The sequence below is a fragment of the Rhea pennata genome, chromosome 3 (genome assembly GCF_028389875.1).
Source record: "Rhea pennata isolate bPtePen1 chromosome 3, bPtePen1.pri, whole genome shotgun sequence".
Taxonomy (NCBI): domain Eukaryota; kingdom Metazoa; phylum Chordata; class Aves; order Rheiformes; family Rheidae; genus Rhea; species Rhea pennata.
Window position 1 is genome coordinate 73,903,360 of NC_084665.1, and position 240,503 is coordinate 74,143,862.

A 240,503-nucleotide genomic window follows, 5' to 3' on the forward strand; every position below is an offset into this window, starting at 1 on the left:
ACTTGGTTCAATCTTACAGATTCTGGGCTTTCTAGCAAATGTCATCAAGGGCTTTGAGGCAAGATCTCTACAGAAAGAGTTGTATTCTGCTTTCAAGTTACAAAATAAAAATAAGTTGTACTTGTCTTTTTGTTTATGGAGATCTGTTGCTGTTTTTGGATGCTGATTTACTCAGTATGTCTTTTGTAATGGATTTAAAGAGCTCCAGCTGTTATCTTAGTAGGAAGATGTCAGGATGAGAGAAGAAATGGTTCCTCTTGAATAATAAGGTACAATGTGCCTTCTCTTTAGTATTTTATTTCTTTAGTTCAGTCTTCATTGACGGCAAGCAATTTCTCTACTGTTTTGGAGACAGAAATTGATACCAGGGAAAGTTAGTCTTTCTGGTTCCTCTGTGGTGCTTATTCACTTCATGACCTGTTTCTTCATCATTTGAAATATGAGCTGAGCATTTACATTCTTTTTACCAACTTTTTTGACTCTCATTTAAATTTATTACCTACATCAATAAGAGATGAATGAGAAAGAAAATAATAAGAAAGTAGGACGGTCTCTCTGTAATGGTTTGCAAATTAATTCTTAACTATCTTAGACACATTTCATGGGTTTGATGGTTTGGCAGACAGTCCAGTTTATTGGGACTACTGATGTGCAGGCTTAGCTGGATGGAAGAACTTTAACATAAACATTTTCCACTTAGAAAGTGTTCTTTTTGTATTTAGAGAAGATGGAATTTGAAACACTTCTCAAACTTAGTTTTGTCTTTTCTTTTTTTAAGTGACTTTCAAAAGACTTTATTATAGCTACAAATAAGGCAAAAAACAAAATGCTAAATGCAAACTTTGTCAGAACTTTTGTAAAGAAATTCAAGACTAGAAGAAAAACAGTAATAGAAATCTTTCATTACATGGAGTTTCCATCTTCAGTGTAGCTCCATATAGAGTTTGGCAAATTCTTCTTATGCTTATTGTGGTGGAAGGCTGCTAACTGATGCATTTTCACCTATTTGTCATGCCTTCCCTCCCTCCTCATCAAGTTTATGCATAATTTTTACTTACTGATTTCTCTTTTTCTTTTTTTTTTCCCCAGAGGACCTAATGGACTCACACAGGATTCTATGTGCAAAGGGTATGAATTAACTATTAATCTATCATCTGTCACATCAGTTCCTGTATTTCTTTTCTTTTTATTTTGATTATATTTTGTGCCTCCTAATTCTCCATCTCTTTATAGTGATTTTAATTCACTGTTTGGTGAGCATCAGTTTTGGTTTGCATCTTTCTTTACAGTGAAGAAGTCGGATGGGGAGCATTTCTATATAGGAAGCTATTATAGTTGGATTATTTGCTTGCTTGCTTGTGCAAGACATTGATAATAATATCTTGTGAATTGTTATTTTAGTTGGTTTTGTAGTATTTTGACCACTGATATTTCTTCCACTGACTTAGCAGCAGGAGTAAGCTCAAAGGATCTGATTCTCCAGTATTTATATTAGTCCAAATGGCACTGGAGGGTGGGTATTATTTTCTTGCTTGGAACTCTGAGAAGTTATACTAGGGTATGTTTGCAGTAGATTATGTGATGACTTCTTGAGAGTGCCCAATTACAAGAAAAGTTGCAACACTGTTACGCGTGCTAGAGGATGGTTACTGTCACGTTTTGGCAGTTGAGTAGAGGTAAGTATCTCAGGGCAGTAAAGCATACTGGTAGTACGGTAATTCTTAACCGTCACTGCATGATGTGCAGTGGATATGCTACTGTATATGACAATACTTCTCCACCTCAAACTTTCGTAATAGAAATGTGAGCCTATTTTCACAATAATAATAATAAAAAAAGTGTTTTGTACCTAAAGACCATTTCCCAAAATGTGTTGTAGAATGAACAGGTAATTCTGGTAGATGAAAAGTAGTTTGGATAATACTGCCTCTGCTGCTGTTTACTTTAGCGGTGTCCTGGTACCACACATTTATCAATACAGTGATGTTGCCTATCATACGATATTCCTAAACTTTTCAAGCCCTTTCATTTCCATTTTTTTTTTTTTTATTGTTGCTGTGTTCCATACACCCATTTCATAGCATTTCTGCTGCCCTGGTTAGACTTCACTTTGGTATCATTCTACACATCTGGAAGAAAAACATTTCTTTTTTAATATAAATTCTTTTATGCTACTCTTAAAGTTACAAACTTGTGCCTGAGGAACAACCATTTCATTTCCTCATCTCCCACACAGCTGGCCTTAGCATGAAGGGGAGAAAAGCTCCCTGTAAATTTTGATTCATTGAAAGAAATCTTTTCCCTTTCTCCATCTTTTTCCCTATGTTTTGCTGCACAAACCCTTGCAGTAGAATGACCTCATTTCTTAAATTGAGAGAAGAAAAAGCATAGAAAAGTATCAATATATTTAGGCTTTAAATAGTTGTTTTGTTAAATTATTGTTTTAAGAATGTCATCTGTTGTTTCAGACATTGTCCTTTGCTGGGAAAATGGAGTGTTTATCACTTAGTAGGATGAGTCATATCAATGAGATGTGTTAAAGGTTGCAGGATAAATACCATCTATGCAGCTGGTTCAGCCAATAGCTACTTGCTAAAAGTGGGGTTCAACCAGTTCTGACAAAAGCAAGGAACCAGAGAACCAGAGGGAGAATTCATGTTAGATAACACTTAAAAAAAACCCAAAACAAACAAAAAAAAAAAAAATAGCCATAACTAATGCAAGCTAGAGCCTGTTGCTAATGCTTTCTTTTGAAGCCAGTCAGAATGGATTTGCAACTGTGTTGTTGGAACTTGTTCAGCCTGGAGAAGGAAAGACTTAGAGGGGATCTAACAGCAGCTTTCTGATACCAGGAGGAGGTTATCAAGAAAATGGAGTCAGGCTCTTTGTAGTGGAGCGTGGCAGAAGGATGAAAGACAATGCCATGAACTGGAAAAGAGAGGTTCATACTGGATATAAGAAAGAACTTTTTCCCCATGAGGACAGTGAGGCAGTGGAGCAAGCTGCCCAGAGACGTTGTGCAGCCTCTACCCTTAAGGCTTTACAGAGCAAGGTCTGGAAAAGCTCTGAGCAGGCTGGTCTGACCTCAGAGCTGACCCTGCTTCAGGCAGGAGATTGGGCTAGAAAACTTCTGAGGTCCCTTCTAACCTGAGTTATTCTATAAATACCTAAAGTTTTAGACCTGTCTAGATATGATTACTTGGTATGATAACTACTTAGCAGAAACACGCTTGAAGTAAATAGTATTTTGGTTTAATAAAGAAATTTTTAGCTGACTTGCTGATATGATGTGATGTATTGATTTAATGTCTAATATTAAGATTTCACAAGACATTGTAACAGCTATTAGAAGAGCAGAATTCCCTTCAGGCGAAAAGGAGTTTGCTCTAATACTTTACCTTTCAGGTGAAATCCTGACTTCATTTTCTTTTCCAGTGGTATGAGGAAGTAAAATCCATGAAACAAGTCTTGCATATAATAATATGTGAAATTGCTTTGTTACTTAGACAGGTTTACTGCCTCAAAAAAAATTATAGAAGAGTATCTTAACCTATTTTAGCATTACTTAGACATATATCATTTTTTATGAATGATAAATAATCTTGCCTTTTAGAGTCATTTTACTGAAAAAGCATAATTTCTTAGTGATTCAGAATACAGCTTTGAACGTCTATTTGCTCTATTAATTTCAAGTTTGAACTTGTAGTATTTGTGTGAAATATTTCAGTTGTCAAGTGGAGACAGTGACACTAAAGAAACATTGCAGAGGAGAAAAATAGCTTACAAAAATAGTATTTATAGAAACATATATAAAAGGAAATGATGGAAAAGTCTTTGGTTACCACTGTGAAAAAAATATTTTATATACAGGTGTATTCCCTAGAAGAGCATACCTGAAGTGTTCAGAAAATACACAAAATGGAGAGATTGAAAGGACACAAGAAAAGAGAGAAATACAGTTTCATTATGTAATAGTGAAGGCAATACTTAGTGAATAAATATTGTAAAATTATTATAGTGATTTCTCACTTGTTAAGATGTCAAATCTTGATTAAATTAGTATTATGTAATCAGTCTCCCAGATGTTTTTCTTCTAGACACTTGTAATGTGAAACTGATAGCAGAAGGAACTTCTAACAGTGTTGTAAAAATAGTTTCAGATCTTCAGTTCAACAATCTTTATCATCTAGAGAAAACTATCTTTTAAGGACAAGGATGTTCAGACCTATCAGCTACTCTGGTTTTCTACAAAGTAAAAAAAGAACAAAAAACAAACAAACAAACAAACAAACAAAACCTTGCCACTCATACTCTGAATTAGCTCTAGATTATAAGAACTACTTATTCTTTGTTTATGGGTAAGGTGGAAGGGATTTCCCAGTGCTATTGTACCTCAGCTCTGCATCTAGAATAATGCTGATAGATTATTTGTTCTTTCTCTAGTAAGAAATAATGTTTTGGCTAGGTTTGGATCTTCAGATTTTTGGACTAATATCTGGTGAATCCAGCTTCACCACTGTGCTCACAGAGGATGAACAAAATGCAGAAGCTGCAGGAATTCAGACAGACGTTGGTAGGGTTATTTTCACTCACATTAAACATATTCCATTTTTATACTTCATTTTTCTCAAGTATGGAAATAATTGGAGCTGCAGAAATAATCATCTCTCCTGAGTAAACATACATCATTTCTGCATATGGCTTTCTCCTCTCTTTTATCAAAATAGCTTGACATAGGAACATGTTTTCAACAGTACATTACATAAAATATTTAAAGTAATTTTTTATAAATGGAATTTTAAAATCACTTAGTGTTTGGCGTAACATTCATTTCTTTGGCATGGATGTTTTGTTTGATACTGAGAAAGATGTAAGTGTGCTAGATAGTACACTTTAGGAATTCTGAAGTAAATACAAATTTATTTTTATGAATATATGTACAAATAAAAATATCTGATTATCTGTAAATCTTATTATTAAAATAAATTAATTTCAGCTCCTAATTTAAGTTATTGATAGCCTGTCAATGGCGTAATAAAAATTTGGCTAAGTTTTTCTGGTCATCATACTTTCATAATACAAGCAGGTGAAAATAAGTACTGTAATATTCTCTGTTGCAGTGTAAGTTCATTGATCCATTTCCTGAATGCTTGATCTGACATGGCTAAGCAAATTCTCTCAGTTGCAATTTGAAATTAGAATTTTCTATGGGAAGTTTGACATGGGAGAAAATTCCATGATTTAATCTCATTGAAAGGGAATTTTTTGTTCCCATAACTAAGGGAGTGCAGCTGAACACTGTTTAATTTTGACTTTCTTAGCTATTGTTTCGCTCTTTGAATTCCACCAAAATATTCACAAACAGCAACCAAAACGATAACAAGAAATACCCCATTTAACTACTTTATGAACTAATTGAAGTAACTGAGGACTCGGATTAAAATAGGTAGTGGTACAGTTTGCCTCGTTCATCACTGAAAAGCAAAATGAATGGAAGGTAATTTACAAAGCAAAGAATGAAAAATGTGATAATCTTGTAAGGTGGACTGACAATTCTGAAAGAACTGTTCTGTGGTGAAAATTGAGTTTGAATGCTAGGTACCATTTCTGAATAATAAAGGTGTATACCTTTACCCCGAGTGATATTAGATGAGAGCTGAGTAACTGAATTATGTATTATTTGCAAATAAATACTAATTTCTTGCATGAAGAATTAAAATACTCATAATTAAAAACATCTGTGTCTTCCAGTAGTTTTAATACTCTGCATCTATTGAATGATGATGAACTCTGTATTTTCTCTCCAAATGTGAATTACATCCTTTGCTAGACTTAGATGTTCCAAGAATCTTCCAATTTCTCAAAGACAGAATAAAGGTTATGCCACAGACTTTTTAGTGCAGGAATTTGATTTGAGAATATAAGTATCTGATTCCAATGCATTTCAAGTAGATTATAATAAAAACTAGAAATCTGCATTTACTTATGTATTTACACTGTGTATTTATGTGCAATAATATAAACTACTGTTTTTATTGAAGTGGGCCTATACAAAAAAATTGTTGTGAGCCTGAGCAATCAAGAGTTAGTATTATTCCCCCAGAGACTGCCTGTGGCCCTTAAGGTCTTTTGTAACACTAGGATAGAACTGACATTGATCTTTTAGAAGCACAGGGTTTTTGTTCTTTTTTCTTCTTCTTCTTCTTCTTCTTTTCCCCCTCACTATTTTTGCAGGAGTTGATCTGAGCCTATTTTTTCATTACAGTTCCTGCTCTGGCAAATTTGACATCTCTCCAGAGTACACATTGTATGACAGCTACATGGAGTAGAATCAGTCCCTTACTTTTCAACATCTACTTGGCCTTGCTCTCTGTTTTGGATGGATGACAAACTGAGAGCTACTTGCTTCCATGATGGACCCATTTGTGCTGTAGCCAGAAGCCCTGGCTGAGAAAAAAAAAAAGCTTCTGAAAAGCAAATGTTTTTGCCTTGGATCAACTCAAATGTTGGAGATTTAAGAGCCTTTTCTAAGGGTTGGTATGATTTATAATATAAATATGTGAGCTACCACACATGTTTTTCCCATATAATCTCCCAGGATCCTATCTAGCCAGTCATTAAGTAAGTATACTCTGGCAACAGAAAACTTTTGTGGCAAATACACCATACAGCTGGCTTATTTAATATGTGAAGATGGAGCTTTCCACAGACATGGAGTTTATTTGTCATAGGACATCTTTAAAATAATTAGATGGCTCTATTTCAGTTAATGAATGAAAGGTCATCCTCAATTACTATTGCAAAGGCCTCATATTTTCAGCTTTAAAACCTAAAGGATCCTTATTATAAGCAGATATCTGGCACTTGAAATTACACAGACTTAATTCATAAGATACCATAAAAGAATTGAAGGAGTTTTAGATACAAACTGGGCTATCATAAACTTTAGAATTACTGGATTTTATTCAAGCTTTGGATTGAATATTAAGTTTGAAGGCAATATTTTTATTTTTTTCCAAGTCTGCAGATTTTAAACTTGGAAGGAATAATGGATAATTATTCACAATAGTTTTATATTTTATATTCTGCTTTTTGGATTTTCAGTCTCAAATAATTCAATTGGAGTAAACATTCATACAAAAAAACTTGACACCCTTTTAGTCATCTTCTGTAAAAGGTTGGTGAACTGGGTCTCTTCTGTTTAATAAAAGAAGCTGGGAAGAGGGCTTTTGTGAGTAAGATAATGAATTGCTTTTGCTTTCCCTGACTAATTTTCTTTCTAAAATTCTCTGAATGTCATAGGAGGCTTTAAAAAGTATAGATATTAAAATACATAGTAGAGGTGAATTTTTACGGCTGTCTGGTGGTATCAGTGGCAAGATTTTTACTGGGCTAAAGATGAACTCAGAGATTACTTGAATACTGAAAGTTAAATGCATAATTGCTGGACTGGTGCACCAACTCACTCAAACTGGATGAAGACTTGGAGTAAATCCTTTGTCTTGCCTTTTAGGTTTCTTATTTTGGAGACTCCACATCCCTTCATCAGAATTTTCGACAGATTCATGTGAAAATTGATAAGTCTATTGAGAGCAACTAGCTCAGTATATAAAATATGGTAATAATCATTTCAGAATTATTCTCTTAAAATCCAGTTTATTGGCTTGTTTACATATTACTGTAGTAATTACAGGGAGTTACAGTTAAGGAGTAAAGTAAAATGAACACAGATGTAAAGATCACTATCAGTGAGATTTAGTCTTTACAATCTTGCCTCGGTCTTCATACATTTCAAAAGATACTTAGAAGTTTTATATGCTATGTGTAGAAGAAGAGCTGTTTTTCAATTTCTTTGTCTAAAACACCCATTATTGAATTTTATAAGCAATAATTTGTAAATCTAAACACTGTTCTGGTCATAGTAATCATCTGTACCATTTCTTGGTCTCAAGACCACTTTTCAATAGGTTTGTCTGAACGACAAACTTTTTCTATAGAACTTAGTTAAAAGTACTTACATTTCTGTATTTATCAACTAGTTTATGTACCAAACAGTACAGATTATGTACCAACAGACACAAGCTGATACTGATTTTGGGAAGAATGTATTTTGGTTTTCAAGGGTTGGCCTCTCTCAATCTGTTACCTCTGTCTAGAACCAGACCTGTATAACATGAATTCTGATCCCTTCCAGATCTGTAGGTATTGTCGCCATGGGCTGGGTTCCTGTCAAGTCTCTGGCAGAAGTGTGTCTGGTTCAGTATGGGAAGGACTAGAGCGCTGGAAACCCACCATTGCAACATCCTGCTGTGTGCAAGTTGAGTTGAGCACAATGAGACCTTTTCAGACCTGATGCACTTTCATTCAGCTGACTACTCTGCAGCCTTGAATATTCAAGTCAAAACTGTATGCCTGGTAAACATGTCTCAAAGACATAATCTCTATTAATAATTATATCATAAGCACAGTCAGCAGAACTTAAAATTATAGCAAGTTACCTTGTTCAGGGCAAATAAAACTTTGGTCCCTGTGTCACCTTTCCTCCTCTTTTTAGTTACTATGTGAGTTGTGAAAAGTGCAAGAAACACACGGGATGTCCGTCAATTCTGACAGGATAACTGAAGATCAGTAATAAGCTCATAGTGCTCCCTCTTTACCATAGTTTTAATGAAACATTTGTACAAAATTGAACTTTCAGTCAACAACCTGCATATGCATATTTCATCTTAAATATTGTTGTTTCCAGTACATTTGACTTCAGAAGAATCTTAATCTATTTGAGGGTAATAATTTTCAAAACCAAACAAAAACTCCACAAAGGCCATTTTTATTTGAATACTGACGCTTGTGCAAAGCTTTTGGGGCCCTGGCATAATTTCAGCAAAATCAGAAATCTACCACTGTTAAATTTTCTATAAAGACACTAGTCTATCTTTCTTCCTTCTTCAAATGCCCCTATAATACATGGGTAAGATACAGTGAGCTGAACTAGTAAGTGCCAGGGAGGAGACCTATGATAGGTGGTTTGGACCACCTATCAGGTGTGGACCAGAAAATCCTGAACCAATGTTAAGAGATTATCCACATACAAAATAAAACCCTTCCAGCAACTCATCTCTTCATTTCCAATACCATCATAGTGAGGAATGTAGCTTGCAAATGCTGTCTGTGTTGTTTTGTAGAACAGCCCTGAGGGCATGACCAAAGCTACACCAGCCATCTGTTTAAACTACTTTCCTATTGGAGCATTTTTGTCGTTGATTCTAAGTGATCACCCTAGTTCTGAGGGAAAAGGAAACCGTGAGCAGTCCTGGTGCTTATGGAGCCTTTACCTGCATTGTAGATGAAATGTGCCACTTCATGCAGCTTTCAGCTATCCCATCTGACTTTATGCTGATGACCTCAAGGACAAAAAACCCTACACTTCATCCATTGTGCCTGTTGCAAGAGTGAATAGATTTTAAAGGCATCTTGAAGTCAGACTGAGCATGTACATGGTCTATATGAATACCAGCACAGAAAACAATGAATTCAATGATGTCCCAGCTTAATTCTATTCCTATGCTCCTACAATGAAATATGATGTTAGATGCTGGAGCAGCAATAATTAAAGTGGATGCTGCTGCTTGCAGCCACTTTTCTCTTCTGATGATTTTTTTTTCCTGAAGACTCATAATATATGTGATAAATACTAGCTGGCAATAACTATACCGAAACTAATCAAACATCATCATCCAGATAGATTTTTTCCAGGAAGGTCAGTGCTGTAAGTCTTTTATTCAATCACTAGTGTTTAGTATAGTCTATCATGAATTAATGTTCTGAATAGTATCTTCATCATTCACAATTATTTTTGTATTTTAGCCTATAAAGCTGCACTTCTTCCAAAACAGAAAATAATCAAGTGCCTTACAGTTACATAGAAACAAATTCAACATTTTAAAATAACGTCAGGATTCAGCTAAGCAAGTTGCATTAGATTACATAGTAATAAAATGTACAAAATAGTCTTTATCAGTTGCTACTAAAACGACATGGCGATTTCCTTTGTCTCCTGTATCAGTATATTTTAACATTTGCATTAAAATCAACTCCCTACTCCACCCACACCCCTTAGCACTCCCTTACATACAATTCTGTCCTTAGAGGAAGATTAAGAAAACATATTGCAGAAGTTAGTAAGGTTATTCAATGCATCCTTGGAAAAAGCTAAGATAATATGCCAAGGCTCACTGTTCCTTTCACTAGGAATGCTTTCATCCTAATGAAGATAAACACGAATGTATTAATTAACTGAAATGTATTCTCTTTTTGGCTCTGAATAGTTACTTAATGAGATATTGTAGGAAGAGGAAGCATAAAAATGGAAAAGATCAAAAGTCTTTAAAAAAAGGTCTTAAATAAAGTCTTAAAAAAGAAGTCTTAAAAATAAAGGTCTTAAATTCAAGTGTTACTTAATACATCATTTTTTCGTCCTACCTGCCATTTTCCCCATGACTAAAACAAAAACACTTTCTAGCACCCCTGGATAAAAGTGTCCTAGGCAGCTGATTAAGTTTACATTCCACTGTGGAAAACAAGTCTAGATCTCCCCTCTGCGGTAGGAAAGTCAACATTATTAGAGTAGTAGCATATATTTATAAAATTCTGTTTTCCTGTGTAGAAACATATCTTGAGTTTGCACAGAGAAATAAAACGAGTTTTCTTTGCATCTCTAAATTCACCTGCAGCACAAATCTAGAAAGACTGATCTGAAACATTAAGATGAGTATTTAATCTGCTGTTTTTCAGAGTGGAAATCATCCTTCGTGATTATATTTGCAACAGTAACAAGGCAGTTTTGGCTCCTGGTTTGTCCTTTATAGATCTGAAAGTAAATACATTCCTCTTTATATCGTTACCTACAGCTAACAGAAGAACCCCATGTTACTTATACACTTTCAGAAATAAATTACTTTGTATGATTTCTTATACAGAAAGAAATCTATAATCTCAGCACCATAGATTAACCTCAGCCTCAGCAATGAGGTCTTTATGTTAAAGTAGGACATCATGGGCTTATTTAGATATTCTATCAGGTTTGTTTAGACCAGAAAAATAAAGTAGGAATGAAAGAAACAGTTGAGCTTTGATGTAATTTCAAGTATTTTATGTTATTCTTTTAAGTGTTGAAGTATCATTTTATGAAAATAACTGAACTTGTACATAAACTTAAGTTATGTTTGTAATAAATAGTTAACTTAGCATTCAGGTGCTTATTTATTTATTTATTTACTACTATATACTTACATAATTCAAACATACAATGATAATGAAAATGAAAATTGTAATATAAACACTTTTGTTCATACACATTTGCAACAATTTGAAAACTCACTGTTCTGAGTTGTGCTGCTGGCTAACAAATTAAACAGCAGAAACCTGCAAATACCACTAGGTCAAATTTCTTGTTAACTGTCCTTTCAGTAAAAGCTGCTGACTTTCTGATGTCTTCAGAGTTGTCAAAAGACATTAACACAAAGCAAGCTTAGTCTTTGTTACACTTTTTGTCTATAAAGAATCACAGAGGGAGTTTTATGCCTACTGCTTGAAAATAAAGCATGCAGCGATCGCAAACATTTATCTTATTCAAAGCTGTAATGGGATAAATAAAGGTTTTGTACACATGGAAGAAAGATGTAATCCACAGTATTCCCAGCAGATTGAATATAAATGAAATTCTTTCCTAGCCTTGCACACCTCAATATTAATATTCCATTATTTTGGAAAACATACACACATATATACAAACATCAAGTACGCAGATGCAGTTAAATAGATACATGGTAGAACACTGAAGCACAAGTAAATTTCCACGGAGCCAGAGTTGTTGATTTTACCCTAGAAAAAGCAAAATGATAAAGTCATAGCACACATACCAATATGCATGCATAGCATGTACATGAAAATGCAATCTTAAGGCATATTTTTTACTAACAATATTTCAGTTTTATAAAAATATTCTAACTATATACACTAAGGGCATTCTTACACACTGTCTGTACTCACTTATGGACACTGGATAGATCCAAATTATATGTCACTTACACAAGCCAATGGTAATGGATATGCTCAAGATTTCATTGTTGAGCTTTTACAGCAATAATATACATTAAAAGAGCCCTATCTCATTCCACTGCTCTCTGCACCCTCCAGCAAACCGAGAGCACTGTGTCTGAATTTGCCTTGCACGGTCTCAGCCTAAACCCTGGGAGACCTCTGGATCTACAGCCCCTATTACATACATGTTCTCATGAATCCCATCAAGGAAACAAGCATTAGGGCCCTGACTATTTTGCTGCATAAAGCCTCTTTTCAGCAGTAACCTGAAGAAAACAGCCTCTATGCTACGAGTGTGGACCTGACTGGAGAAGAGGGTCTTAGCAATCAACATTTGAGTTCTAAGGGCGTAGCATGTATAAAGACATGTTTGAAAACAATCCAAGTATGAAAACTGCTACTAAAAGACATAAAATATAAATGAGGAATGTTTAATAATCTTTTTCAGTTTAAAAGGGCCTAGACAGAATTTAGTATTCAACAACTCAAATATTTGAAGAAGACAAAAAGTAAATATATTTGACTGTTTTGTCCTAGTAGAATAAGCAGTTTCAAAATGGGTCAAAACAATGTTTTGGAGGCCAAATATGAATCACAACAAATGTATACACTTCTCAGAGGAAACTGAAAAATGAAACACAGTAAGGCTTAAGGCTTACTGTTTCAGAAAAGATTTTGATCAATCCAAACTACTCTAAATTTGAAAAATAAGTCTATTCAAAATATTTCAAATGTGTAGATAAAATTAAATTGATAATAATTTCTGTAATTTTTGAGACTTCAAGGAGTTTCATAAGCTATAATAAATTAAGACAGCCATTCCATAATACCACAGGTATTATTAGGTACACTAAAAAAGTGTCCTTTTACACAGGAATTAAAGAGTATGCCTACAGTCACACAGTAAGTCAGATGCAACTGTTAATTGAAACCAAGTCTTCACAATCACAGTGTAGTGCTTTAATCAGTAGTCTGATCTTCTTAGATATAACAAATCACAGACACCACTGCCACTGACTTACTTTTTAATTTAATAAAACTAAATTAATTAGTATGTGCTACTCATGGATGTCAGCTATGGACACAGATTTGATATAGATGCTCCTAATATTCTTTCTTCCCTTTATATTTCATCTGTATGAATCACTGCCTGGGTAGATACCATCTGTCCTATGTTCTCTGTTGCCAGAATGGGCCACTTCAGAATGAAAAGATGGAAATCAGTGGCAGAATTTCCTGAACACCACAAATTCTGAGCCTATGGCAACACAGCTACTTAAACATTGGAATTAAATCACTTTTTAGACTTTCCACTATTCAAAACAGTTTGGGTTTAAGTCTTTCAATGTAAGATTCCTTTTCCAGAACTCCCATGTTTTTCTGGCTCTTTTTGAGCACCTTTTCAGCATGTTGACACAGGGGAATCACAGACCCTAGAATGTGAGGCAAGTATTTTAACTGTTCTCTCACAAGCACTGTACACAAAACTAACATCTAACTGTATCTTCCAGTTAGGGTCCTGTTTATACATCAGAAAAAAACATTTTCCTCATGAGTTCAGGTTTGCACTGGGAGTTCATGAGTTGGTTATTTATCGTAATATTTTCAGAAACATGTATTTCCAGAAAGCCAATATATAAGCATGGATTTCTATTAGCAAGTGAGACATTGCTTTGCAAAGTGTAAATTCTTACCATTTACTATTGCAATTTCTGTCATTTTCAAATTCTAAGTATTTTTTTTCCATACCCTTCTTGTGAACAAAAGATTTAGCTATGCATTTTTGTAGTTTACCCCTTTGATATTTCTGTCTGCCCACAAAGAATCCAGACAAAAAAGTTTTTAGAGCAAGAAAAAATAAAGCAGTAGCAGGTATCAAAGACTTAGAAGATCAGTGAAGGTGCTCTTAGTCAGGAAATCATGTATGTGTCCAACTGCATTAATATGCATATTTTCAAGGCCAGAGCCTAGGAGAGAGATGTTAAATTGTTAGAGGATGGCTGCTCTCCACAGTTGCAGAGGATAACAACAGAAAAAGAGAGCAATCTAATCCAAGCTAGACAATGTACTAAATCAGGCTGTGAATTCCTTCTGGCAGGGACTTTTGCTCTGTACTCATCCAGTCAGATCATGAGTCCTCAACTACGGTTTGCAGAGGCTATGTCTGCAGTTACAGAAATGACTGACCGGCTCAAGTGGATGCCTCCCCCTTTCACCCAGCTGGGTCACTGGCCTGTGACAACTATCTTGCTCTTTCCTCCAAAACCCAAGTAAGAAATTGTGCAGTCGAGGGATCATCTATTTTAGTACCTGTTTCAATCTCAAGATACTTCTCCCCAGCACTTCTCAGCAGCCCTTACTCCATCGCAGACCACAGGGGCCACCAGGCCAGGTCTGCTTACGCACCCGGGGCTGTAGCATCGCTGGAGCCCTTCCAGTGAGGAGGGGCGCGAACCGAGCGCCCAGCTGACACCCACGGCGCTGTCAGGGCTCTCCCTGAGGAAAGGTTTCGGCAGCTAGCCCTGCCCCGGCCCAAGCCCTGCCCCGGCGGGGCGCCACTGCCTGAGGCCCGCCCCGCCTCGCCTCGCCTCGCCCTCCTGCGCGGACCCGCCCGCAGAAGGGGCTGCCTCAGCCGTGCCCGAAGGATGCGCGGGGCGGGTGAAAAGTGAGCGGCCGTTAGGCGCGCGAGAGCGCTCGGCAACCGCCGCCGCCGCGGCCGGGCGGCGGGCGGGGGGAGGGACAGCTAAGGCAGCGCGCGCACCTGCCGCGCGGGGGAAGCGGCAGCGCGCGCCGCCCTCTCTCCCCCCCCCGCTCGCTATAGAGCGGGGCGGGAGGGGAAAGCAGCGCCCGCACCCGCCGCCGAGGGCAAGGGGAAGCGAGGTCCCTCGAGCCGCCAGGCGCGCGCGCCGGCTGCTCCGCACGCCGGGGGGCTCCGGGCGGGGCCGGCGAGTGACGTCGGGCGCCCGGCGTAAACAGTCCGGCGAGAGCCTGGTAACCGCGCCGCGCGCCACCAACGGCCGCCGGCAACGGCCGCCGGCCCCGCCCGCGCCCCCTCGGCCGCCCCGCGGGCAGGCTGCGCAGGGCGGCGACGGGCTCGGCGGCCGGCCGGCCTCGCTGCTCGGTGTGGGGCGGCGAGAGGCCGGTGCCGCTTCGCTCGGCGGCCGCGGCGCGGTTACCTCCCCGCGCGGCTGCTGGGGAGGGCGGCTGTAGAAAGAGCCCGCGGAGGCGGGAGGCGCCGCCTCGGGCAGCGGTTCGCGGCCGGGGCGCCCCCTGCTCGGTTTTCCCGTGGGGCCGCTGCTGGCAGAGCTAGAGCGGCGGCGGCAGGGGCCGGGCGGTGAAGATGGCGACCCCAGGGATGAGCTGGCAGCAGCAGCAGCAGCACAGCTACGGCGGCAGCTCCGCGCCCGGCGCGGGAAAATTCGCCTCGGCCTCCGCGCAGGCAGGACTGGGCGCCGAGCACAGCCCGGACCTGCATTTCAAAATGAGCAAGAAAATTGCCCAGCTCACGAAGGTAAGAGAGCACCCTGCCCTGGCGGCCTCCGAGGAGGCTGGAGGCTAGCCGGATCCCCGCTTCACTCCCTGCTCCTTTGGTTCTCCCACACGTGAAAGGGAGGCACGATGCTTTTTGTTTCCTTTTTTTTCACACGACAAAATGAATCTTGCTTAAGAAGAGTTGTCTCGGGGGGATTGATTTTATTTATTTGTTTATTTTAAGTCCAAGAGGACGTCTGCTCTTCAGCGGGTGAGGTGTGGCGGGTTTGTGCCCTAAAGGCCCTCTCTGCAATGGCTTCTTTGCCCGGTTTCGCAGAGCTACCTCAGTCACCCAGGGGGAATCACAGCACATCCTTTACCGGTCTCGTAGTAAAAAGCTCAGGCAAGCGTGAAAACCTGGAAAAGAGAGTGTCAGAAGGGAGAGATGAAATGTTCACAGAAAGTGCTGTAGTATCACTTGCTAGTTAGGGAAGTTATGCCTGGATTCAGTTCTTCATAGAGAAGAATCTGAATGTATGGGATATGATCCCTTATTGATAGGCTGATAGTTGCTATTTATTTTATGAAAATTATAGTTTTTCTTCTAGTTCTTTAATAAGCCATTTTGGAGTTTTTTTTTTTAATAGAAAAATTCAAGTGATGCTTCCTGTTATTGAAGAGAGATTTTGTTTTGTTTTTCCTTAAGATGTTTGGTAATGTCTTAAATGCCTTAGATGGTGAGGGTGTAGTGTGAGAATACCTTTGGCCTTGTCATGCTGATTTAACAGTTCTCATGATGTCATTTCTTTCTGATATAGAAAACATTATTGACTCCTTGTCAAAAGCTGTGTCAGATTACCATGCATTTAAAGAACATATTGTCAAGGCTAGTAGGCCGTGTGTTTCAGACATGATGGTAGCTATCACTTGCTTAATCAGAATAACTAAAAAAGAAAAAATGTTTTGCTGCTGTAATGTCTCTTGTTTGATGCTCAAACCATATACGACTAGTTTTGTTTAGGAATCTTTAATTCCTAGTGAGGTTAATGTTTGTTAAAGGGAAAACAGAAAAAAAAATAATTTTTATCAAGAATTAATATAGCTAAAACATTTTAAAGGCAATTTAAAAGCCCTCAGAGATGAACTGCTGGCCTTCTTCAAATGTTTGCTAAAATGGATGAAGGTGACATTTCATTGGAAGTAAGAATGAAGAGAATGAAAGCTGGTAGCAGTTTCATATTGCAGACATAGTCTGTATTTATGCACAACTGAAGCAGAGCTGATTGATTAAATAACAGTATTTATCATAGAACACAGTGTGTAACCTCTGTTCGAAAACTGATGACTTCAGCAAACTGAGAGGTTTTTGTCTTGTTTTTGGATTCAGAATTTGATTTCTTCATAGTTAACTTCGTCTGATTTAATCTTGTTTTTTCCTTATGAAATTTCAGTTCAGCTGAAGAATCGCTTTGGTTTAACTTCCTATCCATGCACGTTCTAGATTAAAGTTTTAAAGATATTTATGCAGATTTGTGCTCCCTAAAAGGTGCAAAAAGCACATATATTTTAGATTTACCTTAGGGACTAGTAGATGTGCAAGATAATACTTTCAGAGGCTAATTACAGCTTGTTTGTCCTTTGGTCTATTTCCCTCTCTCCAGAATCTTACCCGGTAGTTACTAAGTTTACTTAGTAATACTAAGTAATAGTTGAGCTCAGAAAGGGTGCTGCATTTGTGCGGTGAAATTGTATGTATTTACCGATGAGTTCCACATCACTGGACGTTTGTCCTGTGTTTTTTTGCATTGCTCCGTATCAGATATCTTCAGATGGATATGGGTTAAATTTCGCACATAATGTTGGAATATTTTGAACTTCTGTATTGAAAGATATGAGAAGAATAAAAGTAAATTCTGTATTTTTTCATGAACTAGTTTATGCTTCATGGTAGTGAAAATTCTGAAAAGCTGTGTGCGTGTCTGTTCTTCAAAGGATTTCAAAACATTTTGCAGAGAAAAGCTAAGAATAGTTTTCAGATTGTATATTTTAAATAACTGTAAGATAGTTGAGGTTTTACTAGGATTTTACAATTGTATTAGATTTTGAAGGATTGGAATCTTGCATTTGTTTCCCAATGACTTGCAGGTTCTGGTGATATCTTACCTTGTGTGTGTGTTCTGATTTCTTTTCTCAAGCATTGAGTTTTAGGCAGAAAGCTTGAAAACTTAACTGAGCTTTGTGGTGATCTGAAGTTTTAGACTGAAAAGCAGTTTTTTACAATTGAAACAGCTTGTATAATAAAAATACTTATCTTGCATCTGTTGCAACAATAAAGTTATTTTTATCTTAATGCAATAGAATAAGATATTAAAGATTGATTTCATTGAGACAGAGGTGCAAATCTTGATGTTTTTGTAGTTGGAGGGTGTGGGCCTGTTCATTTTGACCTTTCAGAAAAGGATTTGTTGTTATTAAGTATAGAAACTTCTTTGGGATAGTCTAATCTGAACTTTCTAACCTGCTCTAGAATCTGAAGTCTTATTTTATAGATGGCTGAATAAATTATTTTTGAGATGACTCAAGATACAGAGAAAAAAGGAAATATGATACTCTAGCTTTTTAGTAACAGTTAACTTTAAAAGAACTAACTTAACTTATTTCCCAAAAGCTTGTAAAGGTATTTAACTTGAACAACTGATGCAAAGTAGATAATAGAGTATTCCTGTGAAAATATTTGACCCAAATCCTGCTGATCTGTGTGTAGATCTCCTCTTGAACATTCTAAGAACTTCTTACCTGGGTGTACTTCTCAAATTGTGTCTTTTCATATAAAACACTTCTCTCAAACCCTTTTGTCTTCCAACTTTTCTTTAAGGTTGTTGTATTAAGTTGAAGTTAGATACTTTATCAGATCAAAACAAACCCTCCAATGTAGTGTACTAAAAAGAAAACTAAATATACATGGGGCACCGCTAAAGGGTTGCGCATAGGTAAGTTATCCAAAAAGCTTATGCCTTCTGACAAAAGCGATGTGACTGAGTAGCTTTTTTTTTTTCCTATCTTTGTACAGTTTGTATCATGAACCATGAATAGCAGCAGCAGAAAATGTTTTCCTCTGGAAAACATCCAGGAGATACAGGTAACTTATGAAGTAACTGTAAAATTCTGAAATTAGGATTCCTTTATCATGTTTTCAAGTTACTACAAGAGAATCTGATTCAGTCAAAACAATATAGGAACACAAGAAAAGAGGAGACATTACTACTGGCTTAATCAATAGTTCAGAACAAGTCAAAAAAGAAGTCCATTTCACTAAACACAGTATTTCAGAAGTGCTTAATTACAGTTCATTTTTCTGTTATATTGAAAAAAAATGACTGACTTGAATCAACTTTAATATGCTTAATTTTCAAGGGGAAGTATGGCAAGTCAACAGTTAGAAATACAGCATTTAGAACTGAAGTGATGCTCCATGTAATGTTGAAAGATTGCGGTAAATTGTAGCTGAAGCAATTTCAGGTCTTCCGCTTTAGTATAAGCTCCTTATTTTCAGGCATTTCAAAAGATCTGTGTGCCAGTTTGGGGATGAAGTAGCATCTGACATCAAGATTAAAGCCAACAAAAAAAATAAGCTGTGGTTATGAGATTGCATGTATGTGTTTGTATTACTGTATGCTGGAGTGCTAATGTAGTGTTGAATTATGCCTACTGCAGATGAAAATGTGCATATATATTTAATTAAGACAACTGGAATAGAAATCAAAAGCAGATTGCTACTATGTGTATATCCATGGAGAGGAATGGGATTTGCTCTTAGAGTTACCAGAAGAGTACAAGTATAAATTATTTTTTGACATATCCTCTTTATGTTATTGTCTGCAGCTTGAGCATGTGATTGAGAAGTTCATACTCTAAATGTATCTCAAGTTTGTTGTGCAGACTTTGTGACATCAACATAGACTTTTGTGGAAGAACTACATGATCCACACCAGGATTGTACTCTGAGAACTTTCAACATTGATTGGCTGCAAGATACTAATTGCAGACATGATACATTACCTTGAAGCGAAGTCTGTAAGGGCCGTAGGGTAGATACATGCATTAAAGTGATCGAATCTATTAGAATGATCTATTACATAAAAAGAGGAAAAATTCTCTCTAAAACACTGGTGATGTTTTCCCTTAATACTGCACTTAGTGGTTTCCTTTCTGTCTTCCTGGCTTTGAGAGAAGTTCATGGAGAACAAACTTCAGTGCAGTAATTAGCACAGTGAGCTGCCTTTGGGCTGTAGCAAGTAAATTTATTTTAAAGAATAAATAGCAAGTTTGATCATCTTTGTGCTTACTCTTCTTATTATATGGACTTTTTTGCTGGGCTAGTTAAAGCTGTCACAGAATGCAATTGTTATTCTTAACAAAATGTTGTATTTCCGTTCAACCTCATCAGTTTTTGTTTGGAAGTATTCTGCCTCAGAATGGCTCAACTACCTGCAGAAGGTTCATTGTATATAAGGTTATTAGAGAATTTAAAAGAAGAGCCCTTAAAAAGAGGGAAGAAAATAGAATCTAAAGAACCATTAGAAGTGTTTTCACATTAGATATCATCCTGTGGTATTTGATGCCATTAACAGTTCTGGAAAAAGTTCTGGTTTTTTAATTTTATTTATTTTAAATTACGTGATTACTCGAATGTGTGTTAACATTGGCAGTAGGCTGGTAGTTGCTTAAACTTCTAAGATGCCATGAAAAGGACTGAAATTTCACAGACGTTGTGATTTGAGTTCATATTGGAATGTCAAAATTTTTGCATGTGTCTGTGAGTGGTAAGATAGGAATAAATGCTATGTTTTGTAACCACTTCAGAAATAGTGGTTTTCCAGAATTTGACTGAAAATGTAGTATTATATATTGAATTTATTATAAATTCATAATGAAATTCATAATGAAAAAAACATTTCTTTAGAAACATTTAATTGTGGTTTGATGTTGGTTATTCTGAAGATGGCTGAAGTAAGTTCTCTAACAAGAGAGACACTGAAGGGAGGAGCTGAAAATTTTAGAGATGGTGTTTCTGAAGCAGACTTCTTAAGTTACTTCTTTTTAATCATGCTAGTATATTCTTTTTAGCTCCCCTTATGACTATTTGTCTCCATTTAGTTTTAAGTTGTTGGCTGTGTGCGCTTTTACAGATTTCTCTTACAGAGATCATTGTTTGATGCCACTGAATATGCCACCACTTTCTCAAAGAGCTGTAGGTAATAGAGCTTGAACCTTGCATATGTTTAAGATTTCATCGAGTTCATACTGTATGTCACAGAAGCAGTTTCAAAATACTTTTGTGTACCAATGAATTCAGCAATAATGAATAAAAACTTAAGTACTTTTTAAAAAGTACTAGTTTATGGACTTTAATTGCTGTAGAGATAGTTAATTAGGATGTTCTCAGAGATCTTAAAGAGTTTGTGTTTGAGATTTATTTGGTACCAGAAGAGCCTCAATACCTACTTTGATGTGTGATAATAGAAACTTGGATTCCATCATTTCGTGTATTGAAAGGTCATGAAAGATGTTAGAAAACATGCTTAAAGAACACATTTGCAACCTACTGAAAGTAAATGTCTACCATTAGGATAGTAGGTTTAAAAATAAGCACTAAGAGCAAATGATAGACAGGCAAACTTACCTCTATTTTTTTTTCCCCAGAAGATAGTTTTTCTGTATTCTTTTCTTGTATATAAAAATATAAGCTTTTATAGTTAACTAATATAAGAGTTTTGATGCAAAAGATAGTTTGAATACGTTGTTTAATGTTTTTAATGTTGCTTATACCCTCTCAAAATGAGTCTTAAAAATTGCTCTTTGATTGCAACCTAGAGATACTGTGAATTCACAAAATGTATTTGAGTGTGAGTTTTTGATCAGAAAAGTTTTGGAGAGAGTTTGGGTTAGATTAGGTCTTTATTTGGCAGCAGTTAGGCTTAGCAAGGGATACTCACTAAAAAAGGAGCTTTCTGTAGAAATGATGGTATAATGACAAAGATAGAACTGAGAAAAGGTGTAATTTCTTTAATACCATTTGGTATCGTTGAAAAAATAAGTTGAGCTTTTGGATTCACAAACCCTTCTTCAGGCTTCAAATAAAAGCAGCAATTGCTAGCTTTATCTAAGTAGCTGCTGGCTGAAGTACTTAGAATTGATGTAGAGCAGCTGTTTCTTCTAACTTAGACCTGAAGAAGGGTTTTCTTGCCTCCTGTATTTTGTAGGACAAAAACTATAGGATTCTAAGTTCTAGACTGATGGTACTTGTGCTTCTCTCACTTTTTTAGCATGAATGATGGAGTTCATATCATCTGCTAGCAGAATGGAGACAATGAAATGCAAAAGTTTGTGTGTTTTTTTTTTCTTTTTTTCTGGTTGTTTTACTGTTAACAGGATTTATGTACAGAGTAGAGAAGAACTGGTCACCTTCCAAAAAGCATAAGTACTCTCCCGCTCTGAAACGGGAGTGGAAGAATGAAAATATATTTGACAATCCTGATGTAAAGTCTGATGGCTCTTACTTAATGCCAGTCAGGAAGCTGAAAATAAATTAGTTATTCTGATACTTTGAAGACCTCAGGACTATGTATCCCTGAAATGCTTCTTCCATCCTTTATCATTGCGTACCTATCAAGTGAGACTGCAGGTGTGTAGACCTGATACAGGTATGTTTCAAAGCTCAGTGTTGAATTAGGTCAGTGACTTTACAGCCTTTTGTCACCAGGTGTCAAGAAGGAAGAAGTAGGACAAGAATCAGTGGTAGAAGGGGTGGGGGTGGAAAAGACTGCAGATGAAATTCCTTTCCTCTCTGCCTGCATAGTCTTAATAGCGGACCACTGAGTCTGAGTTCTTCTGAGATGGCTGACACCATAATATTCTAAGGATTTTTTTTTTTATGTGTGTAATTGAATGTATGTTGTTGAAACACTGTCTGATCACACATTCACATAACCTAATGGTCTAAAATACTTCCTTAGTATGCCCATAGTGTCACTAGGATAGTAAAATGTGAAAACAAAGCTACAGAAAAGAATCAAAATGAAGAGACAAGTTTAGAAACAGGGTGAATAATAACACTTCATGTTGCTGTATCCTTATTCTTGTTTATTGGTAAAGTTAGATAATGTAGAATTATGAGGAGTTGAAAAACTGTTAATGTTAAGGCTCATAGATACTTCAGCTGTTACATCTGATAAATGGGTATCTTAAAGAAAACTAATAGACTAGTTATTTTTGGATTTATAGTAAAAAAAATAAATGTTGTGAAGTTTAAAATCTGTTAATTTTTCACAGGATTTCTATCATCATATGGAAAAAAGCAGCTAAAGCTTAAGAAATGCTGGAAGTTTAGTTTGATCTTTTTAGAGCTTCTAGATAAGTACTGCATTATAAAAGAAGGCTTTTGCTATTATTGTCTGGTTTAGATAAAATCAAGAAACTTCCAGTTGACAGTTTAAAAATATAATGTTGAAGCACTTTGCTCCAAATGCAAATATTCTAAGTAGGAGATTCTTTTACATAATTTTTGTCAGAAAAATTAATGAGAAAACCCTACATAATTGTGTAAGGTATTCATATAGTCATTTGTTCAAACACTTATAAATTGTCATGTTCAAAGAACTTTGCAAAGTTCTTAATAAATCAGAAGTTCTTGTAGGATTCAGTCTTAAAAATGTGTAGGCAGAAGTTGATCTTTTTGTGTTTGTTTCCCACTATGAAAGTAGAAGGAAGTTGCTTTAAAGTGGTGAATCTTTCAATCTCACCTTATACCACTTCTTCAGGAAAAAGTCAAATTGCAATTTAATCTTAAGGTGGTTTTGTACATTCTTCAAATATTGTAAAACTATATTAAATAACCATGGCTGTAAGGCACTGTTCATATTCAAGTATTTCTGTATTGTCCTACAACTTTAGTGGTGTCATACTTTAATTTTGTAAATGTCATAAAATACAAACACGAGATGCAGGCCACATAAACATTATTTACTATAAGCCATTGTATTGGGAACGTTGGCTGCTTCTAGTCATAGCAATTCCTTTAGTATCTCATTCTCCAAACTCAGGCTTTGGCTTTAGTTAGAATAGCAGTTTTGTCAGTGATACTGCTGTTCCCCTCCTCCCCTTGAATTGTCTTTTGTGCAGCTACATTGAAAACTTTACTTCCTGTTAGCTGTGGAGGCAGGATTACCTTAAATAATTCATGAAGCATTTTTTTAATGTTTACTGTCATGCTACTGAATAAATCCAGCAATTTTCTACATAATGGTATGAAATCACAAGCAGATGTGTGTGTCCCTTGGCTGATTCAAGTATGGTAGTAGTAAGCCAAGTTTCTATGTATTTTTTTCTAATGACATCATAACAATAACCAGAGGCATTAGATTCCAAAAATAACTAAAGGAAAAAAAAATAGCCCAATACAAATCTATTCACCATCTTGTCCTACTTAATGCATGTTACCCTGGTTTTGTTGCCTTGGTCAAACTGTTTTAACTGAACATGGAATACTCTGAGGAAGAACAACCTTTTACTGAGGTTGTCACTTAGCTAGCTCAAAACGATAGCCTTTAAAACTAGATATAGTTAAAAAGTTCATGCAGCCCTACTTGCTAAAAATGCTCGAGTGAAAGTTTTCCTTTCAGCTAAAATAAGGAACATGACGTGGCTATGAAAAATATTTAATGTCTTTTCTTTTTTTTCCCCTAAAAATGACTGGAAAAATAACTTGAAAGAGGGCTAACCCATAATGTTTTTGGAAAACAGGTGTGCTGTAAGCCGGAGATTGTAATTGAGCAATGTTTTTGTTCACAATGTGATTGAAAGCTACAGCTTTTATCAAAGAGTATGTCTTACTGCCTTCTCAGATATAGTATTTTGCAGTATGAATGCTGATATGTTTGGATAGCTTGTACTAAAATATATTTCAGTTAACTCCCATGAGCATCTCTGGCATTTTAAAATGTGACAAATTAAAATGCTGATAAATTATTTCTGTAATGAAGACTAATGAAAAAGAATTCAGATAGTTTTTTTCTTTATATTTGTTCACTTTGTGTACATCACTAATATGAAATACAGGTTTCACATTTTTAAACATAGAATTTATTTATACTGGGTAGTAAGCTTTCTAGAATATATCTACAAATTAAAATTATACATATAAAATAATATATACTCACCTTGCAATTCTACTTCTGTCTTTCTCTCTAGCATAACCTATATTTTCAACCAGTTAATGTAAATCACTTTATTTTCAAAAAAAAAAATATATATATATTATAATATATATATATTTATGTAAATGTGGCACCACTGAGTTCAAATAAAACTTCAGTTAAGTTTTTGAATCATCTTTTTGGTTGAATTGCTCTCTAGCTCTCCCATATTGTGTCTAACATTATAGCACAGGAGTGTAATGAAACTGTAAGTTTAATATTATAAATATCAATCAACTCTTCAAAGCATATGGCTGTTTGCTTTATGCTGAGCTAAAAGTTGTTTATTTTTAAGTGCAAAAATATTGTAATTCTAAGAGAGACTGGAATGACATGATCTGTTTACTTGTTCTTCAAACTAGTCTTAGAAATTTGCATTTTGGGCTTTTCACTCTAATCCCAGTATTCTTGCCTTTATTAATTTATTTTCATGATCTGTGTCATACCTTGTAATGTGTACCCTTGCAATCTACAGTGTAGACAACCATTCATAGTATTGTGTATGAGTATGTTCTGCCTTACCTGCAAATACATAATGCATAGGATTGTGCTTTCTCCACTTGTTTCAGCAGGCATTGGTATTCTCTGTATCTTTGTACCGTCTGTACAAGCAAAAAGCTTGAAGCAAATTTTTCATCTGTTGATTTGCTTTACTTTCAATAGCTGCGAGTTGATACTCCAGGAAAAACTACATTCCAAATCCTAGACTGTTTGGGGTGGGGAGAAAGGAGGAGATGGAATGTGTGTGTGTAATAGACTTTTTTTCTCTAATGGAAACTCTAGATTTTTTTTTCTTATGTGATGACTGACAGTTTCAAAAGACTATCAGTATAGCAGAGTTGCAGATGGAGGGAAAAGATGCATTAGAAAAGGTAGCATGAAGCCTTCCACGATAGAATATTGGAAAGGTTAAAGAATGTTCAAAAGCTATAGCAATTTTTTTATGTGCTTACATCACGTTTTGGTGAACATGATCCCTTAAATTGGGTAAGTGTGATCCCATGTTACTAATTCTTGAGCTTCTTTTGTTTTCACTGCAGATTCTTACAGCAAAAGGAAGCATTTGTTTAAGGGTGCAGAAAGAAGTGGAGAGAACTTCTAGAAGACTTAAGAACTGGAATCGTATTTGACACTGCCTACTGATAGTGTTGGAACTACGTTTATTCTTCCCTTTTGGGTGTGTGTGTGTGTGTTTCCCTTCCTCCCCCCACGAAGCTTGAAAAATGAGTGAGGAACAGCATGTTGCTATCCATGGTGCTGAACATAGTGCAGCGCTGAGGTTTTAGCTTCATTGACACTGAGGTCAAAGGCAAACCTCTTTTCTTTCTTTCTCACCCCCTCCCCCACCTTTACATCCTATTATGCAAAGCAAGTTCTCTTTAGGGGCCTAACTTCTTGCTACTTTTATAAACTCAATTGCTCAAACCTTTTGTGCAGTCATTGTGGAAAACTTTTATGTCAATTGCATTGTGCTCTATGAAGATACATGCAGAGAATTACTTATCTGAAAATAAGTACCATCACACTGACTTCCTGAAAGACTGGCAAAGTGACAAAAGAAATGAAAGAACTTCCTGAAAAAAAAAAGTCGTTTTTAATTTTCAGTTAGCAAATTAAGCAATGTTAGCAGATATTTTAATGAGCAGTAGCATTGGCAGAACTTTAAAGGACATGTTCAAATTATATTTCCTAAAGCTGGCTCAGGGAATATACAATGCTCGCCAGTTTCCTTGAGGATTGATGCTTGGTTTAAGTCGGTCCTGAAAGAGTTGTATTCTTGCTTTTTAAGAATTTTGAAGACTTGGAAACACAATTATCTTGTTATCAGATTTATCAGAGGTATATATGCTGTTTGTATGTATGCTGAATGTTGCTATAAGTATCTTAGAATTCAGAAGCCCTTAAAATTCTCAAGAAAAAAGGAAACATTGTCTCTACTACTAAAAAGCAGTTATTCTGATGGTTAATCAAAAACAGTGATACAGGTCTGTAAGATGACTATCTTTTTCGACCCCTTTTCTCTCCAGTTAGATGTTGCAGCTTTTATTTTGGGAAGCTTTGAACTTTATAATATTACTCTGCTGAGAGTAAATACATTAGTTTGTATATGGAACAGTTCTTGTGAAGATCATTGCTATAGTCTGTGTATGTGTGTGTGTTCTTTTTTGCTAGGTGCAGTCTAATGTTACCAGTTCAAACCAAAATCGGTTGCTCTAATCTGAGAACTTTCCTGGGCATCCTTATTTTATAGGGTCTGAATACCCACAAGCAGATGCAATACAGGCATACTAGCATAGATTTCTCTGGAACCTGAAAGACTCCAATCAAATATGCAAATACTGAAGAAATCTGTAAGAAAACACAGCTCTATGACCAAAACACAATTTGAATAATCCTTTGTCCTGTACTGTTTTCCTTGCAGTGATTTTAAGATCTAAACGTAGAATACATGTTAAATGTACTCTAGATAGATGAGGAGCAGATAAATGAGGGGGTTTTTTCTTTGGGGGGGGGCAGGGAGGGGATTTGTTGTTGTTGTTGTTTCCTCTTACCAAGAGGCAGAATTGGGGAATTTGTCTATCTGTCACTAAATCTTTTGTTGTTGCAGTATACTTCCCAAGATTTAACTGTCCTAATAAATTGCATAAAGCTTATTGTGCCACGGGTTCGTAATGGTTGCTTCTGACATAGCCTGATTGGTAGGTCTTAACGTCCTAGAACCGAAAGGGGTTTTGATCTGGCATTGGTGGGAATACTGCAATGCCTCTCTCAGTGTGAGGACACAGAGTTGCAAATGCCAGTATATGTTAGCCTAGTCTGTAACAGGAGGATGTAGTTGATTTAAGTTGTGTGCAAAATAAGTACTTAAGCTAATCCTGTCCATTAGAGGGTTATAGAAAAGCAATTTCTACAGGCCTGTTTTTATCATAATGGAATTTAAGAGAGCTATCCTTTTTGATAGACTCCTCTGCTGTGAAAATAAGCATGCTTGATGTCATTTAATTAGACTTTTTAATTCAAGTCACTAATTTATTGCATGACAGCTCAGAAAGGTTAACTCATAGTCAATCTTTTTTTGTACTGTTGTGTTTACCTTTTGTAAATGGTGGCTTACCTGCTATCTGGAAGCCCCAGTAGGCTGTAGCAGATTTTGAAATAGATTAATTTCCTGGTGGATACACCTTCACCTCAGTTTATACCTTCCTAATGATTCTTTTCTAAATAAAACTGTATTTTCTTTGGACAGTAACACTTTGAACAGTAGCTTGTGTAGCTTATTCTTAGATAATTTTTGTCTAGTCATAGGTAACTAGGAATGGGAGGAGGCTGTAGATGCTATGCAGATTCCACCTCTCAACACTTCATCCATAGGATACAGAGTGGGTATGGCTTAGAGGGCTGTAATGTTGGCAGCTCATTTTGCATCCTGCATTCTGAAGTATAGTTTAGTAATACTAGATGTGAATTTTTGGTGTAGGGAAGGTTAAAATTTCATAAGTAGCTTATATGACTTCTTTTTTGCACTGATGTTCACAAAGCACTGGTACTTTAGTTTTCCATTTTCACATAGCCTGAGAAACACAGAAGATCAAGTTTCTTTAGCTTGTTTTGGTTCTTGGCATATTTTTTGTTGTTATTTGATTCTTTTTTGTTTTTGTTTTTGTTTTTTTTTTTTTTTTTTTTTGAAATGGAGTAGAATAACTTATTTTCTGCAAAGGGATTTGTGTTTACTTAGTATACTGGTAATCAGTCTATTAGTTTTTGCTTATTTTTTAAATATCTCTCTTGAATTGGTCTTTTTTTAATGATACACTGGTATCACTAATGATCCAGTTTAAAGACATTTTAAGGAATTCTTCCATTCATTGTGTTCTAGTGTGTTTTGTGCCCTGGTTCTGTGATTGAAGAGTGTACAAAATATAGGATGTGTATTAGAAACTTCATAAAATGTTTGCACTTGTTAGCTCACCATAAGATTTTCATTAAGCTTCTATCTGTAAAAGATATTTCTAAAATGTAAGCAGCTTGGTTAGTAAACATTGGGCTTGATCATGTTTAATGTTTCTTATCATAAGCACTTTCATGGAAGAGAAACTATTGTTTTGGAAGCTGTATTGTACATAGTCTCTCTGAGCCTTAAACTCTAAGCAGAAAATAGTTGAAGTCCTCTTTAAGAGCAGACTAGAACGAGGGTGAGTGGCTGCCAAAAATATAAGGTAGGTATCAAAATTTTTTGTCCTTCTCAGAACCTTATCTGACTGTGCTAGGGGATGAGTAGTGTACTAATTGCTGGAGATTCTTATGTTACAGATATTAAAAATAAAGCTAAACAAAAATGCATAAAAGCATTTTGCTAGCTGTATTTGAAATGGAGCTTAGCTTCTGGGAAACTTAAAATTAGACATTTGTCTTTGCACTTTGTCATATGCCAGTGTGTGTTCTGTATGTATATGCTAGATAGACAGTAAGGTACATAAGCCAGAAAACTGGCTTAACTGTTTGACTTGGCGGGTTATGATCAGCAGCACAAATCCCATCTGGAGACCAGTCACTAGTGGTGTAGCACGGGGCTCAATACTGGGCCGATATTGTTTAACTGTGTCATTGATGACCTGGATGGTGGGACAGAGTGCACCCTTAGCACTTTGTCTGCAGACAATACAGAACTAGGAGGAGTGGCTGATATACTAGCATGTTGTGCTACTGTTTAGAGGGACCTTGACAAGCTGGAGAAATGGGCAGAGAGGAACCTCATCAAGTTCAACAAAGGAAAGTGCAGAGTTCTGCACGTGGGGAGGAATAACCACAGGCACCAGTAGAGGCTGGGGGCTGAGCTGCTGGAGAGCAGCTCTGCATCGAAGGACCTGGATATCTTGGTGGACATGAGCCAGTAATATGCTATCGCAGCAAAGAGAACCAACAGTACCCTGGGCTGCATTAGGAGGGGGCACTGTGAGCAGGTTGAGGAAGTGATCCTTCAGTTCTGCTCAGCACTGGTGAGACACACGGAGCTCTGTATCTAGTTCTGGGCTGCCCAGTACAAGAGAGACATGGACTTATAGGAGCAAGGGGCCATAAAGATGACTGAGAAATGCTCCAGTCTCTTATAGGAAGAGAGACTGAAAGAGCTAGGACTCTTCAGCCTGGAGAAGAGAAGACTCGGTGGAAAGAATCATAACAATGTCTATTAATACCAAAAGGGAGAGCATTTCTTTGTCCCTTTTTCACGTGGGCCCCTCAACATACAAACATAATATGGCTTTTTAGAGGGAGGTCTTCAGATTTAGCAATTGATTTTCCAACTGAAGGTTTTTCAGAGTTGTCTCTTGATTACATTTTTTTAAAAAGTTCACCTCAAAAATGCAACTTCAAAGAGTATTTGAGGTAAATGTCTTGTGGTATTCAGTGTCTTACTAATAACAATGCATGTAGAGGAATGAAATGTTACAGTGTAATCAGCAGTCCACTCTTAGAAATCAGCATTTGAAAGAATGTAGTCAGTAGTTGTGGACTGCTTCTCTGAAATACTGTTAAATTCTCCAAAGTTATTTTCCCATACTGTGTTTGTAAGGTATTAAGCAACAGAAAACTGTGTAGTAAAAACAGGCTTTTTCTGGATTTGAAAGTAGTTGATTTTATTTGTTAGGTCTTAATAATTGACCACTAATAATTGACTGCTAATAGGTCAATAAATTATAAATGAGTAAATATAACTGGCTTCTCCTTATTTAGTTAACAGATTTCCATCCACACCAAGGGGAAAAAATGAATCCAATATCCATTGTAACGAAGAGTGTGACTCTTCATCTCTCTGGTATATGATACATTTGTCTTTTAGTACTATATAAAATCAATTCATAACTTTGGAAGATTTTTGATGGTCTTTTGTTAATGTAGATTTAAATTTTTTGCTTGCTTCCCACTGTATAGGTGGGATAAGTCTCCTTGATGAGGGGGAGGGATGGGAGGAGGAGTAAACGAATTATCCAGATTAACAACTGGCTGCACTGCTGGTGTTTTCAACAGGGTTTAGGGTTTCTATGATCATGGAATATTGTTTGAAGATCAATGACTGGTGGGGAGAGATGGGATCCAGCTCACTAAGTGAGGCATGTTTGTCTTTGCCAACAGGTTGGCCAGCCTGGTAAAGAGGGCTTTGTAGCTGTACTACGTGATACTTGATGGGAATGGTCCGTGTTGTAACTTTTGTATCTGTACCACCTGCTACTTGGTGAGAATAGTCTAGTGCGGTAACCTTTTAGTGCCTGGAACAATACCGCTGTGTTATGCGGGATACAAATAAGTAACTAACAAGGTTGTGGAAATCTGTGAGAAAGAACAGCAGTTGGTCACATATAGATTCTGTGGCTTCCAGCCACAGAATCACCATGAGAAGCAGTCAACATGAAGGTCAGAAGCTGAAGAGTAGTGAAATAGCGACCCCCAAAGTCAAATGTGGTCCCCAAAATAAGTCTGCACGCGTGCACGGTATCATAGCCTGGTTATGCAACTGGGGCGGAGTTGGGCTAGACTCCCTGCACTTGTTGGCCCCAGGTGCTGGGACTCCCGCCTACCGCAAGTAATCATAAATGCCGGAGTTTTCCGAAGGAGGGAGAGGCTGCTACACAACAGAAGACCACGTTGCCTCCTCGAGGACGCCCGAAAAGATTGTGCCTGCCGACTCTCTTTCTCTCACCATGCAGACGATCGGGACAAGCATCGAGGTGGTCCTTCTCGAGATTAGCATCGGGTCAGTCTGTTTCTAAGTATCTACTAATAAACTGCTTGCTACTGAAGAGTGTTTGTGTGGTGTGAGTTTGTGCTGGCTTGCCAAACCGGATGTTTGGCCCCCGGGATCTAACTAGAACAGGCTTTAAACTAGGTAGGATGGGGAAGGGGAAAGTTATAGAGAGAGGGTAGTCAATAAAACACGACTCAAGGTGGGAAGCCTCCAGTGGGTGCATGCAGCTGAGGATGTGCATATGAGACATGGATGTGGGGGACCCCCTTGCACTCTTCCTGGGAAACCTGCATGGATGACCACCTCTCTGAAATGGCTGTACACCAACGCATGCAGCATGGGGAACAAACAGGAGGAGCTGGAGATCTGTGTGCGGTCGCAGGGCCATGATCTCATTGCAATCACAGAGACATAGCTCACATGACTGGAATGCTGCCATGGATGGATATGTGCTTTTTAGGAAAGACAGGCCAGGAAGGTGAGGTGATGGACTTGCTCTTTATGTGAGAAAGCAACTGGAATGTGTCGAGCTCTGCCTAGGGGTGGAGGAGGAGCAAGTCAAGAGCTTATGGGTAAGGGTTAAGGGCAGGCTAATATGAGTAATACTTGTGGATATTTACCACAGACCACTTGATCAGGAAGGCCTTCTACAGACAGCTGGAGGTAGCCTCATGGTCACAGGCCCCGGTTCCCATGGGGGACTTCAACCACCCTGACACCTGCTGGAAGGATTACACAGCTAGGCACAAACAGTCCAGGAGGCTCCTGCAGTGCATTGGTGATCACTTCTTGACACAGGTGGTGGAGGAGCCTACGAGGAAGAGTGTCCTGCTGGACCTTGTCGTTAGCAACAGAGAGGGACTGGTTAGAGATGTGAAGGTTGGGGGCTGCCTTGGATGCAGTGGTCATGAGATGGTGGAGTTCAGGATTCTGCGGAGAGGAAGGAAGGCAATAAGCAGGATTGCAACCCTGGACTTCAGGAGAGTGGACTTTGGGCTCTTCAGAGACCTACTTGGAGGAGTCCCATGGGTTAAGGCCCTAGAAGGAAGGTGGGTCCAGGAGAGGTGGCTAGTGCTCAAGCATCACTTCCTCCAAGCTCAAGAGCGGTGCATCCCTATGAGTGAGGAGTGCAGCAAAAGGGGCAGGAGACCTGCATGGATCAGCAAGGAGCTCCTGGCAAAACTCCCAACAGAAGAGGGAAGTACACAGAATGTGGAAAAGGGCACAGACCACTTGGAAGGAATGTAGGAACACTGTAAGAGTATGTGGGGATGCGATGAGGAAGGCTAAGGCCCATCTGGAATTAAGTGTGATAAGAGATGTCAAGGACAACAAGAAGGGCTTCTTCAAATACATCAGCAGCAAGAGGAAGAATGGGGAAAATGTGGGCCTGCTACTGAATGGGGAAGGGGCACTGGTGATGAAGGCTACAGCGAAGGCAGAATAATTGAATGCGTTCTTTGCTTCAGTCTTCACTGCAAAGGGCAGCCCTCAGGAATCACAGAGCCTGGAGACAAGGGAGAAAGTCTGGAGACAGGAAGACTTTTCTTTGGTCTGGATTGGGTTAGAGATCTTCTGGGAAAACTTGACATCCATAAATCCGACTAGTACTGAGAGAGCTGGTGGAAGTCATTGCTAGGCCACTCTCCATCATCTTTAGAAGGTCCTGGAGAACTGGAGAGCAGCCTGAGGACTGGAAGAAAGCCAGTGTCACTCCAGTCTTCAAAAAGGGCAAGAAGGAGGACCCAGGGAACTATAGGCCAGTCAGCCTCACCTCCATCCCTGGAAAGGTGATGGAGCAGCTCATCCTGGAGCTCCGTATCTTTCATCTATATCTCCAGGCATATGGATGAAAGGAAGGTGGTCAGGAGTAGTCAGCATTGATTCAGCAAGGGGAAATCCTGCTTAACCAACCTGATAGCCTTCTCTGATGGAATGACTGGCTGGGTAGGTGAGGAGAGAGCAGTGGACGTTGTGTACCTTGACTTCAGCAAGGCTTTTGACACTGTCTCCCAGAACATCCTCCTGGATAAGCTCAGGAAGTGTGGGTTAGACGAGTGGACAGTGAGGTGGATTGAGAACTGGCTGAAAGGCAGAGCTCAGAGGGTCGTCATCAGTGGCATGGAGTCTAGTTGGAGGCCTGAGGCTAGTGCCCCCAGGGCTCAGTGCTGGGTCCCATCCTGTTCAACTTTTTCATCAATGACCTGGATGAGGGGACAGAGTGCCTCCTCAGCAAGTTTGCTGATGATACCTAGCAGGGAGGAGCGGCTGACACACCAGGGGGCTGTGGTGCCATTCAGAGAGACCTGGACAGGCTGAAGATATGGCTGGGGAGGAACCTCCTGAGGTTCAACAAGGGCAAGTGCAGGGTCCTGCAGCTATGAAAAAATAACCCTAGGCACCAGTACAAGCTGGGGGCTGACCTGCTGGAGAGTAGCTCTGCAGAGAAGGACCTGGGAGTGGTGGTGGATGACAGATTGACCATGAGCCAGCAATGTGCCCTTGTGGCCAAGAAGGCCAGTGGTATCCTGTGGTGCGTTAGGAAGAGTGTTGCCAGCAGGTGGAGGGAGGTGATCCTGCCCATCTACTCAGGCCTGGTGAGGCCCTGGGGAGCCCATCTGGAGTGCCATGTCTAGTTCTGGGCTCCCCAGGACAAGAGAGACATGGAGCTACTGAGGAAGATTCCAGCGTAGGGCTACGAAGATGATCAGAGGGCTGGAGCATCTACCCTATGAGGAACATCTGTGAGAGCTGGGCCTGTTTAGCCTGGGGGAGAGAAGACTGAGGGGGGATCTTATCAATGTGTACAAGTACCTGAAGGGAGGGTGTCAAGGGGACGGGGACAAACTCTTTTAAACGGTGCCAAGCGACAGGATAAGAGGCAATGGGCAGAAATTGAAGCACAGGAAGTTCCGCCTGAGCGTGAGGGGGAATTTCTTCCCTGAGAGAGTGACAGAGCACTGGGACAGGTTGCCCAGAGAGGTTGTGTAGTCTCCTTCTGTGGAGATCTTCAAGGCCTGCCTGGATGCAAGCCTGTGCCATGTGCTCTAGGTGACCCTGCTTGAGCAGGGAGGTTGAACTAGATGATCTCCAGAGGTCCCTTCCAACTTTACTGATTCTGTTATTCTGTGACTCTGAGGTGTGACTTGTCTCTGGAAAAGCCATGTCATTTGTTTTTCTGTAAATCTATTTTCTTCTTGTGTCTAGTAACTCAATATTTATTTGCTAGACCCATCAATAGGAAGTACAAGTTAGGCTTGTTGGTTTGTCTGTTCCCAGTCATTAATAGGTGATGCATCAGCAGTTCCTTGCTTGCCCTGTAGATTTGTTGTAGTTCATGTTATAGGTGTGCAGCACTAACTAATAAAGTCTGGTGGATATAGCACCAGTACTCAGCAGTTAAACTGGGAATTTTGTGCTCTGGTATGGGTGTCTACATATTAAGTCTAAAAACTAAGGTTTACTGGAGACATAAGATTGATGTTTGTGTATGAAATGTAATAACTGTTTTTTTCAAAGGTGTCAGTCCTGTTTTCATATAAATTTAAAGAGAATAAACCGCATACATTTTTGTATTTGTGTTTGTATTTCTGTGCTAAAAAATATATTTGGCACCTAATAACGTGAATTATGCATTTTTAATCAGAAAGACATTCTGTCATCACAAAATTGGTAGCAGGAGCAGATGACCCAGCTACAGCCAATCATGCAAGAGTATAACATCTGGTTTGGAGTCAAAATTTTTTCTCGGCCAAATAGCTGAAAGACTTTTGTTTGACTAAAAACAGTGTTGAACACTGATTGTTGTTTGTATTCCATATGTCGCAAGACATCAAAGCTAATACCACAACAAACTTTTATTGTCACATACAATATCACTAAACATTCCAGTACTCAGTTATTGGCATTAAGAAAGTCATTGTTACTTTTTATTCTGTTGTAGTTCTTTGGAGCTAGACACTGTATTGCAATAGGGTCTCATTAATAAAGTTTTTTATTGTTATTACTGTTATCTTTTTGGGGGGCTGTTATTTTATTGATTTTTACTATTTTGTATAATGAGTGTTAAGACCTTTAGCTGGCAATCTCATGATGATATTCTTGGAAAAACTATTAGTCCAGAGGTAGACACAGAATAACATGCTAAAAGAAAAATCTAATAAAGTACAATTTACTATCTTTTCTGTCATTTTCTATACATTTGTCTGTATAATGGATTTAGAGTGAGTAGGAGAAAATTAATTGCTCAGATGAACAGTTTGTGCTTGTTCATAATATGTATTTGTACTGAAAAAGCTACTACTATTTTAAAAATTAAATATGCTTGGGAAATGGCTCATGTGTTTCAAAAAATTGAGAGCACAAGATATGTTTTATTTGTGCATTTCCAACTTTTGCGAGCTTACTGCCTTTGAATTTTTAGAAACTTATTTTAGCAAGTATGGAACTTTTAAATGTATTAGTTTGCTCAAAAGTGTTTCAGTCTCTGCTCTCATTTGGTGGAAATGCTGTTAGGTTGTGTATGCTTCAGTTAGTACAGATTTTTCCTATGTTTCTATGTTAATATAGAGCATCAAATTCTCACAGAAAAAATCTGATGTTGCTCTTCCATCATTTAAGAAAATTTAGATTTATAATATAGATAGTGCTGAAATTAAGGCTACTTAGGACCTCTAATTCAGACTTTTTTCTTTTTGTACGTTATGATACAGTCTTCAGTTGCATGCATTTTATTTTATTGTTCTTACATTTTCCAAAAGACACCACTGTTCTCCCTTCAGGGAGTGGATGGTGCATTTTGAATATGTAGATGTTCAGTGTGTTTAGTGTGGAGTACATGGATGATAAAGTTAGGACAATATCTTCTGAATCTGATGTTGAATATAGGCTTAGTTTTCACTTGGATTTTTCTGTGGTGGTCCCACTGCCAATTTGTAATACCCTTGAAAATACTGTTTGTTTGTGTATTTATTTTCTCTAGATTATAATGCTGCATAACTTGAAACTGGAACACTGCATGAAGCGAGGAAGAACATTATGATACTTCTGTGCATAATGGCAGGAGGCAAAAATTATAAATGTAAGATAGCTTTAATTTGCAAGGGCCTTCAGCAGGCACCTCAGCATTTTTAGTGTTTTGTTTTCAGATCAGAGCTCTTACTAATATTAGCTGCAATTCTTTATATATTCTATGTTGCCTGGATTCTGGCTGTATCGAATATAGTACTGAGGAAATGAGGAATATAATAGCTAATGGGAAAGTGATCTTGGTTCTGTGTCAGGTCATGAAGAAAAGCCAGCGTTCTGTGGTAGCTTTGAATTGTGAAGTCACCTCTTTCACCTAAAGCCTTCTAACTTGAGTGACTAATGAGGGAGAAATCAAACAAGTGTCATAGACTCGCTAAGGACAAAAAGCCCAAATAAGGTTTCTGCTTTATGCTGCAGGAATCTGCGGTCCTGTGGAGTAGTAGTGTATGATAGCATCCAAGAAGATTGTTCTGTTTTGTGCAGGAAGGGGTGAAGCATTGTGCAGAGAAATGAGGCATTTCCCAAGTTTTGAGCACTCTGTGGTGTAACAAATGTAACTCATATTTTCAGTTCTAACAGACTAATCAAGAAACCAGATAGTTATTTTCTTCCATTTACAATGCTGCACTTAAAGCCCTAATTAGATTATTAATACAAACTTCCTCATAGTACTGTTTAAATTGTTATACATGATTTTCCTTACATCTACCCCTTTTCTATTGTTGCGTTCGTGCTTTCAGCATACCTCTGGGTCCGAAGGCCAGCAGTTCTACTAAAGAAGGGGGAGGGGCCATGACACATAAGGGTCCTGAAGTTTTCACTGGGAGGAATATGATGTTGATAGCTGGGGTTTCTTCCTTCTCAGTGTTTGATCTATTTTGAATTATTTTTATACGTTTTCTTCTAAAGCCTGCTTGTTATTTCTTCCAGTGATTCCCGGCTAAAGTTGACCTGCTGTACCAGTTTGAAAAGTTACTCAATAGCCTCCTGTGGCCCAAATTAATGTAAAAGGCTAATCTTTATCACTAAGTGGCTACATGGAGACTTTTGCTGTGTATACTACTCAAAGCTATACTAAAACAAATTAGATAACAGCCACCTGACCACTGGACAGTTGTTATCTGAACTAGCAGAAGCTAATATATGTGCAGGTCAACAACACAAGTTGTGAGACTCTGTATTGTCAGGTCAATGCAAGGCCTGTGGCTTTTTTCCAGTCATGGCAAAATCACTTACTGAGCTACCTAGTTGCTATCACATTCAAATATTGACAAATAACTGTGACTGTGGGTCACTGGATAGTAGGAAGTCTCCTTCCCTGTGTCAAGATTAAGTGCCACCTTCAGGAGCTGAAGAGTTTGAGATCAGATTCAGCTCTTGATTCTCTAGTAACTGAACATACTGCTGGGTGACTTGAGGTTTTTTGGTATAGGTGAACTGTGAGTAGAAAATGAAAGCTGCCTTCTAAAACTGAGATTGTCCTGCAGCTGATCTCCTTTGCCTTATTGCTTTTGTGGGAGCCTAGTCCTTTTCCTGTAGGGCAGATCTGGTGCCTGAATCTCTATTTGTAATTCTGTTCTTGAGATCTCTCACATACACAGTTTCTGAAAAGCTCTAGAGAAAAATGAGATGAGTGAAAGCAGATATTTTCTTGGCCTTTCTGAGGAAACTTCTTTGTTTCTGCCTCAGACTCCAGACCTGCTCTTAAAAGATTTGGATCAGCATTTGAATGTGAACCTTAGCAGCCTGTGCTTTGTAGGTTAGATTCTAGTTGGTTTTCAAATTAAAATGTACCCGCTTCTCTCTAGTAAGAGCTCTTACAATTGGTGACAGAAAGAAATGAGTTAGTAGAACCTAGAGACAAATAAGACAAGTTTTTCTAGTGTTGTATGGTCAAGTTCCTTCTGTCCTGTATTATTTCCTTAGTTTCAAGTATAGAGACATCTCTGCTGCTTGTTGAATGCTGGCTGTTAGTTTTCTTTCCCAATATCCACTATTAAAAGACAATTGTCTTCTCAACCAGCTACTTTGAGATTGCTTGGGGACATAGGTAAGGCTTTTTCTGTGTTACAGGTCCTGTTCTCTTTTGGGGTATTTAGAGTCTAAGCTATATGACTGCCATTTCATCTTAAGAAATACGGTGTTACTGATGTCTGTCATCTCTCCTGTGACAGTGAAAAAGATGCAAGCCCTTGTAAGACTGATCCACATCAAACAGTTATCCTCCAGGTCCTCCAAGTTCGCTCTTAGCACGATTGTATTTAACCCTGAATTTAAAAACTTCGGTATTCTATGCATCAAGCATGCTCTGTGTTTTCTTTAGACTAAGCTACTAGGAGAAAATGATGACTGGAAATACAGGAGAGAATTCTAGAGGGCAGTTTGTTGTATCATAGAGTAGATTGTATCAGGGGCTGCTCTCAGTGTGTAAGATGTAGCAAAGAAGTACCCTATGGGTTCTTGGGCAAGTGATGGTGGCAGTCTTGAAGACTGACTCCAGCTTTCAGTAAAGCAGTGATCTAGGGCTGTAGGTACAGCTTTTGCAAATAGTACACCATTGCAGAGACTATCTGCTCTGTCAAGTGTTGCAAACACAGATGTCCAATCATTATGCACCTTACAGCTAAGACACTGTTCCAGGTGATGTGTAGTAATTAAGGATTTACTTGTATAATGTCACTGGTAGAAGTAAAATACAGTAAAGACAATAATTAAGAAATACTTCAAAGTGTGTGTGCTTAGGAACAACTTCATAAACCCATTTCTCCCTACCTGTCTAGGATTTTACGAAGCGGCAGATTTTTTTCCCGTTAAAAAGAACTAATGTAGTCAGGTTCATTCTGCCCTATATACCTCAAGTCTGTGGTGATGGCATAGGTCCAAGGTTAAGCCAGGAGCGTGAGTCAGCAAGTCAGGGTGAGGATGGTAGCCAGAGGCAGGCACAGACCACAGTGATGAGACTCGTCTGAGGTCAAGCCAGAGGGTCAGAGGTCCATACCCGCCACTAGAGGGCAGCGTATAGTCCACTGCCTATACAGCGGCTTAGGCATGGCTGCGATGCCACTGTAGTTGAAGTGGGGCCGAGTGCTGGAGTCTCTGCTTAAAAGAAGCTCTGAAGGGAAGGGAGAGGGGGAGGGCAACCATGGCTGAGGCCTTCCTACAGCGCTGCCTGGCAGCCTCTCTCTGCTCTCTCCCATCAGAAGGGGAGCAGCTTGCAGCTGCACTGCCTCTAAGTTGGTCTTGAGCCCGAGCAGCCAAACCTCCAGGAGGGGGGATGCTCCTGGGCCTCTTGCACGTTTCTGGTTTTGAGTGTGTGCACATATAGTACCATTTTCTGTGACTATTTACACAACATTATCCAGTTATGGATAAATTCTGTTTCATTTTTTTCTCTCTCTTTTTTTTTATTTCCTTTCTTCTTGTCTCTTACAGAACTTAGTTTAGAAAGAAAAAAAGGTGATATCTGATCAGTGTTACTTAATCTGTTAGCTGTAGCATACTTGGTCATGGAATGGGTATAACAAAGATCAAATACAAAGTATTTTTCCTATAGTGTTTCTAAAACATGGGGCTGGAGAGTTCCACTGTATGTTACAAGTTTGCTGGGGTATTTGATGGTCTTAAAAACCAGAAAAGAAAGTTGGAAGAAATTTTATTCCTATTTTTCTTTCTGTAATGTTTTTTGAAAAAATGTATGACTATTGTGTGTTTTTCCTTCTTCTGAGGAGTCTTTAATTCATTATTCTTTTTCTTGATTTTTTCAGTAAAATGCTGTCATTTAATAACTGTGCTAATCAGTAAGTGCTGATTCTTTCTCAGATCTGTGCAATATTTTGAGCATGGCATTTGACCTTATGTTCTGCAAATACTCATTATAACCACCTAATCCTAAGTGTGGTATTTCTTGATAATCCTTTCTTTAAACTACATCCTCTATTCATATGTAAAATACTGCATGTACATTCTTAACAAAAAACACCACCAAGAAAAACCCCTCAGTTCTCCAAGGTCTTGTGCTATGAACGGAGTAGGCAGACATTTAACAGAGGAACTAACCTTTGGGATACAATGTTTGAGACTTTCTTCTTTCATTTAAATAATGTGTACACATGTTAGAGAAAAATTAATTAGAATGATATTAAAATAACAAATTTCTTGAATTTCTTGAAATTTCATCCTCCTACTATATGAAGAGGAATAAGACTTTTTTCCCTTTAAATCTGATACTATTTCAGAACTCTGATTTTCTATATTTAAAAAAAGTTTGTTTTTTTTTTTTTCCACTGGTGATGGAGTGGTGGGTATTTGATTTCAAACAATAATGTTCAGAATATAATGTCTAGACTCATAAAACCCAGAACATAATGCTTGTTATATTACAAAGACAAAATCTTAAATGTACTTTTTCACTTCTGAAGACTGTGTTTTGAGCCTTGAGTTGACTGAACTCTTGAACTGTAGGCATCTTTTCCAGTCCAGAAGGTTCCTGTGCTTGGTGCTCAGAGAGCTGCATTGAGCCCAGTATTTTCTGGCCTTCTGACCAAATCAAGACAATCCTTCCTGTTACCTAGTTGAATGTTAGTTGAGACTGATGCAGGTTCTGTCCTCACAGAAAACACAGGTAGTTTTTTTCCCCTGAATTCCTTGAACTCTTTCTTGCTTTGTCTTTTTGATGGTTTTAGTTCTTTTTTAGGATATACGAAATATATTATCAGAAGACTTTTTCTTTTTTCTTTCTTTCTTTCTTTCTCATCCCCACCCCATGTGTTTTATAGCTCTGCTGGCTGTAGTATATCTGAGAAGTGTGTGGATTTACTGGAGTTCTTAGAGCACAAAATACTGTATTAAACATTTAACCACTTTATTAAACCACCTAGTTTATTCACCGAGATAGGTATATGCATACATTTGTATCTATACATCAGTGAGAATACTTACTACTTAAAACAAAGTGCAACCTACCTACCATGTTCTGGTGCAATGGTGCAATTGAAACATCCTGAAGGGTATATCTGGCTTATTTAAAACTTTTATTGAATTCTGGGCAGGTTTGCTGGTTTCACAGCCTTCCTGAGCTGTTTAGCTGTCTGTGCTCTCCAGATAGCTTGCTAGCCTGCCAGCTGCCTTCCTGTTTGACTGGCTGACTAGCTGGAAAATTGGCAGATTTGTTTAACTAGGGACCTCAAATCTTAAAGAGATCCACATACACAGGCTGCCTACCAGATAAACTATTGAAAAACTAGATTGTATTTGGGCAAGCAGCAGGCTATAGACCAGGGCAACCAGTGTTGATGTTTAAGTGTTTCTAAGATGAAATATTTAAGAATAATTAGCCTTTAGAAAGGAGGAATTCAAGATTTGGACTTTGTTCCAACTAGATTTCATGTTCACTTGTAATATGTACTCTGTATGTTATGCTCTGACAGAAAAAAAATGTTACTTTTAGGTTTCTTAAGTCTTTTGAGCAGATACCTGTTTTTTTTTTTCAGAATTATTGAATGTGCTTTCCCCCCCCACCCCCCCCGGTGGTATTAACAACACCAGCAACTTTTATTTGCAGCAGTTTGTTGCATATAAATGCAAAACTTTCATTAGCGAAATAATAGATTTAAAAAGCATAAAAATCCCATTCCTCAAAATATTTAAAAGCTATTGTAATTATTAATACAGAGTTTGTGCAGTCACATTCATAAGACTATTTAGTGCCTTATATCATAAAAACATGCTAAATTGTCAAAATGACATTCTTAATGCCTTTTTTTTGGTTTAGTAGAAAAACAATGCCTTTACTTAATATAACATTGTTTCATATTTGTAGGTAATATATGCTTTGAACACTAAAAATGATGAGCATGAAGCTGCTATCCAAGCCCTCAAGGATGCTCATGAAGAAGAAATTCAGCAAATTCTTGCAGAAACCAGAGAGAAGATCTTGCAGTATAAAAGTAAAGTTGCAGAAGAAATGGATCTTAAGAGAAAGATCCAGGTTTTAGAAGAGTCACTGGAAGATCATAAAAAGATGAAACATCAGGCCTTGACGGAATTTGAAGCCTATAAGGATAGAGTTGAAGACATGCAGCTTTGTGCAGAAGCTCAGCATGTCCAACGTGTAGTGACTATGTCAAGAGAAGTAGAAGAGATTAGAAAGAAATTTGAGGAAAGATTACGGAGTTTCATACAGTTGCAAGTGCAGTATGAGAAGGATAAGCGCTCAGCTCTGGAAGACTTGAGGGCTGCACATAGACTTGAGATTCAAGAGCTTCTGAAGACTCAGCAGAGTCAGAATGCTACGTTAAGTAAGGGGCAAGAAAAGCTAGAGGAACTGCATAGACTGGAGCTGGAAGACTTAAACAGTAAAGTTGAAGAGTTAAGACTAGAAAGAAAAAAACTCATTGAGGACTATGAAGGCAAACTCAGCAAAGCTCAGTCCTTTTATGAACATGAACTTGATTCTCTGAAAAGATCTCAGCTTTTTACAGCTGAAAGCCTGCATGCTTGTAAAGAAAAAGAAGTGGAGCTAAGAAAAGAGTTTCAGAACCAAGAAAGTATTCTACGGAAGAACCTGGGAAAACTTAAAACTGAATTGCAAATGGTCCAAGATGAAGCTGCCAGTCTACGGGAAAAATGTCAGAAACTTCAGGTAGCTCTTGGTACAGCAGAAAACAATGTACAGGTGAGATTGATATGTTATTTCCAAGACTCACTGTGGGTTTTTTTTTCCCTGTACCTTTAAAGGCTGGCTTTCTGAAAGGCTGATAGCGCCAACTGATTTTAGCGTGTGAACTTTAATCTTCTGTCACTTCTACTTGGTTATCATCCACTTTTTAGTTACTTAGTTGGGCAATTCTTTGGTATGCTCAGACTGAATTAACACTTCTTTGTATTCCATTGGAATCTAGAAGCTCCTACCTCCTTGCTTAGCGAAAGTCTCCTTCTGTTGAGCTAAATACGAATGGAACTTAGTTGTTCCAGTCTTACTGTCCAATCTGCAGTCAGTAGAATACTCCATGTTGCTAACTGGGTAACAGCCAAAAAATGCTGAGAAACACCTTTGCATCAAGTCTCCACATTAATTCATCTCAAAAAAGGAGAGAAAAAGAAAAAAAAAGATTTGAGGGGAATGAGGTTGTTGGTGACAGGTACCATTTGAGATGTTGTACTGGTTAAATCAAACACTTGATAGAGAAGCTGAGAAACTGCTTATCTAAACTGGACAGTTTATTGCAGAAATGTTCACACAAGTGGAACTGAGTACAGTGAATATTCTGATTTTAATGTTTGCCTGGCCTACCAGATCGGTTATTTCATCTTGTTGCTGCAGTTTTATTTGTGGAGGTCATTAGTGGCTGCTTTGCTAAAACAGGATTGGTTTTGTTAAGAAAAGTAAATCTGTGGAAGGCCAAAAAAAAAAAAAAAAAAAAACCCACTTTGTGAATGTTATAACCTATAACCTTATTTTTAATACAAACCTTAATTTAAGGTTTCACAAGCAATAATTGAGACCCTGTGCACATTTTTGATATTATGTTCACATTGGTTTTGATATTAAAGTTTCAAGGTAAGTCCTGTCCCAGAAATGCAAAGACTGGACTTATTTTTCTGGCCATTAAAAAAAAAGTACTGTGTATACTGGGCCTGAGGAAAAAGATTCTGTGAAATACTGTTTGCTTTTTGGTAGCTTTTTTGAGGACTCAAGAGCAATAATCTCTGTAGAGGAGCTTAAGTATCTGATAATCTTACAAACCAGAGAGGACAAGAGTCTTTTGTACTTGTAATAGCTCTCAAATGACAAAGCTAGAAGTGCAATAATTATGATGGCTATAGAAATTTTGGAAATATCTGGTGCTTTATTGCATAGTGCTGAGATGGACCATCAGCTTTTCTCATTTACAGTCTGATTCCAGCTCACCTTCTGGACTATTCTGTCATCTTCTTGTGCATAGATTAGAGGCTATAGGGAAAGAAGACAGCTGCCTTTGATATATCAGATGTTGAATTTAGATGCTCTTTTTCCAACTTTCGAAGGACAAGTCCTTTTCCAACTCTAAATAATTAAGTAAGCAGAACTCTTGCCTTTCAGTTGACTGCATTGAGGAGGTGAGTTTCTAGGATGCTGCAGGGAAGAAGAGGAATCCTACTGTATCTCAAACGTTCCTGCAGTGAAGGCTGCTCTTGGCTCTAAAAAGGAAGAGTCTAGTCTAATAGTATTCACAGCAGAATATAAAGTGAGGTCCTACTCTAACCTAGATGAGTTGGTAAAAGAAGTACTATCACCATTTTTGGTGCCCATGTTATATTATACTTCCTTTGCAGTGTTCCCCCAAGCCCCCTTTTTTTGCTTTAGTTTCTGGAATGACCATTTGCTATTCCTGTAGCTTGAATGATGAGCGGTCTAGTTTTCCTTTTCAAAGAACGCATTCTTTTTTCCCTTCCTGGATGGCTGGAAATACATTATCATTATGCCACCACAGAGTAGTGGTACAGGTGACTTAAATTATGAATATGTTCTTATGTAATTGCATAGCCTCATATAATGCATCTTCATGTGAAGCTTGATTCGTGCTAGTAGTAAAAACAGCTGCAATTAAGGACAACAAATACTGCTGTCCTTTTTCAGGACAGCAATGTGCTTTTCAATGTAAGGCATTCTGAGAAATCAGATACTACATTTCTCAAATTATTCCGCAAAATCTATGGACCTGTGTTACCTTTTTTATATTGTCACACTTTTTTCACACTCTTCATGAATGCATCTTTATCTTGCCATATATCCAGTATGTTATAATGTTTCAGCAGTATTTTTGGAAAAATACAAAATATAAAATGAATACTATGGTAATTTTATGAAGTTTCAGTTTGTGTATAAATAAAATTGGTTTGCTCAAAGGTCTGTTTTGTACATTTTAACTTAATGTTCATTGAACTTAAAACATGATTCTGTATAATGTTAACAAGCGTTATATTATGCTTCTTTAGGTTCTTCAAAAACAACTAGATGATGTGAAGGAGGAGGAGATATCATTGTTAAGCAAACACAAAGAAGTGGAAAGTGAGCTAGCAGCTGCTAGGGAACGCTTACAGCAGCAGGCCACTGATCTTGTTCTCAAAGCCAGTATGTATGTCAGTAACTTAATCTGGAAATGAGCTTTCGTGTATTAATTCACAAAATTACTAGTGTCTCCTTCTGTTGTTAACCTTGTGCAGATTTGGAGTGCCTAAGAAGTGTTTAAGACTGTGCATAGAAGTTTTGAACAAGTTCTTTAACTGTCTTGATACTGCATGCACTGTATTTAAGATTCTTTTTTGTGTGCTTATTTGTACAAGTGTTCTACTTTAGATGCCCTGTGCATATCACATTCTCAGTCCTGGGAATTTCAATACTTTAACTCTACTTAAGGGTACAGGATGCTTCTGCCCTACTTCTGTTTGTTCTCTACATTCCCATTATTTAGATTGAAACATGTGCTTCCTCTTTCTCTGTCCTCTTTCAGCTGCCTTTTTGCTTGAAGGAAGAGCTTTATTTCTCTGCTTAGAATGCATTTTTTTCCTTTACACAAAAATGTAAATATACACTTTATATAAAAAGTATAAAATACTTTACAGAGTATTTTGAAATACTTTCAGCTCACCAGTTAATAAGTTGTTGGGGTTTTCTTTATAGCTAGTTTCTTGACTTCTGTATGCTTGCTGGCATGTGGGAAAGCATAAGAAATGATATAAAACTTGGTTGAAGACTTCTTTTTATTTAATTTTTTCTTCTATCTCATTGGCATTGTCTGTCTAGCAAACTAAACAGTGGTAGGACTTGGGCTATATGGTAGGACTTGGGCTATATGTGAGAACTAAGTAAACTATATTGTAGCAGGTCTGTAGACTTAAAATAGTCCTTCCACCCTGTTCAGCTAGACTTCTCACAGAAATAACTGATTATTTTTTCAGAAGCTAACACAAGCCAGGGACTCTTCCCAAAAGTCAGTTTGGATGAGGTCACCTTTCTTTGAAGGCTGGAATGTTTCCAGACTGTTCCGGTTGGCCTCAGGGCCAGAAAATACTCCCTGGCATTAACTTGCTAATATTAATGTAGTTTACTGTCATAGATGGCAGCCCTTAAACTGTGTATGTGAAGGTAGCATGTCTCAAGGCTTTATTTCTGTCACTCAAATAATAAAGCAGTCCCTACAGATGAACTGAGCATGTCTGCTGCCTGGAAGAGCTTCATGCTTAGAAACAGTGGAATATATGAGCTAGCTAAGGTAAGGACTAGGAATAGTCTATGCTGTGTGTTTAGGTAATACAGAGGGTAAGTCGGGATCGAAGACTTCAAGTCCTACTGGATGCAAATAGCTAAAAGTAAGGTCTTTCCTGTGAAGAGAACTCATCGGGGATCTCTGGTGTTAGTCTGATCTTCCTATAAACTAACATCTGAGTCACTCATTGTACACTTTCCAGCTGAGATCCTCTGAAAAAACTGTTTTCATCCACTCCTTCACCCCTCCTGTTTCTTTTCCTAGGCAGGAACATAGGAATTACTCGGCACTTTGCCCCATATTTAGGGGAAATGAACTTAAGTATCCAGTCCATTCTCCAGTATTACTAGTGGCATAGAGTTAGCCAAACTATCAGACCAGTACTGGTCTCCTCTTGCATTGATCTCGCTAGCTATACCAGAAATTCGATGTGGTCATGCTGTTGCTGACCTGTCAGTGACTGTCAGTGGTCCATCTTTGCTTTACAGCACCTCATTGCGCAGCAGGAGCCCTGCTTTTAGTAGTGTCACCAAGCCATTATTTGTCGAGGGAGGTGATCCTGCCCCTCTACTCAGCCCTGGTGAGGCCTCATCTTGAGTCCTGTGTCCAGTTATGGGCCCTCCAGGACAAGAGAGGCCTGGAACTACTGGAGAGAGTCCAGCGTAGGGCTACGAAGATGATCAGAGGGCTGGAGCATCTGCCCTATGAGGAACGGCTGTGAGAGCTGGGCCTGTTGAGCGTGGGGAAGAGAAGACTGAGGGGGGATCTTATCAATGTGTACAAGTACCTGAAGGGAGGGTGTCAAGGGGACGGGGCCAAACTCTTTTCAGTTGTCCCCTGTGACAGGACAAGAGGCAATGGGCAGAAATTGAAGCACAGGAAGTTTCGCCTGACCGTGAGGGGGAATTTCTTCCCTGTGAGAGTGACGGAGCCCTGGACCAGGTTGCCCAGAGAGGTTGTGGAGTCTCCTTCTGTGGAGATCTTCAAGGCCCGCCTGGATGCAAGCTTGTGCCATGTGCTCTAGGTGACTGTGCTTGAGCAGGGAGGTTGGACTAGATGATCTCCAGAGGTCCCTTCCAGCCTTACTGATTCTGTGATTCAATGGAGATAATCAGTTACTTGCTTGTTTAGAAACTGCTTCTGACATCAGCTCACACCTAGGAGTCAAAAAGCCTATCCCAAAGAACTGTAGGAATCAAACTTATTAGTGAAAGAAAAAGATTACTGAAAGGTTAAAACATTGTCCTTTACTGCATTGCATGGCATGCACTATGCCTGTTATAAGAAGCTAATGTATTTTTTTGTATTCATCTTGATTTCAAACTTGAAAGGGAATTGCTGTGTTTCCTGACCTCTGTGCACCGTATGAGCAATGAGAGGCCTATGTAGTATGTTCGTATTGCTAAGACAAAAGCTCTAGATTAGTGTGTATATGTGCTTACAATAAAACACACGCATGCATAATACTTCACGAGAAACTTCAGATTCTTATATGGCTATTCTCCTTATTCTGTACTTAAAATCGGGATTGTGGGAAAATGTGTGTATGTATATATATGTGTGTGTGTGTGTATATATATATAAACTCTCCTGAAGTGGTCATTTTTGAAATGTTAAGGAAGTTAGATCTATTACTTATCAAAAGCTTTTTTTTTCCTCTTCAATTTTTAATTTTCCCAAAGACAACAATAAAACGATTCTTGGAGTTCTTCAGGGCTAAATAGAATTGGAGAGATGCATTGTTTATGAAAATATAAGTAATTTTGAAGTATTTTTAGTGGCAAAATTCAAAACCTGTTCTGACAATTGCATCTAGCCATGTTTTTAATAGACTTTGTAGTAAGAATTAAGTGATATTTAGTCAAAATGCACTTTTCTATTAAGTTGACTTGAGATGAAAATCTTTTCTAGAAATCATTTCCTCTGTGAAACTATTTAACAAAACAGTGTGAATGGATAGTAGATGGACTCCATGCTTTCAACCTGAGTGTCAGAATGGTGTCTTCTATCTCACTTCTAAAGTACTGACTGTGTTTATTACCTATTAAAGTTTTCGAGTGTTAATGTCTGTCTTGCTCCCATGTTTCCAGAGCTACTTTAATTGCTCTTTTCAGGACTATTGCACTGGATGCATCAGTTATACACCTCTGTTTGAACTTTCCTCATAGCAGCTCTTGTAGAAATATTTTTGAATATTCTACTATTCTTCACATCAAAATATCTACAGATAATGGAGGCTAAAAAGGTTTCCTCTTTGGCACTTTCCTTGTTTTAACTCTAGATGGAAATGAATCAGGAGCCAGAGTGGTTCTGTCTTGTGAGAAACACTGACACAAAGTTCATTTCCTTAGTTTTTTCTAACTTTTTTTTTTTTTTTAAAAAAAGTCCTTTTATTTAAACTCATGTCTTCTGTTGCTTTGAAGTTGCAGGCTGTAATAAAATGGAGAGGGAGGGAAAGTAACTCCTAGGAGCTGTGACTACAACAGTAAACTTGCTCTGAATAAATAATACTGATTCAGATAGATCTTCTCTAATTCTTATGACTGCTTTCTTTATGTGAAACATTTAAGGATCTCCTCTGTACGATCCTTAAAAGTCTGTTTAACCACCACATTAATTTATAACATGTTAGTTTGTAAAAGGCATGTTTCAAAGATGCATCTAATCAAAGATCTGCTGTTTCTGAAAGGGCTAATGTCTGTTTCAATGTGGAACACCAGTTGAGCTAAGGCCCGTATTTTGTCTTTCAGTTAAGCCAACCTAACAACAATTGTATACTCTTTTCCAAAGAAGGCCTCTATGCCTTCTTAAATATTCACAAAACTTCAGTAGTTTCGCTGTGCTAGTTACCTTAGTAGGATTCTTTTCCAGAATTCATATATAAATTAAGCAAAGTGAGGCAAAAATTTCAGAAGTCATGAACTTTTTTTTTTTTTTTTTTTTTTTTTTTTTTTAACACCAGAGATAATAACAATGAAGGATGTATTATTACATTGTCTGGTTTGGTAGGTTTTTATATGATGATACTACAAGTAAGCTTCTATCCTACAGGGATTTATATCATACTTTCATGCAGGGATGAGTTCTTCAAAATAGGTTATGCTGCTCATATTCTTGCCTACCTCTACTTTCTCTTGGAGACCAATTTGCAGCTTTGAACAGGAAAAAATAAATAAATAAATAAAAAACACTAAAGGAGTCTCAGCACCAAGCCCTCTACTATTTCTGGATATTTTAGAGTAAAACTAAAAAAGAAAGAAGAAGAGAGGAAGGTAAGCATCTCACTGAAGATGATGGAGATCCATATGAAAGCTTCTACTAAGGCTATATTTCCAGAAATGCCTGAAGTATTAGTGTGTACTTTGTTTCACATAACTTCAATTACATGAGACAAATGCTGTGAGGTTTAAAGAGTTGTTTTGTTTTTAGGTCACATTGGGATGCTTCAGGCTACTCAAATGACTCAAGAAGTTACAATCAGAGATTTGGAATCAGAAAAGTCTAGACTGAAAGAAAAACTATCCCAACTGGAAGAGGAAAGAAACTTACTACAAAGCAAAACACAGAGCCTGGATGAGCGACAAAGGCAGCAGATTTTGGCACTGGAGAAGGTTAAACAACTTACTGACTTTAAATGAGTAAAAATAGAAGACTTAGAATTCTAAGTGGAAATTTGAATGTGTTTTAAGTCTGAAGTAACTAGAGTAGGAACAGTAGTAATATGTTCCAAGTGTACCTCATGTAGCATCACAGAATGACTAATATAAATTGAGTATGGTAGGTCTGGTGTTAACTGTTTCAATTGAAGGGAAGGCTGAGGGAAGACAAGGTAGATGTTACTGAAACTATTTGCAGCATCTTTTAAACGATTTCACTCAAATTATGATGTGCTTAGATATCTAGTCTCTGAAGTGTCTCAGTAGGAAGAAAGATGAAATGGTCAAAGAAAAACGAAAAAGCAATATTTTGAAAATGCACTGAATATGTTTGAACTGAAATTTTCAGCAGGTTTAGTACCTGTTGGCTATTACCACAGAGTAAATAGAGCAAGATATATTTTAATAATAGATCTAATATCTAATGCACAGATATACTGAAGCTACTTTTCTGGTTGTTGAATGATTTAGATAAATCGGGCAAACACTCCTCACTATATTTTACATCTACAAATATTAACTCTTGTATATATTATCAGTAAACTTTCTCTGTTTTTTTCCTCTTATAGGAATGGAGTTTGGATCTTTTACCTTTTATTAGAAATAATTTAGATCTGAGATAAAAGGTTAAAAATTATTTTGCCTGTTTTTTATAGAAAGTAAATGAAGCAAGGGAGACGCAACGGGAATATTATGAGAAGGAACTGGTGAAATTGCAGGCAAGGTTAGAAGGAGAGGCTACTCAGTTAAAGGAGGCTCATTCTAAGACCTTAGAAGAACTGGCATGGAAACACCATACTGCAATTGAGGCTGCTCACACTAATGCTAACAAGGATAAGAAGAAACTACAGATGGTAGGTCTTTTTTCTTGAATAGTAAAATATGTTCTGGAAAGAAAATGGTAAAATTTGAACCTTGTGCTGGATCGTTTTTGTTGTATGGCAAGTTTCAGTTGGACCTATATGCAACTTTGAGCCTTTCTGAAGACGCTGTAAGACTTACTCTATTTAAATTCAGTAATGGTTGAGGGGAAAAAAAGAACATTTGTACTCTTATTTGCTGGCATAGAGAGAAGAGATTATTAAACTCAGTACAGCTTCCTTTGCAGTGAAGACTACTACTTTTGAGCTTAGTAGGTATTTTTTTTTTCAGTCTTTGTAACCCATATTCAGGATGGTGGTTTTGTAGCTCAAGGTCAATTCTGCTGAAGGAGCTGAAAGATTATGTTACTCTAATATTTATTTAAAATTTTCATAAACAATTCAGAAGTTCAGAAAGGTAGTATCTTAGTACTTTCTGCATATTCAGGAGGAAGCAACAGCTGTACATAGTTGCATAGTTTTACAATACAAGTTATGTATCAATGATAAATCTACCTTTAAAGGGAATCCTGAAAATGGTAGGCCAGCTTTGTGAAGCAAGAAAGCCTTTTCTTTGTTGTGATACATGAGAGGACTAATTTTGGAATATTGTTTCTTATTCTGATTGTGTATACATTATACACAAAATCTGCTGCATACAGTAGATACAGGATAAGTACTAATTGTTTAATTCATGCTTTTGCTATGCTCCTCTGGTGGGTAGCCTCTTGGAATATACCAAGAAATGTAGTAATAGCCAGTGATGAGCCAGTAATAGCCATCTTAGACTTTTTTTTAATTTTTATTTATTATAGTGTTGCTTTTTAAAAAATTTATTTGGAATAAATCATGAGAGTTTTTAATGTCTTTCAAGAATAAAAATAGCTCTCAGAGAAAATAATAGAAAAATCAGATGCATGCATTTTGTGTGTGTGAGACTTTTAGTGTACTTGGTACAATAAGCCTCCCTTTAAGGGTTTCTGGGAATATTTTTCTTTCAGCTCTCAGCCAATACATTCTTAGGATAAAATGGGCAGTTAATGTCACAAGTAGTGCCCTATTCTCTCTCTCTCTTTCAACTTCTATTTTGTGCAATTAAGCTACTTTGTTAGCTTTAGTATCCTTTCTTTCTGAAGGACCGCAAGCTTCCACCTACTCCCAGTTTGATCTGCAGTTAGCCGTTTCAGAGGGTTTTTTCGTGACTCTTTCTGTTGCAGTAAATTGTAAAGATCCGTTGACTTGCTCAGGCGTTGCAAAAAGTCTTGCTTCTGGAACTGAGCATGTACTACTTTATTCCACTTTTTACAGGAAGTGTTACGTATTTGGATTTAGATGAAGTATGTATCATACAAGTTTCAACTTCCTACCTGGAAGTTCCAAACCATTTCAGAACAATAATATGAAATATTTTGTTTGCAAAATATAACATGGGAACTTTGATATTGCGTACTGTGGTTTTTTTCTCCTCAAAAATATTAAACTAAACTTCAGTGAAAGTTTAAATGTTTTGCAAACTTCTGTTGATATCTGTGGAAGTACTTTTTCTTACAGAAATAGTTTGTTGAGGTTTCAACCTCAATTTATTTAGCTCTTCCAATAAAATCCCTTATGGTATCCCATAGGTGAAGAATGGTGCTCTGTGCACACTTTTCAGTGACAATGTTCTGTTGATTCATTTAAGCTTCTTGATCCTATCTTTTCTTTCAACCGAGCGGTGTGCATTACCTGTTCAATAGTACAGTGCTAGTGAGGAAGTGACTTTCCTCTTGCCTAGAAAAATAAGCATACATTTAACATAAGGTCTTAGTTCCTAGGAAGGAGATAAAGTTCAGTTTTGTTTTAACAAGAAGAACTCTTGTTTATTTTGTACAATATTTATTGTATATTGTATTTATTACAAACTCTTGGTGCATATTTCTTCCCAGACTTTGTAATTCTAGAGCTCCTTTTTCTTGAGTTATTCCTACCACAGTCAATTTGTGATTGGCTGCAATGTCTGAAAAAATGCAGTTTACAGAAGAAGAAGGGAGAAAAAAAAAAAAAAAAAAAACAGCCCTCTCCACCTTCAAATACACACACATGCGCAGACAAAGCCAAACCCCTCATGTTACCCTCATGTACTGTCTACAGAGACCTTGGAATCTTGAAAGATGCTTCTTCAAAGTCACTGGAGCCTAAGTCAGGACTGTATTTTATTAAATGAATTGTGTAAATCCTGTGTAACCAGAGCTTTTTATGGTTGCCAATAAGAAACATTTCATCTATGGTATTTATGGTAGTCATTTCACAGTCATTATTAAAGACCAGAAAAAATATATAGTACTAAGAAAATCTAGAAGTTTCTCTGTCTAAAAAAACATTATGCTCAGGCAGCTTCCGCCTTTGAGCTTTTTACTTTGATGCATGACATCTGTATTTTTTCTTCTTGAGCTTTCATAAAAGCAATATAAAGTTACTTTAACAACTTGATTAGAGTTTTAAAAATTAAATGCATGAACAGAAAAGGAAAGAAAAGCATGATAGTTGTTCAGAACTTTACTTTGTCTTCATGTTGGTCCAAAGTTCTCAGTCTTTACTCTTTTACAAAAGAAAACTTATATGTAGAAACATATGTTGTAGGTTCAGTAAACAAATACTTATCTATAGAAAAAATATTTTTAACTGTAATAATTTAGTTTTCCATCCTTCCTTAAGAAAGGTGAAATGAATTATTCATAGTAAAATGTGCAAGTAATTCTCTGTGCTACTCCAAGCAGTACTGATTAGTGTAAATTGGTCCTGAAGTATGGGGAACTCAAATGAATAGAAAATTCCTATTTGTGTGGTCTTGAGCACTAGCTTTAACTTTTGAAATCTTATTAGTGAGTTCTACACATCAGGGAGCATTGAGGAAAAATCTAGAATGGGTCAGAGAGCAAGAGAATAACCTCATTAAGTACTGAAACTGCTCTCACTCTGAGGGTTTTCCATTTGAAGAAAGTCAAATGCAGAAGAAGCAGTGTCCCTTGTACTTAACAAAATATTCACCACTGAACCATTTCTTTGTCATCAAGTTTTGAAGTAAAAACTTACCCCTTCTTTTTAGTCCAATAAAAATCTTTTGCTTATTTGTAATATCTTTTTACTGCCTGAAAAGCAGATTGTCTTCCAGTTGAGGTAGTTCATATTTCAAATTGGTTGAACATGGTGTTTATAAATACGTGTTTAATTTGGTCTTGTACAGCAACAGGAAGAAATCTGCTAGTGTAAATTATTGATATGAAATGTAAGGCATGAACATTAAGTGGATACAAAAGTAAAAAGTGTGATAAACGCATTATGAAAAAAGGATGGTCCAGGTTAAAGTTTTACTTTCTTGTTCTGGTGTGGAGTAATTATCTGTATAGAACCTTCCAATGTACTTTTAATTCAAGTATTTGAACATTATGGGAATAATATCATTGGAATATGAACAGATACAGTACCACTTTGAGGTTACAGGAAACTTTCATTTTTACAAGTGTTATTTAACTAATGGCAGCTCTTATTAGAATCATGATCAGTGTAGAAATAATTCACAGTATTTTACAGTATTCTATTTGTTACATGTCTCAAGTAGACTTGCTCTGTGTTACATATATTTGAGATATGCAGCAGAGGAAACTGCAGTTCTGTTGACTCCCATTCTATAGATCTGTGCAGCTTATAATTTGTAAGCAAGAGCTGAGCAAGCTGAAGGTGTTAGAACGGTCATAACCAAGAAGGCTGTGGAATCATAGAACCATAGAATGGTAAGGTTGGAAGGGACCTCTGGAGATCATCTAGTCCAACCCTCAGCATAGCCCATACAGGGATTGAACCCATGACCTTAGCATTAGCAGCACCATGCTCTAACCAACTGAGCTAAACCTGCCCTGACAAGAACATCATATTTATGACACAAGAGAATTATGCATGCTGCTTTGGATTTTATGTGGGTTTGATTTCAGTCCTACTTGCTATTACATAAGTACTGAAAAGAAGAATTTTAAGCTTATACTCTAGATCAGCTTCCCAAACTGTGATTGCATACCAGTAGTGATAGACTTATTGAAGTGAAGTAAGTGGAAGTTCCTTGAATAGCTGAATGTGTCAGACATCCAGCATGGACCTGTTAAAGCTGATGATGATCCTCCTGTTACTCAGACTAAGGTTGGCAACCCTTGTTGAAGTTCACTGAAATTAGGAGAATCTTTCCAGGGTCCAGTGAGCCTTGGATCAAGCACTTGATATTGACCACTAGGGACCCGATGGAAGGAAATGTCCATGACAAGCTTAGTCATAGATAGCTGAACTCCAGGCTAAAGATATTTTTCTTGTTATATTGTTGTTCTGTTAAAATATTTTTGCTCTAGACACTGATGGCTTAGAGAAAGTAATTTACTCCCTGCCACTGTTGTCCTCTGTAATTAATTCCAATGGTTTTCAGTACATAGGCAAAAAGAAAGACTATACTTGATGGAAATATTTTATGTTTTTCAGGTGGATTATTGCAACAGTGATGTTTTTATCAATTTACTTAGTTAATTGTGTTCTGACTACCTTACAATTTTTGTTTATTTGAGATGTTGAAAGCAATTTAGAGAATAAAAGAAAGGAGATCATAAAATATTTGTTCTTAAGTCATAAAGTCAGTTGAAATAGGAGACCTCTCTATAAATGTGACAAAAGTGAAGTATGATCCCAGTAAGGGAAAAGATAATGTTACTGAGTTCTGGATTTTTCCATTTTCTGATGATCAGTGTAGTCTATCTCTTCTGTCATCCCTAGGACTTGTTGTGTTGTTTGGGTAATTCGAGAAACAGGCTGTGTCAAATGCTGAGAAGAGTTGAACATAATATGAGGAAGAATCATGGTGTAAGGACCTGTGGGACAGAGGACATGAGAATTTATTGAGAATGGAAGACTAGGAAGGGCATCTGGGGTTTGGGAACCTTTGGAAAGACTGGGACGTGAAGAGAATTCTAAAAGATGAGGAGAACCAGTCTCACTGTGAAGAAATGGCTTTAATATCTCTTAGCTTCATTTTTTCCGTCTATAAAATGAGCTGTAAAAATGACATCTGTTCATAGGTGGATTATGAAAATAGTGGCTAATAATTTTTCATTACTGCACAGCTGTACTGACAAGTGTCATAAAAGAACCAATTATTCAGCAGTCAGAATAGGGTTTGAATAACACCAGTGAAATTTTCTGTTCTGTAGATTTCACAGTGAGAGCAAGTAGAAATTGAGCAAGTGTCACTTAATCAGCATCATTTGTCCTGTGCAGTGAATGATCTGGGTCATCTTTGGTCCCTTCACGGGAGCAACTTCTACTACACACAAAAAGATTGTGCAGGGAAGACATATGCAACGCGGAAGTATTTATTACCTATTGCACACAACAATAGCTAGAACTAATGAGCTACTAGGCTTAATGTGCCCACCACTCCCAGTGAAACAGCTGATGAATCTTTACTGGCCAGGCAATTGTTAATCAGCTGAGGCAGGGTTGGTCTCGGTTGCTCCTTGGAAAGGGCTGGTCTTCAATGACACTTGAATTGCTGTCTTCCAGTTCTGTTTTTCCTCATGAATTCTTGAGCTGTTAACTCTTTCTGTCTCAGCAGTCTTACAACAGATACAGCTGCAGACACTGGTATTTTGCATGGCTCTAGTCTGCGTACTGTCTCATAGCCATTTCTCAGACATTATTGATTTCTCAGAAGTCTGAGCCAAGGACTAGAAAGATGCACTGAATCAAAGCTAGGCCTTGCATTGCACTTGGATTTCTAGGAAGAAGTTAATAAAGCTGCATAGAAACGTAGAAATCTTTCATTACCTAGCTCGGGAGTACCTTACTTGCAACCTTCTTTAAAGGTAACTTTGTGGTGTAATACATTTTAGAATATATTCCACTAAAATATGTAATAATGCTCTTAAATATTTAACATGAAACACACGGAAAGGTTATGTGAAATAAAGCATTTTTGCATGAGCAATTTCTATTCTGAGTATTAATAAATTGAAGCTGAGACAAAAATTTATGATTTTCTTAAGGGGAAAAAAACAACAAAGATGTATACAACACAGGCTTATGTAAACGAAGTGTAATTTACTCAATAAAATTCTTTTCAGAATCTTGATTAATTTTACTCCACAGAAATTGAGAAAAACAGAGATGTTATCTGATTCTTTCATCATAGCTGAACTTACAGATAGAATCCAAAAAAAGCAACGGTCTATATAAACTGTGTAAGCTTTACAATATTCTTTTTTTCTTTTAGTTTATAGTAACAGCATAGAAAACTTCCCAAAGCTCAATATGGATTTTAAGTTCTACTGTTTTATTTGGGAATTATATTAAAATGTAGGTGTATAAAGGCTGGAAGAGAAGCATATAATCAGTCTAATTTTTTAAGAAATGAAGGCTTTTCAGTTTGAGTTGACAGAATGCACAAATGTAAAAAGATATATTTTTAATGTTTTTTGCTAATTCAGTGCAAAGTGAAGCTAGTGATAGAGAAAGAAGTCCTATATGTCTTTATTTCATGATTAATCAAGGATGTTAAATTAGAAAATAAACTAAGACCTCTAATGTAATATGAAATAATTGTTTGTATTATAACACTTTAAGAAAAGGACATTTTTTTCTTAAAGTCAGACATGTTATTTATGTCAAAAAGAAAAATTTTTGTGTGGTACACCTGTAGTATATGATGACCTTATGGGCAGGTATTTGATGTTTCTTCCGTTTTTCTTATTTCTGAAGGAGTTGGAGCAGCAGTTTGAGAAGGAAAAACTCCACATGGAGGAGGATAAGAGTCAACTTCGACAGCAGTTGGAAAACCTGCGGGAAGAGCTGACAACCAAGCTGACTTCAGCTAATCAGGAGGCAAGAATTAACTTGATCAGCTAACAGTCATGTGCATTAGACCACATTTAGTCACTGGTGTTCTCATACTCTATTCATGTTTAGAGTCCAATGCTAAGCTAGGCTTATGCTGTTCAGCCTGTTTAGGGGCGTTATGTCTGTGTTTAAAGTGAAATATCCTTCAGATACGGTAAGCTAGTGGACTACTACTGAGCAGTGATTTTTGTCTCTTACAATGAAGCAAAAGAGATTCAAGTAGAAAGGAAGCTGTGTCAGTCTTGCTTATTTTAACTACTTATTTTCATATTAAGTACTCAGATCTCTACACACAAAATATTTCAAGAGACAGAAAAATTAATCTGTATGATAAACACATACTTGTTCATTATTAACATATTGTAAATTCTAGCTAGCTTCCTATCTTGCAGATGGTCTTCAAATATTTACAACAAAAGTTTTCTGTGTATCAATATATTGATGTATGCAGCCTAATTTAATTTTACTCTCAGTATAGTTTTATTTTTGAATACATAATTAGACAAATTGAGTTCAGTCTTTCACTTGGCTGTAATGTACTTGTTTTTAAACTAGTCTCGGCAAAATGATTAATGAATGAATACCCTAAAAACATAAGCTGTTGATATCAAAGGCACCAGATAGAATAATGCAGCTTGAGGATATCACTCAGTTTTCAGGGCAGTTTGAGTTTTTCATTTTTCATGTAGGAATTCTCATTCAGATAATAGTATATTTCATAGGAAATTACAGATTATTGTTGCATATACTCCGTTACGTTATGGACGAGTGCTTAGGATTTAATCTTATCCTGAGATTGATTAATGTACAAAGGCAAAGACCTAGACTTCCACAGGAACTTGATATCCTACTAGCTGCTATTTTTTGATGCCTTACCCCTGCCATCTACCCTTCTCCTGTTTTGTTTCTCCAGCCCATATATTTAAATAGTTTTTACTTTCCTGATGTTCACTCTAATATTTTTTGAGAAATGGAGAGCTATTTGGTATTTGATCTTTAAATGGGCTAATTCACAGGCAGCTAGCAATCTGAAGACAACAAAGAATGTATCCTAGCACCAGCTTTTTATCCAAACACTGGTGTCTGAGCTGTGTGAATATTTTTGGCAGATTAGAGTTTATGCCTTTCAAAATGGTGGTTCTTATAATTTTAATTGCATACAACATGTTTTCTTCCAATAAAACTAAAGGTAACTTCAAAACTTTTACATAACCTAGTTGTTGCAAAGTACTTCAAATATAGGTTGGACTTTTATGTAAAATACTTTAATCTGAATCTTTGTTTGAATTTATAATATTAGAGTTTCATTTTCTAATTCGTGATCATTAAGTGATACAAAAAGAGAAGGAGCTATGCAACGAAAATAAGTAGTTTAGGATGGAATTAGAAATCTCTAGAAGAAAATGAAACTACAGTGATTTTTGGCTGCCATTAGAAATAATTATATAAATGATACTTTCTGTGTGTGTATGTGTGTTGTAGGTGTGTCGTCTACAAGATCTAGTGAGAAAAAGTGAACAAGGCCTTGGTACTGCAGAAGGACATATTTCCAGTCTTCAAGAAGCTCAGGAGATACTCCAAAAAGAACTAGAGTTAACTAGAGCAAGACTGCGCGAAACTACAGATTCATTGTATAGTGTTGAGGTAACCATAATATTAGAGAATAAATTACGCAAACTACTATCATAGTGATTTTGCTCTTGTTTTCAGAATGGCAAGAAGTGTTACAATGTACCTTTCATAAAGGGAGTTTCATGTGGCTTCACTAAAAAGAGACATTTACCTTTTCATTTTCCAGTAGAGGTCAAAAACCTGAAAAAATATTTTTTTCTGTTTTTTTAAAAAACATATTTGTTATTAAATAGTTATAGCTACAAATACATCTCTGATTAATAAAAACTTTAACTGCCAAAATGCAGTGTGTCTCTACAAAATATATCCAGAATCAGATTTTTCAGAAGCATGACAGATTTTCGTGAGAATGCAGAAATGATGTATTACACCAGTGCTATTCCAGGCAGTTTCATGTCTTTGTGCGGAACGGAAGTTCTTATTAACTCTAGAATCCGCTGAAAACTTTTTTATGTAGACTTAACACAGACTTTCATCCAGAAAGTTAGAACACTTCATACAAATGAAAAAAAATCATTTGTCTAAGCATAGATACATATTGCCATTTTAGATGCATTTAGATGCAATTGCCGTATTGAATGGCCTCCAGCTTTTGTTCCAGGAAGGTGCAAGTCCTGTTATTTGCCAGCCCTGTGTGTTGTCTTGGATATCTGAGATATATTTAGGCATAAATATGAATTTTTCCCATGCTTAATGGGAAAAATTAATTATGCTGCTTAATAATCAAAAATTAGTTCCCATTTCCAGTAAGGAAATAGGGAAAAATGTAGTTTATCTAGCAGAATTTAAACTGTAGTGCATTGTGTATATTTTCCCATGCTTAGGCTCAAAGAATGGAAGGTGTAAAGCTTCTGCACACATAGGACAAATCCCAGAACTGATTATTTAAAATTCATAAATAAACCTGTAAAAGCAGAGTTTTGGGGGGGAATGGGGAAATTTGACATTCTGAACTCTAGAATACTGTGGCTGCCATTGCCTACACTATACCTCACCAAAATCCTGTGAGAATGGGGTATAGTATTTCATTGTAAGTCTTTGTTTTTATTAAATTTTTAAAAAGAAAAACAATGACAGGAATGTAAAGTTCTAGAGCTGCTAGTTAATCTGCCAGTGGCTGATCAACTTTAAGACTAAGTATAACCTTTTTTTTTTTCTTTTCTCAAAACAAAATGCACGCTTATAAGATCACATCAAATATTTGAAATACAGCATCAAAAATTCAAGAAGAATATCCTTAAATCTGTTACTGTGCTGGTGTTGTTTTATTAATAAAAATAGCTTAGAGCAGGATGTTGCAGTATATGTACTTTTTTTTTTCCCCCAAAAAAGTGATAGTCAGGTAGGCACACTGTTACAGTTTATAGCTTCCCCTGTATTTTTTATAATTTCAGTGAACTTTCACAGGAATTGCTAGATTGTTCTCTTTTCAACTATTATAACACCTAAATATTCATATAGAGCAGATTAGTGACAATGGCAGTTATTTTAGCAGATTTTAAAATATATATGGGAAAAAAAGCCTACAAAGACTCTCTCACTTGAAAAGCTCTAATTAAATATAGATGCTGGTCATGTTTGCATTTCATGAATAAAGCAAGCACCACTGACATTACATATTCTTGTAATTCTGAATTTTGGGTAGTACCTAGTTTCATTTTAATACTGTAAAATTTAAACAGAAATTGATATATGAATTCTACAGCTTTTTCTTTTTCAGACTAAAATTGTATTTCTTTCAGGCTTGTACAATCAATAAATTGACAGAAAATATATGAATTTTTGTATATAATCAAATAGCTCAAGATTTGAATTTTACATACTCGGTATTCACAGGTCAAAACAAATAAATTCAAAAAAAAAAAAAAAAACCCAACTCTTGACTGGACAAGCAACCTGCAACCAAGCAACCTGCTCTAAATCTGAAGTTAATTCTGTGTTAAACACGTCTTCAAGATCTCTAGAGGTTCTTTCCAACCTAAATTATTGTGTGATTCAGTGTAATGGTATTTGCAATGATTACTTCCAAAATAACTGCTGGAAACTTCCTTTTTATAGGAATGCAGAATTATATTCTCAGAATTGTATCAAGTAAGAAATATCAGCAGAATTAAAGGTATTAGCAGATATAATTATGAATTACACAGTGAAATTTACAGTTCAAGGTTTTGTAAGTCAACTGTAACTGACATTTTGTTATAAATGCATTCATTTAAAGTTTGAAATACTTTTTTGCTGCTGATCAGTCTCTATTGTGAAGTTTGTGTTTGCAGGGAGAACTAGATCAGGAGAGACAACAACATGAGGTAATGATTGCTGCCATGAGAGAAGAGGAGAAGTTCAAAGTTGACAGAATGGCCCGTGACTTGGAAATCAAATGGACAGAAAATCTTCGGCAAGTGTTAAATTTTGTCTCTTATTCTTTCAAAAAGAAAGCAAATATACAAATATTATAGCAAGTGAAATGTAAATCAAAGATTTTGTAGCTGTCTGAGCTTTTCAAACTACTACTCAGTTTCTTATTTATATTTTTCATTTCTTATACATGGTCAAGATATTACGTATACAAGCTTATTTTAAATATATATATATATAAGGTATTTTAATTATTTGACCTTTACTTTTAGACAGGAATGTAATAAGCTTCGTGAAGAGCTGAGGCTTCAACACGAAGAGGATAAAAAGGCAGCTATGACTCAATTATTACAGCTGAAAGAACGTGAAAAAAATGCAGCCAGGGATGGATGGCAAAAAAAAGTTGAGGACCTTTTAGACCAGGTAACTATGATGCCTCTTTGAAGATTGGAAGGCCATTACAATTTAGTTGCCGTGTTTTGTTGCCTATTAATTACATTAAATTCAGTGTGACACTTGTCTTCAGAATGAAATGGGTCAACATGATACTTTTAAAGCCTAATCACTACTGAAAGCTTTGATTAGTGATGTGGATTCTTTTGGTTGCATGGTTTATTTGAAGGATTGGGGATTGGAGGTGGTGGGAGGAGTTGACAGTCTTACCTTTTCACTGTAAGATTTTTTTTTTTTATTCTCTGTTTGTTTACATACTTCATTGCAAATGTTTTCTAATGCTATTTTTTTTGGTGATGACCCTTATCTTTACAAAAATGATACTGTACAAAGCACTGAAAAGTCAGAACATCCCTTGACTTCTACAACACCTTTAATACACCTATGTCCTCTCTTGAAATATACCTATGTCCTCTCTTGAGTAACTTCAAACATTTATTTTTGGATAGTTTTTGATAAATGTTGACTTTTTATTTGCAACTGACATTTATTATAATACCAGCTAGATAATTCACAGAAATTATTGGGTTTGTACTTTTTCTGAAGTGCTGTAGCACTGATTTTGTTGACTACAGCTTGAAAGAATAGCTGAATATGAACATTTTAAAATAATAGAAACAGGTTTTGGAAATCATTGAAATCACATGCATGTAATGTGTTATTGTGGGATGGCTTAAAACTTGCTATCTACTTTGAGAATTAAAATAACTGAACATGCACTTGATTAATGGTTCCTATAGGAACATATTTCCTGTATTTTGCCAGTAGGGAGGTTTAAGCTTGTAAAATTCTGTAACTTAGGCTCATAAAATCTGCAGGCTTTCAAAGTTTTTGATTTGGTACTATTTATGATGTGAACATAATAGAAGACTTGGACTCATTTAATTTTTTAAGTTTAATTTGTTGCCTTTAAGCTTAATTTATTCTCTTTATTTCAATCTATAGATAGCATTTTCTCAAGTAAAGTACAATTTGAAAGTGATATGACAACAAAAAATGTTAATCTTTATGTAGTTTTAATGTACTTCTAAAATACTTAGCTTATTTCTTCCTTTTAAAACTTCCACAGTAAAACTGATCTATGGTTTCAGAATGGAAAATTAGTGTGGAGCAAATGAACAAGTGTTTCCAGCCTATGAACAAAATCTTGAAATCAAAGCACTTGGGGGAACTAACAGTCATGGAGAGAGTTGTACTGGAGATTTTGTGGACATAGAAAATAGCTTGCATATGCAAAATGACTGGTTTCTTTCCTTTGTTCCTTCTACTATACCAAACAGTTGACTTTTTTTTCTTTGCTCTTCCTGTGATACCAAACAATTGTACCATTTCATAACAGCATATGGATTTAGAGGAGTAAAACTAAAGCAAAAGTTTTTTTTTTTTTCATTTTTGTCTACCTAGTGCTTTTCCATTACTGGTGTTTGTGTTGGATCATTGTTTCCTAATAATTGAAAAGTTGGGGAATTGTTAAGATTTCGCTCCTAGGAATCTACATTTTATCAATTTCTACTTCTTAGATTAAGCTTGGAGGAGAAATAATTCCAGATTTTAAGATGAAAGGTGGATAACTTAACTTTGGGAAAATTTGTAATAGGTTTCTTCTGATGGCAATACATAAAGGATAACCTCCAAGAATTGTGCTGAAGTGATTCATATGTTTATGTAGGTTGGAAGAGACCTCGGGAAATCATTTAGTTCAACCTCCTGCTCAAAACAGAGTGGACACTGAATTCGGACTAGATTGCTTAGGGCTTTGTCCAGTTAGGTCTTGATAGCATTAAGGGACAGAGATCCCACAGCATCTCTAAACAATCTCTTCTAGTGCTTGATTATCCTCATGGTGATTCCTACCTGCCAGCCCTCCCTCCCCCCTGCAATATCCAGTCAGAACCTCGTCTGCTTTGGTTTGTGATTGTTGTCTTTCATTGTCCCATTGTGCACTGCTGTAAAAAAACTGAGTCTGTCTTCATGGTAGTCTCCTAATAGGTATTGCAAAGCTATTAAGTCCCCCCAAAACCTTCTTCTCTTCAGACTGAGTGAACCCAGTTCTCTCAGCCTCTCCTCACAGAACATGTGCTTCAGCCTCCAACCTTCTTGGTGGTGGCTCTCCGCTGAACTTGTTCAAATTTATCAACGTGCATCTTATGCTGGGGCAGCCAAAGCTGGATGAAGTGTTCCAGATCCACAGTCTTACAAGTGCCAAGTCAAGGGGACTAACTGTTTCCCTCGATCTGCTGGCTACGTATACTTCTATTGATACAGCCCAATACGCTGCTAGCATTCATTGCTGCTAGGGCAAACTATTTACTCATGTTTAGTCCTACTGTTAACCAGGAACTCCAGGCTGTTCTTTGCTAAGCTGCTATGCAGCTGGTCAGACCCAGTCTGCACTAGTGCTGGGGATTAGTCCATCCCATGTGCAGGTCTTTGCATTTGTCATGGTTGAATTTTATAGGTTCCTGTTGGCCCATTCTTCTAACCTATGTAGGTCCCTGTGTATGGCAGCCTTGTTCTTAAATGTATTATCTGCTTCACCTTTAACCTACCACAGTTTAATCTCATCCACAAACTCAGTGAGGGTACATTTGGTTTCCTCCTTCAGATCACGCATAATGATATTGAAAAAGATAGGTCCTGGTATAGACTCCTTAGGAACTCTACTTGTAATAAAGCCTCAGTGTGAACCATTAGCAACTACTGTTTGAGTCTTATAATCCAGCCGGGTTTCACCCATCTGGTAGTCCTCCCATCTAAATCATAATGTCACAACTTGGATACAAGGATATTAAAAGCCTTACTGAAGTCAAGGTGGACAACATCCATTTCTCTTCCCCTTCTCTACAAATCTTGTCATTTCAATAGAAAATAAAATTAGAAGTAGTATTTTGGTTACAGAGAGGAGAGAGAGATTTTTGATATGAATGTTTCATAAAACAGATGACTTGACTTACAGATTTCTGATGCATTGGTCTGGAATGATGGTATTCTGGGAGAAAACTGCGCTGGGCCTGCTTTGACACTTCAGCAAAAAAATTTAATAAGGCTAGCTGTGCTTGGAAATCTGTAAACATGTAATAAGGGTCCGTAACCCAAATGGTTCACACTTTATTTTAAAGAGACTGCAGATGGAGATAAAAATAAGGTTTTTCTGCTGTATCATATAATAATAATAAAAAAAAAGACAGTCCTAGGAAGAATCCACATCTTCAATCTCTGTCTATTGCAAGGATGTCTGTTTCTCTCTATCTCCATCTAAGTACATTTAAGTAGAATAGCCCAAGATACTGTAGTAGAATTAAAAAGATGTGAATTTGTTACCCGCAGCCCCAGTCTTCATTAGTGGGAAGATGCATTTAAAACCCATCTGAGAGGCAGAAAGTCTATGTAAGAATTAGGAATGAAACAGAGATCTGGCACATCCTATTGCAATTCCAATGTTTACAATGATTTTTCAGAATTGTATAGGAGCATTTGCATTTCTGCACATTCATCTACAAACTCTTAACTTGACAGAAAATGTTGTCTATGTGCTGCTTTATATGGAGAAAGTATCTGGAGCTAGACCCTTTTGTCATATAAGTTCTGTTCAGAAATGAATTGATCATCAGAATATTGCAGTATAAATACTAGATCCAGAAGGATCTAATTAATGTAAATTGTTTGAATTAAGCAGTGTCATAAGAAATTTCTTTCTAGACTAAAGGAAGATGAAACATGTTGGAATGATGCAACTTAAATTTAAAGGATGTAAGCATAATTTTTGGCAGATTATAAAAATACCATGCCCACTGCAAAACAGTGAAAATAATATGATTGACTTCATTATCATAACCTAGCTTCTTTTTAATATGGAAAATATTGTGTTGCTTTAGTTGATCATATTGTTATATTCCAGTAGGTATTAATGCATCTCATACCTGATTGCCAAAAAAATCAGTTTACAGAGAAGTATAACAACTGATCTGAAGTATAGGAATGGTTATGTAAGCAGAGAGTTTAAAAAGTTGGCTTAGATAAATGAAGAGCAGTAAAGTGAGACAGTATAGTTTATATAAACTGAAGAAAAGTATAGGGTATGCCCATTTGGTATCCTGCTGACTTAAGGGGAAAAAGAAAGAGAGAGAGAGAGAGAGAGAGAGAGAGAGAGAGAGAGAGAGAGACTGTTGATTCCAACTAGTTTATGGTCATGAAGTATTTTAAGGGTGGGATGGGTTTTTTTGTGTTATGCTAATTGACAAATTTTTGCCTTCTACAGCTTGCTGCACTTTTGGTAAATGACGTTTAACTCTGATGTAAAGCAAGTATTTTTCTTTTATACCATTAATATTAAGTAGTCCCTAATATAATACATGCAGGATTATTATTGTTATTATTATAACAGTATGTTATGAGTAAAGTAATTACTGTGAGTTAAAAATGCTATTTGGCTGATCAAGTGCTTAAACACATTTTTGCCAGTTGTAAAGCATCACTTATCATTTACAGTTAATGTGGTTGGTAGATTAAGTGGATTGGTATCTGGAGACCAAGTCTTAAAAAGAAAGTGCTTTTCCTTTTTTTTGCTTGTAAATTTTACAAAATATCAATCCATATGAGAGTTTCCTCATGAAATATGCAGAGAATTCAGATGTGTTAGCTTCTTGCTCTTTTAGCTATGGAATGGGCTTTTAACATTTTTCTCAAAGATACTTTACTGCTGAGAAGGCTTTAGCCATGAACAAAATAGAATGAATTTTCTTTTTAAAATATGATGTGTTCTCTATTCTCCTTATTTGTGTAGCGCAAGCTACAGGTCTTAGAGGTAACACAGTTCAGATCTAAGAAGTTTGGACTGGGAGGGTGTTTTTGGAGATGGCAGGGATTAACAAAAGGACCTCTAGAGTCACTAGCCTCCCTCGAGTCTCACAGAACTTCATTTGTTTCAAAAGAGTAATAATATTCATAAAACAAGCTAAAGGATGCTAATTTTAAGGAAATGCTATATTATAGCAAGTTCATTAAAGACAGTTTAAATTTAAGAACTACCTAGCAATACAGATCAAAACTCAGAGTTTCAAAGTATTCTCAGTGGGATGCAGTAGGTATGCTATGCTAGCAAATGCTAGTTTGAGTCTTCTGTGTAAGAATGAATGTTTTATTGGAGGAAAAATAGTTTATATGAAGAAGAGACCAAAACAGATGAAAACGAAGCCCAACGTATTTCTTTTACCTTACAGATACATCTAGTCTGCTAGCTGAAATTCTGATACCGTCATATCCAAAAGATCTTGTCCATCTGATCATAAACTTTTGCTTGGAATATTACCAGTTTTTTATTTGGCAATGTTTTTGGATGAAAAGAATTAAATTCTTAGTATAGTATGGAGTTAATGATGCATGCATCATGCAATCAGAAGAGAATTTAGTTTGATGTTTAGAGTTCAGTTTACACTTTCAAAAGTGATAAGTGGAAGCCTAAACCAAACCCTGCAGTATTGCTATTGTTTGTTAACAATAAACATAACATAAATGATGAACAAAACTCCATTGTAATTTCTTTTAAAACTAAACTCCATTGCAATTTCTTTTAAAACTAAACTCCATTGTAATTTCTTTTAAAACTAAACTCCATTGTAATTTCTTTTAGAATTGGAACTAAACTTTGAATATGTGGTGACAAATGAGATAATTCAATGGGGAAGTTTTATATTAGTTTCTGTTCTGATAAGAAATAAAGTTAGAAACTTGGGATTTGGCATCAGATCAGACTTCTATTTCATTTAATTAAGTGTCTTGTCCAAAATAGGCTTTAGCACTCAGTATATCAACTACTGCTGCAATAAACAAAAATTGGTTAGATTTCCATTCATAGAAGTTTTTCTTGAATTCTTAATATTTTGGGGATTACCATATGTTCTCAGGTAATTATTTTTTACATTACTTCCAAAATCTGGTTTTCCTCTATCATCAGCTATTATAACCTAAGATAAGTAATATTTGGGAGACCATCCTAACTCTCTGTAGTAAAATTCACTTTAAATTTTTTTTTAAGTTGTTTGACTTAATCACCAAATTATGAAACTCATTGTAGGCTTTCTGGCTTGAATTTGATTCTGTAGTATCACTGATAATCTGCTTTTTAATTTATGATTCAGGAAGAAAAATTTTCTAACTGCTTTCTTCTAAGCTGTTGTTTTTATACTTTTCTCATGTGCTTTGTAATTGTTGCCTAAAATAATGTGTTTTATTTCTTGTGAGTTAATATATTCCTCTTCTTCTGTTATCTTTCTCTAAGTCTCCTCAGAGCTTCAGTAATTTTGTAAAGAGACACCAAGCATTTACTATACACAATGCTCCCTATGAAAGAAATTCATTTATGCTGTCCGTGTTATTATCTGCTGTGTTAAGTATGTTTCTTAGCGTGTTTGCCTACTTTTTTAACCACAACTTCATATTAAAATTGTTTGAGCTTCCTACAGTGATGTCCAAATTTAAAGCTTATGGAAATGAACATGATTTCCACTCCTCCTTCCTTGCCATGGTTGATGTGTTTCTAAACTTGAACCTCAATTTTCTCCTCAGCTCTTCCACGCAAAGTCATCCTGTATTTCATCCATCATGTTCTAGGATGTATTATCAAAGATCCATGTATAATACTTAAAATACTGAAAGCTTTATAACAGATGAAGATTAAAAGATATGAAACCCTAGTACCATTCCAAATACTTAAAATTTTCAATAAATTCTAATGATCATCACTATTGAAAACTTATCCCCTGACTAATGAACTTGCAGTTTGTTGGATTAATAGCAAGTAATCCAAAGTGTTACAGGTAAGAATAGGGCAGAATACCTCAGCCATTTTGCTTAGGAGTAGGATAAGAATCTTGTAATTGGAAATGAGAAGAGCTAGATCTTTTTAATGCACCAGGATAATACTACCTTGAGATAGCCTGGACCCAGCACCTTCACTCACACTGTTGCTGCAAAAACAGAATTGGTTGGGACCAATTAAATCTCAGAGATATTTATAAATTTTAGCATGTCTCAAATATACTCCAATTTTCCTCAGCAGAAACCAACTGGGCTTTGACAGAGAAGAAGGGGAAATGGAAGGGGCTCTGAATGCTGCTTTTTCTTATCAGTTGGTCAGGGCAACCTTTGGTGCAACTTCTCCATTCCTAGTATGTCACAAGCCTCAAGCAAATATAAAACATTGTAGTAGGAAACAGCTGGTTTTCAAATTTCTGCATAGTCATCAACTGCGGAAGCACTAGGCAGAGACAGTGAATCTGCTGACAAATCAGTCTTTCTCTTCAAACCAAAGAAATATCTTGAGGGTGATTTATTTTATTTCTTATTTTCAGCTGGGTAAAATGGACTTGTGCCAAAGGTCTCTTCAATTTCTTCATTAAGCATTTTAAACTGACTTGTTTTACTAATATCTGATGAATACACTAAGTTTTCCCTTTCAGAAAGATTTTCAACATTTTTTGGAGTTCACTTTTAAAATAATACAAAGGCTGTGCAGTATTCTAGATCTGCCCCACCCCACTTGCCCTTCCCCACCTAGGATCTTGGGGCTTAGCAGAAGAATCTCTCCTGCTGACAGTGTTTTGAAAATTCGGTAAACAGTGTAGCAAAGTAAGATATTGAAACAGTATGACATTAAGATATCTGTGGGAAGCACAGTGAGAAAGAGAATTATGTAATTGATCTGAGTGACATGGAGATTTATGCTGAACTTTAGTGTAAAGCCTCTTTAATGTGATTGAAGGTAACTTTTAGCCAAGGGAAAAAATGAAATGATGGAACTACCTATGTGTTAAATAACCTAACATCTTGCAGGAAACAATTCCTTTTTAAGGAAAATACCATAATATGATCATAAGTAAGTATGATCCTTGTGACAGTTGTTATGATGGGTCACCCAGCGAATGTAGTAAAGCAACTCCGAGGCATGGATAAGTTTCAAATGTCCGAATCTGTTTTATTATGATGCAAAGTAGCCTATTTTCATTTTTTTAAGTAGAAAAACTCAGCTGTTTTAGTAGAGACTTTAAAATATGAAGGAGGAATACAAGACTTCCTCCATATTTTAATAATGATTTCAAGTAGAGTAGCTTATTTTGGAGTTTCCAATTCTGAATGTGTCCCACGTTCTCTTTAATAAGGAGCTGCATCTGATTATGTTGCTACGTATTTTGTTGAAATCAGCCCCCCATACCAATTTGACTGCACTACATATTTATAGTATAGTAATTATCGTGCACATATTCTATCAAAATCTTTTAGTTACTTTCTAATAGTGGATGAAAATACCAATTCTTGTCAGGTTTAGTACTGATCCAAAAGAGTCCCTATGATTTACCACCAGCAATTTTTGAGATTTGTAAACAGGTTGGCTTTAATCTTTTAAAGTATACTTTACTAAAATTGGATGAGTAAAAATATTTAAATCAAAATCTCATGCAATAATAAATTCCATAAAAAGTTTTGTTATTTCTGTACAGTAGCGCTTACTGCTCAAGACTGTAGTCTTTTCAAAGCAAGAAATCAAGCTTTTTTAGCTTGGCTCTTTTCTGTTGTCATGTTTACTGAAAAATCATCTTATTCTTGCACTTGAAGTCTTTCTTGATTGAATCCTGTATCATCTTTTCCATTCTTTTTCAAGTACTACTAATGTTTGGCTAACTGTCCTATAATGCCTTTGAATAGCAGTATGATGTTGGGACTTGTAGATTTAGAAACTACATGTGTATTTTGTTTTTTGTTAAAAATCAATAAGCTTTGTTTACTGTATGCTCATTATTCATGCATGAATACCTAGGAATGTTAAATATATAAACTCAACTTTATTAAAAAATGATTTTGGGGGGAGGGAGGTGGTCCATATCAGCCATCTTTTCACCACCGTAATGTATGAGCAACTTGGATCTGGTTTTTTGTTTATTTGTTTTTTTCCCCCTAAAAAAGGTGATAATTATTTCATAATCGGGAAGTTTGGACATCAGAAAAATTGCTTTGCATCAGATAACATAAGAAATACATGACAAAAAAAGAACTTTATTGTAGAGTTGTAGTCCAGAACCTTAATCAAAAGTTCATATATGTTCCTGCTGTTTTTGGTGTCTCTGGAAAACTTTTAAACTTGGAGTCGCACACATTAAAATGGTTAGCCTGTTTTAGTTCTGTCAGTCACAAGACTGGTTTGACAGCAGCTATTGTTCTTTCCTTATTTCTATAGAGTGCCTTGGGGAAAGAAACCTGCATTGTTCTGCAAGGAGCAGGGGGCAACTCTCAGAACTCAGAGTACAGCTTCCAAAAAGTATTTTTATTTAGAATTTCTTTTCATTATAGGACATTACTAATCTTTCTACTTGAGATTGTAAATCTAAATACGTTTGATAAATATTTGTTGTATTGCAGTAGTGCCTGAGTGTGTCAGTCAAAATTAAGTCCCAGCCATTCTAGAGGCAGAGCATGTACTTAGTAAGAGATCATTCATGCTCTCAGAGTAGCTTCCAACCTAAATAAACTAAGATAGATGGGAAAGGAATCATAGGAAAGTAGATGGGTTTGCTGACGTTGGCATTGGCAAAATTAAGAATTTGTAGGAATTGGAACTGTTATGTGCTAGTCTATTCCCGTCTGCTGCAATATGGTGCCTCCTAGTGTTACTCTAATGACTAGAAAATTGTTGCTTGTTAACGCTTTTACGATTTTAATAAGATAATTTGGGATTTTCCGCTGTAGTTTATTTTTATGTTAATTGTTTTGCAAATTCAGGAGGAAGAATACTATTTTCTTCTTTTTCTACTTCGATAAAGTATCTTCTTAAAAATTCCCAGGTAAAATCTTCCAAGCTGGTGTAAAAATATCTACTGTCTCCCTGAGAAAGCCATCTTCTTGACTAATGTGTGCCAAATGTAGAAATTGGTCATGCTGGATTTTAAATTACTCTCACTTCATTTCTGATGACTGTTATGCATGCATGTGTGTGTGTCTGTATCTATCTGTCTAGCTATATGAATTTTATATATGGTTAGTAATACCTGATATAGAGCCTATACTTGGCAATTTGTTCTTATTTTTGCTTTTCATTAGCAATCAACACTGCTGTAAGGTGGTACAGTACCTAACATTCTGGTAGGAAATTGCAAAAAGTCTTTTATGTTCCCATCTCATTCTGAAATCTTAGAAAAATATTTTAATATAAAATTTACTTCATTTGAGACTAAACTTGATCTCTTTTTAGCAGTGAAATCTGATCTTTAATAGTTTGCATTTAATATATCTGTGATATTTCAGGGACACAGCTGATCATTGATTCTTTTATTTATGGCTTTTCTAATAGTAATGCAAATTGATGTACTTAATGACTTTTCCACAAAATTATTTGCCATAAAGGTGAAGAGAAAAGAGTTGGATAATTTAAAAAATATTCAATTGAGTAATGTGGAAGAATATTATAATATTATATTGAAGAGACTGCAACCCTGTACATTCAAAACATAACGCAAGAAAATGCTCCATTCTGTTCTGTGTTCAAAGCTAATACACTAACTCAAAGCAAAGTATTCAACTAATATTTTATCCAGATAGTCTTCAACTTATTTTTCCCTGGTCAAATTATAATTAATGTTCTATGTTTTACTCTCCCTTCTTTATCCCTTTTTCTTTTACTTAGTTGATTTCTGAATGTTTCCCTTTATTCCTGTGATCTTTTCTTCATAGCGGCACTGTCTCGGTGAAGCTTTACATAAATCTATCAGCAATGTAAGTGATTTGCACTTACAGCTTGTAAAGGGCATGTTTGCGTTACTAAATATGCATATCCTGTAATACTGCTTTAAAGCTTTAGCCTATAAAATCAAATATGTGATAGTATTCAAGAGAACATGTTTGCCGCTATTTCTCAAAAGCTTCTATACTGCATCCATTCGTCTGTGTAAGCATATGTATCACTGGTCATCAAGGAATACATACATGGTCATAACATAAAACAGCATTTTTATGTCATTGTTAAAGCAAGCTTGTGGGCAGTGCAAATGTGTATTGCAGAGCTTTCTACAAAGCATGAGATTGCTGTATTATAATTTGCAGTTTGCTGTGCAAGTCATAATTGGAGCTAAAATACTTTTTTTTTCTTTTTTCAAAACTAATATTTTTAATCTGCTGAAAACTGTAGATAAGTGTACTGGAGATTCAGAGGAAAGTCCTCAATATAGGAATATTGAGAAGGGAAGCTCCAAAGACATGCAAAGAGAGGCACTAATATTTTCAAAAATGTCATCTTAAGAGTATGAATATACATATTGAATAGACAAATTAATGCTTAAAATTTTGTTCTCCCTTTAAAAATAACTATCAATTTTTTTAATATGTGATATACTTTCAACAACAAAAAAATCCTCGTTAGCATAGAAGATTAGATGTCTTGACTTGGTTGTTGAAGTCATTTAAGCCTCATCATACCATGCTTGCTGCATAGTCTATTGATGCAAACAGACCTCTCCAGAGATTGACTTATTTCAGGCTATGAGTTTTTTCAGTCACTTTAATCTGGTGGAAGTCTGAGCTGCCCTTGAGAAGGGTATTCCTGATCTTTGCCATCTTCTAAGATGACTGCCTGGCTAGGTGTCAGGCTTCTAAAAAGCACCTCAGTTAAAATGTTTTCTATGCTTCCAAGAGTTGTATTAAAAGAGAATTTTTTTTTTACCCATACTAAAAATGTTTATATATGATACAATGAGAATTACTAGAATTTGGAACAGGAACTTAAGTGAGAGAGAATTAACTTCAAGCAAAAAAAATACTCTTTTTGTCATCTTCATAAATCCAAGCAAATTTGGTTAAGATGCCAAACTCTGATCAACTCAGTTTGAATATTGTCATGAAAGGCTTTTCAGAGTATGATGATTACATTTCCTGAGGTTCTGCAGGAACTGAGCAGAATTTTCTGTGGAGCTGTTACTGCTGAGGGTGATGGTGATGGTGAACAATGGTGAGAAACGTGAGGGACAAGTGAGAGTGGACAGAACATCTGTCCACTATCTTGGTGTTTCTGTCACAAGCACTTAGTAGAGAGGAGGAAGAGGATCTGAGTGGAAATTGTGGAATTTCCTTTATGAATTTTTTTAGGCAGTAATTTGTAATTGGTCCAACCTATTGCAAAGAGCTGGACTGAATCTCATAACCTTATCTTAGCTGTACTTTCCTTTGATACCACAAATGGTGTTAGGAAGAAGAAAAAGAGCAAAGGAAGGGAGGAAAAGGAGGAGAGATACTGGATTATTGGATGGGCCTAAGAGAAGGAATAGAACAGCTAGAGCCAAGCTACAATAGTGACCTTAGTGAAACAAAAGATATATTGGGAGTTTATGTTTATGGATGGTGGTTAAATAGGAGCAGAGGTAATCTAAAGAAGCGTAAGAATTACATAAAGGCACGGGAGGGGGAGGGAAGGAAGGGAGAAAAAAAAAAGACCTCCAGGCAGTCTTGAGTTTTTTGGTAGGTGCAGTGTGGCAGAGAAACAAAAAATCAGGGTAAGGCAAGGCAGTGCAAATGAATGTACTAAGTGATAATATTCGAGAGAACATGTTTGCCGCTGTTTCTCAAAAGTAAGTATGTATAAGTAAAAGTAAGTATATGAGGTTATGAAAATATGGGGACAGAGACAAGGGCCCAACAGTGAATGCAGGCTGCATAAGAGTAGATAGGAATGAAGGGATCATAGGTGAGTTTAGAGAAGACAGATTTCTTCTGGAGAAGAACAATCAATAGTACATTGTAATACCAGATTACAAAATATACATAGAAGTACAGGGTTGGTCATACTGGCAGTGGTATGCTGCAAACTGACCTCTTCAACCCTGGAATTTTGATCCGTTGATAAGGAAGAGAAGAACACAATATGTGGTTGTGTTATTGGCTTGTCTGATCAGGATGGCAGCTATAGCCGTGGTATACTGAAAGGATTAAAGAGGCACTATGGATAGGTAATACAGTAGTAATAGAGAAATTCAGGTTACCTCCACTAGAGCAAACAAATACTAACTACATCAAGATATCTGCACACTGGAGACCAGTTTTTTGAGACTATGAATTGTTTTTTGGGGAGCACCTGCCTTGGGAGCTCACAAGGCATTCTGAAACCTTTGAACTGGTTCTGAAGGATCTAGTTTCTTACCCTGATGAACCTTAAGCAACCTCAGGAAACTTGCCCTTGCTTTTTTTTTGTTTGTTTGTTTGAAAAAACACATATCCACCAAAATTGTGTTTGGCTTCTGAAAGAGAAGCGAGGAGTTATGTAAAAAGAGAAATCTTGGCTGCATATGGGGGGGGTTATTTTATTTTTTTAGGTAAAAGGAGCTGGTCTTTTAGATAAACTGGTGGCGTAGAGGCTGCTTAAAGATACCAGATCAGAAGCATCATGCTAAAAATAGGCTTGAGAAATGACATCAGGGAGTTGACATTGCTAAACAGCAAGGTAAGGGTTAGAAAAAAGAGATACAAATTAAAAAAAATCAATCAGTATGAACTTAAAGAACCTAGAAAGAATCAGAAGCTGTATTAGATTAAGTGTAAGAACAAAAAGAGACCAAAAATATTTGAGAAATAACTAGCAAGAAGTGTCAAAATTATTTAATACTTCATTCAAACACATCCAGATCAAGGAGGCCTGACAGAGGGTCTGAAAGGCAATAAATGAACAAGGTATAAAAGGAGCACTAATAGATTTTAGTACCACTATAGAGAGGCTAAATGAATACCTTTGCATTGGTGTTCAGAGTAGAAAAAATAGGAGCATTTATCACACTGGGGCCCTCCATTGTACCCATTTTAGGACTCATGTGAAACCGAGAATGTAAAAGATAGTATGGAGCAAATGAACAAAATGAACCACAACAGATAGTCAGTACTTGTATATTCACCCAAGAATTTTGTTGTGAAGATCCTTTTGAACACAAACACCAGTATGCAGTTTTTCACATATCTGTGTTGATTTATAAGGATTGATGTGCAAGCAAATAGGATGACAATTTTTCTAAAGGCTCCAAAGGAGATCTGAGGAATGACAGACCTGTAAGCCAAATGTCTTTGCAAGATGAACTCACAGATGAACTGTAATGAAGGTAGAATTTGTGGACACAGTGATCTGTTTAGGAAGACTTAAAATAGATTTTGAGAAGGGAAACCCTGCCGTAGAATTTACTGTAATTCTTTTAAAGGAATCAGTTACAGTCTGGGTAAAGGTGGTGTGGCTGATATAATCTGCTTGGTTTTCCAAAAGTCATTCCTCTGAAGCTTTGGAGGAAATTAAAACTTTGTGATGTGGGAGATTGATTTTTTTTTGCATAACTAAGTGATTAGTTGAAAGATAGGAATTAAGTACAATGTTACCACAGTTGAAGGCAGATCATTAGTGGAAATCTACTGATGTGCAACATACTTTTTGCAAGTTGTTTGTGAGTAAGAAAGATGGGAAAGCTTGCAATTTATACAAAGATATTCAGGGTAGGAAGGACAAATGCTGGTTGAAGAATTGTAAAAAGTTGTAAAAAAACCCGAGGGACTTGGTAATAAAATGGCAGATGAAATTCAGTGTAGATAAATACTAAATGATACACATGGAAAAAAAAATCTAACTTTCTAACTTCCTGTATAAATGTCAGGCCTTGACTTGGCCATTATAACCAAAAAGATTAGATTTGGGAATTATGTGTATAATTCCATGAAAATGTAACTCAGTGCTCAGCAGCAGTCGCAAAAGCAAATAACACATTAGGAATAAGGAAGACGGATAGAGAATGTAATACCTGAAACCATTCTGCTGTACAAAACTATAGTTTACCCTCATCTTGAATACAGTATGCTGTTCTAATCCTCTGTTCTAATTCGATCTTTAAAAGGAAAAAGCAGAAAAGGGGGGAAAAGTAGGAGAAGGCTGATGAAAGATAGAAAATGACTTCCATGCATGGAGTGACTCAGTAGGCCAAAACTGAAAGGTCAGTCTGAAGGAATAAGGAGAGAGATGATGGAGATGTACGGATATATGAGTAGAATGGGGTAAATGAAAAAGAAACTTCTGGCTCTTCCATTAGAAGTAGTGGAGGGCATTCTATGAGAATGACAAGTGTATTGAAGCTGTGGGACTTCCTGTGGGAAGTTTCTGATGCTAAAAGTTTATATGGATTCAAACAGTGATAGTATTTAATGGATTTTTCTTCCATGATTTTTTTCGCCCCCATAAATACCTCTTCTAATTTAAGAAAGGTTGCTGGGTGCTAGTAGACTTTAGAGTCAACATCCATATTGGGAAATGTTGGCTATTTCTAGAGGCAGAATACTACATTAACAAACCTTTGGTCTGACATTGTACAATTTGTATGTGACATTAATATTACATGTATTCAGTAAAAGGTTTTCCATGTATAGTTTGGATTGTAGAATATAGTTTAAGTCTTCACGATAATCCTTCAGTTATAGTTGAATCTCCTTCAAAGATCCTTGAAGCAAGGTGCTGTTGTTATAGTATGCTTAGAAGGTAGTGTATATTTCTACAAACACAAACTTGGCAAATTCTAAATGCAATTGCCGTGGTCATTTCATTCAACTTAATTTGCTTGATTTGTTTTAATGCTAATTTTACTTTAAATGTAGCTTCTTTCCTTTCAAAACTGCTTAAGCTGTGTCCTTCTGAAAAAGATACGTTCAGCAATAATGTTTATGCTGCAAGTTGTCCTTGATATGCTGCTATTGATTTTTTTGTTAAGTGATGAGATGTAATGTTTTATAATTCAGTATACTAATGCACAATGTCTTCATTAATTTCTCGTAATTAATTGTAAGATGTACTAAATCAAATGACACTATCAAACTTCCTTTTATGATTCAATTGCATGTATTGCTCTGAGGCTTGAAAAATACTCATTCTGATTCAAATCCTTTGTCCCATGGCAGTTTCCTTTTCTCTTCCTGCGAGTCACTGTAGCAAAGTGGTTTTTTTGTTGTTGTTGGGTGTTTTTTTTTGGGGGGGGGGGGGGGGGGGGGGGAGGGGGTAAAATCTTGTTTCCAGAGTTGTAAGGTTCCTCTTTTTTATTTGACTCCAAAGGGAATACATGCTTAGTATCTTCTGTCTGAAAAGATGCTATCTGATGTGAAGAACAGAGTATAACATTATAATAAAAAGAAAACAGATCTCTTTAAAGGAGTAGTATACTCTAATATATTAAAAATGTTTGTTGGACTTAAACTGTCATTGGTAATATCAAGCATTTCTGAGAAAATAAGTATTTGTGAATGGAATTGCTTTGGTGTTAGTGGAAAGTCAACAGAAAAATCACTCCTATGAGCTAACAAAAGAGGTTTCATAAAGTGTTGTATCTTATTCGTGATGTAGTATGTTTTCCTATTCTTAAAACAAAAAGATAACAGTAAGAAAGGCCCATAACAAATCAACAGATAGTCTGCAACATCTAGACTGAAGAATTTTTCTGTGTCCCCCAACAAGTGCAGGATTTTCTGTACGGAATTGACATGATCTTCGCCTGAGTAATAGTTTAACAGATGAAATGCTTGACCTTAGCCCATGATAGTGTCATTTTTATTATTCAAGACCTAGAAATAAATTTTGATAACTTAATTTGGCCGTGAAATATCAACAATAATAAAGGTAGTACTATACTATAGACTTATAAATACGAAAACTCTTACAAAATTATTCCAATGTAATGATTGTATCCCTGAGATACAATATTAAAAACCAATTCAATAGATGGACAACATTGCTTGTCCCTCTTTTAGTTAAAATGATGGATTGAAAATTTCAAATATTTCCTTCTTTTGAATGTTTTTTTCAGAGTTGATGTTAGTATTAGTGACTAATTGATGTTTACTGTTCTGTGGGTTAGATCTCATTGCTGAAGCAGAATCTGGAGATGCAACTTTCCCAGTCTCAGAGCTCTTTGCAACAGCTGCAAGCCCAATTCAGTCAGGAGAGACAGAGACTGACTCAGGAGATCCAGGAATTAGAAGAAGAGCATCAGCAAAGGCATAAGTCTCTCCAGGAAGCCCACATCCTTGCATTTCAAAATATGGAAGAAACAAAAGAACAGGAGCAAAAGGCATGTTCTTATGAATATTCCAAATTATGTAGAGAATGTCACAGTTTAGTCATTGTGCACACAGTGAAAATTAATAAAGTATTTGGGTAACTACCACATTTCCTTTTCAGATTGTGTTTTTAATGATGTTATTCAGTTAAATCTGTTTAAGATATATTGAAAGTCATCTCTAATACTGGCATTAATTAGCATCTTGCTTTATATTCTATTATTGTGTTGATATATCTAATTATTATCAACACATGCACATTTCTTTAGAATAGCTTGAGATTATCTATAGCATCAATTTTAAGATTGATGATATTTCCCTAATTTCTCATGTTTTCTGATGCTTCCTATCAACTGACTACTTTTGTAATGTATTTTACATTTTCATTATGTTAAAAATCCTATACAGTATGTTTTGCAACTTGCAAGGTAATTTTTATATCCAGAAGATATTTTGTTCAAACCTTCACTAAATCTTCTTTGAAATTGAAATTCTGGCAGTGCATGATACTTCATAGTGTGTGTCATTAGATTTTTAGTTCAGATTGAGAGTTTACTTTTGCACGGAATTTCCCAGCTGTTTCCACTTACTGTGCTTTGGTTGTGCTTTGGTTCACATCAGAGGGTTGTCTTTGGGTATGCAGTTTGGGTTTGCTTTGTGTGAAATGGAATCAGAAGATGTGCTCCAGCAGCTTTAAGCTTAGTGCACCCTCACCAAATATGTATAGCATACACTAGGCCCCTCTATGGATCTGCTATTGTTCAGATACATTGTTTGCTACTGTAAACATAGCTGTAGATTTTTTTCTGTTTTTCAACTGTGAGCAGAACAGTCCTATTTTTTTGTACTCAAGTTATCTTGATAACCACTAGCCATAGAAAAGAAAAAATACTGTAGTATGATGATCTAGTTAAGAAAAAATGTGAGCAATATAAATGCATTTTAATGGTTTCTAGAGTATGTTAGTGCCTAATTTTTGTTGCCAGATGAATTATTGTTTAATATTTTATAAATTCCCTTAGCTGGTATATAATTAATCTTCTCAATTTGGATTTCATAGGAGTTAGAAGAGCGTTTACAACAAAAGCATTCAGAAGAACTTCAAGCGCTGAAAGAAACGCATAAACAAGCCATGGAAGGATTCAAATTGGAGATGGAACAGGAACTTCAGACTCTTCGATTTGAGCTGGAGGATGAAGGAAAAGCTATGTTAGGTATGTCATTTTCAAATTTACAAATAGGTTTGAAAGCATTATTTCTACTCATAAAAATATACATGCACAAATACACACATAAATGTGTATGTATGTGCATATATATGTATGTGTATGTGCCTGTGCACATGTGTATACACACACACTTGCTGCATTTTCCCCAAACATTTCAAGAAATGAAAAATAAATTGAAACTAAATATTGCAATAGAAATGTAGACAATAACTGAAATATCTAAAACACAACAATGCATCTCAAAAGCATTCAAAATTGACCTAATTGTTCCTGTTAAAATCAATAGAAGCTTTAACAAATAAGTCAAAAATGATTGCTTTTGAAAATCTTACCCTTTAATTTTTCAGAATGACTAAGTAACTGAATTTAATGATGGAGAATACTTCACGAAGTGACAGGAATAGAAGAACTGGACAGTTGTTTAGCTTTTTATATTATAGTGACTTTAGAAGTGTGAGCCCTAGCATTCCATCTCTACAGCAAAGAGTCAGGAAGCACAACAATTTTGTTGATGTATTGATTGCGAATTAGTTTGAACTTTGTAGTACAGACAGGATTTGAACTGTACTTAGAAAGGTACAGTCCTTCTGCCAGTTCAGACAGTATGGAATAGTAAATAAGACAAAAACAGGAAAATAGTGTTTGTTACTTGGCTATTTTTTTAATAATATAGTTGAGAATTTAATTAGTGTTTTGTGTTACAAGAAATGAACCAGATTTCTCACAAATAAGTTGTGATCTTGCCTCTGTAAACATAATCCTTGCTTATGGATTATAAATTTATAAATTGATGAAATAATGAAATCAAATACAGCAGAAGGTCAAGGTTACAACAATGTCATGGTGTTTATTCCACAACATTTCTTGATAGTCTTGGATTTTTGTTGGATCTAAAATTGAAGTAGTCTTTCCCTTTCTTACCTGTTCTATGGACAAAACAGCAAAAGTCAGTTTTGAAACAGAATTGGATAGGGCAACTGAGATGTGTTGGAAGACAAACTTGTGAGAACTCAACATGTTAAAAAAATTATAGAGGGAAACAGTAACATTTGTCAGAGGTAAAGATTAAAGGGAGCTGATGCCGTTATAACTGATAAAACAATAAGAGTAGGGTGCACAAAGAAACATACTTCAAGCAAGTAGAAAGGTTGGCCTGATATTGAGTGTCAATGGCGAAAGCAAGAAGACTTCAGTGCAAAAGCTAATAAAAAGGGAAATGCAGAGGAAAAGACAAGGCAGGCATCTACTGTAGCTTTATGGCAGGAAATGCAGAAGAAAAGACCAAGGGACTATCTGCTACAGCTTTTTGGCAGTCTAGAATGTAGAAATGACAATGATGGTATAAAAAGAACATGAAGAGATTGCATCACTCCAAGCAAGAGAAATAAGTGCATGGAAGTGATTTATCTTTTTGGGACAGAAGGGAAAAATCAACTTAGAAACACCATACAGACAAAAGTAACAGCATAAACAACATGAATGGCCTTTTTTATTTGTTGAAGTCAGCCAAAAACATGCAAGCCTGAAAACAGACTTAAATATATACAAAAAGATAAAATTTTGCAAGTACGTTTAATTGACACTTTCTGTCTAACCACTGCTTTCTTTGTGTATGTTATATATAATCAAGAGGTTATTACTAAAAATGCTGTGGTTTTTTTGTGGGTTAGGGTTAAACATTTCTCCTCTGAGAAATGCATGTACATCTTGTAAAGTGCACATCAGAATAAAAATTTCAGTCCTGTCAAGAGAGGTTGTCTCTGTTCTCTTAACTCTTCTCTCAGCTCAGCATCTTTTCCACTTCGATTAGCTCAGTCTTTCCACTATAAATATCAAATGAAAGATCCTATAGTTGTACAAGTTTCAGCTAAACGTTGCAACTCATCAGACGTGGATTCCCTCATCTATTTTTGCTTATATACAATGGTTAGTTTTGATCGTTCAACATTATATTGCCAGCAGGAGAAGAATTCTGAAGAACTTGCGTTCAAGTGATCTCCCACCAAAATAGGAACCATTGTTTTATCTAGGAGTTTTAGCTCATTACTGGGTGGCTACACACCACATATTCGTTTTGTTGAACTGCACACAATTTTCATTGAGTAATGCAAATGAGCGATCATTCTCTGTCTTAATTTTTTGATTCTCTCAACTGAGGGCTAGAGCTACTAAATAAACTTAGCAAGTGTAAGACTGAAAACAAAAGAATTTTATTTTTCACACAATGTGGAGTTGAACTGTAGAATTCCATACAGGAGGATGGTGTAGATGCTAAAATTTTAAGTGATTGCAGAAAGAAACTAGACAGGTTTGGGGAGGTGGGTGGAGGGTAAGAGAACTTGGGTGGTAAGACAAACATTTTGATTCAGGAATTTCCTGGGCTGCAGATTGTTGATGTCCTATGATGTCCGGTGGATCAGGCCCATGCAGGAGTTTAGATGGAGTTTGAGTGCCTCCTGCATGTCTTTCAACTATGTGCTTCTGACTTGACAGTCTGTTTAGATGCATAGAAAAAAAATTAACGGTTCAAAAATTCAAAATGGAAATGCAAGCTAAATAAAGGCAGCTTTAACCTAAATTCTGTCTAATTCCAGTTCCAATGCTATACTTGTAACTGTTTATTGTTTTGGGGCTTTTTATCAGAGCCAACTGAAACCAGTGCCATTTATTTCAATGAGGTCAGTGTGGTTAACAAAAGAGCAAATCTGGTAAGTCCTGACAGAGTGTAGTTAATATGGAATAAGCTGACACCAACAAAGATACCTTTATAGAAATTAAATTGGGGAAGGAACCAAAGTAAACACTAGAGAATTTGTTGGGTCATCTGTTAAGTAAGCACAAAGTCTCAAAATGTTTTAAAAACACAGCTGATATGCATCTTAGTGGTAAAATCAATATACAAATTGAATGAGAAGATTGAGTTGAGAGTTATGTCCAAATTCTATATAGTACAGAGAAAGATAACACAAAATAACTTTTCAGAACAGAACAATTCATAATTCTAGAGGCAAGTGCTTCATCTGAAAAGTAACATTCCATCCTTGCTTGCGATATCAGTAACAGTTTAGCATGCATCTAGGCCAAGATATCATTATAGTAAAGGATCCAGGAAAAAAAAAAAGTCTTTCTGCTTAACCTGTGACAATGAAAATCCAGATCATGAGATCTACTGAACAAGACCACTGAAGGTATAAAAAGAAGTAGAGAATAATTCTCATAAATGTGTAAGAAAGGGGACGGGGACAAACTCTTTTCAATTGTCCCATGTGACAGGACAAGAGGCAATGGGCAGAAACTGAAGCACAGGAAGTTCCGCCTGAGCGTGAGGGGGAATTTCTTCCCTGTGAGAGTGACGGAGCCCTGGCACAGGTTGCCCAGAGAGGTTGTGGAGTCTCCTTCTCTGGAGATCTTCAAGGCCCGTCCGGATGCAACCCTGTCTACTGTGCTCTAGGTGACCGTGCTTGAGCAGGGAGGTTGGAGTAGATGATCTCCAGAGGTCCCTTCCAACCTTACTGATTCTATGATTCTATAATTCCAGGATCCTGAAATATCTGAAAAATATTAATCAATCACAATTAGTAGGTAGCATGACAGTGAATGAGATAAAGTGCATGAAATTTTTAATGCAGAAGTATTTAATAGTCTGGCATATTGAATGTCAGTGTTAAAGCTAATATGATCAAAACTGAGAAAAACTTTCATCTTTATGATGTTGAATTTGTTATAAAACTCAACCAACATGTTGTTATTTAGTCATTAATTTTCACACAAATTTGAAATGTTAAATATGAGAAAAACATAAGTGAAATGCAATTCAAATAAGAAGAATAGTCTGAGTAAAGTGCTTCATTTAACCTCAAGAGATGCAGGGGGGAACCCTTCTGCTGCAACAGACTGCTTCATCTCTATTTTCTTTCCTTCCCTCTTTGAAAAATGGGAATACACATAAGGCAACTTCTACCTTAACTATTTTCAGGAGAAATTGTGAGATTCCCTATGTAGTGTAGTTGTGGAGTTTTTATTAAAAGACAGAGAAAGCAAATGTGACACATGCAATTAAGAATTCAGTACAGATTACATTGAGACCTGTTCTTTAAAGGGCCCTCATCAGTTTCCTTTTGCAGATGCAAAAGATTTCAAGTTCTAATATCATATCTGTGGAGGTTGAATATGCACATAAATAACCCATTTGCAGAATTGAGATTGTATGTTTGCTCTGTTACCTTTGCCTAAGTAATAGAACTTGAATGATGCACTCAGGTATATGCATTTGGAAAATTAGGTCCTTTTTTCAAATCTGGCTGTGAGTACTTTTACATTACAGAACATGTTTTTGGAGCAGGAATGCAGAAGTCATCATTTTGTCTTTTATTTTAATTTCTATTTTAACACTGAGCAAGTATGACTCTTTCTAAATAGTGGGCTGCTGGCACCCAACTTACTAAATTGAAATTTAAAACATAGCTGCCATAAACAGTGTGAGTGTGTGTGTGTGTCAGGTGAGCAGCAATACTTGAAGGAGATGGTCTGTTACAGTTAATTAGCAGTAAACATTTGCAAAATAAACTTCTCCTTTTATTCATGATAACTAGCTTCCCTGCGCTCAGAGCTGAACCATCAACATGCAGCAGCAATTGACCAGCTAAGGCACAATCACCAGCAAGAGTTAGTAGCTGCCAAACTGGAACTTGAAAGAAGCATAGAACTCGGCAGACGACAGGTATGAGGTTTTACTGGTAACTTAATGTAAAATTGCATAATCAGTATCAGTTTTCTGTTAGCTGGAGGCAATAAATGTTCTGCACATACAGAGAGGAATTTAATCCGTCAGAGTCAGGCAGCACTAGCAGAGTCTGCGTGCTTATGACAGGTAAACTTCCTTACTTGGCTTGTTCTTCTTTCAGCAAACTTCTTTAGGAGCCTTATAAAATATCCCAGATCAAGGCAGTTTGGTTTTAGGATTATCAAGCCATCTCGGAACATGCTGGCTTTCCTTGGGAGGAAATTCTGTTTCTCACAGAATTCTGCTGGTTCTCAGCTGCTAATAGGACTTAAAAGGAAAAAAAAATGTTTCTCTCTGAAGACAGGTGATAGGGTTAAGAAGGGATTGCTTTAAACCAAGTGATTACTTCAAATTTAAAATCTCTTATTTTCAGGAGCTAAATTGGGAAAAATAAAATTAACTTCTAAAGAAAGCCAAGAAGACAAACAGCTTTCAAATGTATATTTTTAATAATATTTCAAAAATCCAAGGGCAACATAGATTACCTTTGCTTTCAGAGGCAAACTGATTCTTTCATTTTATGCAGTGAACTTGCAGGATGCAAGTTACTACTTGCAGTTTTGCAAGTGGAGAGAAGACTCATGGATATAAGAGGACCAGAAAATTATTTCTTTATTTGTAAGAGGAGGCTTTTAAGGATTGCTTTACAAATAATCTGATGGCAAAGAGATTTAATCCTTTTAGAAGTATACTGGTAAGAGGAAACAGGTGTAATTGAATATAGTCCTTATACTTGCACAAACAACATAGTAAAATGTGACCCCCTTAGTTTTCCCCTTCCCTGCCAGTTTACAAGCATAAATATTAGAGGCAAAGATGTGGTGCTGTAAGCAGTGAAAGAAAACACGCAGGACTTAGGAAGGTGTAGCTTCAGTTGTGTTTTGTTTAAACCTAGAGTGAGCCACTCAAATGTGTCAAGAACAAAGACTGAGGTACAACACCAAGGGTTTGATCCAGCAAAATGGCAAGTACTTTGGAGTCAGTACAGTGAGCTGCTAAGCGTGTGTTTTAGTTATATGTAAAGTGCTTTAGCTTCGTAGTAAAGCAATTAGTTGTATTTTTCTTTGTTAGTATGCTTCATCAGTTTACAGGATCAAAGCTGAAGTACATGCAGAAATATCAGAAAAGGAGGGTTATATTTGCTAATTTTTAAAATACTTAAATATGTGGATATAACCTTTCCACTGCTTTTTCTTATAACCTTGATGTAGTCTTTGTGTAGGGAAGCAGAGAGTTATTTTTAAAGTTCTATTTTTAAGGTTGTACTAAAGAAATGTACATTAGGATATATTTGTATTTCTTGAATGCATGAAGGCTCAAAACCGCACAATTTTATATAAAGCTACTTTGAAATGTCTGTCACTGTGCAAACGATATGATGATTTATTGTTGTGAAACTGTAAAAGTCGAGTAGATGGGAATGGAGAACTCTGGGGAAAAAATATTTAGTTAATTTTATTTTTCTAAACCCAGCAGAATCATCAAAATCATTAGTATGGGATCCAGGTGGGTTCCAGAAAAGCTTCCCATGTGTGCTTAAATTAATCAAGATGAATAGTCTCCCAGATATTAACCACATTGGAATTTCTAATATAAAACAAATGACTTTATTGATTTGTTGGATACATTATAAGTACTATACAAATTAAAAGCATACATAAAATACGGACATTTGAAGTGCTGTTTTGTACCAACACAATTTAAAAAAAGAATGCAACCGCACATAAGTGCAAGTAGCTTACTTAGATGACCATGTATCCTGCATATATATATATATATATATATACACATATATATATATATATATATATAAGATATAAGACTTTTGAATCACTGTGTGTTGGAGCAGTGCATAGCTCTTGTGCTTTTTCATCAAGCTATGACTGTCCTTTTGTTTCCACATATCATAAGTTGCAGAGATAGAAATTGCAAATGCCCATCCTCCTACTTCTTAGCAGTATCTATTTTTTTAGGGAGGGATGTGCTTTGTTTTTTACTTTTTAGTGTTCATTCACTAAGATATTGTATCATATGGACATGTCTAGATTGAAAGCTTTTGTAGACCCCCCTGTGTAGACTCCTCCATCTCTGCACACCCATATACAGCTTTTCACTATGGCTGAATCAAATGCCCTGCTTTTCATTTTACTAGACAAAGTCCATTGACTGCAGGTGTTTGTTCTGTTTAGCAGAATTCTATAGTAGATGTCTGGATTGAATAGATAAGAGCAAGATTCAAAGGCAAGAACTTGTATTCAAATGCAATCAAGATGTATGTGGAGAGACAAAGGGCAATTACTGGGGTATCTTCCTATGGTACAAATCACCAATCAATGCTCTAAATCAGTCGTCAGTTGATCTTGTATATCTGATGCTTAGTTGCTAATAAACTGGTTTCCAGAGATGCTAGTTTTCCAGGTAGCTAAAATCCTTGCGTGTTTTTTGCAACAACTTACCAATCACAAGATATGCACTTGAATGTTCATTTTCTGGAGGAATGCATGAATATTACTTTTTCTAACACAAGAGGACCAAAAAATGAAAGATGGACATAAATATTGCTACTGAGGCTCCAAAGCAAAATCCACTAATACTGAATTAGACATATATTTTGCAATAAAGACACTACAGAGTCAATACCACTATTATCAAAGCTTTTAATGTTAAGAGAAGCTGCTTCAAATACAGGAAATGGAAACTGCAGAAGGAGCTCATATCATTTTTTTGCAGGCCAAACCAACTAGTCACCATCATTACCTAGTGGCACTGATACAAAATCAAACTCAGAGTATAATATAGCTTAGACAGAGTCCCAGATGGAGATTTCTTCCTCTCCAACAGCAGGGCAGATAGAAAACCTTCTTCTTTGAAACTCACATTTAAGCCCGTAGAAAACCCCCTCATTTCAGACAACCTAGCATTTTGGTAAGAACAACATTGAAGTGACAAATACTGAACGTCTTAGATGTGATACTTTGGACTGATTACGATTATTTGGTCTGCATTTGAAGAGAGGGATCACATTCCTAACCTGCTGTTTTTGACCAGGTCATTCTTACCTGGAAGTATTAATCCTTTGTATTGATACTGGTTGATTTAGAAGTTATTTCAAGATATATTTAAAAATGTTGCGTAGGTATATCAAGAGCAAGTCGAGAGCTTACGGGTAAGGATTAAGGGCAGGCAAATATGGGTGATACTTGTGGATATTTACCACAGACCACTTGATCAGGAAGAAGAAGTCAGTGAGGCCTTCTGCAGACAGCTGGAGGTAGCCTCATGGTCACAGGCCCTGGTTCTCATGGGACACTTCACTGCCCTGATATCTGCTGGAAGGACTACACAGCTAGGCACAAACAGTCCAGGAGGCTCCTGCAGTGCATTGGTGATCACTTCTTGACACAGGTGGTGGAGGAGCCTACAAGGAAGAGTGTCCTGCTGGACCTTGTCCTTAGCAACAGAGAGGGACTGGTTAGAGATGTGAAGGTTGGGGGCAGCCTTGGCTGCAGTGATCATGAGATGATGGAGTTCAGGATTCTGCGGAGAGGAAGGAAGGCAATAAGCAGGATTGCAACCCTGGACTTCAGGAGAGTGGACTTTGGGCTCTTCAGAGACCTGCTTGGAGGAGTCCCATGGGTTAAGGCCCTAGAAGGAAGGTGGGTCCAGGAGAGGTGGCTAGTATTCAAGCATCACTTCCTCCAAGCTCAAGAGCGGTGCATCCCTATGAGTGAGGAGTGCAGCAAAAGGGGCAGGAGACCTGCATGGATGAGCAAGGAGCTCCTGGCAAAACTCCAACAGAAGAGGAAGGTACACAGAATACGGAAAAGGGCACAGACCACTTGGAAGGAATGTAGGAACACTGTAAGAGTATGTGGGGATGCGATGAGGAAGGCTAAGGCCCATCTGGAATTAAGTGTGATAAGAGATGTCAAGGACAACAAGAAGGGCTTCTTCAAATACATCAGCAGCAAGAGGAAGAATGGGGAAAACATTGACTGGGGTAGGTGCTGTAGTGACAAAGGCTACAGCGAAGGCAGAATAATTGAATGTGTTCTTTGCTTCAGTCTTCACTGCAAAGGGCAGCCCTCAGGAATCACAGAGCCTGGAGACAAGGGAGAAAGTCTGGAGAAAGGAAGACTTTCCCTTGGTCATGGAGGATCAGGTTACAGATAACTGAGGCAAACTTGACACACACAAATCCATGGGCCGTGGTGGAGTGCTGAGGGAGCTGGTGGAAGTCATTGCTAGGCCACTCTCCATCATCTTTAGAGGGTCCTGGAGAACTGAGGACTGGAAGAAAGCCAGTGTCACTCCAGTCTTCAAAAAGGGCAAGAAGGAGGACCTAGGAAATTACAAGCCAGTCAGCCTCACCTGCATCTCTGGAAAGGTGACGGAGCAGCTCATCCTGGATGTCATCTCCAGACATATGGAGGAAAAGAAGATGGTCAGGAGAAGTTAGCATGGATTCAGCAAGGGGAAATCCTGCTTAACTAATCTGAGAGCCTTCTCTGATGGAATGACTGGCTGGGTAGATGAGGGGAGAGCGGTGATGTTGTGTACCTTGACTTCAGCAAGGCTTTTGACACTGTCTCCCAGAACATTCTCCTAGAAAAGCTCGGAAGTGTGGGTTAGACGAGTGGACAGTGAGGTGAATTGAGAGCTGGCTGAAAGGCAGAGCTCTGAGGGTCGTCATCAGTGGTGTGGAGTCTGGTTGAAGGCCTGTGGCTAGTGGCATCTCCCAGGGCTCAGGACTGGGTCCCATCCTGTTCAACTTCTTCATCAATGACCTGGATGAGGGGACAGAGTGCCTCCTCAGCAAGTTTGCTGATGATACCTAGCAGGGAGGAGGGGCTGAAACACCTGAGGGCTGTGGTGCCATTCAGAGAGACCTGGACAGGCTGAAGATATGGCTGGGGAGGAACCTCCTGAGGTTCAACAAGGGCAAGTGCAGGGTCCTGCAGCTATGAAAAAATAACCCTAGGCACCAGTACAAGGTGGGGGCTGACCTGCTGGAGAGCAGCTCTGCAGAGAAGGACCTGGGAGTGGTGGTGGATGACAGATTGACCATGAGCCAGCAATGTGCCCTTGTGGCCAAGAAGGCCAGTGGTATCCTGTGGTGCGTTAGGAAGAGTGTTGCCAGCAGGTGGAGGGAGGTGATCCTGCTCCTCTACTCAGCCCTGGGGAGGCCACACTTCAAGTCCTGTGTCCAGTTCTGGGCTCCCCAGGACAAGAGAGACATGGAGCTAGTGAGGAAGAGTCCAGCGTAGGGCTACGAGGATGATCAGAGGGCTGGAGCACCTGCCCTATGAGGAACGGCTGCGAGAGCTGGGCCTCTTCAGCCTGGGGAAGAGAAGACTGAGGGGGGATCTTATCAATGTGTACAAGTACCTGAAGGGAGGGTGTCAAGGGGACGGGGCCAAACTCTTTTCAGTTGTCCCCTGTGACAGGACAAGAGGCAATGGGCAGAAACTGAGCCTCAGGCAGTTCCGCCTGAGCGTGAGGGGGAATTTCTTCCCTGTGAGAGTGACGGAGCACTGGCAGAGGTTGCCCAGAGAGGTTGTGGATTCTCCTTCTCCGGAGATATTTAAAACACACCTGGATGCAAGCCTGTGCCATGTGCTCTAGGTGACCCTGCTTGAGCAAGAGGGTTGGACTAGATGATCTCCAGATCGCTCAACCTGCAATTCTCTGATTGATGACATTGTTTACATCGAAGTAATTTCATGACTATTTGCTATTCTGAAATTTCATAACCAGTTAGAATCACCCTTCCAGAATCCTAGAATCACTTCATGAAACTGCTGACCCAGTGACAGGTACTAGCCATAGCAAAACCATCTGGAAAGCAGATCCATCCATGAGTCCGTGTGACCGGGGTCCATCACACAGTATTCTAAATACTTTCATAGTATTCCAACTTGGATTCATGACTTGTCTCTGCAGTGCAGGAGGAGTATAAATAAAAAATGATTAAATGACAAAGACTTCAGAAGTTCAACACACTTTAAAAAAAAATACTCCTGCTTCTGTGTGATCTTGAATTATGCAATACTTGACACTCGTCACCTGTGACACTGACATTACCTGAAGAATAGACCTTTCTGTCAAAATTCCCTTACAAAATGGAGCGGTTTTGAAGAAAATGGCTAATACAGGCTTTCTGAATGACAATAAATATCTGTGAAGCAATAGCCAGGTGGATGTGACAGACAGGCTGTAGATGTGATGACAGCTATGGATGTGAAAGACAGGGATGCTCAAGGCATTAGGAATCATCAGGACTCTCAAAATCTGTGCCTTTTGAAGGAGTTATTTTATGAACAATTAAAGGGAGAACATAATGAACTCTTCAAGGCTTAACGGCTTCTTTGCAGACTCTGAGAGTTATATAACAAACCAAGCCTTCAATTCCAGTTGATAAAATTGATGTAGTCCTTAGAGCGTCATGCCAAGGAAAAAGAATTGTTTTCTAGCTTTTTTTTTCTTCAGCGCTATCTCTTGAAGGTTAACTCCGTTCCACTAGTCTGCCATTCCATGACACTGAGATGAAAGTGCTGAAGATCTTTAGATTTGTCTGTTTATGTATATTCTATATACAGTATATTTGAAGGATACTTTAGGAAGTGCAATATGAACTTATTAACATCAACAATTAAGTTGCTGCTTCTAACATTTCAACACCAGTTCCCCAGTCAATGCTTATTTTTATTCAAACTTTTCTAGTAGGTGTCAACATCAGCTCCATGAGGACAATAGTGGAGCTGGGTGTTGTCTCTCGTTTTAATAAACAGTTGGAATTACTGCAAAAATTACAAAATTATCCATCTGTAAAATGGAGAACATTCAGATTGATATAGTACTATCCAGATCAAAGAAAAATTGGTCTTTTTCTTTTTAAGATACATTTATGGTTTACTGTACAGAATGAAGTATATCTAGTGAATGATATATCCTGTTAGTTTGTGTAGTTCATTATATATTTCTTTCTGCCTCGCATACGATGATACCTTTTACATTCTCTCACAAATTGAATGACTTTGATTTCTTCATTATTTGTATTTCACACAACAGAAGACAGTCTCTCAGTTTTAATTAAAATTTGTGTTTACGTCCAAACACTGAAAAAAAAATTGTCCAATGAATCGAAAATTCTGTTCAGTTACTATTTTCCAAAAGCAATTATTGTCTTTCTGAGAGAAAATATTTTTTGCTGCTGCTGCTTGTATCATAGGAAAAAGAATTTTTATGCCGAATATCAGATCTGCAAGATGAACTGAGACACCGAGACCATCATATAGCTGAACTGGATAAAGAGATTCTGCATCTTCATGAGAATATAAGTGCACTGACTAAGGAACTAGAGTTTAAAGGGAAAGAAGTTCTTAGAATACGCAGTGAATCCAACCAGCAGATCAGGTATTTTTTTTTTTTTTCACTCTAAGCTTACATGTTCTCTTATGTATTGCTTTGCTTAAGATACTTCAGCATTTGTGACTTTCAGTTTAAGCTCTTAATCAAGTGGTGTTACATGTTGCTTAATCTTCTTTAGGAAAAAACGATGTCCATTGCTAGTAAAGTTAGTGAATATTACCATACAATTAAGCTGCATTTCAATATTTTGGCTTATTTTAGTTACAGTCCTTTCAAGTGTTTTTTTTATTATTATTATTCATTATGTTTGTTTATTTTAAAAAGCATTAAAGGAGATGTGTTTTCCATGAAATAAGCTAGAAGATTAGAGGGGACAGTAAGTAGCAGGTTTTGATGATTCAGTAATTTCTTTCTGTGTTGTCTGGTATTATGTAAAAGTCGTTAAAAGCCTGGCAGAAAATCATGATGAACAAACAGTCTGATTTTAGAATAACTCTTTTCTCAACAAAAATAAATTAAACAGGATGCATGAGCAAGATTTAAGCAAGAAACATGAGAAAGAGCTGGATGTCTTGACAGCAGATCACATCAGAGAGAAACAAAGCATGCTGGCAGATTTTAATAAGACCCAAGAGCTGCTCAAGGAAATTAATTCAGCTTTACAAATTTCGTAAGTTTTATTGCATAAAAAAGTTCATATGTAGCTGCATTTCAGTGAACAATAGTTTATTCTGATGTCCATAAGTTACCAAAGATAATTACAGAGATACAGATATGCAGAAACCTCACTCAGATATGTGTCCTAGTCTTGCATTCTTTGCACAACACAGCTCCTAGGAGCTTCAGGAAAATTTACCAAGATAAATTATAATGGATTTGAGACCAAAAAAAATCAAGTAGAAAAACTAGTAAGTCTGTGCAGTTCTTAGAAAATTAGAAACATGATTTCAAATGTTTTCTCTCAAACAATTTATCCTTTTTGAGAACACAAAAGTTTTTTTAATAAGTTTATAAATAGTATAGTATCTACTCTAAAAGTAGCTGATTATACTAAGTGGATTGAGTGGTACTAACATTTTCAGATTTGCTGACATAAGAAAAATGAAAAATTTCTATTGGTATTCTCAGTAAGTGTCTGAAATGAATTACACAAGCATACAAATAACAGAATGCCTCTGAGTCAAAGTGCCACCTGGGGTTAGACCACCCCGAGCAGAAGTGCAGTAGCAGCATGTTGTTCAGCCAGTGTTTTCCTGTCCTCCGCTTTCTTCTTTCTTATCCCTGTTTATGATGTAACTCGGAGTTTCCTGACAGAGTCTCCATGAAGGACTTTGTATTGGCAACATAAAATATCTGTGGCAGAGGAAAGAATTGGTTTCAAGTGTATGATGCACAACTTTTCTGAGTAAATATCAATTCTTAATGGACAACAAACCACACATAAGATTTAGGATTCTGGACAATATCTAATTTTGTCTAAAAAATACGAGTACCCCAAAATTCTATTTAGCTAAAATGAGTCTAAAATTCTAATTCTTACTGTTTTGTACTCATCCACATACACACTCTTGTGCCATGGTGGTAACTTGCCATTCAGTAAGTTAGGTGTAAACTACCTCGTGTTACTGCATTTGTCTTATATGAATAATGGGTATATGTGCAGCCACCGCAAATAGTTGCTGGAACTGTATACCCTAACTTTTACCCTAGCTGCTTGTTTTGCCATGTTCTGAAATGCTCCGAGTTTGCTTCCTATACTTGGTTCTTGCTCAACTTGGAGCTGCAGGGAAGTAGCTCTGAAACCTATGGTGTAAAGGTAGCAAGGAGATCAGTGCCCTGTGCCTTGACCTTGCTTCCAGTTTGTTATCTCATTACATTGTAGCAATTAGATGTCAAAGGAAGAAACTTTGTTGAAAAAAAAAGAATGTTCTGTGGAAAGATTTCTTAACTAATGATTTCCAGTGTCTGCATTACCTAAAACAAGACCTTGTGAACTTTTATGAAATGAAGAATCTAGGTCATAGTAGTTTAGAGTGGTATCATTAAATAGGTTCTCCAGCTAGATTCTTTAAATTACATATTACCTATTTGAAAGAGAGAAAACAGTTCTGTGAAATATCTGAAAATAAAATGACAGATGTGCATAACTGTGTATTGTACTCTGGGGATTTGTATACAATAGCTTAATCCAGCATAAAATGTATACACAAAATTAAGCTAGTTGAGCATATTTTACGTTCTGCTGAGTCAAATACTTTTCTGCAAATAAAAACAGTTGTGTTGTTCACATTCATAATGTTTTATATAAATACATTATATAATCTTCTCAAGTTATACATAGGTTATTTGAAGGTTATAAATAATTTAATATGCACTGTTTTCTCAAATGCAACACAAAGTCAAAATTATACAGCTGCTTCTGAAGGGAAAATACTTTAAAATCAGAAGTGATGTCTGCTTCAGATGTCTTATGGAACTAAGTTTGAGCTGACTAGACACTTTAGATTTATAGGGTTTTTCTTTCTTTTTTTTTTTAACCTAAGCTTTTTAAATTTCCTATTCTGGAATTTAGTGTGCTAATCTATGTGAAGGCTGAATACAGTAGACAGGTATTTTGGTAGTTTCTTTTCAAACAATGTTTAGTATTATGAGTGTTACGTTTTAGAGACAAACAGTTATTTGGAAATGTCTTTCATCTTCAATACTTCTTCCGTTATGAAGAAACAACAAGGAGAGGTGTGCTGTTACTTCTACATTTCCTCTCAGTTGGCTTATTTCAATTCTCTCCTTTAATGCTTTCCCACCAAGCATTTCAAATATCCTCATATTATTTCAAGTGTTTCTCAATTGTTACTTTCCTCTTAATCCCAATATTCTGATATCTGGATGTTTATTGCTTTTCTTTTACAGCTTATTCCTTTATTTCCATCTCTAATGGTACTAAGTTGATTTGCGGAGAGGAATTAGCTACATATTAGTCTTCACTATTCTTGGATATCTGTGTCTCACTATGCTCCTCATGAGCTGAGGAAGATGGTGCCAGCCTTGTCTGTCTGTCCTGTTTCTCCACTATCACAAGCATGCATCTTCATTCAGTGTAGATATCTATTAAAATAAAATGATACTGCTTTGCTCATCCAGCAATTCAGTTGCCAGCTTTTCAAAATTTACATTAATATTAAATACAATACAATATAGGCCCTACATTATACATAAGAACCCATGTTACCTATATGTTTTGTAATTCTGTTGTCCATATTCTTTAACTTTGAGTGCCTCATTTTCAGTCTGGCTTCCGAGAGGCCTCTTTTCCAAATACCTAGACAGAAAGGATATATTTTATTCTATATTTTAGAATTTTATTCAGATTATTATTTTCTGTAGTAAAGATATTTTTTTTTTACTGAATTTTTAACTAAAGCTGAATGATAACAACACTGAAGTTTTACTTTGAGGTGAAATGCAAGTTGTTTTTTACTCCTTGAACTGTCTTTTGTACTAACCAAAGATATGACTTTATTCACTCATCATTTAACACTGGATCAGGCTAAAAGGACTGTTTTTCTTTCCTATAAAGTTTAGAAGAAATGGAAGAAAAATACAAAAACAGAGAATCAAGACCAGAAGATTTGCAGCTTATCTCAGAGCTGAAAGACCTAATTGCAGAGAGGGACCAGCTCATAAAGAAATTGATTGTAAGGCTTTTTATGCTCTTTTGGTTTAGTGTCTTGACAGATATAAATGTTGATCTAATTCGGAGCACTTAAAATGTATTCAGAGTACCAGTTCTGCTAGCATATTTTCCTATGCTTTAACATTTTATCCTGTGGTTTCAGTGATTCATAATAGTAATATTAAGTAGATGCAGAGGTTTTCTTGCAAAATCAAGCATAATACATTATTACAAATATAAGTTAAAATATTAGTTTAAAAAAAAATTGCAGTATGACCTTCATCAGACGTATCCTATCTGCAGTCCTGGAATAAGAAGCAAGCCATGCAAGCCACATAAGAAATAGCCTCTTCTGTGAGGTTTTCAAGAAGGTCTCGAATTTCCTGGTACACTGAACTTCCCAAACTTAGATCCCAAGCAGCCTGACAGATAGTTATTTATTCAGAACCAAGTAGGAATGAGGAAATTCAAATTAATTAAAGATCAGAAGTTAACTATACTGAATCTTTCCCAGTGTGTAATCCTTTAATCCATGCTCATTCTCAAGGGTAAAACATACAATGGAACTGCATAAATAGAAATGATTTAGTATTTACACATAATAGAATATAAAACATTAAGTATGAAACAACTGATAGAAATGTAGGTTCCTTTAAAATGTAAAACATCAAATTTATTTCAAGTCATTTATAGACAGATTTGGCCACTAAATAATTGAAAATGCATAAAAAGAAGTTTCTATTTGTTCTTCTTTTAGGAGGACAAAAAGTTCTATCAACTGGAACTAGTTAACAGGGAGACTAACTACAACAAAGTGTTTAATGCAAGCCCTAATGTTGGTGTTATTAATCCATTGGTGAAGGTATGTTCCATGGACTTCATTGCTAAAGTGAAGAAAAAGAAATCTAACTTAGAATATAATAAAAAGAAGAAATATATGTATGTGTGTGTGTACGTGTGTGTACGTGTATCACTCACTTTTTATTGAAAGAAATGTTCAAAACAAGGAGCATAGTTTATTATTTGTCTCTTTCTTTTTGTGTAGATGTATTTGTTTCTATTATGTTGTTTAGGGATCCACTGATATTGTTGCCCTAGTTTGCTAGGCACGGATGACACAAAACTATAAAATCTAGGTAGAAAAGTGAAAGGCTACAGAAGGCAGCACTGTAACATATAAATAGAGAACGCTAAAGTCTGTAAACACTATTTTGTTTTCATCATCATTTTTTTTGGTTATTTTGGAAAGTGGAAGGGCAGTTTTATTTTTCAGGTGGTACTTAGGATGAAAGACCATTAGAAAAACTGAAGGAGAGGGGACACTAAACAAAAGGAATAAGGGTAAAAGAGGGAGGAAGAGACTATGAGAAGGGCATGGAATGAGACTGAATAGAGAAAGATGGAGTGATAATGGAGAATTGGAGTGACAACCAGACATGGACTGTGGAGGTCGCTGGAAATAAAAGCAGGCTTCCACCCTTCTTAGTAAATGTTGAGTCCAATGTGAGTGAAAACACTTCATAGCAGCCTTTTCCAATTTGCTGCACGCTGGTGAACAGCAGCCAATCAAGGCTACTGTACAAAAATGCATAGTACCCGCTCTGTCACTTCAAAAGCCAGCAGCATTCCTACAGGAGGAATCCAGAGAGACATGCTGTAGGCTACCTTTATTCCATTTCTTTTCACCACTTCAGCAGTAAGAATGAGTCCTCTAACATGTAATGCGTGAGTTTAGTAACTCCTAAGCTGTTACATCTGCCTGGAAAGGGAAGAGATTTTTCCCAGCAGGAGAGGTAGAATAGTATGGAAAAGTGCTAAAGCAGGGGATAACCCAAAGGGCACAGTGTAAGCAGCTGAAATGACAGTTTCAGCAGATAAATGATAGTTTCAGCTGATAACTTTTAACATCAGTTATCAAGGTTAAAATGAGTTGTGAGGCCCCCACTGGCTTGGAGATAAACAGTTCACACAGATCTCAGCAAACATCTCAAAACATCTTTTATGCATTTGAGAAGTTGGTAACACTGAAAATCCAGTCAAGATTCAGTTCAGTATCAATGCCTGTTCAGACATCTACATGAGAGTGTGTATGTAAGCATCCATTACAGTTAAGGATATTTAATTTATTGTCAATGAAGCTTAGAGCCCAGTTGACTTGAGCAGCCACTAGGTACCTAGTTTAGGGCGAGCTGAATCACTCCTGTTTTATCGATTGTATCTCCACCAGTTACGTAGATTATATGTAGATGCTCAAATTGCCACAGGTAGAGGCAAGTTTGGGGTGAGTTTAAAAGAAAATCAAGGCATATGAAAGAAAGCAGTGTACTCTTGCATAATTTAGGGTTTTCACATCGCAGTAATTTTACCTAGGATCCAGCTGTTTAGTTAGCAAGTAAGCAATTGGGTCTCAACAAGTAACAATTCTCTGTATAAGAGAAGTATATAAGAGAGTATTCTCTGTCTGTTTAAGTCATTTAATAAATCAGGCCGTGTTATTTATTTATCTAAGCCTTATTATGGTTTCATGTCAGGTCAGGCATGAATACACAAATTCTGCTGCAAATTGTCAGCATTCTTCTACATTTTCCAGGAGCCCAGCAGCTCTGACAAGCTCATCTGCTGATGCCTCATACATAACTGCATAAAAAGCTTAGCTTGGGCCCAGCAGAGACAATATCAGGACTGCCAGATACAATTTGGATGCTTTGTCTTTATGTGATACAGATTGTTTCAAAATTTTGGAAGTTTGTCTGGACCACTCATTTTTAAAACTATGAAATTTAACTGTCAAATGCATCAGCTTGTGTTTTGTGTGAAATCTGAAGCATTTGTAAGAATCCTTTAGCATCAGATTTCCATAGTGATAATTCATTGATTTTTATCATATGCTTCTATCACTTAAATTTTAAGATTTAAATACTAAATACAAGACAGTAGTCTTGTATGCCAAAACATTTTGCTCTCATTTCATGAATTGTGGACTATGTTATTTTGTCAAAGCACGTACTGTGTTATTGGAGAATGAATTACAAAGAAAGTGAAAATCTCACTCTTTTTGCTTTTTTGTAATGAAAAAAAGAAGTTGAGTTACTGCAGGCTTTGCATATTAGCGCATAATTAGAACCATTGCAGTATATATTAAAGCTTCTCAAATTTGTGCAATGGATCTGTTTAGTGTTATATTGTTAGATCTCAAGTTTCGTGATGCTTTGCATGAATTTCATGGAAACTACACATATAATTTTGTCTCTCCAGATTTGACTTCTTCAGAAACATAGATTGTTTTATATAGAATAAGATATAAACTGTAATAGTTTTCTAAATGTTTATATGGATAATATATTCAGGAAAACTTAGAACGCTTGAGAATAATTTTCCAGAATACCATTTTCATAGAAATGTGTACTATGAAGTACACATTTTTAATTACAGTGTATGTTACCTGGTATGTTTTACGTACTTAGTTACTTCTACTAAACTAATTTTCCACTCTCTTGTTGTTTCTTGCTTCTTCATCCTGTGAAGAAGTATAGTGTATGGGACGATCCTAGTTTAATCCTTTGCAGCTAATGACTTTTTTCTATTATAGCTTTTTGTTAAATTGTTGATTTTATGTTGCCAAAAACAAATGCATGTACCACTGTGGCTATATCAGCAGCATTTACATCTGCCAGCCCTGGAGAGGGTAGACACTGAAATCAAAGCTAGCAAATAGCTCAGTGCAGAGAGTACAAACAGTAGGACTCTGTGTCCATCTTTGATTGAACTGTTGCCCTCCCTCAAACAGAGCAGCTCTTCTCTTTCAAATGCAGTTCTGCTTGGAAATTACAATATAAAAACAACATGACATTCCACTTGTTCTTCATTTTCTTCAATTCAAATTCAAATGATTTATAAGTTCTTAGGGTTTTTTTTCCTAGTGCTTTGTTAGGATTTGATATGTATAATTGAAGGAAAGCATTTATTATATACTTAGTTAATATATAATTCATGAGAACAAAAGAATCTAGTTTTATTTTTGGAAATGGAGGTTTGTTAAAATAATAATTATACATGGAATATTCAGTAGAAGTCACAAAATACACATGGCATTCCATAATAAAGCTATTGAAGAACTAGAGAATTATTTGAATCATCTTTCCACACTAAAATATCTAGCCAGTGGGGAGGATAAGTACTCATTCCTTTGTATGTGTTATGAATAGTAAAATGGTAATATCAGAATAATTCTTCAGTATTTTTTGGTCCCATGGTATACTGCCAGTAGGAGTATGGAGAGTATTAAAAAAAGAAAAAAGTTCAGTTGTGCCATCTTGTGTCTAGAAGTGTTAGCTGTAGTCAAGTTAGTCGAGTTAGAAGTCTGGCCTTTTTTCTTCTGTGTGCAGGAAACTGGGAAACTGATCTATGATATAAGTTTTTTTTTTTTTTTTTAATCTTTACCAGTATTGCTATAATATTCACTAACTAGGAGTGCATCATTGCTTTAAGAAGAGAAATGAGGTTGGTGTTCTAGGTTCTGTGTTTCACTTATCAAAATGTGCTTAAGTAATGAGGTGAAACGTATTGGAGAGAGAGACTTTTTTCTTCACTGAAATTTGCTGTAATTACATTTGACAGCAGAGCTGTGTCATTAATACTAAGAAAGAATTTAAGTAAAAATGAAAGGTTTAACAGACTGAATGATAATTTTGTGGAAAACTTGCTATCTGCAGTGTCTTAGAATATTGGAAAATCATTAAAAATTACACACTCATTGATTATTAAACTGGTTCTTAATAACGTAATCACCTTCTCAGACATTTGATTTTTCTGTGAAAATTTATGCTGTTCAGTTCTGGTCAAAGTAAATAGTAAAAGTACAAATAGAAAAATATCCCACTCTCTCTCAGTTGCTCCCCTTTCAAAAGATGAAAACGACCATCAACAAAGCTTTAAATCTGAAAATCTCCTCATCTGTCATGGTGCAAGGAGCCTTCCTTACATTTGTTATTTTTAATGCAGCAAAAGAAGAAGAATGATAAATCGACAAACAGGTTTGTGAGTGTCCCCAATCTAAGTGCTCTGGAATCTAGCGGAGTGGGCAATGGACATCCTAACCGCCTGGACCCCATTCCTAACTCACCCATCCACGATATTGAGTTCAACAGCAGCAAACCACTACCACAGCCAATACCACCCAAAGAGCCCAAGGCGTTTTTGAGGTGAGCACTGCCTCACCAATCTTTTTTTTTTCTTAACTCAGAAAAATTTTGCATTCTTACTTAGCTGAATCCCACTTGTTTGTGAAACTTTCTGAAATACAAATACTATTACGAAATTTTTAATTTTTACACTATACTTGTAACCTCTTTACAGTATTCCTTTTTATTGTAGACCTTGTTGAAATGTGCAGTATTCTCTCACTTTTCGTAAGTCTTGAATACTCAACTTTGAAAACCTCTGTAGGTACCTTAATTCATGTGCTTCCAATTGTTTACATATATGAACAATTGTTTTAAATGTTTGTGTTATTTACTGATTGTCATTTAAGAACTGACACTAGCACAGGATTTCTTTTATTCAGTATTGTGTGATAATGGTTTTTATGTAAGAAAACTATTTTCTGTGCTACACGAATGTTGTCTGTTTCCCTTTTTCTCACCTATATCAAATTGTTTCATAAGCATAACTTTACTACAGAAACAGGAAATATGCATGCTTGGATGTTTAATGCTGAGCTTCCAATAATTAAAATCAGCATTAAAGTCTCAGATCTCTGAGGGATTGGTATAGTGAATTGAATTACTAACTTTAAAAAAGGTATTTACGAGAGAGGATTTAAATATTTTGGCTTTATGTGCCTATATACTGAATGAACAGAAAAGATGCTATACTCTGTATTTAGTAGGTACTGGTATCTTACCTCTAAGTTGGCAATTAAAAGTAATTTGTGATTACCACTTCCGCAGTTGGTTGCTTACCCTCTCATCTGGTTTAGATGTGAAAGGCCACATGCCTGTGAACTGCTAATTTTAAAGTAAAACAAGTAGTAGAATATAAAATAGATAAAAATAGTCTATTTTCACAAAACAATCTTTCATTAAATATATTGTGTTGCTTATTTTTTTCCTTTGCATGTGACGTGCATGAATGTGTTCAGATACCTGCAATGTGCATGTGCATGAACTCATGAACTGTGATGCTGGAGTTTCCATTCCAAATTGTTTTGTGCCTTGTATTATCCAGTAATACAACAGGGATTATTATATTACTGGGTTTTATTGATAAAGGAACTTAATTATGTCATTAATTTAAATTTCAGTATTTTCTCCTGGTATTTTGTGAGAACTGAGGGGTGCTCAAGGGTGAACAAATCTTGTTGCAGTGCACCAGTTTCTTTTTTCCTGGTATATTAACGTATTTTAAATGTGTGCATGAAACAATGCAAGTGATATTTCAGTGTGATACAGTGCAAAGTATTAAAATAGTGTGTATTTTTGTTCAGTTGCCAACCAGTCCTTGTGAGCACATGTCTAAGAATATGATGCTTGCATCATATTTCTGAAAATTAACTTTACCACAGGAAAAGGATGCTAAAAAGAGGACCTTCTTCAGTCACGCTTTTCCAAGAAAACTTTTTATTCTCCCTGAAAACTTGTAGCTGTTAGTGACATTTTTAAATAACGTGTTCCAAAATATTATTTGCCCATCCGGTAATGTGGCTCCCGAACTGACCTGTAGGTGCTGCTGATGCTCTCCAATGGAGTGGATGATCACAGATTCTATAGGGGGACATTAAACTGTATCCTAAGGCACATTGACAATTAATCCATGGGAAAATAGACTGTTCTTTACTGTATTCTCTGTGATTTCTTCTCCTTAACTTTGCCTCTTTATTTAGTTGTGGGTTAATTTTTTTTTCTCTCTATGAATTTAGCCCTCCTCAGACTGAAGCTTCACCAGTGGCTTCCCCAGATCCACAGCGCCAGGAGTGGCTTGCCCGATACTTCACATTCTGAGGGATGATTTGTTCTTGTGGCACAGCGTGGTGTGGACTTTCTATAAGAGCATGACCTTAAGTAAACCCTGATGTGAACAAGCTTACCTGTAATTTGTCAAACACTGTGAATGAGAAAGTATTCGTCTTTCTGATTTGAAAATGCACTGTATTTCACGTGATATTTGTTGGAATCACTTGACATGGTACTATATAATGTGCGTAATTATAACTATTATTTTTATTTAAAATGGAAGAATCTTTAAACTTTGTAATTAATACATAATAAATTTTGGTAGAACAAACATAATACTTTCCCCCTTTTTCCTATATGTGTTTTCTTTGATTTCAGGTAAGGCTTTTCCCCCAAAAGATAATGTAATTGCATGGTTGTTATAAATATGATTTAAATTGTAAAAGGAAAAGAAGCATATAATATATTTCTCTCTCCAATTAGGACAGGATATGTTTAATCCATCCCAATTCTACTGTTACTTTGTAGCACTTTAAAAACTGACCTCTTTCTAACAATTTAAAGGAAGATTGTGAAGTAAATCAAGACTAGTATAGCTGCTAGCCTTCAGAGCTGAGTGATTTTGACAAGAGCTAACAAAAAGGAAAATGTTCATTGGGAGGTTTTGACTTCTTACCTACTGCTCATCAGCCTTTGCCCTCTAGTTATAACTTAACATTTTAACATTGAGTTTAACCAGAAGCTGTTCTCAAAAACTGTGTGTTTATTTTATGAATAGCAACAAAGAAATGCTTGGAAAATCTGAAATCCTGTGCTAGTATCTGCATAAATCAAGACTCTGGATTTTGATCTTACTGTCCTGCTTTGGATAAAATTCATTCCTGAAATGCAAAAACAAACAAAAAAACTTTATCCATTCATACACACTGTAAGACACAGATCTTTCATTAAAACTTATTTACAGTCTGCTGTCTATATTAAAGAAGTTTTTTTTCTTCTTCTGAAACTAATCTACGAACTACATGCTTTTTTCAGCTAGTGAGCATGATTCTCCAGTCTACACCTTTTATGATGCCAGTGTTACTCCAGAAATTCAAGGCAGCATATAGAAAAACAAAGCCTACTGTCTTTAATATTTTTATTTTTTCATTCAAAGATTACCACAAAGTAACACACTGGTAGTCTCAGGGAGAAAATTATCTCTTTGTTTTATGAATGTATTTTTAAGCTGAATCTCTTCGCTTTTAAAAGCAGCAAAAATTGTTTGAGCTATTATTTGAATAAGGTTTTAGTTGGCATATACAAAGGTATTGAACTTTATTATTTCTTCTGAAGCCCTAACTATATCCATTTTCCCCATATGCACAGAGGTAAATACCCACATGAAAATACTTGCTAATTACAATGAGTTTTATATGTAGTATATGTATAAATGAAAAATTTGTATGTTTTCATATAAACAATATAAAATATTCTAAATGAACATTTTAAAACTTATATCTTGTAATTCAGCTTAAACTCCATTGAAAGCTGTATTCTGGTGATGCTGACATGGATTAAGGATGTATACAGCAGATTTTCTGTACTTGGTGGACTCAAATGTAGGTATATGCAACTTTTTAATTTTAGAAGAAAGCCATATTAGGCAAAATGACAGATTTCTTGGCTGTTACCCAAATAAAATACACTAGATCATTTTGTTACAATGTTCTGAAGTGAGTGTTGTGTATTTTTTTTCTTACATGTTCTGGAAGTTGTTTATAAACGCTCAGTTTTTCTCCTCCTTCCTCTACTTACTTTATTTGTACATCTTTACATATGGAATTGATAGCTATAAACAGCAATAATATTTGCATTCAGTTTCCCTGTTCATATATTTTTACAGACTTCAATAAGAGATGTACACCGTAGTTGTTACTAGTAGGCATTGGTCTTATGGAAAAGAGCAGGAACTCGGGAAACACTGTGCTCCACGCCCATTGAAGTCAGCAGCCACTGCAGCAGCCAGTCAGTCTTACAAAACGGAACAAAAACAAAGAGAAACTGAATACACTAGCAAAAACTTGAGTTTCTATAAAATGGCATTGATAACTCTGTAAAATATATTCCTAAAAAATGTAACTGATATAATCATTTTGGATTAATACAGGAATTTGCATTATTCCACGATATCATTATGTTCCTGTTTTTTGCAGTACCTGATGCTTTAGAAAAAGCTAAAAGTGTGCATAGCCACGAGTCCAATTCTGCAAAGTCTCAATTCACAAATGTTGTCTTTTGATGTTTCATTATATAAAACTTCTAGTAGTTTAATAGACAGCTCTGAGTAAGCAGATACCAAATTAATGTAAAATCACCTGTGTTGTTCACAGGGGTAGGAAAAACTTTTGGCCTTCAGAAGCTGTGCTTTTGTAGTCTGACACATTTAAAGTCTGTTAACTACTGACTACCAGTACTTAGAATCATAGAATCAGTAAGGTTGGAAGGGACCTCTGGAGATCATCTACTCCAACCTCCCTGCTCATGCAGGGTCACCTAGAGCATGTTAGGGTTGCATCCAGGCGGGCCTGGAAGATCTCCAGACAAGGAGACTCCACAACCTCTCTGGGCAACCTGTGCCAGGGCTCCGTCACTCTCACAGGGAAGAAATCCCCCCTCACGCTCAGGCGGAACTTCCTGTGCTTCAATTCCTGCCCATTGCCTCTTGTCCTGTCACATGGGGCAACTGAAAAGAGTTTGTCCCTGTCCCCTTGACACCCTCCCTTCAGGTACTTGTACACATTGATAAGATCCCCCCTCAGGCTTCTCTTCCCCAGGCTGAAGAGGCCCAGCTCTCGCAGCCGTTCCTCATAGGGCAGGTGCTCCAGCCCTCTGATCATCCTTGTAGCCCTACGCTGGACTCTCTCCAGTAGCTCCATGTCTCTCTTGTGCTGGGGAGCCCAGAACTGGACACAGGACTCAAGATGAGGCCTCACCAGGGCTGAGGAGAGGGGCAGGATCACTTCCCTCCACCTGCTGGCAACACTCTTCCCAATGCACCCCAGGAGACCACTGGCCTTCTTGGCCACAAGGGCACATTGCTGGCTCATGGTCAGCTTGTTGTCCACCAGCACTCCCAGGTCCTGCTCTGCAGAGCTGCTCTCCAGCAGGTCATTCGCCAGCTTATACGGCTGCCTAAGGTTATTTTTCCATAGGTGAAGGACTCTGCACTTGCCCTTGCTGAACCTCATAAGGTTCCTCCCCAGCCATATCTTCCGCCTGTCCAGGTCTCTCTGAATGGCAGCACAGCCCTCGGGTGTGTCAGCCACTCCTCCCAGCTTGGTATCATCAGCAAACTTGCTGAGGAGGCACTCTGTCCCCTCATCCAGGTCATTGATGAAGAAGTTGAACAGGATGGGACCCAGTCCTGAGCCCTGGGGGACGCCACTAGCCACAGGCCTCCAACTAGACTCCACGCCACTGATGACGACCCTCTGAGCTCTGCCTTTCAGCCAGCTCTCAAGCCACCTCACTGTCCACTCGTCTAACCCACACTTCTGAGCTTCTCTGGGAGGATGTTCTGGGAGACAGTGTCCAAAGCCTTGCTGAAGTCAAGGTACACAACATCCACTGCTCTCCCCTCATCTACCCAGCCAGTCATTCCATCAGAGAAGGCTATCAGATTGGTTAAGAAAACTATTTTCTTCCTACCCTTTACATTTTTTTTTCACAAAGAAATTAACAATAAACACAAAAGAATTTATGTTAATCATTACTATACACCTCTATTGAAGAAAGAAGCAACAAGCTATAACTGATGAAATGCAAAATAGTAAGGAATCCTATGCTTAATCAGAATATTGTTATAATAATCTTAAAGAATGGTCCTGTCTTTCAATCTGTACTGCTTGATTTACTTTTGTGGTAGGAGTTTGAAGGCCAGTGAATTTTCCAGATAAGTAGAAAACTTTTCTAGCTCACTCCACCTTATATGATCTCATAGCACAAGGAGGAACTATAGCACGAGAGCCATATTGCTTTGTTTTGCAGCAGGACTTGTATGCAGAAATCATACTTGAAAAAAGGCCCAAAGCTAACTGAAAACCAAGCTAGAATCAGTGCCAGCACAGAAATGGCATTATCAGATTGACTCCATCCTAACACAGCTTTCCAGCTACTTCAGTGTATGTATATATATATTTTTATTTACACACACACACACACACACACACACACTATTTAGCTGAGAATTCAAGGAAAGTATTACTCGTATGAGCAGTACTGCCAACAAATTACATGGGTCAACATTATATAATTAAAAAAAATAATTTGGTCTAAACTTTAATTCGAATTATTCTATTTTATTTCTTCTATAGTCTCATGATGTCATTGTGGACCAAATAAATAGACTATTTTTCACTAATTTAGATAGTTCTACATTTAATATAATAATCAAAAATTAAATGTCTTAAACTTGTAATAATCTTTGGTCACTTTAAACAGTAAGAAAATCTACGTATTGTAACATTGGAGAATATAGAACAATTAGTCTTTTTTTTTTTAAGACGAAGATATACCAATCTTATCTTTCTAAGTGCTTTATATAATGCTGCAAAATATTTTTTTTCTTTATAGTAATAGGTTTTGTCACTCATGGTGACATGCACGTTCTGCCTTTTAAGACTGAAAACTTTCCACGAGGGACTACTTTCGATGAGCTGCACTTGAAAATCAAAGGCAGCACGCTTTAGAAAAAGCTTCTGCTCCTAGAACTGAAAATGGAGGGATTCTGAGCTATAGAACATGTTGCAGCACTTGTCCTTCTGCCCTGGCAGTGGAAATATTTGGCATCTAGCTGTCTTTTTTTTTTCCCCTAAGTTGTTAACAAATATATTATTCCAATAACATAACTGGAAAATCCCAATATTAACTTCTGAATAACCATCATTTCTTTTTTTCCAGTTTTAATCTTACTTGAAGATCTCTTTAACCATTGGATATGAGCAATTCCTTTTGAATATCAGGAGAATTTACTTATAATAAGAGATAGAAGCCAGACTTGTTCAGGAGGTCAGTGTGGCCCTTCTCTTGTTGGAAGGCTTATTTTAAAATTTGCATGCATCTTGTTACATGATCCTAGTGCTATCCCAAGGTAAATATCACCGATTCTGCATTGAGACAATTAGATCTCAAATTTTGCTTTTCTACTGTAATTTACTTTCCTTGGAAGGAAGCTGACTGAGCCACCTAGCTTAGAAAAATGCGTTCTTTAGCCACCTCTGCAGTCAACAGGAAGAGGCAGCTTCCAGGGTGAATCAGCCCACTTATCTCTCTTGATTGGATAAAGACTGCAGAGCAACAACAACTAATTTAAATGCCTTGGAAGCCTAAATTTAGACTGCAGGAACCCCAGCCTGTCATTTTATTTATCTGTTTATCTTTTTACTAATGTCTGCCAAAATGTAGCAATTTGGTAAAAAAAAGCAAAGTGTTTTTCCTTACAAGAAACATGTTTTTTCCTGGTATGTTCAACATAGTTCAATACAGTATCGCTAATACTTTCCCTAGTCAAATGTTAAACTTTTTTTTTTTTTTTTTTTTTTAACTAGAAGGAAGATAAATCTGATTTCTGGTATTGTTCTTTAGATACTCTTGGTAGTTGGGCATTGTATCCATTCTATTTATCTATATACTCGCCAGCAAAACCTTTAAAGGGAAATAAGGCTTAATTTCTGTATGTGTACATGTGTAACTACATTGAGGAATCAGTTTGCAATTCCAAAGCTAACTCATTTTGCAGTGTATTTTGATCATGCAAACATACATCCATTTCTTTGGATCCTTTACAGTAATTGGAAGTAATAATTACATAGCTGCATGTATTTGTGCATAAAACTGCGTCATTTGAAAATCAGATATCTGATAGCACCTACCCATCCTCAGGATTACATTCTTAATGCTGTATCCCTGAATCGCCCTTCAGGTATTGACTTGCCTAACCTCATGCTGAAGCTGAAATTTTCTTTGTTAGTGTATTTTCTTTTGCTGGGTGTTCTTGAAAGTTTCTTGACATAAATTAGTGTTCTTATCCTTAAGTGCATGCAGTCTTTTCTTCAGCAGCTCTGATCATCCCCATGCTTTGGGGGCAGAAAATGGGAATGGCATTTGCCCAGTCACAAACATTATGTTCAGGATATGCCTGAGCTGATTTCAGCCCATCTGCAGCAGGTCAGCTCATTACTGTAATGGCCAAATCTTTGTGCTCCTGAGGCAGGACAAGGCACCCACACTGAAAGGCAGAAAGTTATCCATCTTGCATATTCCTTATGACTCCTCAACTACAAACTTACAAGGTGCAGGGAGATGGTTTGATTCACTGAAGTTTGCAAAAGGTCTTCTACTTAGATTTTACTAATCCTGTGTCAAAGTTTCCACAGATTAGCTGGAAGACCCAAACGGGATTTACCTCCACCAATGCCTCTAATGCCCAATTGCTGTATCTTTTCAAACAGTTGGGATGAGACTGATAACTAGATTTGCAGATAAAGAAGAACTGTGTTAGGTCAGGCTACTATGGGCCATTTAAATATTTTGCCTCCCATGATCATATATGATCACTTGGCAGTTTTGCGCAGTGGATTCTCAGATGCTGCAAGGACTGGGATGTTAATTTCTTCCATCATTCCTGTGTATTTTCTGTGGTGCCTAATAACTACAGCTTCTAATCCATAAGGAACTGAAAAGTATTTTGTAGTCTGTAACAGAAGGAATGTTAGTTAAAAAGGAGTTGTAAAACACCTGCTGTAATTATGTCTACTGGACTAGACCATGGCTAATTTCATTTGCAATAGGTTTCTTCACGATGCTGTGTTCTCATGTTCTCATAACCTAAGTTCTGCTTATGTAGTTGTTGAAACATGTCATTTCCCTAGCTCGGCCAGCTGATGCACAGATCATTTCACCCCAAAATAATCAAAGAGGCTATACTGAAAACACAGATGAAAGCCACTTGGAACCAGGGTCATTAGTTGAGGTTTATAGATACCTACTTATTTAATAGAATAAAGATGTATACCAACCGATTTCAGCTATTTCAGCAAATTCAGTGTTTAGTATAAACCTGTACATTGTGTGGGTTTTTTGTTCTTTTTTTGTCAGAAAGTACCGAGAATGCAGTCCTAAGTGATTAAAACCAAAGAATACGTATTTGACATAATAGATACAGTCTGTAGTAAAAATAGATGTTGATGCCTGAAAAGACCTGGAGCAGAGACACGGAAAAACAGAATGAACAAACAAAACAAAGGCAGAAGTGAACTCTCCTGCAGCTACAAGGGGTAGGAGAGCAGGCAATAGAGGAGAGAGAAGAATGTCGTAAGGATAAGAGGCGAGATTGAAAGGACAAAGGAGGAAAATGAATAGAAACAAAGCAGGTACACATAAGGGTCTGGAAACAGGGTTTACCTGTCCAGCACACAGCAGTTGAGGTAAGGGGGAAGTCTACAGGCTTTGCACATGGTAAGTTAATTAGCTGAAAAGTCAGCTGCAAGGGCAGGAATCTTGTGTTGGCCTTCTAGCTGCCATGAGGGAGCCAAGCAGAAACAGACCTTCCCTCTTTAACCTGACTGTTTAACTTGTTACTTGTGTGGCTTAGCCTTGAGCTCTTGAACTGCACAACTGGGTTAATATTAGCATTTTAAAACATACCCAATTAGTTGATACAAACTTTGTGGACTATACAAATTGCACTGTAAGTTCCTAGGTTAACGGTGAGATCTATGTAGACAAACTCCTGATCCCTTCTGGAGTCCCATACAGTCTCAAAGATGAGTTTATATAGTGCCTGTCTCTAAGGCAACTCAGTTATTTTCAGTGTTAAGGATGGTCTAGAAGCCTATTCACAATGAATCGCAGGCTGAACACAATCAGAAGTATCTGCTGCCAGAAATATTGATAGCAGTGTTGCTAGGGAACAAGCAAAAGCTAAGCCTAAGAAAATAAAAGCATAATTCCGTAACGGTTGCCAGAATCTGGCCTCATTATAATAGTGAGTACTCTTAGAAATAATCAGGTCTTCCAAGTTCAACCTGACAGACTAAGAGAAAAGTTCAGAGAGCCACTAAGTCTTTGTATTTCCTACCATCAGCTATCATGGCCGAGCACAACGCAAAAAGAATCGTCACACTTTACGATGTATTACACGCAGTCTCAGTTGCACCTGGCAGTCAAAATGAAACTAAACCAGAAGCCTAAGCCCAAGTGTCACCGTTAAATAAACACTCAAATGTATTCCTCCTGTTAAATCTGTACCTTTACCTCATCTGTGGGATCCAACAGCTCTTCTCAGCAGTCGCACATCTGTGCTGGCACTGTCCCCCAGCTGCACGTTGGAATGGGATACATACCACTGCATCATGGACAGTGCTTGCACCCTCACACATTTCCAGGTTGAGAACACAAACCATACTCTGTAAAACTGAAAAGCAGAGGAGTTTTAAAGACTTATGTTTTTCTTCACAAACATAAAAGACAGATAACCTAAAAATAGTAATATTGGCTTATGCAAAAGAGCCATTTAGAGTGTAAAGTACACATGAACACACAAAAGCATTCTGAATCAAGTACAACAGAGCTTTTCAGGCTAGTAACTGCTATCACTGTATTCATCCACCTATTTATTACTTTTTCTTGCCCTATTTTGCACTAACGTTTCAAAAGGGACTGCCCTCATGGATTTTCAAGTGGGCAAGATGCACTTTTCTAGCACACCTGAAATGTGAATTTTTTCTTATTGAGTAGTATTAAAGGATAAGATTCTTTAGATCCGCCACTTTATTTTATAAACCGATTTGGGTGGATTTTTGCTTTTTGTTTCAGGTACTCAACCTGAGATTATGGTCATGGTTCTTCCAAGGAACTGTTCCAGTTGGAACAGCACAGCATTTTTTCATTACTCAACTAAGCATATAACTGTTACTAGTTTTTTTTTTTTTTATTATTATTATTGCATAATAATAAAATGATAAACATTTCAGATTTTTATTGTATGAACAACTACCTAATTGCCACCTCCATGCATTACTAGCTATTTATGCTGTAATCAGCTCTTCTAGTTGCCTGCTGGTGAATCATTTTTCCTCCTGTTGCTTTAGGGGTCTAGGCTAGAAAAAGCAAAATTTGAGGACTCAGAGAAAAACACCTCCAGGAAATCACAGAAATAGCTGTTTTCCTGTGTGGCAGAGCTGTTAACTGTGCTGATTTAACAGATTTGTAAAAATATCTATATCTCACCATTAGAAAAAAAGCAACCTGGTTTTGGCACCTTGCAAGACAGCATCATAAACTTAGTAAAGTTCAAATTGAAAGCCCATCCAGGTTAGTCTCACACTCCACTCAGAATCTTTACCAGAAACAGTTTTGAATGTTTACAGTGATTGCTTTGTATGCTGTGTTGCAGATCTCAGCAGCACTTTTGTAGCCATATCCATTCAACTAGCTAGAATGAGACCATTTTATAAACCAAGATATCTTTGTGCCTCCAGGGTTAAGGGTTAGAATATTTCTTTTTTATAGGCTCCTGAAGCAGGCTTAGACTTTTATTGTAAAACAGCATTTCCTTCCGATTAGGATTTAGGCAACGCTTACAAATACTCTAAAGAAGGCTGTAATTTCAAACCATGCAGGACAGATACTTGAAGGTCTGTTAGTTGATTTACCATACATGAGTCGTATATACAGGAGTCTTATATACAGGAATCTTCTTCTGATAGCTTGTCAAGTAGCAATTCAGATAACAACACCTAGACAAATTCTGGAAAAAGGAGTAAGTAACTAAAAGTAACTGGAATTCCACCAAGCAACTTTTGTCCAAATATTGCAAGAATATTCCCTTTTCCACCAGTCAGACTTTCCTGGTATAACCTCATGGGTAACAGATATTCAATTCAGTTAACAGAGGTGAAGTAATCTCTGTACATTTCATATTTATTAAAATCATTGTATTATTGCAATGTGTATATGTGAAAAAAACAAGCAAAATGATAATCAAACTAATTATACAAGTATAATTAAGGTAGGTAAGTTATTTTATACATTCAGGCCATATATGATAACTGGAAAATAAAGGATCTAAAGGACCTTATTTTGTTTGAAATGTGTTGACGTCCCTCCCCCCAAGTGATAGTGAATTGAAATTTTTTACATTTCTTCTGACATTTTTTTTTATAGAATTATTCACACAGTTCTGATACTTGGCAATAATACAGCACCCTTTTCAGTTAAAACCTTATATGGGCAGTAATTTTTGCTTCAATCACACATTAGTAATTTATCATTTGTATAAACCAGCAGCGGGAGGCCCTCATAGTAAGGAGTTCAATAAAGAAATTTAAGATCCTTCAAACACTTTGAAGTTCGGGGGAACTGGACAATTCACTATGGTATCATAAGACTTGAAAGTATGCAGGGAAACAACACATGAATGCATTATTACATGTACTGAAATGATACATGTATAATTCAGAAGAGAGAGAACTTACTGCATTGAAAGCAATAGGAGCAGAATTCATATGCAAGAGCATAGCATTTTTACATAGCAGAAAAGCCCACACGTGCTGGAAAGTGGCTACCGAGGTAGGAAAGAGGCTCAGTCGCAGTTGGTCAGGCAGTAAGTTGCACACACCTCACACCTGGAACTAAATTTTAAAACAGAAATAACAATTTAAAAGATAACATGCTTTAAATAGTTAAAATGTGTCACTGGGATGTAATATAAGCAGGGTAAAACGACATATAGATATTAAGTAATTCAAAATAATACACTGTACATGTTGGACGAAGGTGAAAGCTTTAGTGCCTCTGCCAAATCCTGCTTTCAGGCTATATTAAAAGTAAATTAATAATAATAATAAACACCCCTCAGACTTGTTGATATGGCCAGTCTTTGATATTGCCGACGGGGCAAGAGGAACTGGCTGCTTTGTCAGACAGCCTTGGCGGGGCCAAGTTCGGGCTCCACGCGCGGGTGAGCGCCCCCGTGGGGGAGCGGCAGCGGGCGGAGCACCGCGGCGCCTCCCCTCGCCTTGCGGGCTGCCCGCTCCTCCTCTCCGCCTCGCAGCTCTCCCAAGCGCGCCCGGAGGAGCTGGGAGCGGAGCCCCTTCCCCGGGGCGAAAGGCACCCAGGAAAAATGACAATCTGCAACACCTAATAAATAAATAAATGAATAAATAAAGAGAAATCCCCCCCCCCCCGACGCCCGTCGCTGCGCCCCTTGCCCGAGGGCACGGGGCGAAGAGCAGCGCGTCCTGCGGCGGCCGCGCGGGGCCAGCGCCGACCGCCAGCCCCGGGGTCCCCCCTTCCCCTTCCCCCTCACCACCGGCGGCTCCTCGGCGGCGCCCGGCAGGTACCGAGCCCGGCGGGGCGGGGCGGGGCGCAGCCTCTCCCGGCCCTGGCCCGGCCCCGCCTCACGCCGGGGCCGCGCCGCCTTCAAAACTTGCCCCGGGCCGGGCCGGGGCCCGCCGCCGCCGCCCGCCACCCCCGAGCGGACGAGCCCCCCCGCTCCGCCGCCGCCGCCGCCGCTTTTTGGCGTCAGCTCGGAGTAACCGCCCTCCGCCGCCCCCCGGAAGCGGCAGCTCCCCGTCTGCCGCCGCGGGGCTGCTCCGGCGGGCGGGGCGGCGATAACGGCCTGCCGGGGGGCGGTGACGGAGGGATGACTGACAGCCCACGGGCCGAGCGACCGACGGGAGCGAGGCGGTGAGTGGCTGCCCGCCGGGCCGGGGGCGGGGCGCGGGCGCGGGCGCTGGCGGTGAGTGGCTGCCCGCCGGGCCGGGGGCGGGGCGGCGGTTGGCGGGAGCTCGCGTGGAGCGGCGGGGCGGGGCGGGGCGATCGCCGCTGCCGCCTTCCCGCTTCTCGCTGCGAAACTCAAAGCGCGGCGCGAGGGGGCCGCTGCTGAGGCCTGCGGCGGGTCGCGCACCGCCCCGTCCCGGGGTTCGCTGGCTGAGTGACACACGCGTGCGAGTGAAAATAAATCTCCCGATTCACGTGTAAAATTGTTAAAAACAAAACGACACAACAACCCTTGATTCCTTTATCCTGCGCTGCGCGCGCTGGGCTCAGCATGGCGCTCGGTGCGGACCGGGTGGCGCTCATCGGGCAGGTGTTCGAGTCCTACGTTTTGGAGCACCACAAGGACGACATCCTGCACATCCTGAAGGAAGGCGACGACGAGGCGCATTACCCGGTCGTCGTCGACGCCTTGACCCTGTTTGAGACCAACATGGAGGTCGGGGAGTATTTCAACGCCTTTCCCGGCGAGGTGCTCCCCGTCTTCGACGGGGCGCTGCGCCGGGCCGCCGTGACGGCCCTGCAGGCCGCTCCGGAGGCGCCTCGGCTCAGCGTGAAGCCGAACCTGCACGCCAGGATTTCGGGTGAGTCACCTGGGGGGCTGCCGGCGCCCTGCTGATGCAACGCGTCCTGCGCTTGCCGTGTGGAAACCAACAGAGTTTTGCTGATGTTTATCAAATAGAGAAGGACAGAGGAAAAAAAATAATAAGCATTAGAAGTTCATTCAGAAGACCAATATGGGGAGAAGCAAGTCACGGCTGTCTCTTACGGTGCGTGTTCCCCAGGGCTGGGGTTCGTCGCTGCGTCAGGACGTAAGCCAAAGCCTTTCTAGGGCTCCTCAAATCAGCGTCACTCTCAGATTAGCCCTCCTGCAAGGCAGAAGGTCTGACGAAAGAATAGTTTGTGGAAATAACTGGTTTAGCAGAAGACGCGTAATTCCTAGCTTTTCTGGTTGATTGAACTCCTAATGGCAGGAAATGAGTGCAATATTTGTTGGCTCCAGCCATCTCTGAGGACAGCCAAAGTCTAAATTTTGAGGTACTTGTCTTATAACACTTTTCTCTAAAATGGTTGAAACTTAATTAAGCTACTTGTTACAAAATTGGAATGAACTGATGGACGGAATGATCATTAATAGAGAGTTTTGTCCTTTTTTCACTAATTTGATAATTCCCTTAGTATAGACTTTTTTTGGGTGGCCTCTGAGGTGTGGGCCTATGTAGAGGTTCAGAGGACCCCCTTGGTTAAAACATCTGTTTTGCCTGCCGTGGGGATGTGGGTTAGGTGGTGATGTAGTTCCTTCCAGGTGTTGGTGATTGTAACTACTTGAAGATGTCTAGCTTGCAAAGCCAAGAATTAGCGACCTGTGTTTTCCTTCCGCACCTTGTGTTTGAGTGGTTTATGATCATGTAGACTTTTAGTAGTTTGAACTTGGATTAGCCACAGTTGTTAAATATGCCTGTGTTTCACCCCAGTAAATTACAGTAGGAATATTTTCATTAAAATATGCACATCAGAAATATAATTACCTTGTGACTCTCATATTGCCATTGTGTCAGGTCTTTTAGGGAAGAAGAAAAAAAAGAGTTTTTTGCCCAAGTGGTATATGCAGCTTATGTGCAACTGCAGACTGAAATATAAAAGGATGACCACAAACAAAATGTTGTACAAAATTTTGAAATGTAGTACATCTCCCTGTACCTGTAAAAATAGGAGTGAATTAAAACTTTTTTCCACAGTATTCTGAAATTCATGCTTCAGCATGAGAATAGGGTTATTTTTACTGAAAAGCTATTGTTCTTTTATAAGCTACCAGAAAGTATTAGAAAGAGTAAAGCAGTGGGCAGATGTTTGCTGCGTGAGTAACTGCATCTGTTTAGGACATTCCTGCTCCTGTTATCAGCCCACTGCCAGCGCTGACTGTTCCTCCCACAGTGATGTTTTGTCTGAATGTTTCTTCATCAACTTCAGGCAAAATTAGCCAGGTCTGATGAAACAGTTTTACTAAGTGATAAAAGCAAATCTGACTGATCATTGACAGCAGAAATTGGTAAAGCAGTCTCACAAATTACTCCATCAGTAGAACTGGAGGGAAGATGGCAAAGAGCAAAGGGTGGTCATCCTCGTGTGGTCCAGCTCGGTCAGAAGAGCATCTCTCCGTGTAATTTGTTTTATATTCAGTACTGCAGAAAGGCTGCTACTGAGGAAACAAAAACAATGAGTTAAATGATGTGAAGACTTTTTCCATCCAATTTTCCCATGAAACTGTCACTTTTTAAGGGGATGCTGAGTTCTGATTAACTCTGGGAGCCTGGTTTTGGAGTGCCCCTTCCCGTTTCTTCATCGAATGGGAAACTGAGAGAAGGAAATGGTGACCTCTTGTCGGTGGGAGTGGCAGAGACATAGATGGGATGGCTTCAAGGGGGTCTGTGTGTCAGGCTTTGGCTGAAGTGAGGACGAGTGATTTGGTTTATGCTAGGTATAAGAAAGCGATCTCAGTACCCTGATAGGATGTGGATCTCCTGATACGGAAAGGATATCTAGGAATACAAAGAAGGAATGAGAGAATGGGATTATGCAGTGATTAATAATGGATGATTACCCCTGCTTCATAGAAGAAATTAAAAGATAAAGTTCTTTTTGTGAATTTTAGTATTATAGAAACTTGACTGCGTAACTTAGCCTTTCACTACAAATCCACTGAAAGCTTTTTGCTTGCTTACTATTAGCCTGAGCACCACAGTGTCACTGAGATCTTGGTAGCCAGGCTACCTGTGTAATTCAGCTTTACACATTATTGCTAACACACTAAAACTCATTCAAAGAGGCACATACTCAAGTAAAGAGTTTGTCAAACAGTCCAATATGATGAGAATGGAGGCTCTCTTTTTCCTGGTCCAGACTCTGTCTCTTTGATATACACAGAGATAATAATATCATGTATCCTGCCAACAGTGTTGCAGCTCTCTCTAGTGTGAGATGTTTTGCAAATGTCATTGAGGCACATCAAATACTGAGTTGGGAAAAAAAGAAGCCAAAACAGTTGGAAAATAATTAATTCTTTTTCTTTTTCTTTCCCCCCCGTTTTTTTTTTTTTTTTTTTTTTTTTTTTTTTTTTTTTTTTTGGCCTAAACTGATGAAAACCAGAAACTTGTAGGAAAATAAGAATTTTCAACAGCTTTGATAAAATATGTAAATAGTTTTGTTGTAGTAAACCAGAAAAAATAGTTTGTAAGCTGTTGTACATAATAGCTTTTTTCCTTTTAAATTATTTGTTTCTTTAATATTTCAGCCTTTTACCTTCTTAAAATAGCTCAATATTTAAAAACAAATATTTCTTTAAACAAAAACAGAAGATTAAATACTTTTTTAAAAGTATCAACACAGAATGTTTTAGCATGTCTGAAACAAAAAACATAACTTTGAAAATACTGAAATAGATTTGTGATGTCTTTTTTTTTTTTATCAGCCAAAGCTACTAAGCAGATTTGACCTAAATGCACAAATAGTTTTGGTTCCCTTAGAAACATCATTTTCCAGCAGATTTATTATTTGCCTCTTCATTTCCTAGCTCTATTTCAGAAGTATAACTGTAAGAAAATATTGTAAGAGAAGGTAATTTCTTTTTAAGTTGATAATTATTAACTATACAGTTTTATCTAGCTTACATAATAACATCTGAAGAGGCAATTATTTTGATGTTATCCTCAGCTGTGTATTGCAAAGTCCATTTATTTTTATAAAGGTTTTGTAGGCTGTTGAGTTGGATTAGTCTTCCTAAGGGTTTCAACCAGGATGGTGCTAAGTGACAGCTGTACAGATGAATGCAGGAGTAGGAACAGTACACCACAGAATTGCCTGTTGGGGTGGAATTAAAGCAGAGGAAGTACCATGAAAATGTTCTGTCACTCTTGATTTGAACTGAATTTGCTTTGGTTGTGTTCATAACCCTTTTATATTCCTTTTCTGTCATCTTCCTTGTGATTGAGGTTTATTGATATGGAATGTGGATTTAAGGTCAAATGCTCATGGACTATGAATTTTGAATTTGCTTAGACCTCAGCATTCACACAAGATTGTGAATAATGCTTATTTAACCAAGGAAGCAACACTGAGCCACAACTAAGCAGCATAAGTAAAATTTTGTAATTCATATAAAACCAGTTGTAGAATAAATGATATTAAATGATTAAATTGAAATTCACAAAGAGATCTGAGAATATCAGGATTTATTTCCATGAATGGAAGAAGCAAAATACTTCACACTGTTCATGACTACTCAGCCTTTGGCAAGAGTAAGAGAGTAAAATGGCTGTATTTTCTGTTGTCGATCACCTTATGATGTTTTTCAGCATCTGAGGCCAGTGAATCAGATTTATGACACAACAGATGAATTGTTGAATCGTATTTATAAAACAGTAATAATAACAGTTACTGCTAATATATAGCTGACATGTTTTCTAACCTTACTGCTTCACTGCACTGTAAGTATGTTTTATGTGCATGGTTTTATGTGCTGTACTTATTTTCAATCAACAGGTTTGCCTGTTTGCCCAGAGCTGACCCGAGAGCACATTCCTAAAACCAGAGATGTGGGTCACTTTTTATCTGTTACTGGAACTGTCATACGCACCAGTTTGGTGAAAGTCTTGGAGTTTGAACGGAGTTATATCTGCAATAAGTGCAAGCACGTGTTTGTGGTTAAGGCTGACTTTGAACAGTACTATGCTTTCTGTCGTCCAACAGCCTGTCTTAATGAAGAGGGCTGCAACTCAACTAAGTTCACTTGCCTCTCAGGAACGTCTTCTTCTCCTACCAGCTGCAGAGACTATCAAGAAATCAAAATTCAGGAACAGGTAAAAAGATAAGCAGAGAAAGGGGAGGGTAGAGAGATATAAATGTCTCAAATAAATTAGAAAAAAGAAAAAACCTCTAAAGGAGGCATTTGGGGGCATAATTTCCTGCTGGAATAAGGTTTTTAACTCCACTAATGTTAGTGAAATTAGGAGGATATAAATTAAGAGGACAGTGGTTCCAATCTACATCTTAATGCTATGAAAACAAAAATTTATGAAATTAGAGATGAAGCATTTTGAAGTTCAAAGTAGCAAAAAAGTAATGGAATAAAGCTATTTCTAGGAGATAGGCCCTGTGTTGCACACTTGTGTTATGATTATTTCTGGTGTATGGTTTATATTAAGATTTTTAACTGTGACACAAAAATCTATGTGATGGGACAGATTTTCAGCAGGATGGGCCTATTAAACACAATAATGAAATGAATTTCACCTGTATTTCCTATTTAGTGCTGTCAGTAACTGTATATTCACTGGCAATACTGACAGTGAGGCGAGCTGCCTGCGGCTGTTCAGATAATACACAAGGATAAAATGACCTTTCTAGAAATTAGAGAGCGAATGAAGCTAGATTTCTAGTATGTATGATGCTGTGCCACAAAATGAAAAGGTACTTCCGATTGTTATTCTTTGTGCAGTGTATGTTTTAACACTTGCAAGCTTTTTCGTACAAGTGAAAAGATTTCTAGATGGAAATAGACTGTGACAAGTTTACATAGGCTTTGCCCTGGAGAAAAGAAAAAGAATTGCAACAGTAACTGGCACACTTGTCAATATACATTCTTCTTGTTGTGTGTGGTTTGTTTTCTTCTGTTGTTGATTTAATCCATGACACCTAGGTGTAAACTTGTTTCCCAACTTGTCAAATTGTGGTTAAATACAAGAATAACATATAATAGTTTTTCAGTATATACTTCAATGAAGAGTTTTCTAACCTATGGATATGCTTCAGTACCCAAAGTCAGCTTTGCTTATTGAAGAAGTGTCTGAAGAATATCTCAAATATATTCACAAATAAGTTCTGCTCTTTCAAACGTCCTCAGTGAGCTTTCTCCTGCAAGATATTGAAATCATACAGCGTCTCTGAGGCTTGAGCACCTCCAGCTAACTTAATGCCCAATTCCATTTCCATTATTATCGACCTTAAAGTTCGCTTATGAAGTTCATGGTAGCAGTGGCATGTTTACTGACATGTGCACATCTAAGTTTTGTGAGAAAAGGCAAGAATTGACCTCAGGAAAGGAATGTAGATCCTTCAAAGAGCATCTCTAAATGGCATTTAAAAGGTGCTGTTCTTAAGTGCTTTTCCTTTCCATCTCCCAGGTTCAAAGGCTGTCTGTTGGAAGCATCCCTCGCTGCATGGTGGTTGTTCTGGAAGATGACTTAGTGGATAGTTGCAAGTCTGGTGAGGATACAGCATATATTGCATGTATTTGTACCATAAACGTTTCTGGTTTTCCATTTGAGATGATTGTTTGCCAAGTAGAGTGTCAGCGCTGAGGGCTTGTCTAATGAGATATGTTCATCTGTCACGTTGGTTTTTCAGCTTGGAAGTTAGCTACTGTAGAGCCCACTGTAGAAAATATCATACATACATGTTACTTCTTGAGCATTTGACAGATCAGTTTCAATAAGTAATGTGCTGTGGCACACAGAAAGCGTGCTAAGAGTTGTTAGTGTCAGAATCCCAAGCCTTTTGAGGAAATTAGTTCACCTGGAAGGGACTGAGGCTGAGTCTGATGTCCTTCTATAGGTTCAGAAAGCAGTGTAAAGTCTTGTCTAAGGAGTGCTGCAGATGGAAAAAGATACTTGGCTTTCAACAAGGAAGCTCACTGGTGGGAGGATGTATGAAGAATGGACTGAAAATTTGCAGAATGGGATTATTATATTTCCCTAAAGTTATGGCACATCCCAACAAGAAACTCAGTATTCATTGCCGATTGCACTGTCTCTGAACAGTGCTGTGGCCAGAATGTTTGTAAGTGATACTGGAATTACCAGAAATCATACTGTGTAAGTTTTGTCTAAATTTTTTAGTTAGTAAATCTAATAGAAAGAAGAACTTCTACAGTTTAATGAGAATTTCTCTTTCCTAAAGGAGGAAACAAGCATAGGAACACCTCTAAGAATTCACCTACCTTAATCAGAAGTGAAAATGCATGGTAACCTTCTACTCCAGACATAAGCAATCCAGATAATGTTTATTTTAGACTTCCAATAACTGCAGAAGGCTGCTTCTTGTGTTTTTCTTTTTTTTCTTTTAACCTTATTAACTGTATATAACTGTTATAACAAGATCTAAGCTGCACTGTTACTCATTACAGCTAGCTGACACAACTACATACCTTAAGGCAGATACTATTTTACCAATTTTTCTTGTTACCCCCAGGAGATGACATCACAGTGTATGGAGTAGTAATGCAGAGATGGAAACCTTTCCACGAGGATGCACGCTGTGACTTGGAGCTTGTTTTGAAAGCCAACTATGTTAAAGTAAACAATGAGCAGCTAGCAGGGGTTATGATCGATGAAGAAGTCCGCAAGGAATTTGAAGATTTCTGGGAAAAGCATAGGGATGATCCCTTAGCAGGTTAGTAGTTACAGATTTTGAAGTGGGACTCATGCTCAGATGTAGATGAAATCAGGAGTGAAAATACTGCAACTGACCACATTTTTTTTTCTCTGTTATCCTGTCCCACCACCTGATAAAGTGATATATTTTTCCCAGTAGAGAAATACTAAATTGTTAGTTAAAAGTTACCGAAGAAACAGTACCAAGCATGCTGCCTTGATCTTTCTTCTTTTGAGCTTTCTATTTGAATGTCTTGTGGAACATTTATTAATAAGAAATGAGAAATAATATAAGTATCAGGGGAAAAAAGAGAAAGTGTTTTATAATCAAGAAAAAGCATACCACTTAGAAGAAATTGTGTGGATAATTGTTGACTCTGAGGCTATAGATCTGACTCTTTGTCTTTACATCCAAAATCAAGATCTGAATCTTTGCCACGGCCCTTAGTGTGTCTCTCTTTAACCTGACTCTTAGATGCATAGTTCCACGGTTTACGTGTTAGAGAGCCTCATATCAGGTATGGGGAGAATCTGCCAATTCACAGGAACCTCCAGAACAGCCAGAGTGTTTAACAGGCTGACTCCTAAACTTACTATGCTCTACAGTGAACCAGATAAGAGATGCCAAGGGTTTTATCTGGAACTCTGTTCCTCTCTAGCATCTGAATGCCTCCTTCTGAGCTGCAGGAAAACTCAATGGACTGTCTCGGACAATGACTTATGTCATTGAACTGTCTAATGCCAATACTGTCTGTCTTTTCAAAACTCTGAAAAGAGTTTAGTTTTTCATCTTAAAATACCAACAGGGAGGAAAAGCAGGTGGAAAAGTTGCCCATATTAGTACAAAAGTTAGGCTACTGGTATAAGAAGTTGGAGATCTTTGAAAGCAAAGCTATTCTTCAGGCCTGCAATTCCTAGAAAGCAGTTTAACTACTAGCCTACTGCTGTTGGGATTGAGAACATTTCCCACTACCCTTGTTAGAACTGTTCAGAAAGTAATTCAGGATCCATTTTGAAGGTCTCAATTAATCCTTTGTTCTCAGGACAACTTTTAAAAGCCTGGAGTGAACAGTGTGGTTTTATGCAATATTACCCATTCGGAACAAATAAATGGATGTGAAGTGGCTGCAAGAGAATTGGGGTTGAAATTGGAAGAACTTTGACTACCTGCCCCGTCCCTTCCACACTGTTTTCTTTGAATTAAAACCCCTCAGGTGAGGGCAGAGATCAAACTTGACCTTGTACCTCGTGTCACAAGATTACCATTGCAGCTCTCCGAGAGAGAGAGCTTAGTCAATTAGACAAGTGACATTTTTTTTCTAAATAAGAAATGAGAAGAGGCAGAACTGCTGAGCAGCTCAGCTCAGAGGAACTGTGTAGTTAAATCTTGGGTTATGCAGCAGCTGATCAAGGTTTTGAAAATTTCAGTTTTGGACAAAGAAGTGTTAATTCCCTCAAAAGACCTACACAAGAGACATATATACCTTAAGTCATCTATTAGCCCTCTACATATTTTACCAGAGCTATCTTAAGGTTTTCATGTGCTTGCATTCAAATTTAAAATATTATGTTAAGAACTCAAAATTGGTTGCTCTGTTTTATGCCCTAGCATTGAAGGTAATTTATAGTATTAAAACTGTGATCCCTTATGTGCTGTTACTATCAGAATTTCAAAGGATAGAATTAATTCCATTACACGCCTTCCAAGCCAACAAAATTATCATAGCAGATTGAAACATTTTGTTGCTGGAAAGAAAATAAGGGAGGGAAGAGGAGATGGAGAGTACAGAAGGGTCAAAGGAGAAGGAGATTCAAGACAATAATGAGAAAATGAGCCACACCATGTCTGCTCAAAAATATGGTGCACAGATTTAGGCCAAAATACTTTAAGTTTTAAATGTGACTTAGTTTTCTGAAATGTACAGCACTTCAGTTTTCAAGGTAATATTTTGAAGTAATATGTACAAGTTTAGAAAATGTTTAAGTTTTATTCTTCATAGCCCCTATACATTTATTTGGAAACAAAAGAATTTGTATGAAGCCTGTTATTAGTGCCTATTTTCATGATATTCAAACCATCCGTTCCTTAAATTGGTATAGGATTTGCATTGCTGTTCACAGCAGTAGAAGATTTAATTTCTTTATAATTAAAGTTTGTATCAAGCAACTGCATTGAGTCTTATTGAAAAACAAAAATAAATATTTTCCTCTCTGGCCTGTTTCTTTTGTTCAGGAAGCAGGCCCAAATTATTTGTCAGAACAAGGACTTCCACTGTACAGTTCAGACAAGTTTGTTGATTTACACCAAGTTTTACTCTTAAGGTAATGCTAAGTATCATTTCTTTTTCCTGTTCTAGGGAGGAATGAAATTTTGGCTAGCTTGTGTCCTCAAGTTTTTGGATTGTACCTGGTGAAGTTAGCTGTAGCCTTGGTGCTTGCTGGTGGCGTACAGAGGACTGATGCTACTGGAACTCGAATCAGAGGTTGGTATTGTTTGTAATAGTATCACATTCTTCTCTTTTCTAGCAGCTGTTCTCATCCCTATCTTCACCTGCATCTTCCCCACTCAAAAATCAAACAGGTACAGTTTCAGAAGCATAATTATCTCTTCACTGAGAGCAATTTTTGATCAATGCTGAGTATTCTTCCAGAATCTCAAAAAAATAAAGTGGATGTCTGGACTTCCTCTTTTTGTATTAATTTTTCCCAAATAAAATATGTTAAAAGCATGTTTTCAGGATCTATTATGTAGAGTATGCAAGGCAATTGTTTTAGATAAAACATAAACTCACTTTTTTATTGTGTAAGTGACATTTTGAAATGACTTCTAGTAGACTATTCCCAGCAGTGTTTGGCATCAAAGGATGGAGTATTAATGTTTCCTTAATATGGATCACTATAGTACGTTGAAGGGAAAATGCAAGGATTCATTTTACTACCTAGTGCCAGATTTTTCCATCTGTGATTGTCAGCACATCTCACTTAGATCTGTTACTGTAAGTTATCTGCCTGCTGATTCTCCTTCTGTTGTTATTAGATGGCAAATATGCCATGTGCCAGGTGGTACGCAGGTCGTAATCTATGTAGGTCATAATAATTCTAAAATAATATGTGTGTATATACAAATACAGTATTTTCTTAATATTCCAGCAGCTAAAGAAAGTTAGAGACTTTAAATTGAAGTTGTATTGATATTTTGTATAAGACTGAAATATTTTTAGAGCTCTTTAGTGAGTTAGTAGTAGCTAAACTATCTTGTAGTTGCATTGTATCTGAAATTACTACATTGTGTGACTGTTGGAAATGAAACAGTGTAAGTAAAGAAGAACAGCCGGCTGGTTTCCTTATTCCATTTTGCATTGATTAAAGTACCTGAATAGTGAAATTATTTTTAAACTCTGATAGCCTTTTGTTTCTTGTTCAAGAGTGAGTTAAGTCTGTGAAACAAATATTCTAAAATGTAAGAACTCATATTTTACTATAAGTATTTGGTCTGGGTGCAGTAATATGACTAGATGCTTTTATTAAATAATATCTTTATGGCACCCAGTAAATAGTACAGTCTTGAACAGACTTACTTATCTATTGTATATGTAGTGCTAGTGTTAAATAAAGAATGAGAAATATTACTTAATTCGAAGTATTTTGTGCATATCTTTCTCTGTACTATGTACATGAACATTTTTCCCAAAGGTGAATCACATCTTTTGTTGGTTGGAGACCCGGGTACGGGGAAATCTCAGTTTCTCAAGTATGCAGTAAAGATTACACCACGGTCTGTGCTTACTGCAGGAATTGGATCTACAAGTGCAGGTATGTGCTTCTTCAGCTGGAACACTTTGCTTTTTTCTCTGGAGTATGGTTATATAAAGGCATTTGTGTATATGACCAAGAACTGGATTTAAGATTGTATGAACACAGTCTAAGTGGAAAACTGCCATGAAGACAAGTGAGGTTTGGGGTGACTGTCTGCAGAAGGGCAGTCCTGCCCCCTCTTCTCTGTCAGTGGGGCAGTAGGATGAGCTTCTAATAGGGAAGCTTACGAAGCATCATCCAGAGACCCCTTTCCCTGCTTTTCCAGCAGAGGATGATCTGGATCTAGTGTTCTTCCCAGTTATGACAAAGCTGACATCTTTCCAGAGCTCACACTGTGTGATGGGGTAGAATTGTTTGGTTTCTCCTGAACAGATATTCTCCTCTCTTCCATGCTTTTATATGTTCTGGCTGAATTCCAGTTTGATTTCTGCTTACTTTCTGAAAATGCCCCCCTGTGTTGAGACATTGTCTCTGACTCATAAAGATGGTTTTGGAGAGCAAAGGGGTTTTTGTTTTGTTTTGGTTTTTTTTAACTTTAGATATGTCACACCTGTCTGAAAATGTCAGATACCTTTAGAAACTCTTTCTGAGGAAAATATACAGCCTTAGATCACCTCTATAAATTACTTAAATTTGAGCACATGACTGTTACATTAAAAATCTCGAAATAGGGACAAAAAACAATGGTCAAGGCTACTGCTTCTAACTTGAGTGTTTTCAGGCAGTGTTGTTCTTCATTTTCTGTCTGAGAAACAGCATTGTTTATACCTGGGAAAACCAGAAAATAAATCTTTCCCAGTTCTAGCTATGTGTACATGTGTGTACTAGGTTTTTGTAGCTGTGCAAGTGCAACAACTTATTTCAGTGATGGTGAAACATGATGTTGAACTTATTTTCTTGTGTGCAGGGAGTTTGTTTTGAAATACATATTCTTCTAGTTTTCCATTCAAACTGTTGACAAATGTGTCTGGAGAGAAGGCAGAGAGAATATTTTAGCTCAGCATAACCTTTTCTCCACCTTTTGTTTTGTGTTAAGAGCTGAGGACAGGCTAGATAATTTAAATTTTTGCCAAGGGACTGGCAGTAACCTGCAGTGAAATTTTGCCATGCATTTAAATGTGACCTTGCCCACTTTTGTCGGTAGTTATCCCCCTGTCAGCTGCTCTTGGATATTCCTGTTGTCCAATGTTGATATTGCCTTCTTCACCACATCTCTCACTTGCTTTTTTTTTTTCATATGATCTGTTTTCCAGCTCAGCTGGGTACAAAGACGTTTCTCTGAAATCCAGTGTTGTAGGCTACTAATGTATCATCGTATGTGTGCAATAGAATCAGCTCTCCTGATGTGTGGAGATGGGGTTTCATTTGTGAAAGGGTTGTCTTGAGTAGATCCACTTGAATAATCCTTATATTTTAAAAAAGTACTCTCTCCCCCTCACTCTTCCCAGATTTTACAGCATGTGCCCCAAATTTCCACCTTGAAATTCTTAAGGACTCTTATCATAAATGAAACTTGGATGCTAGCTGGAAATCTAATTAACCCTAGTTTAACTTCAGGGAATTTTCCATGGTTAGAATTGCTGGACTAAAGCTTTAATATCTAGCTCTGGAGTTTGGAAGTAGTTTGAATCGTTTTCTTTGCCATCTGTATATGAGAGGTATCCTGTTTATCATTATGTTTTTAACTGTACCTAACACGCTGATTTCATGAACTTTATGAAGCTCCAAATGGTGGATTTAAAGAACTATTAAGTTGTTCTGCTTTCCTTGTTATAATGGCATACTTTGAATCAACAGTTTCTGCTTTCCTATGACAGAAAACTTTTAATGAATATTTTTTCTTCCAATGTAAAAAGACTAAATCCATAAATTCCATTTTTGACTAGTTGCTTACCTTACATAAAATGCAGCCTACAATGCAGTTAAATTACTAGTTCTGGTTAATTCTCTTCAGAATAATTAATAAATAATAATATTAGGAAAATTCACCATTGCATTGAGAAATTATCACAGAGCGTGTTACACAGTGAGCTTTGGTTATAAACAGAAGCGCTTTTCAGAGAGGTTACAAGAGGTTCTGTTTCAAAGCAGAAGTTAAGTCGGGAATGCAGGCTAAAAGAGTGAGCCCAGAGGCTCTACAGACTCATTTCTCCCTTTGGCTCCTCTCCATTCTTGCTGTCCTCTCCTAATCGCCTGCTGCTCCCCGTCGATCCAGCCAGCCCGAGTGGGAGGATGGGAGCACTTGACCTCTAAGTCAACGGCTAACGCAACTTAGCAGAATCCCTCCGGCAAAACAAAAGGAGCTTGGACCAGCAGTGGATCTCCCAGTCACATAACACTTTCCTTGAACTTTTGTTTTCCTTTACAACTTCTTATGTCTTTTGGTCAGCATTCAAGCAGTGACTTTCTTTGTACCTCGCTTCAAATCCTTGCACGTGTAAGGCCAGATGCCAGAGAACAATGCATCCCTGCTCTTTGTCCAGCTTAGGATGCATCATTTATCCTATAAATTGTTTTCTGAAAGCCTAGCTGTAGTTGGTCTAGTGTGTTAAAGTGTCAAAAGCATTTTTACATTATTCTATCCAGTTTACTTTTTCCTTTTGGACTTTTTCTGCAAGTTGGGTAAAGGGGCAGTAATCTTAGAAAATGAAGGAAAGAGATACAAAATAATTTGATGATCTTGTCAGGATTGAAACGAACACATGCATGCTCTTGGCAAGTCTGGGGCTATTGGGCATTCTGGCTAGTCATTCTGCCACTTCCGGGTGGATATTTGGCCATTAAGACCTCTGCAAAGTTTTGTTCAGTGTTGTGTCCTTCCACAGACGAACTGCTTAAAGAATCTTGTGAATTATCTTCAGCAAAACTTGTATAAAAATCTGGGAGTCCACCAACTGTTTCTCCTGCTTTCCAGTTCTGTACAATACCCCTTTCTGGAGCTATATGAAATACAGCTTTCTGTCCTCTCTTCTCAGAGCCTCTACAGACCCTTGGGAGTACTACCTTTTTGATGACAATTTGCAATGTCTGACATTATCCATATTCATGCCAACGGCACTCTGATGCTGTCAGTCAAAGGTGAATAACTCAAGTTGAAACAGCCATTTTTCTTTTTCTTAGTATGCTTCTTCCTGCTGAGCAGGCTTTGGATGATGGTAACAGTTCTCCCTCGTTTGAACAAGTACTCCAGTACTCAAGTTCTCAAGCTGGAGAAATTTTTCCCTGAATATAACTGCCTATCTGTAGTGGTCCCTGGTCCCTGCTAATCCCCAAACTACCTTTGGGAATCCCCTGTGAGAGTGCTAGTTGGTACAGGCCAAGGCAGGGGCAGGCAGCATACTAACAACTCACCGCTGTGGGTGACAGCATCTGGACCATGCCCCGGCCCTGATCAGTCTACTGCAGCCTTTGCAATTGCCGTCTTTTCAGACCTTCACTTCTACCACAGGATTCTTCGTCTTCACGAATATTCATAACTGTAGGTGAACTTGAATTTCCTATCAGCATTTTCTATCAGCAAATACCACAAAAATATTTTCCTGAGAGTATGACTTCACTGGCTTTTCCTTAAACAGTTAGGCCTCAAGTTGAAGAGGACTTAACTCTCTAGGAAAGCTGCTAGATTTTTTTGAGGAATGAATTTTGAAGTTGTAATCAAAGCCCATGGGAGATATGTCACACCTGTAACAATGTTTCTTCTTTTGCAGATCCTTAAATTCCCTTAATTTCCCTTCATTAATGCTGTTCCAAGATGATCTTGCCCTGAGACAGAGCTTTCCTTGGCTACCTGCATGCAACAGATTATTCAGCCAAATAGACAGCTGTCTGCAGAAGTTTTGGTCTATTCACACCTCTGTGCCTAAAGATCTCTAGTTAAGAGGAACACGAAATACTGCATGTCCAACAGCTTGGTGATGCTGGCTGGAAGAAATGCTTTGGGTCTTACGCACTTCTGGCATAATACATTCAGACAGGCCTTCCAGAGACTCTTTTCTCCTGCTATTGAAATAGCAGCTATTTCAATCAGTAGATTTTGGGAGTGATGTTACATATCATCCAAGATTTTCTTTGCCACACCACAAAGCCTTCAGCTATTATCAGGCCAGTTAGCTCAGTTGGTTAGAGCGTGGTGCTAATAACGCCAAGGTCACGGGTTCGATCCCCGTACAGGCCACCCATTTTGGGGTTGGACTAGACGATCTCCAGAGGCTCCTTCCAACTTTACCAATTCTGTGATTCTTCCCAATTTGTACCAATGTCAGTTTACCACATCTTTCCAGCGAGATGAGAACAAACCAGAGGACTCTGCTACCTTAAAAGGTAGCGCTACCCTCCTTAAAATCTCATGATCCAAGGGGTTTCTGGAGGGAGACTCAAGAACTACTTACGTTCATAGCATTTCAGTTAGGTCTGAGTGTTGCTGTTTACACTTAGCTGGTGTCTATTCCATCTGCTCTAGCCTTTCTGCAGCATACAGATCTCCTTCCTGAGTTTTTCTCTGTTTGCAGGAAAGCTAATCACATCACTCATACTGTGGTGCATGAGTGCCCTGTCAGCCTCTAAGAGCATTACCAGAAGTTGGAAATGTTAAACTGTGTCCTCCCTCCCTTTGAAGGACCTTTTACTTTCCAGGTACAAACCTGTTTTTTGCCTTTAACATAGCCTTCCTACTGATTCCAGTTGGTTCCTCCTCCTTAGATGTTCTTCTTTGCTGAGAAGATCAAAAGTCAAGCAAGATTTCCCCAATCTGTCTTGTGTAGCCTGCCTCATATTGCACAAGACCAGCTCTCAAGAAGAACTTTAACTGGAAACATAAATACAAATTGGAAAGCCTAATACAAGCAATCTTTCACACAACTGCTAATATAACTTCTATGACTCTCAACAAAATGAAAGAATCTGGCCCAACAAGCTTGTACACCAGTGTGTTACAGATAAGTGGCAGGGTAGTTAGGTAAGTATGTAAAACATCTCCTGGATATGTCCAGATAGTAGCTTCTGCTTTTTCCTTCTCTAGTAAATGAAGATTTGCCTGTAGTATGCATGCATGAGTTTTTTTTCTTTTACTTCCTGCAACAGTGGGCAATCTTTGTATAGAGGAAAGTAGCTAGCCTCCCATCTGAGCTGACTTCAGGAAAATCAGCAGCTGAGGTTTTACAGAGAAAAAAAGAATGGACTAGATTGTCAGGTCTATCCTGGACTTCATAACACAGGTCTCAAGGATACAAACTGACTGCTATGAACCAAGTTACTGTGGTTACAGTAGCAAAGTTCTGAGCTACTGCAGCCTTGAATATCAGGACTAAGGTTTGGCATTTTCAGTAGAGCTTTGCAGAGCTGTTGGAGAAGTTAAATTTCACCAGTCTCCATTATGATGGAGCTGGTGTCTATCTTTTTGCCCTCTTCAAACTTAAACAGAGCATCACGCTGATTTAGATGGAAGATGATACATGAATGAATCACAGTGACTGTAAGAGTCTTCTCCCCTCCCCCATCTAGACATAAAAAACATGTTTTTCATCAGTAATATTGGTGTCTGTGATCCACCAACTTCTCACATGGATAACCTCTGATAAGCATTATGACACTTGTCTAATGGAATTGAGTCTACTATTTGGAGTAAAAATAGTGCAGTTCAGTAGTGCTGTTAATAGAATCTAGCATTTCCTTGTCTCTCTGGTGGTCTCTACAAGTAAAAGGTCTGGGAAGATGAACTCATCTTGGACCTTGAAATTGTAATGTTACGCTGTCTATACTAGCTGTCTGCATGTCACATTAAAAAGTGCTGTTTTGAAAGCTTCAGAGACATCATCAGGAACAAGTTTGTATAGAGATGACTTAAATTCATTCTATCTTTTAATACCACTGAGTTTGTGCTGTGATGTTGCCTGATGATCAGATTTGGAGTACTGGAATTTGGCTTCTTAAAATTCAAAATGTGTGCTGAATTAATTTGATTTTGCCAGGGAACACAATCTTTGGAATACAAGTGTGTATGCAGTGCTAAAATCTGGACAGAAACATTGAACACCTGAGAGGCATCCAGTCTCTCAAAGAGCCTAGCAAGACTCTTTTTCTTACAAAGATTGTGAGGCTCTCTGACAGTGGGCATATTTGCTCTTTTCTAGTTTTCATCAAGCACAGTGGGGTGATGTTTTTTTGGGGTCTTTTCTCCTCCTGTAAAGCGGTGGGCCAGCTACATCTAGTAGATGTATGAGGTAAGGTAGTGCCGAACTGTACGGCAGCATAACGCCATCTGGTCTAGTTTGAAGTTTAGTGCCCCCGAGTTCACCTGTGCTCAGCTGGATTTTTTTTTTTCCTCTTAAACAGCGCAAAAGGTCTCTCTGGTTTCTCTAAGTTAATTGGTTTGCTGGGTGAAGTAGCATTGCTGACTCTATTTTGTGGTTGATTCTGAAATGGCTGTAATGCAGTTTGCTTCCATCACTGTAGCATTTGCTTCTAAGAAGTATGCATGCTACTAGTGAATGGATTCTGGTTATACTTGTATTTGTTCATGCTTTCATTTAAATCATTAATGTTAATAGGTACACGGGTTTGATAGCTTTAAAATCAAGGTTGTCTTCATTATCCTGCCAGCCTTCAGCAGGTAACTAAGTTATTTACAATGCTTACATTTAAGAGATATCTTAAATAGAATAATAGAGTGTATGCAAAAAATGAAAATCTTGAAGTGTTAATGTAAGTGAAAGTCAAAAGATACATCTTCTTAGAAAGTTGCCATAATTTCAACTTTCAGCTGAAGCAATGGCTTGGTTTGGGTACCAGTTGAGTCAAGTCTACAACTATTAAAGTGTTAATATTTTTAAATTGTTAGTCATCATTTTAACAATTACAGGGAGATTTTCAAGAGCATACATTATACTTAGGCTTCCAAATATTAGTGGATTTCAGTACAAGTTGGTTATTCAGCTACCATATACACTGCTGAGTTCTCATATAAAAAACATGTTCATGTACATTTAGATCAAGTTATTCCTTTCAGCCTCACAGTGAAAATTTGATTTTTAAAATATATATATATAAGTATATGTATGTGTTATAAAAGAAGACAATTTCACTAATGATGTGAAAGACAGAAATAGCAACTACATAGGACATCTTCATCCCTATTAGACAATGCAGAAAAAGAAAGGCTTCTATTTTTATTCAGAGCAATACTGTCTGTCAGTCATCGTGAAATTTACCTTTCTTTAAAGGGCCTGGAACCTACACAGGTTCACAGTGCCTGTGGTTACCAGTAACTAGTGAACTATACTCTTGTAATCTGATATGACATACTACAATTTTAAGTGCATATGTAGTCACATATAATACATATTATAGCAAGGCTGATGAGGATTGGAAGGAATAACTGAATTGTTAAGTGTCATAATAGTGTCTAATGTCTTTACAATTTACTACCTAGTTCTTTTATCTTCAAAGATGCCTCAGGTAATAGGGATGCTTCATGGTAAGACCTTCAGGGCAGGCATTGTATTCTTGAGTGTGCAGTACCTGCCACAACAGGGTCTGAATCTTGATTTGTACCCATGCATAGTGCCTTAAAGGGTAAAGAAAGACCAAAATGTCTTAAATTCCAGATGTTTTAGAAAACTGAAAAAGAGCAAGACATTTTAACTAGTAATAAGGAGTTTAAAAGACTGCAAGAATAAAGCATAGTTTTTTAAAAAAGTACCAACTAACAATTGTACATAATAATCTTGCAGAATATTTTTAAGTACTTATGCCATTCCTTTTGATGTTTAAGTTTTCTAATAATTGACTGAAGCTTTCCAACCAATTATGTGCTCTGAGTGTTTGAAAAAAGGGTTCTTTACTGAGGTACCCACCTAAATCCAAATGAAACATTGTCCTTAACAAGCCACAATTTGACTAAGCAGCAAGCAGCAAGAGATTTTTAAAAAGAAACTCATAAAATCTGAGATAGCAGATGGTAAATCTCAAATTGCATGCTTTAAGTAACAAGTATGTGCCTTGAAAGGAAAAGAAGCTTGCACCTAAAATTATACTGTGCAGTCTGCTTTCACAGTAAGAGGACATTTTTGGAGAGATATATAGATATATTTTTTTTTTAAGAGAGCACTTTTTCCTTTGAACTTCACTTAATGACAGCTTTGTTCTTAAGCTGCTATTAAAGGGCACTTTATATTTGGCAATCTGGGTATCAGAGATGAGGACAAATCATTATTGCTTCATTCTGCATGAATGTTTTAACTTTCAGTCTTTTAGCTTTTAATAGTGCTTACAAAATGAAGGGGGGGGCAAGAACATGTATACTTTAATCAGGTTCAGTTTAGACCAAATAGAATAACACATTAGAGAAAAAAAGCAATTACTTAAAAATAGTTGTATTTATATTCCACAATTTGCTCAAATACTGTTTTTTTTTTTTTATAAACTTTCTACAGGGTGTTTTAAAACAAGTTCTTCACATTGCTTGTCAACTATGTACTTATGGAATTTGAGGGAAATAGTTCTGGTTGTTTTTACAGTTTAACACATGTACAGTACCAAAACGATGGTGGTTAGTCACATGCAGTCCATATGAGATTCTAACATAACATTTAATGAATTTTCTGATGTTGACCACCCCTTTGATGCTGAAGGTAATGCATCTGTAGAAAGCAGTGACTGTAGGTTTGGGTTACTGCTCTCTGCATCTTCCAGTTTTTCAGTGTTGTCCTCCCAGTTAATGTGGAATCTTGTGACTCTGGGATTAGATGCCAAAATATTCCTTTGAAGCTGAGAGGGAAGAAAATATATGGATTATACTTCTCAAATTGGAGTTTATATGCATACAGAAGATGTTTTTTCCTTTTACTACCCATAGCCTTGTATGTGTAAAACATTTAAAAAGATAATGCATACAAAATGTAGATCTGTAGATACTACATATGTATCAGAAACACACAGTTCATTTAATCTAATATCCTGAGAAAAAATACCTTTCTTGAAGAAATTTTAAACTGTTCCTCCTGAGTTCAAGACTATGTTACAGCATTGCAAGAGTGTGCTTATCATTTTAGCCAGCCTTTAATAAAACCAATCACCCCAAAAAAGCTTGCTAGCTATAGTACTTCATTTAATGCTGCATCAATTTTGTGTTTGAAATAATTATATCAATTCCATCAACTGTCTATTTTCATCTAAGTTTACAACCTTTCCATATATTAGCATGTTCAGATTGTTTTCAAGTTAATTAAGCTTTTAAAAAAAAAGGAAAGAAAGAAAGAAAGAAAAACATTCCTTAGATTTGAAATATATTAATAGAATGGCAGTGGACACACCTAGACACTACTCATATACTTGTTTCTCATGGATGAACCTCATTTTCTTTTAAAAGGTTACATGTATGAATACAGAAAAAGAGCCAGTCTTCACCAAACCTTTCACCATTTTCAAGATAATACAGTTAACTTGGTAGGAAAGCAAATTATAGCTATTGGTAACTCATTATGAAAGTTAAGACTGGTTGCAGGAAAAGTCTGCTGTGGTAGTAATACTGATTTTATTCCCCAAAGAAGTGCTTTCATATTAAATAATCCTCCCCTTATGCCAACTGAGGAGATCACTTCTTTTTCAACCTAACAGACCTATTTCCCATTAATTACAATTAAATAGGTTTAATAACCATATCTGCTTCTTGTATGTTTAAGTTCTGTCCCAAAGTTAAATTAAGAACCTTTTATACAAATACATGACAGCTTTTGCTGTCCTTTTTCATAGCAGCGAGCTAACTTTCACAGGATTTTGACTCGCTAATTTTTTTTTTCAAGTGTTCTTTTTCCTCAAGGCATTAGGTCCAAGTAAGTCTACTGCACAACTCATTTTAATTCTTGTCTTGGTTCAGTTTTTACCTTAAAAGACTTTTTTTTGAATTTCTTTTTTTTTTTAACTTTATACTTGGTCAAATTGTCTATTGATTGTCTAGTCATCCAACTTGTTCTTACTAGGTTACCAATATTCTTACCTCATTTTATCCATAAATTTTTGAGTTTGTTTGTTAGTGGCATGCAGAAACTGCAGCTCTAACAGTAGTACAGGTTGGTAGGGACTGTGTTAAATTAGTGCTTAAAACCTAGTTCCAGGTTGATAGTCCTAGAAAAAAAAATGTAATTCTCTGTTTTTCCACAGAACAGAACCATCTTGTCAGCAATAGCAGAGGTAGAGGGAACCCAGCAGTTTACTTCACAAACTTAGTGTAAAATAATAATGTTCAGTCAGTATTTCCAGCCAGCAGAAACTGTTACTGGTTTCTGAATGTTTTCCAAGTTAATGGCAACTACATGGCACTTCTGATTTGCTTCACAAAGTCTTTTTCCATTATTTGATGTCCGGTTTCATGTACTTCATAGCATCATTTGGGGTTTGGTTTTGTTTAAGAAAACCTCTTCTCGTAAGTGTAGCTTTGATACATGACTACAACAGAATATGTCTTACCTTAGAAAAATCTGGTTTTACTGGTGGATTCTCTCTCAGTTCTGTTTCAGTATATTCATTGTTTACATAGTAGCCGACTCTAATAAATTCTTGACCTCGATAGGTGCATGTAATTAACACAACTGTTACACCTACTGCATCTGCATCTGGAATAAGCCCTGGATTCGGTGCATCAGCCTAAATGTGAAAGGGAAAGGTTGATTAAAATAAAAATCAATACTGTATGTTCTATCTAGCAGGAGACTCTGGAACAGTACATCTTAGCAGCTAAGTAGACTATATGCAAGCTTCAATTTTTTCTTCGTGTTAATAAGAAAATATACCTGCTTTTTCAACAACATCAACCCTGAATTTAGGATACTATCCTCTAGAGACAGAATTACTTAGAATGCAGTAATATTGTGGGCTGAGTCTTCTCAAGGGTGATTAGAGAGTTTTGATCTAAAAGTGCTTTTAAATGTTTGACTAGCTGAACTGTTGCTTGAGCAAGTGTACTAACATCCCTCCAGTTCTACAGTGCCATTGCTCTCCAGCCCATCCTGGTAACTCAGTACAGTTTAAAAAACAAACAAACAAACAAAAAACAACATACCTTTGAAGTTAAATTCGTCTAGATGCATGTATGTAACAAGACTAAACCCTTAAAAACAGACTGCAAGTTATACTCAGCAAGAAGAGAAGGACAGACGACAGTGAGGTTTAAGATGTCCCACAAATTTTTCAGGAAAGGAATAAACTGCTTTGTCTCTTGCCTCCTTCCACATGCCTAAGTTTGTTAAAATGTATGCAGTTAAATGCATCATCACTCTGAGACATTTGACATATTTCCAGTCATACATTACCAGTATGTAATTCTAATTCATAGACAGTTCTGATTATCTCCCTCTTTGTCTTTACTTACCACGGCACTGCAGTTTTTAAATAATTCCTGAAATTTGTCTTACAAAATGTGGCTTAGATCAGTCTTTTAAAATACTAGCTAATCATTTATTGATAAAATACGATACCTTGAGTCTCAGACCAAAATGAAGTAACAGAAATCTAAGCATTAATGAACGTGCCTCATATTCACAATTTTGCATGAAACTCGAAGCCAGCAATGAACACCCGTGTTGTGATAAGTTAGTATTAACAATGCACATTAGAATGGTTCCAGTGTAATGAATCCTGCCTGAGAACAGAGGTGAATGGGATTAATTCTTACTGTCCCTCTTATTGCTGTTTTTCCTGTAGTATATATGTTCTCTAGCACTGCAAAATTTGGACCTAGCAGTCACGCATCATTGGCTTGTGCTCTTTGTTACTTCAATTCTGAGCCTTCGAACTACTCTAGCTTTTTAAAAGGAGCTGCATATACTTTGCAAAAGAATTAAATGAACTGGACCCCTCAGGTACAAATCCATCAGAGGTGGAAGAAACAACAAGGGAATCAAGTGCAATACACCTTCCTCCAGTCCTGAAGGGAACAGAAAATGACCAAATGGCTTCTTAACTTGTATAGAGAAATGGAAAAGATGACCAAGGAGTAGGAGAAGCGTAGAGGCATCAAGAAATCACAAGAATTTCCAGTACAGATGAAATCACTATTTTAATTCAGCAGTCTTATTCTAACAATGCTCAGAACCATATGATTACTTAAAATTCCACAATGAGAAATTATAGAACAATATATTGCAAAAGGATACTGTTTCATTTAAGCTCCACAAAACTTGATTCATCCCCTGGGATTTTAGCACTTCTGGCCTTCCATTGTCATCTTATGTCACATAATGTCCTATGATACAGCTGCAAATCTACAGAAATATTCTTGCGTAATCCTGCTCAACTCTCAAGCCTTGTTTTGCTGAGTGTCAAAGAGAAATTGAACACTATTTAAAAAATAAGTTTTCACAGAATTTTTTTTTAAAACTTTGTGCCTTGGCTATCAAACCTCCTAATTCCCCAGGAAAAAGATGATCACAAAGAGATGAAAAAAAATGAAAAGAAAGATAGAACACATGTATGAGAAAGGGACAAGCAAGCAGCAGTAAGCAGGTATTTTGGTAGGCAAAAGAAGGCAGTATGATTAACTCCTGTATAAAAAGCACTAAATCTTAATATGCCATTTTAAAGGTAGAAATTATTTATGATATTTATGTGGTCACTCACATTGTATGTTGTCTTGAACTACCTTGCTTTTCCAAATGGTATATGTATACAGAGAGCCATTACTGGCAGAGTAGCTAACTTAGTGTAAGGTCATATTCCTAGAGAGTAAATTATTTAAGTATCCACAGCTTCAAAACAAAGTTTCTGAGAATTTATTACAAATCCTCAAGTGCATTTAATTAGAGATGAGGAATCAAGTTTCACTACTTTTATCTTGGCATTTATATCCAAATAGGCTAGGCTGTGAGACTTTAACAATTAAAAACTTTCCAAATGTTAAAAGAGACAATTGTTTAAGTCTGGGAATTGCAACGTTCTATCTTCTGAATATAAGGCCGACTTCTCAACTAATACATGCAGCTTTTGTTTCACAAAGGCAGCTTTATCATCCTTGGTATTTTTGCTGTGAGATACTCCAATTTATTAGCTGTTTCAGCCATTTTTCTATTTAGGAAAAAAATATAGTAGATTATATCTGAAAATTTTTAAATCTGTGCAAAAGTCCTCTCTCTATGCTGTCTCTAGTGAATATCATCTCTCTTCTTTACATTATGTACTTCCTGCAGTTCTACACTTTGCCCCCATTCTGGCATTCCCACACTACTTCTCTTCATCTCCCAGGCAGCTTCAGTTTGATGAGTAGAGTAACTTCTGTCATCAGCAAATGCTTTTTACAGCATTTGGTTTTTTGGTAGCCTCCTATGTACACTTTAGCAGAGTCCTACCCTCACCTCCATACTAACGCTCTTGAAGTCTCATGTACTTAGATCACAGTTACTTGCGTAAGAAAAATATGTACTGAATCTCTTACAGTACCTTTTCCAATCTAAACAGAATGTTTATAGACCTACTCCAAATTTAACTGTAGTGTCATTTATCATTTATAACCAGGCTATAATTGATGAGTCTATTCTACCAAAACTGCAAACCCCACACATTTCATTTTTCATGTTTTCCTATGTGACACAACTAAAATATACCTTTATGAGCCCCTTCCCGACACTCCTTCTCATCACCATCAACAATGAATCTTTAATTTAACTGAGATTAATGCATCTTTTAAATTACAACTATAAATGCCAGCTATTTTCTCTAGATAAAGTGCTACAGGATAGCCTCTTTCAAGGCTACTACAGGATCACCTGCTTCTGATCAACTAACGCCATAAGCTAAAGCAGCTTGAAAATGGAAGAATTGTTAATAAAGGATGAGTTTGTTAAACATTTGCTTTATTTATTGTGATTAAAAATTAGGCCTAGCTCCAAAACCAAACAGGAATTTTCAAGATTGATTTGCACATATGTGGTTGATAAGTGTAGCCTCCAGTCTCATCTTAATAGCTGTTCCTTTAGCCTGCCCTGTAAGAAAGTCTCCCTTTATTTGCAAGTTTCATATGTACCCTGAAGCTTTCAATTAATTGAGGCTTACATGTTTAATCAAGAAGCCTTACACATTTGTCTCACAAACCTCAACAATATATTTTTAAAACAGTTGTAATGACTATGGGGAATAAGAAAGGCACATTCATTGAAAAATGTTTGTTCTCCAGTGCGTATTTGCCCTTAAAACAGTTACACGAATTTCTAGCACTTGGGAAGGTAGCATAGTTCCTATATAGTAAGCTGTTCTGTTTAAATCTGATTTTCCAGCTGATGGATTTTATTGACAGTTTACAAGACAAAATACTAATAATTAGTATTGGATAAATAGATAAAAAATGAGCTAAATATTATAGTATTGATATAAAAGCTTGTCTAAAACTTAAGTCTGCTTTATTTTTTTCTCCCCTCTCATTGACCTAAAATGGAAAACAGACTAGGATATTAAGCCATCTTGGTACTGCTCTTTCTCCATCTTCCTTTCCTCAGTTACTCCTTCTTAATAACTTCTGGCTTTAACAGAAGTATTTCATAGCATTGTCAAACTCCAGAATTTGTGGGACAGTCTTGATTTTAAACACCTCCTGAATGTCTGCTACCTACCATTGAAATTCTGTCTTATTTTACAAATTACTATATTGTATTACAATTTAGCCTGCTTAGTCAAATGTCACAGTTGAAACAGAACTGAATTCATGATTGTTCTGCCCAAGTTTTACAATTACAGTTTATATCTTCTGAAGAAGTTGTCTACGCTAACCTGATTCTCCAAATTGCCTGCAACTGCCACCAACCAGCAGAACTAAGCTGATCATGCTAGCGTAAACCAGATAATAGGCACTCAAGTATCGGGTGGCCTGGAGTATGTTTATATACCAGACTGGTCAAAATTACTAGTAGCTACAGGAACAGTGCTTATATTAATAACGCTGATTATTGATCCCACAAGTGAAAGTATTACGATGGAAATATTAGGTGCAAAAACCATCAGTTCATGAACAGACTTTCAAGTAAGGTGCATCATACATAAAGAGATGTCTGAAATACTTTTCTAGCTAACCATTACTTTTTGAGTGCCACTTAGTTTTATACAGTCATCTTTAAACATCAAATAAACACAACTCTTTTAGAAACAGTTGAATCAACAAACTTACCTGAAATACAAACATGTGTCTGCCCGCAGGAACAGGTCCAACTAAAACAGAGTCTAACACTTGATCATACTCCTCGCTTTCAGCTGAACCCACGTAAATTATTTTCCATTCCAAATCTACAGTAAAAGAAAAGTAAACAAGAAAAAAAATTACTTATCATTACAGTTAAGGATCTTCCACTCTTGCCTCTCTACTGTTCTGCTTCATGTAAAATTTATTCTATAGCAACTGGCCTAAAGGAATAAGGGACCTGTCTTCATGGAAGTTACCATGGAAAAGTTCCAGTTCGCATGAACTGGACCATCCCACCATCCTTCTCCATTTAGTTAGTACTTGAGGAACCCCCCCTATTTCTTTAGTCAAGTTAATTTTCAAATTTTATAGCGAGGACAGGACTCTCATATTTGTTGGCAGATGTGTTCAGAATTGTATCAAAAGCTGTCTGAATGGCCCCAGCATAACAATGAAGCCTACGTCCTCAGTGTGGCATGCCCTAAGCATTGACTTCCTTCCCAAAAGTGGAACAAATTCCACTTTTTACACACTCATATATATATCTTAAACCAAACAAATCCAGTAAGGTAGTTAATTGAATAAAAGCATCCACCATGCAAGCACCAGATATGCTATCTGTATGCCCCCATTGCTTCACAAACAACTTGTGTGACCTGATATACAAAATTGTGATTAGATCATATTCTCATTGAAGATACTGGTGTTAGGATTTTGTCCATATCCTGAAATGGAATTACAGGCAAAAACATTAAATGTAACATTTTGCTTCCAAACATAATGCAACAAATTTGAGCATTTCTTACAATTCATAGGTTTTTCTGCCTTGCCCTCTCCAACATAGGTGTTTGAAAACTGAAATAGCAAATTAGCATTCATTGGCTTTTTCTGGGCCAGCAATTCACTGTCACTTTCTGATTTAAGAACACATGTATAGATACAGGCATATAAAACTAACCCTAGAAGTTTTTTTTTAAAAAATATAAGAAAACATGGCCACCATCATGCAAGAATGTGACTAAAAATTCAGTAATTTTTGTAATGAAACTGTTGTTTCAAAACAGTGCCTTAAAAATGGATATGGTACATTTTATATTGTTTTTACTGTACAAGTAGCACCCTGATTATGTATGGAAAAGCACTAACCTGTATCCTATTCCATTTACTTTATTCGCATCCTCCACAAAATCCAAAGGTCTGTGTTACAGTTTCTTGATGCAGGACTGAAACTTAAGCAAGAAAAAACTACCAGAATTTGACTGCTTTAGGATTGCAGTCAACTATTTTTCTTCATTAATGCAGTCCTTTTGTTTATCACACTTAGCACTAATACAAGTTTTCAGCTTTAAAGTAACTTACTTAGCAGGACTTAGGAAGTGATTTTATTCTTTTGTACAAACCACTGGCCGGGTACTGTATCAGAGGTTTTATTTACCTTTTAAGCATCTACTATTAGCTACTGCCAATACTGCATACAGGCTACTAATCCAGGTGAATTAGTGACCTGTTTTGTCAAGGTCAGTGCAAGTCACCACACATACAAGTGAGTACTTTTAGGCTACGTTGTTCAAGATTATCATGCCATCATTTGCTATTATTCCAGGAGTACAGTATGAAACTTGTTTTAGACTAATATTTAGTACTGAAAAAACTTTTTAAATATGTAACTTTAAAATTACATGTTTAATAGGTTGATCCAGTGCTTTTTAGGATTCTTGATATGGAATGAGAACTTTAAAGAGGGGGCTAGACTTTATGAATTTACTTCTAGACTAGTAGTGCACACGACTGCCTGGAAAAAAAAGGACAGCAGACAGATATATTTGCATGTGAAAGCTAAAATAACCACAGCATTTTCTTGATAAACTATAGGAAGGTTAAGTTTAATTTTAGTTTTCTGTGTGGAAGATACTGTCCTGCATTTGTCTGGTAGCCCAGCTTGCACTCAGAGGGGGGAAGGGAATGGAGAATTTTGCGGCACACTAATTCTTCTCATCCCGATTGTCCTGGATTATGTGTGATGTAAACGCGCGGAGTGCGGAGCGTGACGCGCAGCTGGGCACAACTGGAAGGGGAGGCGAGGCGAGGCCAGACGCCCGGCCCGCTGCCCGGCTGCAGGCCGGGGGCACCTCCAGGGAGGCGAGGCCGAGCGGAGGCAGCCAACCCCCTCGCAGGCTAACGCCCCGGGGAGCTCTGGAGCCGGGAGGGCCGGCGGCGGGCGGCCGGGGCCTGGGCCGCGCTCGCTCCGCGTTCCGGCCACCGGCACGTGCGAGCAGCAACCGTTACAGAAGCAGGCGGGACGAAACCGACCTAACAACAGAAGCCCCCTCCCCCCCACACACATACTATCACCTCCGAACTGAAGTTTTTCTTCCCCCTTCCCTCACACCGCTGGCGCCGCCGGTTGCGATGGCCCCGCCGAGGCTCCCCCCCCGCAGCTCGCGGCCGGCCCCGCTAACGGTCGCCGCCCGCCCGCCCGCCCGCCGGCGGCAGCAACGCCGCGGCGGCAGCCGCCCGCGCGCGCCAGCCGCCGGAGCCGAGGGCCGCTCGCCCGCCCGCCGCGGCCGCCGGGCGTTTGGGGGCGACTCCCGGCGAGCGGCGCGCTGCCGCGGCGGCGGCGGCCCGCGGGGAGGCGCTGCAGCGCGGCGGCGGCGGCGAGGGCGGCGCGGGCCCGCCCGGCTGAGGAGAAGGCGGGAGCCCGCCCGCCGGCAGCGGCGCGGCGCGCCCCTCCGCCGCTGCCCGGGCCGCACGGCCGGGGCCCCCCGCTGAGGCGGGAAGGGGTCCCTGCGGGGCGGCGGGGGCCGCGGCGGCGCGGCGGCGGCTGCCCCCCTCCCGGCGGCAGCCGGTAACTTTCGAGCGACTTCCAAAAATAGTGGCTGCCGCCGCCCCCTCCCCCACCGGCACGGCGCCCGCACGGTTAACGTACCGCCGCGCCGCCATCCCGCCGCGCCGCGGCCGGCCCCTGAAACCGGCGTGAGCCGCCCGCCCCGGCCTCCGAGAGCCACCTTCCTTCCTTTTTTTTTTTTTTTTTTTTTTTAAAGCATTAAAATTGAGCACGAGCCCAACGAAACGTTTGCGCCGAAACGTTCTGCCCGCGTCCGGTAACGTCCCGGTGCATCGCTACTCGCTCAGCAACAGTTCAGGTCCCCTCCGGCGCAGGGCTGCCTGCGAGCTGGGCTCGGTTAACCCTCTCCCTCTCACGCACACTCTTCCCCCACACACACAAAGCTGGCAACATGGCTACCACCACTCAAACAAGTTCCTCGCAACTTAAAGCCTGCGTTACCAAATGCACGGCTCGGCCGGGCGACGCGGCCCCCCGGCTCGGCGGCGAGGGCGAAATAAGCCATCAACTTTCCCCGGCGGGCTCGGCGAGAGCGATTTTAAACCGGCGTTTCAGCTGCCTGCAAGCACATCCCTTCATTTAAGCACAGCGATGCAGGGAAGGAGAAACTGTTAAATTGTAGAACCAGGCCTTCGCAAAGTTTAAACCTTAAAAACCCTGGAACTAACAGCCCTGAGTTACAAAATCCGTATTGGGAAAAGATCTACTCACCTTCAGAGAGGTCCTCTATGCACTCAAATGTGATTTCGAATTGAAAAGGATTGTAGAAAGGAGAAGGATTATCCAACACCACTACATTGTTCACCTGAACCTTTGCCATATTTTGAAAAAAACACAAACAATAGGAAGAGCGTGTTAATGCAGCACAATAAAGTCCAGTGTGTTGGTTTTTTGCAACGCACAAACCCCAGTGCCACTATCTGAGCGAGGCCGTAGAGCTGTGACTTGAAGAAACTTTTTTTTTTCCCCCTTTTATTTACACCGGGAACACTCCACACTGTTTGCAGCTTTCCTATTTCACTAAACTACAGCCCATTCTGCCCTGCTCGCCGCCAGCGCCCGCCCGGATTGGCCGCACGCTGGGCTAGGGCCCTCCCCCCGGAGCCGCGGCGCCGAGCGGCAACAAGATGGGCCCCGCCGCTGCCGCTCGGGCCTCGCGGCTCGCCGCGGCGCCCCCGCGCGGCGCCGCGCGGGAACGGGCGGGCAACGGCGGCGCCGCGCGGGGCGGGGCGGGGCCGCGGCGGCGCGCGGCGGCGGCGCGGGCGCCCCGCTGGCTCCGCCCTGCTGCCGGGCCTTCGCCATGTGCTGTCATTCCGGGCCTTCCCCCCTTTATCCGTTCCTTTTACCCCCTCTTTCCCAGAGGTGATGGCTTTGCCCCCAGGTGGCACGCACGGTCGCGGCCGTTAGGGCTCGGCGATAACGGCATCAGCGCCCGGCAGCCCCCTGCTGCTGGCGGCGATGCGCGCGCCAGGAGGCCGCGGGGTGCTCGTCGAATAACCGCGGATTTGCCAGGGGGTGCTGGGTTTGCAGGCCCGTCTGAGTGGGCCTGCAGTGTGCGGCGAATCCGCGTGGCCGGAGGGCTGAATCCGCCGAGAGCTTGTTGAGGGATCAGGAGTTCTTTAAACGGCAGTGTTTTTGAGAAGCTGCGGTTGGCCTTCTGAAGAAGGCCTTAGACAAATGAGGAAGTGAAACGGCTGCCCCTGCTGCAGCAGGAAGTGCACGGGGGAGGCCATCTTAGGCCACCTTCGCACAGGCGGCAGCGAGCAGCAACATGTCAAACGAGCAGCCCTTAGCAGACCTGCGGCCCCTGTGGGGAGCACAGCGGGCAAAGTGCCCGCCGCTGAGTGCTGGGGTTTCCTCCGAACCCCAAGTCTGTGGAAGTAAATGCACAGGCAGGCAGCCCTACCTGCAGGGAGCCCTGGGGTGCAGCGTAGTTCACGCAGTGGGAAGGTGCATCGGAGCCATCTTCCCACCCGTGCAGAAGGGCTAAGCCACGCTGGCAGCAGCAGAGCAGGTCTGCAGCGGGTCACAGCATGAGGCGCAGGGTCCTGTGGCAAACCACTGACCTCGGGCAAGGTTTTGAAAGGAGGTGATGCTTCTGGTTTGTATTCACAAAGAAGTGTTGTCTGCAGGCTTGCCTGACCTATTGCTTGCTGTCTTTTTTTTTATAACTTTCTCCGTGTGGCTGTCAGATGACTACAGATTGTTTTGATTTTCATAATTCTGCTATGTAATTGGCTGCCCGGTTGTGGGGGTTAATACTGGGCTGTAGAATCCAGGAAACCAGGAAAATGGGACACAATGAAAGAGCTTCTCCTTAACCTAAAATGCTAAAATCAGTGATATCTTAACAGGAAACATCTATTTCCAGTAACTTTTCAGTGGCCAGTTGGGAGCAAACAGCTGCTGTGGTCATCGACGCAGTAATGAGGAGGCAGCTGTCTCTCTTCTCCAGACCCACTGAAGTTTTAGGGCAACGCTAACCTCTCTGGTTAGCGTTGCCCTAAAATTCTAGGAGATTTTAGGCTGGTTGCAGCTTGTCAGCTAGTAGGATATTTTGAGCTGAATGCTGCAGAGTGACAAAGAAGGGCTAAACATAGAGAAAAGGCTGGGAAATAGGGAATACATAGTTTGAAAGGAGCTCCACATACTTGATAATGAATGGCTGTTCCCATTGGTTTAGTTATAGCCCCAAATACAACCCCAGTTTTAAATGCTGTTTAGTGCGTAGTAGCAGAATTGTCCCAAGGCTCTTAACCCACATTCAGAACTGTGTCAGTATTGCGTCATATAAATTATTACTAGAGGAAATGTAAAATTGAATGTATAGATCTGTTTATGTTTACAGATACCTGCTGGGAACTCTCTTTTTTTTTTTTTTTTTTTTTTTTTTTTTTTTTGAATATCTTTGCCTTTTCATTTTAGTTTAAGGAATTAAATCTCAAAAAGCGACCCTACTGTCTTAGCTCAAAGTGAGAATCTTTTGCAGCTTCCTGGGGCCAGAATATTTGAAATAATTTATTTTTCGAAGCTTCATTTTGCAGCTCTGGAATCTTTTGCTGTTTTAATAGTTGATGGCGAGGAGGAGCTGTGTGTATCCAGTCTGTAATTTTGCTATCTTTGTGTTTTCCTCAAATTTAAATTTAACAGATTTCATCTTTTAACTGTAATCACTTTTGTACGTTTATCAGTGTCCTAAAACAAGTTATTATCAAACCGGGGAAGCTTAACAGAGTCTGTTCAGCAGATCCAGGCTGACCTGCATAATATTAATGGGATTTCTTACTGGTAGCTGTAAACTGAATTACATGGTAGAGTTATGTGGTGAAGCTAACCTGCTGTCTTGCCTTCTGTCTGTGGTACAAGCCAGTGTGCTGAGTGCCTTTCTTTCACTCAAGTGCACTACTGCATTTTAAGGAAAAGGCTGACTGAAGTAATTGCTTCTTCAGGTTTGACAGTGACTGCTGTGAAGGACTTCGGGGAGTGGAACTTGGAGGCTGGAGCCCTGGTGCTTGCAGATGGAGGCCTTTGCTGTATTGATGAGTTTAATAGTATCAAAGAGCATGACAGAACCAGTATCCATGAAGCAATGGAGCAACAGACCATCAGTGTAGCTAAGGCAGGGTAAGTGACATGTTACTGTATGTGACAAAATAGCATAGGATGTTTCTTTTATACTCAAAATACGTTGGAGACAGATTTGCCATGCTGGTTCAATGTAACTGCTTTGTTTGTTGTACCCTATAGTTTTGATCTATAGATGGTATTCTTAAACTAGGTAATCCTGCATTTCAGAGGGCAGTGCAATGGACCAGTGGTTGCACATGACCAGAATAAATACATGCCCTCTGCACTGTTTTGTTTTCAGTTTACCACTGCAGTTAAGGCATATTCCTAAGAAGACTTCGTGGTTTTGCTTGTCCTTTAGTGGGAGTTGTCATAATAGTCATAAGTAGAATGAGGAACTTTGTGAAATTTGTATTGGAACTGAGAAGTGAGTCTTGTGTTTGCCCAAAATTCAGAAACACCGAATGGTAACGAAAGAAGACCAAGAGATTTCCAGGCTGCTCACTTTTATCTGCTGGATGTGTCATGGATATAAACTCCAACTTTTGCTTTTTGCTTTCCTTTTCAAACCAATGTATGTGTTCAAATCTGCCTTTTTCTTTTCTCCTGCCAGTTTGGTCTTTTAGCTCAAACCTTCTTATTCTCTGCAGTCATATATAGCTCTGGTCCAGGCTCGAATCATTTGGTGGCCAGTGTTAGCGATTAGTGAATCACCTTTTTCACGTTCCACCTTGTTGCCTTCTGTCCAGCTCTTGCCCAAATGACATATTTTTGGCTCTTCTTCCTGATCATGTCATTTCTTTATTTTGACTACCTCCACTGAACCTCTTGTCTTCATCCTCTTAGGTTTTATGCCGTTTTTTGAATTGTTTTTTAGGCTCTGCTCCCCCTTCCCTCTTACCTGCCTCTTTCTCTTGCAGGATTTTATTTCTGCTACATTCTGCTAGTGCCTGTGAGACAGATTTAATGCATCTTCCTTTCCATATATTCCTTTCCGTAATTTTAGCAATATTATGCTCTGTGGTGAAAATGGTCTTTCTGAATTTCACCTGAGTTTACCTGTATTTCACATACCCTCTGTGCAGCCTCTGAGACTTTTTCTTCTATCCTGACAACTTCTGAAAAGTGACGGTGTGCTGTCAGTGCAAAAATCTGTAGCTTCAAGAATGTGAAATCAAAGGAGAAAAATACAGGAGAAAAAAAAATGCAATGTAATTGATGTTATACTACATAAAATAAGGGAATAGATGGAATCATTTCCATATTCTGTGTGAGCAGTTCCATCTAGGCATCATGGAATTTCTGCAGTTGTCTTTCTTGGGACAGGCCTGCTGCTGGCTTCGTGAAAGTTTTGTTACACTTCCTTCTAGTTTGATCTGTGAAATGCTGAAGGGTACAGAGACATGACAAGATACTGTTGGTATTTTTCTGGGAGCAGATGAGGACAATGAATCTAAATGACTGCATTTTTTTCAGAATTATTTTGATTCAGGTGCCTATCACAAAACTTTTCAGATAAAATTTCCTCTTCCAATTTTGCAGCTTTTTTGTTAATTTCTCTGGATAATTTGAAAGAATAGTAGTATTATGGTATCTGCAGCATGCCAACTCACTACTAATACATCCCCTTTAAATATGCTAGGCATATACTGGATAAGTAATGTCCTGCTCATCTCAGAGTTTACTAACCTGTAATGTAGTTGGGGCCAAATACTTGGAAATGACGTGGTCCTAGCTACGTTGCTAGATAGAGACATACTTTATCTGGATTCCTTGTTGCAGTTGCTTGAGTTTTGTAGACCCCAAAACCCAGTTTTGCTGACTTGCAGAGATAGCTTCAGTTGCTCACTTCTAAGAACTACATATATAAAGGACTTTTTAAGTTAAATCATAACTTAACATAGAGGGATTAATTACTTTGTTAATTTAAGCTCTTATTTTACTGCATGGGAGTGAAGGTTCTTTTACCATCAGGTAAGCTCTAGCAGAAAAACTGTGGTCCTTCCTCTCAATTACAGAAGAGCTCTGGACATGAGGTAACAGTTACTGTGGAGGTGACTAGAAATAGCTCAATGACAAACCAAAGTTAGAATACTCTACCTGCTGCTGTAACTGGAAGAATTACATCTGGGCTACTAGAACAAAAATATCTCTATTATAGCATAATTAAGAGAAGAAAATAACTATTTCCCTAAAAAACAGTTGATATGGCTGCTGTCATTGTTTAGTTGTATTAATGTCCGTAATGTGCTTAGACATAGGAGTAAAACATACATGTATACTACAGTTTATTTTGTTTTCTTAAAATGTGAATTAAGCTAAAATGTTACCCTCCAACCTAAAAAAAAAGTTTTTATACTATATAAATCAGCAAAATAACATTTATTTCTGAAATGCTATATTGGTTTTGCACCAGCTGAGGACTTAGCTGTATATATAGATCACTCGTGGACATATTCCCTATTTTCTAACTTTTGGTGTCCTGATCATGATCTTTCTGTCTAGTTGCTATTTCTCAACTGAGAAATACTTCACATGTAATATATATTAATATAACTGCATATATTGTTTAACTTTTTATGATCTTTCTCTAAAACACAAAAAAGTGATAATTGTGGTTACACTTCAAAATCAATGTAATTCAACTGTAATGTCTGTCATACTTTTCTCTAGCTTGGTGTGCAAGCTTAATACAAGAACAACAATATTGGCAGCAACAAATCCAAAAGGTCATTATGATCCTAATGAATCCGTCTCCGTCAACATAGCTCTTGGCAGTCCTCTACTGAGCAGATTTGACCTGGTCTTAGTACTATTAGATACAAAAAATGAAGAATGGGACCGCATAATTTCTTCTTTCATCTTGGAAAATAAAGGTAAGAGCGATATTTTTCAAGTATATATATTTTTTTTTAATTTTGAGTTTAGTTCATTACTGTTCAGTTTTTCACATTAATCAGTATTTGTACGTTTACTGTGGTAGTTGCCTGTGCTATGATTGTCCTTCCAGTAGGAATAAGATAGAGGTCACTAATTAATTACTAGGGATGAGCTGTGAACACTATACCTTTACTCTCTGATCACATGCAAGAGGTTTTCAGCCCAGAATGTTCAGTAAGTGGATGACTTCCATCTTAGACCTTTACATTGCATGATATGCAGATCCTACACAGTTACACACTGGTAATGAGAAACTTAGATAATTCAGACAAAAAGAAATCAGCTTGAAAAGTACATATCAGATCAGTGTTCCATATTTAGAGGTGTGTGCCCTGGAAACAGGGAAAGCAGCGCAATTTGATTTTAACCAGCCCCTTCTCCATGCCTTCTAGGAATGTGGCTTTGTCCCCCATTAGAGAAGCAGCAGCTAAGAGAAACTTCTTTAGCTAGCCTCCTCCCCTTTCCAAAATGTTTCCCTACAAAAAAATATTCAGAAAATGGCAGGTAGATTTTGGCTCCTACAATGTAGGTAAAAGAGTTAGAGGAGATACTTACGTTCATATGGTATTTTACATCTCAAAGAATACTAGAGCACTTCAGTGACTGTACTATCAGGTGAGCAGTGAATCTGACAGCAGTTCTACTAAAATTACTGGGGGCTTTACTCTGGTTTTTGCTGCAAAAGGGATTGGATGGCATGTAATCTTCCACGCTGTGATTTCACCTGAGTCCTTGAGAACTAGTGTATAAACAAACCCACTGCACCCCAAAAATACAGTAAACGTAGGGCTGTGAAGATGATCAGAGGGCTGGAGCACCTGCCCTACGAGGAGCGGCTGCGAGGGCTGGGCCTCTTCAGCCTGGGGAAGAGAAGACTGAGGGGGGATCTTATCAGTGTGTACAAGTACCTGAAGGGAGGGTGTCAAGGGGACGGGGACAAACTCTTTTCAGTTGTCCCGTGTGACAGGACAAGAGGCAATGGACAGAAATTGAAGCACAGGAAGTTCCGCCTGACCGAGAGGGGGAATTTCTTCCCTGTGAGAGTGACAGAGCACTGGACCAGGTTGCCCAGAGAGGTTGTGGAGTCTCCTTCTCTGGAGATCTTCAAGGCCTGCCTGGATGCAATCCTGTCTAACACGCTCTAGGTGACCCTGCTTGAGCAGGGAGGTTGGACTAGATGATCTCCAGAGGTCCCTTCCAACCTTACTGATTCTGTGATTCTGTGATTCTATGAAACCACCTTTTTATATCCGCCCATCTATTTAACAGGAATTCTTGGAGAAAAAAGCTTCATGTCTGTCATTGCTATAAAATTACTGACTAGGCAAGTTGTTATGCAGGTTTTCCAAGCAAATCAGAAAAGCTCTGGAGCATGGAAAAGATGAAAACCTACTTCTGCCTTATAAAGAGTATACAGCCAAAACTGTCTGATGAGAGCAACCTGATCCTTATACGCTATTACCAAATGCAGCGTCAGAGTGACTGCAGAAATGCTGCCCGAACTACCATTCGCTTATTAGAGAGTTTGATACGCCTTGCAGAAGGTAAGGCCTTGGCAATTCTATTTTTAGGCTAACAATTAACCTTTATAAAATGAACGTACTAAGAGTATAATTATAGCCAGTAAGCAGAATAGCAGCTTTTTCATACAAGTAGGGATAGATGAAGCTTATATTGCTTTATCTTTCTAAAGAGGTTTTGAGTTGGAGATTTTGATTGTGAGAAAGGGTATAATTTTTGGATGATCAACATCAGTTTTAATTTTTAAATATTCACACCCGTGATACAAACTAAAGCCACTGGAAGAAATTAGATTTGAGGAAAAAAAGTCGTAAGTTATGTGTCTTTATTAAAAACAAATCTCAAGATTTATTTTACTTCATTTGATTCCAGGATTGCCATCCTGCTTAGCCTGAGGAAAGGTATTAAGTATTTGTTTCTATCCCAAAATTAATAGAATTTCAAAAACAACACATATTAATAATCTGGTCTGTAGGATACAATATCTTAGCATGGTTTTGTCTTGTAAAATGCCATATCAAGTATTTTCACAATGAATTAAAAAAATAAACAGTATTTATGTATAACAAATTGTAAGTGGTCTTCATTCTTTTTATGCCAATCAGCGATGTAATACTTCCTGCATCAGATATTTATGTTTTTGTTTGCATTTTGGGGAGGAAATAATTTAGATAAAAGACATTCCATACCTTTAGGGATTCACATGCTATTCATATGTTAAAGTTTCTTCCATACATATATGTTTACAGGATTGGAGTTTTCAGTAGCATTTTGTTTTTTCAAATATTATATAAAAGGTATTAATTAAGCTGCCTTTCTGTTCTGGAAAAAGAACTCTGTGTGTTTCTACAGCCAATTAGGATAGTTTCATGTGGTAAATTATTAGCATGATAACCATTTACAAACATCAGTTTTATTTTGGTGACTTAAGAAAGGCAAAATTTTTCTAGAGAAAAATGTGTAGTTAGTAATCGTACTGAATTTGGAACACAAACCAATTAATGGAAATCAAATCTTTTCTGACCTATGATGAAAAATGAACTTAATTTTTGATTTATTTTGATTACATCTACTTATATAGGTAGGTGTGTTTATGTGACACACTTTACTGCAGTATCCAACACTTTACACTCTAAAACTCTTGCATTTTGAGTATTTTTATTCAAGCCCTGTCAAACTGTCACTGTAACTCTAATCCAGAAGTCACATTACATACTTTATTGGTAAAACTAGGCCTTCCAATTCCTGTGGAAAACTGACACTAAAATCAAGAGGATTATATTAATGTTTAAGTTAGTCGCATGCATATGTGTCTGATGAGCTGAAGAAAGCTGAAGAAATATCCTCTCCTTTCTAGTACCAAAAAAAAAAAGCTTTTTGACTTTAGTAATTCTTACTTTCAATGCCCATTTGTTTTTGCTAGCTCATGCCCGGTTGATGTTTAGAGATACCGTGACTTTGGAAGATGCTATAACTGTGGTATCTGTGATGGAATCTTCTATGCAGGTAAGGCTTCTTGTAGAAATTGCTGCAGAACTGTGTTAAAGGATTCAGTTCATCATGTGCCAGCTCTCTTCATCTCTTTGAAGATAATTTCATGAAATGACAGAAAATGAGCGATCATAGACCTCAAGAAGTCATTTTTAGTCCATCTTGATTATTAAAATCCTTAAATACAAATTTTACTGAGAAATCTGGATAGGTGGTAGATAAAGGATGGGCATCTGTATTTTTGTAGACTTTTTGATCTAGCTGAAGTCTTGGTGTATTCTCAGCTTTTTGCATCCTGCATTTTAGAGACTTTTTGACCCAGAAATTGTGTCTATATCACTATGTTTGATGGCATGTAGTGGATTTTTCTCCCATGACATTATCTTGTTGCTTATTAATTAGGTATGGAGAACCAAATAAATTTTTTTTGAAAAAAAAATCATAATAGTTGCAAAATGCTGCACTTTATTTTGCCATTATATCATTTTAAAATATATTGATAGTGATGCTGAAATGTACAGAACTTTTAGAAGGCTAATTTTACCTTTGAAACCTTAAAACTTCAAAACACTAGTTCCCATACCCTGAAAATCATACATACCAGTTGTCACACAAATCTGTGGAATGTTTCTAAGTAGAAAGACATACAAACAATTGGGAAGGCTAGATTTGTTTTCTGTAAAGTCATTTGGATGTTGATGATGAAGAAATAGCAACACACTTAGAATGAGTAAAAAGAAATGAAAATGAATCTTTTAGAGTTTTTTTTTTAACAGAAATATTGAAAATTATATAGATACTACTACTTTAGATAGAATATTTTTAAGGGAAATAAATCTTCATGCTTCAGAATAGGAAAAAAATTATCATAAGCAGATTATCCAAAGTTTTCTCCAGTGCGCTTTTTGCACTTCTGAAGTATTTGGTTTAGGCTCTGTCAGAGATTGTGTACTCCATTGAACATACAACTGGTCTGATCCAAAATGTCATTTTCTGTGTTTCTGTAGAAGTTGATATGAATATATTCAAATTAAAGCAATTTCATTTAGTACCTGTTAGCTTGAAGGACCTTAAAGACTTTGCAGGAGCAGATACTTGTCTTCTCTGAAACAGCTCTTCAGGATATACTTTGCAGTCACAAATGGCACATAGGCCATAGGATCTGCCTTTTTCTTTCAATAGAAGTTGAGATTGCAGTATATGCCACTGATATTCTACTGCACAGTGTTGTAAATGGAATTGTCTCAGAAATACTACAGATTATTTTACTGACTATGGCAGTTCATCCTGCTGTGTTTGAAGGAGCTAAGCTGTTCAATGACAGTACTGCATCAAAGTTGAAATAAGAAGCTACAAGTAATATATCCCACTGAAACAGCAGAAACATCACAGAAATGTTAATTAACTGTAATTAAGCCTGTAATTAACTGAATTGGAATTTGATAGGACAGTGATTACAAAGCAGTATGGTTTTGGATATAAGAAATCTCAAATAGTTGGATTTTTTCATAACAGAGCAGTGGAAACTAATGCATGTATATTGTCTTCTATGTGTCCCTACCTCATCAGCATTAATAAGTGTAGAATAATTGTTTTAGCAATGGGTCACTTTTTCATATTTGTACAGCCCTACCATCGAAGACAGTAATTTGTATGATGAACATCAGGGAGAAATTTCCCCGAATTACGACTGCAGAAGTACCACATTTACTGCACTGTTTAATTTTTTTGAGCAAGTAGACAAGCATGTTGTCTGCAAACTTGAGGTTTGTTTTTTAAGGCCAAATCATACTTAACTACTGCAAAGTATAAATGAATCCTTGAAACAGTTTCTTTTTGAAGGAAGTAATTTATTTGTTTTGTTAAGAAATAGAAGAAACATGCAAAAGTTTATTTTCAGAAAATATTTCCTTCTCTAGAAAAAAAATCCTTTTATATTTAGATACATCCTCTGTGTGTATCTCTCTATCTATCTACCTTTATGTATTTATATATGTATGTATGTATATATTTAGAGAGAGAGAGAGCCCTCATTAGGTTCATTTTTCATTCTGGACCTAAGATGGTTTAAAACTCACCTAGTTACAGTGTCTTTGAATTTGCACTGCCCACTGCACCAGAAGCTGAAATACCTACCTTCCTTGGTATTTTATATTCTGCCTCCAAAAAAAATTTTTTTAAGTGCAACATTTTCAGTCTCCTTTTGGATAGAATTTCCTTTCAATTTTTTTCACTTTGGTTCTTTGAGGTTGTAGAGATGTATGGTTCAGTTCCTCTTCTTTGCCATTAGAATGAGGGTGGAAATGAGGAAGTTCCAGTGTCATCCTGGAAGGGCTGTCTTCAGCTGAGCAAACTTGGTCTTAAACCCTGACCATTTAACTTCCACAAAATATCATCCTCTTGCCAATGCAAAATCAAAACCTGCAGTTTTCAGATCAGTATTCAAACAATTCTTGTGAGTCCTCTTTGGAAGTTGTAAATCTGTCCCATTCTCATCACTGACCCAGTTAATTGATCTGTGTTTGTTTTTGTCCTACAGTTCACCTTGTATTCTCTTTCTTGTGTATTGAGCATATTTTAATCCCGCTCACATGATCTTTTCTTTGCCATATCCTCTTTGTTAACTGTTGTCTCCCTTCTTCTCCTCAGCATATTTTCATCCTTGTTTTATTCCCCTTCTATTCCCTCTCTTTGTATACCTTTTTTCCATTCCATGTTTTCCCCTTCTTATGTACTTTTATATCCCTCCTTTCTGCTCACTTTCCCTATCATACTACTTTTTTTTATTATTATTATTAACTCATGGCACTTGATATGCATCTTGTTCATTAGTTGTACTGAGCTTTATAGATTAGACAGAAATGATAATTGACAGCAAATCTGTGATAGAATAAAGCTTTTGTATTTTCACAAGAACAATTAACTACAGAGTTATTCTAGAATATTTGTTGTGGAACAAATCATGTTGTGCAGATGTTCTGTTCAAAATAAAAAATTCTGTACCAGAATTTCTCACAAGGGGCAGAGAAACTGTCTCAGATTAATAGCACTTGCCCTCTGGAATTATTCCTGAATAGCTAGAGTTATTCCTAAAGAGGTTTTCAGAAATATTTTTGCAGGTCAGTTTCCCCCGTGTTTGGCAGCCCTGATACTCACATCCATCCATTTAAATAATTAGAAGAAGCTAATGAAAGATTATAGCAGTCATGACCACTTCTGTTATAGAAGCTATTCAAATGGCAGAGTTCTTACAAGGTATTTGGAAGCCTCCTTTACTCCTAATATCCAGTTTCTAAATGATGTTCTCAAGCCTTAGATGGACTTCCTATTTTTTTTGTATAAACCTAAAAAAATAACAATAAACTGCAGGTTTGGTCATGCAGTTGCTTTATGTATATAAATCAATTTTGCCCATGTGAGCAGATCTACTGTGATTAATTAGATAGTATAGTTACTGAATAAATATTTGCTACCTTAAGCTTTAAAATATCTAAGGGTAAATTTTGTACAAACTGTCTCTGCTATTTAATCTGATTTTGAATAACGTTTCTTTTTTTCTCTCTCTTCTGATGGCATAGGGAGGTGCACTTCTTGGAGGCATCAATGCTTTGCACACCTCATTTCCAGAAAACCCAATGGCTCAGTACCGAACACAGTGTGAACTCATACTGGAGCGACTGGAGCTGCAGAATCTGCTGCACAAAGAGCTACAAAGACTTGACAGGTTATAATATGCACAGTGACAAAATAATTCAATGGCGAAAAAGAATTATTTGACAATAATATCTGGAGAGAGTCTAAAAATAGAATTTGACATTGAGAAAGGGCTTATCCTTTAGAGGACATGAATAAGCAGGGAGATTGTTTGGAAGTAGCGCTCTGAGATCATAACAAGATCATTTTTCACTCTGGGTTATAGAATTTACAAACAACTGAGGAACGTTTTAATGAGTTCCCAACTCATGTCTCAATTCTGTGCCCAGATAAGTTTCAGCTGAACTTATTAGGGCCAAAATGCCAGATTCTGCGTCTGAGCACATAATTTTATATAACCTTTCATTACTTGCTTGGTAAAATAGAGCAGATCTGCTTTATATTTTCAAGCTTTCTTTTGCATTGGGCTTGTCAGTATCCTTGTCTTTCTGTTAATGGAAAATATAAGCATGAATCAAAGTTCTGTTCTTTTGGGTGATTTTTCATTTTTACAGGCTGGAATTTTCACTGTCTCTTCTCTAGTTTCAAGTCACTCCTATAACCTTTAGAAAGTCTGTTTGCTGTTAATAGAAAACTTCTTTTAACTTACTGAGGCTGAGAGGAGAACACTAGGATTGGAAGGAAATAAGATACAAAAATAACGTTTGTTTCCTGAAATGAGATTAAGCTCTAAAGAAACTTATGCTTTCTTATTGTTAAAGGAAGATCGATGTTATTGAAGCTAAAGGAATGAGAACCACTGGGAAGATATGTTTTTTCCTTGAAATATTTTTTCAAGTCTGTTTTGTAATTCACAGTAAGGACATCCTAAGTAAGCATAGAGGCAAAAAAGGCAGATGAAAGTCAAATATCTCCAACAGACAGACAAAAGCTAGTTTTAAAACACAGATGTGTTCATAACAGATCATAGAAATGTAGGATGGGGAGGAAGATCAAATATAAAGACAAGATCAAGTTTGTCTTTGACCTTCTTGGCTTGTTGTGTCTGCTTCTAAGACCCTCTAATGAAGGAGGTTTCCTGTTGCTATTGGATAGTCCTTCCATTATTGGTCCAACCTAACACCCAGAAAGGTTTTCCCAGTATGCCCCTGTGCTGCAGTTGAAGCTGATTTCTTCTTCCGCCTTCCTAAGCAGCTTAGAGAGTACTCAATTAATGTCCTATTTAAAACAACCCATTCTGTATTAGACTTGCCACATGCATTCCCCTTAAACTTCAGTCTTCAATATTTTCATAAAACAAGCATATATCTTTCAGCTCTTCTTGATGAGTCAGATCATTCCTGTTACTTTCCATCATGATTTTAAGTGTTTTCTATTTGAATAAACTTAGAAATAAATAATGATAATAATGATTCTAAGAGATATATGTCAATACATTGTTTTCTTTCACACATATGGAAATGCAGTCACTCCAGGATGGAATTTGGCTGCTTTTCATTCATGGTTAGAATCACTACTCAGCAAACACAGAACAATGCAATATCCTTTGGAAAGGGGTATGTTTAGGTACAGTGGACAGAATATAATCCATACCAACATAGGAGGGAACCCTATTGCTTTGTAGATCCCCAAGAATATTAATGGAAACAGACAATGATAATTAAATTTTGTAGGTGATCTGGGATGCTTTTCCTCTATCACATGGGGGTTTTGACATGCTGGCTCCATAGTGATTTTGAGATAAAACCACTGGCAGTCACTCTTTCAGGTAATACCTGGGTGTTCCATTGTGGTAGCTCATCTGAGGCTTGGCCCTGCTCGGGATAAATCTATGTCATTCCCTACTCTAGAAGATATGCTTACAGAATGTGTAGTCTCTATGGGATGCTCACTGTGGCTGTCATTAATACAATGCTGTTTTTTCAGTTTAGTTGCTCAAAGAAATGAAGTTCATGTAGTTGCTGTCTCTGTCCATATGCTTGTCTTCTACTGGGGACACTGAATTTTCTCACTTTACTATAGAAGGTGTTGAAAGATCAAAATGAGGTCAGAATTTGCTACACGAGCTTTTATAGCTGTATGGGAGACTTAATAGTTCAACTATGTGACCTAAATAATTTGTGGCTTTTCTCCATTCATACACATTAAGCATCATTATGGCAATAAAAGAAGGAAAAAAGGAAAAACAGAATACTGTTTCTTAATCCTTTTTTTTTATTCATAGATTACAGAAGGAAGACTTACATCAGCTACAGCCTGAAGAGACAAGTTTCAATACTATGACAAGATCCTTGAACAAGGATGCATTTGGGCAGCCAAAGCAAATGTCTCAGTCAGGACCTTCAAATCAGCAAGAGAATAACTTGCAGCCACAGTCTTCCTTGGCCAAAGGCAATTGTGAAGGGGATACGCATCTAGAACCCTTATGCAACCCAGCATCTGGTAATAACAGAAGTACAAAATGCTCGATTGAACATAGTAGGAGAGGTGATGATTGTAGCTTGGCATGGTTTGACAGCTTGGAAGAGAACAACACCAGTGCTGAAGAATCTTTTCAGAAAAAGTCTCCGGTGCCCAAGATAGCTCGAGATGACTTGGCTTCAAAAACTCTTAAAAGATCCTGCTCTGGAGAAAGAAATGCTTCAATACCAAGCAATGGAGATGGAAAGAGAGAATCACTAAGAACTGTGAATCTTCATGCTTCTTTGGAACAGGGCAAAGTTTCTAAGATAAACAGGAAAAGGACTGAAGAATATGAATATTGTTCTTCAGAAGCAAGTGTTCAAGACCCAGCATCTCCCAGGGCTAGTGTGCAGGACTCTGTTATTACACAGCGGGTTTCTAGGAGCTGGCGGAGACTGCACACAGAGAGATCACGTGGCTTCTTTACCAGCACACAGGACCATGAAGCAAAGGTGTTTCCTTCAGTATTATCTGCATCTGGCCTGCTAGATCTTTCAGGTGATGTGGATGCTATGTTAGGAGAGGAAAAGAATAGTAAACCTGTAACAGCAGAAAAGGCAGTAATTTCCCTGAGAAAACAAAATAAAGGTCAGGTAGTGAAAGAAGCAAAGGTAGTAAGTTCCTGTGAGCCAGAAATCATTGACAAGGAAGGACCTCCAGCAGCTAAACTGGCTAAATTTTCTTTCAGACCAAGGACAAAACTTGATCATTCCTGTGAGAAGGAGTTCTCTCTTTTACAGAGTGAAACTAATAAGCCTAGAGAGCAGCTCCAAGGAGAGCATCTGCTGAAAGAATATTGCCCACCTGAGAAATGCAAAGCAAAGTCGACTTGCTTAGGAAAAAATGATTCGGAAGAGGGATCTACTGATAATACTGTGAAAGGAGGGCAGCAGTGTGAGGCCTTAGGAAAAGAGATCAGAAGAAGTGCAATAATACACTCAGATGTCGGTTTTGATGCTGCTGCGTCACTTCCATCCACTGAAAAGAAAAGGGAGGGAGAGGAGCTGGTTGGTGGCTCAAGCACAGAGAAGGTGTGCCCCAACACATTAGCAAAACTGTCTAGGTTCTGCTTTGCATCACATCCTGAGTCAAAATCAAAAAATCCACCTGCAGTTAAGATTGACAATAACAACAAGGGAAGCAGTAGCCTGGTGCTGAAAGTGCACATGAGCAATCCAAGCAAAAGGAAAAGTTTTGCACTGGGAGATGCCAGTAATGACAGTGTGGTCACACGGAAATCTCTTTTCTCAATAGCAGAACTAGATGATGCTGCATTAGATTTTGATTGGAATGAAGAGATTAGGAAAAATCCAAGATCATAACATGTATTTTCTTTGAACTACACAACATGTTGTTCTTCTGTATGGCTCTTCTTCTGTCAATTGTATCAACAGCATCAATAGTTTACAAAGCATTTAAAAATAATCATCTAGGTCTTCGGTTTATATAAATTAACATACTTCCTTTAAAGGCCGTATACTTTACAGCAACTGAAGATTGTGTGCACTGCAAGCCTAATGTGGCTTTTAGTTTTCTAAAGTACTCCCAAGACTGCTTATGTCAGCTGTTTTGGTTAACCTTATGTAACCCAAAGACTTGTATGCTTGCCAGAGAATGGCAAGGCTTGCAGAAGAGCACGTTTAATTGACTGTTATCTTTCATTTCATATAGCCGTTGTAACTATACCCGATTCAGATTGCCCTTCTGAGGGACCATGCCACTTCAGAAAAACGACATAGCTAAAGCTACGTCATGACATTTTGTTTCTCTATATATGCCTTTTGTACAGTAAGCAAACCTGTGATTTTTCATCATGCTGTGGTAAGTATTCCCATATTATCAATATCATGAGAATTTTGCTGCATCTCATATTACTGTGTTCCTCAGCACACTGTTGAAGACATGGATCTAGGGCTTTTTCTTCATGTGTTTTGATTCTAATTTTGATTTTAAATACACTAGTTCAGATATCTGTGTCTGTATTGTGGTTGCTTTATCAAAACCCAACTCTATAATAAATATACAGTTCTTTACTGCAGAAAAAGAGAACAAATCTCAGGTGATTGAACAGGCATCCTCAGTAGCCAAGGTAACTTCAGAGCAGGCATTAAGAGCTGGCACTAATGTTACCCTTAAAACCTAACAGCATGGTGAAAAGCCTCCGTAGTGTAGCTTGATTTTGGCTCAGATAATATTTACTTGACTATTTTGATTAGTGTTTCACTATATCTGATATGCAGTTCACTTTTTGTGGCATGCTGCATCCTTTGTCTTTCATTTGTCCAGTGAAAATTAATCTACTAATGCATTACATGTTTACAGATAATGGTAAGCCTTTAATTTCCTTCAGTGGCTTGCCTGTTACGTTCCTTCTGTATCTGAATTCTCCACAGAATATTCTTGTTATTATCTGCAGAGTAACTGAGAATGAGGCAGTTGCTCAGGGCATAGTAAATCCTTTGAGAGGCTTGCCAGCATAGAGAAGGTCTGTTTAAATTTAGAAGTAGCTCCCTTGAAAGTGGATGAGTTAAAATAGTGTAAAATTTGAGGGAATGATGGAGTGACCAGGCCCAAGTAACTTCAGTGTGAGATAATGAAATCATGAGAAACAGTTATGTTTAGGTGGCTTATTGTTAAGAGTTTGGGGAAAATGACAGCGAGAAGTTACTGTCCGGATGGCTTGTGTGGCAGCCACAGGGACAGTTCCCCCTCTGGAAACATGACTTCAATCAAGAGGAATTTTTCCAGGTCCTTCCCAGAGCCCGGAGCTGCCCCTTCCTGTTCCTCTGCAGAGCCCTGCCCCAGGGTGAGGGTGGCCTGCACTCGTTGCGCTCCTGCTGTCCTCAGACGGTGGAAGTTTCCTATGGGATGCTGTATCCATATTGCAGCTGGGGAAGGGTCAAGTCAAGAATCCTGAAGCTATTAACATTCATAATGATCTTCGTGGCTAAATTTTCAAAGGACAACTAAACCCATAGTTTTTTGCAAAAGCTTTTTTGTAAAGCCTCCTGAAGTAAGGGGATTCCCAATTAGCAAGACCTATGAGATAAACTGGGCATCCGGATTCCCTTGGAGTCTTTAAACCTGTTCATAGATATTTTTCACAGATGAAAAATATTTCCTCTGGTTAAGTAAAATTCAGGCTGGAGTAATGAAGTATTGTGTGTCCCAAAGCTTCTCCAGTCATACAATGCTAATCACATTTGCCGTCCAGCTCAGCGGTCAGGCTGGCAAAATATTGCTATATGCTTTTTTTTATTAATTTGTTTTGAGTTGAAAAGTACAAATTAACTCTTTATGTACAACCAGCAAAGCCATGAACAAGCTGGCAGCTTGCTGGAAGCTAGGTATGTTCAGATAGGCCAGCTGACATGCCCAGAGCATGATTGACCCTATGAGATCAGTATACTGACAGACCATTTGGATATATCCATTCTTTTGCCTTAGAGCAGTATAAATTTGAACTTGGAGGAAGAGTGATATAAAACTCATAAAAGTATGAGCTCTTCAAAGGGCTGAAATTCTCCAATAGCAAGATAAAAGTTGCAGCAGCTTCCATTGCAGCATGCCTAGAAAGGGTCGCCGATATTTAGGAGAACAAAATCAGGCAGAATAATAAATACCTTGACATCTCAGCTCTTGCTTACCAGAGGACAATTTTGCCCACTTAAACCAAGTTTTTCACCAGTGAGTGTAACTCTGTACATTCATTTTTTATGGGAGCCAAAAGGAAGGCCTGATCTGCAGATGTGCTGACTACTTACAGCTCAGGCTTAAGTCAATGAGACAGACGTGTAAAGTGCAGTGTAATTCTAATTCTGCTCCTCTGTCTTCATCTCTCTCTCATTTTCAGTTGTGAAATGGCCTCTTCAAGAGGTAGTGAGTGCCCTCACTTGGTGTCCTGGGGGTAAAGAAAGAAAGAAGGTGATGAGGATATCTGAGAACTAAGTGTTCCCGCATTTTAGCAGCTGTCTTTACTGGATTGCAGCAGAGTTTGAGGCTCTCAAAACAACACCTTGAGCACATCAGGACAAATCTGAAAATGCCAAGGAGACTTTCTCAGATAAATGAAGACATTTTAATTGTCTGCAGAGTTGGGCAGTCCTGCAAAGAGCATGACTGTGTTGCTGTCCAGCATTTAGGAGTGTTTTTGATATCTACATTCAAACACATACTGTTGAATTCAAGCAGAGTGGATGCTATCGTGCTTTGTAGTCCTTTAATGGTTAATCATTTTTGATGGATAATGTTTTAGATAGTACATCAGTAAAAAAAATGTTGTCCCTTCAGATTCCACTGATTAGAAGTAGTCTGTGAAATGGAACTATGCTTCCTCTGCCCTGTAAAGAAGGGCAGAGGCTTTGATTCCTCAAAGGGATCTGCTTCTCCCTTGCTTATTATAATCCAAGAATCAGGGAAAGAAAGCATAAAGGAATCAAGAAAAGATACTGCAAGCTGTGACCGCTCTAAGGTCACTCTGCCTGGAAGGACATTTTTGCAGCTCTTTTGTCCAGTTTGATACAAAGAAGAGGAGGTACAGGATTATTCTGTTCAGCTTTCAGAACGGTCCGGCTTTTTTAGCAGAAAAAGGACTGTTGCCTATTTAAACCCTGTCTGTAAAGAGGAGTAGTGACCCAAGTGTATTGGGTAAGTTAGATTTGGAAGAGCAGATACAGCTGAGATCTTTCTCTACCAGACCAGTTGAAATGTTACTGCTTCTGATTCATGGCATGAATTCAGAGCGTTTCAGATAAATGAGAAGCACATAGTAACAAGAAAATGATACCTGCTGCTGGTTTACTTTCTCCCTCATGGTTGCCATTGCTACAGAACACATTTTTCAGTGCCTTGGCAGGGAACATTGCTAACGCCTTTACTTTTGGTTTTTTAAACAACTTCCCCCACAAACAATCATATGTTTTTTTGAGTACCACAATGGCCCAGTGATGGGAAGATTTAATTCATTATGGCAGTGACACTCTGCTGGGCTAAACTGAAGATGAATTTCCCCTTCGAGTACTTTAGGCAGTCAATGGGCAGATGAGTCACTTCCTGCCAGCCTGCCTTCCTGGTGAGGCACAGAGCCATCATCTCCCTCACATTTTAACATTTGCCTCTCTGAGTCTCTGAAAGCGTACCTAATGCATCTGCTCAGAGTGATTATATACAAATATGTATCCAACCAATTATTAAGGTTGGATACACTGATTTTTTTTATGCTGCATTTTATCTTTATGAATCTGATTCATAAAAGTATGTTTCTGTCTTAAAACTCAGTTGAATCAAACCTTATAAATCACCGATTCTAGCAGCATGTTGGTCCTTATTTATGAACAGCATGAAATACTGTTTTTAGATATTTAGTGGCCAGACTCCATTGCCTTGATTGAAACCAGTTTATTATGTAATGTTAGTATGGGAGAGGATCAAGTTTTTGCTGGCCGTTGTCCCATAACAGCATTCTCCTGGCCAACATGGCCTATAGACATGTTGATGAGTCAAAGGGAGGAGGAGAGCAATAAACCCAACAATTTAATTATATTTTTGTGAAAAAGCACCATATTTCTTTAAAACCGCCTGCATGGCACTTTTGCTGGGGAAGGCCCTCAGGTGCCCAGCCATGGGTGTTCAGTGCCAGCTGAGAGAGCCTTGGGCATAGGAAACACTGGCACAGCCTTGGCTGATACGGCACAGGACCTTTGTGAGACCCATGACCTCTGGAGTAGGAAGCCGGATAAGATATTCTACATGGTCTAAAATGTCACTGGGTAGCTATCTTTAGGCACCTGAATCACTCGTTGTTTGTCAGTACTTGTGAAGGGAGCACTGTCAGTAATCGTTCTCTATTCTCATGTACGTAAGTGGTTGCTTTAGAGACCTCTGTGATACTCTTCTCACTTCTCTCCTTCCTAGCTGAAAGCTCCTGTTGCAGGAAGCCTTTTAGGGAGTCTTCCTCTCTGCTTCTTATTTACAGAAAAAGACTGTTCGTCATGCCTAGGACTTACTATCCAGTTTAAATGGTATTGACAGCAATGCTCATAAGGTAAAGGCAAACTGAAAAGCTGTTCTTGGTTACATCACCAGAAGTTATTTGCAGAACTCTGTTGGGGACTTCATCAAGGTTTTTCGTATCTTTTTTTCTTATCTTTGTAGTGATATCTTTAATTGCACCTTCACTCATTTATTGATTACATCACTCGCAGAGGAGTTTCAGCATGTCACATATCAGCAACATAGTATTTGTGACCGATTCTTTGCAAGCATCACTGAAAAAGTGACATTCAAGGCAAAGAGCAAAAAAACTCGGCATGCAAAGGCAGCGAGGGAGGAAGCACCTGTTTTTCTATTCATTTTTTTTTTCTAATGATTTTGACCCCTCTAACTTAAAGCTAATAATCAGTTCTGATCCTTCAGGACCACCTGAAATTCCTTCTAGAGACAGGAGACTATGTGGGTATCTAGCAGCTTTCAACACGCAGGTACAAAGCTTCGGTTCGTGACCTTCTCGTAGCACAGTCTCACTTGAGAAAGTTGGCGCTGCTCTGCCAGATAAAGCTTCGCAGGGAAATGGCCTGTGACTGCTGCCACTTGTTGCTTAGCCTCCCCTCTGTCAGCTACCGTCTGCGTAGCTGCCTCCTTGCCTCACCTCCTCCCTGGCCCACGGCGTGTCCTGCCTCCGCAGCATGGGACTGCTGTCACTGCCTGGCCCAGCGATGTCAGTGGAGCCCAGTACTCCCCTGGGAAGAGTTACTCCTGGTATTTTAAGCACTTCTGGGACCGATACCTAGTGAGTGAATACCTGGTAAATACCCCGTTGATCCCTAACTTGTGAAACACCTGTAACAGGAATCACTTGCCACATAAACATCTACAAAACCAGCCTTCAGTTCATATCCAGCATCACAAAAATACTAAGCGTGACACAGAAATGTGGCAGAAGACAAACTGAAAAGGGGATTTTGTGCCATGTGTATAATGTGTGTAATGTGCCATGTGTAATGTGTAAGCAGCTCTGCTAAGAAATTCTTATGCTGGCTGCCAGCTAGTCTTGTTCCAGTTTATATGCTGCTTTTGGTTCTAAATAACTGTTAAAAGAAAACAACTCTATATGACTCTCCTTGCTTGTTGCTTATGTTATTCTCAAAATATTAGTGTGAATTTCATTACCCTTATCAAATATATACATAAATGTGTTAAGTTTTGTAATATGACATTTACCAGCATTACAAAAAATATGTGAGCTAAAGCCAAAAGTAAGACTAAGTCAAAGGAGAACTGGAACCTTTAATTAATGGATTCAATATGAACAGATCTCCCAAATGAGGCCAAATAACATCACATTCTCGAGGGAATGCATTTATTGATGGGCCGATGAGGTAAACAGAGTATTAAGTGCTCAGTATTTCATGAGAATGAGACAATAGCTTCATTAATAATAAATGCTAATTATGTCATCTCCCTTAGGTATCTGATATTCCCTGGCTTATCAATACTTTCCTTCCTGTTAGGCAGAAGAGAGTTAACAGTTCCAAGGAATACCATTGCTCTTTACTGTAAGAAAAGCACAGCCACTTTAGAAAAGACAGTGAAAACAGTCAAATTTTATTTACTGAACAAATATTGTATGTATAATTACAATTAAAGAATCACAGACTCACAAATTATTTTAATTGTAAATATAATCTTGTAAAATTAAATTTTAATTGTAAATATTTAATTGTATAAATATATATCTAAATATATAAAATATAAATATGTATAGTATGTATACTTATTTTGTATAATAATGTAAATATTATTGTACAAGTACAATGTATTAGTGTAATGTAACTTAGGAAAATAGATCCTTTGGATCAATGACATTTCAGTCACTGACTTTTCCTAGCTTCCATTCAATACTATGAGATAATAACAGTAAGATCATGTAAGAAAGCAAGTAAAGAGATCCAGGATTTTAAATTATAGTTTCATTTTTTTTAAAGACTGTAGACACTTCTATTACTCTTCTACACATTCTGACATTTTTGCAGCTTGCTTGACATTGATGCTTAACAATTTCTTTTCAAATTAACTGAGAATTATTATGCACCATCTTAAATTTTCTTCTGAACCCGGTACTGACCCTGTAGGTAGTGTAGCTCACAGAATCACAGAATGGTTGAGGTTGGAAGGGACCTTCACAGATCATCTAGTCCAACCCCCCTGCTCAAGCAGGGTCACCTACAGCACGTTGGACAGGATCGCGTCTAGGAGGGTTTCTCATACAGAAGCTGTAAATCTGTCCCATTTGGGCAGATTGCCCAAATGTGGCATTCTTATAATGTGTGCATTTATTCTTACTGCTTTACATTGTGTTCACACTACTTCATGTTAGGCTTCAACTGGATGGAGCGCTGATCAGAGCCATCATAGTCCACGACCAGCACTCAGGGAGAGCAGATGTCTCACAGGCCCACCCTGTGATGGCCAACCTGAAGGGCAAGTGCTGGTGGGTCTCCTCAGCAGCAACAGAACAAGTCACAGCGAATAAATTAATGGGCTCTTTGAAACAAATGAACGCATAATAAAAAGCAATCTAGGCTCCTTCAGTATTGATTGGAAGTCAGCAAGAAGGATTGCTTTGCCTTCTGAGGGAGCCAGCCCAGCTGGGTGGCCACTTCTGTTTTCTCGTAACTGTGTTACGGGAACTCTCCGTTTAATCGTACAGCTGCAGCCCTGGTTAACGGGATTCAACACTAAAGGCCAACAACTAAACCCGAGTCTCTGCAGGCACAGCAGGTATCTAAGTTCCCAGTACAGTCAATGGAGATGAGGTCAATACATTTAAGAGAATCTAGAGAGCAACTCTATCAGCTTGAATGTGGGTGTCATCTCCAGTGTAAGCTGAGCTGCCCTGTAGACTTCACTAATCATATTTCCCAGCTATTCTGGGGGAAATGAAGGTTATAGGCTAAGTCAGTCAAGGACTACTGATACGCCAACACCAACAAAGTCTCAGGTCAAACAAGGCTTTCAAGGAAGTATATGTGACAGGCATGGATTTTACACAAAACCCAGAGTATTCCTCACAATTTCTGTCCTGTCTTACAGACAGGTGTATGAACACCAACAATTGCTAGTGGTGGCCATGGTTCTGGCCCAGCTTTTTGCTCTCAGTGCTCTGTCATCTCCTCCATGTTTGCTGCCATGAATGCTGTGCAGGATGGATGGAGCAATCCAACACAGTCCTGGCAAAGGAGAGGAGGCTTCTGAAAAGCCTGATGGAAAAAGCCCTTATCCTGCTTTCAGGAACCAAACGCATATTCCACAACTGCCCCAGAGGCAATTGTAGAAGCCCTTATGATAGTGAAAATTTAAAGTGAAGCAACTCATCAGCCAGAGTTTCAAGGTGTATTACTGTAAAATACCAGGGCTGGAATGTGATGATGGATCTCAGCAGATTTTGCAATGTAAGTGCAAATGCTTGTGAGGCCTGCTTATGTGGCTGAGGCCAAGAATTATGGAAAACAGAAGCATCAAACACCAACTGACAGCAGCAATAAAGGTCTGCAGCAATTCTCAGTTTTCTGTAAAAAGATAATCTGTCCACAAGATGCCAGCCTGGAGCAAAGGACACAGTGAAGAACATGTACGCTAGCAAAGGCCCCAGTGAAGAAGTTCACACAAGCAAAACCTACATGATTGCCAGCACTCATAGGGAGTATGGCACCTTCTGAATGGCAGATACCATGTCCCAAATCACCCTATGGTCACCGTCAACATTACAACTCCATACTTACTGGCAATTGAAAGTAGAGGGTTAAGAACCATGGGAGCTGCAAATTCCCAGATGCAGTCATCTTCAGTATTCAGGGACATCCTTACCTTGGTCATCACTTCCAAGTAGATGACCTCAGCACATCAACAGCAGCGGAGAGGCTATTTAGCAATTTAGGCAGCTGCACCTGCAGTTCTACTTCTAGTCCATCTCAGTGGTCCAGAAGCAGTGGTCTGCTTCAGGGAAGCACACAGCTTCGCTGCCACTGAACTTCCCACTAGTAGTACAACTGACTCTGCTCCATTCCTCTCATTTGTGGCGATGTGGAGATGTAAAAATGCCCATCTGCCTTGGCGTGCTGAGGTGTAAATGGTGTTCTTAGAAACAGAAGGCCAACTGCTAGGAGAGAGCGCTACCCGCTGAGAGCTCCAAAATTCAACAGGGTGAGCATCCCGCCGCAGAGGGGAACCCAAAGCAAAATGCGATGCCAGCTGATATAGTACCTTACACACCAGTGTAACACTGAACAATGTGCTTGCTCCAGCTGAATCTGTGGATGTAGATGCACCTGGACTGCCAGGTGAGCAGATATGCGTAGACCTGTACCGAGGATCACGGCAATACAGCTCACTGCAGGGGGCATTCTTCTTCTGAGTCACGAATGCTGGATTTAGGTAAGCAGCCTCAGCCATCATGCTCAGCAGTGGCTAGAACTAATTACAATGCAGGAAAAACTCACAAATATTAAATATGAGAGCTAAAAACTAAGAAAGCAAACACAAAGATTAATAAACTCTTGAAAAACTGGACCAAAGGAAATTCTGAGTCATATAGTCAACTTTTGTATCCAGAAGTAGGATAAAGTCCACCTAAGCTATGGCATGTTAAATTTTTCTAAAAAAAAAAAAAAAAAAAAAAAAAAAAAAAACTTTTATGGTGTCTGATTTAGAATTTTTGAATATTTAGGCTTGACTGCTCTGTTCCAGTATATAGCTGGATATTAAAAACAACACTGAAAGGGCTTTTCTTAAATAAATAAAAATCAAGGAACACGAGCCAAAATCATTTTAAACACACCATTCTTGGAAGATTGAGAACTTTTGAGTCACTGTTGGTTCAGTCCAGTTCCTGTAAGAATCAAAAGGAATACTTCCAGTGACTTCAGTAGGATATTCTAATACAGCTATTTTAATTCATCTCAGTGACGTATATTTATGGGTCCATTATCCAGTTACTAATATTCAGAACTAAGTAGCTTTCTAATCTTTTATTCAAGCAAATTGGAACTGAAACTATACTATTCTCTCAGTGAACATAGAGAAAATACAAGGGATTGTTTTTTGTTTTAGTGATTAAAAATGCAAATTAAATTGTTCAAAAATTGAAAGTCAAACTTCCATCTCTAATCACCTCTAAGTATTGGCACTTAACTGATGCTATAATCTAATTTAATGTAATCATTAGGTTTGAAATGTTCTTGATCTGTTAAGTGCTATTTTGATTTAATCAGCTGCTCCTGTAATTACATTGTGGCACTCCCATTAGTATTATATCAGCCCCATTGAGGGGTGTGTACCTTCACCATCACAATTTTTATAGGCAATTTTTATATCAAATTTTTATATTTGATGTACAAACTCACAGGTTAGTTGGAATTTATTGCAGCTTAACTTGAAAGCAGTGGGTTTACTGCAAGAAAAGGAGTAGAAAAGTTTCATAATCTGATTTCAGACAACTTTTTAAATCCATTCAGAAAACACTTGAACAGTATGAAATTTCACACTTCTAAGTTAAAGCTATTTGATATTAATTGTAATAAAGTTGGAGTAGAAGACTACAATTTTTGTGGCACAGATTGTTGCATGTAGAGCAAAAGCATCTCCCAGAAATACTTTAGTCTTAATTTTGATCTTTGGTGCTCTGGGGCCTATTCTGTAAAACTACTGTGATGACTTGCCAGTTGAAGGGTCATAAGACATGAGCCACAGCCTGTCGAATGGAAAGGTTCACTTTAATTTCAGAAAATGTGAATTAACAGCCCTAAAGTCAAAGTCAAATTGAACTAATTTATACTACAAAAACTGGTATCTCTTTGAAGATAATGAAGATAATAATACTTGAGCAATACCTTAGACTTAAACTGCTTTGTAGGCATGACTCTATTCTCTCTCATTTGTTTGGTTGTTTTTTTTTAATACAGCACCTCCAATACCTGTATGGTTGCTCTTGTTTGGAAAGTTGAGTTTATAGGTTATTGGTTACATTTTAGAACAGCAAATTCCTAAACTTTCTAGTGCCATCTATATCCACGACAAAAAGCAAATACTTCCTAACATAAAAATGAGCAAACTTCTAGACCATGTAAACAGGCTGCATAAAGGATGACTACAAAAACATACACCTAGTTTCTTGGTGTTACATGCATATGCTTTCTTGCACAGCATCTTCACAATTCCTTCATGTTTTACTTTGTTTATGCTTAGTAAATCAGACTCTCTGACACATATTAAAGTAGTCACATAACATGAATGCACACATATTAGGAATTCATGGAAGAACGATGTGATAGGGATGTATGCGTCTATGTTGACCAGCAAATTAAATATTTGCATGCATGTACTACACACATACAAGTCCAGAAAAATAAACTTAAAATAAACTTTCTCCCCTTTTTAGAGAAAAGTCAGCTTTTCTCCTGTGTAACATCATAGAGATCTCCTCTGATAAGCAAGTATTAACTTTTCTCTTTTTTTAGTACAACAGCCCATGAAATCTATTGTTTATTTATATGCTGATCTGCAGTTCAGGAGAAGGGGAAGCAGCTGAGAGTGAAAGTTGATATTAAACCAGCAGAGGGAGCTCAAAAATTTGAATTCTTCTTTGCAGATAGAAATATCCTTTTGAAATCAATGTTGTGAAAAATACTATTTATTTGTCACTGAACCCTATGACTATCTGCAATGATTCTTCCATTATCTCAAGAACTGCAATAGCAAAATGATGACACACTTCTCTGGGTGGGAGTGCTCTTCTGACATGCTTAAAATAAAATTTAAAAGATCTTTGTATTACCATTGTATGTCTTTGGAAGAAATGATCCTAGTATAATATTAAGATATTCCACTGAAAAAATAATATGCTAAACTTTTTTAAATACAGCAGATATCTGCACCACTGCCCTCATTACCTTATAGCATGAAGGGAAAACCCATTGCACTTAATGAAGCTATGATTAAGAGCCAGACTCCAACACTAAACAGTCTTTGCCAAGCCAGGGTATCTCAACAAAGATAACTCAACAAAGTGCCCTGCTTTTAGGTCACACCATGTTTCATTATTATTAGAATTAGTTCTGATATGGTGGCTGCCAGGACACTGAAGGGACTTGGAGCTCAGAGTCTGATACAGAGTGCTTTTCTTCCTGAGCAGGCCAGCACTGAACAAACTCACTATGCCTCTGCAGTCCCCTGGCATGGGCTTACGTCAGCCTGGACCCTTTTGGCATTACACAAATCACCTTCCTCAGTTGCAGGTAAGAAAGCGCTCTGAATAAGGAGAAATGTCACCAGAAATCATTTCATTGTCAAAATGTCGGACTGAAAACGAGTGTGATCATGCAGTGATCTGGTCAGCCTCTCTCCAGATTTCTTTGCTAATGGTGATGAGCTGCGTTTAGCAAAAGGAACCAGAGAGAGACTAAATACTCCCTCAGGGAAATGTACTATCACTGAGAGGTGAATATACGCATACTCAGAGCTTATGCACAGAAAATACAGCCACTGGCTGAAACTTGTCTAAACAAGGCTAAATGGGACAGAACAGGTAGTTTGGTAACAGAGAGAAGGAATTACGGCTCAAAGGCAAGGCCTTGCAGTGCTTCTCAGGCAGAATACTTTTGAGATACCATGACTGTGAGGCTTATCTTGGGGACGGAGACTTCCAGAGGGGAGAGAGTATCATTAGATCTTTAACAAGATACAACCCCTGTGCAGAAAGCTATAATGGTGAGAATAGAAATAAGCATAAAGGGGAGGAGGACTGTGGAAAAATGAAGGAAGTAGGAGTAAGAGATTTTTAATACAAAAGAAAAGTACATTGGTACCAGGAAAAGTCCTAGACATGATGTCAGTCTGGGAAACATTTAACCATATGCTTCATTTCCTTAGGGCACCTTAGACTTGCTGCACTACTGAAAGTTTTCTGTCAGCAGTGCCTGAGGTTGAGGCAGCTTTGGTGCCTCTCATCCTTTCATCAGGAACTTGCTTATGCATTAGCATGAGCATTAAGCTAATTAACATTAGCTTAATTGGTAGTGGACCAGGTTTGATCTGAATGCTCTTAAAAAAAATCATTGGAGTATTAGTGTGAGAGACTTTTCACCTCTTTGTGAAATAGCGAACACGAACAGGTGGGGTGGGGTGTGCTCACCCGCAACGTCTTAGTCTCCTCTTCTACTAACAGCAATGCATCAACCTTTCTGAATTATAAACAGGCAAAACAGCTTTGACCCGTACAATAACATCAGTGATTGCCACCATCTATTAAAATCACATTTTGGGGACTTCTCTCTCTTCATTTTCCCCTGATCTTTGGAGTGGTATTGCCAATTTCCCTGTATCTTATCCATTTACTGAATCCCCTTCTTCCAAATTATGACAATTGTAATATGCTTTCTCTGGTTGGCCCCATTTACATTTCTTTACTCCTTGATTCTCATGAAATATCTACAATTTCATAGTTTTTTTCCAGTGGCCCTTGAATGTTTTTTACTAAGGAAACTGTTAATTAAGCCAAATGCTTCCCTGCCTTTCAAATCCTTGCTGGATGAGTGATCAAAACTTTGCCGAATTCAGCTAGTTTGCTCCCTCTCTCACCCACCTAACACATCTTGTTGAGACCACGTCAGCTCATCAGCAAGATGGGTCTCTCACCTACAGGATTTTGTGGCAGAATTATCTAGGCTTTTCCACTAGGTTTAAAGTAAAACTCCAACATCTATCTGTGAGCAACCACTTGATTGCTTTTAATAGAAGCCAGCATTTCCTGGAGCCTGAGAGACCATGTAGATTTGACACTTTGGCACAGCTTGACGTCTCAGCCAGGAGCAAGCCCGAGGGCACCGCAGATGTGTCCAGCAGCAGATGCCTACCCAAGGCACGATATGGGTGCTTCAGGCCCAGCCTTCAGCAGCAGTACTGACTGTTGATAGGTTGATCTAGGAGTTATACTATGAATGTTGTGGAAATAACTGCTTACGTTGGACCCTAATGTATAACTGTTGTACAGATACCCACTTTACATACTTCCCTACTATTCCATGAATTAAGATCACCTCTTTTTAGGGTTTTAATGCCAGGTGAGTGGCAAGGCATGATGTTGTGGGGAACAAATTGCTGATTTTAAACTGTTCATTGTCCATTCACTGTTGAATTCCCACTGTAAATCAAAGAATTCTTAATGAACACTGTTTAGGACTCAAGATAGCATGGTTATTTTTGAGAATGTGAGTAAATGAAGTGCTTTTTATTTTAAAGACATTTCCCATGTAACTGAGTTAAAATTATGTTTCCAGAAGGTTTAGTTATTAAAAGAAGTTAATGTTGATAAATGATTAATATTTTCATTAATTATGTCTAATTAATCTTAACAAATGAATTCTACAAAACACTTTATCTAACTTATTAAGGAATTTCAGGGCTTTCATCTAAGTATCATACAACTGCTTTTTTAAAAAAATTTCCACATACAATATTTATTCTTATGCTAACTTTGTATCAGTTAACCTTTTTAACTAGTTAATGTTATAATGCATGATAGAAAGTGTCTAATTTAGGAAGAAAAGCATTTGCTCCATGAATCCAGGCTTCCCAAATTAATAGTGCTAAGAAGCTCTCAGCCCAATTTCATTCTGCTCCTTCATCCAAACTACCACTATCAGAGCCTCTTAGCTGTTGCATTTCAGATGTTTAAAACAGCCAAACAATACAAGAAATATCTGCTCTCCATTACTGCCACAGAACGACCATCCCCCCCCCCAAGCTGAGTGTGTTTGCAGTGCCAGAAAGCTAATTAGGTCAGTGTGTCAGTTTAAATTGTAGGAGAGATGATCATTGAATGTTTACTAAATTTAACTGTCTGTTTCTGGATCTGGAACATCTATTTTCTGGGATGGAGCAGAAGCAGACACTGCCCCTAAAATAATCAGAATATATTGAAATGCATGTAGAAAATGAAGTGGCAGTGAGACTTACATATTTATTGCATTATCTAAACTATAAAGCCAAGCAAAGACTGAAGAAGAAGACGGCATTCAGAATAGATATTCTGCAAGCATTTAGGTAGCTTGGCTTAGCTGGAGTCTGAGGCAAATGCCTAGATAAACCACAAAAAGGTCACAGGAAGGAACATATTTGTAATGCATGCATCACTCTTGCATTTGCAGACCTGAGTTAAGTACCTATCACAGGAGATAAATTATGGGGCATGGAAGCACTTTGTAAGCCCTGGGTCTAAGTACACGCCTCTATGGCATTTCATTTTTGTCCCGATTAGATTTCAACATGCACTGCCCCTCTCCCTAGGCCATGTGCTTATTTCAGTGGAAAAATCTGGGGGGCACATCTCAGAAAGCATCACTGCAACCTTCTGCAGGAACTTGGCTGTGAAATCAGGAAAGCAGGGAATGCTGTAGAGCATACGTGGCCCAGAGCCTAGTAACATCCTCTTAGCAACTGGGATTCACAGCCCGAAGTGTTCTCTTGGCTTCAGGTTTTTAGGTCATCAGTATGTGCATAGGACAGCAACTCACTTTTCTTCTAAAAGACAGACAGAAGAGGGCAGTTATGTCCCCCTTTTGCAAAAAAAAAAAAAAAAAAAAAAAAAAAAAAAAGTAAATAAAAAAAAATAGAGCACTCCTTCATAAAATAAGATCTTGGTTACTAATAATTACCCTTAAGATTATTCTTGTTCTCATACAATCATTGACATGTTCATTATTTATTGATTTTGTGAGGAGATCAGGTTGAGACTCAACAGTGATTTTCTTTTCCTCCCTAGTAAGCCTAAAGTCTGGTGAGCCCATTTAGGGAGAAGTGACTCTGCTTGGAATCTTCTGGCTCTTGAAACAGTAAAGGGAGGTTGGGGACACCCTGTTTCCTTCACTGCTGCCCTTAATATGCTGGGATCTGAAACTTGTATGCATTCACTGTTGACTCAGGTTGCAGAACATTTTGGTGACATGGTTCATTATGATCTTTCGGAGGGAGAGAGAACAGCGGAGAACTTGTGAGAAATATCCATCTAGCCTAGAAAGGAAAAGTACCTCAACACCAGCCAAGTTTAGTATTAAAAGCATGACAGAATCAGTAAAAATAACAGCTGATATGCTTTCTAGTGAATAGATTCATTTTCTGTTACTAAAAACTATATATGTGCTTATTTTTAGATGGCATTGTGTAGCTTATGCTCACTCAAACAGTAAGCACTGGAAAGTTGATGTAAAAACACGGTTGAAGTAAAAATAGGTATTTTTTTCTATATTCTTTCTGCTTCTTGGAATTGTTTTTTTCTTAAAGTATTTGTATAAAAGTAAACACTGCAAAAGGGAAGAGGAAAACAAATACCAGCTCTATTCTATGTGAGCTAACCGGTCCAAGGTGGGCTGTGTTATTTTTTCTTCCCAAATGTGTTGCAGACTGTGTAGCCACTCAAGACATGTAATTATACAGGAGCTCCTAAAATATTAGTATCCTAAAAGCACTGTATGTTGGCACACTCTTTCTGTATAGTCCTTATTTCCATTAGTCAATAACTAGTGTGCAAGGTTGTATCCATTTCTTTCAGGTGTTTACAAAACAGAAAGTGAACTGATGGCAGGAAGGACATCAATATTAATTATTATTGTTTTTATCAGGTTTATTGTTGTTTATTACCAGACTACCTGGACTATACCTCTGTGACGTGATAACAACAACATTTGCCACTGAATTCTGCAATTTCTACTTGCCTTTTAAGGTATTTCAGAGACTAACACAATGTGGGCCTCAATTTATCTGCTGGGAAATTGCAGAGTTTACACCATCAGCAGAACTTGAACATGGACATCCTTCCTATATCACAGACTCACTAATAAGAAAGTAGAATTCCCTCAAAAACTTTCAACAGGCAAAGTATCATAATAAAGCCTCATAAACAGACTACTGGACAGGGTTAAAGGCCAGGCTGTCAATTACAGCTCTGGGCCAATTTCCTGTGCTGTCCCACCAACAGGCTGTACTGAACTGGGCAAATTAACTACAAAGCTAGACGTAAGGGAAACAGCCAGGCAACAAATGAAGCAGCAGCAACAGCAAGGAATATGCTTACTAAGCCATACTCTCTGAACCAAAGTTGTACGTCAGAAATCCAGCCGGGGGACAAGTCAGAGAAGCAGCACGTTTGAGAACACTGGCCCTCTGTTTCTCAGGGAGTGCTCCTGACCATACTGTGGTGCTCAAGCTAGGACCTGCCAGGCAGCTGCTGACAACTGCAGCCACCAGCTGTATCTAAGAGGGTCCCCAGAAGAGACCTAGCCCAGCAGCCATGAAAATAATACCCTGAAGACATGAAACAATTGTTGCTCAGCAAGCCAGCAAACTCCAGGGAGACAAGGTACTGAATAACAGGAAGAATAATCTCTTCTAATATGGGACTCAGCATCTATCCTGTTCTCCCTATTAGATCTCTCTCTACTCCTGTGACTAATTCTCAACATACTATTTTTAACAGTTATATATTTAATTTGCATTTGATATTTAAAACAAAGAAGGAGGAAGGATGAAATACTAACTCCTAGAATAGTGGATGTTGACCTCTAACCTTAAGCAGTGAGATTACCCTTCTGTAAATCTATCCTCTGTCAAGTTACTGGACCCAGGAAATAAATATTAGTCTCCTAACAGCTGTCCTGGAGACTATATCCCTATTACTATTCATTTTGATCAGAGCAAACTAAATAAATGAAATTATCAGACATGATCTCATATTCAAAGAACTGATGTCACTAAAATAACATTCTCGATTCAACAGCCTAATGCAATGATTAAAGCGGAATGTGGTCTGTTTAGCAGTCTATTGATTTAAGCCACTCTTTCTTTATTTGCAGCAGAGCTACTACTGGCATTGGGTTAGCCCTGCTGATATCACTAAACTGTAGACTATACTTACAATATAGCATTAGATAGCTTTAACAACTAAGATTTATCATACAGACTTTAAGATTTTCAGCAAAGTATTTAAATGTAATGTTAAAATAGGAGGGCTTATATTTATGTGATCAAAAGATGAAAAGCAATGAGAAGCTAGAAAGTATCAGACACTTTTTCCCATGTGGAAAAAAGAAAAAAGTGACTTCTGATGTTCCTTTCCATGTAGTTTGATGCTAGGGGCGAGGAGAGGGGATGTTTCAGAAAAAAAAAATAATGAGACACAGTGAGACTCTGCCTTTGTCCCTACTATAGTATCCTTCTTCTCCCCAGCCTGTGATGTTGAGACTTCCTGCCTCCTGTGTTTTCTGCCTCTTATTCCTTCTCACTGGCCCCATTTTTCTCACTTTTTACTTTCTTCTGTGCTGGTCTCATAGCTTCAATCTCTTATTATCTAGCTTTTTTTCACTGCTTTGTCTCAAAGCATGCCCTCGTCCTCCCAAAGGATGCTGTTTCACTTCTTACCTCCTCTACCATAAGGTTATATCCATTATATATGAATAGAGTGGATATATACATACACACACACACATATATTCTATACTTACATATATACATACATATATTCTATTCAACTCGTGCATGCTGGATATGGAATTATGAACATACCCTTTTTTAAATATCTCTGTGAAGGTATATGAAGCAAGCCATGAAAAAAAGCTGTGCCAAGTATCTTCCACATTAGCCTGGTTAGACACTTACTGAACAAAATGATCGTACTATAGCAGGACAGCTGCTACGCTGGAGTAGCTGAACCCAGCATCCTTGCCTGCCTGCAGAAAAATAGCTTAATAAATAAAGTGGCAGAGGTGACCAAAACTGGCAAAAGACACAGCAGAGAAAGAATCTCTTTCTACAGTATGCTCGATTCCATTCTAAGATGGCTGTCTAAAACAGCACCCACCTGAGCTGGCACACTTCTGACGTGCTCCAAGCTCTCTTCCCGAAATGCCAGTGTACAGGGGACCAAGAACTAAATCAGGCATTTGGGGCAGTGCCCAATTACACTTACAGATATATCTGCAGGTGCAAATTTATCCTAACTGAATCAGTTCTGCTGCATATGTCGTAAGTAATGCAGTACTTGTCTCTAGTCTTAAGCATTACTGAGAATTCTCTCTTTTTTAAAAAAATAGTAATTTGGTTTTTTGGTAAGAGAAAAAAAAATCTTGTAAATGTGAATTCCAAACTCAGGCTGAAAAAAAAAGGACAAACAGCAAAAGAAATCTAACAGGCAATATAGTAAATCTGTAATTCTCACTTTTGATTTTTTCCAGTTGTAGAGCTAACAGTACTGGTTTACATGCTCTTCCTTTGTAGTGCGTGTGGGGGGGGGGAAGGTGTCTTCCCTGTTGTAACATATGCATTTGAAATGTACAGTTTATTACTGTTTTTTTTTTCTAAGTTCATTTTAGTAGACAAGGATTGGGAAAACAGAAGTAACTGCAGTCCAGCAGAGGGAGCTCCAAAATGTGGTTTTTATTACAGGGGTGACAGATGGCACTTTTCTTTGAAATAGATGATCTTTGCTAGAATGCTGTTAACATATTAATCCTTTGATGATTTTCATTCCCTTCTGCTAGAAATTCCTGTTTTTCATCTTTTATAGTCCACAACAATGAAGTGGTATCGAATTTTTCCACACATGGGTATATTTTTTAGGCTATCTTAAAATTTTTAAACAAATTTATATGTTTAAGCTAGCAGGCAACATTTATTTTTTCCATAACCTTGATTTAAAATGCTTTTGTTTAGCTTTGCTACAAACAGGCATAGTATAGGAATTATTTATTTGCATTTTCCTAAATCAGTCTTGTATATCCATATTGGAGGTAAATCCACATGCAAATTATTTCAGGTCAGCAAATGAACAAAGATATTTCACTCGTATATAAATATATATATATAAATGCCCATATGCTTCCTTTTTTGATGAAGTGAGCCAATCCCAGATGAAGCAGATAGATGGCAAATAACACTGGCAAGCATTAAGCATACACCTCTCTCTACCATATTTCCTATTTCCTATTTCTCACAAATAAATTGGATATAGAATCATAGAATGGTAAGGCTGGAAGAGACCTCTGGAGATCATCTAGTCCAACCCTCAGCATAGCCTGTACGGGGATTGAACCTGCAACCTTGGCATTAGCAGCCACCACACTCTAACCAACTGAGCTAAACATCTAGTAAGTATGTTTTATTAAGTTAATTTGGGGCGGGGGGGAGAGAAAGAAAGAAAAAAAAAGTGCCTTGCCTGTCTCTTATTCACAGTACTTAGAGCTTTGCCTCTGTGGACAACTGGCTCTCAGGCTTTACTGGCCCAGTGGCTGAAGTGCTGAGCAGGCGAATGTAGAAAGCAAAACCATGCTTAGCTCTCTATTTTGGCCTCATTTACAACTTTTTAAATTTCCTGAGGCTCCAAGTAACTTGTAACAAACCATATCTGCTTCCCTCAATTTTTATTCTTACAGTGAAGACAGAAAACATATGGCATTTGGCTCCCGGCCATGTCATGCCACTAAAATATCCAGTCTACTGGAGCTTTTTCTCTGGCTTAAGAGGAGAAAAGAACATAATGGGAGCAAGCTGGAGGTGCAGCAGTGTAGAGCTGCACCACAACTGTCCTTTGGCAGCTGCTCTGAGGGTACAACAGGTCTGGGTAGCTCTGTGTGGGAAGAACGCCCTTCTGAAACAGCATGCCATTGCGTTGGATGTAACTCTTTGTTCTGCAAAAGAATCAGTGTCATGATGTACTCCTTCCCATCTCTGATCATGCCGCAGCAGCCCCTAAATGCTGGAGAGTGTGTGGTTGTTTACTCTGCAGACAATAAAGCAGTTATGTTAGTTTGCTGTTGGCTGCTTGATTTCTGTGTGCTCTGCTCTAAAGGCAAAAGAGAACTGGAAACCATTTATGCAATTCAAAGCTTCCCATCACCAACATCTGGGAGCATAGTAGCTGCCTTGGGTGCAAGTAATCAGAAAGATGAATCTGGCTCCACAATCTGTTTTGATCCTTCTTTCCCCCTCTTTTTGATTTGTTTCCAAGAGCTTCTTCTGCAGTCAATGAGGGTGGCTGGGCACCCTGAATTTCTGAAAAGCTGGCCACTAATTTACATGCAAGAACAGTGCTTTAGGTTTGTTCTTTCAGAAGTCTACTGATGCCTGGACATAAAAATATTGAAGGACTATTTATCATACTGCAAGAATAGATAGTAAATATTTAGGTTTGTATTTATTTGCACAATGTTAATGTTGCGTCACAAACTATTGCTTATAAATATGCTGCTTTCCTGAGTCAGTCCTCCTCACAGAGCATGGAGAAGCAAACCTTCCATTTGATCCCTTCAGCCTGAAGCCTGGTCACCTCCCAGCTCCTCTTCCTCTGACGTGGTGCCAAGTAGAGCTGGGAGAGCAGAATAATTCCTGGCACTCCTTGTACTCTCAAACCACAGCTGAATTTCCTCATCAAGTACTTTTCAGCAAGGCTAATTTCAGTGATCAGTTCCTCAAGTTCACTCTTACATCTTATCCAAAAGAATATTCTCTTTTTTTATAAATTGAGGCTTTCTTAAGATTTTTTTTTCCTGTAATGTTTCCATCTCTCCTGCTTCTACCATGCAGAGGCTAATGACAGTTAAAGATCAGTGTTAAAAGGTAGATTTGTTCACTGCATTAGGTATCAGTTTTCTTCTCTCGTTCCTCTTTTCAGCAATTTAGAGCTTTGCACCTAATTCCCTCTCTCACTTAGACTGTACGAATGTAACTTCCAGCATCCTGTATCTAAACATTCTATCTAAAATATATAGTTTATTCAAGCTATATTCAGCAAGCTTGCCCTATGAGGATGCGACCTGAGAAATAAACAAACAGAATAAATCCTTCCTTTGATCTGGCATCTCTCTTCTTTTACATTCCCACGGCCCGACCTCAGTGCATGACAAATGCAGGCTTAACATTCAGCCTACGCACATGCAAGCACACAGAACAGGAGCCCTGTGTCTCTAAATGCCACCGGGCCTCTAAGCACAGCCCCAGCCTGCTCTCCAGACCCAAATGCTGCCAGGCCCCCAGCCTTGCCAGGCCCCACAGGCTCCTGCTGCTCCTGGGGAAAGTGCTGCAATGGCCCCTGACTCAGGAACTGTTGTCTGGTAACTGAGGCAGAGTGGCTGGAGCTAGGGAAATTTTGAGAGATGCAAGATCACTTTTCTGCACAATGTATAGTGCCTGTATGATTTTAAACAAATCATTTAGTTCACCAGCACTTCGTTTCCCTCTCCTGAGGCACTTCAGCTGCAGGGCACTTCAACCCACCTTGAGGACAAGAGAAAGCTGGGTGGCTGCTTCGCCGCCATCTTGTTCTTCAAAATGGCTGCCACATTCTGCCCATGCCTGTGGAGCTGGTGCCCACAAAATGGCTGCCCCTTAGTGGTGAGCTGCTTGTGGTGGTGAGTTGCCTCCTAGTAAGTGTGGTTGCTCTCTGCTTGTGGTGAGGCTGTGGTTGTGAGTGTCCATGAAAGGAGCCCAATGAAAGGAGGGGAGGAACAGGCTGGGTTTGCAGGTAGCACTTGGGGAAGGGCTGAGGGGCTGCTGAGGGTTGAGCTGGAGTGTGGTGAAGGACAGAGATCCCGGGAGCAGGAATTGCTGTTTGTAGGATATCACCACGTTTAGAGCACCACTCTGGTGGGCAACGTGAAATTTAATTCAGATTTCATGTTGGCATCTACATTAAAAGCAAATTCTATATGCTTCAGTGGGAACCTCTTCTGATTATTATTATTATTTTTTTATTTCCCTTTCTTCCTGCATACCCTTTTACTTGGAAACTATGTGGTTTAAAAGCTTTCAGCAATACACAAACCACTGAGCTAATGTGCAGCAGGCTTTTCCATAGAAAAGTGATTGCAGTTCCTCAGGGGATACAGGTTATGCCTGTGGCATTGGTGTTGGTGTCATCTACATCCTAATTGAATTGCATAGCTTTTTTCCAACGGAAATAAAAAAGCAGACTCAAAACTGAGCAGACCCTTAATAAGTGCAATCTGATACATATTTTTTTTGTATTATTGTTCTTTCTGTTTTTAAGCACTAAGTCAAAGAAGCCCAAGTCTTCATGGATGTTGAGGTTTTTAAAATGTGCATTTCAATAGTGAGGACTCTGAGGCTGTTTTCTTTATGTTAAAGCTTCTTTTAAATTTTAGTGAATTTTGGATCCAGTCTGAAATGCCTGTGTTAGCAATAAAATGAGAATCAGAGGACTTTATTTTATCCATACTTATTTATCATTTGGAGAAATACAGAAAGCTGAAATGAATAGGTATTTCAGGTTTTTTATTTTGTTCATATATAACTTTTTATGCCTTATGGGATTATGCTGTCATAGAAAGTGATAAAATAACACATGTGCACCAACTTTAGTGCATTTCCTCCCTGCCACCCGATCACAAACAGCATCACCTAATACCACAGAGGAGGAGATCTGGCCTATGTTAAACATAGCCACAGTCGTGTTTAACCAAACCAGTCAGGGAGGTTCCTGCAGTGTCCTCAGGAAGAGGTGAACGGGATATCCCTATAGGAGCTTATAGTTGTGATGAGTCTTTGATATAACAGATTAACAAACACTACAAAACTAGGGAGTGAGCTGCCTGGTCTCTTCTGCCCTCCTCTCCCTGACTACAGCCACCCTGCCAGTCGTCTCTGTGCCCTTCCCTCCGTCCCCCAAATCTCCAGGAACAGCCTACACGCCTTCAGATTCCTCCCAGTCTCCGCAGTGCCTAGGTCACCACAGCATCCTCACCCCAGGATCCCTAAGGGACTCTTCCCTGAGACTACCTCATTTGCCTCTTCCAGGTTCTTTTCCCTTCCAACATCTCTCACAAACTAGGCATCCAGGATTATTAGTTTTGCTTTTTAATATCAGTTATTCTTTTTTTTTTTTCATCTGACATGGCTTATTTGTGACACTATTAAAATGCTCTTGGCTGTATGTTTTCAAGCAAAATAAGCTCTTCACCTGTTTATGAGTGAGGTGCAGGGCACTGCTGTTCTCTCATGCAAGGCCTGAGGAACCTTTGGGGTAAGCAACTAAAGCTGATGTACTAGAGTGGCCCCAAAAAGCCTTTTAAAAGGCTTTAGAAGGACAGTGGCCATAGGCTATGTCTATACTAGAAAATAAAACAGTACCAGCATATTGGCCCATAGTCATCTTACATAAGTGTTACCATGCTCCATGGCACAGATTTGCTCCATGCCAACTAGCAATACCCCAGAAAACCGAAAGGCTAGTATTCCGCAGACCTTTCTTAATGGATGGTTCAGATGGGACCATCCATATGACCATCAGATATGACATCTGGAGGTTAAGAGGAAGAGGTTGGCTTTGTGGACATGTGCCAGGCCATGCCACATGCCTTTGAGTCACAGAAAAATGTCTAGCCTATTTTATCTAATAGTATAGAGGTGGACTTACAATTGCACTCTTACTTCTGCCACTGGTTTTAATCAGTTTTGCGCTCTCCATGTCTATTATGCTGATCTTAAACTGCTGGTAACTTTTGATCTAGGTGAGGAAAGATACAATTACAGAAATGGTGGTGGTGTGTACTTAACCTTTTCTTTTCTTTTTTCTTTCTTTTTTTTTTTTTTTTTTTGTGTGTGTGTGCGTTTGTGTGTGTGCGTGTGAAGAGGTAAATCAACCTCCTTGGAACTGTAAATTCTTTGGGAGCACTGTATTTTAATTCAACCAAGCTGGCAAAGAGATTTTCCAGGTAGAAGTAGCAAGTATTAATACAGCCAATAATGTAGACTTCATCTTTTATTTCAAAAAGATCTGCTAGAAATTAGGTAGCTCGTTCTTGTTGCTCCCTGAAGTTTTACCAAAATCAGGGATATCTATTAAGTACTTTATACTAGAAAACACTATTAATTACTCACTTGTCTTCTCATTAGTAGCAGAGGTAAAACACCTTTTCTAACTGAGCTGCCCCAGAGACAAGACTAGTCATGTGTAGGCTCCCTAATTTGCAATATTGAGGTTTCTGGTTTGTGAATTCTGTGCACCTTTTAGCTAAGTTAACCTTCAGCTTTTTTTGTCTCTTCAGGGCCTTACAGTTTTAGAAACTGTTAGCTCAGTATTATTTTGAATGTGATTTTGCTTTATGCCTAAGTAGAGACAAGGATGGTTGATTTTAAAAATATATAGCAGAGCATCAATCTCTTGGATGCTGTCAGCTGATGGTTTACTCTCCAGGGAGAGCCATCTGACTAGTGTTACTTGGCAGAGAAGTATTTCCTTACTCTTCTCTGGTTTCAGTCTCTTGTAATGCCAGTGCATTCATGGCTGCCGGTCACATGGGTTTGTCCCTTGCTGGAGTCCGCAGCAAAGATGAAAGAAGTTGAAGACTGAGTTTTTCAGCCTGTCCCAGTCATGCTCCTTGGCTCACATCCCTGCTTCCTGTGGAAGAGCAGCCAACTGGAGCCACCACAAGAACACCACTTCCAGAAAGGGTTATAGGAATGTCAAGAAGGAGGACAGCTGTTGACAGATGTGCTGAGAGAGACTGGAGAAACAAAGGCCAGAGCTTCTGTACAGTTTCTTGTCTGTACTCAGTACAGGTGTTGGAGAGAGTGCAGGGACATGGAAGGGTCAGGCCAGATAAGCATAAAAAGTGATACAGGTCTGATCAAAGGTCTGTGCAGCCCATATTTTGAACATCACCAAGCTGAATAAGGCCACTACAGAATAAGAAGATGCTGCAGGAAATTGCAAAACAGCAGGAGAAAATATAGCAACATGAACAAGAGCAAAGAACATGAGGCTGTTGGGAGAGATCTGTCAGTGGAAGTGCTTACTGCAGCATGCAAGGACAGATGCTAAAGTGTCATGGGTTGCATGGAAAGGGCAGGACCCCAAAATGGATGCTGCTTAGTCCAGGAGAGAGTCTTGCTGGGCAAGAAGTGGATAAACTGAAGGTGCTTCTCAAGAAAAAAGCAGATAACATCTGCTTGAGTTTTCTAATAAGAGACTGGACCAAATGCAAATTGTGGATTGAAGACTCTGTCAAGTGCTGAAGATGCCAAGGAACCATGAGAAAATGGCCAGAGAGGTAGTGTCACGCACCCCTGACATAGTCATGGCCAGCTCCCAGGAGCTTCAGAGCACACTGAAATGCATCCTGCTGGTGTCTGGAAGGTTGGAGGGTGTAAATTCCTGCTAATTGTGTAAATATTTATTTAGTAAAGATAATAAGAGGGAAGAGTATGACAACAGGTCAGATGTATGTGATGCTTCTCCCTAATGTTCTCCCAGCCTTTCTCTTCAGTGGGTTTCCACCTCTTGTCCCTGAACACAAGTGGGCCCTTCCCTCTTCTTGCGTCCACAATTGTAATGTGGAACTGGTAGGGTGAGGAGTTAGGGATAGATGCAGGAGTGGTAGGAGCAGGATGTAAAGGTGACTAACATGATGAGATGTAAATAGCTGGGAGCCCTTATCAGCAGCAACAGGCTGAGAACATCATGTGCGGGCTCATGGTATCCATCAGATCTTCAACTGAGGGCTCTTGTGAGAGATTTGTGTGCGTTAGGAAGAGAAGCTGTAATTGTCTTACGGTTGCAAACAGCTGTGATGTGTGGCTTTACACTAGAAAGCACACTAAAAACATGAACTTACTTATTCTCAAATTCTGTCCTTTGGTGCTTACCTCATGGTTTTGGAGGCATGGGCCTGATTCATACTGGCAATAGTCTGCAGAAAAGTCAGAGTAGAAATTGAACTGCAATTGTCTGCTTTTTTCCCTTTGCCCAAGCTAAGTAATGTGGAAAAGGTTTGTTTGTGTGTGGGGAGGAGTACAAATCAGACCACCTAACCCTCTACACTGGTAATATTGGTTGGAATGAATAATTAGATAATATTCATTATAAAAAGCATAGTCCTGCTTTTTGCTGAATTATAGCCCGAGAAAGTAGAGCAGATTTGAAGATACTCATGAGGCTTATATACTGTGGAGAAAGGAGGTGATTATTGTTTTTCATCTCAAAGCTTTCTTAAAATGTCTATTAGTGAGTGAGATGTTTTCAGTGCTAATAAACTGCTAAAAATTGTGTGCTGTCCTGTTTAAAATGAGGAGGTAAAGTGAAAATGGTCTAACTTTTATGCTGGCTGCATGGCCATACTCACTAGGCCTTCAGCTGACATCACATACATCAGGATGTATCTGCCACACAGTAAAGTAACAGCCTCCAAAGCCTAATCAAATTGAAATTTTACAATGGAGAAGTACTAGATTCTTCAGGACTTTGCTGTCTCTCACTACTGACGCTGGACTGATTTGAACTAGTAGCTCATCAATGGCTTTGTTCAACATTATTGTAGTTTTTTATAATATGAAAATCTACTCTTTACAAAACTAGTAATGGTAATGCTCGAGCGGTGTTGCCAGTGTTTCAGGCTGTTCTTCTTCTGTTCTGATGCAGAGGCAGAGAGAGTAACAGAGAGCATGCAGAGGCAAAGAAGATGTAACAGCATCTGAAGCCCATTCAAAATACATGTTTATATATGGAGAAGTACTAAATGTCAGGGAAACAAGTATTTCCAACTGCATTCGAAATCACAAAGCAGGGACAAGGTTTCTGTTTCCTCTCAGTGTTTGCAGCCATGGACTATAGCTGAGGTGTTCGTGAGGAGCCGCGGGTAGACTGCTGGAGTGCAGCTTTGTGTTGAAGCTGTGAGTACTTTCCTGGACTGGGACAGTCACTTTGAAATGGGATCTGGTTTGAATGGTTTCTTTTTAACAAGACCCTTTCACTGCCAGCATTTCACAGGCAGGTTTTTCAAACCCATTAGCATGGGTTTAGCTCTGAAGCTGTTTTCTTGTTCCTTGATTTCTTTCCAAGTATGGTTCTCTTACAGCTCTTCACCAGCTTGCATTTGTAGCCTGTGAAATGCACCATAGGTAGCAGAGAAAACAGGAAGTTTCAATGTAATTCCCAGAGGTTATGTGCAGGATTGAAACTAAAACTGTTTCATGTTTATTTTGGCCCATGTAGCTGGAACCTAGTGCTGTGCAGTTATTAATGTTCAGCAAAACATTCCATGGGGTACGTACCCGTGAACCTGCTGACTTCTTGTTACTGTATTTAAAGAGATGCTGTAGAAAATAAAACCTAGTTTATCCAGTGAACTTTTAAGAGCGCTGCATCTGTTCAGATGACGTGGTTTCTAAGAATATGCTTTTTTTTTTTTTTAAGCTCTCCTGTTACTTTTCTGATCATTCCTTGGGCCAGGATGCAGAACACTCCATACAAATATAGTATTACATTTCTTGTGAATCTTTCATCCAACAAGAGGAAAGGGAAGAGAAACAATTCATCCACTAGGAGTTCTCTCTTCAGTAAACGAAAGGCTTTTCCCTGTGGAGTCATTCATAGAGTTACTTCCTGCAGTGCAGCACAGACTGTTGTCTACCACAAGTGTAATCTTGAACATGTCCCTTGATTCATTCTGGGCATCTCTTTGCAAATGTCACCTACTCTTGGCCAATATGCTAACCTCTGGCTTTGGTTGGAGATAATTCTACACCAGAAAATAGGAGTCGATACTGAGCATACGATCAGTGATTAACTCTGTGGCCAGTATAAGAAAAACAAGATTAAAAAGTTAAAATAACCAACAACAAAAGTAATATTCATGGTGATTTATAATGAAACCATCACTAGAAGTTCACTCAATCTGCAGAATATAGGGGTTGGACTGTGTTCCAAAATACAAGGAGATCAAGATTTTAGCCTAAAATTGCTATCATGCTGTGGTGATTTGGGGTTTGCCTGGAACTTCATAGTACTTTTCAGTGCTTTACCTCCTATGAGAATGGCAATGACTTGTTCTTGTCAAATGGAATTTCTGTTGCTAAGACTTGGTGCCAGATTTAATCAACAGGTTCATAGGCCCTCACCAGCTTCTCAGGAAGTGCTTCTCAGGTGGGTCTCATAATCATATCTCAGGGTCCTCTGTGAACACTGTGTGCTGTGGAATGCTACTGCTACATAGCTATCCATTTGCCCTTTTCACTCCAATACATCTTTCTCTCACAATAAAAGATAAGTTTAATAATAAAATAATGAAAAGATTGTTGAAGTAAGATTTCAGGTCAAGCTTACAGTTCCTGGAATAGAAACAACAGGTTACAAGCAACACAAATATAAACAACAATCCTTATCTGCTTTACCAACTAAATATTGTTTAGCTGCTTAGCATCTCAACGTATTTTATCACTTCTGAATGCATTTTTTTGTTTTACGTGCTAACCTCTTTCTCTTCTGTTATGCAACAAAGGAAATAGGACTTAACTGACTTTGGTTGTACTGTTCATCATTTCTAATAAATCTTTTTCAGCTATGATCACATAAACTGTATCCATTATCTGTAATAACTTCCACTCATTTTGCTGCCCCCCACCCCCCGTGCATTTAGAGCTAGAGGACCACAACAGAACTTGCCAGCTGAGTTAGGAATGACAATGACATATTATACAAGGACACATTTTTCATGTTTTTTTTCTCTCAATTCAGTTCTGCATTAACACCTTGAGAAGGCGAGGGAGGTTGTTTTTTAGTGGAGGGCAGCTAGTGCGTGTGTTGTACGTACATTGAACAGATATAGGCAGTAATTTGTAAGAGTAATTCAAACTGAAAAGTATGCCTTACTGCAGCTTACCTCAAGCTTTTAACCTAGTTAATTGAAATGTATCTTCCCTTTAACTGCCTCTCAAAGTCATTAGCATTGTTCAGCTGGGAAATAGCAGCATCCTAACTGAGACTGGTGGGCCTAAGAGACAAACCTAAGAAGCAATCAAGCTCTCTTTAGTAACTGAATAACCCTGACAGCAAGAAACACCACTGACAACAAAGGGACACAGCAAAGTTTAAATGTGTATTAGGTTGTGCTGCCCAGTGCTGGCTGATGAAAATGTGTAATATTACTCTGCTTCCTGCTCTGTAAAGGAAAACAGAACTCTATTTTCTGTGAAAATACGCAGAGTACTGTCAAAAGATAAATAAGCAGAACTGTGACAAAATAGGTTGTTTCAGTTAATGTAGGCATACCAAAGGCATCTTTGAACTAACAGTTTGATAACTTACTGAGCTTCTTGAGTCGGCATTGCAGCACATGCTGGTTTCTGTGCTGCCAGAACAGAAGCACAGCACTCAGATCAGCTTGGGCCGTGAAGGGGCTGCTATCAATATACTGTATACAACAGGCTGTGGGCTCTCTTCCTGCTCCCACCAGAAGTGTTTCTGGCTCTCTCCTGAGCTCCATGCCGGCTGAACTACGTGTTCCCTTATCACCATCGTGTAGCTTGCCATGTCACAGATGTCATGGCCACTTCTCGACCTGCGTGACACCATGCTGATGTGTCACTTCCTTTCTTTCTGTTACAAGCTCAAGCTTGTAATACTCAAGCCCAGCTAAAAGAGCTTGTTGTTCAGTCCTATCATAGTCCTTCGTGAAGTTGAGGCCAACTTCCTTACATGGCTGTTCAGGGAATCCAGGCCAGGGATGTGCTCTGACTCTACAATGCTCCTGAAGGTCTTCAATTCTACTTTCTCTGTTCCTGCAGTTCAGCAAGTCTAGCCTTGGAGCATACTTTGTTTATAAAGATCATAAAATACTTGTTCTTGGATATGCAAATTATGGTTGGCAAAAGACAAGGAGACCTACTTTCTGTCTTTCTGCCAGGGAACCTCTTCCCTTTCTTAAGTTACTGCAGGGGCTTTAGTTTGCTTACAAAAAGACTAGATTGTGGGCTGATGCTGTGGAAGTTCCTATTTTTATTCCAGGACAGGAAACCAACTTTTTCTCTGTAGTCTCATTGATTTCAGTGGGTCTGGCTGCCATCCTCATCTCATTGCTAGCTTGTCTGAAAACATAAATCCTTGTCCACATCAGATATTTCCTCATTTTTACTGTCATTTGTTACAATTCTGGGCAGAGCCTCAGCAGAGACAGAATGCAGACAGCTGCTGATGTTTTATATTCAGGCTCATCTAGCCTTGCTCCAAGATAATTAGCCAGTGCTTTTACCACAGTTCCCACCAATGAGTCTGAACAGCAGCATTGATTTACATCACTGGCATAAGGCCCCTCAGGTGGTTTGATTCCTGTCTTCTCCTTTCTTTCTCTTTTTGTTCATATTTTCCTTTTCTTTGTTCATACTTTCCTACTTGCTTCAGGCATGCCAGTAGAGTGATCATTGACACTGAGGAATTTTCAGACTGACTACAGGTTCCCCAAATGTTATTAACAGTGATGTGTCATCTTAAAAATCCATTCTTAAATCAGTACACCCAAGGTAATTCATACTAACTGCTGGAAAGTTTTGTTGCAAAAGGCATTTTTCAATAAGACCCATCTGGGAATTCTCTAACAAAAATATATGAATTGTTAGAACACTTACCTCAGTTCCTTGCATTTTACCTATAGATCTTAAACCATTATAGCATCTTTTCTCCTCTCCAGTGCTTTTATTTTGTATGTGTATAACAGTAGGTGAGACTGTACTTAGCTTGGATGATGAGTTGGAGAAGAAAAAGAGCAGAAAGGGAGTCATTTTTGTAGGTTCAGATTATGTATAGCACTTCCCTTGAACAGTCTGGGCTGATAGATGCCTCCAGCATCATGCAGTGCGTGTAACAGTTCTTAATCTATCTCACTAAACTGAACAGGAGAAAAAAGGGCAATAGTGCAACTTGGCAATACAATTACTAATATGTAGTGGAGTCATTAAAGGACAAAAATTACAGTAGAGTTTGCATCATTAACTTTTTTTTTTTTTTTTTTAATCTGAGGAACAAGTTTTATTAACACAGCCTCATTTGTAAAACCTGCTGATCCCTTACACAGAAAAAAAATTAACAACTTCTAGTTTCTGAAGATGACAATAGATAGTGCTCGTAAAGAAACTTTTAAACTGTAAATCAAATTTGGCTTTCACGTAAAGGTGTTTGACTCCTTTGAAAGTACTCGGGGAGGGGCTTGTGTACAAGTAAAGCACATCCCAATTTGGCCTGAGATTTCTGGGTCTGTCATCTCATTCGCTCAGGTTGCACAGAGGCTTTGGAGATAATGCAGTGATGTGTGAGCAGTAGCAACCAATTCCATGCTGCAGCTTTACATGGACATATCAAGCAGCAGGGGAAGCAAAGATGACAGGTCACACTTACTGTTGCCTCACTGAAAAGATTAATATTAATGGATTAGAAATCAAATTAGCCACTCCTCTTCTTTTAGTAAAAAGCTAGTGTGTCAAAGGTTGGTCTCTCTCAAGAGAATAGTGGAGCGCAGATGGCAGAAAACGTGTCATGCTTTGATAAAAAATAAAATTTTGGCCCATCATTTTGTTTCAGATTTTGGAACTCCTGAGGAAAGCAATCCTGTTACTCTCTGGCTTGGCTGCCTCCTGTCCAACATTCCCATCTGTACTGATCTTTCCATTCTAATTGAACAGATTTCTTATCCAGATTGGTAACTGTTTGCCAGACAGTGTTACATTGCTGTCAACAAATGAACTGCAAATCACTTTTATATTTATTTAAAAGAGATTCTTCTCCTTTCTTTCATTCATCTTCAAGATTTCCTCTCCTCCTTGGGAGTATGGCTCAAGGTCAGCAGTTAAAGACTTTCTAAAAATAATATAAAAAAATGTTTCTTTTCCCGTTCATGCCTATTTGCGGGAATTTATTGCTTTTTTCAGTGGAATTTAGTGCTGGATTTATTTCAATACTGTTTTGCTTATATAGCAGCGTTACCTCTTCATGATTTCTGAGAATTTACCTGTACCCTTTAGTGAGGTATTCAGAAGCCTTTGAATTTTAAAAGCTATGAAATAAGTTGTTAAACCAGTAAACCAATAATGACCAGAAAATATGCAGAATTCCAAGATTTACATCAAGCTTCTGCTCAGCATGGCAGCAATTGCAGAGGGATTTGTCTGAGTGGATTAGTGCTTTAGGCCGTCATATATGATGCCTCTGGCATTTTGATACTCCAGAGGAGAACAGGTCTTTCTTTTCTTTCCTGTTACAGATCAAGGCCTGTTCCATGAAATGCCCAATTTATTGTGGGCTATTCTTCGGGTATTAAAGGTGATTGTCAATGATATCTGAGCGGTAATGGTAGGGAAGAAGCTTCCCCCCACGCACACTACTTTTTTGTCTGCTTATGCATATTCTCTGGAGACCGTAGAAGTCTTTGTAAAGTACCCACCTAGATATGTCAGCTGTTGCCAAAGCACTTTGATTTTTGACTTGTGTGAAATTGCTGATATTTGGAGGATAGAAAGTAATCTACAGAAATCTGGGTGATTCCTTTTTATCCTCTGCAGTCCTCTACAGAGAGGGAAATTGATGGAGGGCCTCTCCAGGAGTTCAGGAGGGAAATGGTAGGCATATCACAATAGCACTTTGTATGAAAAGCATGTTACAAACTGGACACTGAACGTCACCAAGTATTTGTTGTTACTTTAACATGAGATTCAGGCTTGAAATAGGATCTTTAGCATTGTCCTACTTGCTAAATGCCAGCTGATGCAAGGCTCACTGAGGGAATCAGCTTTCAAGTTCTCTGACAGATCTTTTCTACATATAACTTCTTGCTTGCTGAACAACTTTGGTTGATACATAATTAAGTCTTAAATTGAGGGCTAAAATGAATAAGTTGTATGGACTGCATAGGGAAGGGTAGGTATAGGGGTAGAAATTTTATTTATTTCACCAAATAAATTGCTTTTCTGGGAAGGTTAGAGGGGACCTAGAATTGCCATTGGCTTTTTGTGTAGCTTGTTACAAATGTTGTGATGCTTCTTGAAAGCATGTTTTTGCCATTTATAGAAATGACTTATTTTACTAGGTGTTTTCAGCAGCAAGAAGGCTGGGTTCAAAATACTAACCTGCAATTAATAAATGCCTCAACTCCAGCATCATCTGGTATTTCTGGGACTACTCAGTATGTTCCTTGGGAACCTCTAATTGGTGATACTTATCTCCTCAAAAGTACCAGCCATAGTTAAGAAACAAGGATATTTCTATCAAGGAGAAAAGAAAACCCCTTGTTTCAGTAAACTGATGGCTTGGTTCCTCAACCACTAATACAAACGACCTTCAGGCCTTTACCACATCCCATCCCCATTTACTGAACCCCATTCAAGGCAACCCATCAGTCAAGCTCCAGGAGGCTGAAGTGCCCTTGAGACAATTTTTCTTCTGTCCTGTCTCTGTAACTGTTCTTCCATATAGCCCAGGGCTACCTGACTCAAATCAGTGAACAGACCACAAAAAACTCCAGCTCCCCATGTTAACCTGTATCTCCTGTGATAGCACCCATCTCAGTCTGAACTCTTCCTACCCTGTAATAGCTCCCCATATGCCCCTCTGCCCTTTTCCACTACCACTTCAATCCTTGTGTCCCCACTTAATGGACTGACCTATAGGCCTCTGGGGCAGCTGTTGCACATCTGCCTGGATAGTCAGCCAGCCATGAGGTGTAACTGGTCAGTCAGCGTAGCGGAGCAACAGGCTGTCCCTTCCGCTGCACCAAGCAACTCAGGCTGTTCCTGTGTCCTTACTATCTTTTGCCCTAAGTTCAGCTCTGTTACCCCACGGTATAGAAGAAGAGAACTCCCAGGGAATCACTGTAGAAGTCTGGTCTGAAAGTCTGTCTAGACGGTACTCTCTACAGTCATGCACAAATGATTGGGGAAAAAGTTTAGCCACGCAGCCTGAATTATAGGTATGCTCTTTATGCAAGTTGGCTGATCTTCCTTCTTCTCTTCACCAGAAAATACAAGGAGAGAGTTCCTGGCCCTTTAGATCTTCGTGCTTTTGTAAGAAAATGAAAATAAGTTATGTACCTCACAGCAGGACTTGTATGGGAAAATTAATTAATTTTGAACAAGTACATAACAGAATGGATGAAAACATTTCAATTTAGCTAGAAACCGTACCATTAAAAGTAAGAAATAAAGCAATTAACAGAGCAGAGCCAAGTTTCCAATTCAAAAGAAGAGACTCATTTCAGAATCCCAGATGGCCCTAGCAATGTAAATTAAGCTCTGGTAAACATCTGTAATTTGTCAGACTAATATAGACTTCCTAATCTTCTCAGGTTTAGCACTTCAGTAGACAATGGATGTTTCTACTGTGACTTGGATTAGGAAAAAAACAGGGGGACTTCAAGAAGAGCATGTGGAACAAGTTGACTGTGTGTTGCAGAGCAGAATAAGCTTGACTTTTTGTTTAGCCTGGATGGGAAGCAATGTCAGAGGGCACCATTCTTGGGAACGGTTACAGCTCCTTTACTCTTTTTCTGTTTTCTCAGTCTGTGGTTGTTTGAGGAAGATCACATAACATTAAGAACTGACTCTTCTAAATTTGTCATTTGTTCTGAGTTTTGCTTGACTGTAATATAATGAAACGTTTCATAATTATTTTGGTCTGACCAGTTCTTCTCCTGTAGTTAATAATAATACTGACATTGAATTTGATGGAAACAGGCCCAAATTGTTCACGCTTTCCCTCAAAATGTAATAAATTAAATGCCATTAAAGGAAAGCTATTATGTTAATTAAAATGGGATCCATTTTCTAAATAGGCATCCATGTACTCTGGAAAGACTATGACTGTGGAAGAGTGCTACAGAAGCAGAACAGAACCTCACAAGCTGTTTTACCTGAAGCTTCCTAGGCCTCACTCATCAGTACTCAGATCGCTGAGGATGACTCTCTCCTGATGGTTGTGACCAAAGACATTCTATCGGACTTCTAAAATAGGCGGAAAAATAAATTATTGCAGTGCTTGAAAATGTGTTAACAGCTTCTTCCAGGTATTTAAAAATTTTTAAAAAAGCAAAATAATTTAAGATGAAGGATAACATTTTACATTATTTTCTGCTTTTCTCTTTTGGTTAAATAAATTAAATACAAATTCTGTATTCATTAGCCAACATATCCTTCTTATAGTCTCTAATAATGATATGTATTCTTGTAACTATAATTCAATATCTGTTAGCGTGTTATACCACCTTTGGAAAACACAGACAAGACATAAATAATGTATGTTTCAAGCCTAATTTAATTTTCAGTGATTAAAAAATAATTAACACCAGTTCAGGCAAATTGCAGAATCACATTCCTTGCCATCACTTTAATTTTCTTGGAACTGAAAAAACTAACAGCATTTTGAAAGAAACATAGCAAATATTGTTTTGGTCTTTCCAGGCTGTTCACAGTAAATCCTGCTCTTCTCATGCCTTTAAATAGTTGGAATAGTTTCAGTGAAATCCCTCACTCAATATTGAAGTGAAAATGAAGCATAGACCTCGAGCTGCTAAAGTGCAGAAGGTAGCCATTGCAAAATTGTGGCAGGTAATCTTGCCAGCAGTGCTGCCAAGCTACTGCCACCACATACTCTGTGGTGGCATATGGGTTCCTCCTGGGTGGAGGCTGGCCACTGCAAGACCCAAACACACCAAGCTCTAAATTGGTATTTTCCCACTTTTTACAGGCAGAGCATTTGACTTCTAGCTTACCTTTTTGGTTGCTTCCTTGCTTGGCTCCAGTGTTTTCTACCCGCAGAAGTGTGGGTTATGATGTCCAGTTCTCCCTGACATTTGTTTCCTTCTTTCCTCTCTCTTTCTCTCTCTTCCTTTCACTATTTTTTTTTTCAGACTACCTGTAATTTTAACCAAACTCCTGGTTACAATGCTTACTTTAAGTCACTCTGATGCACACTCAGTTTGTCTCAAAAGCTAAATCCAGTTTAAAGTATGCCTTTGACTGTGCTGCTCAGAAGTAAATGAGGGCAGTTCTGTGGGTACAACTGCTGTGTGCTACCCTGAAACCCCCAGGACAGGAAGTACTGTGCTGCAGAGCCCTTTCATAGCGCGAAGCGACAACGGAGCCCGTGAGAGCAGAACTGAGCAGTTGTTAGGATAGCCTCTGGAGGTAATGTTCTTGCATTATTTTGTGTCATGCAGATTTCTTTATTTTCTACAGTACAGAGTTAATAGATTTCAAACAGATAATACATTTTCTAAAAGAACCAGCAGTGCTTGTCATAATAATAATGTGTATACCTGTTGAATGTCATTTAAGTACTGAAGTATGTCATTGCATTTTATCTTTTCAGAACATTTGGGACCATTTATCTATGTACAAAAACTGTGCATATATTGCAATAGGTTCTGGCAATTTTTCAAAATTTAAGTTATCAGTTGTTCTGTAGAGCTAAAGAATAGAGAATGTATTAATATAAACTAATTGTTTATATTAGATATATAGAACAGATAATAGTAAACATTCATTCACCAGTTCCTGAAGTGACAATCATTGATACACAAGCAAATATCTTTGTTAATAAATCTTTTTGTTCATGTGCTCTAGGAAACAAACAAGGACAGGAACCAGCAGACTTGATTTCTGTCACAGAAGTTTTTATCATTGCCCTGCTGCATGATCTCTGGTAAGTTGTTTCATAGATCTTGTCCCACCAAACTTCTGTCAATGTAGAACAAGAATTCCCCAATGCCACTATTTTGTTTATGATAGTGAAACTTTTTACAGGAAAGGTCCTGAAACTCGGCTGATTCATTAAGCAATAAGTATGGCTGTTACAGCTGATAGGTGGGTCTTTTTATCCTCTGGCTATTAACCTGGATGATAAAAGAGAAATGAACTTGTCAGTGAGCAACTGTTGTTTTGGAACTTACTTACAATTTAGTTTAGTGGTCTGTCTTGGTCTAATACACAGAGTATAAATGGGTCTGATTGATTGAAAATACCAAAAATGAATGTATTGTAGAAATCTGACTACAGAAAACAAGAGAAAGTGCCCATTTAATACTAAATATGTTGAAAGTAGTTACTTTTCCTCCCTTTTTTTTCTAGTTATAATTAGTCTTTTAGGACTTTAATTGTCCGATTTCAGATAGAAAGTCTGATCTCTATTTAGCAGTTGCACATACACATTTCTGATTGTTTTCATATCCTGTGCTTTCTATTTTCTTTTAATGTTCTGTTGCTTAACAATTGATTTTTCTTCCAACATTCTCCGTAAATAGAAGTTTGGGAATAACACTCTAACTTAAACAGTCAATTATTGTAATTCTCTGTTTATTGGCATTTCTGCTTGATCAATAGGTTACAAATGATTTAAAAAAAATACATTGACGCTGAGACAACAGAAAGTTTGTATGCTCCCGATCTAGATCCTTTCCCATTTGTTGCACAAAGACCCTACAGTAAAGTGCTAGTGATAGGTGTTATCATGTCTGTCACAGGATCCTGTGTTTCTTTCAGAATTAATGATTTCTACTTATCAACATGAGTTGTTGGGTCCAAAATTAGTTGACCTACATAGGTGCTTCTGTTTTAGGTTACATTTATACCACGGGAGTCACTATTACAAAAGTCACTCTCTCATTTATGCAAAAAATGCCACAGTGAACAATACTGGCATACCATGTACTGAGATACTAGCAGAGAGAAGCTTTTTCAGTCTGCTGCATTATTATTTTTTTTAAGTTAATTGCTTCATCTTCATCATTGCAAAACTGTGCATATGCGTAGCAATTTATGGAGTCATTTTTGTGTTGGTTAGTATTACTAAAACCATTTGTCATTTTAATTAATAACTTTAACTACATTGGATGCATATTTTCATAAGTTTGAAATGCAAAGTATGCCTTAAATAATCAGAAATTTGTCTGTTATTGGATGAAGCCTATGTTTGGCAGCCTATTAATGCCAAAATTCTAATTTTCTGTGCTTTTAAATAGTGTTGAAAAGTGTTAAAAAGTGTTAGCACTTGTTAGTACTCAAAATGCCCAGTTCTGAAGCAGTATTGTCTAATGCTCAGTAGAATCTCAAGAACTAATTATGAAAAGATTGTGGCTGAGAAACTGTAAAGGTAACAAGAGAAATGTCATAATAGTTTAGAAGTGTATCATTTAGGTGAGGAAATTTTATCTGATACTGTTGATTGGCAAATCTGTTGTCATTGAACAGATCAGCATGGGAACTTGAGGATGATACATGTACCCTGAGAACAGTCATTTTGTAAAGAAACTGCTCTAAAGTTCATGGATGAACATTTCATGAATATAGAAGCCATTTTTGTGCACAGCTCAATCCTCCTCCCATTAAGAGAAAACTACTTACTCATTTCAGTGGGAGAAGGTTTGGCCTACAAATGCAGACTAGTTAAAGGGAAATCTCTGTGATTGGTACTGGTATCTGAAGTCCTTATTCTACAAAGGCCATGTAACCCTTAAATATCAAAGAGAAATATAGAAAAAGCCTACATTAAAAATATGAAATTTATTTTTTAAACTTTGAAATAAGTCTTAGTATTTAGATTCTCTATGACTATGAACATTTTTGTATGTCTCTAATTCTGATAAAAGAAGTGGGCTGAGAAATGCTTTCACAAGAGGCTAATCTTTTCACAGTTTAGAAAGTAAATTAAATTCTGCATTTGCTAGAGAAAGTTACTCCTATATGTGATAATAGAGTCCATGTACATTTTCATGTGGTATCTTGCACTGTAGAGGTTTTGGCACCTAGAGGTAGCATTTTGACATAAAGCAAAGTGAATATACATGATGTACCAAGTGAAATAATAGTTGATGCCTGATGCTGCACTTTTTGTATCAATGCAGCACTTTTTTTTAAAGTCTTTTAAAAAATTTGCATATATGAATGAAAGTATGCTGCGTTTCTTCTCTGAATCATTACTTTACATTTTTAGATTCTGTGTTTGCCTCCTGCTGGAAGGGAGCTCTTTCCAGAAGAGCATCTGAACCAGAAGTTCTAGGTGTACATAAAGGAATAAAAACAAGGTCAGGCTGCCAACTTTGCAGAATCAATTGGGCATATGAATTTTAACTGAGTTTTTAATAAATTGCCCATAACCAAAAATAAAAAATGTTTTTCAAATGGAGTTATACTCAAAGGAAACCTGTGGAGTGCCATTGTTTTCACTGGTTTCTGTAAATTTCAAGTGAATTAGAATTTTTTCATGATACACACGGAGTGACAACATGGAGTAGGATTCATAGCTCTTCTGTCTTCAGAGTGTTATCTCTTCTGGTCTCAAGGAATTTAGAAAAATAAAGAAATTTATATTGTTGTCAGTGAAATCAGTGAACTTAGCAAAAAGCCTCCAAAGAGCAAAATGCAAAAACCGCAGAAGTGTAAGCTTTCTGGTCCACTTTCTGAGTAAAGATACATTTTAGATCTATAGATTTTAAACTTGGACAAAGGCCTTGTAAAGTCAAAATAAACTAATATGGAGATGGAAAAGTGAAATTAAAGAAATGTGTTCTGCAGGTAAATCCTGAATGTTAAGAGCAATTGCAGCCATGTGAGGCTATGAGCTGGAAATGCTAGGAATATGGCCACTTGACAAGGATTCCATATTTTTTATTATTATCAAGGTAAATCAAAGAACTGGATTTGTTTGGATAAAATATATATTGTGTACATTTTTGATGCACAATATTAGTATTGCTACATTTCTAACACTTACCTTACATTGCTAACCATTTCTTTACAATGGTCTGAGTCAATCTTGTGGGTCAGGAATATTCTTTCCTTTTCTTTTTCTTCAAGATGCACTGCAGGATTTCTGCTGAATGAGCGATTGTTTCCAGTTGTGGTAATAAATTTTCTGAAAAGATGATGAGAAATTGTTTGGTTGTTGTCTGGTAACATGATAAAATCAATCACCAATTTGAATTTGAAAAGGGAGTGTCTAATATGGATTTCAGATACGCAGCTTGCAAAGACGTAACAAATATACTGTGGGGAACAAATTTTTGCCCAGAGTGGAGCAGGAACAGCCATGGAACATTTCCATGATTCATATATTTTTCCATTTTTTTCTTAAAAAGGGTGCTTTGACATGAAAATGTTTCCCTCTTTTGAAAAGGTTCTTTAAGAGAAGGATTTGATGCCATTCTTGGTTTTAAACATATCCTTGTCTGTTCCCACACAGGGAAGCCATATAATTTGAACCGAAAAAACAATTTGTTTCATAATTGAGAAATGTTACTCAAAAATGTGTCCATTATTAGACTAGCCAATGTCTAGACAGCTTTGCATAGCAAAAATGCTGAACTCCCACAGAATCACAGAATGGGTAAGGTTGGAAGGGACCTCTGGAGATCATCTAGTCCAAGCCCCCTGCTCAGCAGGGTCACCTACAGCATGTTAGAAAGGATCCAGGATATCTCCAGAATATCTACAGGTATCTACAACCTCTCTGGGCAACCTGTTACAGTGCTAGCTAACTTCCAAATAGCTCTTTATCCATTCCTTTTAAAAAAAAAAAAAAAAAAAAAAAAGTTTATATACATTTACATTTACTACACATGATACTATCAGCTCTAGAGAACCAAGATTTTAATATTTATTATTGTGGCTTAATTTTTATATTTTTCAGGCAGTGTATATCAGAACAGATTGTTGTAGCAATATCTGTAAACAGATAGCTTAGCCTATAGATATGTCATCAGCCTGGTGAACTTTTACAGTCTTCATTTTCGGGCCTAAAGTACGGAAAGCAGAGCTCTGGTTTAGCAGATCAGACATTCAGGGAACTCTTAGAATTTGTTCTGAAGAGAAAATGTCTGTTTGCAGTTATCTTTGCTTGGATGAGGACAGGAAGATATCTCATTCAAGTTAAACAGGTTGGATTAATGCAGTGAAGGGATTAATCTATAGGCAGATAATGGTCTAGCTTTATCCAGAGGCAATCAGTGGCAGCAAGAATCTGCCTTACCAATATTTATTTGAACATTTGTCCGTATCCCAAGAGAAAACGGCAAAGGGTAAACCCGACTAATCCCATGAGAAGATATACCTGCTAGCAAGGAAGAACACTTCAGTATTTGTGCATCTGAGTTAAAAATTCATATTCCCCAAACCCTCACAATACTTCTGTACAACTCAGATGGGAGTTTCTGAACGCCAAGTTTCCAGCAGTGGAGTTCCCTCAGGAGTTAAATTCATGTTTTGTGTATAGTCTGTTGCTACCTATTATGTAGCTGAACTACATCAGCATCTTATATTAAGCAAATATCCACTGAGCTGTTGTGTAAGACTAGGTGCATTTAGTGTTCATTGAATCTCATTCAATGGTAAGATATTTTCCCTATTAAATGGTAGTTCAAACACTTGCTGAAGTCCACCTTCTTTTGGTGAAGTCCACCAAGTTTTTGAACTCACCTCTCATATGAATACTTAAATTAGTTAGAGGGTGTTAGAGGATAAGGCAGCTTTAATCTTTTCTATTGCAAAATGGAACAGCTTTATGTAATAGTTAGAGAAAGACAATAACTTCTTGACCAGACCACTTGTCTAGACTGGAGGGAAAGAAGACTTGGTTTCTTCCCTCCACTCTTGTGAAAACTTAACATTAAATTAAGTATCCTACCAATAAATGGGTTTCCCCAAAGCTAGATGAATGCTTAAACCTCAAGATTATAGAGAATCTCTGTGAATGTCTAAATATTCACTGCAAAGTGAAATTCTTTCACCAGGAGGAATCAAGAGAATCCCATCCCATCAGATTTTGTTGTAAAAGTAGCCAATCCTGAGTGAATTCTTAGTGAATCCTAAGCCATAAGAGGATGCAGCTTCCACATCACTTAACATAGTTGTGACCTGTATCTGCAGAAGTGAAATTACTTTAGAGATGCTGGATAATTTGCTGCTGAACAAAATGAGGCATCAGGTGATCCTGAGGCCAAAGCTGGTAGGTCTTCTGGAGCTCTGTTGTCATCTCTTCTCTGTGAACTGATTTCAGAGAAGTTCTTAATATGTGGCTTGTGGTTATCAATCAGATGAAAATTTTAATAGCATTTAAGGCCAACAATATTGGCCATCTTTGTTCCATGATCTGACAGTTATAGCATCTACATAAGAAAATACAGGCTTGCAATGTTTTGCAAGGTAGTAAAAATTGAATTTGGACCTTCCATTTACCAAAAGGAGCTCCTCTATTAAGAATTGGAAGTCTTCTGACAATAGTCACTGTGATATATTGAATAAAGACTAGCACAGGTGCCTAGTTTCAGGAGGGATTTCATGTCTGTAAGTGTAGAGTGGAAGGAAGTGCTTGCCTGTAGCAAAGAGTTAGATGCTTAGGACCTGGCTTCTCAAAGACAGCTGAGTAAACAAATAACCACCAGGACCTGCATTTGAGTCCCTTACAGAGTTCACCATTTACTCCTAACTATTTCAGATGCCTCCCAGCCCTAGCTGTTGTGGGTTTCATGCAAGGATTAGGGCTCTGAAGTGAAATAGAAAGCAGATCACTTAGAAGGTAGGTGTTGCAGCACACAGTCTTTTGTGAAGCTGGTCCCTAGCATGTAACTGATGAAGCCTCTTCTCCTTTCCATGCTGCTGTTCAATTATATGTATGCAGTATGGCTGAAAATTATTTATGATTCTTGCCAGAGAGATGAACTAGGAGAGGACAGGAAGGTTGGTTGAACTGAAGGGAAGAAAAGAGGGAGAAAGGGAAACAATCAAGATATTAAAGGTCTTTTAGTTTTGTTATCGTTCATATCATTATTTATCAGAAAATTTTTCTAGTAACGAAGGAGTAGAGGTAAGTTAGAAAGCTAGAAGGGGAAGAGCCATCTGATAGGGAAACAGTAAAAAGGGTTAGGGCAATGAGAGGAGCCCAGGGAGGAAATGGAAGGTGAAACTCAAGGGCAAAAGGGTCTTTTGCTCCACATCAATTGCTGAAATACTTCTCAGTTTTCAGAGGACTGGCATTTCCCTTCAGTCAGCTAGTAACATCTTCCATTCTTGTCAGATCTTCTGTTGCAGTTATCACGCACTCCTGTTCTGTACTCTCATACATCCGCATGTACACGTTCACACATTCAACCACCAAGGACAGCTGCATACATCATACCTCTCTCTTCTGAGAAAACAGCCCCTAAATCTCATATACCTGCTAATCAGATGATAGTGGGATGGGAGCATGCCACTGTATGTAGATTAATCAGTTCCTCAAAAAGTGGCGAAGTACCTGTGGTGTCAAATAATGCATGGCAGATGCATTTGGTGGAGCCGAATATTCTAAGGAAGATCAGATTATTTTTTTTTCCTCACTACTGCTCAGACTATCTGCAGATGCAATGAGGAAAGACTGGAAACACTTAATGGGGAGAAATAAGAAGAAACCAGATGCAGTTTCACTGAAGCTAGGTAAGACTTTTCCTTCTGGGACTCTCTATGTCCTTTTACTTGTGTTAGGAGATAGAGCTTTGCTAACTTGCTTTAGCTGCTGGCAGATTTTTCCTTTTACATGTGCATCTCCAGTGATTTTTGGTCTGATATGTAGCTGCATAAGCAGGGCCTCTGGGGGGTCTATGTCATGGTGTTGACTCAGCTTACAAACAGAAGTACTTCTTCCTAATCACTAACCCTGCAGAGTCAGCCTGTGATCCTGAGGGCATTCTGCAAGTTTCTTGACTCAGGCCCAGAAACTTAGATGCTTTAGGCAATAATTGCCCTTCAGCAAACCTGCACAAATGCTCTTTTCACTAATTCTACTGTTTTGTGCAGCCACACCACACCTCAAGAGTTGTCAGGTGTCAGGTTGTCAGATGTCACAAGAGAAAGAATTTAATCTTACAGCTAGGACTTATTTAATGGCATTTCATCCACTTGCATGAATATTTCATTGCTCTGCTGCTAGTCTCTGCCTCACCTAACCATCCATTGGGTGCTAACTCAGTTTGACAAAAATGCAGATTTGAAAGTTTAAACCTTGGGGAGGCAATCCAGTTGTTAAAAACATGCCAAATGCCTGTACTATCTGATATTATCAGAGCTTTTCCACCAATTACAGTCATACATACATATTTCTCTGAGCAAGATACTAATGATGGCCTTCTGCATCTGTAAGGTGCTAATTCAGAGACAAGAAAGGATATTGTAGTTCTTGTCTTAAGGGGTGTAGGAGACTGACATTGTTTCAACTAACAGTCTGCCCTACTCTGAAACCCTGTTGCAAGACGCAGGAGCAGCATCCTGATTCACTGTGGACAAAGTTTTACCCCAGCCTGCCCCTTTTCTCCAGATCTGTCTGTGTTTCCTCATGCTGAGAATACAAAGGCTTTTGACATGGCTTTGAACCTGCTCTGTGGACCCTTGCTGTTGGTCATAATCCTCAGGCCGTGAACGTAAACACCTCTCCTCAGTACCTTCCATAGCAGACTGCAGCAAAAGACGAGGCAAGAAGGGTCTAGGTTCATTCCTATATGACCAGCAGGCAGTAAAAGGTCAGCATTGCCTTAATAAAGTGAACACATCTCCAGATAAAACCGATAACAAATGATCGCATATCTAGCATGCTTTTCATCTGTAGATCTCAAAGTTTTCATGAGTATTGCTATTCTAGGCATAGAACTATCATGAGTAATAAAGCCTTTTTGCAGATGTATTTCACATGGATCTTAGTTAAAGCAATTTCTCTCTGCATGGCGTCTGTTTAAGATTTACATGTAAAGCAGAAGAAGAAGGGGAGGGGGCTGTCAGCTGTAGCTTGACAAGGCAGTGCTGACTGCCTTTGCACTTTGCAGTGAGTGGTTTGAGCTGCAGACGTGTAGCTTGCCCGTAATTACCACAATTTCCTGTTACACTCATTTGAAAAGACAGTGTTCCTGAGGAAGCTATGAAGAGGGCTAGTAAGTTGCTGCCTTAATTTCTGTGTGTTTGATTAAGAGCGCTGCCTTAATTGTGCCGGTTAAAGCTTATTTACTGTGCTTCTCAAACTGCAATGTCTTTTGGAGGGATGAGAAGGCTTGTGCTTCCATATAACACACACGGGCAAGTTCAGAATTTCTGTAGTCCTCACAGCATGTTGCTCTAAAACAGCTGCAGAAGATTTGAGGAGACTTTTTCACTGACTGAAGCTGAAACTGAGAGCAAAGTAGCGTAAATACTCAGTTGCAAGATACTGCTGCAGCTGGGATGTCAGATAAGAATATATAGCTATTAGTAAATCTACTGTATTACTATAAGTGTTTCTTAAAGGCAATAACTGAAAAAGCAATTTCACATATTCAGACCAGCCTATTTCTAAAAATTACTAAATTATTTATGCCTTCAGATGGACTCTTCCTACAGTTGTGGAGTGTGAGCTAGAGACCTGTCTTACTATTCACAAGACAGCTTTTTCAATGTAGAGGATATTTGTAACGTTTTGCTAACAGTTACAGCTTCCTGCCTTTGTTAGGGGTAATATGGTGGAGGGAAACGGCAAGTATGCTGTCTATCTGATACACACATAACCTGTTTCGGGTGCGCAGAGTTACTGCACGGCTCGCACCGCAGACGCGACTGGTTTGACTTTGCCTGCACTCCTGTCGCAACAGCAATTGCCCTGTAGTTAGAGCGCAAATGTGCAGAGGACTAAGTATAGCTCTCAAATAAGGGGATTATCCAGAGAGAATATTAGGTGCTATACTTTTTTTCTGAGCATACTATGTGCGTGAGGAAATGTTGTGGGAAAATCTGGGTTGCTAGGCAGTTGTTTTGCTGGTAATACGGGAACTAAGCCAATGTAGAGCAAGCCATAAAGGCTGTTCTTTTCAGGCCACATAACAGCAAAAGCCTTAGCAGTTTCTTTGCACTCTGAGTTTTCCTCAGTGTCTGAACATTAGGGGAACCATTTAGAAAATGAAAGAAAGCTGTGAACTTGAAAAGTAGCAAATGTAAAAACTGAGACCAACAATTATTATAGTGTGTGAAATAAATAATATAGAAATTAAATTATTTACTTGTAAGGCCATCAGTGATACTTTTTCAGTTTCCTTTTCTGCATCTGCACTTTATAGGTTCATTCAGTTAACTCTGCTTAAGGATAACCAAACTAGAATACTCTCCTATGCAGCTGTGCTAACTTAAAACATCATTAACTGGATATGAAGTGACATGTGAAGGTCCAAAAAGATTCCTGTAGTTTGTGTGAAGAACCACAACATACAAAGTCTTATGACAGTGGCCTCACTAATTGGGACTAATTTCCATTTCTGAGATAAAGTAGAGAGAAAAGTAAAGCCCCTGGGCTTTACACTGGATTTCAGTAAACTGTGAGGCAATCTAACGCACTTCAGTTACAGAATTAGAAATTCAACTCCAGACAGCAGGAAGCTAGAGAGCTGCTCTCCAGGAGAGTCGCTGATACTATCCTGACACTCTGACTCTGATCTAAAGAAAAGAGAGGATATTTTTCAGTGCTGCTATTCAGCTTGTCTCTGTTGCCTCCCCTGAGTCTGCAAAAGGTTTTGTGTCAGAGAAACCACCATAAGCATTGATGCTAAGGGACATCGTTATTGATAGTGCCAGCAGGGTCTAAAGATTAAACAAATATGGAGAACAGGATCTTGTGTTCTAAGTCACCTTCCCTGTGTCTGGTGACAAATTTTATTTTAAGGGTTATTGTAGCTTAGTGTTGGTGGTGCTGAGCCAAACGTCTGTGAGTGCCAAGCTTGGCTATGGCATGAGTGGTTTGCCAAGAATGCTCAGGATGCTGATGATTTTCATCTAAAGGGTGGCTCTCATTCCTATTGCTTAGAGTGCACAAGCTCTTAGGTGGCCTGAGAAACCAGAAGCTGGGTGTCATCTTTCATAGATACTGTACGTGCCTTCGTTCATTTTCTTTAGTGTATTTAAGTTAATACTTCACAAGGTGTGGATAAGAACGTTATGGTATCTCTTCAGCTCATATTTGTTAGTTGCAATTTTAGTTAGCATTTTAGCTGAATATAAAACCTAATTTTATTCATAGACCAATTTGATTTCTTTCTTACTGCACTTCATAAATAAATTAATGTATAGAATTGTATTACAGAAGCTCTACTAAATAATAAATAACGCATTTGCTTAGCCATACGATTCTCTCTGGACAGTGTTCATCTAATTTACAAAAATTGTTTTTTACCTGGTAAGAGGTATAAATGAAGATTTAACTTTTAGTTGTATACCTTTCATAAAACTCATGACTGTTCTGAACTAAATGCTTCTACAGAGTGATTATATAGACCACTATTATACAGAGCAAATTTTTTATTTTTAACCTTCTCATGGCTCTCTGTGTAGTTCTAGTTGTAGGTTTATTAATTTATAATTACAATTACATTTTATTATTGTATTTTATTATATTTTTATTATATTATTTTGTTTTTATTTATTATATTATTTTTGTTCGATTTATTATTATTACAAGTCAGTGCAGTTTGGAATTGGCAGGCAGAGTGTCCTCCTAAAACTTGGTGACTTTGTGACATATAGATTTTTTTTTAAAGATCTTCAGAAGATATTAGAGGAGCCCAGAGGTTAGTTATTCTGTCTATTGTGTACTTCACATATATGAAATCCATTTATATTTTCTGTATGTTTCAGGAAATCAGATGATTCTATTATAAGGGCAAGGGTCTAGGGAGCACTCTGAAATACTTGCGTATTGACTGATGACTGGAATATCAAGACTGATGATAGCACTGCAGGAGGGTTTGTCAGGAATAAGTGCAGATATGGAGCCAGAAAATAACGAATGAATGATTGTTTGTCTTCGCAAGCTTCTACAGCACCTACATGTGCATTATAATGTTCAAGCTAAGTAGAAAATTGACTTAAGATATTCCACCTGGTACAAACAAGATCAAGACTGATTCTTCCCTAAAAGCTCACTTGCCCATTGTTTATCTTGGTGACAGAGTTTCCCTGCAGCAGATCTCCTGTTGCTTCCCAGCAGCAGTGGAGGTAAACTAAGATATTAATCAGATTAACCAAAAAGACCTATGATAAAACTAGACTGTGAAAAGATGGTGAGCCACAAGCTTTTGGGACTCAGTCCAGAACAAAGTGCTGAGGAGTATTTACAGGCAATTAAATTAATCCTGAAAAATTCTGCCTTTTGATATGCTAGGAAAGTAGCTAAGATGTCTTCAATAGCAGAAGCTACCTGGTCTGTGGAAAGCCAAAGGCAGTGGGATGCTATGAAAAGACCCATGCACTATGAATTGGAAGATTATAAAAAACTCTGCAGAAAACTCAAGTGAGCAGCTAAGGTAGAAACAAACTAGAAACTTTGAAATTATGGAATTATCTTCAGACTTCCAAGTTGAGAGAGGTATTGAAAATAATAAGGACTGAGAAGGAAGACCTACCAGGCAGACTCTAGATCATCAAGGCTGAGACTTTAATGATCTCAGGAAAATGCATTCTAAAGACAGTATGATATTCGACATGCAGACTTGTACAAGCAGGATGAAGATGAGGATGACATCCTGCTAGAGGAAGTTAAAAAGTGCTGACCAGAAGTTACTAGAACAAGGTCCAAAAGTAGATGGCTCCGAGCACAGATAAGCCATAGGAGGAGGAGATGGTCTGTTCATGAAGTCAGATGTACTATATAATATATATATGGGAAGGAAAAAAAAAACTCTTTAAGAATGAGGAATATCAATTCTGCTGATGGTACCTATGAAAGGTGAGCTGCTAAGCTGCACAAGACACTGTAAGATGGATGATCAGTGAAATTATGTGCTGCTCAAAAGATTCATAGTACAGAGAAGGGTATCTGAGGAAGCGGTCACTGCTCAGTATCTGGAACTGACAAGACTTGAAAGTCATTAGCTGTTTGGTCTACTTTAATAAAGTACTTTACCTAGTGGTTCCCAAAGTGCTGTTCTGGAGTCAAAGGAGACAGACAAGGTTAGCTTCTAAAAATATCTAAGATGCAATGAAATCAGTGGTCTTGGTGAACAGCACAAGATACACAACTGGCTCAAGGTGATAACTGACTGTAAATAAACTATCTTTTAGTCTCCCAGCACTTTCTTAGCCCTCCTGAAGAAACTGATTAATGGAGTTACAATGACAGAAAGGGTCACAGCAAGAAGATTCCTTTATTTTGTAAGCACAGAGAATATAGATTTGAAGAAGGAAATTGAGAGCTTCCTTGGAGTAGTGAATTATTTGAACTGCATGTCAGTCTGTACCAGGCATGGCAATGACAGTGCCCTTCTGCAACAGAGAGGAGGAGAATTACTTGGATATTAACAAGGGTGTTGAGTCACACAGGATAGCAGCTGTTTGAAGGGAACCATGAGGAATTGCTTGGCTTATAAAGGATCGATAGATTTCAGTCTGTGGTTAAGACATCCCTGGGAGTCTGCAGACTACTTGGTCCATGCAAGACTGTGCAGAAATGCAAGCTTTACCATCAGTGAACTTAACATTTGTAAATAATTTTAAGGGGGCAGGGAAGAACATTAGAGAAAAGGAAAAAAGAGGGGACTGTGTTACAGTTTAGGCCCATCTATAAATGGCAGGACCAGGTCTGATAAAACTTTCAGCTCTGGGTTTATAACTAAAAGTCGCTCTAATAATACAGACCTATCACTTGCCATTAATCTAAAATATTGTTGCCAAAGTAACTTTTAAAGAGAAAATATTTTTCAATGTGCATCATCAATACCTAAACTGGGGTTGGACTGCACACTGTCTTTATCATCCTCTCGGCTGTTTCAGGCACTGGTCATGTCTCCATATCCTCCTCTACAGTCTGCCAAGCGGCAGAGTGTCTTACCCAAAGAATCATGCATCTGCTGCTGACTGATGGAAATATGATAGCATTATCTTTAAAATATTGGTGGGCTGTGTGGCAGAATTGCAATTGTTAAAAAATTCTTTTGCATTTTTTAATTTATATCTCTTAGGGTTTTCACAGACTTCTGGGCACTATCCTAGGAGTCATTAAATCTTTCAGAAATTATCCCAGAAGTATCCCCTCTTTAAGTATTCCTTGGAATACTTTATATGATAATGTCTTGTGAGGAACAAGGACACAAAGTGTTGAAACATTATTAGCCCTCGCATAAGCTAAAGTGCTTTCTAAGAGGTTCTTAAAAGCATATCAGGAAAGTGTCTGTAAAGGAGATTGATAGGAGGAGTATATACTGCAATGAAATGCACAGGGGAGAAAAGTTTCTGTGGCAAAGCTCTCTGGAAAAGCTCTATGCAATAAGCAGACATAAATACCTTCCTTTTAAGCTTTTCCCCTTTTAACCCCCTTTTCTAGCAATGATTTAGTTTTGCCTGCTCAGCCCATTACCACACACATTCATAGCTGCTTCCTGGGTTTTAGGGTTGCACCATCCTTTTTCAAATGCTGAATATGCATTTCCTTTCTCATTTCCTGCTCTGCACCCACATGTATTGGATGATGTAAAGGCATCACAAAATCATGTATTCTGATGAATCCTCTGAGACAAAAATAAGAGGAGCTACCTGAGGGAAGGAATGAAGTAAATAGCACAGAGGATTGGAATCTAAAGCTTTGAACAACTGTAAGAACTAAAGAAACTGATGCTATAGGGAAGTGAAGATGTTTTAGAAAACAAAAACTAGACCTTAGTTTCTGACTGTGACTTTCAGAGAAAAAATGGTTTCCTTCACCCACTCCTCCCACCACATACACACATTTTTGCCTCAGAATAACAGTTTATGATGATTACAGTACAGAGAGAGCCAAAAGACTTGCTAAAATATATATTACACATACCATTCATGGCTGTGTCATACAGAAAAAATGCATGCTTTTTTTACCCATTTTTAATAGCAATACGCAAGAGAGGTCAGGGCATTTCCTAAGGATTTATTGACTGTCTTAGTTAATATACTTTACCTTGCTTATGGATGACCATTTACTCCCATCCAACTGTTAATCTCCAGAAAGCACCCTGCGCTGCAGTCATTTTCTTCTAGATAGCAGCAGTGCAAATCAGTGATTCAGGAGTGGGTAGAGGCACTATCCTATACCTAAAATGCATTTCATGTACATGAATAAGGCAGGAAGCTAAAATCTCTTTTGCATAGCACTAGATGGATTCTTGTGGAATGCAATGCAGTATTCCCTTTGAAAATTGAATGAAGTAGGTTAACTTTTTCTGACCTTCTTCTGCACAGTAGCCCCATTGCCCCAGTCCTGTTCCTGTAGGAGATGTTATCGAATACAATAGCACCACAAGACATTATGGCACTGACAGACATAGACTCACACAGAATGGTTGAGGTTGGAAGGGACCTCTGGAGATAATCTAGTCCAACTCACCTGCTCAGGCAGGGCCACCTGGAGCACATTGAACAGGATTGCATTCAGGCGGGTTTTGAATATCTCCAAAGAAGGAGACTCCACAGTGTCTCTGGGCAACCTGTTCCAGTGCTCTGTCACTCTCCCAGGAAAGAAGTTTTTCCTCATATTCAGGTGAAACTTCCTGTGTTTTAGTCTGTGCCTGTTGCCTCTTGTCTTGTTGCTTGGCATCACTGAAAAGAGTCTGGCCCCATCCTCCCGACACCCTCCCTTGAGATACTTATACGTATTGGTAAGATCCCCTCTCAGTCTTCACCAGGGTAAACAGGGCCAGCTGTCACAGTCTTTCCTCTTAAGAGAGATGCTCCAGCCCTCTGATCATCCTCGTAGCCTATGCTGGACTTTCTCCAGTAGCTCCATGTCTCTCTTGTGCTGGGGAGCCCAGAATTGGACACGGGACTCCAGATGTGGCCTCACCAGGGCTGAGTAGAGCGGGAAGATCACCTCCCTCAACCTGCTGGCAACACTCTTCCTAATGCACCTCAGGATAGCATTGGCCTTGTTGGCCACAAGGGCACATTACTGGCTCACAGTCAACTTGTTGTCCACCAGCACTCCCAGGTCCTTCTCTGCAGAGCTGCTTTCCAGCAGGTAAGCCCTGAACGTGTACTGGTGCATGGAGTTATTCCCCCTAAGTACAGCACTCTGGACTTTTCTTTGTTGAACTTCATGGGGATCCTCTCCACCCAAATCTCCAGCCTATCCAGGTCTCTCTGAATGGCAGCACAGCCCTTCAGGTGTGTCAACCACTCCTCCCAGCTTGGTATCATCAGCAAACTTGCTGGGGGTGCCCTCTGTCCCTTCATGCAGGTCACTGATGAATAAGTTGAAAAAGACTGGACCCAATACTGAGCCCTGAGGGATGCCACTAGCCCCAGGCCTCCAACTAGACTCCACACCGCTGATGACAACCCTCTGAGCTCTGCCTTTCAGTCAGTTCTCAATCCACCTCACTGTCCACTCGTCTAACCCACACTTCCTGAGCTTATCCAGGAGGATGTTATGGGAGACAGTGTCGAAAGCCTTGCTGTAGGCAAGGTACACAACGTCCACTGCTCTCCCCTCATCTACCCAGCCAGTCATTCCATCAGAGAAGGCTCTCAGATTGGTTAAGCAGGATTTCCCCTTGGTGAATCCATGCTGGCTACTCCTGATCGCCTTCTTTTCATCCATATGTCTGGAGATGACATCCAGGATGAGCTGCTTCATCATCTTTCCAGGGATGGAGGTGAGGCTGACTGGCTTGTAATTTCCTAGGTCCTCCTCCTTGCCCTTCTTGAAGACTGGAGTGACACTGGCTTTCTTCCAGTCCTCAGGCACCTCTCCAGTTCTCCAGGACCTTCTAAAGATGATGGAGAGTGGCTTAGCAATGACTTCCACCAGCTCCCTCAGCACTCCACCACGGCCCATGGATTTGTGGGTGTCAAGCTTGCCTCAGTGATCTCTAACCTGATCCTCCTTGACCAAGGGAAAGTCTTCCTGTCTCCAGACTTTCTCCCTTGTCTCCAGGCTCTGTGATTCCTGAGGGCTGCCTTTAGCAGTCTTTAGCAGTAAAGACTGAAGCAGAGAAGGCATTCAGTAACTCTGCCTTCTCTGTATCCTTTGTTACCAGAGCATTCACCCCATTCAACAGCAAGCCCACATTTTCCCCATTCTTCCTTTTGCTGCTGATGTATTTGAAGAAGCCCTTCTTGTTGTCCTTGACATCTCTTATCATACTTAATTCCAAATGGGCCTTAGCCTTCCTCATCGCATCCCCACATACTCTTACAGTGTTCCTACATTCCTTCCAAGTGGCCTGTCCCTTTTTCCGTATTCTGTGTACGTTCCTCTTCTGTTGGAGTTTTGCCAGGAGCTCCTTGCTCATCCATGCAGGTCTCCTGCTCCCTTTCCTGGACTTCTTACTCATAGGGATGCATCGCTCTTTAACTTGGAGGAAGAGATGCTTGAATACTAATCAGCTCTCTTGGACTCCCTTTCCTTCTAGGGCCCTAACTCCTGGGATTCCTCCAAGCAGGTCTCCAAAGAGCCCAAAGTCTGCTCTCCTGAAGTCCAGGATTGTGATCCTCCTTATTGCCTTCCTTCCTCTCCACAGGATTCAGAGCTCCACCATCTCATGGTCACTGCAGCCAAGGCTGCCCCCAATCTTCACGATCTCTAACCAGTCCTTCTTTGTTGGTTAGTACAAGGTCCAGCAGCACACTTCTCATTGGCTCCTCCACGAGCTGTGTCAAAAAGTTATCATCAATGCTCTATTATTCTGTGCTTGTATAACCTCTTGGTTAGCTGGTATAACCTCTTGGACCTAACTCTTTTGTGGCACTATTGACATTTCCTGCATTTTTATCTTATCTAATATCTGGTGTGGTTAAAAATTAGCCAAATGTGTCATCTTTGATGAGTGACATTTCTTTATACTTTCACTTTATTCAATTTCTGAATGAAATTACATTGTATTTAAAATTATAGGTAGAGAATAAATGCAGCATGAGAAAGAAAGTCTTATGGAAAAAACAGGGAATCTGATAGAATACAACAATGGAAACAATTAAGTTAAAAAAACTGTTTATAAATATTTTTATTTTCTTGGTGTGGGTGTTAGCAATTACATTATTTGAATACACTTTTATCTCATGCCGTTTTAAAAATTCTTTTCCTAGCAGTAAGTTCAGGCAGTAAGTATGATCACTGTGTGAGCTCTGGGGGCCCCTCTGGAGAATACCGTGCTGCCAAGGTGCCCCAGAAATGCTCAAGCTAATTCTGCAGCGGGAACCGGGATGTGGGGCAGAGCTCGGCCTTGGCTAATCTGCTCTGCTGAGCAGCAAAGCTAGGAAGATTGGGCAGCTGCTCTGCTAACGTGACTATGCTGCTTCCAAGAACGAAAATAGTCATCTCACTGCTGCCAGCTGACTTCGTAGTTAGTCTCATACTGTCAGTCAAGTGGTTGCAATTGGAGCTTTCAACACATAATTCTAAGCTTGTGTGATGAAGAGGGTGTTACAGTTTCACGTAATGGAATTTATTTTTACTTTAATTTACAAAACAAAGCATTATAAACAGTTAGGCACCAAAATGTCTTGAAAGAGCTTTGCTTTCAGGCTGAGAGGTGGCTTTATTTCAGTGGCGGCTGAAATCTTTCCAACACGCATCTTCCGATTTTGTATAAACTGTCTCGCACCTTTTAAAAATACGCCATCCACATTCCTTATTTCAGCTTCCCCAAACTGCTGTGGGCACAGCTCAGCCCTGTACGGAGGGTTCCCAAGGTGGGAGAAGGGCTCAGTGCTCAGGTCTGGGGCGGAGAGCAGAGAAAAGGCCCTTCCTTGCAGGGTGGGAGCAGGGCCGGGAGGTGCCGGGCGCTGGGGCTGCACGCTGCAATGCCACCGCAGAGGTCACTTAGCAACAGGACGCGTTAGCAAAGCGAGTTCTGTTCTGAGTACTGCCAAAGCGACGCAGACTGTGAGCAGGTGAGCCAGAGAATGAAGGAATGACCCCCCAAAAGGGCATAAGAGTAGGATGAGAAGGGATAAGGGAGCAGCAAGGAGAATGTGAAAGATTATTTGGAGAAGAAAAGGACCCAGGGAAATGTCAGTGAGGCCCATCAGAGAAGCTGAGCAGAAAAAATGTGAGCAAAGGGAGTTAGTCTCCAAAAAGCGTACAATGTGTGCCCGAATGACAGTACTACTGGTATGTATGTGTATATTTCTAGTAGTTACTTCCTATAGTTTCTAACAGATATTTCTGAAAGCATACCAGTGTGAGTTTATTACATTATTTTTACTACTTAAAACTAAGCTTTTGTTTAGTTTATAGATAATAAAATAAAATGATACATATTTAAATAATTTGCTTTGGAAACCTATTTTACATATATAAACCAGACACTTTTCTGGTGACAGGTGTTGTTGGAGATGTTAAGTAATGCTATATTGGTATTCCAGTTACTGCTGTTCAAGTTGCCCTAACCAAGAGGTTATACAAGCACAGATTACTAGAGAGATTCTGCTTTGAAAAGCTTGCAGAGTAAATACATGTGACACAGACTATGGGATGACTGTAGCTCTTATCACTGTCTTCTTGCTTTTATCCTATGTATCTAATGTGACAAGATGTTTGCTTGAAAAAATGGGAAGCAAGGTTGGTGTCATGAGGGCCATACTCACCATATTGGGCCCTACAACCTAGCGCTGGTGTTAGGCATGGGCACACATCCTCGGTGTGATGTCAAGCAACGGATAATCTATGTACAGAAGAAGATGTCTCAGGCTGGAACAGCAGACTCATTCTTCTCCCACAGCATGAAGAGTGAGTCAGATCGCATGGTCATGATTTGGTAAGGAGAGACAGGGAAAATTGTATAGCCTGAATTAAAATCTGGGACATTCTGAAAACTTCTAGCAGCATGCTGGGAATGTTTTGCAGGACTGTCCTGCCTCGTCACTCTCTGTATTTCCAGCTAGGCCATGACAACTCAGTGAAAGCATGCTCAGCCTTACCATCACTCAATAGGAGAAAAAATGCTGAACATAAGCCTTTTAGGTCAGTTCTTGGCTTTCTCTGAATTAACACTGAACTTCACTGACTTTAAATGGACTTTCTTGTGAGGAAGAGTCTTGGCTGTATTTCTTCTAAATATGTGAGTGCTAACCTCATCTTCATGGTGAGGACATAGTTTCTTATCCAGTAAGTCTGTAAAAATTGTATGTGAGTACTAATAAGACATGAATGCAATCTTACAAAGTCCTGCAAAATTTTATGGGGAGGAAGCCAAAGCAGTGCCTTATCAAAAATTTAGCTGAATAGATGCTTCAGTAAGTAGAGTCAGATACCCCACTCACTCTGTTGTCATTCATATCCAGTCAAAGCACGTGCAAAATGTGAATGTGAAATTCATATTATCAAATTTTACATTTTCAAAATGTGAAAACAGAATAAAGATTAACAGAGTAAACAATTACATAGGTAGAGCAGATTAAGAATCAGTGCCATAAAACATAATAGAGGTCTTTTTTAGTATAGGAAAGTGGAGCTTTCCTGCAAAAATATCTAGATTTTTACTTTGATTAAGTAAAATTAATGCTGTTGTTTGTTTTTTAGAGGGACTACTTTTTGATGGAAGAGCTCTGTTACTGTTACTCTGGTGAGTCAACTTAATAAGTAGCATAAATGAAAGCTTAAGAAAGGCAGTAATTCCTTTTCAGCATAGCCAAAAGAATTTCCTAACTTCAAAATATCTGCTCTGTGCAGATTAGAACATTGCTACTGATAACTGACCAGAAAGTGAACATGAGAATCAGAATTTACAATATGAATTTACATGTGTGAATTCATGATCTTTCTTGCCTTTGTTTGCTATACTCTTGTTACAGAGCTTGTACTACGGTTCTCAACTTCTTTCTGAATATGTAACTCCAGTACAATTATGCTGACATTGCAAACCTCCAAATCATAACTGCTTCCTGGTGTGAATGATTTGTACAGGTATAGTGTCAAAAAGAAGCCAAGTTTGAGGAGCCATTTTAGGTGTTGGGAATGCTGCAGTGGGTGATAGTGTCACTGAGTGACGCTGTAAGAGGAACATATTCCATCACAGAGACTACGGAGAGGGCTTTCTAAAGGGAATATACTTGGGAAAGTACAAAATGCTAAAATTGCTGAGATATTTGGTAGCATTGTCACAGGTACATGTCAGGAGCCTGGTCTTGACTTAGGTACTTTTTTTCCTTCCATTCCTACTTTTTTACCTGCAGATCAGATATTACTGACTAAAGTGTTATTTCACAATCCCAAGAACAGTATACTCATTTTTCCTGAGACCATGGCAAGAATGTAGAATAGTTTCCTGAGGAGTGGTAGAAACTGTATTGTTTCTGAGAGGATGGTGGAAAAAATAATGTTAAATAAAGAAAAATTATGATATTTTGTGGAGAGGTGAACTGTGTCACATACTAGATTTCTTCTAGATCTACCTTTATGATTCTTTGAAATAGAGAACAGGATCAGAAACAAAGATAATAATTTATAGCTTTTAAAAAAGGAAATCTGTCTTCTATTTTCAGCAACATTAAATAATACCAAAGAAGCAGAAACTGTAATTGTTGCCATCATTATTTTCTAAATGATATCACGTATACAGTAGCTACCAAAAAGCTTATGTAACAGTGTCTAAAATGTCTTTGTACTCAGAAAAGGTCATAAATAAGTGGTTCTCAAACTTAATCAGTGGAACCACAGGACAAATTCTGTATTTGATCATAAATCCAGTTTATATCCATTGAGGTCAGCAGAGTATGTTGGGATTAACGGTCGAGTAAGTGGATTTAGAATATAACTTCATGCTTTTAATTGTGTAAGTTGAGCAGAATAAATTTAAAGAAAAGACTCAGTATGCAAAAACATAAAGTAATGGCTATAGGACAAAAAGTGAAAAATTAAACATTGTTTAATATACAAAATGTTTGTTTTCATTGTTTTCTTAAGACAGACTATAAAACTAGTGAATACTTTATGTAGAGATTACAGTGACCAGTTTTGTTTGTAGGATATTTCAGAACAGGATTTACAAATACAGCCCTGCTCTCTTTGTGGAGTTTATCTGCTTGATCTATTGTATCTTTTGGGGATCTGTAGGCAAGGCCATAAATCTTCGGGAGAACCAGGGGTTCTCATGAGGTGTCTGGTTTGCTGAGTTCCTGCTGGGTTAGTTTAGATTCCTGTATTTGTTCTGTTTGTCGTTCTGCGCTTAGGTAATGGGGAATATGTTCATAATCTCGGATCGCAAAGAGGAATTGGTAGGGCCTTTTGCTTCAGGATGTAAGGCTCAGTGGAGCAATGTCTGTGAACTATAAAGCAAATCTTGCATTTCTACATAACTGCTTAGGAAGATTACAGGAAAGCTGAGATTTCTAAAGAGAAGAAAAATCAAAAAAGGAAGTTTATAGAATGGAAATCACATTTGTGTTCAAGGTTTACATGCTGGTCTGAGTTGAAACTTTCACAAAATTCCCTGGGTTTATATCCTAAGCTTTACTTTATTTCAGTTCTAGCAGGAATGATGTATAATGGAGAAGAGGGGGAAAAAACCCAGAAAGATACTGATGGAAGGTAGACATAATCCATTTGAAAGAATGAATCAACTCTCCTGAGTTTCATGTCTGTGTGCTTTTTTTGTTTGTTTGTTTGTTTTCTCTAGACAGGGCCTATAGAAGCTAATTAGATCGATACAGATGTAGATGTAAGTAGATACAGAAACTCAACTGAGTAGACTGCAGCTATTGTCTGCTGCTGGAGCCAGGGTGCTTTCTGCAGCTGAGACTCTTTTCCTTGATTTTTGCACAAAAAGTTGTCTGACTCTAGCCCAGGAGGAGAAAATGACAGAGGTGTGGTTCGGTGCTGCTGTTTTGGGGGGAGGTAGGCTGTGGGAAGTTAAAGGGGATGGGTTTTCCTGTTTCTTTTTTAATGATAATTTTTACAGTGTGCAAATATGGGAGGTTCACGTACCTTCTGGTCATTTTTCCTGCAGAAGCATCATGGAAAGACAGATAAAACCTGGCAGCTAATTAATTTAAAGGTAAAGAGTTGAAAAACACAAGTGACCTTTATATTCATTGCCAAATACAACAGCTTTTGTAAGTTCTTTAGAAAAAAATCATAAATGTGCTTATGCCAAATAGCTATTGTTTGTGTGTTTTGTGGTCTTGCTGCAGATTTATGTTTGAGTATTTCCCATTTGCTCTCTAGTCTTGATTTTGCACAGATATGCACAGATACGATCTCTTTCCAAGCTTGCTTTTTCTTCCTAATGCTTGAAGCAAATGACAATAAAAATGCCCTTCATGCGGAGAAAATTTGCTGTGATGACTCGAGACCTCTTTTTAGGGGCAGACTGCATCTTGCTTGGAAGATAATGTGGAGCTGCGTTGTCTCGGGAAGAAAGGACAACATTCCAGGGCATTTCCAGGCCCCAGGGTGTGTGTGTGGGGGGAGCATGTCTTCCTTCAGAAAGCCCCCTGCTCTCTCCCAGAGTAGAGTTGTACCTCTTTCAGTGGGACACCTTGCTGCTTTGAGGTGGCTCCCTGCCAGATGGCAGGAGAGGTGCTTGCCTGTTTTTTTGGCAGGATTTTTAGGCAGAAAACCACTTGATACAATGGGATTGAGGCTTTCTGCAGCAGTATGTCCATTTTGCTTACAAGCTTGGCAAAGACGCAAGCAGAGAGGCAGGCTGGCTCGGAGCTGGCTTCACGTAGGACCTGGCTAGCTGCCTGGTGGCCTGGCAGGCAGCCAGACCCCCAGGTTCTTGGGCACCCTGAGCAGGCCAGCAAGCAAGTGCCTTCTGAGCTGTGAGGCAAAGGGAGGCAGCAGTGGGGAGGTTTCAGAGTCTAGGATTTTGCCAGGAGAGCTCTTGCAACACTGGGCACCTCAGGGGACAAGTTAGCTCTTTGGAGAACCAGGCATCTACCTATCTGGCTAGGTAGCAAACCCAAATCTAAACTATTCTTGATTTATTTCTCTCATGAAAAAATCTCGACCTTCTCTTTTCCCACTGGCTGTAGACACTAACAGGGGTAGCACCAGTCTAGGAATGTGAGTTCAACAGTCATGCCTCTCTTCTCTAGACTTGATCTAGTGCTGTGTGAAATTCTTACCTTTATAATTCACATATTAGATGTATTACAGATGTATTCAGCATTGTGAATCTATATTCAGCTTGTGAAATGGGCAGGAATATTTTTAAAAATCTTTTTATTTTCCTAGATTTAACACTGTGCTTGAAATGCTGATGTAGTTTGTGTAAATTAGCTTCCCGAGTGAAAGACATTCACTTATGGTAGTTTTCCATTTTTAATTGTAAGACTCACAGTCTATATAGTACATGAGATTTACTGAAAACGAAATAATTCATAAAGCCATCAGACACTTGGCTCTTTTCTGCACATTCTATTGGCGTGGCCATGTGTAGTGAGAAGAACACAAACAGAGCAGCCGGTTTCCATCAAATGGCATCCTGACAGTATTGAGGAAGGTAAGCTGGTCCCTGCTGCCTCTATCATTTATGCTATGCAGATCAGCTGATGTAATTTTCTCTGATAGATCTCTCTCCCTCTCTGTAGTGTCCTGGAGAGCTGGACTGCAGCTGCCTATTCATGCTGCACTTGACCGATAGCTAAGTGAATAGAAGTGTGCTATCCAAAACAAGGCGGTAGTGCTGGCTTTCCATTAATACTCTTGTCTTCTTTTGGAGAGAGTTCTGAGGGTAAAAAGCCATCACAGTCAGGCCTCTCTTATCTGTTAAATATTTCTTAATTTACTGACATGTCAGTTTTGAGGTAAGGTCTTGTGATGCAAAGGGTTTTGCAAAATACTGTCATCTGCCTGCTCAAATCAGACTAAGATTATACATTATTCTTTATAGACCAAAGACTGTATGTGAATGGCAACAACTTTTGTTCAGTGACCTGGAACCTGATTTGTAAATGCATTTGTCCATTTTTATGTTCACGTAGTTCCTTTGTGTTTTTTAGTATACTAGCCCTGATGTAAAAGTGCTTCATGAAGCAAATAGCTTGAATAGATTTGGAGTTGCTTAAGTATTTTACTTTATTGACCCAAACTTTAGGTTTTTTTCTTCTAGATGACCACATTTTCATATGGTTGTCCAATATAAAAACTTGCCATGTGCTTCAAACCCTGGTGTTGTGACACCAAATTACTGAATCTTTAACTCTGCCACAGAAATATTTGTGTGCAGTAGTGTTTTCATGCATGTCTTAAAATGGCATTATGTAGTAAATACATTGTCCAGTGACCACTAGAATACATTTAGTACAAATGTAACGGAAATCAATTAGATTTCATTTAAGAACCAAGGATGCATGATTTACTAGACGTATTTCATTAAGACAAAAATCTCACATGTAATCCTAACCAGCAATAATGACATAAAGAGAGAATTTTTTCTCTTTCTGAAAAGAAATAGAGTAACAATTTCTAGAAGTAAAATCCTTTATAGTTTCTCCTTAAGTTCTTTTTTACTGTGAGACTTGCAAAAAGACACACTAAATATCTTTCTCCTGTTCCCTGATTTCTTAGGAACATTCATGAAACAGTTTTTAGACATGTCAAATCATTTTCCTCTAGGCAAATAATTATATTTTCTTCAGAAACTGCAAACAACTAAAATGTGATTCCTCTTTTAATCTAGTTTACCAGCAAGAATAAAGTTAGATATGGAGGCTGTAAGTAACATTTGTAATGGATGATACCTCAAAAAGAGCAAAACTTTATTCACCTTAGTTGGCTGGTTACATTATCCATTTTTCAATATATAAATATGAAGAAAATAAGCAAATAAATGTTTGGCATCTCATCCTCACCGTCCTCACTTCATAGCTAAGAATAGGGAGATTACAACAGCCACCTTGTGGCCCTTGCCAATTTCCCTCCTTTTATTTGACCTCTGGCATGAAAGAGGTACAAATTCTGGATTAGAAAATCAAATTATTACATGCTTTTATGAGTAATCTAGATTAGTTTTAAATGACTAGTGATCCATGGACTATTGATGTTCTGGTACCTACAGGTCATCAGACGGTTATCTGTAAAGCTATTTACAAAAAAAAAAAAAAAAAAAAAGGAACTGTAAACCCTGCATATGCGTGTTCGTCTGGACTTGTCAGATTGTGACAGCCTATGGCAGGCGTAGCTAGGAATTGACCCCCTCTCATCACAGTGCCAGGTTGCAGGCACAGTTGCTGGGCACACACGGAGCATTGGGAAGTGAAGTGGACTGCAGATTACTTGTGAGGAGTTTGCATGGTCCTTCATCTGGAAAAGGGTTCACAATCTCCCTAGAGAAGGCACATTTTCTGATGAAGTCTATAGGTGACACAAAGACCGATGAATTAGTAAGTGATTCAGAGAATATATTAACTTCTTCAGAGTAATAAGAATCACTTGGTGAATTGGCCATAACCCGATATTATGTATTTTAGTCCAGCTGTCTAGTGTAAACACAAGATAACATATCTGGAAAAAATATCCAGGTTAGACCTATAGGCTCAGCACCACATCCTATAAAACAAGGACTCTGATTAGGAGGTCCTGGTAGTACAGAGAATACCTTCAGTATAAGTTTCCAGTGCAGTTCTCAATCAGGAAAAATGGCAGATGCAAATTTTAGATATATGGAAGGGGAAGATCAAGTAGAAGTGAGCCCCTCGCAGTTCTCAGGGCGTCAGGAATGCTGGGTCCACTGCTAGCAGCCAGACAACAAGAAACGTGACCACAAGAGACAAATTAATGAAGGGCCACAGAGATGTCTGAGAGCTGAATATCAGGCCTTAAAATGTGCCGCTTAAGGAACTCAGCTATCTCAGTTGAAAATGATTGAAAGAATCTGACCTTCTACTGTGTGTGAAGGCATCCGTGGCAGAAACATATCTGACAGGGGAGATTCTTCACCTCAACCACTGCCTTGAAGCTATTGTTAGACAAATGTAACATTGAAGTGAGATGTACTTCCCAGCTATAAGAGTGATTAAACACCGGAACAGCTTATTAGGAAGTGTGGTAAACTCACACTTGCTTAGATTTATCAAGGCAAGTTGAGATCTCTTTTAAGAACAGAAATGTTAATAGAGATGTGGTTATATATGTTTTATCTACACATACTGCAGGAGTAGGAGCAAAACAGCTGTAATCATTTTTTTCTGGGCTTGGTACCTTTGAATCTGAATTTCCAGGTTTGTCCCTTTTCTTAACAGGCCTTGAGGAAAATAGAGCTGCTTGTACCATAGCCCCGTTTTTACAACACATACTGTTTGACCAAAATCATGATTAACTGATAATTAACTAATTGTATTTTGGGGTTTGGCCAGTCATCTGCCAGTGTCAGGAAGGATTTTTCTCTGCTCACAAATAGACAATTGCCTAGATCCATGCTAAACTCGTCTTTTTTTTGTTTCTTCCAGTATTCATTAGCAAGTGGAAAAGGCAGCAGATAAGGCGCTAGACAGAGAGTGCTGCTGCTCTAGGGTGACTCCAGGTTTTGTCTTTCCTGGTCCTTTTGCTGTGTGTCTTGCTCACACTCTCAGAATCCTACTCCTGTGCAACATTTTGAGAGCTTATATAGGAATTATTTCTGAGGCCAAGTTAAGAAGGTACCATGGGGGGTTTCACCCTCCTGAGTACCATAAGAGGATATCTGGGATACCTTTAAGCACCTTAGATCACCTAAATGCCTAACCAGTTCACTGCCTTTGACTTGGCTGTTATTAGAATCAAGATTTCTCCTGTTCTTTGTAGCTCAGATTTTTGAGTAGTGAGATGTTTTAGAGTAAAAGAAGCCTGTTATCAAACCCAGAAACTGGATGAAATTCAATGTCCTGCAGTGTGGAAGAACTAAGACCCGAGGAGGTGATTATTAGTCTTGCATTTAACCTTCACAAAAAATATCATGGTTATTGATTGATTAGTAGAATTGTGTCCATCCCATAATACCTTAGTTACTTGCCCATGTTCCTATACAGGGCAAATGATAAAAGCAGAAACATAGCTGTTCTCTACAGTCTGAGCCAGGGGTAAGGCTCACCAGAGAAGGCAATCACCTTAGATCTGTGACTGCACAAACAAATCTTGCTAAGCCTGTGTTGGCTCCATGGGATTCAGTGAGGCATAGACCATGGTCGCTGTTCTCAAGCGAGGTTACAAAAAATTGGGGAACTGCTGGTCTGGATGACACACTATTTTCTACCTTGTAGGCTGTGTCTTCTTACTGCAGACTGCAAATCTGCATCCAAAATCAAGTCCCTCAAAACAGTCAGATTTTTCTAGACAACCTGAAAATAAGCATCCAAGCTTGCTGTCCTACACAGAAGACTGTGTGTTTCCTCAATAAAACCCAAGTGGCTTGTTGGGACTTCATTTGCTGTCACTAAGGTGTTAGTTGACTGGCACTGAAAATCTGGGACTTGTGCTCAGGGTGCATACGCAGTTTTAGTGGGCATTTTTTTCCCAGCCAGAGCTCAGAGCACTGATATTCACCCAGTATGTTTCCTCTGTCCTGAATTCCTCTACACTGAATAACTAACAAGAGACCAAGGAACACTGCGAAGATATCTTTTCATTACTTGTGCTCAGATTTTTCCATTCATTGCCAAGATGCAGCATCCATTTCCAGCAGTAAATGTCATGCACACAATAGCTCTGCTGTCAGTGTGAAAACCTAGCTTAATTAGAGGAGGAGGCATAAAAGATCAGATCACATCCTCTGTGTGCAGAACTGTGGAGTCCAAAATGTGTCTCACAGGCAATTCAAAATAGGCTGATTAGATAAGGTTATATCTTAAAGCTTCATTGCCTGCAGATGTTATTTTTTTGCCTTAACCCTCTTCATATGTTTAGGCACTAAAAATGATTATGGTCCTTCCTTGAACAAAAGAAGATGATATCTGAAGGAAAGTTTTCAGATTACAAATCTGATTACGTGTAGTCTTCAGATCAGTGAACAGTGGTCGAGTAAACCACTGTAGGGGGCTGTTTTTCCTTATCCAACCTTGAGCAGACCATATTCTGGACATCATGTTTAAGCAAGCAGGTCCAGACACCATGTTTAAGCAAGCAGGAGATGGGCTGTGGCTTAAGCTGTGAGCCTTCCTTACCTCACTATTTGCATGTGGAGGGCAGCAAGATGGTAGACATAAGAAAGCAGAGGCCAGCAAAGCCTTAATGCAAGGCATAGTTAAAAAGAGGTGCTAGGCAATGTTTTTGAAGTCAGTCACTGAAAAGGGACTGAAACCAAATCAAAATGTGAATCTTCTGCCTTCTAGTTTGATCTTTGCTGTACAGCCTGTAAATAGATTTAAAAGCTGTATAAATTAATGAGTACAGAGGTGTTTTGTGTATATGAGAATATTCATCCAGCTTTATAGAGTATGGAACACACATAATCTGATTCAAAAAATAATATAGCACGCAGTGAATAAGTGATGCGCTCTGGCATTTGGTAGTGTTTGAGAGATATAAGTCTATTTCTGGTGTAGAGTAGGTTTAAATAGCGCAGTGGTGTTTATAGGAGATTGGCTGCTGCATTCCTTTTTAGTTTGCTAATATGCACTAGTCTACTGAAGTAAGCGAGCCCTGCACTGAATAAACATGTGGGACAGTTCATCTGTAGGATATGTGAATAAACCGTCATATTGTCACTGGAGATCTACACATACATCACTTCTTGAATCATGAAAATACAAAACAGAATTTGAACTAATTGACTCTGCTTCTTGCATATACTCTCAGCCGCTGTTTGGCTTTAGTTTACCTAGCTGAAACTTGAAATAAAAGTAGTCCATGGCTGTAGTCCAATCTTTGTGATGGACACTATGTAAAATTCTAGTGATATAGTTATGAAGCTTAGTTTATACTTATAAAGCACCTTAGGATCTTTGATTTAAATGTGTTTAAACCCTAAATGCTGCTAAGTGTTTGTTTTACTGCTGTTCGATGCTTTCACTGTTGCATCATTACACTAAGAAACCAGGACATGTCATCTTGACTGGATCACCGAAGAAAGCTTTGTTCCATACAGGCCTCCAGCTGGAGAACAGAAACATCTGTTCTCTTTATATTGGAAAATATACCAGAGAGATGAGGATACTTCACTGGGTGGTATAGTGCCACTACAAAAAAGAAGAGGAAGGCAAAAAAATCATACTTTATGACTGAAATGACATTTAGACACTGGAAAAAAAAATAAAGCTAAGACAATAGGGCAAATGTAATGATTCTTCCTCTTCAAGATAACTTTGTCCTGTTAGTTCAAATTATAAAGGAACTCTGGAACTCTAAATCCAAAATGCTTTGGGTGATATTAAAATTTGAATGTAGTTTCTGATCTCAGTTTTGCCAGGTTGTCTTCCTCTACAGTAACTCGAACAAAACTCAAAATCAATGTGTCTGAACTTTTCTAGATGTAGTTGGTGCAGCACTAGGAAGCATTAGGCTTTATTCAGAATCCAGCTTTCAGTCTCCAAAAGTTTAAATCCCATCTTGCTTAGAAGGGCCCTTAGGAAGGTCTTGGATCAAAACTCAGTAACAAAACTTTTCAGCTACAGTTAGTAACGCTAAGTGAATGCTAAGTGAAAAGCTTCATCCAGTTCTGCTAAAGCAGCTCCTTCTTAACTTGTTCCTGCTCTTCCACTGAGATTCATTTTAGCTGAGATTATTCCTGTGAGCAGTTAATTGTGCCAGCATGGAATAGTTTAGATGGAATTACGCAGACAGCCAAGACGTGATTCTCACTTGCAGAATTTAGATCTTTAGAAGGAAAATGTTAACAAGAGGTACTATCTAGCCACTTAGAAATAAATTTTATGTATTGTATGTGTACACTATTTCACGATGGAGGGGGACTCTTATCACTGGAAGAGCAAACCTCTGGAAGTGGCTTCCTAATGGAAGCAATGGCAGATAATGAACAGGGTAACTAAAGTAGCTATTCGAATGATTATTGTAATGCCCAGAAGGAAATATGTCCATTACATTTTTTCCCTGGCTTTCTATTGTATCTTTCTGTCATTCAACAATGAATCAGCTACAAGGAAGGGTAAAGACTATGTGTGCTGGAGGAGGGTAATAATTGTCTTTAAGTAGTATCTTTTTGCATTCAGACTAGCAGAGATTGTGTTCCATCTTTCCTAGAAAACCTGTGTATAGCCAGTGATCAGAGCAGGCTGCTTGGTTTGAATTTCTCTTTGTCTGTTTACTGTGACAAAAAAGCCATTAGTGTGTAAGCAAACTGAAAAAGCAGTGAGCAAGGATGTGTTTTGAAAGACAAGGGCAGCTGAGCCCTTCGGAGTCTCCAGAGTTTGCTGATTATTGTGGTGTTTGGGCTGATGTTAGTTTTATGTATTTGTGTGCATGTACAATTTTATAAACTGTTCTAAAGAGGAATCAATATAATGCTACTCTTCAAACTTACCCCCTCTGTCTCCAAAATGAAGAAATTCTCTAAAACTGCGTATTATCAAAGAGTGCTTGCTTGCTTGCTTGCTTCCCTCCTTCTTTCCTTCCCTCCCTCCTTCCTTTACTCACTCTCTCTCTGCCTCTCTCTCTTTCTCTAAGTCACTACATTCTTATGGATGGGAAAAATAACCTTAATGTTTTATTTACTGTTTTCTGAAATGTTGTGTGTGAGAGAGCTCATGATCTAAATGCATATTTTGCTGATGGTCCTTTTCATCTTTTGTGAGTTTAACAATTTTGTTATCAGCTTAATTTGGAGCAGGATTGGGCCTTCAAGATGGTATTAAGTACTGATTGCATGAAAATAAGAATGAAAAGGTCATTGATCCACTTGCTGCTTTTTTGTCTGCCTACAACTATTACATCAAAGAAAGCTTGAATAGTTCCTGAACTAAGTAGTTTTTGAACAGAACATAAAAACTCTAGAAGCTGATCCTAGCAAATTTCTAATAAGGTGTTACTTGATATTACGAATATGTTTCTTTGAAGCATCTGGAAAATCTTATCTGATGGTTGCTATTTAGTAGGATCCAACCGTGCACTTCATGCTGTTTAAAAGGCAAATGAAAATTCAGGGCCTCCTACCAGGATCCTGTTCCTTATTTCTGAAAAGCTAACTATGCTGAAATTGTAGTTTAGAAGTTCCGTTATTTCAGAATTGTCTTCTTAATTCCCATCATTTCTATTCCGCACATGTGGAAAATCTCCCTCTTTACTATATTGCCCATTACTGTTTTTTACCATTTGCTAAGAGTTCAAAATTTGTTACGAGCTCCCTACTAATTTCAGCTTCCTTTCTTTTCTTTTCCCTGGAAAATAAAACAACAGAAATCAACCCATCTGTACAGCTGCTGAACAACTTACCCTGCAGTAATACAGAGCAGAGCTCCTTTTAGAGGCATAAGTCAATACTTCTGCTTAGGTCAGCCAAGAGGAATTGTCATTGCTTGGGTACATCTTATACCCTTCTCTTCTTTCCAAAGGAAAACACAGTTTTCACCAGGCAAGCTGATACTCTGCCAGCCAATAAAAAACTGTGGTGTTTGAATAATTAAAGCCACCTTTAGCAAAAGCCTCTCCTAATGTATCTGGCGTTTCCATATTAGCCAACTGTAAATATGTATTATTGAAGTGTTCAGAAACAGTATTCAAAAGTATTACAAAAACGGTGATTCTCTTTATAAGTACTTCAGTTTTAAATTTTGTGCACTGTTACTTTTTCTTGTAGCTACACACGTCACAGAAGTGATTGCACTGTTTTGGTTCTCCCTATGTATTTTAACGTATTGAATTTAAGTGGTAGATTTAAAACTGATTAGTAATAATCACTGTTAGAGCATGATCAACTTCCAATAAAAACGCAGCTTAGGAAGCTATGAATAGACAATTCTACAGGCTATTAGTACATTTAGTGTAGTCCAGCAGGGAAGCCTTAAAACTAAAATGCACTGAGCTGCCTTCCCAGCTCCACAGTGGCTTCTTGTGCACCTTGTTTTCATCATCTTTGAAACAGACACAGTAGTGCTCATTTCCATGCGTTCAAGAGCAAAGTGGAAGGGCAAAGCAGAGTGAAGGTGAACGATTTTGAGGTGAGATGGTACCATGGAGGCCTGAGAGGACAGATGTTTGCACCGTCTCTTGGAAAGCCTGCAACACACACACATGCACACACATGGTGCTGTTACCATGATCACCCCCGTCGTATAATGCCTTTGCCGGTTGCTTACTTCTACAGGGACTAATAATCCACTGAATGAGTTAACTACTCATTTATAGTAGTTGAAAGGGACTGAGGCTGTTTCCAGTGCCTGCATCAAAGATGAAACATGATGAAAGGCTTTGTGTTGCACTCAGCCAAGCTGGAGCAGACCTACGTCATGCTCGCTTCCCATCCAGCAGTTGTTACTGTCCGACGCTGTGGCATGCTCAGAGGGATGGGACAGTTTTGTCTCCTTTCTGCACTGGAAAGTAAGCGCAACCAAGCCTGCCACTCTTTTGTTAAATCCGTAACAGTGTGTCAAATCTCAGGAAATTATATGGAGCTAGTTTTGTACTTAAAAATAGAATTGATGAGGGTGGATGGGGGAGGAGCACACTCAGAAATCTGCCTTTTACTCTTTGCCAAACAGCCCCGTTCTCTCTCAGGCAGATTTTGCAAAAAGCTCGCCAGATGGGGAGATGAGCGCTTTGGAAAACCTGACCCTGAGTACCTCGGAATATGTGGTATGGTAAACAGTGTGATTAAGTTGCACAACTAATTGGATGATTTGTTCTGTGGCACTAATGTGCTGCTTCTTCCTACATACGATCGTGAGAGTTGCAACTGAGGGATGTCAAGTGACGGGTTACTTTTCAAGCCCTTTCAAGGGTGTTGAGGTGCCTCCAGCAGAGCTTCCTGTGGAGCTGGGGCACCAGGTCCTGAGCCTTTGCCCCGTTCTGCACAAATAACTCCTGTCTCTTGTTCTTTTGGGGCTAAATCTGACTACAAAACATCATGGAGCTTGTAAGTCAATATAGTATTGCTCTGTATGGGTTTACCACCATGCAGGGAAGACCTGCAGTATGCCCCCTCGGCTGTGTGCCATGGAAATGTTTGAAATGGCTGGGGGCTATAAAATGCTATATTGTAATCACTGCTGCTGATTTTTGAGGGCAGCTGCAGATTAGATTGGTCAAAACTACTCTCAGTGCTTTGCAGGAGAGGCCATCTCGGTGACTGCTTGCTTGTATTTTATGAATGAGTTTTTATAAAACTAGTCTTTATCAAATGGTCCAGTTTGAGTCCCTATATATTCTGCATACAAAATGATATTTGAAAGATTATGTTAAATGCTCCAGGGAGGAAAGATTAAGTACTTTATTAGATATTAGGGAGACGCAGTTCATAGCCTCTCAAACTATATAGTTGGATCTATTTAGCTGACAAATTGAATGCTAGCCCAATGGATGCTACTGCGTTTACTAATTTATCTAATGTTTTTAAGAAAAACAGAACTAAAACCATTTTCTCTTCACCCAGATCTGAATTTGTAGTTGATCATCTTTTGTTTATGATGGTGAACTTCAAGAGGCTCAGCTGAGAGAAACAAAATGTTGGTATTTCATTTGAATATTAGAACTTCTTTTGTGCTACAGAAATGATCTGGGAATCTTGCAAGATGAAGCTCTGTCCTGAGCTTTTTACGTGCCTCCAGTGGCATAATGGACATGATGAGTATAAACCATTTTTTCTAGTGATATTTTAATGCTTCTGTAGAGGCAGCTTCAGTAATTAAAGCACAATGCAGCAAATGCTAAATATAGACTTAAGTAAAATGGTTGGTAGTTTTTGTCTTACGCAGCTCAGTTTTCTTATCTCTGTCTAAGGGGACTCTCTGTTCTACTTAAACTGAAATATTTAAGCTCAAGGATATATAACACTGAACATTTTTTTCATGGTGTTCCACTTTTGGAGATTGTTACAACCTTCTAGAGTTTTAGATCTTTTAGATTATTTTAGAGATTTATTAGATTTAACTTTCAGAGGTCATATATTTACGCTTTTATACATCTGTTTCCTGCGTATTTGGTAGTATGTGAAAGCAATCAAAACATACATGAATGAATCAAATTTTTGCAGATTAGCATAAGCATCATTTTAGTATATGTTTCAATTGATCATTTTTTAAAATAGCTCTTGATCTCCATCTGTAATACAATGAGAAATACCTAGTTTTCTTATGTTTTTAGTTGGCATTTTGTCAGTTTATCCTTGCAGCAATTATCTTTGAACTTAGAAGTGAAAGACAAGAAATATTTGCATGCATTTAAAGATACTTTAATAAAGCAGTTGTCTGCTTCCTTTTCATTTCTTTCTTGTTTTTCTGTTCTATTTTTTATCGTAGCGGCTGTGGTGAGTAAAGATCTTGTCACAGTGACTGCTGGGAATGCATTCCAGCAGGGCCAACATCATGAAAGGCTCAAGTAGCCTAAGCTCAGCGGTGCCTTCCAGCAAGGACTTCCATGAATGACTTGACTTTATGGAGCACTCACTGGAATAGTCCTGATGGGAAGCTTGTGCATGTCTTTTTTTTCCATTTTCTTGATGCATATTTGTTACTATTTATTTTAGTTTCCTATATTGATTACTGTATCCTGTTTCTGTATATTTTGCAGAAAACTCCTTGCAGTTTTCACACTGGGAGGATATTCACAATACTGTTTTGTAAGAATGCAGCCAGTTCTGAACTTTTACACAGTACATAGAGTTATTTTATCTCTTCCAGTTATTGCATTTCTGTTGGGTGATTAAAGCTCCTTGCCTTATGAATAAATGGCAATCAGTCTTCCTTCAGAAGCCATGATGTTCCCATGTTCTGGATTTTTAGCTGATCTCTCCAATTTGATAATTAGCTCATAAGGTTGCAGCATCGAGAACTAAATGGTCAAAGTATAGCATTTTGTACAGTATTGTCCTGCACTAACTTGAAATAGAGGTAGAAAATTATTATTATGGTTCATCAACTCAATTTTAATTGATTTAACCAGCTATCCTTGTTGAGCTATTAGAATGGAAAAACTGCACTACACTGACGTGCAATTCTTAATCCATGGAATTCCCAAATTAGTGTGACAGTCCCCCAAACTTAAGTAGCAATACTTAAACTTTTATGTTCCTGTTACATGTGTTTATGTACACATATACACACTCACGAGCTGAATTTCTCGTTGTTGTTTTCTCTAGAACGAAAGATTGGATTGTATGTTTACCAAAAAACTTCCCATATCAATTTGATCACTAAAGAAATGTGGGCTAAGAATAATAGTAGAGAGAGAACTCTTCAGACAACTCAGAGTCTCAATGTTAGTTTTAATAAACATCCTTGTCTGTATTAAAAGTCAACAGCAAATCAGTTTAAGGGTATAGTGGTGGATTTTGCATATCATATGCTAAGTTTATGGTCTAGTGAAACAAAATCTGTTGGGCACTGTAGTCAGCGCAAAATATTTTTGTCCACTTTTTGCTTTTCAGTAATTTTCTACCTCTTTTTTGGTGAACCAGGTTTGTCTAAAAAAGTGTGTGCTAATATATGTTTATCAATTTCTTGTGAGAATGCTGAAGAATGTGAGACTGAAGTATATGAAGTTCAAGATAGAAGCAAATTGTGCTTTGCAGTCTCAGGCATAACAGAACCAGAGATTGTTTTGCCAGCCTGCCTGTTCTTCACGCTGCAAAGCTCCCAGCAGTACCACGGTGACTGCTAGTCAGTGTGACTATGTCGTACAAGGAGTGCGCTGTTTCAGAGACATCCGCAGGTGGTGTGCTGTGTGGGTTTAGAAATGTCCTTTTAAATGGGATTTTTCTCCATCAGTATAGAATACCCAGTCATTTCAGCCATGAACTATTCACTTCAGAGAGAAAATGAAATACTATAGTACAGACACATTTTTGTAGTACCAAAATGTTGTAGAATCAGCGTCAGCAATTGTAGAATCAAAGTCAATGGAGAAAAGAGTGGGGGGGGGGCTTCATGAAGTTAATCATATTCATATTTAAAGCATGAAATAAATTATTCCATCAGACTTTTAATTTACGGACATAAGATAGTACTGGGTGACCTCACTAAACTGAGCACTGGCATAAATCCACTGACTTAACTGAAATTTCATCCCTGTGCAGTAATACTGAGTCTGGCTCAAGCACAAGTGACCAGATAGTTTTCTGACTGGTAACATTTATAGGTATTATTTCTGATCTGGAGTAAACAAACTCCGTATTTCAGGCTATAAGCAGATAGTGATTGGCATTTGGAAGAGATTTCCATTTCCAAGTATTAGTGCATTGTTATGTTGCTGGCTAGTTGTGTTCTAGTATGTTTGGCCTTCCTGTAAAGAATCATTTGGTGTTTTAAATTCTGTTTTTCCTAACTTCTCAAAAGCAATAGTATTCAGCATGTTTGTATCTGGTGCAAAAGGAAAGCAGGATCTGTTCCTCAGTGAAGAATGGAGGAGATGGAGCAGTGCATGGTTTGAGCTGATCTTTCAGTGACTGAATATAAGGGGTGGGTTTTTTGATTAACATTTAAAGCAAGTAGATTTTGAACAGATCAAGCTAAATGTTGTTTTCTGCTTCTAATATAGCAGTTGCTTCACATTCATGGTGGAATCTAGTCTATATAGAACAGCTTAAAAGGTCTGCATATTATAGTATAGCAATTTTGTCCATTTCTTTATCCCTTCTGCACTCATTTTTCTGTGTACAATGCAATGAAACCAGCCTTCCCTGAAGTAAAACGTCAATTGTAAAAAATTCAGACATTCCCAATAGCAGTTAGGTTGAAAGCTAGAACTGTAGCACTGCTGAAGCATCTTATGCTTTAGCAAATATTTTACGAAGTTGAAATATATATATAAAAAAATCAGTATTTTGAAAATCTGAAATTAGAAGGATTTTGGTATGAGTGTTTTGAAACTGAGCTGTACCTGCTTGATCTGATGATTGATAGCACAGTTATCTCATACCTTCATTTCTTCATTTTGCTGGTCTTCTTATATGAAGAATACCAAAGATCAGGTACCAAATTATCATTTTTGATTAATTACTGTCATGTACCAAAGAAGCCTCTTGACCACAACAGGTTTCAACTGTAACTTTGATCAGATGTTTCAGCATCATAAGTAGGTTCAGAATATGACCAAGAGGTCTCGACCAAATAGTTCGGTATGATGTCAGAAAGTGCTGCTAAGACTCAGATCAAATTAGCTCATTGGCCTCCTGCCTGCCTCTTAACAACCTAGAGAATTTAGAGCTTGCTATTTTTTTTTTATTAGACACACTGGAAGAAGGGACAGCTGCTCATAAAATTGGATAGTGTGTTAGCTAGAAAAAGTAGAGGTGACTACTGTGGGCTCAAGAACAGGAGAACTGAAGAGATTTTTAAAAATTCATTCAAAATGGGTAGGGGAAACAATTTTTAAAGTACATATTCTGACTAAGCATTATGTCCTGAAAGGAAGCAGGATATGTTAGTGAGCTCCCCTAGGCTAGGAAAAGGGACTAGCTGCTCCAGTCCAAGCAGTCCGGTTCTGAAATGTGGTAGGAGTCAACCCTGGAAACTGAAGAAAACTGAAAGGCTGCCAGAGACTTGTAGGGTTTTATATATTCTGTCTCTCCCAAGTCATTTGTATTTCCCCTTCTTGAACACTGCTTTTTGGAGAGGACATGATGGAGATGATGGGAGATGGAGCTGCAGAACTAAAACTCTACTTTTTCTCCCCTTGAGAAAAAGACCATTGGGAAATTTCTGATTATCTTTACAAATTAGTAGTTAGATGTCATTGAATTCCACATCCTGAATGTGTTCTTTTTCCTGTCCTAAGAGTAATTGAGTTGATGACATGGGAATTGTTATTTTAAATGTTTTAGACTTATTTTAAAATCATATGACAAAAAAAAATTTTTTTTTTGTTCTGCCTACTGGTAATGAATCATGTAAAATCCCTGTCTCTCAAAAGTTTCAAGCAACCACATAAACTAAAATATTTTCAAGCTGTGATTCTTAGGGGAAAATCTGATTCTGAGACCCAGAATGTTAAGAAGAATCTGAAATTTTGAGAGGCTTGTAATAAATTATAGGTAGGTATGGTAACAATATTCCTGCCTTGTGGTATAAATTGTTGCTGAAAGCACAAGGCAAAGCAAAATCAAATACATATCAATTTGTGTTCATTTGTGAAGGAAATCCATCCTTAATTCACTTGTAGAAAAGGCAAAAATAAAACCATTGTGTACACCAGGTTATTTTATGATGCCTACTTTGCAGATAATAGCTGACAGAGTTTGTTGTTAATGCTATACAACGCATGCAATATACTTCTAGTAGAGTATTCCAGTCTTTTATAGGCTAGTCTGTGATGTAATTCATTAGGCAAACTAATTTGTTTTTAGTTATGGTCCTGCCCAATAGAGTTTAACATCTCACTTTGTAACATACATAATATTTTTTTGCAAAGTGAGAGAAATTGCTCTAAGGCTTCTTAAAGGTTGCTTAGACTTCATTACAGCACAGTGCTCAACTGAAAAAGTTGTGTGTGGAGGAAAATTAATTTTGTACTTAGTGAAATAATAACTCAGTAACTGAAAACTTGTGATTTAATTTCAGAGTCATTTACAGTATAGATGTGCTTGCAGAACTGCTGCTCTTGCTTTTTGATAGAATGCATACATGCTTGATGTCTTAAATGGATGGTAGAAATGGTCTGCATTCTCTTAGAATGGTATTTAGCTATTTAGCATTTTTTAAAATAACATTTTAATTCTATTAAATGTAAAAGCAAATGTGTAGAATGAATATAGAATACATTACTGGCTTTGATCAAATAAAAATGCTGCTTTCACAGGTTATGCTTCAGTTTAATTTCATTTTGAGTACTGTAGTTTTACTCATGAAAAAAAGGAAAGATACATGATTTCTGAACCTAGAAATAAGTCACAAGACTTTGGCCAAGACATGCTGCAGCTGACAGTAATGAAGCAGCATCTACTTAGTCCCAATGCTTTGCTATTACTTTCCACTGCTATTTTTTATTTCTTGTTTCTGCCAGGTGGGTGGAGTTTGTGTCACAAAATCATGAGGAAAGAGGTGGGGAAAGGGCTTTTCAGACTAGGAGAACTTGAGCCCATTCGTTGTCTGGAGCATCGCGTTTCACAATAACTGCCCTGGGATGCAGGTTATTTCCACTTCTTGACTTACGTGTAAGGTTACATCATCTTTCCTCCGTTCCACGCTACTGTTTACTGTATCCTTGACTTTCTACCTCTCTGGAGTGGGGCAGTACTGGAACACAGATTGCTCTACTCCTTACCAACACAAGAGATTTAAAGGCTAATAAGCTAATGCAATTTGTCCTGGTGTAGGTGTGCTGAGGGACAAATGACAAATGGAGCCGAGCCAATCCTCCCCTTTAGCTGTGTGCAGCTGGGTGGGAGGACGTAGACTTGTTAAAAGGTGGGGAGGCTCAGGACGTCCTCCCGGCCTGTGGCGTTTACACGTTGTGATCCATGTGAGAGTAAGCACTTACCTCAGTAGCATTAAATAGCACAAACTTGTCTTTGCAGGAGGGTCAATCCGATTAGCATAGCTTTTTAAAGAGGTTTTTGAGAAGCGGAAATAAATACTGGTCCCTGTCTAGAACTGTGTATATAAGCAGAGTACAGATGCAAAACATTGTTGGAATAAAGTTTAACAAACTAAATCAGTATCTAGAGTAAAGACTTCAGTTTGGCCCAATTTCCTTTACAGATAATATATTAGGAGACAAAAGAACTATCATCACACCTTTTCCAGGCATGCTTCTTTCTGGTGTCATTATATGCCTTTGGATATGCCTTGCAGCTGCGTTATATTTTAGCATCACAAACTCCAGAGCTCAACAATGATGAGGTAATTTTTTAATTCGTCCAACCCTTCCCACATATTCAGCTTCCTCGAGGCCCACCAAATGCTCTTGTGAATATGCTAAGTACACACGCTCATCCAAAGTTGAGCAAACACACCAAAAAGGATGCAACAAGAATTAACATTTTTTTAAGGCAAGCATGCAGACGAGTCTTTTAAAGAGGTCTTGAAGAAAGATGTTTACGTGCTTCTTGGTGTTGAGTGTTTTGCAAGATACCTCAGCTTTTTTTCTCCCTTCTTGTGGTCATGCTCTCTCTAACATTCTTCAGTATTGAGGTTGGAGCCAGGGTAGGAAGGCTGACCATTTTTAGTGTGAAGTTCTCAAAGATAATTTATTTTTTCTCATTGGCCACCCTGTAACACAGGATTTGTGGCTCTTTGAAAATGCTTTAAACCTTTGTATCATTCAGAGAACCTCTAGCAAAATCCTGAAAGTTTTGATAGGATCTTCTGAAGCAGACATGCATCAGCTTTATTATCTGTTTTTTTTTTTTAAATTCAGTTTTTATTAAGTTTCTGAAGCCTGTGCTTCTAGAAATCTTTCTAAAAAAATATCTAGCAATAGTTATGCTCCATGTTTAAGTTAGCTGTGGGGAATGTGTGTCTTACCAGCACTTCACTGACTTTTTATGGATGAGAAAGATGAAATAACTATATGGATTTCTACATGCTCATTCCAGTATTTTAAAGCCTTTCTTTTACTGAGTACTTTATGAATACCTGGATGGATTTGTGCTGAAATCTAACGTAAAATAATTTTCCAAAGAGATACGAGCTGTTTTGTTATAATCAGCTACTAATCAAAAATGCACCGGGTCTGCAGGAAGTATCTGAACATGAACTTTATTTACTGTGTTTCCGTACAAGCACCACTTAAAGCTGCCCGTTTTGCCTCCCCTCTCCAGGCCGTCATGTCCATCATTCTGCGCAGCGCTGTCTGAAAGGCTTTTTTTTTTTTTTTTTTTAATCTGGGTTGTGGTGTGTTTTGTGATTTTGGGATGGTTACGCTGAAGTTCGGACCTACGTATTTGCTCGGTGGCCTTACGCACGTATGTACTCTCGGTGATTTTGCGGCTCGCCTTTCGCTTCTTCCTCCCGCTGCAGCGCACGGGCTGCGGAGGCGCCGGGTTTTACGCTCGGGCCCTGCAGCCCCGCGGGCGGCTCGGCTCGGCTCGGCTCGGCTCGGCTCGCGGCCGCAGCGCCGGCGCTGCCGTCCCCCCGCCCCGCGGGCCGCGCTCCGCGCCGCGGGGGTCTCCCCGCCGCGGGGGTCTCCCCGCCGCCTGTCCCCGTTTGCGCCCCTCCTTGCCGGCGC

At 38.3% G+C, this 240,503-nt stretch overlaps 3 protein-coding genes and 1 non-coding gene across 7 annotated transcripts; 3 read left to right on the plus strand and 1 right to left on the minus strand.

The window, feature by feature from the left end:
* The first annotated feature begins 42,598 nt into the window (after positions 1-42,598).
* Positions 42,599-103,857, plus strand: FAM184A (family with sequence similarity 184 member A). 3 transcript variants are annotated; one of them, XM_062570929.1, is made up of 17 exons: positions 42,599-43,267; positions 45,571-45,706; positions 50,271-50,452; positions 51,154-51,351; positions 58,126-58,248; positions 59,746-59,907; positions 62,169-62,294; positions 62,527-62,673; positions 79,602-79,814; positions 80,864-81,017; positions 85,625-85,752; positions 93,047-93,231; positions 93,710-93,856; positions 96,764-96,881; positions 97,617-97,721; positions 101,861-102,060; positions 103,776-103,857. In XM_062570929.1, the coding sequence occupies exons 1-17, from the start codon at positions 42,614-42,616 to the stop codon at positions 103,855-103,857; spliced, it is 3,060 nt and encodes a 1,019-aa protein (XP_062426913.1). In that variant the 5' UTR covers positions 42,599-42,613. The 3 variants fall into 3 exon arrangements, with proteins under 3 accessions (XP_062426913.1, XP_062426914.1, XP_062426915.1); XM_062570930.1 differs by lacking the exon at positions 93,710-93,856 and having other exon boundaries at positions 42,614-43,267; XM_062570931.1 differs by lacking the exons at positions 93,710-93,856; positions 97,617-97,721 and having other exon boundaries at positions 42,614-43,267.
* A 12,046-nt stretch (positions 103,858-115,903) lies between these two features.
* On the plus strand, positions 115,904-161,829 carry MCM9 (minichromosome maintenance 9 homologous recombination repair factor). Its single transcript, XM_062572614.1, has 12 exons — positions 115,904-116,213; positions 120,169-120,485; positions 121,809-121,890; positions 122,875-123,075; positions 125,414-125,539; positions 126,750-126,869; positions 148,321-148,495; positions 151,112-151,314; positions 152,719-152,922; positions 154,323-154,405; positions 157,969-158,114; positions 160,269-161,829. Exons 1-12 carry the CDS (start codon positions 115,904-115,906, stop codon positions 161,827-161,829), a joined length of 3,528 nt encoding a protein of 1,175 aa, XP_062428598.1.
* On the plus strand, positions 130,973-131,046 carry TRNAI-AAU (transfer RNA isoleucine (anticodon AAU)). The gene has a single exon. It is a non-coding gene; the product is annotated as a tRNA-Ile (tRNA).
* ASF1A (anti-silencing function 1A histone chaperone) lies at positions 135,078-145,891 on the minus strand. 2 transcript variants are annotated; one of them, XM_062570933.1, is made up of 4 exons: positions 145,583-145,891; positions 142,015-142,130; positions 137,334-137,510; positions 135,078-135,635 (listed from the first exon to the last, which is right to left on the minus strand). In XM_062570933.1, the coding sequence occupies exons 1-4, from the start codon at positions 145,689-145,691 to the stop codon at positions 135,423-135,425; spliced, it is 615 nt and encodes a 204-aa protein (XP_062426917.1). In that variant the 5' UTR covers positions 145,692-145,891; the 3' UTR covers positions 135,078-135,422. The 2 variants fall into 2 exon arrangements, with proteins under 2 accessions (XP_062426917.1, XP_062426918.1); XM_062570934.1 differs by lacking the exon at positions 145,583-145,891 and adding an exon at positions 144,953-145,023.
* Positions 161,830-240,503: the final 78,674 nt, after the last annotated feature.

Bases quoted from the DNA above. Each gene is read 5' to 3' on its own strand.
- FAM184A (XM_062570929.1), top strand. From the start codon at position 42,614: ATGAAACATCAGGCCTTGACGGAATTTGAAGCCTATAAGGATAGAGTT. The intron at 51,352-58,125 runs GTAGGTCTTTTT...TTATTTCTGAAG, and splicing joins ATAAGAAGAAACTACAGATG to GAGTTGGAGCAGCAGTTTGA. The intron at 79,815-80,863 runs GCATGTTCTTAT...TGGATTTCATAG, and splicing joins CAAAAGAACAGGAGCAAAAG to GAGTTAGAAGAGCGTTTACA.
- MCM9 (XM_062572614.1), top strand. From the start codon at position 115,904: ATGGCGCTCGGTGCGGACCGGGTGGCGCTCATCGGGCAGGTGTTCGAG. The intron at 116,214-120,168 runs GTGAGTCACCTG...TTCAATCAACAG, and splicing joins CCTGCACGCCAGGATTTCGG to GTTTGCCTGTTTGCCCAGAG. The intron at 148,496-151,111 runs GTAAGTGACATG...ACTTTTCTCTAG, and splicing joins ATCAGTGTAGCTAAGGCAGG to CTTGGTGTGCAAGCTTAATA.
- ASF1A (XM_062570933.1), bottom strand. From the start codon at position 145,691: ATGGCAAAGGTTCAGGTGAACAATGTAGTGGTGTTGGATAATCCTTCT. The intron at 142,131-145,582 runs GTGAGTAGATCT...CTTTTACTGTAG, and splicing joins CATAGAGGACCTCTCTGAAG to ATTTGGAATGGAAAATAATT. The intron at 137,511-142,014 runs GTAAGTTTGTTG...TTTCACATTTAG, and splicing joins GACACATGTTTGTATTTCAG to GCTGATGCACCGAATCCAGG.